This window comes from Pituophis catenifer, unplaced genomic scaffold, assembly GCF_029215685.1.
Source record: "Pituophis catenifer annectens isolate HBS135680 unplaced genomic scaffold, rPitCat1.0.hap2 SCAF_6, whole genome shotgun sequence".
NCBI lineage: Eukaryota > Metazoa > Chordata > Lepidosauria > Squamata > Colubridae > Pituophis > Pituophis catenifer.
This window is the reverse complement of record NW_027256886.1, coordinates 65797992-66086349: the sequence shown is the minus strand read 5'-3', so window position 1 is coordinate 66086349 and position 288358 is coordinate 65797992. Positions and strand designations below refer to the sequence as shown.

Sequence of the window (288358 nt, the reverse complement as noted above, 5' to 3'; positions counted from 1 at the left end):
AAAAGAAGTCTTCTTCCTATTTCACCCCCTTTCCCCCCCATCCTCGATAATACAATACAGCAGTGTTTCTCAACCTTGGTAGCTTGAAGATGGGTGGACTTCAACTCCCAGAATCCCCCAGCCAGCGTTGCTGGCTGGGGGATTCTGGGAGTTGAAGTCCACCCATCTTCAAGCTTCCAAGGTTGAGAAACACTGCAATACAGGGAGAGGCGTGAAGCCCCCTTGGTTAAATGCAAAGGAACGTGCTTGGGTCCTGCAATTCTCTCCTCCGATTTACTTAACCTCTGTTTTAAAACCATCTCCAAGCTAGGGAAGTGTGACGGTCCCTACAAGACGTAGGGATGCTCTGGACACGTGTAGGATGCGTTTAGCTCTACAAACCAAGGATTTTTGTCTCCCGTTTCTCTCGAATGCATTTTTCTAGGGCAAACATCTTTATTTAGACCTGTTGAACTGTCCACAGTTCCCACTTTACAAAGCAGGATTGTGGCAGCTGTTCCTATACAAATCCAAATGGCACCCAAGTAGGGAAGTCTAATTTGATAAGTTGGAGGCAAAGGTTGAAGGACAATAGAGTAGCTTTCTGGTAAGCCTAAATTTAAACCTTTGGAGTCTTCTTTCTCACAACCCAATTATTGTGGTTAAATCAATCATGGTTCACCCGGTCCAAATTTCTAAATTTTCACTAAACTAAACACAAGGTTGGATTTTCACAAGCTAAAATACAGTTGAACACAATTCTGCTCAGTAATTGCATTCACACAAAAGGCTCAATTTGTTTCCTGTATTAACCCATTCCCTGGGGATGTTGAACTATACCCGAACAAAATGTATTTATAAACCACCCTAAACCACTGGAATATCTATAGACAAGTTAACACCAATTAAACATGTTGTACTAATGCATCTTCTAAAAGATGGTAACTTATAAGTTATGCCGCATAACTCTCAATGATTCTGGGCAGTTTTTAACTGACCTGTGAATATATGGGTATGATCACAGTTACTGTGCCTTATGAAACCAGTCTGTATGTCTGTCTCTCTTTTACTTGAAATTTGACCTCAAAATTTGGTTTTAATCCCTGAATTCATCCAGAGTTGTTTAATTCCCTAACATGCAATAATGCTATCCAGCAAAGAGGGTCTGATATGGTAATACACATCCAGGAATCACAGCGTCCTCTTTTCCAATCTTCCTCAGTTGCAGCCTTCTCAATGGGTGGGACAGAATTTAGGCCTACCAGAAGTGGGCTGTAAAAATCCAGATGATCACTGGATGGCAGCAAAGACAGACAGAAAACTTACCTTTTGGAGGTCATATACCAGGCTTCTAGTTTTTAGCAGGCTAGATATGTTGTAGTCCTATACAACTGAAGGGTCTCCAGGTCAGGAAATGCATGCTGTTGGGCCAGTCAAATTCTTCTTTGGAATTAAAAGGTACATATGTTGGCTTGGGAATTTCTCTAGCAGAATTCAGCAGAATCTCAAAGTCTTCGTTAAAATGAGGTTTGCTAGGCAGGTCTACCCGCAATATGCTCTACCCAATTTTCTGGTTCATTCAACTAGCCATACTGAATGGGATGAGGTTTACACAACATGTTGGCCTAAAGCTGGCTGGTGTGGGATTCAGGGTGTGGTGGGAACCCAGTTGGTCTCAGAGAGGTCTGCCTGAATATCCACTTCCAGCTCGGGCACAATACAAAGAGTTCCTGCAGATTTCTTGCCCTGGCAGAATGTTTTTTGGGGGGGAGGTGGGGGTGGGGTGAGGGAGTAAGCTTCTGCATATAAACAGAGAGCAAAAACCATGCTCACTTGCACTGATTTTGTTACCTACTTTGGTAATGAAATGTCTGCAGATAAACCACCAAAGTCAAAGAGCACCAAGAACTCGAGAGTTACAAATAACATTCCTCTATTAGAGAGGGGTTCCTTTCAGCTTTTTCAGCATTGCTATTTGGAGGGTGCAAAGCAGAGGTGGGTTTCAGCAGATTCTGACCAGTTCTGGAGAACCGGTAGTGGAAATTTTGAGTAGTTCAGAGAACTGGTAGTAAAAATTCTGACTGGTCCCATCCACCTATTCTCTGCCTCCAAAGTCCCAGCTGATTGGAAGGAAATGGGGATTTTGCAGTAACCTTCCCCTGAATTGAGGAGGGAATGGAGATTTTACAGTATCCTTCCCCTGCCACGCCCACCAAACCATGCCACACCCACCAAGCCACACCCACAGAACTGGTAGTAAAATTTTTTTGAAACCCACCACTGGTGCAAAGGGTGCATTTTCTTTCATTTTAGTCATAACCCCCCCCCACACACACACACATACATACGCACACACCTGACTCTCAGTACATCCCTTGGCATGCCATGCCAAGCTTGATGAAGTCCTGAAGTCCTGAATTTGTGTTGTCTTTCTCAGGAGATGAGATACATGTATTTTGCAGCTAGCTTGGAATTTTATGTGTCATCTTCCTATCCCAGGCCAAAAGTGCCTTTGATCTGAAGGAATCTGGTTCATTTTACAGCTGGTTGCTCCCAATTCAAAAGACTTTTTTTCTTTTAATGTGCTAGGCCTGTGTTTCTCAAACCTTTGGAACTTTAAGATGGGTGGACTTCAATTCCCAGAATTCCTCAGCCAGCCATGCTGGCTGGGGAATTCTGGGAATTGAAGTCCACCCTCTTAAAATTCCCAAAGTTGAGAAATACTATGTTAGGCTGTGTCTTGCCTGGTTTGTGCTTAGCATATTGACTGAGACAGTGATTCTGGTTAATGAAGCAAATCTGCTCCTATGGAAACTCACTTTTTAGGGCCTGATCCACAACCACAATGAATCTAACCCCTAATCCAATCCATAGAGGCTCACCCAACACATGGAGCCCAAACCAAACAAATCATATTCCTGCTTAGTGTAAGGTGAGAACCCAGCCAAACATACACTGTAAGTTGTCTAGCCAGCTTCATTCAAGGATAAGGAGCTTTACACCTAAGTGGCTCTTCCCCTCTTCTGTGGCTTTTAAAAAAGTCATTCTTTTAATTGACTGAATAAATTTGCAGCTCCAGCAGATTAGCAAAGGATAATCACCCTTCCCTAACACCCTGCTCCCTTCCCCAGGTCTTATTTGTGGAAAAATCGTGCCCAAAAAAGGAGAGGAGACAACAACTCTCTGTATCTCTCTCTAACTTCTGTGGTCCTTCGCTCACTAGTGATTTCAAGGACAATCATAATAGGGGTACAATCACATCCTTGAGGCCACCTTCTTAATTTTTTTTCACCACAGCCTCTGGGCACCCCTATATCACAAAAAGGCCATGAGAGTGGCCACAACTGGCTGAGAGTGTCACTCCTTTTTCTAAGCTATTTTCCCCATGACCATGGATGCAGGCATTATGCCATTGTGGGATCCTTTGTGCTCTTTGACCTTGGCTATTTTTTTGTAGACATTTCATTACCCAGTTAGGCAACATCATCAGTGCTAGAAAGGAGTGGGGTTTGCTCCTTGTTTTTTATACAGTGGCTTGCTCTGTCAGCGTTGATCTTTGACAGTGTTGACCTGTCACTATGACCTTACCATTGATGTGGTGATATGCAGCCTGTTAGATTACTATTAGATCAGTAGGAGAGCCTGGGTAGATGTTAGATTAGGATTTGGGAGGCTTGGGAGATCCAGATTCAAGGCCATCTTCAGCCACAGAGGTTTTGCTGGATGATTTTGGGCCAATCAATTTCTTTCAGCCCGAACCTACCTCACAGGGTTGTTGTGGGAAGAAATGGCGGGAGGAATGATCTGTTTTGTGGCTCCGCAGGGTGGAGAATAACCATTTCCTTTTGAGACAAATGATTCCTGGTGACCACCATGGACACATCTGTGCCAGAGGTGGGTTTCAGCAGGTTCTGACCAGTTCTGGAGAACCAGTAGCAGAAATTTTGAGTAGTTCAGAGAACTGGTAGAAAAAATTCTGACTGGCACCGCTCCCATCTATTCTCTGCCTCCCAAGTGCCAGCTGATTGGGAGGAAATTGGGATTTTGCATTAACCTTCCCCTGGATTGGGGTGCGAATGGAGATTTTACAGTATCCTTCCCCTGCCACACCCACCAAGCCACACCCATCAAGCTATGCCACGCCCACCAAGCCACACCCACAGAACCGGTAGTAAAAAAATTTGAAACCTACCACTGATCTGTGCATGAAATAGAAGAGTTTTGCTGCCTCGGAGGACTGGTTTTATTCTTCTGCCTGGAATTGGAAAGTCCTGGTAGGACTTCCTAGGCGGACTCTGCTTAGCTTTCTGTGGTGGCCAATATTGGTGCTGCCATCTGCCGATCAAAAACGGGAAAGAGAGCTAATCCATCAATCAACCGTTCGGCAGCCAAAGCCTCGGGGAAATATGACCACTAAGGAACGGGCTCTATTAGCTTCTGCCTGCTCTCTTTATGTCTTTTAAGGCGGAGCGCGCATGTTTTTTTCCCGCCGCGGAAATCAGCCTTCATTTTGCTCTGGAAGATGTTAGATGTGCGGCTTGATTTACTTAGTATGTCTTTTACTTGTGTTAGTTAGCAAACCACAACACGTTTCGCCGTGTGGGAAACACGGGTGGGAGAGAGGGACTCGAGGGCCTTGGAGAGTCGCCAGTCCGCGCGGAGAAATAGGAATCAAATAGACGCAGGAAGAAGATTGCCAGCCTCCCTTTTTTTAACCTTACTGAAAACTTTCAGTAACTTTTCAAATCACGCATTTCTGGGTATTTGCGCGAAACGATCGTTTTCCGGGCTGCCCAGAATAAAAATGCCTTTTAATCCAATCACTGCTTCAGCCCAACCTTTTCCCGCCATTTCTTTTTTTTTTCCTTCTAGAAGTTCATATCCGATTAATTCCGACTGTCCAGAAACGTTACTTTTAGAAAGTTAGGTCATTTTAAATATAATTGTCTTAAATTTTATACGGGATTGTCTGATTATTTGATAACAGCTTTTCCCTATTCAAATTCGTAATTTTGCCCTATTTTCCTATTCTGTCAACAGGCCCTCATCAAACAACTTCAAACAACCCATAACATTGAACAGTTGTGGGGGTTTTTTTAAATAGACTGCTTGGAGTTTCAATATTCTTGCTCTGCTGGATACTCAAACCTATAAAAAAATTAATTATATTCTGGCTAAATTAAACTTCCTCATTTCTCCTCCCTTTTCTTTCTTCTGTGGGAGAACATATGTTTCATTCTCCAGCTTCTGAGATCACCTTAGCGAGATCATCTCTGCATAATTAAGTACTAATTCAATATTTGAACCACCAGCTCTATAATTCTGGGCTATGAACTATGGGAGTTAAATCTATCAGTCTGCAGGGCTCCAGGTTAGGAAAATTTGTAAAGGAATCAGAGAATAATACAAAAGTTTGAAGGAAAACTGATTAGCCAGAACAGATAACCTTTTGAAACGTAAGGTTTTCAGGGTATCCTTTTTTGGGAATAGAGATAGAAAAGAGAAATATTTGTAGATTAAAAAGAAGATGGCAGTTCATACCTTGGAACGTCATGACATTCTCTTGCTTCTGAAAAAAAAAGTAAAAATAAATTCCAAATGTTAAAAAAAATTGATAACCCCCAAAATTGGAAACAGTACACTATTGTGCAGTTGTTACTTAGATTTTTGGCTTATTTTGGGACTTATTTTATGGATTTTTATGGAGTAAGTTACTAATACATATGACAAGTGAAGATTTATAGGACAGTCCTGTATTAGTAGTGGATTGTTGCTCTTGCAGATGATTGGATTAAAACTGCCATCATCTTGAACTTGAGGAAACCTGTAGTTCAAGTTTCTAGGTGGAAGGAAGGAAGGAAGGAGAAAAGGAAGGAAAAAAGGAAGGAAGGAAAAAAGGGGGAGGTGAAGAAAAGGCATCCCTGAGTCAACTCTTTATTCTGGAGTTTATGTAGTTTTCAGGGTAACTAATATGGAATTGGCTTTCAATGCCTGCTTCAAGGATTTTTTTTTCACTTCCCAGTCAAGCCTACAACACTAGAATTTCCTAGTGGTCTCCCATCCAAATACTAACAAGAACTGGCCCTGCTTATCATTTTGAGATTACTCAAGTTCAACTAGTATCTCTCATATGTTTTTCCTTGTGCTACTACTGTTCTTTTAACAAGCATTGTGTTACAATTGCATGGGCTCACACAACATGCTAAGCCATAAACTGTGCTTTAGATTGCCTTGGTAGCTGATCTTCTATAATCAGCCAAGCAAAGACCAAACCAATCATGTCATGATTGAACTTGCTAAGGTTTTTCCTTTCCCTTTCCAGATAGTCCTCGACGTATGACCACAATTGAACCCCAAATTTCTGTTACTGAGACAGTTGTTAAATGAATTTTGCCCCATTTTACAACCTCTCCTGCCACAGTTAAGTGAATCACTGCAGTTGTTAAGCTAGTAACATGATTGTTAAGTAAATCTGGCTTCCCCTTTGACTTTGCTTGCCAGAAGATCGCAAAAGGTGACCCCAAGACATTGCAACCATCATAAATATGAGTCATTGCCAAGCATCTGAATTTTTATCACATGACCATGGGGATAAGTGTGAAAAAACAGTCATAAGTCACTTTTTTGTTGTAACTTCAAACAGTACTAAATGAACTGTTCTAAGTCAAGGACTACCTGTATTGCTTTCTGCAGAAAGAAAAAAGTAGTAGATTTGAGCAAGCAAATAGAACTATAAACAAAATAAGCAGAAATAAGCACCATTACAAGTATAGAATCTGTGAATCTAAATCACTCAAATTTAGGTACTAAAGGTTCGTGCTGGCTGGGGAATTCTGGGAGTTAAAAGTTCTCACATCTTAAAGTTGCCAAGTTGCTCTAAACTTTCAAAAAAGGAGGGTGAAAGGGTTGTTTGTTTGTTTTTCACAAATCAATGGCCAGTCTTTCCAGACAGTCATTTTCACATATTTATAGAGTAAGGATGCCAGTTTATCTGTTAAGATCATTTTAACTCCAGCTCAGGGGCCTCTGTCAAAAAAAGGAAGCCTCTTATCTTTTCTGTTTAGGTCCTATCTTGTCCAGAGACTGGCTCCCTTCCTTCCCAGAGCAAACAATCCACCTGACTAGGTGGTGCCAACTCATCGTGTTGACTTTCTCCTATAATTGCTGGTTTATCAGCTTTGCTCCTTAAACATCTCAATCCATCTCAGATTAAAAGCAGAATAAACGAAGGCACCAGGTGTATGCTCATGTGCACGCACAATGACAAAATGGTCAACTAATTGGGCAATATAATTGGAAGAGAAGGTCGGTATTTCTTCAATCAGAACTTTCCTGTTATGGTGAGGGATTGGTGAAAGTACTGCCTAAGAGATTGAGTCGGTTATAAACTAGTTTGTTCTCTTTCTTTCAGACAAAAAGGCTCTCTTGCATCAGCTTTTTTCCTACCACTCATACACATGATAGCCAGAGGTAAATGCCAGGCTTTAGCAGTTCAGTCCCCAACAGAGGCAGATAATATATTTAACCACTGGTGAAATCCAAACTTTTTTACTACCGGTTCTGTGGACGTGGCTTGGTGGGCGTGGTGTGGCTTGGTGGGCGTGGCAGGGGAAAGACATTGCAAAATCTCCATTCCCACCCCACTCTGGGGCCAGCCGGAGGTGGTTTTTGCCGCTTCTTCAAACTACTCAAAATTTCCGCTACCGGTTCTCCAGGACTTGTCAGAACCTGCTGGATTTCACCCCTGTATTTGACCCTGAAGATGGCTAGAGGGGGATATTTGCAAAGGTTAAAAAGAATTGAGAATCAGAATAGAGCTGGAAGAGATCTTGGAGGTCTTCTAGATCCCATACCATTTCAAACAAGTGACTGTCCAGTCTCTTCTTAAAAATCTCTAGTAATGAAGCACTCACAACTTCTGAAGGCAAGCTGTTCCCTTGGTTAATTGTCTTCACTGTTAGAAAGTTTCTCCTCAATTCCAGGTTGCTTCTCTCCTTGATCAGTTTCCATCCATTGTTTCTTATCCTGCCCTCTGGTGCTTTGGAAAATAAATGGACCCCTTCTTCTTTGTGACAGCCTCTCAAATACTGGAATACTTCTATCATGTCCCACTGGGCAGAATCCCACTGAAATTATTACCATTCCTCCAGCCCAAGGAAACTGGAAACATGCTCAGATGAGATATACAGAAAAAAGAGAACAAAAATAACAAAACAGAATAGGACTCAACCCAGGGGTGAAATCCAGCAGGTTCTGACAGCTTCTGGAGAACCAGTAGCAGAAATTTTGAGTAGTTCGGAGAACCGGCAAATACCTCTTCTGGCTGGCCCCAGAGTGGGCTGGGAATGGAGATTTTGCAATATCCTTCCCCCAGGAGTGGGGAGGGAATGGAGTTTTTGCAGTATCTTTCCCCCAGGAGTGGGGTGGGAATGGAGATTTTGCAATATCCTTCCCCCAGGAGTGGGGAGAGAATGGGGATTTTGCAGTATCCTTCTCCTGCCATGCCCACCAAGCCACGTCCACCAAGCCACACCAAGGCACACCACGCCCACCAAGCCACGCCCACAGAACCGGTAGTAAAAAAATTTGGATTTCACCACTGACTCAACCAGTTATGTGTTTATTATCTATTTCTAGTTATGTGGAATTTTTGAATGACTGAATATTCCCCATAAAGATCAATTGTGAATCATGTCTCCGGAATAAGCTACAATTGGCTGTGTTCGTGTAACAGGTTAAGCTAAAATCCGACAAGCCATATTATGAATTAGTGCAATCTCTTAACCCACTTAATAACCAATTCTGGCATCCATGGGAGTCAAGATCCAATATCTGGAAGACATTCAGATTCAAATGCCTTCATTGGCTGCTCCCAGGAGTGACTTCCCATTAAGAACACAGGGAAATATTTTCTGATTTCCCCATGTAGCACTACTCAGAGGATGGGAAATGAAACAAATCATTTTCTGATTTTCCCATGTAGCGTTACTCAGAGGATGGTAACACGGTCTCTAGGAGTAGATCCCAAACAAAGAGAGCCTCGCTGGCCACTGATAGTTACAATGGGAGTGTTGCTTGCTTTGCTTTCATTAGCATGGACTCTGCTGGAAAGATCTCTCTCCGTGGAGACATGAGTGACCTCTGGTGGTAGGTTTTACCTTTATAAAGTGAGGCCAGATACTATTCCTTTCGTTCACATTGGAAGAATGCCTAAAGAGAAAATGCTTTCCAGAAGCAAAAATGAGCAATTGACCATCTCTCCGAGAATTGGATGGTCCAGAAGAGACTTAAAAGATCCATTGAGGGAACAGAATACATGTATTTGCACAAACTTTTGCTGCTAAGAAGACTGTAAAACAAAGCTTCCGTTTAGTTAGCCTCAAGCCTGAAAGGAGAGTTTCTTGTTTTATCTGAGAGGACTAAGATGATGTTTTGTCAAGACTGCTGCATTCTGGTATTTTGTTACGGCTTCTGCATATTTTATTCAAGGTTCTCGTTGTACTTCTCCACAACCATGCTTTTGATCACACCGTCGCAGGTACCACCTGGATTTTTTGACCACTTCTTTCAAAGAAAATCCTGGTGGATATATCTTAATTGCTGAGATGTTCAACTTTTAAAAATCTGATTTACATTTCTGTTTTTTAAAACTAAAATATATATTTACCTGCGTATATTATGCTACAAAGTAGACCATATAGCCATGAAAGCTGTCAAATCAGATTGACATGAATTCTAGAAATTACCCTGTTTTCCCCAAAATAAGACATCCCCTGATAATAAGCCCAATTGGGCTTTTGAGTGCATGGCAATAAGGCCAAGCACTTATTTCAGGGTTCAAAAAAATATAAGTCAGGGTCTTATTTTCGGGGAAACATGGTATAACTTTTTCAAGCAGGACTTCTGACATAAGATTGCTATTAGGACAAACCTCCAAATCCTAAGATTCTTGGGGGAAGCCAGGATAATTAAGACAATTATGAACTAGCTTAATTGTCTAGTGTACTTAGGCATCAGTTCATTAAACTGGCAAGAAATATGTTTCAGACTATTGTAATTTAAAACTGTTAGACATTATTTTTAACACTACAGTACCTGTCTTTCAGTGGTGGGTTTCAAAATTGTTCTGTGGGTATGGCTTGGTGGGCATGGCTTGGTGGGCATGGCTTGGTGGGCGTGGCAGGGGAAGGTTACTGCAAAATCCCCATTTCCTCCCAATCAGCTGGGATTTGGGAGGCAGAGAATAGATGGGGGCGGGGCCAGTCAGAATTTTTACTACCGGTTCTCCGAACTACTCAAAATTTCCGCTACCGGTTCTCCAGAACTGGTCAGAACCTGCTGAAACCCACCTCTACTGTCTTTTTAGCATTATATATGTAGCCTAGCTATGTTTGCATAATACACTGAACTGAAGACTGATAGTATACATGATTTGTTTAATTATTCCAATTTTTTGGTTACATTATCTCGATTGTACAGTAAATTAAGTTTTCAAATGTGCTAAAATGTGCTTTGTTATCAGGCTGCATCTCATTTTATTGATTTATTTAGCCCAGCTAATTTTTTTCTTTTAAAGGTGATTACATATATAGTTACAGAGGAATCAGCTAGGAAATTTAGGAATCTATTAGAGGTAATAGTGGCTGCAAGATACAATTACAATTATTTTTCATTCATTGCTTCTTCATTTTTGTTAGCAGAGGCACTGTGGGCCAGTCCTTTGCTATTTCCAGACCGGCCCCATGGGCCAGACCTAAGCACGCCGCAGGCCGGATTACCCCTGTACTATTACCTTAAAATCTTGGCTGACTTACTCCATTTTCCTAAAGCAAAGCTTGTTGACTCGAGCCACTTAGATTTAAGGGCTGGCTTACATATCATCACAATGGCTGAGTCATATTTTTCGAAACCTTGGCATGATCTTTTGGCTCAAACAAGGTTTCATTCAGTGCATGGTGTGAATCTAACATTGTAATGTCTTATTCAACAAACTAAACTAGAAGTATTGTAGTTACTATTTAGCTGTACAGGATGTCCCAAGGACAGAGACGCATGTGACCATACTGTGTGAATTGCATTGGGTGCCGGTTTGCTTCTGGGTCCAATTCAAGGTGTTGATTATGACCTTTAAAGCCCTAGATGGCATGGGGCTAAGTTACCTATGGAACTATCTTTGCCCCATTATATAGACCAGTCCCCTCTGGTCAGGTAAGGAAAGTATGTTGTGGACCTCGTCAGTTAAAGAACTTTGGCAGGGTCAAGGAAGAAGGCCTTCTCTGCTGTCACTCCTGCCATTTGGATATTCTCCCCCACCTCAGAGGTGAGGTGCCCCCCACTCTCCTGGCCTCTGAGAAAAGAGTGGAAACATGGCTCTTTGGCCTCACGTGTGAGAAGCCCAGAGGAGCACACAGCTGTTGGGGTTGGTTAGTGCCTTGAAGGGCCTCCTCCTGCCTTTTAAACTTTAACTGTTTAACTTTTTCATTTTAATCATTCTATTCCTGCTTTAATTGCCTCCCATGGGAGTGTAATATTTACATAACATTTTTTTTATTTTAATTGCACACCGCCCAGAGTTGCTCTGTGAGATATATAAATAAATATTTAAAAATAAAATAACATGCAGTAAGTCATCCCAGATGCTATTTTCTAAGCATTAGAAACATTAGAAGCAAAGCTTACAAATGGGTCCTATTAGAACTTGGGAAGTCTCCACATTCCTGGATCGCTCATCTCCACTTGGCCAAGCTCTTTTTCATGGGAGAAAACTACCTATCCCAGTTCCTAAGAATCCTGTGTGTGATGGAAGATCTGGGAAGTATTTTGCTGTTTTTTTCTATGAGAATTTAGGGACAGGCCTACCTTACTGTCTTGGTAATCTGTGTTTTTGCAAATGACACTAGGTAGGATTGAAGTAGTGCCAGCTCAGTGGCAACAGAGGCCATCCAATTTGCTCAAGTGAAGACAACCCAAAGCCGGAATGTATAGTAAGTCAAATTGGCTTTGCTTCAATTTGATCAATCACAATCTCCAAATTTTGTCCTTCTCCACTGAGCTCCTGCACTTATGCCTAATTTACTTTCCATCCAGTTTTGATCACCACACTATAAAAAAGATGTTGAGACTCTAGAAAAAATGCAGAGAAGAGCAACCAAGATGATTAGAGGACTGGAGGCTAAAAGATATGAAGAACGGTTACAAGAACTGGGCATGGCTAGTCTAGTGAAGAAAAGGACCAGGGGAGGCATGATAGCAGTCTTCCAATATTTGAGCGGCTGCCACAGAGAGGAGGGGGTTAAACTATTTTCCAAGGCACCCGAAGGCCAGATAAGGAATAATGGATGGAAGCTGATCAAGGACAGATTCAATGTGGAAATAAGGATAAATTTTCTGACAGTGAGAACAATCAACCAATGGAACAGCTTGCCTTCGGAGGATGTGGGAGCTCCATCACTGGAGGCTTTCAATAAGAGATTGGACTGCCGTTTGTCAGAAATGGTGTAGGGTCTCCTGCTTGGGTGGGGGGTTGGACTAGATGACCTACAAGGTCCCGTCCAACTCTGTTAATCTGTAAATCTATAAACCTCCACTGTAAAGTGCACCTACGGTATATACATACCAAATACACAGAGAGATTTCTATTTTGATAGGCAGGCTTTTCCCAATCTTTTGTAGATCCCCAACTACAGCAGTGTGGCAAACAAAAGCAAAGAATAATAGAAGGGATTCTTTACACTCTTTTCTTCAAATCTTATTGCAAGCGAAATACTCATCTGTTATTAAGCAAAATAACTCTTTGGAAGGAAATGGCTGCAACATGAAAAAGTAAAGAGGAAAAAGAAGAAAGAAATCCTTCACGTTTCTATATATAATAAGATCATTTCTGCACTTTTTACATTTGCAGTCCTACCAGTGGTTTCTGTAAGCCTTACAGCTGCACACCAACATTTATGACAGCAGCCATGCTTATAATTCAATTTAATTATCTTTATCAACTTGCAGATAATAAATGTCATAGTGCAGCAGTGAAAATCAATTGTCAACATAAGCTATGGATAGCATCTAATAAAATGGGCCTCTTTCAGTTTATGAAGAATAAGATTAGCTTCCGCATAATCAAATGTAATAAAATGTCTCCTTGTATTCAACCTTTTTTTTTTATGTCTTCCTTTATTTGAGATGATGCTCTATAATAAACTAATTCACTTTTAATCACTGTTGTTAGGGTGATTGTATATTTGAAAAAATGTTTTGAAGCTGAACATATGTTAGTATCAAAGGAACTGCTGGACTGACATTATTTTTTGATGTTGCCTTTCATCAACTTTAACCCAAGTTTATAACCTCCCAAAATATTTAAGAAGGAAAGTTGTTTATTTCTGTTTTTCAGTATTATTACACTATTTTAATCATTTATAATATTGTTTTATCAAATGATAGGTTGCTCAGAGTTGCATGATGGAGAGATAGGTGGCCTATGAATTTAATAAATAAATATTTTTTAAAAAATTAAGCAGAGAAGGATATGTTCCTATGTCCTCCACTAAGACTGCTGAAGTAACATCTACTGTCTCTTCCCATTTCTCAAATTAGCTGACATCATTTAATAACCCCTTGGGGACCACGGATTCCTTTCCCAGGTTTAATTATACTTGCATTTGACATTACAAAGTAAAAACAAATTGATATGGACCTGTCACATTTCATCTTTTTGGTGTTTTATGGTTAGGGACAGATCAGGCTAACCTGTGGTTGATCTGTTGGATTTGCACAGCATGTCATATAAAGCTACCACTTTGCTTGCAAGTGGTGTGGTTTACTCTATTGTTTTAGTACTGACGGTGGTTCATTTGACAAACTGCGATGAAATAAACAGTAAACAATATGATATGACTTACAACTCATAATGGCTGGATTTGCACCATACGTTATGACGAAATTAACCAAGCCACTCAATTGCTTAGTAGAATGTGGGAGTGAGAAAAGAAAGCAGGAATCTTTGCTTTCTCCTTACTGTGGAATATAACAATCCCATAAGGGAGAAAATATAGATTTTTGCATCCAGGCTACAGTTATGGTGACTTGTGAAGGCAGTTCTGATGTAGTGAAAGCAAGCTGATACTCTCAGTAAAGGGGAGCACTGGTGCCCTGAATTTATATTTATATATTTATTAAATTTTTATGCCATCCGTCTTACTAAGCAGTAAGCCTCTAGGCAGCTTACAACACAACAAAAGCATGAACATAAAAACATAAAAACATTAAAATTAAGGGATTAGCTAAAACTAGGAGCCAGTACATGAGTGGAAAGGAAATGGGATCTTTTTTTTTTTGTCTACTATCTACCTCTAGGGTGGAATGCTTCCATCGGGGCCCCAAACCAACCAGCAAAGCAGGGTTTTGGGGCCCTTTTTGGAAGGCTAAGTGAGTAGGGAAGGTCTCACCTTCAGTGGCATGATGTTCCAGAAGGTGGGGATCACAGCAGGAAAAAAAAGACTCCAGCCAAAGTTCCTTGACCGATGGGGTTTGCAGCATGTCCCTTCTACTGGAATGGGTGAAGTGGGCCAATCCCATTGAGGTGAGGCAGTTCCTGGGCCCATGTTATGATAGTCTTTAAAAGTGATAGCCAAAATCTTGAATTGCATTTGGAAGCAAACTGGCAACCCATGCAGCATACATAGCTAACATGTAAATGTTAAACAGGAGTGGAGAGAGTATCGAGCCCTGCAGCAGATCACATACGAGTTGCCTCTCCTTCCCTATTAACGCTGATTGGGAGCAACCTCAGAGAAAGGAGCCAAAACAGTGCAAAACTGCTCTGCCCAGTCCTAAATCCCACAGCCAGCCTAAGTCTAAGTGCTAAGTACTGTTGCATCATCAACAAATGCAACCAATGCTGTATTTATCTCATAACTAGGCCGGAAACCCAACTGGAAGGGTGGATGATCTGGGATAGGTCCATGGTTGCCATGAACTCTTCAGCTGCTTCTGACGCCAGCTCCAAGATGGCAGATTGAAATCTTCCAGGACCATCAGCCTGGGGAATTCCACTCCAACCCTGAAATGGCCTTCAGAAGCTTAGGTTGCTAAACATCAGAGAAGCTGGTACAATAGCAATAGACCCAACTGATCCCACATGCCCAGCTTCAAGATTATGGTCTCACAACCATAAACCCAGGGAGCATGGCCCCTGAAGGCTAAGAGATTTCTGGATGACAACTGTTACCCCTCTTCTCAGTGGTCTCAAACCCTAAATTCATCTGGACACATCTCTGAAAGGGGACTCCTTCTTATGGAGTCAACCGGGTCTCAATGGTGCATGACAGGTTGACTTGCTCCTCCACAATAAGGTCCCAAAAAAGGGGAGCCTCATTATTAGCTGAACTGACCCTTATCACTGTTTGATGACGAGTTGCAGAGACAACACAAGGTAGAAAAATCAGTATTGAAGAAGATAATGAGTCTATGCGCCATGTGCCGACCTGTTGCCTGACAACCCATAGTATCTTGTGGCTGGAGACCATCGCTTCCAGTGTGTAGTTTGGCCTCTGATCCTGACATACGGAGCTATTTACACATTAGGGTTATCAAGCAATAATATTAAATGGATATAAACATAGCCACAACAACAGGTGAGGATTGAAAGAACCACCAAGCCAATAGCAGGCACCTTTTGGTTTAAGGAGCATGTTTTCTCAACAAAAAGAATAATCCAGGTTGGTACAAGATTTGATTTGTTCACATAAACATGACTGTTATTAATGTCAAACAGGCAGATGGCAATGATGACACAAGGATATTTATTAGAATTGTTGGTCAAGATCATCACATGATCTTTGTCGGCAAGGTTACAGACTTACCTTAATTGTTCAGATTATGTGCAGATTTGAAAAAAGCTTAAAGTTGAAGTCTGAAAAAAAAGAACAAGCCAAGCTGTAGCTGACTGTCCCTGAGTATAATAGTAATAGTAATAATAATAATAATGATGATGATGATGATGATGGATGGAAAACCAAACTTGAAAAACATTGAAGGAAAGTGTGATAACAACTTGACATGGGCATGGCTTAAGAGAGGAACCATCAAGAAAGAAACGGAAGGTTTAATACTCGCTGCCTATTTTAAGTCCCATGTCATGTCATATCATATTCAGTTTGTTCTTTTCCCTTAATTGCTAGTATTACTCTATTCATTTCTGCACATTCTAATATTTTCCTGATCACATTCTCATCTGTGGAGATCACTTCACTTTTCCAATTTTGTGCAAATACGATTCTAGCTGCAGTTAGTATATGGATAATTAGATATGCATTTCCCTTACTGTATCCCCAACAAAAATATTTCTGGCTTTAAATCAATATGCTGCTTTATCATTTTTTTCCAACCACATATGTATTTTTGTCCAACATTTTTTTGCCTTTGAGCATATCCACCACATATGATAAGACCCAGGTATCTGGTGGCATTTTCAGCATTTAGCTGACTTATTTTTAAAAATCTTTGCCAACCTCGCTGATGCAAAACATCATCTATAAAACATCTTGTACAAATTTTCTTTATACACAGTTGACATTGTTAATATATAGTTTCTGTCCCAGTTTCTGCCATTTGTCTAACTCCTTTGTATAACCAAAGTTTTTGCCCATACTATCATTGTCTCCTTCACTTGTTCATTTTATAATTTAATGCCCAATAAGTAGCTGTACATTTTCTTTATCAATTTTTCTTCTGTCCCTGTTAATATCTTGTCTAATTCTGTTCTTTATAAAATCCATATAGTTTAACATCTTTCTCATATCTTGAATGTATCTGCACTTGTGAGTACCATGCCATGTTAATCCCTTGATCGCTCAATTCTTATTTAGTTCTGAGTTCCTTTTCATTCAAAATATCTTTGTACCTAACAATATTTTCCAAGTTAATAACATTTGGGTGAATCAGTGCTTTCATTCATGGACGGAGCATATATTACTCTCATACCGAAAGAAGATTTACAACAGATAAAAAGAGCCTGGATAGCTCTGCAGACAAAGGCACTGTAATTTAACATCAGCTGTCTGCAATTAAAGTAAGTTCGAATCTTGCCAGGCTCAAGGTTGACTCAGCCTTCCATCCTTTCTAAGGTAGGTAAATTGAGGATCCAGTTTGTGGGGGCAATAAGCTGACTTTGTATAAAAAATATACAAAAGTATGAAGGCTATTGCTTAACGCACTGTAAACCGCCCTGAGTCTCCGGAGAAGGGCGGCATATAAATCAAATTAAAAAAAAAAATAGATAAAAATTACAGACTGATATCCTTACTGAATTCAATCCATTATATTTATTGACAGTAATTTTATTTCTTCTTCCATGATTTTACTTATTAGACAGGTTTTGTTGTTCTGGTTGCTTTTATCTCTCTCTGATCTTTTGGCTTTGCCTTCGCCTTCTCTCTTTGCTATTTCCTCTAACTCTCATCTTCTTTTTGTTGCATTTCTCTCTCTCCTATGGCTACCTCTTGTTGTCTATCCTCTTTTTCCACTCTTACTCTTATTTCCTCTTGCGGTCCAAAATAGTGCTCATAAAATTGTTCTGCTTTTTCTATGGAATCCAATCTATATCTTTGCTCCATCCAGGTCACCAATATTCTCTCTGGTATCAGCCATCTCAAATTTACTCCATTCTTAATGAGCTGTCTTGTCAGAAATTGATATTCCTTTCTTATTTCTCTTACTCTTCTGGGGTTCTGTTTTAAAACTACTATTTCTTTCCCTTTGTATTTTAAAGAGTCATCTCTCGCTCTTTGTAGTATCTCTGTTTTTATAGCTTTTTTAGTAAATCTCACATGTACCTCTCTGGGGTGTCTATTTCTTGTCGCATATCTAGTGTGAACTCTAAATATTTCATCCATCTCAGCAAGCACCTTTTCTTTGGTCACCTCTAAAGCATTTGCCAGTGGTGGGTTGCTACCGGTTCGGACGATCCAGTAATGGCGATGGTGAGGTGAGAGCAAAGCGGTTCGCTCCGACTGTCAGCTGGGCCCTCCCGCCCGCCCCTGCGCTATACCTACCTATATTTATTCGTTTTTAGCCCAGCTGATAGGTGTGGCAGAGCAGATTGCCGCGCCTCAGCTGTTTTGAAATGGAATGTACCAGTTGAAACCCACCACTGGTTTGCCAGCAGCTCTGCATTATCTACGCCAAATTTTCTCTCTTTTCTTCCTCAATATTCTGGAATCACAAGTAGTAATCAGCCTTATCCATCTCAAGTAATATTATTATTCTCTCATGACTTTTGTCTGCCCGGGTAAATCTGTAATCAACCTCTTCCATTCTTTTCTCTGTTTGTTCAGCTTTCCCTTCTACTTTCTGAACGCTTTGTTCATTTTTAGCCATTATTTGTTGAAAATTCTCTATTTTATCCTCTACTTTTCCTATTCTTTCCTTAATGTCTTCATGCATGGCCTGAATCATAGCTTTCATCTCTAATTGCATCGCATTCATTTTCTCTTGCTGCAACATAGCATCCAATGACCTTTGGCCTGCTGGACTAGATGCTAATGCTGATGATGTAGTTTTCTTCCTTTTGAGATGCTTTTCTTGGGAAGTGGGAGGAAAACAAATCCACCTCCTCCTTTTACGGTCCCACTTTCACCCAGGCTAATGGGTGCTCGTTTCTCAATAGAAGTCAAAAGTTAGAAATTTCTCACCCAGATCGTTCACACTGTTCCTCAGTCTTTCATGCTTCCTTCATCGGTGGCTGCCACAGCTTCAGTCAGGCACGCAATGGCCATCCTTTTCTTCCTGCCAGATTGAGAGCCTTCTCCGGATCGATCAGGGAGCTTGTGAATTCCCTGAGATCAACGGAGTGTGCTCTCTTACTTCATCACCTCTCCTAGGTGATTTAAGTCCACCACAACCTCCTGCAGTTTGAATTTTGGCGCGATCTCACGGAGTGCCATGGAGATGCATCGTGTCGCCGCAATGTCAGCCCCGCCCTCCCCTGCTTCTGGATTCTTTTCAAAGGTAGGTGACTGGGCCATGAGCAACTGAGCAAAGCTTTCCGATCCAGGAACGGGTTCAACCAGCGTACAACATGAAGTTGTGCAAAAACCCCCTAACTCTAACTTCATGGTGGACAAACAGAAAAGGCTGCTCTGCCTCTAGTTACGTGGCACTATCCTAGAAGCAGGCTTCATTTTGGAATTGCCACAATTTATTGTAGCTGTTCCCAGAACACCTATTTCCGAGATCCACATGGTAAGGAGACAGAGGCGGGTGGGAAAACAGGCCCAAGACCTGCAGGGACCCTGAGGGGTGGGAAGCAGACCATAAAGTGCTCAGCGGATAGGGGAGGTCTTGGGAGGCCCTGGGCAGGCCACATGAGATTCAAGGTGCTGCTGCAGTATGGGCTTGGGCCAGGCCTGCCAGATCCTTCCCCCACTCCTGAGGCACTCCGTGCACTACTAATGACTTATCGGGGAGATCAGGCGTAAGGATTGTTAAGTGAGGCTATCATGTAGCCACCTCACTTAATGACCGTCATGACTTGCAACCATAATGGACAGGCTCCATTACTGTCATAAATTATAAAGTAGTTTTTCGCCCCCATTTACTACAAGTAAGCCACATATATAAGACACATTTAAGAGATCTCTGCTCGTATCCCAACTCTGGGTGTTACCTGATCTTACAAAAGAAAAATAAAACCAAGACTACTAAATAATGTTAGTTTTTCTTTATTACATTTCAAAATCTGCAAAACACAAATATCAAGCAAAGTACTTTTTATAAAAGGCATCCCATGTTGATGAGGTACCTACCTATGCAATCTGGGACACTGACTACAAAGCCATGTGAATAACTCAAGCTAAGAAAGCTGGCAAGGATGGAAAGAAATAGAAGCAAGATATTGTACATTAGTTGAGGACTCTTAATGGATATTTTGACTTTGGGTGAGATGGAGTGGTTGAATCCTCCTCCTTGGCCTTTTCCAGGAAGAATGCTGCTTTGTTCTCTTTATCCTTTTTGACACTTCTTTTATGCTGTAAAGTTAAAGAGCTTGCGTTATTATTTATTACTTTTACTAAGTGCTGGGAAAGCTTTATATCAGTTCCATTTTATAGCTGTGTCATCGTTTTGGCAAATACATAGCCTCAGACAGTTTACTGGCAAACAGAAATACTCTTCAGCAATAGAAATGTCAAAGCAACTTATCACCAAAAGTTTTTCAGTAACAAAACTTTTAGAAAAAAAAAAGTTTAATTAGAAAGATCCTCTCGTTTTGGGAAAATCCTGTTTTATTTACATTTCAGGGCAAAACATCTTTGAAGGGTCAATTACTAAAGCACATGATGGCTACTTTAAAGAAAACCTGATCTGTGGGCGTGAGAAGTGATGGAGCTTTTTAACCCTTTGCTGGAAAACATTTAAGATGATGACCAAATTCCTTTGAAGACAACTAAATCGGACTTGGAGGTGGACTTAAAAATTACAACTTACAAGAAAGAGATGGAAATACCGGATCTACATGTAGAATTGAATAATCAGTCACCAATAAAAAAAGACATGTAAATAATGTAACCAAAGAACAATGTGAACTATCCTTTTAAACTGAAATATAAGACATTTACTAGAGTTAGTTCATGGAAAGTACAAATGGTCTTAGATCAAGATGACAAGAACTTTGAGAGAAGGGCAAAGAAACTAGAAGAAAACAGAATTTTATCCAAGAGATTTAAGGATGGCTGAGAGGAAGTAGGAAAAAAATGATAAAATTGGATTATATGACTATGGTAAAATAATGAGTTGCTATCTTTGGTGGTGTTTGATGATCATCTGGATTGGATTATTTCTCTTTTGGAAATGTTCAGTGGTGTAATGGATGAATTGGTAATATTTAGATTACCATTTTTAAAAATATCTAAATAAGAGGTTTTCATTCCAAACGATGTTTGTTTAATAGCTTTCAATTTTTATTACTATTTTTGTAACATTTAATTATTAAGAGAGGGATGAGGAGGATTTAGACTAAATGGAAAGGATTATACAGTAATATACTGACAGGTATTTTTATTAATTTTTTTAGATCTTTATTAATGAATAAGATTTAGCTATAGAAAATGGGGTGAGGCATGGAATGAAGATTTGGTTGTTATTTAAGAGACAGCAATAAATTATTAATGTTGAATAGTATCTTGCTGCAGATTTTGAGGGAAGTTTTCTTTTCTTACCATTTTTGGTGGTGTTTCCTTTCTACACTTTATCTTTTTTAAAAAAAAAAAAACATTCTTGTATTAGGTTCCTTGTTAGTTTTATCTGTATAGTTCTTAATAAAATTACTGAAAAAAATATACATGTCCCGATCAACAGTCAACACAAAAAGACATAAATTACCTGGAAGAAAGGCACACCATTAGTCTGAATACGCAAGCTAGTCTCCAAGAAGGATTTTTCACTGCAAAGGCTCTCATTAGTTTCTCTTATCTCTTCTTCGTCCAAAGAATCCTTGGGACAGACAACAGTTAGCAGTGGCAGTGTAGATAAACCATTTCTACATGTTAACTACACAATAGAGCAGGAGCAATCCTCTGTACAGTTAAATCACTCTACAGCAACCTAACAGTTTAAGCACCACCATTGGGAGAAGCAAACTATTTCTCCATCTTTTACTCTTTGTAGTTACCTCATCCAAGACGTCAGTCTTCATGGCTTCAGCAGCCTTTAGAGTAGATGTCAGCTCCATCTGCTTTTGCCTTAATTTTTCAAGCAGGAGATCGCGTGGTTCTGTTTTCACCACCGTCACTGGGTAACAGTAGTCCTTCCGCTGTGGAGTATTTCCTTTAGGAAAAGATCCATTTAAGAGATCATTAAGGCACTGTACTACACCACCCTACGACCACAAAGCCACCCTTTTCTTATTGGATTTCACAACTGATTTGAGGTAGCTCTTCCTCTTTTTTTTGACTCCCTCTAAAGTCTGCAGGGCTAATTTTTCTCCTCTAAATACCTGTGGGGAGATCCGTTTTCAGATCCTCAGTCAGGAAGCCGTTAATCTGAGTTAAACCATCCTCTGCTTCTTTAAGGAGCAGGTTTTTCTGTTCGGTAAGCACCCCTCGGTCATTCTGCAAGCGGTCAAGAACCTTCTTGAGGGTGACATCTTCAGCCTCTTTTTGTCTCCTTATGTGGTCTGTCACTTTGGCTTCTGATGCGTTACACTTGTCATGGAGATCCTGGAAGCAAAACATCTTAAGGTATTATGTTAAGAAACCAGATCTTCAATATTATAAACTGCAGGTTTGACTGAATGAAACTTATTGTACTCAATATATGACAAGAATTTATGGTCCCTTCCAAGTATATGAACCATCATTATTTGTAGAAAAGAGACTTTTGGGTGTGGGAAAACATGGATTGGATCCTTCTTCCAGGCTTCCCTGATTAAAGCCATCGATAGCTATTCCTGGGAGAATACATTGTACCATATGGTCTAAACCATAGGTATCAAACTCGATCGCGTCATGGGCCGGATCATGACGTATTGTGATGTTTTTTGCCTTTGCGGAGCAGGGGTGGGCGTGGCCTGTGCACGATGCATCTGGCCCACAGGGCGCCCATTTGACAGGCCTGGTCTAAACAATTATATACAGGTAGTCCTTGACTTAAAACCATTCGTTTAGCAACCATGTAAAATTAGAACAGCGCTGAAAAAAATGACTTGTGATCAGTCTTTCCACTTATTAACGTTGCAGTATCCCCAGGGTCACATGATCAAAATTTGGATGCTTGGCATCTGGCATGTATTTATGACAGTTTACACCAGGGGTGTCAAACTCGATTTCTTTGAGGGCCGGGTCAGCATTGTAGTTCTCCAAGGGTGATGCCTCCTGTAGCCCCCTGCCGGTCAAAACGGGACCCCCCACCCAAATGTCCCAGTTTCGCTGCCAGAGACACTGCAAGCCAATCCTTTGCTATTTCCAGGCTGACCCCATGGATCAGATTTAAGCACCCCGCAGGTCGGTTTAACACCCCTAGTTTACACTGTCACAGAGTTCATGCGATCACCATTTGTAACATTCTCAGCTGGGGAGGAAGCCAGATTCGCTTAATGACTGCATGATTCCTTTAACAAATGCAGTGATTTACTTAACAATTGTGACAAAAAAAAAGTTCGTCAAATGAGGCGCAACTCACTTAACAACTGCCTCGCTTAGCAATGGAAATTTTGGGTTCAATTATGGCCACAAGTCAAGGACTATCTGGATATACCCGCCATAAAATTCTATGTCTAAAAGGTCTTTGATGATTTAGGTGTCACCAGGTTGGAAGATTTAGAATTACCTTATTCAGGTTTTGTAGGTGCTCGTTCTGGCTTTTGAGAAAAGCTCTTTGTTGATCAACTACGCAGCCTATCTCTGCAGTTGCCATTTCAGCCCAGCAAGTTGCTTCTTTGCATGTGTTTCTCAAACTACTGCTCAGATTTTTAGAATGGTTGTCTGATTCCAGAAGTATCTTAACATTATCATGGCTGGACTGTCTGATCTCTTGGGAAAGGTCATCCAGAGCTGGAAGCATCTTGTTCTGCTGAGAAGTGGTAGAGTTGACAAGGCCAATAGTTTGCCTAAAGAAAAGGATTTAGCCACAGATTATTCAAGCGTTAATCTTTGTGCTTTATCACGTAGGCTAAGACTGAAGCAGCAGCCAAATCAGCATTATACCTAAACTGCTAATTTCACCAAAATTTATTAAAGTGTCCAATCATTCTGGAAGAGTCTGCTATGGCATTATTTTGGCATAAAAGTGGGGAAACATAAGGTATGCCATTTTCCCCCCAATAAAAATGCTACAGGGCAAATGCATGCAAGCCTTATTTTAATTTGAACACCCTGAAATATTTTTTAAAGTGCTGCCCATCCCTCAAAGATGTCCACCCCTGCCTTTGATTGTCAGAAGTGTTATTGAGATGGAGATCAAAGCCATGCATAATGCATAAAGGCAGTAGCAGTTCCTAAAATTGATAGTCAATAAAGGGGATTAGCAAAAAATATATTTTATTATTTATTTCAATTGATATTGAATGAAATAAAATTCAAATTCTGATTTCCCAATGTCTACCTTGACAATACAGTTATGCAGGTTTAGTCTGAAGCAGGGCTGCCCTACAGGTGCTTGAGTCTATGATAAGGAATGTGAGTTTTAACCCAAGAAATATCGGAATGAATCTGACTCCCAAGAACTGCAGAATAGAATAGAATAGAATTCTTTATTGGCCAAGTGTGATTGGACACACAAGGAATTTGTCTTGGTGCATACGTTCTGAATATTAGAATAATCTTTCAAACATATTTCAGAAAAAAAGTAAGTTTAAAAGCTTCCTTACACAATTATATTCTCTTGTACATCATTAATATTTTTCTTTAGGCTTCCACCTTTCTCTAGGATTTGGTTGAAGTTCTGCTGAGCGTGGTGATCGAGTAGGCTTAGCTGATTTTGCAGCAAAGCAATAAGTTGGGCTGTACCCTAGTATGAATCAAGGAAAATTGAAAAAAAAATTACTAAGGAAAAGTATACTAGTAAAATAGTTTTAAAACATGCAGGAAACTCACATTTATTCAAATGTACTTCAGATGCATTTTTCAGTTAATAGTTAATGCAGAACAATAACTCTTATACATCTGAGTATTTTATTTTAGAGACAGTTCAGGAAAAAAAATCCACCTTTCAGGAGATACATGGGATGAAAGATTCTGCTAGAAATCGGCAAAAGTCAATTTTATCCAATCTGCTTCCTGGAAGAAGCAGGCTCACAAACCTAAAATGGAATTTATAGATAACCACAACCCTACCTCCGAGTTACTATGAAGGATGAAACAAACATAGAAATATAGTACTGCTTATCCTGATTAGCCCTTTTTCAATAAGCAGATTTCCTCCTTCTTAGGTACAGCTAAATTCCTCTCTGCTCCTACATGATGTGCACAAGAAATGACACATTCACATTTCTCCTTGATCTACTTGAACACATTTGACTTGGCATGTATTATGTGACTTTAAGAAGAAATGCAAACAATGTTAACATCCATATTACTAGAAGGCATTTGTGCACATGAAGCTAATGTATATCCCCATGTTTTCCTCTCATCCTTCTTTGTTTGGTTGCAAGTATTGTTCTTACAATAAAAGAAGTAGAAGTAGAAAATATAAGTGGAAAATCAAAACAAACAACTGAACTTTTATAAAATGGAGCTGACCAGAACTATGTATACTGTTTACTATGGGACTCATTGCTAGAAGCCTGCAGGCAAGCCAATTTTTGTGTCGGTGATGGAAACAGAAATATAATGTTTCAAAGAGCCACTAAGACCATAATGGCGAACCTATGGCACGGGTGCCACAAGTGGCACGCGGAGCCATATTGGTGGGCATGCGAGCTCAGCTCCGGCCAGCTGATTTTCGGGCCTTCTGGGCCCACCGGAAGTCAGGAAACACACTGTTTCTGGCCTCCGGAAGGTCTCTGGGGGAGGTGGGGAAGGCTGTTTTCACCATCCCCAGGCTCCTAGAAAGGCTCTGGAGCCTGGGGAAAGCAAAAAACAGGCCTACCGGGCCATTGCGTGCCAAAAGCGGGGGGAGTGCGGGAGCGTCATGAGTGCATGTGCGGGGGGGGAAGAATTATGGGTGTAGGCATGCACGTGCACATGACTCCCCCACACTCCCCCCGCTTTTGGCACGTGATGACAAAAAGGTTAGCCATCACTGCACTAAGACAAGGGTAGAGAACCCACTGTCCTCCAATTAGTTTCAAGCGCAATTCTCACAATCTTGTGTAATGTCAACTGGGCATAACAGCAGCAGAAGTCCAGAAAACTAATTATCTGTCTCTTAAGACGGTCACACTGGACCATATGTTAACATGCAATCATGATTACCAGGATAGAGAAAGGAACAATGGCCAGCAGAGCCAGCAGAACCTAAGTGTTCCTTCAACAGCATAGCAATCCATATTTCTCTAAGATCATCACCCCACCACCCACTTCTATTCTAGCGCACTATGGACCTCCTATGGACACTGACTTGGATCATTCTTGGGCTACAAATGGAAGAAATACCGTTTTCTGTGCCATCTTGGTCAGTTCCACTTGTTCTTGCAGGCTCTCATAACTATTCTGAAGTTGAGAAAACATTTGGGAACTGTCTTTCTGTAGTTTACTCAAAGCAAGAGAATGCTCATGGAAGAAGGTAGCCAGGTCTTCTTTGTAGCCTGTAATCTTTCAGTCAGAAAAAGAGGTCACATCAGTTTTCAAGGGCACATTGATATTGATTGACTTTTTCTAAACAAGACTAGTCTGATGGGTATATATGTGTTGGAAGTTTTTTTTTAAAAGAAACATGGCAAGTTCTATTCATTTAGGAGGGAGTACAGGTGTCACTGCATGATAACATGTCAAGGCATGTGTGATAATATCATAACAGACTCCAGATATAAGTATGTAAGTCACAGGGTTTGTGTTGTGATGTCACAATAATACATTTACCACTCATCCTCCTGCCAAACACATATGAGCAGATCTGAGATATTTCAGTCTTCTTCAATCTGGAGTTATCCAGATGATCTAGAAATATCAGGGCAGGTGTTCTAGTTTACTCCAGCTGGAGAGTTTGAGATTGACACAAGCTGTCCTCGAGATCAGGTAAGAAAGAGGATCCAACTTCCAGATGCTCAAGAGGTAGACAGGGCAGGGAATTGGCAGACAGCTAGGTCATTTCAAAAGCACTGCCTGTTTATAAAGTGTTCATGCGGGAGAAAACGTTTTGCCTGCAGGAGAAAATAGGGAATGTTCCTTGGCTTTTCCTGTCAGTAAATGGAAGAATTCTGTTTATACCATCATCAATGGCAATTTCTCCAAAGACAAGCATATGATTGAGGGATCTCCATCTTAATCACCTCTAAGCTCCATCGCTCTAGACAACTGTGACTGTTCATGCCTTTCCTAAAGGGGCAAAGCATGAAACTGCTGAAACTGGAATACAAATGAAGTGGTTTACATTGCAAGAGGGAAAAAGGGCCCCAATGAAGGCTCTGGCAACTTGGTGGTTCTTCTCATGGATTGGATTAGGTTGAAAGGCTAAAGCAGTGTTTTGTTCAACCTTGGGAACTTTAAGATGTGTGGACTTCAATTCCCAGAATTGCCCAGCCAGCATGCTGGGTGTTGAAGTCCATATATCTTAAAGTTCCCAAGGTTCCTAATCCTTATGCTAGCATTCAACAATTATAGTACTTCAAGGTATGTTTATTACCATTTCTGCCAAGGATGAATTTTTCTTGAAGTGTTCCTGCAGCTGAGAGTTTATACTCTGCACAAGTTGTACAACAGGAGTCAGACTACTTAACGCCTGGTCCAGTCCAGATGCATGTTCCTCCTAGAAGAACAGACAAGATAGTGAACTCATTGATTCCAACGAAGAAAACATTAGAAACCCAATCAGAAAACAGAATTGCGGAAAGACTAAAGACATTATAATTGCTCCGAATTAGTTATTATTTCTCACACGTTAGGAATCAATAAGATCAATTTAGTCCCAAGCTTCCTCCAATGCAAGATGCTTTTCCAAGAGCTGACATGGCACCTAATAAATCTCCAGTGAAACTTTATTGAAGACAATAAGCAAAAATACTCACAAATACGCCAAATACACAATTTTCTGTTCCTTCTGTAGAATTGCATTCTGATAGCATTCTTATTTGTATTTTCATTCTGCTGTAACATAGGAACTTGCCCCAAGTTTCTAATCATCAAATTTCCTAGCTTTTATGCTCATGACACTGGATGAAGAAAGAGTGTGCCAAAATCGGTCTTATTGTAGTCATAATAGTATTGTAGTCTACCTTGTCTTCATTTGAAAACCACATGGAACTTCCAATTCTGGGTAATCGGATCCTTCTTTTGTTTCTGGCTTATACTTTAACAGCAAATACATTATTCTACTTTATGTCACTTGTACTTACGATCATTTTCTGCAGGTCATTTTTATTTTTGGAGGTCAGTGTGTCCTGTTTCAGCATTTTTTCAGCAACTAGGGACACTTCAGTAGAAACCATTTCCTTTACCGAAGTGAATGCCGCATCTATAGCTGCTGTGGTAACTCCAAATGCTGAAAAACTGGTGGATAGAAGATCATCTAACAAGAAAAAGATGAGTTATAACAATTTAGCCCAGTCCCCTTCTTAGTAGAAGGTAACAGTGATTTGGTAACTGTTTTGATTTCTCAAACAAGTCTGAATCAAGGTTTTGGCATGTCAGGTATAGGTGTGTGTTGACTTTATTGGCATGTGAAGTTGAATAGAAATACTTACTAACTGAGGAGGTGTAAGAATTTAGCATCTCTTGTTGATTCTGATAGTTCTTTCTCACAGAGCTCTGGATTTTGTCAAAAAGTATATTCATGTGATCCATGAAGGTCTTTTGAGCTTCCACATTATGCTGCTCAACTGCTTTCTTCCGATCTAATTTTGCATGCAAACCGGACACATCCCCAGTAGTTTCTTTAACAGTAGTAAGCAGCTAAGGCAAAAAAAAAGATTGATAGTCTTCAAATATAACCTCCCTCCCTCCCCCCACTCTCTCTCTCACACACACACAATGTTTTCCATTACATTTTAAAGTATAAACTAAGAGAGGGAGTTACAGAAATATTCTTTCCAAATTTTGCCTGTTTTGGCTTTTGTATCTTTTTAGGCCATGAGTCCCCAATCTTTCCAGTTCCGTGGACCAGTAAAAGCGGTGGTGTATGTGTATGTGTGGTTTCATATGTCCACCACTTGTGCAAATGGAACTTTGTGCCTGGCTCCTAACGGGCTGCGGCTCAGTACCATGCTGCGGACTGGGGTTGGGGACCATTGTTTTAAACTATTAATTGAAAAAGCTTCTACAAAATGCCCATATCGCCCCTCATAGGATGTACTCTTTTCTGATTGACAAAGACATTCTGACTTCATCAAGAATGACACTAAAAAGTCCAATATTCCTTCAGAACTGTAAGAGCTATTGAAACTCTTAAATGGTCTATCTCTACTTAAAATACAATTGTTTTAATCTAGCAACCAATCTATTTTTAAAAAACAATATTAGTACGTCATATGGTCTGACCTTGGTAGCAGTGCCATGAAGTTTTTCTTCTGAGCTCTCTAAAGCTGAGGCCACGTATTCTTCTTCAGCAAGAAGAACTTTTGTGATATCCAAGTCTTTCTGGGTAACTTCCAGTTCCATTTCCCTGGATTGTAGGATTGCCTGGCACTTTTCCATTTCACCTTTTTGTACAGTAAATAACTCTGTAACCTGCGTCAAGACAAAATATACCTGTAAAGATACAGGCCACCTGCAGTCCAAATACGGCCTGTAAGGGCTTTTGTATGATTGCTAACTCTTCCTTCCTACTGATTGTGCAGGAAAAATTGCCAAAAGCTGACATGGCTTTTTCATTCATATATGCAGCACGTACATACATACATATACATTATACATTTGCATGTGTGTAAGTAAAATAATGCTTTTCTAACTACAGGTAGTCCTGAAAGTATGGACTTCAGGCCACAATTGAGCCCAAAAATTATGTTGTGAAGTGAAACATTTGTTAAGTAAGTTTTGCTTATTATACGACTTTTCTTGTCACAGTTGTTAAGTGAATCATTGCATTTGTTACAGTAAGTTAGTAACACAGTTGCTTGTCAGAACATCGGAAAAGCGGATCACATGACCCAGGGACATTGCAACTGTTATAAATGTTAACCAGTTGCCACGCGCCTGAATTTTGATCACCTGACTGTGGGGATGCTGCAATGGTCATAAGTGTGAAAAACGATCAGAAGTCACTTTTTTCAGTGCCATTGTAACTTTGAACGGTCACCAAATAAACTGTTGTAAATTGAGGACTACCTGTAGTAGTTTTTCTGACTGCTGGCATGTTTTTTTAAAGGTACTACAGCTGCTTGAAGCAATGTTCCATCTTAATTACCACCCCCTATTTCATATTTCTGTTAATTGTATTGTTTCTACTTGGTAATGACTTTCAAACTGGTAGACCTACAAAAAAAAATTAAGTGATATTGGATTGAAATTAATAATTTAATTCAAATAATTTTGAAAATTAATATACAGTTCAGACCAAAGAGTTAATGGTAGGCTTTAATGGATAAAGTGCTGGAAAAATCACACAACGTTTTACTTTTATATCTAACGGTGGCACGACTATATGCTCAGCACTGGAAAGACCCTGTGATACCTACTATAGAGGAACATTTAGTAAGGTGACAGAACTGGCAACAAAGGTTAAATCATTGGCTCTTGTGAAAGGAAAGCCACTGAAGAAATTCATCTACAACTGGAAGATTTTCACATTATTAGTTTTGTGAAAAGTTGAGTATGCTAGAGCTCCCTAACCATCTGAAAATCATCCCAAACGAGAAGAGAAATGTACTGGGTTCACTTACTTTTTTCAATTCTTCCTCCATGGCTGTGATTTTCTCAGTATAGTCTGCAATTTGCTCTTCTTGAATTGTCATTTTCCCATGAAGAGCACTAAAAAAGGTCAGTTAATGTTAACAATGATGTAGTCTTATTAATTCCGAGCCAAACAATGAAATAATTTTAAGAGCAAATAGGAGAAAATAGCTGTTCATTTCTGATCACTAGATCGTTCTCTTGTTTTTCAAGCATGCTTGATGCTTGAAAATTCTTCATATTGCTAACTTTTGATAGCCATTTCTGCCTGAACTATGAATTTATCTTATTGCTATTCATTTAACACATTAGCTACTGCTTATTAAAAATCTAAAAGCAGTTCACAATAAACAGAATTGACCATTTACACTAAAGTCAATGATATTATACAAGTGTAAATGATCCTATAACTTACCTCTTAACAATTGAGCTAGGAGCTGTATTCTGTTTTTAGCAGGCCTTCTATAAAGGGGAATTTCTTTTCAGTTTAATTGATAAATCTTGCAGTATATTAGTTATACCTGAAGATGCTTTGAGCCAAGAGACTTATCAAACAGTCAACTTATTCCCCCATTTCTATCCTTTGTTTCAGTTATGTTCAAAATTCTATAGTTATTCATGTTGCCACATTCCGTCATCCAGATATTTTTTCCTTTTCCAAATATCAGATTTTATCTAATCATGTCGCCACTTCCCTTCTGACTCTGAGTGACCATGCTTAAAACCTTATTTTGTTGCTCCTCACCTCAGTTCATTAAAGAGGGAATAAGTGGGATCAACCAGTATATATTCTGGTTTTTATCTGGACATCCAAAAGGTTTAAAACCCAATTAGCTTGCTATCAAATTATGCTCTGGGGAATTCCATTACATTTGAACCTTTGACTTTCCTTTCTTTTCCAAATAATATTCAGTATTCTATAGTCACCAAGTATCTTAACTCACAATGACTGGGGATTTCCCTCACTTTCCAAAAAAAAAATAATAATAATAATAATAAAAAAAAAAATTACTGTATTTCAATATACCTCAGGGTTTTCCTCCAAAATGTTAGAACCTCATTTCTCAATAGACAACTCACTACCTAAGCTTATGTTACTGAAGGAATTATTTTTTAGAAATCTGCTCATAATGGAATGTTGCTCTACTCTTCTGAAAGTGGCCCTGATTAGCATCATCCAAGTTTTTTCAATAAGAAATGCTAGCTAGGCTTGCTTTGGAACAATAATGATGTATGAGGCAAAGGACGTTCTCTCAAATGTGACATTTGAGCAACATCCTGTCGCTCTACCAGATTCCTACAAAGGAAACACAACAGTGCGTGATCTTGCCTGACTGGGGAGAGATGGTGCTTATTTTTATTTTTATTTTATAAAATTGATTGTAAAATTGGTCATGTTTAGCTTAGGGTAACTAAGCTGCCAGTCTTTGTGGAGAACCAAGTACTCACTCATAATTTTCCAGAGAAATATAGACACCATTTTTCTCTCGAGCTGCAGTAAGGTCTCGTTTTAAGCGTTCAATCTCTTCGGTATATTCCTGTGAAAAATATCAGCACAATGGTGGAATGTATCTTCTGAAGCATCTGGAATCCATAAATTCCATAAACTTATATTTTTGGCCTGGCCAGTTAAAAAAATCCAATTGACTATCATGCGTTCACACTGCAAGGCAGCAGGGAAAATTTAGAAAGCATTTATACTTAATGAAGGCATACTGAACCTTAATGAGGGCCCGCTTTGTGAGTTTCTGATTCACTTCAGGCTTATTCATGATATTCTTTGCCCTGTGAGCATACTCTAGAGTACTCAGAGTTTCCTGTGGTACAAAAGACAAAATAAATTAAAAATATGTGAAAATAGAATTAATTTTAAATCCTTTTAAAAGTAAAAAATGCTGAGCGAGTCATCTTTTTGTAGCCACTTCTGTATAAAAGAAAAATGAATTGTTGAAAAATACAAGGAAGTTCACTTCAGAAATATCTTGCTGGGTTTCTCTATAGAGAAATGGCATTTATTGTGATTTACAAAGCATTCTACCAACTCTTTTTCTGCCCTGGGAAAACACTGTTCTGAAAGATGGCATATAACTCAGAATTGCTGTGTTCTCATCATTTATTTTTATTGCTTCACTGTTTTATTATTGTTTTATTTACATTTTTTATAATCTTACGTTTTACTGTTTTAAGCTGCTCAGAACTGCCCGACAGTGAGATGTGCAGAAAATTTAATAATAATACTATAAACCAGAATAGATCAGGACCCCACTAATAGAATTTTTATTGACTTTTTTATCATTATGTCCCATCAAGACAGTTTTAACCCTTGCAAGCAAAATGATAGATTTTCTCCAAGATAGGCTGTCCCCAACTTGTCCCATCAAGTCTTCCAATGGTACAGCCATCCCTGCTGTAATTGAATCCACCCATCTTAGTGCTGATTGTTCTCTTCTTTCGCCTTCCACTTGTTCAAATTATTCTCTAGAGATCTGTCTTCTCATAATGCTTATTAAATCTTATAAATTTCTAAATGTAATTTCATCTGGAAGTCCGACAGATGTCACTCATAACACATTACCTGAAAGAAAACACCTTACCTCAAGATTGATTGACGCAGGAGAAACAGTTGCAATTATACATGTTTTTGTGCGTCCTCCGAGAGAGTCCTGTAGGATTCTGGTAAGTTTTGATTCTCTGTATGGAACATGTGGAGTTCTTTCAACAAGGGCAGTAATAACTCTACCCAGCGTCAACAGAGACTGATTGATATTTCCAGCTTCACGAGCTCTTTTGTCAACTGCTCCAGAACGACCTATGTTCTCACTCCCTGCCAGATCAACCTATAAATAAAAAAACAACTTGTCTGAGTCACAATCAGTATGTATAGTCACAAGGAGAGGTCTATAAATTATATTCAGCCTTGGTAACCAACGATTACTGCTAACTACTAACCAGCTGAAAATCAACACAACTACATCTGAGGGTATTTGGATTTACAATTCCCAACAAATATAGGTAATGTGGCCCATAGTTTAGGATGCTATGATATGCAGTCAACAGTTGGAGAATTACAAACCCAACAAGCCCTCAATTACACCATGAGGTAAGAGGAAAAGGTGCCTGCATTACTAGGCAGAAATCTGATGATACAGAATATGGGATTAAAATGTCAAATCTCCAAAAATGGAATTCAAATGAAAAGACCTGTTCTCTCTATCGTCCTAAAGGGCAGGACACCCACTAGCATTTTTAAAATCACAACAAATCCATTTCTTGGTTTTGTGACAGTCTGTTTACTATTGCAATGTAACTTCCCTTCAGACAGTGGCCAAAATAACACGATCTGATCTTCTGCCATCTCTGTATTATTGAGCATAATCTGATGTGGTGCGATACCATGTGTTGAAACTCACCAAGTTTAGCTTTCCAATTTTCACAAGCTCTTCTCCATCTGTTGTTGTTTCTTTCATGTGCAATGTGATGGAAAACACTGAATGGGACCTGCTATAAATTGAGATAACAGAGTCTTAGGAGGTCACAGTAATGAACACCACTATTTGCAGCTGAAATAGTTCCAAAGGTTCTGTATCATTCTTACTGAATTTGTATCCTGCAATATTTGAATGACACTAAGCAAATGATTGCCTAACAATGGCAAAACAACTGTGATTTTCTGCTTTACTTCTGCTTATGTAAAAACTGCTGTTGAGGCTTTCTAAAATATTTTGTTTCTTTACCTGGAATACTGATTCATGTAAGTAGCAGCTGTGGTTCTTTTTGCTGCTCCTCTTTCTAGGATTTGATAGACTTCATCCTTGTTATGTACAGTAATTTCTTCTAAGCCCTTGATTATTACACCTCTCTGTCAAAAGCAAAATGTTGAAGTTACACATTCTAATTCAGAAGTTCATAACCTTGAAGGAAGAGACACATATGCTTTTTTTTTTTTACCTTGTTACGTGGGTCATCAAACAGTTGCAACCTTTCCCCAACATCTGGAGTTGGACTCAGAAGATCAAACAGCTCCTCATTATAGATTTCCAACAAAGAAACTTTCACAGAAAATTCTGTACCATTCTCTGCCAGTTTTTCAAAAATTTGATGCAAGGTACGTGGAATTACACCTGCAAGTGGATCCTATAGAAAAATAATATCACATGTATTAACTGACTCGATTTAGAATCCAGGAATTCAGCCTTAGAATGTTAGCAAATAAGTATGAGCAGATACTCAAAGAAATCAGGGATTTGAGGTAGCTGTTAGCACGTAAGAATGTGTCGGCATTATACTTGGAAGGGACTAAAATGTTTTTACCTCTTCCCACGTATATTCTTCATTAGGTGATCGCTCCCCTTCCATAGTGAAGGTCTTTCCTGTACCGGTTTGACCATAACTGTATAAAGGAATTTGAAAAATTAGCTTCAATAATATATTTTAGAATACAACAAAAAATAAACACAATACTCACGCAAAGACAGTGCAGTTATAGCCCATAAGTACTTCATCCAAAATTGGATATACAACAGACCGGTACACATCAATCTGTTTGGCCTGGGCTCCAAAAACCTGTTTTATTGAATAAAAGAAACTGTTTTTACCTTGAGACCAGACATAAAAATGGACTGAAGTCACACTATCTCCTACCCGAATTGGAATAATCTAACGTACCAGATTAAAACTTTGCAAAATGAATATAATTCAGAAGTTTCCTTAGAGAGAAGTTCAGACACAATAGTTGCATTGTTCAGACACAAAAGTTATACCGTATTTTCCGGCGTATAAGACGACTGGGCATATAAGACGACCCCCGACTTTTCCTGTTAAAATATAGGGTTTGGGCTATACTCGCCGTATAAGACTACCCCTCTTCCAACGCACACCAAATAAAAATTAAAAAACATCAACTGGCTCACCCACAGTGTAAAAGCAGCTGTGCTAGACCCAAAATGGCCCCTGCAACAAGCAGGAACCTCACACAGTCACAAAAAGCCCAAAAAAACAACTTTCACACTTTACACACACAAAATTCCACATATAGCTTTGTGAGATTTTGTGTGTTTGTGTAGTTAGAGTGAAACACTACAGAAACACACTAAATCTCAGAAAGCTGCACAAATATTATTTTATTTTTATTTTTATATGAAAGCTAAATTTAAAACTTCCTAAACTTTAAATGGTTAAAAACCCCAATTAACTATTTTTTTAAAGCTCCCAAAGGGGAAAAAACTTACCCAATAGAACAGGGGTCTCCAACCTTGGCAACTTTAAGACTTGTAGACTTCAACTCCCAGAATTCCTCAGCCAGCTTTCCTTTGCTGGCTGAGGAATTCTGGGAGTTGAAGTCCACAACTCCCAGAATTGCTTGATTGCAGGCAGGGAGTTGCTTGCTGATGGAATGGATTCAGGCAAGCAAAGCAAGGCAAGCGTTGCAACTAGCAGCTAAAGTAAGCAAGCTGGAGGGGGAAAACTTTTTTCCTTTTACATGGCTCTGGCGATCCCAACTGAGTTGCCTGATTAGCAGGCAACTCAGCTGGGATGGTCAGAGCCATTTTGTTACAGGAGAATGACACCCGGCGTATAAGACGACCCCCGACTTTTGAGAAGATTTTCATGTGTTAAAAAGTCGTCTTATACGCCGGAAAATACGGTATTTTAACACGTGCTTTGTTTACCCATTCCACTAAGCTTTAAGGTGGCTTGTCTGGGTTGGGTTTAGTATAATGCATTAACTGATCCGTATTTTACAAATTGTACTTTATAACAAGAGTGAGCAACCTCACACACTAACCTCTAGCTGGCTGAGGAACTCTGGGAGTTGAAGTCCACAAGTCTTAAAGTTGCCAAGTCCAAACAGGGAAACTCTTTTAAGTTCAGAATTATTAAGAAAATGGGTAATCCATTTAATTATATGGGCCACTGATGTCAGAAACTGAATACATTTCACAATTTAAAAAAGTTGGCCTCCTCTAAGAATTCTCCCTTTACTGGTCTTCAATTCCAATAATATTGTCTTTCAATACATCTTTCTGATGCTACCAAGATGTTCCTCATTATCTCTGCAACTAACTCTACATTTGCATGGAAATCAGGGGTGAAATGCACTTACCTTCGCTACTGGATTGCAAATGTGAGTGAGCGCGCGCGCTACGCTCATGCACGCCTCCTCCACACATGCGCAGAGGCTTCTGCACATGCACAGAGGGTCAAAAACGGGACATAATGATGTCTGGGCAAGTGGGCAGAACCTCCCACCGCCAGCCCTACTGGATTGTGCAAGCCGGATAGATCCGGCTGGATTTCAGCACTGATTGAAATCCAAACTTCTGTTTCGGATAAAGATTGCTATATTGAGCTTTATGTGAAATTATATCAACATGTACAGTTTTTTTTCTTTCTGTTTTTCTAATAAAAATCTTTCTTATAACACATATTTGATATTTATTCTAAAAGAGACCTCCCCTGTTATATCTTTTGTATACATAAGATGCAAGTTACTGTTCAATTTGTAAGCTATTTAATAGGGTCAGAACTGAGATGAAGGGAAATCTCAGTTGAAGTGCATCCTTTCACATATTACCAATTGAGACACATCAAGGAGTCTGGCTTGTCTTTAATCCTTTAAAATGAAAAGGAAATTCTAATCGGAAAGCTCCAGTTACTCAAAATGGTAACAGGAAGAGCTTGAGGCTATAAACATAACATTGAACCCTAGCTTGATAATATATTCAATGCCAAACTAGCATGAGTTTCTACTCCTAACAATTCCTCGGGCTTTCAGCACGTCTTTTTGACTGCTCACTGCTTGCTCCTTGTTAGTGAAGGTGCCAGGGCTTGAACATGGAAACGACGTCTTTATTGATCACCCCTTAGTATCTATGGTTCATTTTTGCCTTAGCCTTTTATGCAAGTGTAGCTACTGGAAATTGTAAACATGATGCTCCTAAACTGCCAAACTGGGGGGAAAGGGCCCTAAACATTCCTACTAAGCAATAAGTAAGACTTACCATATCAAATGTATAGGTCTTCCTTGTTTTATCAGCCATTCCTCCAGTGCGAACAATAACTTCTTTTTTGCCACTGTCACATTCCACTATAGAGTAGGAATTAGCTTTGCGCTCAGATACATTGAAGGGCCTTTAAAAACAGTTTCCCATATGTTATTTGAAGTAAGTTGTTTAAGCCTAGTTTCAAATCAGCACAAGGCTTATAAGCCGGTTTCCTTTGTTTTTGAGTTAAGTTTAATTGAAATGCATGCAGTACCATAAGATTCCAAAACCTGGAATCTAGTATTCCTGCTTGAAGATGGAACTGAACAGGATCCTAGTATAACATCATAACCACTATACCACACTGGGCTTTATTTGTTCCGATATTGTTCCTGTACAATATGGATCGTCATGGATCTGAGGATAGGTTTTATACATAATCCATCTGAAACTTCATCAAATCACAAAAATCTTCAGTTTGAACTACAGGCAGTCCTCGACTTACAAAAGTTCATTTAGTGACCGTTCAAAGTTACAACAGCGGTAAAAAAAGTGACTTATGACCATTTGTCACACTTATAACCATAGCGCATTCCCATGATCACGAGATTTACATTCAGATGTTTGACAACTGACTCACATATATGACGGTTGCAGTGTCCTGGGATCATGTGATCACTTTTTGCAATCTTCTGACAAGCAAAGTCAATGGAGAAGCCAGATTCACTTAATAACTGTGTTACTAATTTAACAACTACAGGGATTCACTTAACAAACGTGGCAAGAAAAGGCATAAAATGTGGCAAAACTCAATTAATAAATGTCTCACTTAACATAAATTTTGGACTCAATTGTGGCCGTAAATCGAGGACTACCTGTATTCAGTCAAGGAACCAATCATCACTGTATGAAATTTCACATCTAAGGCATAGATTGACAGAGCAGCTCTTATTTTTTAGATGGGATCCACATGAAGCCATCAAATCACAAAGTATCAACACAAGACTGAATCATTACAAATATAAGAAACAAATATATCTTGGCCCCAAAATTCAGAATGAACAGATCTAGTGATGTTACATGGGATTTATCTGGAACCACCATGAAACAGCATATAACTTTCTGTATACTGAAGCATTAGTTACATTTTTACATTTGATGCTATAAAGGCACAATAATGTGGATGGCAAGGGGTCGATACCATTAAATATTCTTTACAGATAAAACCCACCCAAAACTATTGTCAAACAACAGCAGTGAAAGACACTTAGGATTTCCATGATGCAAAGTAATGGAGCTGAAACACAGATTTTTAGATTTTGAAAATCCTTACATATGAGCCATTTGAAATTAGGATCAATTTATAGATGGCAACTATCTTCACTGCCTGAGCCAAAAAATTAACATATCTGGCCATTTTGGATGTTATCATAACATTAATAACCTTCAAAAGATAGATGACACATCCACCAATTAATTTCAAAGAAAAAGCATAGCTGTAATTACTTCAATTCTGCCCACAGAACATACTACAACCACTTTGATTTTGTACTTCATGATACAATCATGGCATAAAAATAATTCTTTGGCATGGTTCATCAAAGACTCAGTTAACCAAAATCTGTTCATTTAAAATATATGTACCATTTACGTTTTTAAAAAAATTATATGGTACAATGCTTGAGCTGGAAAGTTTTATATCAATATCAGCAAAAATCACATCACAACAAAGATCTTACACTTCATATTGCATAACTCCACATAAATTCTCTTCAGATTCAAGCTTTAGTCTCATACCAGTGCCCCCCAAATGCAGCAAATTAATTAGGCTCTTGTTTTAGCCCAAAGACATGGATATGATTTGAGACTCTTAAAACAGATCTTTACCCATATTAGATTATACTGATTTTTATATTTTGTATTGTTAGTCTGCTCAGTAGGTTACCTAGAGAATATCTACTGATTGGCAGCCACCTAAATGTGATAATTGTTTGCCCATCCTGTAATGTAGTCAATGATATAATCATTACAAAACTTTCCAGCTCAAGCATTTACCATATCATTTTTTTAAAAAAGCCTAAATACTACTGTGCTTTTTTTTTAATTAGAGTCTTCAACAACTATTACCTTAGCTTTTTACATCTTTATAGAGCGTGAGGGTAAAAAGGAGTCTGTCATTGGTCCCAATTCAAATACATCCAAATAAAGAAGACATGCACCAGTACATGAAATAACCTCAGTCCATACATAGCAGGACAATTATGTCTGCTCAATAATCTTTTGTCAAGCTAAAGATGTTCTCCCCAGACTGATTCCGCTGCCTTCATAACTCTAATAAAAAAACTAAAAAATAAATAAAATCCCACCTTTGGGAAGCTGAAGACTACACTTAATGGTGAATTAAGTGCTATTGTTTCCAATGGAAGGTACTCTGAATACATACTCTACATGGAACCATAGTTCAAGATGCATGATAATAGGGCTTTACTCCCCTGCTTTAGTGAAGCTTAGGAATATACGGTACTTAATGATGAATACACCCTATTATGTTTCCAATGGAAGGTACTTCCTGAAGGGTAATGAACACTGTGGGTAGAACTATTGTTCAAGAACACCTGGTAACTAAGGGGACTTTACTCCTACTCAAACTTGTCTGCAGAAATCGTGGGCGCTCCATCCATCACTGGATGTTTTTAAGGAGTCTAGATAACCACTTATCTAAAATGGTATAGGTTCTCCTGCTTGAGCGGGGGGGGGGGGGGCTGGACTAGAAGACCTCCAAGGTCCCTTCCTATTCTATTCTATTCTATTCTATTCTATTCTATTCTATTCCTATTCCTAATTCCATTCCTATTCCATTTCTATTCTATTCTATTCCTAATTCTATTCCTATTCTATTCCTATTCCTATTCCATTCCTATTCCTAATTCCATTCCTATTCCAATTCCAATTCTATTCTATTCCTAATTCTATTTCTATTTCTATTCTATTCCTATTCCTAATTCCATTCCTATTCCATTTCTATTCCTATTCTATTCCTAATTCCATTCCTATTCCATTTCCAATTCTATTCTATTCTATTCCTATTCCATTCCTATTCCATTTCTATTCTATTCCTATTCCTAATTCCATTCCTATTCCAATTCCAATTCCATTTCCAATTCTATTCTATTCTATTCCTAATTCTATTTCTATTCCTATTCCTATTCCTATTCCTAATTCCAATTCTATTCCTATTCCTATTCCTATTCCTATTTCTATTCCTAATTCCATTCCTATTCCTATTCCTATTCCTATTCCTATTCCTATTCCTATTCCTATTCCATTCCATTCTATTCTATCCCTATTCCATTCCTATTCCTATTCCTATTCCTATTCCTATTCCTATTCCTATTCCTATTCCTATTCCTATTCCTATTCCTATTCCTATTCCATTTCCCATTCCATTCTCTTTCAACAAGCGGCATTTCGATTGTTACGACCGGGGAGGAACTAGATCCAAGATTGGCTCATCTTGACAGCATAGCTGACGCACCCACCCACCCTCGGGAGCGCGATTCCTCCATCCCGACTCTTGACTCTTTCGAGGAGCAAGATGCTCGTCCTTCCTTCAACGCGATCCAAGCCGAATCCAGGCCAAGTAAAGAAAATATCCACGGCTGCAGGAATAGCCCGGAGGTTAATCCTGATCAAAAACCGAGAGGGAGGTTTTTGGGAGGGAGGAAGGAGGACCGAAGCGAAGGGTTGAGGATGCTATGGTGCCTCGTCAGGACTTACCTGCACCTCACCACCACCTGGATGTTCTTGCCTTTGTCCTCTTTCTTGGCGCCGGCGAACGAACTCATCGTCGGTTCGTCCCGGGATCAGTTCGGAAGGCGAGAGCTGGGGACAAGGGACAGAAGCAAGCTGGGGAGGGAACCGGCGCTTCACCCACAGCGCGCGGGGCACGTCTGAAGCATCCGCACTCCCGAAGGGATCCCTTCGAGAGACGAGAGAGAGAGAGAGAGAGAGAAAGAAAAAGAGGAAACCGCTTCAGATAATCTTTTCCCCCCTCTCACCCCCGCGGGAGGAGCGCGCCAAGAGCGAAGCCGACCACTTTGAATAGCTCGCGCGGCGTGTCAGCCAATCGGCGGGAAGCTACGAGGTTCGCAGAGGTCCATGGGACTTTTTTTTTTTAAATATGCATGGGAGCCTGCGGGGGTTGATGACATCATCACTAGGCGACGTAAGGGATTGTGCTGATAAGATAGACCTGTATAAAAAATAGGTGTCCGAAGCGTCTTGCTTTTTTTTATTATTATTATTTATTTATTTATTCATTTATTCAATCATTCATTCATTTATTCCTCACTCGCGGAAGACAAAGCAGAAAAAGGGCTGGCCAATGACCATCGGGGGAAAAAGCAGATAGGAATCTTTCTAACCCAGGTCTTATAGCCATGGGAATCTTTCTAATGCACGTTATAGAGCAGGGGTCTCCAACCTTGGCAACTTTACGACTTGTGGACTTCAACTCCCAGAATTCCTCAGCCAGCAAAGCCGTGTGGGCACTGCACTTACCTGGCATCCAAAACGGGCTGCGTAGAGACTCCTGGGAGGGGAAGGGTTGGGTGGGTGGGTGGGCCAGCCAGTCCTTGCAACTACCAGTTCAGCGAACCAGATGTAAAATTAGCATCCAGTTCACCTGAACTAGTCCAAACAGACTGAATCCCACACCTACACACGTGCCATAGGTTCACCATCACGACTCTAATGGCTATGTTGTATTCTGAACCATATGTTATTTTAATTTATTTTACTTTTTTTTTTACTTTTTTTTATTTTATTTATAAAAATTTAGGTATATGGCCATCCAACTCATTCTCAATGACTCTGAGCAGCTTACAAGGATAAAAACCCAATACAAATATAATGAACAGGTCTTCTGGGCCTTGCAAAAGAATGCAAGATTGGGGCCCAATTTTATCTCCTTTGGGATGATGTTCCACCGAGAGGGAAATCACCGTGGAGAAGACCCTTTGGGGGGGAGGCAATTAATTTTCCCAAGAGGCCACATGAGAAACTGGGACACTGCTGCCCATCCCCCTGATGCTGCCCTGCCCATGCCACCAATGTGCATCAATGTCCCCGGTCCCCCTCATGCTGCCACTGACACTCACTACTGACATTGTGTGCCAGACTGGGACCGCCCACAAGCCAAATGTGGCCTGCAGGCTGTAAATTGCTCAAGTCTGTGCTAAATGAACCTCCTTAGGGGACTTGTAGCATCTCCCTACTCTGGTGGATTTGGGAGTTGTGAGCGGGAAAAGATGGGCCTTCAGATAACCTGGTCCTAAGCCATGTAGGCTTTGAAGGTAACAACCAGCATCTTGAAATGGATGCAGAAGCAAATTAGCAGCCAATGCTACTCCCGCAGGACAGATAACACATGAGCTTTCTCACATGAACACTAGGCTTTCACAAAGTTATCTGTGCTGCTGTATTTGAACCAACTGAAGTTTCCAGGTACTTTTAAAGGGTAGCCCCATGTAGAATGCATTGCAATAACCAAGATGGGAGATGACTAAGGCGTGAGTGGCTGTGAGCAAGAATTGTTGATTCAGGAAAGCGGGTAACTGGCACACAACTCACAGTTGCGCAAAGGCACATGATTGAAAAATTACCTGCATGGAAAAATTACAATGTTTATTGTATTTTTATGATGTAGTTTCTTGGTGTAGCTATAAATGTAAGTTTTTGGCGTGGAAGGTGTCCATGTCATGAATCAAATAGTTTACAAGAAATAAAGTAAGCGACTATATTACTAGAACTTGGAACTAATTTATACATGCATTTATAAGACTTTGTTCTGTTTTGTTTCCGCTGGAATGCCACCATGAGTTATTGCTTCAGCCTGCCTTATACTCTAATAGCAGAGGCGTGGTGCAATTTTCATTAAAGCAAGATTCATCAGCCTTTGAAAAGCATGCTGGAAATCTATTTGCAAAAGGATAATTTTTTCTCCTTTGATAATTGAATCGTAGGAGGTAATTTGCTGCAACCCCCTGCCCGGTTCAGGAATATTGACATAATATATATAATTCAGGGGTGAAATCTAAAATTTGTTACTACCAATTCTGTGGGCGTGGCTTGGTGGTGGTGGTGGGTAATGTGACTGGGTGGGCGTGGCCATTTTTTTTTTTTTTACTTTTAAAATCATTTTTTCTACAACCTCTTCAGCGAAGAGGTTGTAAAAAAATGCTTTCAAAAGGCTCTGATGATCCCAGCTGAGTTGCCTGAACGGCAGAGACTTTTTTTCTTTTAAATGCCTCTAGCGATCAGGCAACTCAGCTTGGATCATCAGAGGCATTTAAAAGAAAAAAAGGGTTTTTTTCTTTTAAAAGGCTTTGATGATCCCAGCTGAGCCGCACGATCATCAGAGGCTTTTTTTTTTACTTTTAAAAGTATTTTTTCAGCCGAAGAAGTTGTAGAAAAAAATGCTCTTAAAAGTAACAAAAAAGCCTCTGATGATTGTGCGGCTCAGCTGGGCATGGGGCGGGATTTTTGCTACCAGTTCTCCGAACCACCCACCTCCATCACTACTGAATCGGGCAATCCGATCCGAACCGGGAGCATTTCACCCCTGATATAATTTATGCAATTTATATAATTATAAACATATTTCAAGTGTAGGTATATTACTACAGGAGCCCATTCACTGAATTTTAATATCACTTTTAATAACTTTAATTATTTAACTATTTATATATACAGATATTATTGCCCTTCCCCTCCCAATATTAATTCCCAAGTTTAATATAAATAGTGTGTGAACACGATAAAAAAAACTCTCATTCTCATTCCCTCCCATGCATCACACATAAACATGTGCATAGAAGACAACAGGATCAGGCAAAGAGGTGTGACATGAGAGAGGAATTTATTAGTGAGTACCAACAGAGGCCTACCCACACAGGTGAGTTACACCAGATCCCCTGGAAATGTAGATGTGGTAACATACACGAGTTTTCACCTGACTTACTGGTGATTTCTGCTCTGTTCTATAGGCTGGCTCTGATCAACGTTGTTTGGGCCTCTTGTATGTTTTAGTTCTGTACGTTCACCTGCATGACTGCTACTGTATGCAAAATGAGCTCAGGGCAGAAAGTATACGGCTCGCTTAATTAAAATGCATATTCCTCCCCACTCTTGCTTTCTGAATCCGTTTAATAGAATATTAATATAGATCCTTTGTCTTGCTGAAACTGACCGAGGCTCACAGTTATTGGGCAAAGGCTGTTGAAGTTTGCTGCAACAGACATGGGTGGATGACAAACAGCAGCAAATGATGCAAATCAGTAATCACCTGGGTGTAGAGGCAGCTTATTAAAACAAACCCCAAAACTGCACTCTATAAACAGTTCAGCACTCTATAAACCAGTGATGGCTAACCTTTTTTCCATCGCGTGCCAAAAGCAGGGGGAGTGTGGGGGGGGGTTGTGTGCACACGTGCCCACACCCATAATTCAATGTGCCCCGCACCTGCACGCGCTCCCCCGCACTCCCCCCGCTTTTGGTATGCGATGTCACAGTGGGCCCAGTAGGACTGTTTTTTGCCCTCCCCAGCCTCCAGAGGCTTTCTTGGAGCCTAGGGAGGGCGAAAATGACCTTCTCCAGCCCCCCGGAAGCCCTCCAGAGGCTAGAAACGGCCCGTTTCCCGACTTCCGGTGGGCCCGGAAGGCCAGAAAATTAGCTGGCTGGCACACGCATGTGAGCTGGAGCTGAGCTAGGGCAATGCTTGTGTGCACACAGATATGGCTCTGCATGCCACCTGTGGCACGTGTGCCATAGGTTCGCCATCACGGCTATAAACAGTTCAACATCTTCAAACTGATACTTCAGACACACAGTATTTTTTAAAATAAAGTTATTTGTAGAAGAGCCAGAATTTATTATGTCCTGATTGTTCTTATCTGGTGGTTATTTTAAAAGTATCAGTAGTTAGTGTGATTGTAATCCATTTAAGCAAATCTGAAGGGTATTCTCATCTCTTTTTGGTTAGTATTCAGGCTGGGTTATAGTACTGAAGTGGATGGTTGGCTTGTGGATGACCTCTGGAAGGCTTAGTGCGGGGTTGATGCCTGTCCTGGCCTTTTTGGATCTCTTGGTGATTTTTGATACCATCAGCATAGTATCAGCTTCAGCTGTTGGGAATGCTGGACACTGTTTTGCAGTGATTTTTCTCCCTTCATGGCCAGTTTCATTTGATGCTGGGGTGTGTAGACAGTAAGAAAGATGACCTTGATAGAAATATGCAGGAACCATTGCCTAGGACTAGGTAAAAGAGGTAGATATTTTTTAAGCCTAGAACAATGAAATAACGTTTGGAAATGGTTCAGATAGATACAGTACCTCCCTAATTCACTGGAGAGTAAGGAGGAGAAGGGACAGTACAATCAGACATGCAAGACTCTGCTATTGTAGCCAGTCTCAACAAAAAATAGTTTAGCTTTCCCTGTGGAGTTGATTTCTTGGGTCTGGTATATCTAGAGGGGCTACAGGAGAGAAAATCAGCTTTGTCCAACTTGTGTGGGGTACCTCGGAGTTCAGGTCTCTTACTGGTCCTTTTTAAAGTCTACATGAAAGTCAAGTAAAGTCTACTGTGCAAAGTCATTTGGGGGCACAGGAAGTAATATCATTAGTTACTCAGCTGCACATTTTCATTCCTCCCTCATCAGGCAATGCCGTTCAGGTGATTAGCTAGTGTCTGGAGGCTGTGAAGGTCTGGAACTGCTTCTGCCAGAATTCCAGCAAGACAAAATGGATCTGGGTTTTTGACCCCACTAAGTACCAGAGAGATGTTTAATAAGTTGGTGTATGATTTGTAGATACTCCTGACTCACAGCTTGTTTGTAGATTAGGTGGCAGCCTTGGCTGGGGGGCCTCAGTAGAAATTCATCTGGTACCAGACTAGAAAACTAAAGTATGTTCTAGTTATACTATAGAAACTCTCATCTATTATCCTTCTTCACCGCTGCAATTTTGACTTCCTATATTTTCTTTTTATTACAGTTAAGAACAATTATTTTTTAAAATCCATGCTCCTGGACAGTTTCCTTATCTTCTTTCTGTGCCTGTTTTGCAGATGTACTGTACATTTATGAGAAGATGGGCTAAAGAACACAGAAAACAGGATAATGCAGCTGGAGATGCTTCACCGAGCAGTTTATTTTATTTATTTGTTAAATTTATATGCCACCCATCTCACTATCCAAATGACTCAGGATGGTTACTCTAGCCTTCCTACTCATCTCAGTTTGAGCAGAAAGCTTGGACTTTCAGTAACCTGGCTTAACTTGTTTGATTAGTTTTATATAAAAACAAGTCCTTGTCAAACTCGCAGGCTGCAGGCCGGATGCGTTACATGCCGGCCCTGCCTGGTCCGATTTACCAAAGGGGGGAAAAAGTCCCAATATGTCACATGATGCTGCCGTGACGCCATGAGTTTGACACCCCTGCTTTAAAGGGAATTATAAGGATTTACATTTTGGAAGGTTGAATGGATTTTTAAAATACTTGACAAGCAGAGAACCTGAATAACTGAAATCAGTAATGCAATCCAATACTCTGATTAGTATCAGATCTGTCATCAGATTTTTTTGGGGGGAGGCCCAGGATCCAGCCATCTTATATAATGCTGAATATCCATCTATAAATTTTTAGTCAACACTGTTGCACCTCAGGACTAAAGTCCCAAAGGTGCTTTTTTCAAAAGGCAACTGGACTTTGTTTTTCCTTTAAGACATTTCGCTTCTCATCCAAGAAGCTTCTTCAGTTCTGACTGAAGAACTGACTGAAGTGGACTCAACGACTCTGAGAAAGAGTGCTAACAACTAGATGACTGCAAGGAATATAAATCCTTCCATCCTCCATGATTCAGTCAGAACTGAAGAAGCTTCTTGGATGAGAACAGGGGTGAAATCCAGAAGGTTCTAACAGGTTCTGGAGAACCAGTAGCGGAAATTTTGAGTCGTTTGGAGAACTGGCAAATACCACCTCTGGCTGGCCCCAGAATGGGGTGGGAATGGAGATTTTGCAATATCCTTCCCTCAGGAGGGGAGGGAATGAAGATTTTGTAGTATCCTTCCTCTGGAGTGGGGTGGGAATGGAGATTTTGTAATATCCTACCCCTACCACGCGCACCAAGCCACGCCCACAGAACAGGTAGGGAAAAAATTTGGATTTCACCTCTGGATGAGAAGGAAAATGTGTTCAAGAAAAAACAAAGTCTAGTTGCCTTTTAAAAAAAGGACCTTTGGGACAACCATTACTTGGATGACAGAGAATCTCCCTAGACACTCAGGACTAAAGACATGACATTCCAAAGAACCATGCAGTGTGAATACAGATTGGCCAGAAAATATATCTGGAGCACTTAAATCTAAGTGACGTAGTTCTTAATATTAATTAGTTTATTAATTATAGCAGCCTCTCCCAATATGGGAGCTTATATGCGGGAGAAGGTAGAAGAACAGCATTAGGAGCATAATAAGAGAAGGATGTGTGGGTTTGTTGACGTGTATGAATCGCATTCTTACTAAATCATTTTTATCTGTGGGGAACTGAATCATCCTTGACATCTCAAAAGGTATGGGGAAAAAAGACAAACATGTATACATCTTATATCTGGCTGGCTGCAATTTGGCAGTTTGAATCTCACCAGGCTTAAGGTTGACTCAGCCTTCCATCCTTCCGAGGTGGGTAAAATGAGGAGCCACATTGTTGAAGACAATATGCTGACTCTGTAAAACCATTTAGAGAGAGCTGTAAAGGACTGTGAAGTGGTATATAAGTCTAAGTGCTATTGCTATTGCTATTGCTGTTATATGCTCTATATGCACTGGCGCAAAACTTGTTATATTTGTTCAAGAAGGCCTAAGACCAAAGGAACTGTTTCAGAAATTAAGCAAAACCAAATGAACAAGCTGAAGATCATTCTCAAAGTCAATCTGGCACAGTGGAGAGACATTCGACAGAACATGGTTTGGCAGTCAGCAGACCTAGTTGCTTTCTTTGGAGGCTTCAAGATGTGCTTTTATAATTAAAAGATAATTATATAATTCCCTACAGGGATGCAATGGCTAAGACACTGAGCTTGTCGATTGAAAGGTCGGCAGTTCAGCGGTTCAAATCCCTAGTGCTCCTGTTACTTGTCCCAGCTTCTGCCAACCTAGCAGTTCGAAAGCACATAAAAAATGCAAGTAGAAAAATATGGACCACCTTTGGTGGGAAAGTAACAGCGTTCCGTGCGCCTTTGGTGTTTAGTCATACCGGCCACAAGACCATGGAGACGTCTTTGGACAGCGCTGGCTCTTCGGCTTTGAAACAGAGATGAGCACCTCCCCCTAGAGTTGGGAATGACTAGCACATATGTGCGAGGAGAACCTTTAACTTTTTACTAAATAATTCCCAATTACTTTCCAAAATAATAATTATTCCTAAATAATTCCCAATTATTTCCAGTGGAAGCAAAAGAAGGAAGATATCCAGAGCCTCCAATAAAATTAATATATCTTAAACTTCAGAAGTAAGAAATACAAATTTAAAAAGCATGCAGATGTTCTATAGTTCTTTGCGCCCCTCAGTTTTGGAGAGTGTGTTGTTGATATCACTAGTGATGGCTGTTGCATAACCCTCTTCTATTCATTCCCTCATATCTTTCACAGTTTTGTGCATGTGCTCTTTTTATTTATTTTACACTGGGATTCTTACATTTTGAACTATTAAAAGCCTTCCCCCCCTTGCTTATTTTTCAGTATTTGCTTTCACGGTGAAAGAAATATTTTCCTATATTTGTATTTATGAAGGAAGGCAGATTAGCATTCTTTATAGAAAAAAAACCCAATTCTATGTACATTTAACAAAATTGAACCTCAGGAAGGAAAACAGATGCCGAAGCAATCATCAATCTTCTAGAAATCCCCATTCCCTTCCATCCCTTAAGATGACCTTATGGAACACATTATTAAATATTTAATTGCAAATAGTTACATCTCGTATTGGTAGAAAACATAGGAATGCTACTAATAGGATTTTTATTTTAAAAAAGCAAAGGAACATTTGTAATAACGTATGCTACAGGATAAGGCCTGTTAATTTGTTTTGCCTAAGATGCACTTGGTTTTATTACTTTGTGCCTCTCCTTGCCATTTTATTACCACATGTGGCCATAAGACAGGTCTCTGAGGACTTATGAAATGGGTCAGAGGATGTTCATGTATCATGCAGGTTGTGGGTTATGCCTGTTCTACAATAGCTTAGTAAGCACTGCATCCGGGAGTGTGTGTTTCACCAATAATTTTTTTAGCGATTAAAATAAATTATTGTACCCGATTATTATATTTTCAGCACTGTTGAACTCTCTGCCCACACAGCGCCCATCCAAACTGTTGACCTACTTAAATACTAATTGTTACCTTTAAGGTATGTGTTGTTTTTCTTCACTGATGCATGTTACCTGTTGAAATTTAATCAACTTGATGTGGCGCTCATGTTACATAAGCTAATTATACAAGCATAGAAATGCTTAAAAGACAAAGTAAACATTCAGAAACCATTTCTACTTATATTATCCAGTGTAACTAATTTATTTTGATATAACTAAGGGCACATCCTTGGAGCCACTGCAATGGGCTTCATCAGGGGTGAAATCCAGCAGGTTCTGACAGGTTCTGGAGAACCGGTAGCGGAAATTTTGAGCAGTTCGGAGAACCAGCAAATATCACCTCTGGCTGGCCCCAGAGTGGCATGGGAATGGAGATTTTGCAGTATCCTTCGCCTGCCATGCCCACCAAGCCATGCCCACCAAGCCACACCACGCTTACCAAGCCACACCTATAGAACCGGTAGTAAAAAAAAATTGGATTTCACCGCTGGGCTTCATCCTACCACTGATAAAGTGGTATCCAAATTAATGTACTTCTCTTGCAAAGGTGGCCACCTCTCTTTCCAGCCAGCTAGTGAGTCCATATAAAAATGAAAGCCAATTGGTGCTCTCTCCCCATTTTTTTTTTCCTGGAAGGGAAAAAAAGCCAATGGGGTGGAAAATCTCAAATAGGCATTTTGCAGGGGAACAGTAAAGTTCCACATCAAAGTAAATGGAAAGGACAAGAAAATGGTGGAAAGGTCTTGTTTGCACAAAGGAGTGAGAGGTTCAGGAGCAAGGAATTTCTACCTATTGAAAAATGTCCACCTCTAAACTCCAAAGGAAAGCCTGTAAACTGTTCAGAAGAAGCTGAATCAATAGGTAATTTGATTAGCTTTCCAACCCAATGGCACTAAATGGCAATTGACAGATTCAGATCACAATCTCTTCAGGTGAAAGTATATAAGCATAATATATTACACATAAAGTGAGACATACTGTACCTGCACACAGTTAGCAGCTGGCTGTCCTTATAGTGAAGAAAATTGATAAAATATCCACGCTGATATTTTTCAAATATTCCAAACTGATTCACTGCATTTCAGCTAAGAAATGGTTCCCCAATCTGATGCAGTATCCTTTAAATAGGACTATCTCCTAGTATTCAGTCTTTGACCATACTAGATTCAAAATTGTTTTCCTTTGTACTTAATAAGAGCATATTTTGTATATTAGAATTGAACAGCCAATACGTCTAAAATAATAATGATTGAAAATTTAGAATTGATAAGATAGCAATAGAAAACAAATGTCATCTCTGCAAAGAAGCTGAAGAAATAGCAGGCCACCTAGTTAGCTGCTGCAAGATCTCACAGACTGAATACAAACAATGGCATGACAAATAGCAACAATGGTGCATTGCCTGAAGTAACACTTGCCTGCAGGCAAGAGCTGGTGGGAGCACAAAATGAAGTAATAGAAAATTAAAAGAAAATTAAAAGAAAATTAAAAAGCTAAAGTGCTCTGGAGCTTTGCTATTATTTATTGTGGAAACAGAATATGTGGGAATAAATTTTAATTCTTTAAAAAATATCCATTGTGTGAACTTTTGATGAGGATACCAGTATCTGGTATCTCTTGTACATTGCTGAATTCACATATTGCACTAAATCTTAAAGTGGCTTTTTGATATTTGCTTAGCCTGTTGTATGACACCAGCCATTGTAGATTATAAACCACAATTGTCCTGCTTCTCAATCAGATACCTTGAGCTGGTATACCTGAAAGAATTTGTAATCAGGAAGCCACAAAATACTGTACATGAGATACATTCAGTGTACACTTTTTCCTTATAGAAGTTCCTTCCCATTTGTTGCAATGGGAGTGACATCCTAACATAAGAGTCTGATATACCAGTAGTACACATTGTTCCCAGTTTCTGAATGACTTTAATAGAGTGATAGAAGTAAGGTTCCTATAGATCCAAGCCTTCCATTACATCTCATAAAAGCATATATCCTGTTTCTATTAATGGAGCTTCGGGATTGGGTGGCTAAGGCTGCTGTTTGCTGCTAGAGTTAGGTTTCTGTCTCTAAGGTACATTCCTTTCTCACTCTCTGTCTACAGTATTTGCAGTTTGTTGTGATAACAACATGCCCTGACAATCCTTTTCCTCTTGATTACATTAATTCTCATGTATCATTGAAAAGCTGAAAGGTAGAGAACCCTTCTCCCCTCTGATCCCTAGCCACAACCAGAGCTATTTCTCTTCCTACATATTAGTGCCATATTAACAGTACTGTATTCCGACATGGTGTTATTGCAGATCCTTATTTTGAAAGATAGCAGCCTTATTTGGTCTCACTGCAGTGTTTACAAAATTTGGAAGGTCAGTCTCTATCACTTCTCTCCTGTTCTATGAAGTAAGAATAGCACAGCAGCTGCTTAGCTTCAGTTTTCTTTTCTCCAGGACTTTGTCAGTTGCATAATCATAGGAGAGGCTGCCTCTCTCCTCTTTCAGACTATTTCTGGCCTATTGCTTTCCCCCAGGTTTATTTCCCATTACTGGAAGCAAAATAGAGATTTATTTTATTTTTATTTTATTAATATTTATATGCCGCCCTTCTCCCGAAGGACTCAGGGCAGCTCACAATAATAAAACAACAAAACAATAAATTAATGCTAAAATAATCCAATTAAAACCCCCAACAGTTAAAACTAAAAACTCCCGGCAGATCAGGAGATTCGCTGAAAAAGCCATGTCTTCAGGCCACCGCGGAAAGAGCGGAGGTCGGGGGCCGTCCGGAGCTCAGTGGGTAATTCAATCCAGAGGGTCGGTGTGGCCACAGAGAACGCCTTCATCCTGGGCACCACCAGCCGACATTGTCTGGCCAATGGCACCTGGAGGAGGGCAGCCCTATGTGAACGCACTGGGCGGTGGGAGGCCAGTAGGAGGTGATCCTGCAAGTACCCCGGGCCCATGCCATGTAGGTACAATCAATGGGTACCATCAGTTTTACACTGGAATTAATCAGTGCCAGCTCAAAGGATGGATAGTGCTTTAATTCTCTATGGAGAAAAATCCTTTATGAGGCAGCAAAGATCCAAAATATCCTAAGGCTTCTGAGATGTTCCCTGCAGACCGCAACATTTATAACTTTTTTTTTAATCAACTGTGCTCATGAGCTTCAATTCATTAATAAAATAATTCTTAATGTCTTGCATAAAGTTAAAAAAAGTTTTAGGTCTGTGTTAAAAACCTTTCTATGGTATTGGTTGTGTAAATTGCTTGATTCTTCCACGATTGTCTTGTGGAAACATCATTAGCTCTTCATGAGACATTATCTATATGTTCAGCTGCTTAGGCTTAGATTGAATATTCATCTGTGCTCAAATCAAATTCTGTAAAAAGCAAACTGCAATTCAGGACCAGATAACTAGAGACAAAGGGTCTGACATATTTTGGAAACATATTGTTTAATGAATTGTGTATTTGATTCACTCGAGTTCTCATTTTATGAATACCAATATACTTTGAAAACAGTATACACTTAATTGTTTTCATTAGTTTTCTACAAAAGTGAACATGAAACTTGACCTCAGCTTTTATTTTTCAGGCTGGCTGTACAAATTTCCAAGCCAAGCGTTTAGTAATCATAGTGTGAAATTGCAAACCTGTGAAGTTTATGCTCAGTAGCAGTTCATGTTCTAAGTTATTACATTTCATTTATTTCATTTTCCAGGAAGCGTCTCTTATCATTTATTAAATCAGCCCTATGTAATTAAGCAGCTCAAACCCAATGAGATAGTTAACCTTGCTTAAGACTACACAGGGTTGTTGAAGGAATCAAGAGGCCAGGAAGTAGTAGCTAACACCCCCCTCCCACAAAAAATTACACCAGTTAATTAACAGTCCCCATCTGAAGCCCACCAGGTGGGATTGAATTGAGTCTCTCCCCACCCTCATCAGTTGTAGTGCAGGACCTCGGGAGAAAAACGAATGGGAAATCATACTAAGCTATTGAGCTCTATTATGTTATGGCCCCGTAAATCCTCTTCCAAATTAAGGAAATGTGCAACTAGGATTGAAATCGGGGCCCTCGAGCTGCTAACGCTCCTCAATCGGGACGGGTGTCCACGGGGCCCGTTTCTAGATTAGCTGCGCCTCGAGTAGCTCTGCGGATGCAACTTGGATCATTTGAGCCTCGCCGCGTCCTCGCCTTTTGCGTTTCGCGGGCATAGGGAGGGTGCCAGGGTGGCTTAGTGTTTGCATGTATAGCTTTACTCGGAAGTAAATCAAGTGACTCGGACTTAAGGTGTGCAAACGGCGGCTGCCTTCGTAGCAGTCATAACGGGATCGCGCGCTGGCTCTCCCCCTTGCACACACACACACACACACACACACACACACACACACACACACATGTATATACAGACACACGCGCGCGCACACACACACACACACACACACACACACACACACACACACACATATATATATATATGTATATACAGACACATACGCGCGCGCACACACAAACACACTCCCCGGAGGAAGGGTGTACAGTCCAGAGGCCCTTTGCTCCTTAACTGCAGCCGCCGCAACAGGCGCTGCCCGGACATTGCCACCGGGCACCCCTTTGGCTGCAAGCCGCCTCTCGTCGTTGCTCCTGCCGGCACCTCACGCCGCTCTTCCCGGAGCCAGCTCTCTTTCCTCTCCTCGGGCGGAGCGCTTCTCGGCGTCAGGTAGGATCCTCCGAGCGCCTCCAGGCCTCCGTCGGGGAGCGCAAAATGGCGCCACCGCCGGCCGGAGAACTGGCTTGGGCGCTGTTTTCTGTGAAGGGAGGGGCCGGCCGGGGAAGTAGGCCGGCCCGGGGGCAGCAGGCAGGGCCCAGAGATGCGGCAGCGACTCTCCCGGCTTATTGCTCTCCGGGCCTCCCTGCGGCCGCTTCCTTCAGCGCGCCGGCTTTTCCTGAGACAGCAGCAGCACCTCTTCCTTTGCGGGTACCGCCGCGGGGAGGCCGGGAGTTGGGCCTGGGAGGGAGGCGGGGTGGTGGTGGTGGTCCGCGAGCGTCTTCCCGCCTTGGCTGCGGTTGAGGAAGGAGTTGGTGGTGGATGGGAGAGGGAACCGTGGCCGCCTCTGGGTCTCTCGCGGCTCTCCTTTCGCCCGTTCCCGGGTTGTGTAACTGACCTTCCGGGTGCGAGTGTGATAGTTGCAGCCCTTGCCTGGAAAGGGGGTGAATCAGCGTGAATGCTAATCCTTTGCCGAGGGAGACGGGAAGACATTCCCGTACCTTCCCCACCCGCGGGCCCCGAAATGTTTAAAATGGGAGTTGGGGAGGAGGGACGGCCGTCGGCCTTCTCCCCCTCACCGTCCCCGGAGAAGCGATTTTCTGCGGACAAAATGGGTGGGATGCCAGGCAGGCAAGGTCGGTGGGCGGGTGCGAACCGCGACGCGTGTTTATATGGGGAGGCAGAAGAAATGGTAAAGGCGATATAAGGGGTGGAGGAGGAGGAGGAGAAGGGAGAAACCCCGGTGATTCCCTTCGGTGTGTTGAAGTCGCTTCTCTGCTTTTTCTGCTGTGCGCCTTGCCGCCCGGAGTCACATTTTGTGGGAGGAAGCGAACGTCATGCTGAACAGGTTTAACTGAGGAGAACTTGGCCAGCAAAGGCATCCGATTTCAATGCTGCTTTTAAAAGTGTTTTCTTCCTTTCTTCCTTTTCATTTTTTGTAGAAAGGTGTCGGTATAGATGTAGATTTCTCTTGCCTCAGAAATCGAGGCTGAGGTAAAAGACCGGAAAGTGTCCGCTTTTTTTGTTGTTGTGCATTTATTTTTCTGTTTTTCAGGCCAGTATAATCGAAGCCGGTGTCTAAAGTGAAACTGGTTTTCCAGATAAGAGTTTTGTTATTCTTTTTCTAATTAGTTATGCTTCTTAGAGTATGTGCAGTAGTTTTATACGATTTAGTAAGCTTAATTATTTACCTGCGGAGTGGATAGAAAATATTTCTTCATGGGGTACTTATTTGATATTGGCTCACTTTATTGAAGAGTGAGTTCTATATCTCTCACATATATGCGTAATTTGGACAACTTCATTAAAAAAGAGTAAAACAGTTAAAAGCTGTTAATTTAACCTTACATATGTTAAGAATGTTCAGGACATTTTTATTTACCTTTATTAACAGCAGTTGTTCATTTTGAAGAGTATTATTTCTTTGTTTATACTTGTTCTAAATTCAGAAAATTCCAGTGATTGACAGGTTAGAAATGTAAATATGTCATTGCTCCTCTGAAACAAATTTTAAGAAGTAAATCTTGTTAAATTCAGTGGGTTTGCAATCATAAACTTCCAGGGGAGTCCACGTTGAGCACCCTTTGAGTAGAATGGTTGTGGAGTGGCTGCGTAAGTGGGATACTGTTATCCAAAAGCTCTGCTTTCTTTTCATTATTTTTTGGTTTGAAAATATAAGACACCCCAAATCATTATGGAATTGTGCAACCTGCAAATCCAGTGAATAAAAAGTTTTTGTAGATGCTGACAGTTGAATTATTGTATGTTTAAATGCCAGTATTTGGCCCATTTGATTTCTTATTTGAATACATCTATGGCTGTACATTGGTTAAGTGTAATAAAAGAAGTAAACATTAGGAAGTTTATTTGCTTTTAGTAGAGTGCAGGTGAGGAAGAATAGAAATGGTATCAAACAGAAGTGCCTGGCCTGAGAATGAAGATACTAATGGTAATACTATTAGAATACATGGTATTCTAATACACTAAAGAGGTTGTGTTGAATTTGGTGAATTACAAAGTAACTATTACTTCGGACTGCAAAAATTTTATTTTGTCATGCACCAAAAATATAAAGGTTAAAATATTATTTGTAGTAAGTGGAAAATAAGTGCAGATGTGATAATCTGTTAGTGAAATATTTGAATGTGTAATTACCAAGGAGTTGCCAGAAATAATTAGCTTGATCCCACCCACAGTTAAGTATGGATTAATGACATTGGGTTTAATTACACTTAACACTCATGTTGAAAGAAGTAGCAGGGTTGTGATACTTCAATACTTTTGTTGTGCATAACTAATTGCAACTGTAGTCCACCAAATCTTATGCCATTATAAATATTGACAAGGAGGTATACAGAAAAGCTGTGGACTAGATATTTGAGTTAAAATCCTCAGGAGTTCTGGACAGCATTGCTGATACTGAGAAATGCTGAGAGTTGTCTTTAATATTTGGTAGGTCATAAGGTAATCACTCCTGCAAAATGTCACTAGGTTGTCCTTTGTTTTTCAGTGTATGCAGAAGAACTCGGATGCTTCAAATGTCTTTTCTTGGTCAGACAGTCAGAGTCCTGATAGGTGTTGGAATATTGTGAGCCAACCTAATGGCAAGCATTTGCTCAACTTAATATTTTGATAATATGAAAATGTAGGTGTTGAATTTGGAGATGAAAACATTAGTACTACTTGAAAATGTTTTAACAATACTATACGAAGATTGAAATTAGGGAACTGGTTTTATTCAGCTAAGGTAAACAAATAAACTGAACATGTGGACACCTTGGACTGTCTGAAGGGGTGTCATGCAAGAGACGTTTGAAGTTGTTCATTGTTGTTTAGACACTGTCAAAGTATAAGTAGGTTTGGAAAAGAGGTTAGTAGGATTTTTGCTAATGGTTTAGGGACAGAATTGGAAAATCTGATATAATATGTTTGTATTCACACAAAAAATTAATATAGATCACTGACCACTTTCTATTTGGGACAGGTGTGTCTAACCCATGACCCACAGCTGCATGTGGCTGTCAACAGTTGGTAATGCGGCCCCACAAGTTTGTAAATTTAATTTTATTCTGTGATTGATATGTATTAACTGTGTTATATATTTTGTATGCAGTCCAAGACAATTTCTCTTCACTTAGTATAGCTCAGACAAGCCAGAAGGTTGGCCACCCCTGATTTACAGCCTACTTTTTGACTAGATGGCCATAATGAAGGCCTAAACATAGTCTTCTCTCACTTTCTAAGTTGTAGACTTTGTTTCCTAAATTATTGATAAATAAAAAAGCAGACTCTGTACTTGCGGGAAAAGCACCAGGAAGAAAAAAATGCTATAAAATAAGTGGTTGAAATCCTACAGAAAAGGCAATTGTAAACAGTATCCCCATTAGAAAGAACATCTGTTTCATCCTTTGACATTGAAATGTTGAATTAATTGGGCTCTATTGCAATTAATGAAACAGAAAAATTATAAATTAAGGCGATGTAGTTGGAATCTAATATTAAACTACAGAAAATATTTTAAGGAAAGTGTAAAATATTAAGTAAGGAAAGTATAATTAAGAAATGTATTTCAAGAGTAAAATCTGGATCCATTATATTTTCTTGGAGGGGAAGGAGAGAGATTATTACAGAAAGTATAGAACACAAGGTCATGAAACAACAGAGCAGAAAAAGTATGCAGAATTCTTTCCAATTCCTTAATAGCAGCACCCCTTTAAGTTATGTGATTAAGTTATGTAAGTTTAAGAATGATACAGTGGGTAGTATTCAAAGCTGTTGTTTAATTGTTTCCATAGGGAAGTATTGTTTTTCCCCCCTGGAATGTTTTTCTTGCAATCTTGAAATGGATCTGTCCCATTTTTTAACTGGAACTTTGTTTTGCCAACTTCTTCTGCCATATCACATCTTTGTGTGTCCAATCACACTTGGCCAATAAAGAATTCAATTGGAGAGTATCCTGCTGATGAACAAAGTTTCAAACCCTTTGCATAATTGCATTTCAACATTATATGGAGGAAGTGGGAGACAATATCAGTGATACAGGATAGTAGCTTGATAGGATTGCTATTGCCTGTTTTGCTGATACTATGGGATTTAACACAAGATTAAATTCACTTGTTAAATATTCAACACTTTCAGGCAAAATTAGATTATTTTAATGTGTATCATCAGGATCATGATAATCAGGTTATTCATGATGGGTGAAATTTACTTGAATGTATATAAGAATGGAATACGTTTTCACCCTCTGGCTATTCTGAACTAATAGCCAGCAGTAACTGTCAGGATGATTAGTGATGAGTGACATTGGTAGTTGCTGTTCTTCTAACAGTTGATGAATTTTAGTTCCCCATCTCCACCCTTGGGAGACTTCAGTTCAGTTAGAGTATGTTCTGTGATCAGAGCTGAAACAATTAATCATAATGCCTGTGTTCATATAACATTCCTAAGATAAACTACATCATGGTTTTATGTGATTCCTAACTTACACCACATCCTAAGAATATTGTAACTTTTGGGTTAGCCACTGTGGTTTATTAACCATTATTAACCATATATGCTCACTCATAAAACAGCAAAAGATACTGTTGAATAATTTTGGAATTTCTATTTACCTTGATACACATAGCAATTTTGTGGGAGCAAACCCTGCTACATCCAATAAATTATCCTGCTTTATATTCCCCCATAAAGCCATTGCCAGAGAATTGTGGACTTTGTGAATGACCATCTCTGCATTGTTGCATTATAGATGAAAGCAATGAACACATATTTTCAGAGTGAAGCGTAATGCATTTTTCCTTGTGTACACATTCGTACTGAATCACTTTTTTGTTTTCTTTTGCAGTTGGACTATGTCCCGATTTTCTAACTTACTGCATTTGTATTGTCCTATTTAATTTCTCCTATGTTCTGTGAAAATTGCTTCTTGTATGCCAGTCAACCTTAAAAATACATTCAGAATGCTAGTTTGACCAAACTCCATACAAACATTGTTGCTTATTAAACATATATCTGATTGTGCTTTATTATATCGCAAAACATTGTAGTAATATAAATAACTTTTTTGGATAAATGTTTGTGACAAGAATATTTCTATACATTACTTAGGAATAACTTGGTGATATATACTCACTTGTTCACTACTTCTCATTTGATTCTTCCTTAGGTGTGAAGTGGTTGCAGAGGGCCATATGTCTTAAAATGTTAAATGGGAAGCAATTGAAGTTACCAGCTCAACAGTGTGTCTCCCCATAAAAACTTCCTGTGTTACAGTGCCAACTGATTCATTGTTGCCTAACAGTACTATATAGTGAAACTGCCAGGAAATATAAAGGTATTCTATAGTGTAACTTTTATATCTGCTTGAAAGACTATTTCCCTCAAATTAGAGTAGGTTTTAATGGATAAAAGCAAGTTTCTTTCAATACCACTGGTATGCAGGTAGATCTGTTTCTTGTTATGAACTCATGGAATCAGAGAGATAGTTATGATTTTGCAGAAAAAATGCAATTTTCATTAAAAACAATTAAGTCCTCTGCTCTCTTCAGCCTTTAGCAAATACAGTCTATCAACATAACTTTTTAGGTGCAAAGCATAATGAGTTGTCATTCGTTTTCTTATCTTCCAATCCAAGTTATCACGTTCCATGTGGGTCCAATCAGTTATTCCTGCTGCATATTGAATAACATGGATTGCCCAAGTATTAATTGCTTTAATGATGTTTTCACCATTTAATGATTATTACTAGTACCATGTTTTCCCAAAAATAGGACCTACCCCAAAATAAGCCCTAGCCCAATTTACATGCCTGGGCCTAATCTAAGTCCTACCCCAAAATAAGCCTTAGTGAAGGGGAGTGGTTGTAGCCAGCATAGGAAGTGGCAAGCGTGCGGGGGCTGACGATGTCTAGCAGCAGCCGCAGCTCACGCAGCACAGATGAGTTGAGGTGTGTGGGGGAGGCAGCCGATCCTGACGCGCCGCGTGGGCTGTGGGAAAGTTGAGCAGCAATGGGCTGGAGCAGCCGGCAGCCATGGGAGGCTCGTCTTCGCATCTCTCAGCTTGCCTGCAGCCCACACGGCGCATCAGGATCGCATGCCTTCCACTCTGCACTTCAGGATCGCCTACCTTTCGCTTCGTGCCTTCTGCTCTGTGTAGCCCAGAGTGTGCCGACCAAGGGACCGGCGGGCTCCAGCTGCTGCTGGATACCATTGGTCCCCTCGTGTGCGCCGGGAGCGCAGGGTCCCCAGCTGGGCTGATTACCTTGAAATCGTGTTTCTCTAAAAATAAGCCCTAGTGCTTATTTGGGGACCCGAAAGAAAATAAGACTGGGTCTTATTTTGGGGAAAACACGGGTAATATTAATATGCTGCCTGTCTCTTAGTGACTTTGGGTGATTTAGAAATTGTTTAAAACATTAAAAACAAAACAAAAAACAAAAATGAAAGGTAAAGATGGCGAAAATGATAAAATCAAAGAACAAAAAAGAATCCAGATAATCTAAGAGGGCTTCAGTCGTCCTCCTCAAAATCCTGGGCATATTGATGACACCAAAGCTCCAACATGCAGGTGATATCACCTAAAAATTTCATACAGATGTTAAAAATATACAAAGGAGGCTTGGGAAATGATCCCTCCCCCCCAAACCAATATAAGTAGAACCAGACCTCGAGAAAGGAAGAGAACCACTGTAAAACATGGTCCCTGATTCCCAACCCACAGAACTGTCTCAGAAGGATACCATGGTCAGTGGTATTAAAAACTTAAAATATCAAAGAGCATGAATGCACCACCCCCATCCCTTCTCTGGCTCAGATTATTTTGAAGCGTGATCAAAACTTTCCCAATACTAAGTCTCAACCTAAAACCTAACCAAATCTGTTTCCTCCAGGATTATCCAGTTGATCACCTTCTCAGCAATCTTATCCAGAAAGAGAAAGTTGGAGACTGCATGATAGTTATCAAAAATCATTGGGTCCAAAGATAACTTCTTTAAGGAGCATGTGGTAAATTGCTATAAGTAATATCAGAAAGTTGACATTAAATTGGAACTTTTAGCAGATAGATATGCTCGTAAGACCAGCTACTCTTAAGTAATGAGAAAAAAAATAATTTTTATTGACTGACATGGCAGAAATTTCATTGTCATTTTGGGAAATATATAATGAATTCAGTATTCATCTTCAGAAGGATCATTTCCAAGATGAGCTGGTAATTTGTAGTAGAAGAACTGGTATTTAGAAGGACTCTAATTTGATAAAATTGTGACTAATGAAATGCTCCCAAACTTTAGTTTCCATTTAAGTCAAGCTAATGATTTTTATTGGCTTCAAAAGGCATTGTATTTCTTTTGTCAACTTCAGGAATTTCTCATACATCAGCAATTTAATTTCTGCTTACAATGTATGTAACTCTCCTATGTTATGTTAATTGAAGACTTGTTTTAATTAAAAAATGAGGTTTACATACAGGTTGAAAGATCCCATATGTATCCCATCAGCAGATTCTCTTGCCAGACTTGAGAATATCAGCATTCAGAGGCCATTCTTCTAAAACAATATTCGATGGATTGTCTATAGCTATTGTCTTATCATTAGCTATTGTAAATTGCTATGGATTGTCTTACCTTGGGCAAAGCCCAGGATTTCATTTTTTAAAACAAATACTTTTCTGTATTTGTTTTATATACACTTTTCAAGTGATTGAAGGAGCACTAGTCTGGTGGCTTTGAAAAATGGAGGAAAATTGTTTCATTTAATCATATTCAACATTAGTGTACTATAGTTATTTACCTAAAGAGGAGTCTTGCATAGCAATATTACTGGAGTAGCCAGCCATGGTATGTGTGGATTCATTTCAAAATGTAGGATAGCCATCACACCCCACTACTATTTATTTATTTCTTAATAGGAAAATATTTGTCCCTATGTTTGCTGATAGAGGAATAAAAGAAGTTGCTATAAACAAAAGGAACTAAAAAGACATACAACTGGCTGTAACATAGCCACTCTATAGCATCTTTCAAGATTATTAGTTGTTGCTTGGGAGATATTGGTTGCCTGCTTATTATAAAATCTAAATAGATGTTCTTTTTCCTTCCATTACCAGTTTTCTCTTTCTCTTGATTTATCTCCATCCAGTTTTGTCCGCCTGTTTTGTCTTTTCATTCCTAATTAAGAAATTATTGTCACAGTTTCACCAGCTTCTCTGCCTTGTTTTTTCCTGAATGCTATTACTGGACAAAGAGGAATTTGTAAATGTGTACTTGCATTTCTGTATGTGAAATTGTGTATGAAAAAATGGGAAAATGTCTTGGGAATCAATTTTGTAAATGAGCACCTTATTTTATAGGCATTTAATTTTAATTAGTTGTTATTAAATCAAGAATAAAATATTTTTGTCCTGATTGCCATTGGGGGGGAGGGGTATGGCTTCATTTATTTACAAGTATACACTTTTGGGGTAAAGGATGGGAAAAAAATTGGGCACTACGCAGGATTTTCGTCTGTGTTAACAATTGTTTACTGCCTTCCTTTCCTTTTAGAGGGGTCATTTTAAACTCTGAATAATCACCTTTTGAATAAATATGTTAGCTATAGAGTGCAAACCGGATTAGATTGAAACTAAACTTTTTAGTCAGCAAAGGATTATGCAGAATTGTCATTTGCTACATCATCCTACAGTGGCTCTTATATGCTACCCAAAAAATTCAGCTGCTATTATTTAACTGTAATATAAAATATATTCATTGCTAGCAACTCATTGAGTAACAAGGGGTTCTGAATTCAGGATAACTTTTGCTATGTGTATTCAAGTTACTTTTAACAATATTCATATTCCAAGGATTCTTCAATGTCCAAGGAGCTTAGTTTTAGGAGATTTGTTGTTGTTAGTTGCGAAATCGTGTCCGACCCATCGCGACCCCATGGACAACTTTCCTCCAGGCCTTCCTGTCCTCTACCATCCCCCGGAGACCATTTAAACTCACGCCTACTGCTTCAGTGACTCCATCTAGCCACCTCATTCTCTGCCGTTCCGTTCTTCGTTTGCCTTCAATCATTCCCAGCATTAGGCTCTTCTCCAGTGATTCCTTCCTTCTCATTAGGTGGCCAAAGTATTTGAGTTTCATCTTTAGGATCTGGCCTTCTAAAGAGCAGTCAGGATTGAACTCTAGGACTGACTGATTTGATTGTCTTGCAGTCCAAGGGACTCGCAGGAGTCTTCTCCAGCACCATAGTTCAAAGGCCTCAATTCTTTGATGCTCAGCTTTCCTTGTGGTCCAACTTTCACAGCCATACATTGCAATTGGGAAAACCATAGCCTTGACTGTACGTACGTTTGTTGGCAGGGTGATGTCTCTGCTTTTTAGTATCCTGTCTAACTGCCATAGCTTTCCTCCCCAGGAGCAAGCGTCTTTTAATTTCTTGGCTGTAGAGATTAGGAGATTTAGGAGATTAGAGGAATGCATATATAATAAATGTCATTATGTCACTCATCTTCTTTAGCTCCTCATTCCAAGCATTGGCCAGGACATTTAATATATTTCTTGGATGATATTTTGGAATCCCAAAGTTTTCATGAGTTTCTGATAGTGGAGAATTCAATTTTGTCAACCGCATTTACATGTGCCTCAGGCTAATGTGATAATTCTTTAGTTCAGTATTTGAAATTTAAGATCAATGGCGTTCATATAAGAATGATAAGCACCACTGTATGACATTGAGCAGACCCACTTTGCTGCCATCCTGAATTTCACTTGCCTGAATGAACTCTTCTGTGAATGTTAGTGTTATTCACTATTATAAATTAGTGGTACTCCACATTTCTGAGTTTCTTTCATCATCATGCTATCTTACTTGCTGTACCAGCTAAATTCGTAAGATATCCCTGGATCTAATATAGAAGCTTCCACAATAAGGCCAGTCTTATAGAGGTCTGTGTAACTTCTCTTCCCCAAATATGATATGAAGTAGACTTCATCAAGTTAAGTCACTCAATTTAAAGGTTCCTAATAATTGAAAAGTAGTTAAGCAATTTCTGAAAGTAATTAAGAAATGTGGGTAGGTGAACCTTATGTCCAGACTGAGTTATGACTGTAAACTGGATTGAAATTTCAATTCCCAGCTGCTCATCCATGAGCCGTCCCAAAAAGCCTAAGTTCCTGTACTCTGCTCACAAGGAGCAGTTCTTTGAAGTAGTGGATTATTTTAATGATCTCTCTTTTTCCCAGAGAGACTTCATTGGCCAAAAATTTACCATCTGGCTGCCAATCTCTGCTGCAATGACATACCTGTTCCTTAAGAGACATCTAGTTTATCATGAATCCTCATAGCTGCCTATCAAATGATTCTGGATAATTAATAATATTAAAAACAATGAAACCATATTCAAAATAAAACAAAACAACAGCTAAGAGAAAATCACCAAAGACATGCAGCCAGCACAACCAGGAAATTTGATCTATCCATTACTCAGGCTCCTAGGTTCTAAAATAGAACGAAACTTTTGAGGCTCTGTGGAAAGCCAGCAGAATCAGGCCAATCTGACCTCCAGATTTCAGAAGTTGGGCACCAGAACAGAAAAGGCTCTATTGAGTACAGCCTAATGGCAACACCACCACCCAACTAACTGTGTATTACGGGTTGTTAGATATGTGTTGTATTATTGGTTTTAACCTAGGAATCAACTCAAACTTTTGTTGAATTTTTTTTGTAATCTATGTTATGATCTACAACGAAACTCCTTTGAAGTATAAACCATGATAACAGCTAAAATTCTCTATAGCACAATTTCTGGTCTATGGCACATGACAAACAGTGCTGTGTAATGCAGTGTTCTCTGATTAGTATGAGAATGAGATACTAATTCATAACTGCAAAAGAAGAAGAGTTGCTAGAAACACCATGTATTTTTAACATCTGATAACAATAGAGTTCAAGCCCAGTTGCTATCATTTTTTAAAAATCTAATTTTGGGTCTTAAACATACTAGTTTTAAGCATGTTTTCTTCACTTCAGGCTGTTAGACTTGACTTTTTTTTTCTTCCAAAAAAAGAAACCAAAAATTTCTTGATTTTCATAACTATCAGGAAAATGATTGGGAGTTGGTATTGAGTCTATCTACTGTAGTCAATTTTATAAAACTAATAAACCGTGATTTCTGGCTCTTGTAGTGGCTTTCAGTATTTATAGAAACTTTAGAGGATTAATAATTAATATGTTTATTATATAAACTTTCTGTAGAGATGTCTCACAAGATTCTTGTTTTCTTTTGGAAGATGCTGACATACCTAGTTTCCCTAAGGAACCTATGTTAGTAACCAGGAAAATGTCAGATTACATGGTTGAAAAATAGATTGAAGATTCATAGTTTTAGATTTTAATTCTATATAGTTGATGTTTCTGGAAATGGATTGTTATGACATACTGTATTGAATAATGATGACATAGCACATGTAAAATTGATACCATGGCAACTTTTAAGGTCTACGCATTGGGCAGTATCTGAAAGCTATGAAGAACCTCCACAAAGGCAGCCAGGGAAAAATTGTGCTTTTGAAAGAAAAATCATTGAGAATTGAGAGCTTGCTGTGCTTTCAATGTGTGAAGTAAATGACATGCTGATAGGATATAATGGCTCTGTGTATCCTACTGGTATTATGGCAACCTTTATTATTATTGCAGCTCTTTAACTTTATAGCAATCTGACTCCCTTCTCAGTTTGATTCTTTCTCATATCTCTTACCATACTGGCTGGCATAAAATGTCATTGTAAATTATTTACTAGACAAATTAGGAGAAAGAATTTTGCTTTATTGTTTGATTCACTATGTAGCCAAAATGAGTTTAGGTGGGAAAAAATGTGTATGTGATTTTTTTAAGCATAGAACTCTAGCGTTAACAGCCAAGGTCTGTTTTATATACTTGGGTCACCTATAGTACAGTGTGGAGTCCATGTGATCTAATGAAGAGCCTAAACAGTAGAATATAGATTTCTTTGTTGTGTACTCAATTATTAATCATTTTCTGACTAGTGAAAGTAGAGTGTAGGAATATGGAATTTTAATTTGCTATCCATCTAGTTTTAGCCATGAAATATTTTGCTCTATTACTGCTGATGAAATTTACCATTTTGTTTCCAATTTATCCCAGCTTTCTTTTTGCTTAACTTCTTAATTATTTTTAATTCTTGATTCTTCTTAATTACTGTAATGGAACAGTATAGTTCTTAAAATGCAAGTTTTGATTCTTTCTTTATATCTCTGATTATAGTGTCATGGAATATGAGCAGGGTTTTTTTCTGTGTGAAAAAACTGTATAACTGTGTTAGAACAGTTATAATATATTGCTTTTCTGCTCTAGAAAGCTGATGCATTTTGCGTTTGTCTTAAAATTTCAGGATGGCGTGCTGCTATCTTGAAGTAGATAGCTGTTGGGAACAAATAAGTACAAGTAATTTAGGAATGACATTAGTTTAGGAAAATCAGTTATGGTATGCTAATATTGTTAAGTGATAGGATGAAGAAGATATGCTGTTTTCTTCAGAGTTGTAGTTTAAAAGTTAATCCAAAATAAAACAAAATCATGCAGTAATGTACAAGGAAGAAGAGCCTCACATTACTGTATTCTTCTCATTTTTATCATTGTTCCTGCATTATATATTTTTTTATACATAGAGACACCCACACCCACAATAATCCTAATTCTGTCTTTCTATCTTTCTATCTAGCTATCTATCTATCATCTATCAAATTGTATTCAGGTTATCAAAATATGAATTTAACTCAGAATTTAGGTCTGGAAAACAGTATCTATTATTATTAATCAATAGCAGGGATACAATTAAGGATAAATTACAGTAAAATAATTAGACAATTTTAAGTGAATTTTGCTCCATTTTACGACCTTTCTTGCCACAGTTGGTAAGTGAATCACTGGAGATGTTAAGCTAATAACATAGATCTAAGATGAATCTGGCTTCCCAATTGACTTTGCTTGTCAGGTCACAAAAGGTGATAACATGACCCCAGGACACTGCAACTATCATTAATATGAGCCAATTGCTAAGCATCCAAATTTTGATCACATGACAGTGGGGATGCTGCCACAGTCGTGTGAAAAACAGTCATAAGTCACTTTTTTCGGTGCTGTTGTAATTTCAAATGGTCACTAAATGAATGATATGTTGTAAATCGAAGACTATCTGTAGTCTCGAAAATGAGTTATCTTAATAAACTGAATCAGTTATGATCTTTTTAAGTCCATGGATAAAAGCATTTTTGATTCTTTACAAAGTACAAAGACTTAAAATCACGAAAGCAACAATTAAATCAGTGAAGACCTGGACTGAGTAGGCAAAATTAAAGCTACAGGCCTGCCTTGACTGCACTGATTGGAATGTTTTCGAAAATACCTCTGCAGACTTAGATGAACTTACAGATACTGTAACATCATATGTCAGCTTCTGTGAAGACCTATGTGAACCGACCAGGAACTTGCGAATATATAGTAACAATAAACCTTGGTTCACAGCTCAATTTAAGCAGCTACGTCGTACCAAAGAGGAAGCTTACAGGAAAGGTGATAGAATGCTGTACAATGAGGCCAGAAATGTATTAATAAAGGAGATCAGAGCAGCAAAAAGAAGCTACTCCGAAAAGCTAAGAAATCAGTTCTCAACAAATGAACCAGCAAACATGTGGAAAACTCTTAAAAATATCACCGGTTACGGCAAACTTCCTTCCCAGACTGAAGGAAATCAACAACTGAGAGATGACCTGAACGTGTTTTACTGCAGGTTTGAAAGGAAACTACAGCCACCTATCTTCACAACCCCCATCTCAGACACAGCAACAACAGCCAAGCCTCCTGCAACTGACCCCATTTCAGACACACCAACAACAGTCAAACCGCCTACAACTGACCCCATCCCATTGGGTGCACAACCCCTGGTGATCACAGAAAAGGAAGTGCAAGATCTATTTCACAGACAAAAGCCAGGAAAAGCACCAGGTCCAGACAAGATAACTCCTCCTTGCTTAAAAGTCTGTGCTGACCAGTTGGCCCCATCTTCACCTGAATCTTCAATAAATCACTAGAAATGTGCCATCTTGCCATCCTTCTTGCTTCAAATGCTCCACTATCATCCCAGTGCCAAAGAAGCCCTCCATCAAGGAACTGAATGACTACAGACCAGTTGCTCTAACATTTGTAGTTATGAAAACCTTAGAAAGGCTAGTGCTGTCCCACTTGAAAACCATCACAGATCCGCTGTTAGATCTCCTGCAATTTGCATACCAAGCAAATAGCTCGACAGATGATGCTGTTAATATGGCTCTGCACTACATCCTACAACATCTTGAATCTCCAAAGACCTACATAAGGGTGCTCTTTGTAGACTTTAGTTCAGCATTCAATACCATCATACTGGACATTCTTCTAACTAAACTAAATCAGCTAGCGGTACCTGAACACTTTTAAGTGGATCACAAGCTTCCTAACAGATAGGAAGCAGCAGGTAAAGTTAAGCAAAATCATATCAGATACCTGTACAGTTAGCACATGGGCCCCCCCAAGGATGTGTGCTTTCTCCACTTCTCTTTATATACCAATGGCTGCATCTCAAACGATCCATCTGTTAAACTACTAAAGTTTGCAGATGATACAACACTGATTGGTCTCATTCGAGACAATGATGAATCCGCATACAGACAGGAGGTTGAACAACTAGCCTTGTAGTGCGACCGGAACAATCTGAAACTGAACACACTCAAAGCCGTAGAAATGGTGGTAGACTTTAGGAGAAACCCTTCCATACTTCCACCTCTTACAATACTAGACAACACAGTATCATCAGTAGAGACCTTCAAATTTCTAGGTTCTATCATATCTCAAGACCTAAAATGGACACCTAACATCAAAAATGTCATCAGAAAAGGCACAACAGAGAATGTTCTTTCTGCGCCAACTCAGGAAGCTCAAATTGTCCAAGGAGCTGTTGATACAGTTCTGTAGAGGAACTATTGAGTCTTTCATCTGCACCTCTATAACTCTCTGGTTTGATTCTGCAACCCAACAAGACAGTCACAGAGTTCAGAGGATAATTAGAACTGCAGAAAAAACAATTACTACCAACCTGCCTTCTATTGAGGACCTGTATACTGCACGAGTCAAAAAGAGGGCTGTGAAAATATTTACAGACCCCTCGCATCCTGGACATAAATTGTTTCAACTCCTAGCCTCAAAACGACAGTATAGACCATTGCACACCAAGACAACTAGATACAAGAACAGTTTTTTCCTGAACACCATCACTCTGCTAAACAAATAATTTCCTCAACACATTGTCAAACTATTCACATTAGACTGCATTACTATTGCTATTGGTTTTCTCATTGCTGTTGTCGCCCATCTCCTCCCACTTGTGACTGCATGACTGTAACTTTGTTGCTTGTATCCTTGCGATTTATATTGATATTGATTGTTTCCTAGTATGATTTGATTGCTTATTGTACCATATGACTGTCGCTGGGGGTTGTGGCCTGTGATTCTTGACGAGTGTATCTTGTCTTTTTATGTACACTGAGAGCATATGCACCAAAGACAAATTCCTTGTGTGTCCAATCACACTTGGCCAATAAAGAATTCTATTCTATTCTATCTGGAACTGTATTTGGAAGTTGTAGTAATGTATTTATCAGAGTTTGAGGTGCTGGCTACTAGCTTGGCTGACTTCAAAAAGGACTGGACCTCATAAATGGAAATAATGGGGATCAATGCTATTAGCCTGTGGTGATAGCATGAATGCCTCTGAAGGCCATCTCTTGGGAGATTAGTGGATTTTCTTGTGCAATTGGTTAACTCTCGTAAGAACAGACTGCTGAATTAGCCTGATGTCACTCTTACGTTCGTAATATTATCTTAAATTATTTGAATTCAACTTTTCCTGATATCCTTCCTGTTTTCTTTAGGCTTCCACAAGAAACAAACTACAAAATGAATGATCTTGCTATCAAAAGAATAACAAATGAAATTATCAAATCACCTGAAGATAAACGAGAATATCGTGGATTAGAACTGGCAAATGGCATCAAAGCAATGCTTATCAGTGATCCCACTACTGACAAATCTTCAGCTACACTTGATGTGCACATAGGTATTTAATCAAATATTGTGTAGTAGCTCATATATCTTGCATGACTTAGCTACAGAGTAAATAAATCTACTTAATTGATTTCATATGTTGATCTTTTTTGAAATAAATAAAGTTTCTTATACCACATTGATTTAATTACAACTCTCCTGTTTTAAAAAAATCAGTCTAATTGTAAAAGTTTGGTAGTATTTCTTCAATAAAACTTAAACATTTATAATGGCTTGTTATATTTTTTCTCTCTCCACAAGGGTCGTTATCTGATCCCATTAATATTCCTGGATTAAGCCATTTTTGTGAACATATGTTATTTTTGGGAACTAAAAAATTCCCAAAAGAAAATGAGTACAGCCAATTTCTCAGTGAACATGGAGGGAGTTCAAATGCTTTTACCAGTGGAGAACACACCAACTACTATTTTGATGTCTCACATGAACACTTAGAAGGTGCTCTTGATAGGTAAGCATATCATAATTATTCAGCAAGTATATTGTTAACCACTGTGTGATTTTTACTTGGAATAAAAGTTGTACTTAATGTACTCTACTTCTAGCATAACCTTTATTAGGCCAGTTGAAATTTTAAGTGAATATAGTTATAATTTCTTTTCATGCAACTTGGAAAATATTGAATTTTGCAAATGAAGGAAAATATATGTATCCCAAGATAATGTTGCAGGATCCAATCTGACTTGATCACCAGAACCAAACGTTTATTATTCCAAGCTTTCAGGCATGTGCTGAAGCTCATTCTCATAAGGATGGGAGGATGGGCTCCAGTACAAGCCCTAAAGTTTGGAAGAATAAAATTTTGGTCCCAGTGACTGACTCAAATTGGATCCTGCAATATTAAATTTAGTGTTACTGCAAGAAGCTCTCATATGGACTGTGGAAGATATCTTTACTCAAGATTGTGTTCTATCACTAGGCAACCCTGTCTAGTTTAATTTTTATTGACTTTTGTTAGATAAAAAAATCAACCCCAAATAATCCCAGGTTTGCTATTATATATATTTCAATATTGCTTTCTGGTTTTTCAACTGGTCAGGTTTTATGCATCTACAAATAGGATAGAAGCTACTTTGATTCTGACAACAGGGATTTAGGTTTTCAAATCTGAAAACTTAGAAATGTTTGATGTTTCTTCTTCATAATAAGTTTTGGGAAAATATTGATATGAAACTAATCTGCAGTTGCTAAATTCAACTTTGTATGTATGAAATACCATTATATTTTACAAGGTAAACTAATACAGAATGAATTACTTCATAATCTGCTTCATCCTTTTTGCTTTCTTTACCAAGTTGCAGAGTGAAATTTTTTTAAAACTTCACAATTTGTACAAATTCAGTTAATCTAATAAAGGGACAGCCTCTATGGAGTTTGGATTATTTCTGCTTTTCTGAAGTAATCCTGAAATAACATTAACATTATATGAGAGCAAAATTTGGGCCCATCCACATTTTTGCCCACATTCCTGTCTCCACTGGGTTCACGAGAAGGTGCTATGGAAATGTCCCAAAAATTGTCATTGAGAGCTACAGGTGGATGGGTGTGTGCTGTACCTGTCAAGACTTCCTTTTGTGTGCCAACCAGGTCCCCTTTTGCACATGGGCTGGGTTGTTCTTTTGGGCAACACACCTGGCTGGTACACACCTCGCTGGTGCACAAAAGGACAGTCTTTTCATGGTGGCCCAGCTGGGGATATCTTTCACGCAGGCCATTTTTTGTATGCCACTCAGGTCCTTTTTTCATTAAATGTATGCTGGGATGCTCCATGTGGGTTGCAAAGGCCCATCCCATTCCATTCTAATGTAACTTAAATTCTTAAATTTAATAATTTGTGTTCCACAAAGTGAATTACAGTGGAGCTTACTGTGATTTCCAGCTGCAGTGGTCCAATTGAGTAAATTAATAGAGACATAAGCAGAGGTAAAAATCAAGGATGAACTAAAGTTATCCATCCTGAACGAAAATCTAAAGGCATGTTGTATACTTCCATACTTATATATGTTATTTTAAACTTTAAAAATGTTGTTGTATTTCAGTACATTAATTTGGAAAATATGGGACTTCCTTTGTATAGGTTTGCCCAATTTTTCTTGGGCCCTCTTTTTGATGAAAGCTGCAAAGATAGAGAAGTAAATGCTGTTGATTCTGAGCACGAGAAGAATTTAATGAATGATTCATGGAGACTATTTCAGCTAGAAAAGGCTACTGGAAATCCTAACCACCCATTTAGCAAATTTGGGACAGGTAATTAAGAATGCAATTTTACATTATTTGGTCTATTTCACTATGAGGATATGATTCCTCATATTTCTAAACATTCAGCTATCATGCAAATAAAAATATATGGCATATGTAGTAGAATCTTATTGATGATGCAGCCTTTAGAATTATGGTCATTAAATTTCCTTGATTCAGCAATAGAACTGACTGGTCAGAATAGAGCTGAAAGGAACTTTGGAGGTCTTCTAGTCCAACCGCCTGCTCAAATGGGAGACCCCATACCATTTCAGACAAGTGGCTGTCCAGTCTCTTCTTAAAAGCCTCCAGGGATGAAGCATCCACAACTTCTGAAGGCAAACTGTTCCACTGGTTAATTGTCCTCGCTGTTAGGAAGTTCCTCCTTAATTCCAGGTTGCTTCTCCTTGATTAGTATCCATCCATTTTTTCTTGTTTTGCCTTCTGGTGCTGGAAAATAAGTTGACAGTCTCTTCTTTGTGGCAGCTCCTAAAATACTGGAATACTGATATCATATCACTCCTAGTCCTTCTTTTCTCTAGACTAGCCAGACCCAATTCCTGCAGCCATTCTTAATATGTTTCAGTCTCTAGGCCTTTAATCATCTTAGTTGCTCTTCTCTGCCCTTTTTCCAAAGTCTCAGCATCTTTTTTGTAATGTGGTGACCAAAACTGGATGCAGTATTCCAGGCATGGTCTTGTGAGCTTTTCTGGGATGTTTGCTATTCCTGCCAGCTTAGAGTCATCTGCAAATTTGATGAGTTCCCCTTCTAGTCCTTCATCTAAGTCATTTATGAAGATATTGAAGAATACTGGGCCTAAGGTGGAACCTTGTGATACCCCGCTGCTTACTTCCCTCCATGTAGATTAAGGACTACTGATTGAGTACAGTTTGTCAGCCAGTTATAAATCCATCTGGTGGTGATGTCTATCCCTCAATTTTCTCGCGTACCAAGAAGTAGTTAGTGGTCTAGTTTGTCAAATGCCTTATTGAAGTCTAAATATACTCTGTCCGCAGCATTTTGAGGTCTACTAATTTAGTCACTTTGTCAAAGAATGAAATAAGATTGGTTTGGCATGATCTGTTTTTAACAAACCCATGCTGGCTATATTCATCAAGATCAGATTCTCTTACCATTTTCTTGCTGATTCACTGACAATGAAAGTAAGAAAAAAAAGGAAGAGAATGAGAAATGGAAGGAATATCTAGCTATATGTAATTTTAATAACATATAGTAAGTGATATTCATCTATTCATCAGCATTATTTATTATATCAGGACAAACTACTAAACCATCAAAATCAAAGGATCTAAACCAGAGGTGAAATGCTCCTGGTTTGGACCGGATCGCCCGATCCGGTAGCGATGGTAGCAGGCAGTTCAGAGAACCGGTAGCAAAAATCCATGCCCCCCCAATGCCCAGCTGAATTGCCTGATTGTCAGAGACTTTTAAAAGCATTTTTTTACAACCTTTTCGGCCAAAGAGTTTGTAGAAAAATGCTTTTAAAAGTTAAAAAAAAACCGTTGGCCACGTCCACCCAGTCACATTATCCCCCCAAGCCACGCCCACAGAACTGGTGGTAACAAATTTTACATTTCACCACTGATCTAAACCATAGTCTAAGTTTCTGATATGCATCCTCTGCCATCATGTCTTGGGTGTGCAGATTCTGGTGGGAGTAAGTTTAGGGATTCATAGGTTATGATTAGCATCTTGAGTTTGACCTGAAAACAAACTGGCAATCAGAGTAGTGACCCAAACACTAGTGTGATGTGATAACATTGAATTGTTCTCATTAACAAGTAGGCAACTGCATTCTGTACCAGTTGCAGTTTCCAGATAGTCTTCCACTACAACCCCTTATATTACCATAGCTAAACATGAAGTGAGAAGGGCATGAGTGACTTGCTTTTAGTGCTTGCTCCAATAATAGATTTAATTGGGACATTAGCTAAAATTAAGTAAAAGGTTCTCTTGGCTATGATTTCCAAATGCTCTTTTGGTAGGAGCTATTAATTTAGGAGTCCCCCAAAGTTATGGATGAGCTCCTTCTGGGCTTAAGGTTGGTACTATCTTGGAGTCAAGAAAGTCTGAATCAATTGCCATTGTATCCTTCTTGGGTTAAGTCATCCTGGTTTTCCACATCCAGCCCTTGTAATCTTTAGATACCAGGTCAAGAGTACTGCCTACATTCAGTATTATTGGTTAAAAGTTCATTTTTGTTGTGCATGCTATTTGGAAAACTCTTAAGTTATTTTTAATTTTCTTTCTTAATATTTGCATTTTCAAAAACAAAGCAATGCTAAATACCTGTATTGCAGGTCATTATATTGTTATTATAATGGTAGTCTGTAATCAAAGTGTGTGAAGGCTTGATGAGTTATGTTTAATAACTGTTCTTAATTATATTCACACTTGAATATAAATACAACTGTTCATAAACAAAGTTAATTGTTTTATATTTCTGTGTTCTCATTATTTTAGGAAGTTGTCTTCACATTATTTATTTTATTCTTGTTTTAGCTTTACCATTATTATAGTATATCATCTAGGAGTGATAGGTTTATTTTGTATATAGTAGTAATGTTTAAGACAACATGTTGGAAATAGACATTTATTTATTTATTTATTTATTTATTTATTTATTTATTTATTTATTTATTTATTTATTTGATTTATATGCTGCCCTTCTCCAGAGACTCAGGGTGGCTTACAATGTGTTAAGCAATAGCCTTCATACTTTTTTTTTTTTTATAAATACTTTATTGAATTTTCCAAAATAAAAAGAAAATATACAATCTCTATCTCCTTTCGGAGGTACAGTGTTTGTACAATTTAGTGAGACAAATGTTAAATAAGCTTCATCCTTAACTATACATTATTCTATACAATATAACTTTAATTCAAGTGCAAAACAGGTCATATCCTGAAGTCATGTTTTTATCTTGTTCTTCAACCAATTATACCAATTACCCCATACATCATAATATTTAGAATTGTCCTCATTATTTAACTCACTCGTCAGTTTCGCCATTTCTGCGCACTCTAGGATTTTATTTATTAGAGTTTCTTCTGAGGGTATACTTTTGTATATACCTGCTTAGTAGGTTCGGCCCCCCCAAGTGGTGTTCTTTTTATACAAAGTCAGCTTATTGCCCCCACAATCCGGGTCCTCATTTTACCTACCTCGAAAGGATGGAAGGCTGAGTCAATCTTGAGCTGGTGAGATTTGAACTTGCAGTAATTGCAGGCAGCTGGTGCTACTTAACAGCACTTTAGTCTGCTGCACCACTAAGGCTCTTGTAGCCTTGGTTTCTCTTTTTCACTGCCAGAAAATTGGAAATATTACAGAGTTTCACATTTAGACAATATATGTTTTTAAACCAAATTCTAGAAATAGTCCTCCCTGCATTAGTACAGAAGAATGTTAAAATAATCATTGCTCAAAAATAAGTGAGTGAGCTGCAAGGATATCCCACCACAGTTTATTCCCCAGCCATCCTTCTCTAGTCATTGCCTTCCATTTCATCCTAGGGGCTAATCAGAAGGGACCTTCCCACAGAGGATCATAAAAAGCAGACTTTTTTAAAAAAAATTACATTCATCAGTTGAAAACTACTGTACAATATTAAGACTTTTTAAGTGAAGATTTTTCCAGCAATAGTGGACTTTTTCCTGACAAACTGCATGACATTGGCAACAGTTCTGCCAGTTTATCCTTCTGGTCTAGCAGACAGAAATAAAAATAGAAACTGTAGTGTTTTCAGGGCTTTTTTTTCCTTCTTACCATACATTGCGGACAAAGCTGAAGAATGGATCCAGATAAATACTGATTCTAAAGCTAATTCCATTTCCAGTGGATTGCAACATAGGAGACAAACAGGTTATGGCACCAGTGCAGAAGAACCTTTAATTTTAACCTCCACTATTTCTTAACCAAGAGATTACAGTGCATTGGATTGGGAAGGAATTTCACTTAGTTGGTTTAAGAAAAGACTCATTCATAATAACAAAGTTTTTTAAAGATATTCCCAGATCTAGGAATTTGGGGACCCTTATCCATTTTTTTAAAGTTATACGGCTTTGTCCAGGTGGTCCTATATCTTTTAAGTGTTTTTTTTTAAAAAAAAGCCTAAACCATTCAGAGTGCTTTTGGAGTCAGGCAGTATCAAAATCCAATAAATAAATATTGAAATTACCAAATTATAGGTACAAATTTTCTCAACACATTAGGATCACAAAGCATAGCTTGATCTCGATTTTTAGTGAACACTTAACAATAGGTTCACAGTTCATATACCCTGATAAATATGCTTAACAAACTAGGGTTTGCCTACGTAAAAAGAAAACATTAGCCAATTTCTTCTTGTTTGCTTTAATAAACCATGTTTTTTTTGAATTAGGAAGACTGATTGACATGATACGTGCATCATACTTTTTCTTCCATCTGGGTTTGAGGATGCTAATTAATGATCTCTATGAGTAATGTAGTGATCACTGCAAGATCTCTATTATTTTCTGTTGGTGAAAAATTGAGTGCTACATTTCGAGTTACAAATTATTTTTCCCAATTCATATCACATAAATTTAATGCACCTAACAGAACCACCACGATTTTAGGGGAAACTTGCATAGGAACTCCATGCCTATTGACCATGAGATACCCAGGCTTATGGGATGATCTGCTGAAAAATATACTCATCAACTTCCCATTTGATTGTACAGTTTATGAGAATATATGCCTCTTTCTCTGCTAGAACTTTTTTTCTCTTAATGCATCTTTTATTTTACTCTCGCTTTATAGGGAACAAGTACACTTTGGAAACTAGACCAAACCAAGACGGAATAGATGTAAGGCAAGAGCTTTTGAAGTTTCACTCCACTTACTATTCATCAAATTTAATGGCTGTTTGTGTTTTAGGACGGGGTAAGAATGGCAAGCATTGAGAGAATTATTTTGAAATATTTAAATGTTATTAATATTTTATATAATAATAAAACATTTAGGAAATTAAAGAAAGGCAATCTTCATGTTCAGGAGTAAAATAAAAATCACATTCCTGGTTATAACATAAAAATATTAGAACACGGATGCAAAGCACTCTATTATTTTGCAGATTTATTCTTTTCTGCCTTCTGTGGCTATTACCATTACTGCTCTTTCTCTAAATTCATGTCACATCATTTTTTTTAAAAAAAAAACCAATTTTAGTGTATGATTATCAATCATGATTCATTGTATTGTTTCAATACAGCGATGTTTATATGAGATTATTAACATTGTATTAATTGGGTAGCTTAAAGTATTGAAAATAGGGAAAGGAAAGAAACAATTCTGTCAATATTCAGTAAAATTTAGAATATCAACATTATAAGTGTAAAACTATTCGGTTTTTCATGTTAATCAAGAACCACTGCACTCACATCAAAGTATTGTTATTGTGATTATTAATCTAATGTAATAGTTTTAATCTAAAGTCATTTAAACAAATTACTTATTAAAATTTCTGTTGTATTGCTATATTATAGATATAGATTAATAAAAGGAAAAAAGATAGGCAAATCAAATTTAATAAAGATAAAATATCTGAAAAGTAAAAAAAGAAAAGAAAAAGGATAATAATAATAAAATCTATTACTATTGGTTTCTCATTTGCACCTTTTTTTACATTCGTTAATCATTGCAATATTTGTAGACATTCAGACCCCTTTAAAAGTGAAACTATAAAGTGTTCACCATCCTGTGTAGTGTGTTTGGAAGTTTGGCCTCCATTTTGTCATACAGTTTTTGGTTTGTTCTGTCTCTGTGTCATTCTAAGAGTTTGTATATGTACTCTTAATAGGTGGTCTTGATGTTATATGAACATTTTAAATTCTGTGGGTTTTTTTCCTTAACATCCCTCCTTCCTTCTTGAGATCTGATTTTATTTTTATTATGCACTGTAAAATACACTGACTGGATTCTGGATATAGAATTTCTGCAATAAGAAATATGTACAATAAGTTTTTAGATATGTGGTTAAAAGATAGCCTCCTACGGCTCGTTGAAAACATAGGTTAAGAAGTCTATAAATGATCTTATTTTGTATATTTTTCCAATAAGATATCTTCTAATGTATAACACTTATATTATCAGAATTCCCAACAGGCGAGAATTCTGGAAATTAAAATCCAACGCACTTAAAGGACCTGGAGTAAGTAATGCTGCTATTAGTGCTATTAGTGATTTCTTTTCATTCTTTTTTGCAGAAACTTTAGATGAACTAACCAAACTGGTGGTGAAGTTATTTTCTGAAGTGAAGAATAAAAATGTTCCAATACCGGAATTCCCTGAGCATCCCTTCCAGGAAGAACATCTCCGGGTGGGTTTGAAACTTTCAAGATTACACTTTTATTAAACAGTAGATGGAACAAGATAGTACTGGATATTCTCTGAAAATCTTATGATTTTCAGAGATGGTGTGTGCAAGTTTAACCATCTACTTCTGGAAATTATAGGAACTGTTCCTAAAGTTATCTTTAATCTTTATCTTACAACGATTAAAAAAATTAAATAAGGCTTTCCTGTTTTCTTTTTGAAATTTTACAGCAACTTTACAAGGTGGTACCTATTAAAGATTTTAGAAATCTTTATGTTACATTTCCAATACCAGATCTTCAAAAGTACTACAAATCAAATCCTGGCCATTATCTTGGTCACCTTATTGGGCATGAAGGTCCAGGAAGTCTTTTATCAGAACTGAAAGCTAAAGGTAAGGTCATTCAAAATTAGCTGATGTGCTACTTGCATTAAACTTGTTATTGTGAAAATGCTTCTGCATTCTGCCTTCATGATCTAAACACATTTTATCACTCTTGCCCTTGGGTAGGGTCTATGGTTTGAGAAGTATTAACAGAGGTCTAGAAGTATTAAAAGAAGAGACTAGGATCCACCAAAAAAGCTTTCAAAAGCTTACTGTATCTTTCTAATTGACATTCCTTGTCCACAAATAGGCAAATTTCTATGCTTAATATGTTTGACTGGCTGTCAGAATATTAAATTTGTGTCCGCTCTCAAAAATGGATTAATCAAGCCTGATGCAATCAATCTTCTTCTGAGAGCACTTCCTTGGGAAATGTTATTTATGATTATTGAATAATCACATTCCTCAGCAAATATTCTTACGCTTATCTTGATTCGCTCCAGACTTCCATTAATTGTGGCCCAGTTATTAGAAGCATCCTGTATATCAACAGATTCGTGCAGAATCATTTAGATGGTTCTCACTCCCTCTGTAGGACTTTGCTTGCCTATAGTAAGTTGATCAGTAGGTGCTTTGCCTTACCAGAAAACAAACTGAAGAAGCGAAAGGTTCTTCCTGCACATGGGTTTGATATTTCTAAAAGAAAAAGGCAGAAGTACTTTAGTTATCCATCATCAACACTTTGATTTTCCTACTATTATTGTATCTGCCTTCCTAGTCTGGTTTTGATTTTACTTTTCCTAATACTAAGAACCCTGGCTTTTTCAAAATCTGCCTATAGCTAAAATGTGGTGTTGTGGCTCTCCCTTTTAGAGCAAAATAAGATATTCATTTATATTTTAATATCAAGATAGAGAATTTGCTGAGTTCCATTCTTGGAGCTTCACAGGACCAAAAGGAAATAGATGTAATGATAAATATATCTAATATTGAATGCAGCGAGATAATGTCGTCCTAGCCTTCTGCCCTTTTTCTGCATTGTAGTTCAACAATCTTGATTAGGGGACAGTCAGCTTTTCTTCTAGGAAAGTATTAATGCTCCTTCCCCATCTTCTTGAATATAAAGAACTGGCAATAACATCTTTGCGATGGCCTGCAGCTTGAAGAACACTGATCAAATATCATATGACTAGTTGCAGTTTTGGCTCCCTCATCAGTGGCATCACACTTAACACCATGCTGAGTTTTATAATACAGGACTCTTTCAGAAACTTTCTAATGTCATTGAATTCTGGAAATGAGGCCAATTTAAATCTGGCTGATTTAGTTATGGAAATGTATTGGATGAAAGTAACAGAATTAAAATAATCAAGGAAAAGAGGACTAAAAATGGATTTTAGCTTATGAAAGTACTGACAAAAACATATATACCACCTATTGATGATAACACTTTTTAAATTGATAATATCTGATAATATCTTTGACTTCTATTGTTATAAGGAGAACAGTGAAAGAAAAAAAATTTAAGGAGCTTCTAAATCATCCATATCCAGGAACTCTGTAGGTTTCTACAATTTAAAAATAGAAAAATCAATTCTCCATAGATAAGATCTGCCAAGACTGAAGAAACTACGTGCAAAATTATATGATTTAGAAGGGACCAGGATCAGACAAGTTGATCAGACAAAAATATACAAATGCCGTGATATCCTTGGTTCCTAAGGGTAAAGTAAAATCATCATATTTCTGAGGAACATGCATATCAGTTGTCTTCAACTTCAAACTGTAATAAAGGCACCTTAAATTTTTGAGTTCATCCTTTAGTGCCACGTCATATAAACCATATTTGACATTATAGCATGGTATCATAATAAGTATTTATTTTTTCAGCTTTGCTTTTTCCATAGCTGGCTGTTTCGTACATTTTACAGATGTACATACAAATGTTGCTGTCTCTTAGCAACTTAGAATTTTCTTCTGTAAAAGCTTTTTTTTTTTTTGCCGTGCACAAAATAGTAGACACCATTCCATGTTTTCTTATCCAATGATGAAATATTTCCTGAATGGATTTGATAACATAACCTGCTACTATGTAATGTATTTCCTTCAAAGCACAGAATTCTTCAAACCATTCACAACATATATCTTCAGTTATTTATTTTTAAACAATGTTCCTAGAAAATATTATTTCTTCCTGTGCACACACATATCTCAGTTAATCCCTGATTGCAGGGCTGTGTTATCCTAGGTAACCGAAAGGAAAGCCAACATTTCTTCTTAAAGTGTACTCAGAAGGAAAGACTTTTGGTTTAAAATTTCCAATTAAATTTTTGTGCAGATGTAGGACAAATATGGGAATCCACAGATGGTTGTTTAAAAAACATTTGGTAAAACAAGCTGTTCTCACTCACTGTTAAGAATTGATTGTTGGAGCCTTATGTTGTTTGAAGTCTTTCTTTACTTTGTTATAAGACACAATTATATATATTATTTTATCTGTTAAATGAAAAATTATAAACAACAAATCAATTGTAAAATTTTATGCATCTATGCAGTGGTTATTGTTGCAGATCACATAATCTAATACATGTATAGCATAGTTAAATGTGTCTATATCTAAAGAAAACTTTTGCGTATTTTTTAAAATGGCAAAAGGTGGGGGAAAAGGATAATAAAGTATTTTGTAATATTTTGATTTAAAGTAATTCACAAAGTATTGTGAAAGTAATTGGTTATTTTTTGGGAAATGCAATGGTTCAAAAAAAGAAATGAACATCTGAAAAGGAGTCAAGCTTGTCCCAGTTCAGGCAAATGCTGATTCTCTAAAATCCCATGAACACGATAGAAGTCTTAAACTAATTGCAATAGCATTTAGACTTACGGTATATATTGCTCCATAGTGCTTTACAGCACTCTTAGAGCGGTTTACAAATGTCAGCATATTGTCTCCAACAATTGATTCCATCCAATCTCGGAAGGATGAGTGGTTGATGCTTCTGCTTCAAATTAAGTTTGTCAAAATTTCATGTAGCAAAATTTCTATGCCTTGATTCCCTCTTAATTTTTTTTTTGATATATTAGTAGAAGATTAAACATACAATATGCTGTAGAGCTTCTTGAATTACACTACAACCAAGCTGATTTCTTCTGTTTCACTTTTTGCGTTCTTGTTTTTCTTAAACAAGTTTTTGTTTGTGAAATAGTTTAAAACATTTTAAAGTATATTAAATCAGATTTCTATTTGTTTAAATGTGGTGGACATTTTAACTCTATATAAGCCAAAGGAATACTGCACATAATATTTTTTAAAAACGAAGTGTCTTAATGTTCGGATTTAATGTTCGGATTTTAATGTTTGGATTTGCCTTAACTTCAGAACATATGTTTCATATTCAAAATTTGTCAGGGTGGCAATTAATCCCATTCCGCTTTGGGGTAATTGCACCTTAATTAGAGACGGATCGTGGCTTTTCCTTGGAGAATACTTTTAAAGAAAATAAAACCCGAGATATATTCTAATAAAACACATTTTATTATAAAGAAGTAAAAAACAGTCTTACTAGTTAATTAATTACATCTTGGCAGCGTTCCTGCCTTACTTCTTGGCAGGCGAACAAAGAAAGTTAGAAGAAAGTGAAAGAATGTGGACATGCGCAGTAGCTTCAGAGATAAGAGTCAGTCTACCGTAAGTCTCAGAATGGGAGCCCAGCTGACAAATACAAAAAACGCAGTGACAAAATTGGCTCATCTGTCATTATAGAAGTATTATTGCTACAAAATTTCTGGAAATTCATTATCTCTAACGGTCACATTTTATGAGTTCCATTTATGATATTCTGTCATAATGTGTGAAGGCTGTTAACCAAAAATACATAAATTATCAGTGTTTGCTTAAAAATAATATAACATTTTAAAATTGCAAACAATATTGTATGTATTATATGCTTTTATCATAGGCTGGGTAAGCACACTGGTTGGTGGACAGAAAGAAGGTGCTCGAGGCTTTATGTTTTTTATCATTAATGTTGATCTTACTGAAGAAGGACTGTGTAAGTAGATCCCTTCAATCATTTTGCTATGCTAGGGCTTAAATATCATTTAAATGTCACTTCTTTTATAAGACCTTTTGTGTATCCCACTGTGAAAAATATTCTGTAGTGTAGTAAAATGTAAACATTTAAAAGGCTTTAATCACATTCAGTTTCATAGAGACAGGTAGTCCTTGATTTACAACCATTCATTTAGTGACTGTTCAAAGTTAATGACAGCAGTGAAAAAAGTGACATGACTGGTTTTCACATTCACATCATCTGTATCATCCTCATGGTCACATAATCAAAATTTGAATGCTTGGCAACTGGCAATGTATTTATGACAGTTGCATTGTCCCAGGTTCATGTGATCATCCAACAAGCAAAATCAACAGGGAAAACAAGATTCATTTAATGACCGCTTGATTCACTTAATAATTGCAGTGATTCAGTTGTTAACAAATGTAGCATATAGGTCATAAAATGGGGCAAAATTCACTTAACAGCTGCCTTCCTTAACAGTGGAAATTTGGGGCTCAATTGTGGTCATAAGTTGTGGACTACCTGTACTATAGCACGAAGGATTTTCTTATTTTTCAGAATGCTGCTAACAGTTCTGTGTGCTTTTTCCTGATCTTACAAATGTGATAATTCCTCATGTTCTAAATCAGCAGTATCCAAACCTGGCAACCTTAAGACCTCTGAACTTCAACTCCCAGAATGACCCAGCCAGCCATTCAATTTTGTGAGTTGAAATCCAGAAGATTGGACACCCCTGTTCTAAATACTGCTGGCAGTTATAAAGTAAAACAGCTCCTGATAATCAAATTGGTTTGAAAACTATCTGAAGCTATGCATGCATGCATACACCTTCTTTCCCTAGCCTTCCTGAGCTTGTGCTACACTACAGCACCCCCCAATTCGCACATAAACTGCATCAGGCCTCCCAAGGCCTCCCCAATCCCACTGCTGCACACCTGTCTTCCTTACTTGGACTCTGTCCACTTCCAGATTTGCGCATCTGAGGTTATGACAACTGCCAGGATTTCCAACACTGAGTAATACAATAATGTGACATTACATTTTCCAACTGCATTATTTTATGATGGAAATTCTGGTCCTAGTTGTGGTTGTAAATTGTGGATTGCCTGTACATTAACAACATCATATGGGAATTGTAATTCTAGAACTTTGGTACCACTTTTGCTTTAATCTGACAAAACTAAAAATCCTGTATTCTTTTCTTGTACAGTACATGTGGAAGATATTATTTTGCATATGTTTCAATATATTCAAAAGTTACGCACAGAAGGACCTCAAGAATGGGTTTTTCAAGAATGTAAGGTAAGATGTCTTTACGAAATTATTTTCTATTGGCTTAAGGAGAATAATAAAAGTCTGTCATTTGAACAGGTACCTTAAACATTTTGGTTTGGCATTTCATGATAGTGAATCTTAGAAAACCTATCATGAATAGAATATTAATCAAGTAACATCAAAATCTACAAGGGCTATTAAAAGTTTTTTTTTATTCCCAAGGAGGTGAATTGATATGTCATATCCAGTATTAAAGCTTTTTGAAGCTAAAACATTAGCTCAAATATTCTACACAGCTCAGAGGGCTTATATATGAAGAAAAAGACACTTAGAGACAATACACACTAAGTTTTTAAAGGTTTTTATGGCACCATGTGATATCCCCAAGATAGTATCAGGCTTGAGTCTGCAGTGTCCAAAATTGTACTGGAGCATGGAGAGTATTGGTGGCATACTGGTTAAAGATCCGATTTTCCCCCCTACAGTGTTGCTACAGCCAATCCTTATTAAAAATTAAATTTCACTGTGAAAAAATGTAATAGAGCAAAAATTTAAGAACATCTGGAGTGCCTCTAGATTCCTTACAAATTCAGACAATGCTCAGCTAAAAAAAACTGGTAATACAAAAGTTGGATGACATGGAGTGTCATTCCAAACTTAATTCCCTCTCTTGAGCCCTGAAAGCAGCCCAGAAATGGGAATCTGCAAGTATCTTCTTCTAGCTTGAGGAAGGACCTTTTCAGGGCCAACAACAGCCTCCTCCTATTCACAACATTATTTATCAGCAATGCCAACTTTCCTGTGTCAGCACTTTTGACTGGCGATTCCAGGGAAATTGATCAATCTAACATGTCGTTTACTATTGTAACTCTTACAGTATAAGGATCTTCAACAGGGCATTAGATTTTCCCCTTTTATTAAGTTTCCCTAGTAGAACAGATGTATTATATACCCTGTTTTTACTTTTAGCCTCAAATCTTGAAGCCACTATCTGATAACCACATTTATTGTGGCAGCAGTTAAGACAAGGCAACTTGTCAACATGTTGCCCAAGAATACTATCTTTGTCAATAAGGATTGTCAGAGATCTGGCCAGAGATCACAGCCAGGGCAAAAAAAAAAAAAACTGAATAACTATTACTATTATCTCATATTAAAAAATGCTCATATATCCAGAGAAAGAATTTATTTGTGAAAATCTGAGCTCAGTAAGTATAACCTAAGCAAATATATAGTAAACCCTATGGAATTCAATGGTGGTTACCCATACATTAGTTTGGATATTCCTATAAACATGGTCTGAACGAGTGACTCTGTCATATATAGACATAACTATTTTGAAACATTTTCCCAAGTAATATTTTATGTAACTATTTTAGGTAGCTGTTCTGTATTAATAAACTAATACAGCCTTCTCCAACCTAAATGCCTTCGTTTGGATTTAAAATCCAAGAATTTTTAGCAATGGCCATAGTTCTCAGAAGTGCCCAGAATTGAGGAAGACAAAAATAATAATGAAATAATATTTTTCAAGAAAATGGTATTTATATAAATATACATATAGTTTATCAAACTGTTAATGATCCTATTTTAATTCTGAAAAATAGTACTTTTTTAGGTGATTCAGAGAATTGGTTCCATGTGTTTATTTCAGCTTTAAAATAACTTGCACTTCAAACCTCGTATTTATTTATCATTATTATTGATGAGATGTTTTCTTTGTATCCATATAATGCAAAGAATCATATTTTTATGCACTCTGGAACATTCATAATAACGTAAGCAGTCTTCCAGCTCCATTCATGTGATTAATTCTGAATATTAGAAATCAAACTACCCGTAAATCTATGTTTAAGAAGAATTTTCTGTTGTTTAAAATATTAATCTGTATCTGCAAGAGTATTTTATTTTCTTTCTTTTGCTAGGATCTAAATGCTGTAGCATTCAGATTTAAAGATAAAGAAAGACCCCGAGGTTATACATCAAAACTTGCAGGGATGCTTCATGTAAGTTGCAACTTGTAGTATAGAGCTATTTATGTTAGTATATAGTTTAGAATATTGTATCTAATATTGTATTGCTTCCTAATATTTCTGGGACTTTTGAGAAAAAGTTATTAGTAACAATGGGACTTGTAAGCAAAGCTTTGCTTTTGTACCTCAAGTAGACAAAGGTTGCTAAGATTGGCAGCAGGCGAGACAATAGGGCTGTGTGTTACTCTGAATGCTTATCCATCTCTGCAGGATTCAGGGCTCCATTAATAAAAGTTGGGGTCAATGGACTGTGTTGTATCTGGGTTCTCTGAGTATATGTTTTGAAGTAGAGGTGAGAGAGAGGAAGAGCCAGTGGTAATGTGTGGTTCTTCACATGGCTTCAACCCTCTCTTTGTTCAGCTAAGTACAGGACTAAATCAGGGTTGCTACTATAAAAAGTGGTAGTTGTTGATGGTACAGTGACCAATGTCCTCATATGGAGGATCATGAAATAAGATTAAGAGAACTGGCTTGTTATTGCTGAACAATTTTACAACATTCCTTTTCCAATCAGAGGTGATTTGATTTTATACATTTATCTGCTTAATAAATAGCATAGTTTTACTGTGAACTGAAATATTTGTTGCTTAAACAGTTTGATGTTAAAAGGTTACATTTTTTCATTATTCTTTGCATTATATATTGGGTTTTACATTATTTTAGTACTCATAATGTGAGTCTAATGCCTGAAGGTCTAGAGCATGGGTGTCAAATTCACAGCATCATGTTGCTGTCACGTGACTTTTGCGATGTTTTCCCCATTCACGGAGCTGGGGTGGGTGTGCGATTGCAATTGCAGAGATATCCTCTAGGGGTCAGCATTTACTTCTTTTTATTCAATGTCAAGCTTATATTAGAATGGATGTTTTTCCTTCTGATCTGTTAATAGCTCTGTTAATAGATCTTCTAAGTGGCACCATTTCCTTGTTTAACTGTTATTGAGCACTTTTAAAATCATTTTCAGTCTAAACTAAAAGTGTAACATTTTATTTTAGTACTATCCTATTGAAGAAGTTCTTGCTGCTGAATATTTACTTGAAGAATTTAGGCCAGATTTAATAGAAATGGTATTGAACAAACTGAAACCTGAAAATGTCCGGTAAGATTTATTGCCATATTCTGATGTATTACTGTAATTCATAAATGGTACATTGTGTTGCTTATTGAAAGATATAGATTATATTTCTTCCCGAAATGACAAGGATTAGCAAATACTTTCTAAACTAATACCTGAAGTTTGCCTCATTTTAAAATATCTTTAGATGTCTTTGTGAAGACATTGCATGGAATAATAAATTAGGAGCAAAATTTAGTAGTAATTTTTATATTGTAATGAGAATTACATGCTTTTCAAATGTGATTTTTTTAAGGGAGGGATTGTCATTCAGTTTTAATAGTAGGGCTGTATGATGCTTTGAGTCTGATTTTAGACAGATGCTTCTAAAACACAAGTGATCACAAATGCAGTGCCTGTCAACTGGCAAGAGCTCCAGGAAGCAGATATAACTGCTTTAATGAAATGCCTACAGGTGCTGCATGCATTTCCACTCCTGCAGGCTCTGAAGCACCTTTTGAGAGCGGAATCCAAAGCATTGCATTGCCTTTCTAAATAAATTCATCACTATTTATGCACTTATGGAGAGGGAATTCAACCTAGTAGTTATGACACTGGACTAGGAGTGAGGACAATCTGAAAATGAGCCCTGGCTGAGACATGGAAGCCAATTGACTCACTTTCTCTCAGCCATAGAGAAAAGGCAAAAGCAAACCATATCCAAAAACATTGCCAAGAAAACTGCACACACTTGTCTAGATAGTCAGCAAGAGTCAAAACTGACTCAAAGGCATCCCTCCTGCCTTCCGCATAATACTAATTTGCATTCAGTCATAATGCTTTCACTGTTAGGTATGATTAGGAGGTGTGTCTGAATAAACCCTGAGAAGACTGAAAATAAGCAGCACCTGCCTTCCTCTTTTATGAATCTGCTTTTCTTGTTTTTGTTATGATTAGTGTTTGCCTTCCAAGTCAGAACCAGGGAATATAATTGGAAGTCAATTTCCAATTTGGTTGGGAATTTAATTTCTTGATTTGGAAATCTGAAAGAAAAAGCTTTGCTTTTATGTAGCAAAACAAAAAGTAGAACTCAGCAGGAAAAAGGGAAATTATAGCTCATTCTTCTTGTATTCATTATTCATTCAATTTGTATCTGGTGTTACTTCAGCTCAGGGTGGTGTAATAGTTCTCCCTTCTTCTATTTTTTCTCACAAGAGCAAACCTTGAGGTAGATTGGGTTGGAAGAGAGCTCCAAAGTCTCCCCATGAGCTCCTTCTTTTAAGCATTACACCAGATTTCGTTTGAGGATCATCTGAACTGAGTCATCACATCTCTTTGACAAAGGAGAACCATGAGTTCCCTTTTCACACAGTTGCTCTAGAGCTGAAGTACATCACTTCCTCCAACTTGAGTCTCCTCCAAGTTCTGTGTAGCATGTCAAGGGACACATTCCAAAATGTTTCTGGTTTGTGTGTGTGTGTTTGTAGGAAGCGTTAAAAGGTCAAATCGGTACCTTAACAACTCTTAAAACACTAATTTTGCTGTTTAAAATATCCCAGTACAAAAAACCCCTACTTTTTTGTCCCTGGTAAGAAGTATTTGTTCCCTCCTACAGCCCGCTTCTTGAAAGAAACAGGTATTGGAAAGAAAAAAAAAAAGTGAAGATAGAGTGCCTATTGATCTTTACTTTACCGGTATTTGTGCAGTCTGCTCATTTTGCTGTCTCCAACAAATGATTTGTGAGGGAACAGAAAACAAGAAAAAAATGGTCTGTTCCTTTTTGGCATTGAGGTTCTTTCCAGTTTGCAATACAAGAAGAAAAATACTCCTATCAACCGGGGTGAAATTTACTTACCTTCGCTACCAGTTCACAAATGTGAGCGTTCATGCCTCCTCCACGCATGTGCAGAGCCTGCAGTGCATGTGCAGAGGGTCAAAAATGCTGCCGGCAATACCGGTTCGCTTGAGCCGGATAGAACCGGCTCAGTTTCACCACTGCTATCAACTGATTTGATGTTTGCTTAGCTTCAGTTACATTAGCATTACTAATAGAACATGTTCTACATTTGTCCTACAGTTTCTATAATTAACTGAATGAAGGTCAAGCCCCCCCCCCAAAAAAAAAGAAAAAGAAAAAGAAAAAAAGACAGCAATTGCTTACTGGCAACAATTTTTTTTTCATTGGCAATGAATAAATTTATATAGGGAATGATGATAGTTGTGTTATCTTAACATTCACAGTCTTTATAGAACAGCTATCTATATTGTAAAGATAGACTTCCAGCTGTTGTGTAAATAATTTATTCTCTCTTTTATTGCTAAAATCTTGATTTGGGGGGGGAGTGCACTAGAAATATTTAGATAAGCAGCATTCTATCAATATCAGTAATGGAGCTGTTACCATGGAAACTAATTTCAAAGGGAAGTAAAGCTTCTCATGTTACTCTATTGTGCTTTGTATTCATACATAAAGTGCAAAAAAGCTATGTGAACTGTTTCATTTATGGCACAGAAGATGCATGTTGATATTTTATTTGGCAAGAAAGAACAAGTCTAAATCAAACAATTGTTCCACTATTTGTTTAGTTCTGGCCATTATTATAAGATTTAATTTGTATTTAATGTTTAAATTGATAATATTTTGTCCATCAAAGTGCCTTATAGTTTTCCAATTAAGAACTATTTGTCTCTGAAATGCAGAACAATGTTGATAGTAAATAATTTCTCTTGCGTGTAATATGCTGCAAAGATAGTGATAATTGATAATTGCCTCTTTATTTTAACTGGAAAGAAAAATAGAATCTCCTCATTTTACTTGGTGAGATACTTACTTACTAAAGCGGTTTGGAATATGGCAGAGAGAGATTCTACCATGGAAGGCCTGAAGCTTCCCCCCCGCCCCCCCAAGTATTTTATTTAAAATGGCTGGAAATTGAATTGAAACTTGAACGTTGCGTAAGCTTATATCAGTTGAGGATAAAATTCAGAAATCACCCTTTAATTTAAGCCAATGCTCAGATATTTTTAGTGGTGGGAAGGGTTCTTTTATAGAGTATTCTCAGAGGCCATCTAGTCCAATCCCCTCTTTTGTGCAGTTTTTTTTGTCTTGATCTTCTCTCCTTTACACAAATTCTAATATTGTTCCTCTTAGCAGATTTTCACCTAAGAAAATAGAATTTCAGGCTATAGTTACAGCTTAGGGATTTTATTCCATTTTTATAATTCAATTCAAGTATAAAATTATGAATTGTTATTCCCTTGAATTGACAAAAAAATCATAAGTCTCTACTAAATGCTCTAGAACTGTGGTTTTTAGACTGGTGGTTATTACCTCCAAGAAGTAATTTGGGCGTATCCTGGATATTGGAGCAAGTTGTAATTACTTATTTGTGAATCAAGGATACAATATACTGTTGTATAAAATAACTGAGTGGGTTTTTTGTGAGAGCAATGATATTATCTGAAACTGGGAAAAGGAGTAGGTCAAACAATATGAGCCACTGTTCTATTATAATTTAATTTGCTCACTCAAATATCAGAGTATTAATATAACACTAAGAATTAACATAATTCTTTTAAAATGAATGTGAACAGACAATACATTTCAACAGGAATATTAAACTGTTCTAATGCAAATTTCATTGTGGCAAAGCAGTAAATTTTGATCAGGTTAGTTACATAGATTATATAGTTACATATATTTTTATTTATAGGGTTGCAATTGTCTCTAAGACATTTGAAGGAAAAACTGATAAAAAAGAACGGTGGTACGGAACCCAGTACAAGCAAGAAAAGATTTCTGATGAAGTCATTAAGGTATGCTAAGAGCAGTGATAGTGTCTTGTTAGTGGTAACAGACCCAAATATGTGTTTAAAAAATATTTACACTACTGCAAAGGAAACTATTTTGAATATAAATATTAGCTGTCGCTTGTATAAGTGCAATGAATAATTTGAAGTTTTTCTCTACCAACTTTATCTAGTTTTATGGCATTATGTTGATCTTGTTCTGTATATTTACTAGAGTTTCTTTCTTTAAAAATTAGATATTTCGAATATAAAAATGTAAAATATTTATTTTCCTAAACTGGTCTATCAAAAACATTATTTGCTTATTTTGATCTTATGTAGTCCAATGCAAAGAACTGAAAATACAAATTTCACTATAATTGTATCCATTATTTAAAAGGTGATTTTAAATCCATGTTGTTGTTTGAGCTTGCATTACCCATCTAGCGTGTGTGTGTGTGTGTGTGCGTGTGCGCACGCGTGCCAGTCATTTTCTCTTAGCCCAACCCATCTCATAGGGTTGTTCTTGTATGGAAAATAGGAGGACGAAGCTGTGCTGGATATGTTCACCATTTGAATTATTTATAAAATAAAGGTGGGATACAAATAAAATATAAACTTATATACCTTTAATGTCTTTAACCACCCAAAAGAATTTGTGTAATTGAAGCTGACAAAAGACAACTATTTTCATGGTAATATTTGTATGGAACAGTCTAGTAATCCAATGTGATGGTTATAGTATGGAAGCAATCCTCAGCTTATGTATGTCATATTCTGTATTATGATTACAAAAAAATCAAAACAATGGACTGTGGACAGTAACAATCATATATCAAATATTGCACTATGTTACTTACCGGTTTTAATTTTGGTTACAATTTTGAGGAACACAAATATCTAAAGGTGATAATAAGCAATTTTTTTTCTTTTTTTTAAATACTTCCCTTATTTACATTTCTTTTACATAGAAATGGCAAAATGCTGACCTTAATGGGAAATTCAAGCTTCCAATGAAAAATGAATTTATTCCTACTAACTTTGAAATTGTATCTTTGGAGAAGGAAGCACCACAGTATCCAACTCTAATTAAGGTATATTTGTCTTCTATAATTAATAATAGTGAATGCGATTTTATACTAGTGCTCTGTAGGCTAGTTCTAGGCTAATAGTGAATCAACAGCTCCCATTCATATTCATTAAATTGTTTAATTTGAATTTCTAATGTAATTTTTAAATTTAGTTCCAGGTCAAATTGCACAATCCCATTATACAATGCAGATAGCCAGTTTGGTCTAGTGATAATGGTACTGAAATAGGAGCAGGAAATCCTGAATTCTAGTCGCAAACTGGTAGCTAACTTTTTCTGCAGTTCAGTGAACCGGCTGATTCCATCATTAGCTAGCCCCGCCCTTCGCCTCTCTCCTCCCAGCCACTGGTTGGCTTTTTGCCTAGGTTTGTCTGGCTGTCGGGAGGAAAAGGGACAGGGCCTGGGAGGAGGCGCCTCGCCTGCTGTGGCTGCCAATGGGCAGGGGGCGGCCAGGGACCTCAAGGCTGCGCCTCCCATATCGCCCCAGCTGGCCCACCTGTGGCACGTGCCCTTTGGCCAAGCACGGCAGGCCCAGAATGGGTCTCTCTCCCCTGCCATCGGCCTTACCTTTATTGGCAGCCACAGTGAGCAGAGCAGTGCAAGCCCCACAGGCTGGAAAATTCTTTTAATAGAAAATGTGCTGTTTTCTTAAATGCAGGATACTGCTATGTGCAAACTATGGTTCAAGCAGGATGACAAATTTTTCCTTCCTAAAGCTTGTCTCAACTTCGAATTTTTCAGGTAGGAAAACATGTTTATGTTTATATTTCTTCACATTAAATATGGTAAGATATACATATAGCAGAATTTATGTAATTTGGAACCCCCATGGAATTGCTTTCTTTGTATAACCAACATTGCCTATCCCTACCTTCTGCCTCAAATCAGAATTTGATATCTGCAGTCTTGGCCTAATTTTGTGTAGTTTTTCCCAGAGGATGAAAACATGATCCAAGAGCTTTTACTTGAAAGCAGAGGTCTGAATTCAGACCTCTCTATTCTTCTCTCCCTTCAAAACAGGTCACAGTAAGTAATACCCAGCTAGAGCTTTTCTGCAGATGAAAAATTCATCCTGGAAATGTGTATATGAACTTGCTTGCAAATAGATGTATCTTTTGTTAGATTTCTTAACAGCAGGATAGATATGCAGCCACTGTGATTGCTGCCTTCATTTGGTTTATTGTTTAGAATTTTTTCATCCTCAGAGATTATTGAGAGATTTTTTCAAGGGATCTTAATTACTTAACAATGACATCTTGATTGACCTTATTATGCAAATGTAAAAGCATTAATTTACAAATGAATAATGTGTAATAATTTATTGTTATGTTAGCTGTTCTTTGTCCAGAAGAGTAATGCTTCCATCTTTCACAAACGTACATACATACATACATACATACATACATACATACGCATGCATTCATTAAAGAGTAATAATATGAAACTACTGGATTTAATAATTAATATAATAATTCCATTTGGTTTATTACTGGTGTGTAAAGGGGAGGCATAGAGAAGAAATTCTAACTTTATTGCCTATACCAATATGTAAATTGAAAGACAATTATACTTAAATATTTGTACTTGATCTTTTCTGCTAAACTGTTTACATTAGGGAAAAGTTTATATAAAATGCATTCCTGGTGGAAAAACATATTGCGATAGAAAAAATTGCATACAACAAATGCATAGATTAAAAAAAAACACAACTTGATCAGTAAAATAACATTGGAAAAATGAACAAAGTTCAGCTTCAGATTTGGACATCATTAATATAGACAATCATTTTTCAGAGAGAAGAAAATATATTTTTGTGCTGTCTTTGGGAATAGGAGGTTTTGGAATACTTCAAAAATTGCAGGTCGCTTGCAAGAAAATTGCTCATTGGATGGTAGAAAATGCTACAATATTTTGAAAGTCTCTTTGAATCAGAGTGGATAAAAATAGATGATTTTTTAAAAAATAAAAAAATGGATTTTTAAAATTTAAATCGGATTTTATTTTTATCAAATTTATTTTAATAAAATGCTTTTGGAGTAAAAATCTAAATATAGATTTTTCTATTTAAATAGTTTTCTATTTAAGATACATTAATAATTTAGTTTATTCAGCATGAAATGGAGCTTAGTTATATAGCATGAGGTTGTACATTTTGCAATATTAGGACTGTCGGTGAGTCAACAGCAGGTCAGAGGAGGAGCCGCTATGGGACAGAGATGACAGTTGCTCTTTAAAAATTATGATTTAAATTGAGTTGATTTAAATCAAGCCTTTTTACTACTGATTTAAATCATTATTTAAATCGACTTGATTTAAATCAAATCCACCCTGCTTTGAATGTCCAGTTCCTCCTGTGTATCTGCATTATCCACTTTTTTTGAAATTACCTCCTTCCGGTGAACTTTTTTAAGAACAAATAACTGTTCTATCTCCCTGCTGGGTATACTTGAATTGTTTTATAGTTTCCAACACATAGATGTAGCAAACCAATCTTCTAATACATTGCCTCATTTATATAGTGATTGAATACTAAATTCAGAATTTATTAATATAAGCTTACTTTGTCTCCCAGGAAAAATTAGAAAAATTATTAACTTTCAAAAAAGTTGATATTGCCCATTTTTAAGATCTTTGCTTTTGAAGAAATTTAGAAAAGAAATCTAGATGATTTAACATCCTGAAATGGTAATTTCTGTATTACAGTATATTGTCTTTCTAATAAGACATAAAACAGAAATAGAAACTATTCCTTAAACTGAGAGTAAGTTTTTGCTGAGTAGTCTGTCAGCGTTTCAACGCTGGCATAGAGAAGATAAACTCTGAAACTTTTGCCTGCTAAATCCCTTTGAAGTCCGGTTGTCGTGGAAATGAGGGGACGGGGCACATTCCTGGGAAATGATGAGGAAAAGAAGTCTGAAGAATGACTTGGAAGACAGCCAATGAGAAGCAGAGATTTGGGGATCGGAAAGGGAGGGATTGGGGGGCAAAAGGTCAGTCTTGTCCGCGTGGAGTCATGATCCGGTGGCTGTTCTCAATTAAAGAAAGATTTCCTTAAAGATTGGCAGTTTGGAAATTCATTTAATTTTGAGATAGCATCGCAGTCTGACATAGTCTTTTTATTGTTCCCAATATTTGTGGTTTTACAAAGGGAAGAAAAATGTTAAGATTATAAGAACTTCAGTAGTTTAAATGAGAATTGACTAGATAAGAAAGATAGAATTGGACTGATGAACAGCTCGTGTAAAAGTGAATGCATGTATTTGTGTATTTATATAGTATAATCAATTTGTCCACAATATCTTTTTTCAAAGAGAAAATACTATTTCTACAGGTAGCCCTTGACTTACAATTGGTCATTTAATGACCATACAGAGTTACAACTGCCTTCAAAAGGGTGCATCTGGGCATTGTGAAATGTTGTGGTACCTCTCCTCATAGTCAAATTATGTCATTTTGGCCATTTGGCTACCCATTCACATTTATAATTGCTTGCAGTGTCCCATTGTCACGCAACTCAGCTTGCAACTTTTCTGCCAGTTTCCTGTGGTTGTTTTTTTTTGCCAGTTGGCATAGGTTGTCACTTACGACTGCATGATTTGCTTGACAACTATGTGATTCAGACTTATGAGTGCTGTAAAAATGGTCATAAAATTGTGTCCGATCACATGGATGCCTTGACTTACAATTATCACAACTTACCACCAAAATCCTGGTTCCAGTTGTGGTTGTAAGTCATGGAACTCTGTGTGAAATGTAGTGAGGGAATGGGCAGGATGAAAAATATATTAGAAGATGAGATAGTTGCAGCTTTAACTGGAACTTGAACAAAGAATATCATTGCTTAATACAGGTAATCCTTACTTACAACTGTTAGTTTAATCACAGTTCAAAGTTACGACGGCCTCGAAAAAAGTGATTTACAACCTATCTTCACACTTACAATTATTGCACTACCCATAATCATGGGATTGCAATTTAGGCATTTGGGAACCGGCTCACATTAACTATCAATTGCAGCATCCTGCAGACAGATAGTTACAATTTGCAGTCTTCCCGGCTGGTTTCTGATGGAAAATGTCAAAGCTGGCTTGCTTAATGACCACTTTGTTTGTTTATATCCTGCCTTTAAACAATTCAAGGCGACAAACATATCCAATACACTTTCTTCTTCCTAGTTTCCCCACAACAACAACCCTGTGAGGGGGGTTAGGCTGAGAGAGAGTGTCTGGCCAAAATTCATCCAGCTGGCAACAAATAGGGTAAAAATGATTTTAAATTGGGTTTAGTCACTTGATGACTTGCTTTATGACTGCACCGATTTACTATAAAAATTCTGGTCGCAATTGTGGCAGTAAGTTGAGTACTGCCTATACATTAGTACTAAGTGGTAACCATTAAGTAGTCATCATATGGTTGCAAAACCCACAAAACTACTGTTCATTCAATCTACTGAGTTTTTTCCAGCTTCTATTGATATGACAGGTTTAAAGGTAGGTGTGCCTCCTTTCCATGGGTTACCTGTCTGTAATAGATTCTGTGATTGTAACTTGTCTCTCTCTTGACTTTCCACATTGAGCATCAATGTCTTGTTGACTTCCATATATTGAACCATTGAACAAGATCTCATCTGCTGTTAGGAAAAGGAACATGTTTTTTTTATTTCATCAATCAGATTAATACAAAACTTCAAAGAGCTATTTTGGGATTTCAGATTGCCCACATCAACTAATGTGTAACCTGCCTAGGTCCACTTAGTTAGGCACAGTAAAGCTCCACATTTACTAAACATACATTTTGTCTATTTAAATTAAGTATATTAAGTATAAGTATATTAAATTAAGTATATTAAGCTAATTAAGTATAATAAGGAGGTGCAGTGGCCTAGTAGTTAAGACCTCGGCTTGTCGATGGGAAGATTGGCAATTCAAGGCGCAAATACCATGTGATGGGATGAGCTCCTGTTCTTGCCCCAGTGTCTGCCAACCTAGCAGATTGAAAGCATGGCAATGCAGGTAGATAAATAGGTACCACCTCAGTGGGAACATAACAACATTCCATGCATCTTGGCAGATAGTCATGCTGGCCATGTAATCACAGAAGTGTATTTGGACAACTCTGGCTCCCTCGGCTAAGAAACTGGAGCTGAGCACCATCACCTAGAGTCAAACACGACAGGGGAAACCTTTACCTAATTAGATATATTACAGATTTAGTAAATGTGAATAGCCTGTGATCACAATCAATTATTCAAAAGCAAGGAATTCTTCTTCTGGATTAGAATGCATGTATAGTCCAACTTCCAAATGTGTATAGATTAAAAAGAAATCCTTCCAAAACAATGATCAGATAAGAGCTCTGACTGCTCTTATCAGTCAGAGTCTGGGCCAAGAAAGTAATTTTATAAATTGTCTCATACAAGCCCCTCCCTGTTTCACACTGGCATAAAGTGATGAAGGGGAGAAGCACATTCAGACTTGCAAGTTTCTTCCCCTATCCCTGACCTATGTGGCATTGGTTTCTTATTCTGGGCTGACAGTTAAGAATGAGTGTTTAATTGAGTGCATGTTCTGTCATTTACTTGGTGCATGACAACGTAAATTTGAGAAACACAGCTGTAACACTATTCAAGCTTTTCTGAAAGGAAGTCCCATTATGTACAAGATGATTAATTTTTATTAAACATAGAATAGTTTTGTCCATTAGACATTTGTGAGTGAGGCAACATTTCTATGACTTTCAGGGTATTTCCATTTTTTCTTAAAAATGAAAAAAAACATACTAGATAAACGATTTGAAATGTTTAAAAATGTTAAAATGTTACAATGTTTTAAATTTGAAGCATATTACCAGCCCTCGGTTATTTTTAATAAGTATTAAATTTTGCATCTTGTTTCTTTTATTTGTTTGTTTATTTGTGATAGAGAAATTATTCCGTAAACTTTTTATAACAATTTCAATATGACAACTTTGTATTCTCTTAACTGCTACCTATGCAAATAAGAAGTAGAAATTAGACTTCTCTGTACAATAAACTGTCTCAATCCACATCAAGTTCTTGGTACTTAGAAGTATTGTTGCTTGAAACATGACTTGAGTCTTTGAGTTGTCTTTATCATAATACTATCTGTGCAGACTATTTTATCTCTCTGGTTATTGCAAAAATATATTGGAAACTTTTTAAGTACTACAGATGAACAAAAGACATATCTTGTATGCTTAAAATAGAAGATGGTTGTATTTTAGTAATAACCCACAACAAGTATTTTTCTTACACTTCGAATCCAATTCACTGAGGTTTTACTGAGGTGATATATAAGTTAAATGTGAATTTATACTTCTTTTTGGAAAAAACCATCGAAGTGTAGAACAACCAATTAAAAAAGAGCAATTAAATAATGAGCTGCTAAAGCAGCTTTCAAAAGCCAGATTTAGAAAAGCAGATTAATACATTTTGTAAAATCTGCAAAATATTGGTAATTGTAACATTAAAATATACATACTTTTACAAAAGCGTCCTAGAGTTGCCCCAAACACCGATATGGGCAGTATATAAAATTAATAAATACATAAATCATAACTTTAAAATGCTTTCCACAGTTTTGTATTTGTGCATTTAAAGCTATTTCATGCATGCCCAGCAAATTAGTCTTTTCAAGGACAAATATAAAATGAGACTTTTAATCTGTTTATCATAAGCATGAATTTAGAAGAACTCAGCACATTTGCAGGCCATCCTGGCAGATTAGTCCATTGGATCATGAAGAATTGCAACATGCAATTGCACAACACCAATCATTTCTTAGATGGGAGAGTTCTTAAGCCATTCAGGAGTTGGACCTTTGAAGTCAGATCAACAGTTTGATTTGAGATCAGATGAATAATTAGCACATAGTGCATCTCTTTCAACATCACAACATGGATATTTCAAAGGAAATTCATTTGCTTCTAGAACAGATTCAGGTTTCTATTCTAAGTACTTGACCAGCATCACCTCCATCTTGTTTATTTATGACCTTGGATTGTTTCATCCACATTCAGCCAGTTGTCAAGTTCAGGAATATCATTTGTTTCCTTAGTATTGAATGACAAAAGTCTGCCTATTAGTGATACTGTTTTCCAAAATCTAAAATGACCTATTTTAACTGTTTCATATAGCTAATAAATAGTGTAGAAAATAAAATATAGTTTCAAATTAGTATTTAACAAACATCTTTTGGACATGACCAAACTCAGTACATTACAAAAAAATAGCAAAAACAAAAAAACAAAAAACCATGATCAATGGTTGTAAAAACATACTATTAACTGAATAGAATAGTATAGAAGTCTTAATTTGAAACATGTTCAGAATAGATGAAAGTCCAGTTTCACCCTTACACATCTAGAGTAGCAATGCTACCAATCCTCCATTTTTGTATTTTTCTATTCATGTATTGTCTTAATGGTACTCATAACAGGAAGTGCCAACTTTTTTTTTTAACATTGTACCTTGAGACCCAGTATTGAGGTTCTGTAGAATTATATCAAATATTTTACTTCTAACATTTTCTTCCAGCCCATTTGCTTACGTGGATCCCTTACATTGTAACATGGCCTATTTGTACCTTGAACTACTCAAAGACTCCCTCAACGAGTATGCATATGCAGCAGAACTAGCTGACTTGAACTATGAGCTCCAAAATACCATCTATGGGATGTATGTAAGTACCAACATCAAGAAGACTCTTTTAAGAGTCTTAAATTTACTTCCAGGAATCAAGAAACAATTTGATTTGCTGGAAGCATTTTTAAAATGATTTTCCCAATTGCGGATCTAATTTTAAAATTCCTTTTTCAACCTTGATTTCTAATTTCTTATAATTTGGATTTTACATGAAGTATTCTTAGTCTTCAAGATTCCCATTCATATTCAGATTTTTCATTTCATTTTATATCATTCATTAAATTAATGAAATTAAATGAAATTTAGCCCAAATTGGAGTTCAGATTCTACTTCTTTCTTCCAGAAGTTAAATCATTAATGTTAACGAGGAAACAAATTCCTTATTTTACCTTAGTATTTCATTCCCAGAAATATTGGTTATGAGGCTGCATATACATACTCTTCAGTCATGTTTCTTCATCCATTATCATGTCACAAAGTATCAAAGCATCCTTTTTTTCTTTTTGTTAGTCGCTATCTTTATGTTGACCCTCTCCATTGCAACATGACATACCTATTAATGAGGTTGTTGAAGGATGATTTAAAAGAGTATACATATGCAGCACGCCTCTCAGGTTTGAGCTATTTCATTGCATCAGCAATGAATGCAATACTTGTAAGTAAAATGGAGGAACAGAAAGAAGTGAGATGGCTTGAGAGTTATGCACTTGGAAAATGCTTGCTTTTTTCAATATTTTTTGCATAACAGTTACCAGTTGAGTATTCTCTTGCATCTCTCTTGTCTGGAAGTGTCTGGAAAAAGACACTTGATTTAGCTATGATTGGAGTGCTTTTTTGTGGCCATATAGAGCTTTGTAATACATTTCTAATTTGCATCTTTATGTATTTCATATCCTAGAAAGTATTACTTCGACTTTTTTAGATTATCAGTCTTTTAGATACTTTGCACTAAAAATGAACAGTGGTGGTAGTCTAACACAGGTGTCCTCAAACTATGGCCCGCAGGGCAGATACGGCCCATCAAAGCCATTAATCCAGCCCATGCAGGACCACAAGGCTGCCCTACCCACATCGGCCCACCCACCCGCCGGCCCCCACCCTTTGCCCAAGCGGAGAACTTACTTTCGCAAACCCCTCAGGCTGGAACTGGAAGATAAGGCCAAGCTTTTTGGCCTGCAGAGTGCTTCTGGAGGTGGAGGAGGTCAAAAACGGGGTGCGCGAAGATTTCTCAGGGCATCTGCACGCCCCATTTGTGACCTCCCCCGCCTCCAGAAGATAGAGAGAGAAAGAGACAGAGAAAGAGAGACAGAAAGAGAGAGAGACAGACGTTGATTGTAAGCTCCTTGAGGCTGAGAAGAATTGCTGCAAAACTGAGTTTCCTGGAGTGGACCACTAGACTCCTAAACAACTGAAAAAAACGATCTAGTAAAAAGAAAAGTCAACCAAAAGAGCAACATGCAAACAAAAGCAAATAAAACACCCCCAGGAGCAAAACAAATTAAAATTTAATTTGTGTGCATTGTTTAATGGACTGCTAAATTGGCCATGCCCACCTAGTCACAGTCACATGATTACCTAGCCTTGCCCACCCAGTTGGTCCGCCCCCCCCAACAGTCTCAGGGAATTGGCCCCCTGTTTAAAAAGTTTGAGGACCCCTGGTCTAACATGTTCATTGAGGCATGAGCTTTTGCAGAGTAGAGTCTACTTTGTTAAACATTTCGCTGAACTAAATACCACTAACTGCATTATTGGCTGTAGAAAAATTGCTTGTAAGGGTCAACTTGAGTATTATAAATTGAGCTTATTTATTTTTACAAATAACAATTTCTTATATATCATCAATTCCTGAGATTTTTGGTTAAATATAAAATATCTCTTTTTAATATTTTAATTGTCACTTTAAAGAGTTTAATGTTATTATCTGAAGAAAAGATGTTTCGAAAGAAGTGTGTATTGTATAAATATTGTATAATATGGAATGTTAAAAATTGAGTAAAAAATTGGGTTCTCAATGCTCTTTGAGCTTAGTTATTTTCTTGCAGTCATTTTATTATCGGGCTAGAAAGTAGTGCAAAGAAGAATGGAGTATGCTGGCTGTTTGTAGCTTGCTCAGGCACTTTTGCTAGTGTGTGTGATTTTTTCTTTGATGGTTTCTTGAATGGGATATTATTTCCTCCTTTACTATTTATGTGGTGCTATTTTCTGCTTATCTGCGTGTTGGTTGTTAGACGGCATGTGTTTTAGGCTGTTTGTGTCTGTTGAAGGCTGAGATGGCTGAATACTTAGCTTCCAAGATTACCTTAATTAAAGAACAATCAAAGTGGAAGCATCCACTGTAGGGCAAGCTACAATGTATATAAACAGCCAGCAAACCTACCCCCGGCTAGTGGTGTTCCCTAGCCCGGCAATGAAATATCTGCAAGAAAAAAAACCACCTTAGCCCCAAAAAACTAACAATTTGACCTTGAGCTATAATAGTCTCTTCTTTTGTAACTAAAAAACAATTTAAACAACATTTTAGTTTCAATTTAAACTTGAAATGTTGTACCTAGTAAGGCAACTACTTTGCTTCAGCAGTGTTACTGTATCTTATATTTTTGGATCACAAACTGGGATCAATAAAGATAAAATTGATTCTTAATTCATCTACATGACATTTTCATTTTTCTTGTATCATAATTATTCATTTTAAAATGTTATATTCAGAAACTGGAGCTGTGTTCTATTAAAAGTTATACTTCAGTTTTTATGCTTAATTATTTCTGTATTACAATATAATAACATAATATAACATACTAGAAGAAGGAAACATCCATTCTTCACTTATGTATGCAAACACTGCATTATTCAGAGTGATAAGTAATGATAATATATATTATTAACATAACTTTAAATGACAGTGTTAAAACATTTATATGGTTTGCAATTAACCACTTTATGAAGTACTGTAGTTTAGTAATCCGTCATATTCATGAATTAAGCATTCTGATACTCTGCTTTACCTTAATAAGAACCTTGTGAACTGTTCTGTGTTAGAAACATTGAGTGGAAAGTTTTTCTTCCATGTTTTTCTGTAATAATAAGAGAGTACTTTTAGTCTTTACATGAAGAGAAAAAAGCTAAGTTTGTTTACTCTTCTCTCAGACCATATCAATATACTGTGTTTCCCCGAAAATAAGACCCTGTCTTATATTTTTCTGAATCCTGAAATAAGCACTTGGCCTTATTGCTATGCGCTCAAAAGCCCGATTGGGCTTATTATCACGGGATGTCTTATTTTGAGGGAAACAAGGTAGTTTTTTAAAAATACTGTTTTTTCCCCACAAACCAATTGCATACCACCACATTAAACTTTGCTCTGCAACATGGTACAATATATTTTCCATTGTAATATAAATCCCACTATGTTTAACTCAACTTGTTCAGAGTTCAGAGAAAGAAACAAATCATTATAATATCATAAATGTAATGCTGTGCAATTAAAGATTAAACTGGATTTCTATTGATTGGAGGGAGAGAATTCCCCAATGTTGGTTGGTGCCTATTGCTCTCATTGGAGATCTTTTCTTTTAATGGGTGGAAGGGCTGTTTAAAGTATACAACTACTTATGTATTCTCTTTGTGTAGCTTTCTGTAAAAGGTTATAATGATAAGCAACATATTCTGCTGAAGAAGATCATTGAGAAAATGGCTACCTTCGAGGTTGATGAAAAGCGATTTGAAATTATCAAGGAGGCGGTAAGCTGTCTGAAAAGTTTGATCCTATTAGAATGAGAAACGCCCTATATGAAAAAAAAGAAAAGCATTAAACATGAATTGTTCTATTTCTTTGCCATAAAAATGAACATTTGTAGAAAAGGGTAAGACGATGGGTGGGCACAATGCATAATTCTAAATTAAAGTTAGAATCCTGAACATTTAATAGGGAGTGATCTTCACTAATCAGTGACTTGTTTATGAGTAGACAATGTAAGCTGTGATCCTTAACCCTTCAGTTTGCAAAAGGCTAGGAATCCATAGTATAAATAAATGCTCACCATCCCGTTTATTAGGGATGGATTTTTCACTCATTGCAGTGATATCCTGATTCTCCAGCCACACCTTTTTGACCATTAAAAATGTTCTGCGATGGTTTGGTTTTTACTCCGATTCAGAGAGTGGGTGGAAAGACTGGGAAACAATGTACCGGTATTCATTTCCCATTCCCCAAGCTCTACCTGCTTAGTCATGCAAGTATTTGCTTACAATTATTGAGCCCCAGTATTAAATGCTAGCCTTTGTCCAATTTTAAGGCTGTTTTATTAACTAATCTCACTTTCTGATTTTATGTCTTGAAGAAGAAGGAACCATAGTTCCTTCTATATTTTATTTAAATGCTTATTTTGAGTATAAAAGTGATTAAATCAGTGAGGTTATTGAAAAACTACATTATTTTGTCTTGGCTTTTGTTTTTAATAGTATATGCGATCACTTAACAACTTTCGAGCTGAACAGCCACATGAGCATGCAATGTATTACCTTCGGCTCTTAATGACAGAAGTTGCATGGACCAAAAATGAATTAAAAGAAGCTTTAGATGGTAAGGTTTTGCCAAAACTAAATTGCATGTTTTCGGTTATTTGGTAAGTTAATTTGGTTTACTTTAAAGAAAATATGCCCTAAGGTCCTGTGGAGTATTTGGACATTGTGATTGTTGTGAGGAAGTTGAAACAAATATGGAGAATTTTCTGTTTTCTCATTGAGGATTTTAAGTTCCAAATTTAAATTTTAGATGACTCTTAATTATTAAAGTCATTATTCCTGGAGGTTAACGTAGCAATTAAGTATCTAGAATAAATAGATGGGGAAGTTTAGCAAAATTATCCAAATAGAGTTCTAATTACAAGTCAAATATTGTATGTGCAGCTTCAGGAAGAAGGTTCTGGCAGACTTCACGTCTGATACATGTAGTTGCGAGGAAACAAGTTCTCTTTCTCCCTCCCCCTTCCCCCCTCCCTCTCTCCCTCCTTCCTTCCCCCCACCTCTCTCTCTCTCTTATATTTACCACTTAACATGAAGCATCCTTTTGTAAAGAACAGTGTTTACATAAAGTGCACAGTGTAAATTACGTATATAGTGGCAAGGTACAAAGTACTAAACAATGGCAAATTTTGTGATGATTTACATGGCTGTGACAATAAGTCTATAGAAAACAATTTATGTATTTCAACAATACAAATTCAAATTCAAATTTTAAAATTAATTATGGATATTGGTGCCCACTTGCTTTTTTAGCTATTATTTAAATACAGTTTTCCTTTACAATTGGGATTGATGTATAGTTGTCCCCTTACTATGTATAGGAAAAGAGTATAGAATCTACATGATAAACATGATTTACAAAATGCAACAATTTTCTCTTGCTATCGCATCCCATATTCATCTTAGTATTAGAGTTCTATGAGAAAGAAAGACAGGATTTCCTTAGTAAAAGAGTTGATAGCTTTCCTTTCTTTTCTCTAACTAGCTTGTGTTTAGTTTAGTTTTTCTACCTTTCCCACTATGCATGTCTATTATAAATAGGAAGTTGGTGAATCTGGACTATGCATACCATCTTTTGTCTGTTTATTGATGGCTGATTACTTTGGGTAACTTAATCTGTAGTTAGAGGTCTAACATAAAACAGGTTCTCTCAAAATGTGTGAAAAGATTGGTATTAAAATGCATATCCCACTAAATGCATTGCAGTATATAGTAAATAGCATCCAAATAGAAATGTATATGATTGGTTGCACAGTCAGCCTCACTGGATTTGGCATTTTTGTCCACCTACTGAATCCTTCTTAGGGACCTGGGATAGGAAGATGTCATTTAATCATATTAAAGATATGATCTCAGGATGTAAGCTGTTCTAAGTAAAGCTGCCTTTTGCAATTGTATGATGGTGATTTTGTCAATGCTGATTGTGTTCAAGTGGTGCTCTAGGCATATATTAGTATCACTCAAGGCATTATGCTCTGGCCTACTATTTTTCCCACAACAACTCAGTCTAATGAGTTGGGCTGAATGAAAATGACTGAACTAAAGTCACCAGATGACCTTCATACTTCAGGAAGCACTAGAACCCATGGTCTGTAGATTTCCAGTCTAATGCCTTAATCTCTACACCAAATATTTGTCTGCGTCTGTCTGAAAGATAGATGGATTCAAAGGTGTGTAGGTGTATACCTGTATAGGCATGAATGTGCCAGAATTAAAGGTAATAGCTGTAACATAGCATTGTTCATTTTCGTGCCTTCTAGACACATTATACTACCATTCTGATAATTCTCAATTTTGGCATTTGATACCCAAAATAAATGAGATACTCTCAGATGTAGAAAGATACTTGTAGCATACAGATGTGAGTTAAAAAATATATCAAAATAACCACCATTTTTAATCACTGTTATGAAGATGTCAGGGCAGTTATGTACCTTTCAAGAGTGCTACATTCTTAGTCAGTAACAGCTTGGACTTTGTCTTCGAGCATCATGTGAATCACTAATTTTGAAGATGGATGTGTGTTTAGTTTGATTGCACAGAAAGCTGCCTTTTTTGCCATTTCCATATTGAAATCTGGGTCAAACCAGATATGAATTCTGAACAAGGCATACTGTGAGCACAGCAAGAGAGAGTTGGAACATTTCCCAAATATGAATATATGTGAAGAAAACACTCACTGTTTTTTTGTTGATTATTAAATTTTTTTCTTTCTACTTACTAAGCTATGAAATACATTGTATTTTAAAATAATGCGTTTTTTTCTCTCCTTCAAATGGAAAATGCATTTGATTTTAAATATCTACATATCTATTGTAGATGTCACTCTTCCTCGCCTCAAGGCCTTTATTTCACAACTGTTGTCACGGTTACATATTGAAGCACTTCTCCATGGCAATATAACAAAACAGGTTGGTTTTGATGTGCTTTTAATGGATATTTATTACCTATTTATTCCCCAAATCTTAGCTTTTTGTTCTAATTTTAAATAATAACCTTATTAGTGTATTATCTTAATGTTCAATATTGCAATATTAACAGTAAATTTATCATATCAATAAATTGGAGGATAGTTATATAGTATTGGGACAGGATACATATTTTGCAAAATGGGCATTATATGTTTCATGCTGAGGGTAGCTAACTTCAATTATTTTTGTTTTGCATCTTACATATGCTTTCATTTTTTACGACAATTTGGATATGCGATAATTAGTTTTTCTAATATTTCTGCAAAATCCATTCATTTGGATTAAAGCTTATTACATTTAATAGGATTTATTTCCAAATAAACACACAATTGAAATGCGAGGTGTTTCATCTCTTTTGTAATAAAATTGTAATGTCAGACTATTTACTGTTTCTCAGATTGGTGCTATATAATCTTAGCATGCATCTAATTATATATCTTATAATATATCTATTATATCTTCATTTTATTTTGTAACTTTTAAGATACCTTGTTTCTTTTATAAGTACTTTTGATTCTGAATTTATTTAACCATTTTGTTGTTAGCTTTTCTGCATGGTGAAATAAAAGGCATTTTGGCATTCATCTGTCTGTATTACACTATCCCATTCACATGAAGCAAATAGGATCCAGGCATGAGGCTTAAGCATGCCAGCGCCTTAAGGAATTGTTAATTCAAATTTAATCTGCAAAGTGCTCTGTGCACAAAACTGGGAGAAACAGAGCAGTATAAAATGATACAGCTTATGCAAGTCAAGGAGGGTGAAGCAGGAAAACATTGGCAGGTTTATCATAAATGAAAAGGATGATGAACCAAAGAACAATTTCATCTTAAATTATTAAGAAGCTGAAAACAGAAATTAAGTATGCAATGAATGTGTGTGTAAATATTTTAAACTTTTTACATTTTTAAATATAATGCAGATATAATGAGGAATTCTCCCTTTTATTTCTGAATGCTGAGTAGCATTCATATGTATGGTTTCAGCTTTCAGATTTAATATTTACAAGAGAGCTTCTCCTTTCTCCTTCCTAATTTTGCTGTTGCGGTCAAATCTGTTACCCTTCTGCTGTTGTCACAGATAGATGAAGAACGATCATGCAGTGAATAAAATCTGCAATGAATTTCTTCTTTTTCCAGGCTGCATTAGGAGTTATGCAAATGGTTGAAGACACACTCATTGAGCATGCTCATACAAAACCTCTGCTTCCCAGCCAGCTAGTAAGATATAGGGAAGTACAGCTGCCTGATAGTAAGTGGTTTAGTTTATCAGCTATAAAATGCTTCATTTAAAGTTTCATAGTGCATATACTATAGCTTGCAATAAAGAAGGACAATTATGTCTTCAGCTAATTTTATTTTTCAAAATTTATTTAATTTCAAATTTGTGCTACAAATATGTGAGAATCAACACCATGATTTGCTTCCTTAAAAAAACCTTAATCATGAGACTTATCTCTTTCAGTGTGGTATAAGAGGGGAATGATATGGGTACCATTCAGCTTACTTAAACTGATAGTGGTGTATACTGTAGTAGGGCAATCACACTCGTTTTGATGATGTGCAGATTGAAACTGTTGTATACCTAGAGCTTCCTTGGCATTTCTTTAGAATGTTTGTGCATCTGATCAATTGATTCTACTAAAAGTGCTGTGGTTATGTGCTTTTATTCCACAAATAGAATAAAGGAACATTTTTAAATCTGGCACCTTGAGATGGGTTTAAACCATTGATGCTAGAATTGCAATCAGCCTGTCTTTTCCCAAGGTGCCTGGGAATTTTAAAACTGATTATATATTTAGGAAATGCCAGGTTGCACAAAACAAATAAATATATTGGACTTGGATATTTATATTAAATAATATTCTACAGTGCTTACTTTGCTAGCCTACACTAAATAGAACATAAGATTCTCCTTCAGCCTAAATTCCATTTCTTTTGCACACATCATTTTTTCCTAGGAGGATGGTTCGTCTATCAACAGAGAAATGAAGTTCATAATAATTGTGGGATAGAAATATATTATCAAACAGATATGCAAAGCACTTCGGAGAATATGTTTTTGGAGCTCTTCTGTCAAATTGTCTCAGAGCCTTGCTTTAATACCCTGCGCACTAAGGAACAGTTAGGTGAGCTTTTGTTTATGTGTGTCTCTGTTAAAATCACTATATATTTTAAATCAATTATTATAAGCTAATTTACTGTTGTAACTTTTCATTAAAAATTCCACCTATAGCACAAAAGGTGATTAAAGAACAAATGATTGATAATCAGCTATTTAGGGCTCTGTGGTTTATTCACTTAACTGATTTTGCTGCATTTGTATAACACAAGGTCTCACAAAACACTGTAAATTAAATGTGATCATGTTTGGTTCTCAATAAAACTGAAAGAAATAGCGTGAAGCAGATTCTTCTGCAATGGATGCTTTTTTAATCAGATTCTCATATTGCCAGATTCATAGCAGTCTTGCAATAGTTTACATTAAAAATAAATTGTAAGCCAATGTATATTAAAATATCAATGGTAAAGTAATATTTATTTATATTCTGCTTTTATTATTTTTATAAATAACTCAAGGTGACAAACGCACTCAGTACTCCTTCCTCCACCTATTTTCCCCATAACAATCATGAGATGGGTTGGGCTAAGAGTGACTGGCCCAAAGTCACCCAGCTGGCTTTCATGCATAAGACAAGACTAGAACTCACAATCTCCTGGCTTTGAAATAAAAATAAAACATACTAAAAGCATAATAATTGAACCGCAAGTAATCTCTGTAAAAATTACAACTTCATCTTAACTAGAAGACAATCAATTTGGGACTAACCAAATCTTTAGAGACAACTTCTCTACAAACTAGGCAATGCCATCGAGAAGCTCTCATTTAAACCAAGATTTATCACTTATGTCATATTTATTATCAAAATTAGAGACTAATTAAATTGAAGAATATTACAGTATATAACTCCAAAAGAGGCTACACATGGAGGGGAGATGAACATTTTCAGTAGGGTGGAAAAACGGAGCTCAGATCCTGCAGCTCTGAGCTCTGTTCCTACAGCCTGCCAGAGCAGTTTACTTCCACACATGGTAGGGAGCTGAACTCAGCAGGTAGCTCTTTTGCCCTGTTTGCTTAATGACTGAGGTGATCACTTAATGGCCACAACCAGGAGTGCTGGGATTACAGTGGTTGAGTGAAGCAGTCCCATGGGTGTCTTGCTTAACAAATGCTTTGCTCAGTGATCAAAATTCTACTCCTTGTAGTGCAGTGGCTCTCCTCTTTGTTAATAAAGAATCTTTAACGTAATATCAAACATTAATTGCTTGAAATAACACAAATACTGGTTGTATCCAGTGGGAAATCTTACCTGGCAAGGTAGGATGGGTTGTGAAGGGTATGGAGGTTGGGTCTTTCTCAAAAAATTAAACTCTAGTATGAAACAGAAAGTTGAATTAGAAAAAGGTGTTTGTGGAAATATTTTATTATTAAAGTTTTTTTTAAATCCTGCCTTTATTACTTTGTCAAAGCAACAAATTTACAAAATACTCCTTCCTCCTCCACAACATTTTATTTTTTTAACATAAATTATAAATCAGAAGATCCTTCTATTATCAATGGTTGTTCTGGAAAACAATCTAGAAGTACCATATTGTTTTGCCTCCAAATTCAACAGTAAATTTAGCTTGTCACAGTCAAGCCACAGCTGATAATGATGCTGTGTGCTTCATTAAAAAACCCCAATTTCTACTAATATTTATAGAATAAAATTTAAAATTATCAGTTGGAGCTCACATAAGTGCAATCTCCCGTGTCGCCATCTCACCAGAAGTCCAGTTAACAGTTTGATTTTAATAACTATTTTAAAAAGTTATGCTAAAATTCAATGTTAAATTAAAATTTTAATTAAAGGTCAGGATGCAAGAAAAGAAATTGAAGCCTTATTTTCTTGACAAAAAAATGGTAAGAGATTACAACTGCAAGAGATTACAATTGCTGATATGCTGACTCCCCCCCCACCAGGTTACATTGTGTTCAGTGGTCCACGGAGGGCTAATGGTGTTCAAGGTCTGCGGTTCATCATCCAATCAGAAAAGCCCCCACACTACTTAGAAAGCAGGGTGGAAGCCTTTTTAAAAACCATGGAGAAATCTATAGAAGATATGTCCGAAGAAGCGTTCCAGAAACATATCCAGGCTTTAGCAATTCGCCGCCTTGACAAACCAAAGAAACTATCTGCCGAGTGTGCAAAATATTGGGATGAAATCATTTCCCAGCAATATAACTTTGATAGAGGTAAGAATAAAAAACTAAGCTTACCATGAGCCAATTGGAAACAAAAATATTAGAGATCAACTGAAATCCCACCTTCCATGATAATTCCTATTATAGTTTTAAAATTAGTGACAGTCTCAATACTGGAATATGAGCCGTGGTGATGCAGTGGTTAGAATGCAGTACTGCAAGCTACTTCTGCTGGCTGCAGTTCAGCAGTTCAATTCTCACCGGCTCAAGGTTGACTCATCCTTCCATCGTTCCGAGGTGGACAAAATGAGGACCCAGATTGTTGGGGGCAATGTGCTGACTCTGTAAACTGCTTAGAGAGGGCTGTAAAGCACTGTAAAGTGGTATATAAGTCTAAGTGCTATTGCTGTTTTACGCTTTGAACATTTTGTACAATTCTGAATTATTACAGAAATTATGCAAGAGAGGATTGTAAATACTTAGTGGCCTACAGCTTCCATACTGCAATTGGGGTTGTTTAGAATGGAATGAAGGATAAAGAGTGACAGGATTGAGGTTTATAAAATCATGCAGGACATAGATAATATGGATAAAGTATTACCGATTGAATACTTATACGTATAACAGGGCTTAACTTTGGGGTCCTTGGTGCTGTCTGAATTTAGTGATTTTCTTGCAAATGTTTTATTGCCAAATTAGGTAACATCATCTAGACTGAAGTGTTAAAATGCAAGGTTATCCATTTAAAACATTACATTCTCTGCCAGCAGTTATGGCAATAGGAGCCAAATTGGATTATTTTAAAAGATTCGTTAGCCATGGATATGTATTGCACTCATCAAACTTGCGTATTTTTTGCATACTAAATTTATTAACTTTGTTGTCCAGATAACATTGAAGTGGCATATCTCAAAACCCTTACTAAGGATAATATAGTGCAGTTTTATAAGGTAAGTTGATCCAGGTTCTGGTTAAATTATTATTAAAAGACATATTTGTAATACTAAGATATAATGTACTTGACAGTTTTATAAAGATTGTGGTAATTTAAGATCATATGGATGAAATATTAAATATTGGCATGCAAATTCTTCTATATACTCCACATAACATAGCATATTAATAGTTATTTCATTGATTATCATCATTATATAAAGGAAACATACAATGGCTTGTAAATAGATATATAGGAAACATCGAATACCAAACAATTAATTCCACATTTTTAATTATCTAATAATTGCCATTTAGATGTTAATAGATAAGGTTCTTAATAAATGCTTTATTATACTGCTTCTTTCAAGAGCTTTAGCAAGCTATGCAGATTCTAGTAAAAGGTTAACTATTCAGCAAAGAAATCAATATTAGATGACAATGTGTTGGTATATTCAGAATGCATTTTCTAAACAAAGACTTGACAGAATATTTTGATCTGAAGGTGACATTATTTTTATTTTGCGTGTTCATTTTTGTGATTTGCAGAGGTGCTATAGCATCTATCCTGTGAAAATAAAAATAGTTATCAGTGTCATAATTAATTGTAGGTTAATGTTCTAAACAGAATCAAGATAATGTGTGCCTTGTTTTTATAGACCATTGTTATTCAGTTGTATTACTGAAGCTCTGGCTATGTAATTTAGGGGGATTGCAGTTAACAGGAGCTTGTAATGAATTTTTCTTTCTAGCCTTAGGAATAGAGAAACCTTGCAATAATTGCTTTAAATTATGAATGCTCATTTTATTTGAAGTAGTGATAACAAAATGTGAAGATGCCAACTATTATTTATAGTAGACTTTTAATTGCCAGAGAATTAAAAAAAAAATTAAAATGTGTGTTTAGTTAGATTGTCTATTTACAGTTGTGAATAATTCTGATTTATTCCTTTCCCAGCTAAAACACTTAATGAGGCTTTTGATGAGATGCAAGCTAGATTTATTTTTTACCATGTATTTAGTACTTCTCCTAAACATTGGTACATGTTTTTGGAAGTAAGATGAGAAGAATTATTAGTTCTTATAATATTTTGTCTTGTAGCTCATTTACTAACTTTGTTCTGAATTTCATGTATTCATGTAATGTGTGTTGAATCTGAACATCTTCCTAGTAGAGGAGCTGTACTGAAGAAAGTAGGAAGGATTGGCCTTAGTTAGGAAAAATAAAGCTACATCATGAGGTTAAATAATATAACTCGTACAGCGAAATCAGATGCAGTGAGGATCTTGTGCCTTGTACATAGCTACCTCTTCCTGTTAGTATTCATGGTAGCACCCAGATCTCTCGTCATGCAATATTAAAGGCTCCTTGGTAGATTTCAGCTTTAGCTCTTCTAAACCTAGGGCCAGCAAAGAGGTAGGTGGGGAAAAATACCATTATGGAGGTCAGCTAAGTTTTTTTTCTTTCCACTTTGATGAAAACCTATGAAGGGGAATTAATGGAATCAGTGAACTGATAGAAAACAGGAGTTTAAGACATTAAGAGAGTCTGCAAACACAGACTCCAGTGGAATCATCATCAGTCCGTGAAGATTTAAAGTATTTTAAACACAGCACGAGTTGTGGAACAGTGCGTGTAAGAACCTAATCCGTACAATGTCTAAGGGCTTTAAATTGTAGTGGATACAATCTATTCACCATGCAGCATTTGTTTTTGGCCTTAAAGAACTTAATGGTGGCAAGTATGCATCTACCCCTTTTGGAGTGGGGGAAAAAAAAGCCAAAGCTTGCCTGGGCCCTGCTATTGGCTTTTTAGAAATGCTACTAATTTGTTCCCGCTCAGTCTTATGCCAGTTTGAAAGATAAAAACATGTTGAATTTTATGGCTCTAAATTAGCCATTGGTGTTTGAGTGACTAGGCCTTCCCAAGAAAACCAGAATTTTGGCTTTAAGACCCATTCATTGTAAGTTCTCCCTCCTTATAGAATTCCATCATGGCCTGCAGACTTTTCCTGTGAGGAAAATAATTGCTTTCCCATCACTGTATTGCTGCTGAGTACCTGTCACTCTGTTTCAGAGGTTCAAAATTCTTTTTGGTTAAAGCAGCTCCCATTGAACTGGCCTTGGTAATAGATAGGGCCTACAATGCAACCTGTTTCAGTTCATGATGTCTGCAGTAACGTGACCAAATCTATTACATCTAATTTGGTTGACTGTATTCTCATACTGCATCCTAATGTTACACTGGCAAACTATTTACTTAACCTTATTTGACAAGTTCACTCATTTGTAGAGCCATTTCTTATCTCACCTCACTTGGCAGGATTTGAGGAAAAGTACCATAGGACTCCATTCACCAAGAGATGCTGTCCTTGAGATCAGAATGAACCTGAGACCCCTTCACATGTACTTTTCTGTCATCTTTTTTTTACATCAGTATACATGCAGAAATATCTTTGCCACTTTTTGACAAAAGCCTAGGATTTTTCAGTGAGGGAGAGGCTGTCTGGGTCCTACTCACAGACCGAAACCCCACCATTAGCAGTAGAATTGCTAAATTTCTTTCTGCAGGAATTTCTATAGGAAGACATAATATGTCCTAATTTTGGAGCGATGATATAATGAACCATCTTTACTCTGTTATGTTATTGTATTTTTATTTTATCCCATTGTTTTATCTTAACGTTTTACAGATTATTATTTTATTCATTCTCTGGTTTTAAGTTTATTTTTTTAATGTTTTATATTACTATTATACTGCTTTAATTATATTTAGTCATTGTTTCCTTTTTCTTTTTTACCTGGTTGGTCATTTACCATAGTTAGATAAATTTGATTTTATTTGATTTAGCATTAATATTTCTCGAAAACCCTTTGCTGCAGGGTATAGTTTGTTTAGCTCATTTGCATGATTTCTTACCATTGCAAAGATGGATTTTTTTCTTGGTTTTTACAGGAATAATTAACCCTAATTTATTTATACTTAGGAATTGTTGGCAGTAGGTGCCCAAAGAAGGCACAAAATATCGGTCCATGTACTAGCAAGGGAAATGAATTCCTGTAAGTACCAAATGCATATACTTCCTCACAAATGACCTCTATTCAATTTGGCCCCTAAAGATTGTTGTACTGTAGAGCAAACATGCTGTCATGTGACCTTTAATGGATGAATAGAAATATATTCATTGACTTACATGAATGACACTTAAATTATAAATGTAATAGTGAAGGAACCAATTGCATTGAAATATACCATTTACAATCCATTTATATACATGGAAATAATTATCAGATGAAAGTAGCAACCATATTTTGTAGAATTGGTACTGCCCAAATTAGATCAGCTGTGATCTGTTGTAGCTGTTGTAATCAGTGGTGAATGCTGTAGAGTGCTGATGCAGGACTTTCTGTAGAAGTCAGAATAGGAAATAGTGATTCAACAGTACTGTTGTAAAGTGCTCATGGTGAAATTACATTAGCGTGAATGCCCTAGCATATCTCTGAACTGTGAGTTGCTGGCAGAAAACAGTTTTCTTGAAGTTTCCAGCTCTAACTAGAAATTCAGTTTGGAATTTGATTACAAAATCCTTTCCTTAAATTCTGCCACAATCTGGTCACAATTCAAAACTAGAAACAGCTGAGGGAATATCTATGTACAGTTTTGTCAACAGTATCCTGTTACCAACAGGTTCAATAGTGAAAGACTTGTGTTTGTCTCCTTTTGAAAGATATTCTGCTATATTACACATTGCCTTGCATATGAGTTTAAGCAGGCAACAATCCTTTGTGACTGTTATTTTGATAAAAATCTGCAAATTTCCAAGTACAAGGAAGCAAGGATTTCTAAGTATACGGAAGCAATGCATATCTTTTATCTTTTTAATATATGTCATAGAGTTCTTTATTAGTCTTTAAAATATTTATTATTATTATTATTATTAAATAGGTCCTGTTGTAGGAGAGTTTCCAAGCCAAAATGATATAAGTCTAACACCAGCACCACCACTGCCACAGGTAAAAAAAAAAAAGATACTTTCATAACTATTTCTAAAAGAGAAATGCTCAAAATGCCATCTGGTTTGTACAGTTCTAAATAATGTTTGAATTATTAAACAGTTACATTTATCTGACATGCTAATAAGTTAATGATTAAGATTTTGCAATCCAGATTTCAACAATGTATGAAACAGGAATTATGAGATGTATACTTGGGTTCAAAGAAAACAAGGCACCCAAGATCATATTTATCCCCAGTGGATTCTGGAAAAGGCAAGAGAATTCCAAAAGAACACCCAGTTTTGCTTTTAATGGATTATATAGAGCGGTGATGGCTAACCTTTTTGCCATCGCGTGCAAAAGCAGGGGGAGTGCGGGGGTGCCCACACCCATAATTCAATGCGCCCCGTGCCTGCGCGCGTGACCGCCCCCACTTTTGGCACGCGATAGCACGGTGGGCCCAGTAGGCCTGTTTTTTGCCCTCCTCAGGCTCCAGAGGCTTTCTTGGAGCCTGGGGAGGATGAAAACGGCCTTCCCCAGCCCCCCGGAGGCTCTCCAGAGGCTGGAAACGGCCCGTTTCCCAACTTCCGGTGGGCCCGGAAGGCCAGAAAATTAGCTGGCTGCCACACGCATTTGCGCTGGAGCTGAGCTAGGGCAATGCTCGCGTGCCCACAGATATGGCTCTGCGTGCCACAGGTTCGCCATCATGGATATATAGGCTTTTGATTACATAGACCATTACAAATTGTGAATAGACCTTAGAAAAGTGCACCATGCCAAGTGCCTACGAAAGAATATTTATGATGACCAAGAGAAGCAGTTAGAATTTTGAGGCCCCGAAAGACTCAGTATTCAGTATCAGATGAAGTGACCACTTCACTTCAGTATCAGATGAAGTGACCACTTCACTCGGGCAGGCAAGAATCATTGGAGAGAACCATTGAAAAATGGAAATAATCAAAAAAGAGGATGATAGAAAATAAGTTGATTAGATGATATCACTAAACAACAGAAGCATAAACTTACAAAAAGCACAAGAAGCAGTTCCTACCAGACAATCTTGACAAAAAGTTAATCGGGTCATCCAAATGTAGAAACAACAAAAAACAAGCACAACTAATCCACATATTTACACTGATTAGGTAACTAAGTATATGACAGTACAGTTAGTTTAATGCAATAGATAATTTATCATTTATCATTAAGGCATGTTTGCCTTAATTGAGCACTTGTTCAGATTTCAGCTTGTCTAAAATCCCTTTTTTAGCATTTGCTTGTTAATTCATTCAAATGCTGATAGTCAGCTTCTTAGTTGGCCATTCTAAGCTGTCAGCAATTTTTCCTGAGCTGATTTCCTGGTTGACTCAAATCCATCTTTTGATAGTAATATTGCACATTTTACATAGAGCTTAATTTCACTCACATTGGCACATAGAGTGTTTTTGTCTGCAGCTTTCACCTTATTGTTGCATTGAACTTTTATACAATAGAATACACAATCCTATTTAAGAAGAATTGGGTCCAAGTCTGATTTCTGGGTTTGTTTTTTAATGACAGTTTTGCAGTTAAAACCTGTGCCTTTTTCAGCTTTCAATGATTCTGCCTGTCTTGTGCAGCATATCACAAGGAGCATGCTTGGTTCTCAATGGCTATCTTTGTAAAATGCTTCGTTTACAGCCGATTGTGATTGAAAACATGACTGAGTTCAAACGCAGCCTACCACTTTTCCCTCTGGTGAAACCTCATATCAATTTCATGGCCGCAAAACTGTGAAGAATCTTGCTGGATGAAGAACTGGAAGAGGATTAATATGCCTTCAGTGGCTTTTCATAATGGACAAAAATCTTATCCTTTAGGATAAGTGATCCAGGATTCCTGATTCCTTCTAGGTTCATCCAGCATCAATGCTGCAATAGGGATACAGCAAGTTAAGCAAGTATGCTCTAGTTATGTGTTATATGTTTGTCATAGAGCCACTACCAGAAACTAAAATTAAGTGGTATATATGAAGATATGTGTAGGTAAATGGTATATTTTACAATAATGTGACCCTTTAAAAGTTTAGTTTGCATGGATTGTGAAGAAGTTTCCATACCAGTCTGATCTTCACTTGCAAATCATTGCTTTTTTTAAAAGATCAACTGTTTTGGAAGCATATTTTACTGGACAAGAAAGAAAATATTATTAAAAGGCCATATTGATGTTTTTAAGGGAAGCATGGAGTGATACCATTTTTTAAAAAAAATAGATTCTTGGAAGCAGCCATTTAGATTCTATGTAAAAATCAGTGGAAAAGGGGAGGAAAAAAAATAACAAATATCTTTGAAGAGTTATTAGAAAAGTCAAAATAGTTTTAATCTTTATATCTGTTTGAGAAGATTTTATATACAGACTAGTAAAATGCTGGAAACACTTGGGTAGCCATGTTTTTCTTGCCAAGAGTGTTAGTTTATGTTTATAAACTTTACGTTTTCTTAGGGTTGCACTGATAATGTTTCTTTGACTTATAAATAAAATTACTATGGCAATTTTTTTCCTTCCAGTTGTCATGTACTGTTTTAGGACAAATCTAATGAGATTTGGGTATACTGTATCTTCTTAAAAGGCCATCAATAATTCTTGGTAGTTATTTAAGTTGTAGACAAACACTCCTCCTTTATCAGAAACTCACAATTTTACATTTGCCTAGATCCCCTGCACACTGTGTGAACATCAAATGTGATCATCTAGCACAATCAGCCTTACACTCAGTCTGCACCTTTCTCCATTAAGACTTGTTGCAAATTCTCCTGCCACACAGAACTCTTTCTAGGAATAGAAAGTGGGAACTAATACACAATTACAGAATTCATGCATGTCAGCAGTAACTATCAGTCTAATGATGCAGAAGTTGAACTTCCCCCAATCATTCATCTGCTCAAAAGATCTCAGTATTTTAAATGCAGCCTAAATTCTTAGCCTGCATCACTTTTATGTGACACTTCAGGCATCTTTGACTTCCCACCTGCTGCTTAGTGACCGTTCAGTTACAGCTGTCCCGAGAAAGAGAACTTACAACCCAAATTTGAAGTTCTCACAGTCAGACTCCCTTTGCAGCCATGTGACTGAACTACAGGTGTTGGGCAACATGCTGCATTTGCAGCATCCCATGGTCATGTGACTGTGTTTTACAATAGTTTGTAGTAAAATTGCCCATATGACCATAGCCCTCTCTTAACTACTGCCATAAAAAGGTAAAATTGGGCTTGTGGCCTGTTTTACGACTGGCACAACAAACAACCATAATATGTCAGAGACTACTTATAATAGCATGGTGTGATTTGTTATTTATGATTCAGAGTAGCAACCATTTGCCAATTGATTTTGAGGAAGGAAGGGGAGACAATTGTGCAAAATAAACCAGAAACAAGTATAAATGGAGTTAATATTTTAATTGTCAAACTAAAAAAATATTAATCAAGCTTTTGAATGGTTATGCCACCAAAAGCACATGGAGAAAGACCAGGTGCTAATTTGAGGCTGAGGCTGGAGAGTGAAAAGGCATTTGTATTTCCAATGGCAGTATGTTATTGCAGTTCGTGCTAAGTTTCCAAGTTCATTCCCCTGTTTTAGTGTTAAGTGGTTAGACATGAGGATCTTACACTCAAATATTAAAGGCTTTAAAAGATGAAACTATAATGTGTGTATTATTAGGGTTACACCACTTACATGCTTTCGTTATGATTAATTCCACTGATTACTTGTTTATTGTAAAATGTACGTTACATCTTCCGTAAGAAACAATATATAGAGCAGTTTACAAGATCCTTCTTTATTGGTACAAGATAGGAGCATTGTCACTTAATATCAAAACAAACTATAAACTGATCCAATGGCATCTGTCAGATGCTCCCTTCCCACTGTAACAAATGGCAGTTTGTTGAAGCTACATAGATGGTTTTTCAGTGCTCTGAAGTCTATTAGCAAGAGGTCATTTGGAATGTGAATGCGAACACAATTCTGTTTGCTACTTATTAGAACAAGGGTATCTACACAGCTATAGCCTTCAAGATGCATGTCATCTTGTGGAACCCCCATTAAATCTGTAGAAGAATCCAGTAAATAATGCTTAACATAATTGTATCAAATTATTTTTATTCACAAACCATGAAAAACATGCAACAACATATATGGCAAAATCCATATAAAGATTTCTCTTTTTATATAGTTTTCTTCCCAATTTAGTATCTTTACATTGCAGGATTACTCTTAGGAATCCCAGGCAGTTTGGTAATACTTAGTGAAAATTCTGACAATCGTAATCCTATCACATCTGGAGATTGCTAGATGGTAGGAGGCTGTCATAGAATGACAGTACAGATTTGCACAACTTTCTTGTTACTGGGGCTAGTTATAGTCACATTTTAAGACAAGGATGGCCAATTTACTGCCCTATTCAGTTCTATATTGAATGAAAAGAGAACACCTATAATTGGGTCTGTTTTTGGTGATTCTCATCTGCTGATTATTTTTTCAGATGGGAGGAAAGATGCTATAATTTGAGTTTGAATAATGTTCTTTGTATCTATTTTCATTTATCTTGTCCCATTTCTTAATAATAAGAAAATGCTACTTGGAATTTGGAGGGAGAAAGCAAACCAATCAAATCTCTATGCTACTTTATAGAAATATAGACCTTTGTCTGCAAAAACAGACACAAATATTTGTTCATGGATTTATCTATCTGATACAGGTAGTATTCGACTTACAGCCATTTCTTCAGCAACCATTAGAAATTACTAAGGGACTCACAACCTGTGTCTAAATTTAAAGCCGTTGCAGTGCGCCTGCAGTCACATGATCAAAATTTTGCTGCAATGGCTAAATTGACTGCTTTGATTAAAAAAAAACACAATTATTTTTGTTTCTATTGGACTTCGTGCTTGAGGTAGAAAAAAAATGAAACTTTGATTTTGGGTTGTACCAATTAAATAGGTTTGTTGATATAGAAATGGCTAGTTTACACTAAAGTAAAAAGTTGAGGTCTGATGCTATTATCTTATTCTACTGCACCAATGTCTTTTCTTTCTTTTTTCCCTTTTCCCTACACTTTTCCCTTCCCTTCTCCCTCCCTTATTTTCTTACTATTTTCTTTTGTATTTTTGTATTATATATTATAAACTAATTTAAAAATTGGCTGCTTGGCAGTTTGTCTGCACTTATGACCCCTGGGGCACTCCAACTCCCCCCATCTATCTACCTCCCCCATCTAGTGCCTTTTGGCACCCTACTGCTCTGTGCTTCACCACCCTAGCTGGCCTTCACTGCCATCTTCTCCCGCTGTGAATGTGCCCAGCCTGGATCCAGGGCTGTATGGAGCTGGTTGCTTGTAGCAGAAAAGAAAAAAATTGCACAAAGGGCAGCAGAGGACCAGTGTCCCTTTGCAAAGAGCTCCCAGGCAGGGCTGATGCTGGCTTTGAACTGCAAAAAGAGGGGTGAGGGGTGAGGCTGCTTTGGGATCCCCCTACTTTTAAAGTTGCAAAGCCAGCCCCGTACAGCCCAAGAGCATGATGAAAAGGAAAGGGCCACTTTGCGTTTTTTCCTGCCCTTTTTGGCCGCACAAAGTTAGCTGCACCCAGTCCAGAAGTGGGGTGGCGAAGGTCAGCTGGAGTGGCAAGGCCCAGAGGGTGTAAGGAGTCTTGGAATGCAGGGTGGTGAGAGCAACTGGCACTTAATGGGGATGGCTGCAGCTGCCTGGAGTGTAGCATACAGCCCGGGAGTTGTGCAGTTCTGGGGTTGCTGGGCAGATCAAAAATATTTGATGTAGTTCAGATATTCACCACTCAATAACACCCACTCAGGAAGACCATCAGCCATCTACATTAGGAAATACAGCGACATCTCTCTCACACCCTTGTAAATTCTACCAGAAGCCTTCACTCTCTGCAAGGAAGACTCTTCCAACTCATCATATCCCAGGTCAATGTCAAAAAGATGTTTTAGTTCCAAGTTTTATTAAGGTTCTAAGCCAGGATTCCAGAAAACCTGGATCCTTTTTAAACTATGGGTGTACCATTTTTTCCAGGCCAAAGACCATACTTGGTCTTCAAGCATCATGGCAGGAGCTACATTTCAAACATCAGTGAGCAGTATTTTTAAAATGTGATTACTATTTCACTAAAATTAAAAACAATAAAGATGGGATAAAGATCAAATCAATAAAATTTATGGTGATGACAGGGTGCAGGTGGCTAAAATGGAAGAGATTGGGGTGTGTGTGTGTCAGAGACAGTCTTATCTTACTGAGACCCAGGGCTGGAAGGAACCAAGCATAGAATGGCTTGGAAAGATGATAATTGCCAGGATTCTCACTTTACAACCGCATCACTTAGTGACCAATATTCTGGTCCCAATTGTTGTCATAAGTCAAGGATTACTTGTAATCACTTTCACCTCTAGTCTCTACATCTGCCTAACAAAGTTGTCTTTGTCGTTGCCCAATATCCCATTACTAATGCTGTATCTATTTGTCAAGTTAGTTAAAAATTATATGTATTGTATGAGGTTTTTTTAAAGGTAGAAGTTCATACAGATAGTCTTCAACTTATGACCACAATTGGGCCCAAAATTTTCATTGCTAAGCAAGATAGTTATTAAGTGAGTTTTGGCCCAGTTTATGACCTTTCTTGCCACAGTTGTTAAATCAAGAACTGCCTGTACTATAAATTTAAAGTGGATGTGGGAGGGATATTTAAACTTGTAGAGAGGCCAAGAGCTGTCAGTTACTCCTTCAATGATAATAAGTTTTTGGAATACAGTGTAGTTCCTAATGTATCTCAAGTATTTTAAAACACTGTAGTTATTACTTCCATAGTCATACATGTTACTCTCTTTATACCAGATGTTACAAGCAGGAAAAAAAGCATAGAAATTCATTTATGTCACAAGTAAAACATGGGTTGTATCCAAGTAAAATATAGGGGATGATCATTATTACAACACTAAATATTAGGGCTAAAGTTACAACATGGACAAAACATCTTTTTCTGACGTAACATTGGCAGAGTGCATGCCAATTTTTCAGACTGAATCTTATATTTGGAAGTACTCAATCTGGAATCCTGGACAGGAATGCATGAGAGATTGATCCATAAATGCAAAGGGAGGGTCAGCGGACATACAAAAGTTGGCTAGTTTTTCTCTCAGCAGCCATCATTTCTGCCTAATCAAAGTCCCCCTTTAAAAATCATATTTAAGTTTGCAGGAGGCTATCAATTGAACGATACTTGAAAGCAGCCTCTTGTCACTCGATCTATATTCATTTATTGGATTTTTACTCAATTATAGAATGGAAGAATATGGCCCCTTCAAAGCATTACTAAACTCTGTTTCTTTTATCCCTCATCTTTGACCCTGCTGAACACAGTACGTTCCTGAGAATTATAGTTTAGTTATATCTGGAAAGCCACATGGACTGGGTTCTAGCCAAAGGTATGATAACATAGCAATGGCGAGATTAGGGCTACTTTAGAAAATAATGAACTTGGCATGCCCTTGTAGTAGGAATAGATCATATTCACTAGTAGGTATTTAAGTGTTCTCCAGCATTTTATAGTTTGCATTTGATAAAACAATGCAGTTTGATAACTCAGGCATTCAGTGGATTCTCTCTAGTAGATCCAAAGCTGCAGTGTCGACAAGCAATAACAGATTACTTAGTTATACTGTTAATCAGTTCTAGTGCTCATTAACAAAATGTATGTAATCATAAATAATGACTAAACTGTAATTTTTGCAAGTGCTGTTTTAAAAAGTTGATTTAGAATCCGGGTGCATGTTGACACAGTATGGCGGAGTGTTTGTCATACTCTTGATAATAAACAATCTGAATACCTTGTCTGGATTTCTTAGATTGTTTTGATTAATAATGTGGTTGTCAGTCTGATTTGTTGAATTGAGGAGGCCATTTTAGGAATACAGGAGGTGATGCTAAGGTTTTGCTAATTATGGCAGCTTTAAATAATAATACGTTAACAATGGCTATTAGCTGCTTTTCCAAAACATACATTTTGGGAGAAATTTTTGACTGGGCTCACACTCACATGTATCAAAGGAAGTTGTTAATCCTTTTATTACATTATTTTTTAAAAATATGCCTTCTTTTCTTTGGAGTTGAAGTGTGTCAAAGCCAACAAATTTTGGGATTAAACAAAATAATATTATGATGACCCCCAGGAAAAGGCATACAGTATATGCCCATGCAAATACAGATAGTCCTTGATTTATGACCACAATTGAGCCCAAAATTTCTATTACTAAGCAAGAGTTTACATGTTTTTTGCCTCGTTTTATGACCTTTCTCACTACAATTGTTAAGTGAATCACTGCAGTTGTTAAGTTAATAACATGATTGTTAAATATATCCGGCTTGTCTGTTGACTTTGCTTGTTGGGAGTTTGCAAAAGGCGATCACATGATCCCCAGACACTGCAACCATCATAAATACATGCCAGTTGCCAAAGCCTCCAAATGTTGATCACGTGGAGATGCTGTAACTGTTGTGTGAAAAACATTTTTTTCCAGTGCCTTTGTAATTTCGAACAGTCACTAAACAAATGGTTTTAAGTCGAGGACTACCTGTAAACCAAATGTTACAATTAAACAGGGAATATGAGCTGCAATTTGATGTATCAGAGATTTTTTTTCATTTTATTTGGAAGGGATGACTTTATGCAAAGGCCTTCCTGGCCATGTCTTTTTGAGCAGGAGCCAACAGTCCAGAAGGAGACCCCAATTTCACCCAACTTCTATGTTACCCCCTCCCCTCGCCAACACCTTCAAACCCCCTCTAGCTTGATGCACTTCACATCTCACTCCTCATTTTATTTATTTATTTGTTTGTTTGTTTGTTCAACTTGTATGCCGCCTTTCTCCGAAGACTCAATGCGGCTTACAATGCATTTAAAAACCATATATAAAAACATTAAAAATTTAAAACATTAAAAACAATTAAACCCATTCATACCATTCATGGCCGGATCTCGCCAGATCGCAACAGCGAGATCAACGGCCCCAGCCTGCCGGAAAAGCCAGGTCTTTTTTCTTCTTAAATCTTCCGTCTGATTGAAATGCTGTCAGTATAATTAACGGGGTGGGTTTTCAAAGCAAGGCAATGAAATGAAGATTGTCAGACTGCTGGAATGTAAACCTTTCACATCTTGACCTAAATAAATGACTAACAATCATTCTTTCCAGGTAAGTGAGCCTCTGTAAAATAACATATAACAAATTGCCTTCTCTTATACTAGTAGGAATTCTGAATGCTCTAGTCTCAATTCACCCAAAGGAGCTATAAAGTTCCAATAATGATCTTGATTTCACTGAGTATCAGAAGGGTATCATATATGTACTTGTCTGCCTGTGCAAATTCTCAAAATACAGTAACAATGCTGAAAGAGGTCAAACTCGCGGCCCACAGGCCAGATGCGTCATGTGCTGACCACATCCGGTTTAGCAAAGGGGGAAAAAGTCCTGATACGTGACGCCACAGTGACAACGCAAGTTTGACATCCCTGCATTAGAGGTATTGAAATATCTCCTTTCTCCTCACCATTCTTTGACTTCCCTGCATTTTTAGGGGCTGTAAAGAAGTGGAGTTTGTCAATTGTCCAGCTGACAACTTGGGCTCTCGCTGAGGTGGACAATTGCTCAGAATGGCTTCTGCAGATTAAAAAGCCATATGTAAGATTAGTATCATGCTTAAATAGCTTGGATGTAGCTCAGGTTTCTTCTATTAAATTGTAATTGGTAATCATCAGGCTTGCTACTCTTAATTAAAGTGTAAATGCCCAATCTTGATGATGACATATGATTAGTTTGGTGGTAGCATCATGTGTGACACACCCCACAAGCACTAAACGAACACTGCATAATTAAATTCTGGTTGGTTTCTAACCTGAGTTCAAATTTCTGATTTATTAATGGTTTATTTTTGGCACTCCACCCATTATTATCGGGGTTATAGAAGTACTAGTAAATAAAACAGGCCTTGGTTGAATAAGCAGCTTAGTTTTATTATTGAAAAGTAGCATTGTTTTAGGGGAAATACCAACCTTATTCTGGAGATCAGAAGAAAGCTGCCCACTTAAGATTCATTTTTAGGCAAAACTATGCAAGTGGATTATATGATTTATTTCACTAATAAAAACGTTTTTTTTCCTCCATAAATTGTTTATAAGAAATGTTTATTGGTATCGGTATATACTTCCTGCTGTGAATTGGATGAAATTATGTCCCACACCCAAACTGGTATAACCACTAGTCAGGGAGTAGGAGAATTGTATTCCAAAATACCTGGTGGCCATTTGTTTGCCTATTCCTGGTATAGAAGAAGGTGGAACCATTCATAGCTCCAAAAATGATATTGAGCTCTAGTTTTCATTAGTCTCATCCAGCACAGCCCAATGGTCAGTAATTTTGGGAGTTGGGCTGATAATCTCAGGAAGGCCAAAATTCCTTAGCCCTACTGCAAAGACAAAGTAGATTACACTTGCAAATGTACTTGACCATCAAGTGAGATGCTGTCTCTGAAATAAGTTTGTCCTTCCAGAAAATAATGCACCAAAATGTTGTGAAGATCTTGATTGGAGTAATAGTCTTATTTTATATCTATTACCAGCTTATTATGGAAAAAAAATGAAAAGCTAATATTTGAATAAAATAAATTCAATTGATTCAATATCACACCACGTATCAAAGAGATGGTATTGTTTTAACAGATCAGCATATATAAAGTTTTCCCATGGACAGTTGTAATAATGCTATTATTGAAAATAATAAAGACCATCATATCTGAAAATGTTTTATAATTTGCACATGACAATTCTGCATGGTTATATAGCAGTAAATATTCTATTGATTTATATATCAACTTTTTCAAGGGAGCCAAGGCAGCAAATGTGGTACTCCCTCCTACTTTTTCTTATAATATTAACCCTGTGAGGTAGGTTAGACCTTTTTTAAAAACTTGGCAATGTTAAGATGTATGGACTTTTAACTCACAGAGTTCCCCACCTAGCCTGCTGGCTAGAGAATTCTGGGAATTGAAGTCCACACATGTTAACATAGTGAGTTTGAAGCACATTGGGTTAGACCAGTGATGGCGAACCTATGATATGCATGTCAAAGCAGAAATGACATTTTGGGTGACACACGACAACATATATTCTCAAAAGCATGCCCATTCTGAGATTTTGGAGGCTGCAGAACCCACAGAAAAGCGTTCTTCAAAACTCCTTCAAAAAGTAAGGCCTCATGCAACCCTGAACAGCCTTAGGTAAGCAGTCAACAGGAAGAGAGCACCGCCTGAGGTAAGCAATGTATGGCAGATCCTGGAGAGGCTGGGCCACGGGGGCAATTTTGCCGATCCCCACGGCTTGTGCTCTTCAGGGAATGGGGCAAGGTGACCTTTTTGAGTGGCAGTGGTGGTACTAAGGTTGAAGTTGAGGCCTGGGCCTCTATTTCAGACCCAACTTTAGCATTGCTACTGAGTGCTGCTGTTGGTCTAGCTCCTTACCTCTGTGGGTTGGGGGGGGGGAAGAGAAAAATAGAGAATTGTTTTGCTTTTGTTTGTTGGGGTGTGTGGCACATTAGCAGAAACAAGTTAAGCATTTTCTGAATTTTTGACACACCAAGCCCAAAAGGTTCACCATCACTGGCTTAGACTGAAACAGAGTAACTGGTGTGTTTTGTCAACCACAGCATTTTAAGAAGGGTAAATGTCAGCTCCCAGAATTCCCCAGCTAGCATGCTGCTTTTGTTTGCCTGTTTATTTATTTATTTATTTATTTATTTATTTATTTATTTATTTATTTATTCAAATTTCTATACCGCCCTTCTCCTTTCGGACTCAGGGCGGTGAACAGCCAAGATAAAAACATCTATACAAAACATCACAGTTTAAAAATAAAGTTAAAATAATTTATAATTTGGCCCATAATTTAAAACTTGTCAATTAAAATCAATATTAAAATTTTAAAAACTAACCCTAAAATCAAGACAGACCGGCTAACTGGAAAAAATGAGTTTTTAGGGCCCGACGAAAAATCCGAAGGTCGGAGATCACTCGTATCTCTGGGGGTAGATTGTTCCATAGGGTAGGTGCCACCACAGAGAAGGCTCTCCTCCTGGGGGTCGTCAGCCGGCATTGTCTGGCCGACGGCACCCTGAGGAGGCCCTCTCTGTGGGAGCGAACCGGCCGGTGGGAGGCTATTGGTGGCAGAAGGCGGTCCCGTAAGTACCCTGGCCCTAAGCCATGGAGCGCTTTAAAGGTGATCACCAACACCTTGAAGCGCACCCGGAAGTCCACCGGAAGCCAATGCAGCTCGCGCAGGAGAGGAGTCACATGGGAGCGCCCCGTCGCTCCCATAATCCCCCGCGCAGCCGCATTCTGCACCAGTTGGAGCCTCCGGGTGTACCCCAAGGGGAGCCCCATGTAGAGAGCGTTACAATAGTCCAGACGAGAAGTGACGAGTGCTTGAGTGACCGTGCGTAGGGAGTCCCGGTCCAGAAAGGGGCGCAACTGGCGTATCAGGCGAACCTGACAAAAAGCCCCCCTGGCCACGGCTGTCATATGCCCTTCTAAAGACAGCCGCGCATCCAGGAGGACACCCAAGTTGCGGGCCCTCTCCGTGGGGGCCAATGATTCGCCCCCAATAACCAGCGATGGCGTCAGCTGGCTATACCGGGACGCTGGCAGCCACAGCCACTCGGTCTTGGAAGGGTTGAGTCGGAGCCTGTTTCTCCCCATCCAGACCCGCACGGCCTCCAGGCACTGGGACATCACTTCCAAGGCATCATTGGGATGGTCTGGGGTGGAAATGTACAGCTGAGTATCATCAGCGTACTGATGGAACTCCACCCCAAAACCACGGATGATCTCACCCAGCGGCTTCACATAAATGTTGAACAGGAGGGGCGAGAGGACCGACCCTTGCGGCACCCCACAAACAAGGCGCCTTGGGGTCGACCGCTGCCCCCATCAACACGGATTGCGACCGGTCGGAGAGATAGGAGGAGAACCACCGCAAAACGGTGCCCCCCACTCCCAGTCCCTCCAGCCGGCGCAACATGATACCATGGTCGATGGTATCAAAAGCCGCTGAGAGGTCTAATAGGACCAGGATAGGGGAAGAACCCCTATCCCGGGCCCTCCAGAGATCATCCACCAATGCGACCAATGCCGTTTCCGTGCTGTACCCTATGATATGCATGTCAAAGCAGAAATGACATTTAAAACATGGATATAGCCACTCTTCTTTCAACCAACTCTGGGCAGCTCCCAATCCAAAATATTTTTGTAAAAACAAATTATAATCACTTAAAATCACTGTACAACTCAACTAATTAAAACATTAAAAAACAACCACTGAAGAACTGAAGAAGCTTCTTGGATAAGAAGCAAAATGACTTCAAGGAAAAACAAAGTCCAATTGCCTTTTGAAAAAGCGCCTTTGGGAAAACCATGACCTGGATGACTAAGAATTTCAACAGACAGTATGTGAAGAGGTGATAGTAGAAGGATATTAAAAATGACAATTGTGCGTTGGCACGAAGAAATATTGTGCAATTTTGACACAATATACCTTCCTTACACCTAAGGAAGCAAATTGTATTTTTGTATCGATTGGTCTCGAGTTTTGGTATCTTATGCAAGACTTAATAGGAGATTAAATGTAGGCTGCCACGATATATAAAGGAAGCTGATGTGTAATTCTTCATATTTTCCTTTTGGTGGGAGGAAATAGTATCATTGTGTCACACTGCTGACTTTAGCTTTGAAAGGTGTAGGAGGCAGCCACTAAAATCCTTTCACTGTAACTCTGAAATTGTTCTGCTGGGGCAGGGCATGGAAATATCAATAAACATACTGCCGTAGAGGGAATCTTTGTTGAATGTCTCAGTGATACACGCAGAAAAAGCTGCTCTTTTCCCCCTGCTGATAGTAATGTCTCATTCACCCTGTGGAGACCCAGCTGCCCCATGAGCACCACTCCAATGTGGTGGGTGGGTCTTCAATGCAGTGCATTGTGAAATGACTGCAGTTCCCTCAGTAAAAAGACCCAGGCCTACATCACATTCACTGCATTAAATTGCTATGAAAGCATTCTCAATGCAGAGGATATCTTCACAGGAATATAGAGTGTGACCAGATATTCTTGAAAACCATTTTAAATGTAAGGAAGCAGCAGCTTTGGGCAACAAATCATGAGAACAGTAGAAGGTAGGAAGCTAAGCTAATGTTGGTCTTACTTTACTTGAGCACCACATACGTAGCTGTTCGTTTAATCTGTTAAATGCTGTAGCTTTTCCTTCTGCAAATTTAATTTAGGCACTACTGCAAAAGTGTCATTGAGTAACTGCCCAAGGTATAAATCCAGATGTTCAAAAGCAATTTCCAGGAAGCTGCCCCACTAGTTAGGGTGACGGGGGCTGACAGGAATTGCCCTGCAACATCTGACGTATTTAATAAAAATGGAGGCTAATTATTTCCAAACAGAAATGTGGAATTCATGCACAATCCTTTCTGTGTATAAAAGATCTGGTTTGGGTTTCAGTGTGTATGGCTCCAAGGCAGGAGATAGGAAACGGAGAGTGGTTGGCATGTGCTACACTTTGACATTGGTGGTAGTGACTGGAAGGAGGGACAGAGGAACCAGACACTTCAAGAGCAGGTGAGATAATGGGATAAACCACCACGGAGATTGTTGAGAGAATTGAGAGAAGGGAAGAGGTGATGTGTTGTGTTTGTTCTTTGCTTATTCACTCTGTCTGGATTTTATTTTGTCCCAAACCTGGAACCAAGATTGTAGGGTCCAGTTCTGCCAAAGCATGGTTGGCTCTAAATGAATTCCTAAAACACAGTGGTTTTGTTCAAAATAAAGCTTTTTCTTCATGTTGTGCAAATCCCTGACCTCCCACACATCTTTCAGTAATTATATGTTTAATGTGGGATTAAATTATGTCTTCTACTTGTGAAATAGCCATTGCTGCAGTCAAATGGCGAACAGCACATTAGCTTTCCCCTAACCACATTGTTAATCTTCCTTAAGTATACTGTACACCACACAGTATCGATAAATTTTGTCCTAAATGGTAGACCCACACTGGTTTAACCCACACTGATTTTTGTCACCCAACAAAAAAAGAATATCAAGCTGTTATAATCAAATATGAAGAACTGTGCTCAGATAACTATCTCAGGTCCATGTGTTGTACAAGAAACCCAGACTATGGAGATATTTAATCCTTGATTTGACAAGTGGGTGTCAAAATTTGACAAATTTTGATAAGCCTTTGCACCATGGTTGTGCCATGTGCATGTAATTATTTCTATGTTCAATATGGATTTATTTTCTGGAATTTAAGCAACTGGTATTGATATAACAATTTTTTAGCATCAACTGCTATTGAAAAAAAAACCTTTAGAACTGATGGAAAGTGATTTTGTTGATCCATAACTGTTTTCTTTCTGCATGGAAGCATGCAAGAGGTTAAATACAGAGGAAAGGCAGGTAATCCTGAGGGCAGCATGCCCTTCCTGAGGCTTTGTTGTTTTTCTTGAAAACCTGCCAATTTGCCACCAAAATTCAACTATGATGAAAATTCCTACTACACTTCAGCAAATGAATTTCAGAGACATCTTGGAAGTAGTACATGTAATATTTGCAACACATGTAGAATGTAATTAAAGACATGCATGTCAAAAAATAAGAATCAAGATTAAAGTGCTGAATAAATGTAGACAATATAGGAATAATCAGTATAAAAGAAGTAGCTGGATGAATATAGAATGGTCAAATCACAAAGGATAGAAGAATCTGGATTTATTTAACCACAATTTCCCCCCCCCCCTTTCTTTCCTGTCTATAATTTGTTTTGCCATTTGCAGTTTGAATGTTGCTTGTCCCAAAATGGAATATTTGGTAGTTTGTAGGGAAACACCCATGTCATATTTAGAGTTCTCATAAAAATGTTTACTGTACAGGCAGCCCCAGCCCCAGCCTGATACACATTAAGCAGATGGCAAGCATGTGAGATTCTTTCATCACCTTCAGGAAAGCCAGTATCCAACTTTTCTTTTCTCGTTATCTTTCAGGCATGACACTTCAAAACAAAATAGGCTCTTCCACCATTATTATTTTAAAAAATTATATTGGGGACTATGTTAGGGACAGTCTAGAAATTAAGGTGTCGGCATCTGACAGTTTGCTCTGTTGATGTGCTTGTTGTTATTGGTTTTAATTAAGAATCTAAAACAATATTGAAATTGGTGTAGGAGGAAATCCAGAGATGCCAAGGTAGATGTCTAGGAACACATATAATATCCTGTGCATCACTAGGCCTATCCCTGATCTGTGCTATGACGACAGAAATTAAAGCAATGCCTTCTAAAGGCTTACTGAACAAAAGCACCAGCAGAAAGCATCTATTTAGGTGCTTCTACTCTCTAAGAAGCCTTTAATTAACCGACACATTAAAAACAGCAATCTAAACATTTTGATGCAGCAAGGCGTAGACCGCTCGTAAAAATTGTTTTGCTAACGCCTTCCTGCTGTTCTATCAAAATGATTATTACTTTACAATAATGTTGCCTTGACAGTGTATAGTCCCTTTATAATACAGTCAGGATGAATGTGTATAACTGCTCTCAATTATTTACGGAGGAACTTAATTAAAACTAGTGTTGACTTAACTACAACAGCAGGCAAAGTCAGATGATGCATACGAGACGTGTTCCTATGGTAAATGTTTTGCTTTCACTATAAATTTAATTTGTTACTTGGTGATTAACATTTTCTGATTATTCCAGTCACAAACCTACCATTAGAGTACACTGGAAAGCTTACAATATCCCTCTGATAAGAGATAACATCAAAGCAAGTAAGGCAAAGGTGCACATAAAATTGCATTAGTTAAATTAGGTTTTGGAACAGGTGTACCTCCCTTGGGGAGGTGCAGACAGAATCCAGGGGACATGTGAAGAACTTTTTAGTTACATTGTTACAATACATCCATCTTTCTCAAAATTGCATTGTATTGTTTTCATTGTTCATTATGGAATTTTCGGCATGGGGGAGGGAAATGTCAGTTAAACAAATGAAATTTAAAATAATTGTTTCATTTCATCACTGTATAATTGCCAAGCTATAAGTTGTGCCCCAAATATCAGTGTAAAAGCTGGACACACATAAGCAATGAAAACCTCAAAATTAAATACTGGGCCTGGTGCTCAGCAGACTAAAAGCATTGTGATTAACACCAGCTGTCTGCAATTACTGTAAGTTCGAATCTCATTGGGCTCAAGGTTGACTCAGCCTTCCATCCTTTCTAAGGTAGGTAAAATGAGGACCCAGTTTATGGGAGCAATAAGCTGACTTTATATAAATATACAAAAGTATGAAGGCTATTGCTTAACACATTGTAAGCCGCCCTGAGTCTCCAGAGAAGGGCGGCATATAAATCAAATTAAAAAAAAACAAAAACAAATACTGTAATTATTCGTATTTAGATAAAAGCAAAAGCATTTCTTTCAAAAAATCACGTGACAGTAAGTTATCCTCAATTAAAAAAGAATCATAATGCTTTCTCCATGTAAATGAATTACCCAATAATACTTATAGCAAACAAGCAAGATCTACTGCTTAGCAACTCAGCAATTGGCCAATTACACTTGGTGGAAGATTATACTGAAGGTTTTCCTCACCTTCATGTATGAAACAAGCTGGTTCCTCCATTCAAGTAAATAGGTCAGCTTCAAGCAAATGATGGGTTCATGGCATGCTGAAACAGAACATGGAAGGCTTGCTCACTTTAGACATGCATTATTAAGATAAAAAATGGGGAAGAGAACAATGGGAAAACTCATATCAAAATTAAGTAAAATAGTTCCCAGGATCTCTGCTGAACAATAAAAGGCAAAATATTCAACATAATTCTGAATATTTGCATCTCAGACGTCTGAAGATTGGGTCATAAAAATAAAATGAACAGCAAAATAGTTCTGAGAAAAGGAACCTGTTTTAGATTATTTATTAGCAGAGTTAACTATGGTTGTCAAGGTTCTATTTTTGTTGTTAAAATATTTAATGCCCTCCAATTAAATGTAAAAAAATTTATTCAATCTAATCCAATACGTGATCACAACAGAAACATTAAACACAACAACAGAATAATGGTTTTGCTATTGAATTAAAAATAATTCCACATTATTCACAGTACATTTGAATCAGAAGATACAGAATAGTTTCTGAAGTTTAACCACAGAATAAATTTCAAATCCACACACCGCACCAGGTGACATGATGAGACTATGTGTTATCTGTTTTAAAAAAATCCAGCAGGTAACAAAGGACTAGTGCCTATACCAGAAAGAACACTCACAAGACTTTTCCTCAGAAGAATTTTACAAAGTATTTATAGCACTAAAAATCCTTGAAGAAATCCAGCAGTTTGCAAATACAGCTCTCTCTCTCTAATTCCAGAGTCCAACTGAATTAAACTTGTAATTCTTCTCAGTAGTTAGAAGATACAACTAGTATTCTGTACTTCATATTTCTTCACATACTTTAATACTGGAATACTAGTTGGTCATAATATACATTTTATACATTTTTAAAATAGTACATTTCTATAGTTAAAATAATGTTCACTTCAGAAAATTGTATTTTGTTAGCATTCATTATTGCAAACGAACATGAAGCCCACTTTGTTTAATTTCTGATGAATTATTTACCAATTCTTAAAAATAATAAGTTTCTACCATTTACAGTGAATATTACACTGTTGAATCTAGCATTATCTAGTTCTCTAATGCTGCTGACACAAATGCCACCAGTAATCCCAGGAATTGGAATTGATTACATAGATAAATATCACTTCACACTGATATGCTTATTTCTTTTGTCGAGAAAAAGATTGCTCAAGTACCATTCCTAAATCTCAACTCTTTATGTTCTAAGAAACCCATTTCATTTACTAGAAAAGGTTTCACTATGTGCGTATATAGAATTAGTACCACTACTCCAAGTATTTGCTGGGAGGTTCCATCAAAATCAAAGACACTTAGAAAATGTATTCTCAAAAAAAAGCAGTAAAGTGCCAGATGTCATAGGAGTAAAATATTAAAACAATTCCTATTTTAAAAAAGCCCTACTAGTAAATACTATTTGTATTGTGTTTATAATTTCCTGAATACTTTTGGAAGTATGGGCAGAATACCTCTACATATAGCTGCATGTTATCAGTCCTGGTTTTGAATCTTTTATATTTATCTTGAACTAATAATATCCATTATTTGACTGGGATTCCATAGTACATTGGTACAAAACAATAACTCCAATATTGCAACTTGGTTACAAGTAGATTGTGATTCACTTTTTTCATTTCACAGCAGGCAAATGATACTCAATTGTATATAGTACAACTTACAATGAAAGGACTAAAGGTAAACCATCAGATGAAACTTTTAAATAAAAAAACCTTACGTTAATATTCCAAGTGCTTATTAAGAACAGGCATGTTCAGTTTTTAACATTCTAGAAATGTTGGCTATTTCGACAGGTAGTTGTTGACTAGCAAAGAGTTATGAATTTACTGCAACGAACATACAAAAGATATTTCAATACAGTCTGCACATAATTTATTGACTTCATAAGTGTTTGGCTGTTTCAGAAAACCCCCAAAAGGCAATATATCCCCACAAGAAATGGATTCAGATGTCTCCTGCCACAAAGAAAAATACATTAATGGAAACAAATTACATTCTTAAGCTTAACAACTAAGTAGAATTCACCTTGACATTATATAGTCTTTTATTAGTCTATGTGGAAAGGGAAGAGATACAAAATGCAGCAGCATCTCATCCAATCTCGGCTCCTGTAGCTAACTAATAGAATTGTTGCAGAATATAGGAAATGAGATTGTAAGAGTCTGACAGGCATACTGTAGTCATTTATGCACCTTCTTGCTCAGGGTAGTTTAAAATTTTCCGATGAGCTTGTCGCAAATATTGCTGCTGTTTGAAGTAGACTTTGAAAGCTCCTTTTATAGCAACAAAAGCAATTCCACCCTAAAAATAAAAGGGAACAATTATTCAAAGCCTACCAGAGAAATTTAATCTTTTTTTTTTAATGTGGCTTTTAATACACATTTGTAATATGCCTTGAAGTTAGGTTAATTAAAGCAGTTTTATATAAATACTGGAGACATGCCATTCTCTATCATAATGTTATTCTGAAATGTTTCTCTTATAAAAAAATATTTCATGCTGATTTTACACATTATTTTGGAAGGGTTTTCTTAATTCATTCAATGGGAGAGGTGTTCTTTCTGTAACTCCCATCCCCACCCCAAGTTCAAATGACCTTGAGGAATCAGATTTGGATTCTAGTTTCTCTCAACTTCTCAAACAATAATCCCTGGGTAATATTATGCTATAATTCTGGGTGGCATCTACATTCATATAACTGCCCCTATCTCATTTTCTCACTTCACATTTTTCAATTTCTTCCATGATCTCTCTGCTTAGAAGTTCAGCACCCCCTCAAAATCAGTAAATCCAACACCTCTTTCAATTTTGATTTCATGTTTCTCTCATCCAAATATTACCACTTATTTTGCTGAACAAGAGCATAATAGAATGCATTTATATTTTTATTCTCTGAAGTTTCATTTCCCATCTTTTAGCAAAATACTTAATCCAGTAGTGCTTCAAAAAAATTAAGTCATTGTCACCTCACCAGTTTATTGAATATCTTCATCTATCTTCATCTCTTTCAAACGTCATCTCCTTCATTTTGAACTTTTTGTAATACTCTGCTCCCAGATTTGTTTTCAGAACACTTCAATATTTAACTTTAAATCTGAACACTGGCTTTTTGCCTAATCTTGGATTCAGTCCAATCTTCCTGCACTTCTATGCTGTCCAGGGCCTTGTTTCCCAACTAATCTCAAATTTTATATCCCAAAAGCTCTGTCACTGCTTGCCCTTCAAAGGAGACAGCTTTTTCTTTCCTTTGCTGCCTCATAAGTGATGCTATTCATTTTATACTCTCTTAATCCCACCTTTTAAGCCTTTGACAAAATTCTTCAGCAGCTATCCTCCCCGTTTCTCAGTGGCAAGTGCTGCATTTCTCCACATCATCAAATTCCATGTGTGTCAAGCTGCTAACAGCACCACGAAGCAAGATTCAGTCTTATTAATAAGGATTAATGCCAGGAAGGGATTAGATTATAGAATCCTGGAAACTAAATAAGAAAACTGTGTTCTTAATTTATTAGTCTGTACTTTAATGAGAATTCTATATGTGTTGCCCAAATTTCTTTCTTATACTTTCCCTAACTAATGGACCGAGGCTTCATTGAATAGATGGGGTGAAATGTCCATTTGCTCATTTGCCATGTTTTTCAGTAATACATTTCATTTCCAATTCTCTTATAGTATATATTTGCATTTAAAGCTCCCCTTTATCTTCCAATAGCAGTAATAACATTTTAATTACATTACATAATAATATTTTGTCATATTTTTAATTACCTTGATATCCATAGTTAGCTAGCTTGTATTCAGCCTTGGTTTAGTTAATTGATGAAAAAGAATAACTTTTGAATACTGTGGCTTAAGTGATAACAAGCAGCATAGAAGCTGCTGTTGTAAATGTATGCATTTATATGAAGTATTTTGAACGACACATAATTACAGCCATTATAATCTAGAAAACACTAATCTGTGAATCTCAGCCTTGGTTCTACATGCACAACTCTGTGTAAACTGACTTTCCTATCTATTTAGTCGAAACAATGAATTAGGAATAAGGAACTGCATCTAGTACAGTGTTTCCCAATTTTGGCAAATTGAAGGTGAGTGGACCTCAACTCCAGAATTCTCAGTACAAAATGTCTACCCCGTATTTATTCACCCTACAGCTTATAAGTACATAACCGCTACCAATAACACCCAAGTAAAATTTATTTATTATTTATTTATTTATTTATTTGTTTGTTTGTTTGTTTGTTTGTTCGATTTATATGCCGCCCTTCTCCGGAGACTCAGGGCGGCTTACAATACGTTAAGCAATAGCCTTCATACTTTTGTATATACCTGCTTAGTAGGGCTTTCGGCCCCCCCTAAGCGGTGTTCTTTTTATACAAAGTCAGCTTATTGCCCCCACAATCCGGGTCCTCATTTTACCTACCTCAAAAGGATGGAAGGCTGAGTCAACCTTGAGCCTGGTGAAATTTGAACTTGCACTAATTGCAGGCAGCTGGTGTTACTTAACAGCACTTTAGTCTGCTGCGCAACCAAGGCTCTTTTTATTCTTTTGAAAATTCTTTCAAAAATAAAATTGCAACACAAAAGCCATTATCAAAACCACTTAAGAACCACTTGGGTTCATCTGCCATTCTCCAAGAATGTAATCTATTTATTTATTGATTGATTGATTTTATTGATTAGCCCTTGGGCCATATCAAAGGGCAGTGTTCCAGAAACAAATTATTACTAAAATTTGATAAAACAATTTAAAGTGGAATTGGACAAAATACGATTTAAAATGAAATTGGAATAAAATACAATAATTTAAGATATAGAAAAAATATGATAAAATTATATTTCAGTGTCATTCCTACAATCTACCTCAATCAATCCCACATATGCAGATCTCAACCGAACCATTTTGATGTGTTAAATGTTATTTTCAGATTCTGGCCACACGTAAGGTACCGTATTTTTCCGGCGTATAAGACGACTTTTTAACACATGAAAATCTTCTCAAAAGTCGGGGGTCTTATACGCCGGGTGTCGTTCTTCTGTAACCAGGCAGACCAGCCCAAAAGGCTCTGACGAGCCAAGCTCTGACCATCCCAGCTGAGTTGCCTGGCAGGCAACTCAGCTTAGATCGCCAGAGCCATTTAAAAAAGTTTTTTCTTTCAAATGGCTCTGCCTGCCTGCTAATCGGTAGCAAAAATCCCCCCCTCCAGCTTGCTTACCTTAGCTGCTAGTCGCAACGCTTGCCTTGCTTCGCTTGCCTGCAATCGGTTGCATCAGCAAGCAACTGAATCTCCCTGCCTGCAATCAAGCAGGCAGGGAGTTGTGGACTTCAACTCCCAGAATTCCTCAGCCAGTAAAGCAAAGCTGGCTGAGGAATTCTGGGAGTTGAAGTCTACAAGTCTTAAAGTTGCCAAGGTTGGAGACCCCTGTTCTATTGGGTAAGTTTTTTTCCCCTTTGGGAGCTTTAAAAAAAATAGTTAATTGGGGTTTTTTTTAGTTGTTCTTTTTTTAGACCTAGCCATTTAAAGTTTAGGAAGTTTTAAATTTAGCTGCTTTTATATAAAAATAAATATAAAATAAAATAATATTTGTGCAGCTTTCTGAAATTTTGTGTGTTTCTGTAGTATTTCACTCTAACGACACAAACACTCAAAATCTCACAAAGCTGTATGTGGAATTTTGTGTGTGTAAAGTGTGAAAGTTGGTTTTTGGGACTTTTGGTGGCTGTGTGAGGTTCCTGCTTGCTGCAGGGGCCATTTTAGGTCTAGCACAGCTGCTTTTACATTGTGGGTGAGCCAGTTGTATTGTGTTGTGTGTGTGTATTTTTATTAATTTTATTTTATTTATTTATTTTATTTTATTTTTATTTGGTGTGAGTTGGAAGAGGGTTAGTCTTATACGGCGAGTATAGCCCAAACCCTATATTTTAACAGGAAAAGTCGGGGGTCTTATACGCCCAGTCGTCTTATACGCCGGAAAATACAGTAAGTTGTTTTGATATGGGGATTCCAATGAGTCATTCATTTGGTATAGAGACCAAGGTGCCTGACTCTCACCCTCTTATATAGGCAACAATCAAATAGGATGTGACCCAGGTCTTCTACCTCTGCCCAAGAATGTCATCATTGCTAGCCACCTCCTGCATCTGGATTAGGGAACTGCCAGCCTCTTCTTGCTCATTGAACCTAACAGAGATCTGGGAACAGATAAGTTCAATTGCTGGGAAAGAACTTAAGATGGAAGCCCTCTGGACCATATCAAATCCATGGTCTGAAAATCCCCCATTCCTGCAATAAATCATGTAATTATACAATAACAGGATTTCTAGGTATGACTGAAAATCAGTTCTGAATAAGGCAAGTCTGAGACTTTAAAAAAGTTTCAATATGGACTTATGAAATCACTAATTAGTCTTGTGAAATTGCACTTTTTAACATTAGGAAATCCTGCTATATGACACATGAGTACTCGGTTTCCCCTAAAATAAGACATTCCCTGATAATAAGCCCAATTGGGCTTTTGAGCACATGCACTAAAATAAGCCCCCCCCCAAAATAAGCCCTCCTTGAAAATATTTAAATGCATGTGCAGCCGGTCCACGCCATTTACTCGTTTCCTCCATGCGCCCCAAAATAATAAGATCTCCCCGAAAATAAGGCCAAGCCTTATTTCGGGGTTCAAAAAATATAAGACAGGGTCTTATTTTTGGGGAAACACGGTACATTTTACACCGTGAAATGTATCTCAAAATACTATACAGGTGGATTCACAAAAACCAGGAAGGTAAGGTTATATTTGATAGTTTATAGTTCACATGACATAGGAAACCAGCTATTTATTAGATAGGTCTAGTGTGTTCGTGAAATAGCAATTTTGACTCATTAAATGATTTAAAGCTATGTGAACCTTGCCCATTATATTGTATGCAAAATTTAGGCAACCCTGGTCAAATTGTATGTTTCAATGGCATTCTACATAAACAAAAGTTGACACAACCTCTACGTGATTTCTGTGACTTTGAATGTATATGTAATATTTACATACAGTTCGTTACGGTTTTAAAATGAGAATTTAGGTATTTATTATACAGAATGTTATTTAGCAGAAGTATAAAAACAATTATGTAAAGAGATGACAAATGGTTAGAAATGTTTCTATAATCCTGCAGGTTTACTTCTACAAGGAAACTTCATCTTACCAAAATTGTTCTTTGAAGATTAGAATTAACACTGCTGAACATCAATTTTCCCACTATTGTGGCGATTGTGGGAAAGACAAGAGCTCCACATAGGATACGAGTAGCAGAGACATGATCTGCTAAAGGGTTAGCCTCAGCTGGAATACGAGGAACAGGACATCCAATCCCTGAAGAAAAATACCATTGTTAAATAAATATTAGGATATATATTTTACACATTTCTATGCAACAAACTTTTCAATGCAATCAGAATTCTTTACATTTTTGTACTTAAGTTCATTACACAAAGTATGAATTTTAATAATGCTATACAAAGTAAGTTTATTTTTTATATTTTGGTTTTTTTCAACCTACTTCGTCAATTGAGATAGAATTCAACCAGAAGCAGCAAAAATGTGCTAGATAGGCTTTTCCTTAAGGAAAGAGAATTTGCTCTACCATTTCATTCTTTTTCACTGAAACCAAGCCAGCCTAGATATTAAAATTTTGTAGCATTACCTGGAAATATGCTGTTCAGTATCTGCAGTTTATTAGAGTACTTTCGCCACAATCTAAGCACGTAGTCTTCCCAGCGGATCATCTTTCCCAATATAAGTATAACTGGGATGGTGGGAAGTCCAATTAAAAGGAATAATGGATCTGCTCTTTCCATGACATCAAGGCCCTCTTTATGACCCACAACCTGACCAAAACAAAACTACACATTACTACATAACTATTACAAGCATCTCATTTTTGTTAACACATAATCATTTTATAAAGGATTTTTATTAAGTGTATTATTAACCCGACCTGGCCCTTTTCAATTATGCAAGAAGAATAGTTTCAGTTGAACAAATCTATTCAGAAAATATTACAGAAGATCTGGAAAACACCAAATCACTTCCAGGGAATACAAGTAGCACTATACTATTATACTGGGACAAGAAGCCTTTCCTCTACCCAGACAGTAAGAGGACTAGGGAAAGGAAAACTGACAGCTAGATAAACTTTATTTAGCACCATTTAAGACTAATTATCTATTTTTATCATTTGTAAAGTATTTCTTTTGATATAGTTTTATCATTGAAACATGATCTTAATAAGTTGTGTTGGCAGCATAAAATTTATTTTTTAAATTGTACCTTTATTAGATTTCAACATCCAACATTAATATACAAACTAACATAAAAGGGAAAGAGAAGGGAAATAAATTAAAAGTGATAAAAATATACATCAAACAAACATAACAAAAATGACCTTTCACTCCCTTTTAGCACAATGATATTAACAATACAACCAACAGTACACCAGCACTAGCTTTGTCAACCAAAATATGCCCTGTGAATATAACCAGCCTGATATCTGAATCTTATCAATCTAGATAACTATTTAAGGCATTAAAACTGGAAAAATGCTCATTAAGTCTGAATCTTTTTAGTTATAGAGTTCTGCTCTTAGTAGGAATATTTTAATGGCATTAGATATATGAAGAAGCTGGATTGTACTTGCTTGAAATATGTACCGTAATTACAAATGCCTGATAAACTTGAATTACAAATGCCTTCATATACGGTAATATAAAATCTCCCTGTGTCAAGCTTGACTCCTAGTAATCACATGAACATGTCCATGTGGCTTCATAACAATAGGATAGGTTTGACACTGCTTTCTTTTGCGGATTTTTTTTTTAAGAGGACAGACAATGGAATTGCTCTCAAATGTTATTTATGGCAGTCTCTTATTTCTATAGGTGGTCTCATATCCAGAAATGAACTTTTTTTTAAAGATTAGTCAACATCAGAGAGTCATTGCCATTTTCTTTGTCACCAATGTCTTTACCAGTTGCTGAAGTAATACAGTTAATACTTGACTTATGGGACTAGATTTCCAGTCATAAATCACTGCATTTAAGTTGAGGCATTCACATGACTGGACCTGATTTTACATCCTTTTTTGTAGCAGTCATTAAGCAAAACATTATGGCTGATAAGCAAACTATGTGGTTGTAAGTGTGAAACCATTCTTCTGAATGCATGTTTTTTGCTGGCAAAAATGTTGCAAAATGCATTCATTTGTCTGTGGGATGTTGCAATTCGTTGTAATGACCCACTTGCAAAGTGCCCAAAACGCAATCATGTAACTATGGGAAGACAGTGTGTGACATAATGTTTTATGATGTAAAGAAGTGCTTTATGCACCAAAAATCACATTCCAGACCCATCTTATTTTGAATGGTCATTAGTTGACCAATCGTAAAATGAAAACTGCCTGTAGAATCATAATGAAAAATGTAAGGCAGCTCAAAAGAAGCAAAACCCCACAAGGATGAAGGGAACATAATCTGGATCTAGGTGTAGTAAATTGGGTTTTCCAATCCTGCCTTAGAATTCTCTTTCTTACCCACCCTCAAGGGCGTCTTCAGCAAATCTCTAGCAGTTTCCAGCTCAATTACAGTAATTTAACATTTAGAACATTATTTGAACCTGCATCACTGTTACAGCTCCATAGGTGACAGCTGTCCAGTAGATAGAGCCCACCATTATTCCAGCTGCAGCAAATGGACAAGCTTTTGAGATAAGACGATCTGCTAAATCCAAAACATAAACAACTGGACCTATAATGTAAAGAAGAAATGAGATTCTGTAGCAACCATCATAAACTGACAAAGGAGCAAATGGGCAAATGAAAGTTATGTTTTATTAGTAAATTTTATAATTGTATAAAATTGTTTCTTTCTGCAGAAGTATAATATATTCAGACTTCTAATCCATTATTGTGACTTTCCAAGTAACTAATTGTACATCTGTAATACACATATTCTTAAACAATTTAATCTGAAAATGGGAGTAATTGAAAACACTAAACTGGCAACCTAATTTCTTGCATCATGATCTTAAAAAGAGAGTGGAGGAGCCTGAGTGGCGCAGCAGATTATTGCTACTGTTAAAGGTAGTATTTAGCTTCCAGCTGCCTGCAATTACTGCAAGTTCAATTCTCACCAGGCTCAAGGTTGACTCAGCCTTCCATCCTTTCTAAGGTAGGTAAAATGAGGACCCAGTTTGTGGGGCAATAAGCTGTATAAAATATACAAAAAAATACAATATATTTTTTTGTATAAAATATACAAAAGTATGAAGGCTATTGCTTAACGCATTGTAAGCCGCCCTGAGTCTCCGGAGAAGGGCGGCATATAAATAAAAAACAAAAACAAAAACAAACAAACAAACAAAAAAAAAAAAAGTTAATATGTGGTATATTGTTCCACCTTAGTTTTTCTCCTTAATTTTATTTTCATCCTTATCACAATTAGTAACTGTTCTTAACTCATGGACCTCCATATATGGCTTTCTTATTGTTTCAAGTGATGCCATGCCACTTTTTTCCTTTGTCCATTTTGCAATTAGTCTTTATTCTAATGCAGGCCATTAAAAGAAACTCTCCTCCAATGCTGCTAAATTACCTAATAGTACCTCAGTGTATTTGCACTTGGATTCAGGATGGTTTAGCCAATCCTGAATTAGCTGATTTAGTTCTCCCCCCCCCTCCCCTTGCAAATAGTAAACTGAGCAAAGAAGGGATAGCACAGCATTGGAATTTTTTAATGTACCTTCTTTAGTCAAGCAGAGGAAACACCACTCAGATCATCCTTTCTTTGAATAAATATCTGAAACTGATTGTGGGCCATTCTAATTTTGTTTTCAAGGATAAAAGAAATGTTGGGGGAAGCGGTGAAAATGCTTTTAGTGTAAAGATGCCCAGCGAATTCACAACTACAATCACCTACAAATATTAAAGAACATATCCTACAGATGTTAAAATAATTCCTGTAATAAAAAGAGCATTGAAACAAAATTAACAAAGAATAGATAGAGAATCTTATCCTTTTGGTCTTCTGGAAGGGTATTATAATTTGGTTTCGCTTGTTGGCTTGAGGCTCTAAAGGGGAGCTCACTGCTGGATGTGGCTGACAGGGTAAGAAGATCTCATCTCCATGCAGTCTGTTTCCTTGGTTCTAGTTTGCATAGTTTTTAACTTTTTTTTGTCAAGCACAAAGAATCCCTATGTTAAGTTGCAGCACGGAAGATTTATTGAAGCCTATACACAAGTATCTAGTTAACTAATAGTTAGCATTAAATTGGCACTAGATAAGGGTCAAAGGAATTCCAAGGAGGCTGGACTTGGATTGTTGTGGCAACATAAGGATTCTAAGGCAATAACATGTTTAACTGCATCCCCCAGCTCTGCCTGCTCTTTGCCTACATTTTTCTATTTATGGTTTTATGGTTTGTATTGTAGTCCACCCAGGCTCACCTTATTGGGGGCAAGGCATCATATAAATTTAATAAATAAATAGAAATGAATTTAAAACAGTAAAAAAAACTTTGCAACCTGATATTAAATAATTGACAAATTATGAAAAATATATGCCAATGTTTTAATGAATATATTTTCACAAAATATTTTTCTTAAAATCCAGTCTTAAATTATTTCCCTTCTAAATTAAATTATCTAACCAAGCTGAGCAAAATTCTTACATTTCCTCACCAATATTACACCAACAGTTCTAGCCTTTTTATTAAGTTGAATGGGTCACTGTAAAATATATTTAGAAGAGTTTTATATTTAAGGCAGTAAAGTTTAGAAATGCTATCTACTATAGGTAAGGATACAAAGGTACTGATTTTAAAAAGTGAAGACTGTATGAAAATGGATCGGTCATACTGTGTATATTTTTTGCAGTCTGTTTGACTTTTCTGAAGAAACATCAGCATTTTATTCAGCTGCATTTTGAGTATATCAATCTAACTACAACCTGCCCTAATGTGAAAAATAGAGCTCATTTATTTTCTAGTATTGACATCTTCAATAGAGTTCTGAGCTTCATAAATAACAAATATTTACAAAAAATAAACAATGTGTATTTTACAATAAAATATCTGGTTAGGGTATATTTTAGTTGCTAGACTCTGAAAAAAACCCTGTTTGTAGTATTCCTTAGGCATAGAAGCTGGCTGTGATCTAAGCCAGTTATTCTTTCTTAATTCTAGACTGGAAAGTTAAAAAAAGATCTACCTACTAACTTGCATGTGACAAGTTTGATAAATTATCATACATAACCTTTAACGAAGAGAATTTCCTATAATGGATTGATTTAGGATAATAATGATAATAAAGTCAATTGCAAAAGGAAGTTCTACTTGGAACAGCTTACATTCTGTGACAATACCTTTTACACCATCAAACAATATCTGCCTATCCTGGGTCTTGTGGAAATACTTGAGGGGTGAATAAAAATACCAAATCCAGCCTAAACATCTGGCTAGCAATGTAATCAACCATAATAATTCTACATGTATTAAAATTGGCAGATTTCTGTGTGATTTTTTTCTTGCATATTAAGGAGGCAAAATGATTTATAAGCAAACACATGTAATGCTGACATGGACTAGAAACGGATATCTCTGTTGAACTTTTATACTTTAGACATTTATACCATATCTACTTTATTACTGACTTGTTGTCTAATAATAATCCTTCCCTGATGCCATAAATTACACTGAAGATTTCATGTAGGATAAAGAACTTAATAAATATTAAGTGTTAATGGAAAACCTTAAAGCTTCCCACACCATATCCACATTTTCAAATACAGGAGACTCATACTTAAAATCTTGGAAGGAAAAACCTGTTTCAGTCAATATGTGTGTCTTACCTAGCTTTGGAAATACTATCAAGTATTCTGCATTGCACTGTGGACAGGCAACTCGAGCTGTACTGTTTCCTCTTTGTTTTTCGTCCACCCAACGCTGTAGACATGCTTGATGAACCCATTTTGTAGAGCCTCTACATCTGCACGGTCTCACCCATTCTGCAGTTCTGTCATCCTCATCAGTAGCAAAACAAACCCAGCAACTCCTGTAATTCAAACACAAGTCTTATCTCAGTTACAATTACAAACAAGAGCAAAATATCCTCATTTGTCTCTACACTTTCTTCTTAAAAAAAGCCACTAACCAAAGTTTAACCTAGAAGTATTTTAATGTTTTTATTCATCAAAGAACAACACAATAAAAATACCAAATGAAAGGATCACATCTTTGACTGGTATTTGGAAATCTGAGTTCCAGCGAAAATCTTCATCAACTATTACTTCTTCTTTGGCAGAATCGATCTACTACAGGATGAGTGTCTTTTCTCTGATGTTAAACTCTAAATTAATGGCCAGACAGATAGTCCTTGACTTACAATTGTTTTAACAATGCTCTGGGATTATAGTGGGTATGGAATGAGTGCTTTGTGACACATAAAGTACTTCGCAAAACATTGCACTACCAACCTTATGGTAATATGACCATGATCTGAGGGTTTGGCAACCTGTTCATACTTACAACTAGTTGCCATACACCCTGTAATCATAAGAATGCTGTTTGCAATCTTCTCTGCTCATTTCCCCAGAAAGTCAATGGGGAAGCCATCATGGAAGGTTGCAAGCTGCTGGCACCTGCCATGAAGCAGAGATTCCATCCAGTTCTTTGAAAGCAAGAACTGGCTCCTGGGAGAAAATTTCAACTGGGAGGGAATCTCAGGTCTACATAGACCTGAGAATCTGCCCTTCTCCAGGCAGCCTTTTAAGAGCAAAAGGGCTGCTTACTGAAGAGAGGGGAACTCCTCTGGCAGGCTGCAGAAATGGAGGTCTAATCCCAAAGATCTGATCTCTGTTCCTGCAGCTTTTTGGAAGAATTCCCTTTCATGTATGGAAGAGAGTTGGTAGGAAACTTTTTTGTCCATCTGCATAATGACTCTGGAGACTATTTAACAAGTGTAACTGGAAGCATCAGGATTGCGGTCATTGAATGAAGCAGTCAGATGGGCATTTCACTTAGACTGCTTTGTTCAACAATCAAGATTCTGGTTCCAATTTTTGTCGTAAGTCAAGTACTAATTGTAGTTTGAAAGGGTAGCTAGGAAGTGGAATAAGTTGCTCCTCATGCAGTCATTTGGCAAGAATGTAGGACATATAAAGCGTTGGTTGCTCTAAGGCAGGGGTCGGCAAACTTAAAACACTCAAAGAGCCACTTGGATCCGTTTCCCACAGAAAAAAAACACACTGGAGCCACAAAACCTGGGTAGGTGTGGCCAACTCGATGTCACTCACTCACCCAGTCATATGACCCCCCTAGCCATGCCTACCCAGCCACAAAACCATTCTCTCTCTCTCTCCCTCTTCCTATCTCCCCTTCTCCCCCCATCTCTCTCCCTCTGTATCTCTCCCTCTCTTCCCCTCTCTCACCCCTCTCTATGTATCACTCTGTATGTGTCTCTATGTCTCTTTCTCTCCCCCATCTCTCTCTCTCTCTCTGTGTTTCTCCCCCTCCCTTTGGGTGACTGTCCTCCTCCTCCCCCTCCTCTTGTGATGTCCTGGACAGCTGTGGCTGAGCCAGGAGCGTGTACATGGGTGGGGAGACCCTCCCCAAATGAGCACCAAAGCACAGCAAAGGCACCCGCGGGGTGAGCGGCTGCTCAATTAGGAGGGTCTTAACAGGATGGGGCTTCTTTCCTGCATTAATGCTCTGGCCATTGCCTTGCTGTTTCATCCCCCACCCCAAGCAGCTCTTCGGCTGAGTGCAGAGGGTGCAAACTCCAGCCTGAAGCGGCAGGAAGCAAAGGCTGCCTTACGTGCAAATGTGGCACAAAGACAGGTACAGGGCAGCTTCTCTCCTGCACTCTCCTCCTCCTAGTACTCTCGTGATGCCCTGGCCGGCTGTGGCTGAGCCGGGAGCATGCGCACACGTGAGGAGATCCTCCTTAAGCAAGCCGCTGCACACCGCTGCACACCTTTCCTGAGCTTCGGTGCTTGCTTGAGGAGGGTCTCCCTGCGCGTGCGCATGCTCCCAGCTCAGCCACAGCCGGCCAGGGCATCACAAGTATGGAAGAGCCACACTCAAGGGTCCAAAGAGCCGCATGTGGCTCATGAGCCGTGGTTTGCCAACCTCTGCTCTAAGGGATGAAATTTGTCAGAATGGACATTGACTTACCTGAATGTCCTTTTTCGGAACGCTGCGTATACACTCCAGCATTGGGAAAATCCTCTTATGTGACAGCAACTGAGAGAACTTTTTTCACTTATCTACCCACTCTGTGCTCTCTCCACGCCCCCTTTTGCACCCGAATCCCCAGTCTTGAACGAAGACACCATAGGTGAACTACAACAAAATTTATTAACACAAAACCACCACAAGCCAACAAACAAAGAAAGGGAGGGAAATGGAGTGTATACACAGCGTTCCGAAAAAGGACATTCAGGTAAGTCAATGTCCATTTTCCAGAACGCTGCTACTACACTCCAGCATTGGGACATACCCAAGCCTAACTTCCAGGGTCGGGCAAAACACTATCCAACTCAGAAGACCCAGACACCACTGCTTGCAAAACTCGTCGCCCAAAAGACGCCTCAGCCGAAGCGTAGGCATCAATCCGGTAATGTCTTATGAAAGGCGACAAAGAAGTCCAAGTAGCCGCCCTACAGATGTCCAACACAGAAGCCTGGGTAGCCCAGGCTGCTGAAGTAGCCGCACTCCGCGTAGAATGAGGCAAAATGTTCCCAGGAACAGGACGACGCTGATTCTCATAAGCAGCAGCAATACAGGCCTTAATCCAACGACCAATCGTGGTCGACGACACTTTCTGACCCATGGATGCAGGATGGAACGAAACAAATAGGGCTTCCGTCTTCCGAAACTTGGCCGTCCTACGCATGTAACGTCTCAACGCCCTGCGCACATCCAGAGTGTGCCAAAGAACCTCTCGATGATGTCTTGGCGACGGGCAGAAATCCGGAAGCACTAATTCCTGCGCCCGGTGAAACCACGAATTAACTTTGGGCAAAAAAGCAGGATCCATCCTCAGGACCACAGTATTAGCATGAAAAATGCACAAGTCTTTCCTGACAGATAAGGCAGCGAGCTCAGAAATGCGTCTAGCCGACGTGATCGCCAGGAGAAATGAAACTTTGAACGACAGAAACTTAAGTGAAGTGGAACCCAGCGGCTCAAACGGAGACAAAGTGAGAGCCTGCAAAACTAAAGATAAATCCCAAGAGGGATAACGATGAACCGTAGGCGGTCTCAGGTTCGTAGCTCCATGAAGGAACCCCTTCACCCACGGGTGATGAGCCAAGGAAGTGTACGGTGGACAGGATAACACAGTGGCCAGGGCCGCCACCTGGCGCCTGAGAGTGGCGGGAGACAAACCCCGTTCCAAACCCGCCTGTAGAAAAATGAGGACATCCTGAACCGTTGCAGACGTAGGATCCACATGAGCAGTCGCACACCAATGGCAAAAGGCTCTCCACAAGGCTTCGTAGATCCTCGTCGTGGATGGTCGACGGGCCGACTGAATCGTACCAATCACCGTATCCGGCAAACGGCCTTTCTTCAAGAGGACGCGCTCAAATGCCAGACGGCCAACTGCAGCCACTGGGGCTCGGGATGACGAATGGCCCCCTGACACAGCACGATCCGATGTGGAGGAATCACCCACGGGTCTGTCACCGAAAACTCCACAAGATCCGCGAACCATGGCCTGCGGGGCCAATGTGGAGCTACCAGTAACATCTCCGCCCTCTCTGCTATCATCTTGCGAACCACCTGCTGAATCAGTGTGACGGGCGGGAAGGCATACAGTAGACCCGCTGGCCCACGACACCGCAGAGCATTTGTGTCCTCTGCCGCTGGAGTCGGATACCGAGTGATGAACCGGGAAAGCTGGGCGTTGGTCGGACTGGCGAACAAGTCTACCAGAGGCCGTCCGAAGCGAAGAGAAATCTCCTGAAATAGACTGGGAAGCAGCTGCCATTCGGCCTGGTCTATCACTTCCCTGCTGAGCCAATCCGCTCGTGTGTTGGCTTTCCCGGAAATGTGGTCTGCGAGGATGGACTCCAGATTCCTCTCCGCCCAGTTGAACAGACGTGTCGACTCGAGCATCAACGTCTGTGACTTCGTCCCCCCTTCCCGGTTTATGTGCGCTTTGGCAGATGTATTGTCCGTGAGAATCAGGACATGACGACCCCAAACCAGCGTCCGGAAATGCAGAAGGGCGAGACGAATGGCTCGAAGTTCTAATAGGTTGATGCTCTGTGCACGTTCCTCTGGAGACCATTGTCCTTGGCCCACCTGGGCACCCAGGTGGGCTCCCCAGCCATGGAGACTGGCATCGGTGGTGATCACGACCCGGTCTAGTTCCAGGAAACTGCAACCTTGCAGGATGGCCGACGACTTCCACCAACTCAGTGACAGTCTGACTTGCGGAGGCACGAACACTGTCCTTGTGGAGTTGGAACTGCCTGTTCTCTGGAACGGAAGAAGAAGCCATTGCAGTGGACGAGAATGTCTGCGTGCCCACGGAACAATGCAGAAGCACGAGACCATCTTCCCCAACAAACGTGACAGCGTCAATAGAGGAGCCTTCCTCCGGGTCAGTACTTGGCCCACAAGCGATTTGATGTTTTTCGCCCTCTCTGAAGACAGGAAAACCTGACCCTTCTCGGAGTCTATCAGGGTCCCGAGGTGTAGAATTGTGGTCGTGGGGACGAGCTGGCTCTTGTCCAAGTTGATGGAGAATCCGTGCTCTCGGAACACCGAAAGCACCCTGAACCTGTCTTGCGCCGCTTGTGCCCTGGACGAGGACAGGATTAGAATGTCGTCCAGGTAACATAACACCCTCACCGGAACGGTACTGAGAGACGCGGCCACTACTGCCACCAGCTTGGTGAAAGTCCTGGGAGCCGAGGAAAGACCGAACGGCATTGCACAGTACTGGTAATGCCTGCCCGCATACTCGAATCGCAGAAACTGTCGATGCGAAGGAAGCACTGGAACATGCAGGTAAGCCTCTCGCAAATCCACCGACTGCATCAGGTCCCCTTGGCGAATAGAAGCCAGAATGGACCGAAGAGAATGCATCTTGAAACGACGGTAACGTACCGCCCGGTTCAACTCCTTGAGGTTGAGAATGCCTCTGACCCCTCCCGAACTTTTGGTAACCAAAAACAGTATCGAATAGAAGCCGGTCCCCTGCTGGTCCAACGGAACTGGTTCTATCGCGCGGATCTCCAGCAGGTGTGCTATCTCTTCCACCATCAGGCTGCGAGAGTCTGTGGACAGGGGAACTGGGCACCGGATGAACCGTCGTGGGGGCCGATCCGTGAATTCGATTGCGAGGCCCTCCGAAATAGTGCGACGCACCCACTCGTCCGGAGTGGACCAGGCCCACCGATGACGAAATGCCCGGAGACGTCCTCCCACTGGCCCCGGAGTCGGTGAGTCATTTGCCCCGTCTGAAGGGCCTAGAAGTGGACCCACGATAGGGGCGCTTGGAGGAGGACTGTGACCTGCCACGCTCTCTGAAACGCTGTCTGTCGGAGAAGCGGTCTGGAGTCTGGAACGACTGCCGGTAAGTCGAGGGGCCTCCCTGCCCCGAGTAGGAACGAAATGGCTGACGTTGCGTGTAAGTGGTGTAACGCCTGTCTTGTCTGCGAAAGGACGAGGGCATAATTTTGCGTTTGTCTTTGTCCTCCACAAGAATCGGCTCCAATGCCGTGCCAAACAGGTTCGGGGCTTTATACGGGGCCGCCGCCAACTTCCATTTGGTTTTCACATCAGCTTTCCACGGCCGTAGCCAGAAAAGGCGTCGCGATGTGACAGAAGTCGCTAACGCCCGCGATGCAAACTTGACAGAGTTCAACGAAGCATCCGCCGAATACTCTGTGGCTGCAATAATCTTGTTAATATCGTGGCGCAAGCGGGTATCCTCTGGAGGGAGCCGTTCCTGAAGTTGGCGCAAACAGATCAAAGAGGCCCTATTGAAGAATGAAGTAGCCGTGGCAGTTCTAACAGTCCAGGCCACGGCTTGATGAGACCTACGAAAGGCCAATTCAGTGCGCCTGTCCTCCGATTTGAGCCCCTCCAGCGGATCAGATGAGACCATCGAATGCGAAGTGAGAGACGCCACCGGTGCATCCACTGTGGGCACATCCAACATGGCTTCAAGTTCGGGCGCCGCACAGAACAGTTTCTTATCTAAATTGCTTGGAGCAGTGGACGACCCTGGTTGGGCCCAAGGCGCTTGCAGAACATCCGCGAACAGTTGAGGGCACGGAATAAAGTCCTTCTCCTGCTTGACTTGCTTAAACAGGGCATCATGAGGACCTGTCTCAGACGGAGTTGTCGGGGGTTGTGCTCCCACCGAACCCAAATTAGTAGTCAAGCGAGCCTTGTGAAGGAGGGACTTAAATTTATTTATTTATTTTTTATTTTAATTTGATTTATATGCCGCCCTTCTCCGAAGACTCAGGGCGGCTTACAATGTGCTCAGCAATAGTGAGGGACGAAACAAGCCCATGAAGGCTGGAGTGTCAGGTACCAGACCTTCATCCTCAGAGAATTCGAGGTCGTCGGGGCCCTCCTCGTCATGGCACGAGCCCTCAGACGAAACAGACTCACGAGGCGAGGGGGATCGAGCCCTGCGAGAACTTGAAGAGGCCAACGTGCTTGAAGTCCCCGCCGCTGATGTCTGGGCCGCTGTCTGCGCTCCGGCCGCCATAATAGAGGCCAACGCTGTTGACAACATCGTCTGGAAGTCGAACTGAGATGGAGGCGGAGGACTGTCCACCTCTCGGAGTCCCGCTGCTGTAGGTGTGAAAGTGGCCGAAGGTTGGCGCCGAGGGGGCGGAAAGGCCTCCAACCCCGCTGAGGAAACATCAGGCATCGACTGGGACACGCCCTTCTGCCAAGCCAAGGAACCGGATTGGACCGCTCTCCGCTCCGAAAGGTCAGGAACAGGAACAGACTGTTGGGCGGATCCCGCATCATCACGGACTAAAGAAGCTGACGCCTGCTTGGCCTTCTCACATCGTTTTTCCAAAGCCTTATGACGCCTGAGAGCATCCTTATCAGCGGCAGAGGAGGTCTTAGAGTGGCGGGACTTGTGACCGCCAGACGCAGAGCGTTTGCCCGATTGTTTCTTGCGGGACTTAGATCTGACAGGACTGACCTCCTGATCACTGTCTGAGGAGAACGAGCAGTCCGCCATGGTGAGAATGCCCCAAGCAGAATAGAATTATTAAACAGTTGATTGACAGATGAAATTGTAATAATAAATAAAGAATCAATAAATGATTGATTGATTGACAGAAATCAGTTTGCTTGATTAATTGATTAATTGATTGGATGAATGCTTGTTTAATTAATTGGTTGATTGAATGACTGGCTGCTTTGATTGCGTAATTAATAGATATCCGCTTGAGAATAATTAATTGAATGATTGCTTAATTGATTAATAGATAGATGAATTGATAGTCTGGCTACTGCCCTGGGCAATGCACTATGCCCCAACAAGCAGTGCTGGCACTCCTGCCACGCTAAGCACAAGGGCACCCCTGTCTCTGCCCAGGTAGAGGGAAAGCCGTGCACAAAAGGCTGCAAACAAAGGGGTGAGCGATAAACTGGCAACGCTCCCCCCCCTTTTTTTCTGCTCCGAGTCAATGCCCAGCACGGGACAGAGACTCAGCCAGCCAGACCTCGGAGTAAGGCTGCGGCCCTCTAATTAGGGTCCGCGCTGCCACGAGGTGATTTCAAAATGGCGGCCGCCCTAATGGTTCAAAATGGCGGCCGCAAGTTGGTGGCATAGTTGTAAAATGACGGCCCGCCCGAGCTTTGAAGGATGGCGGAGCGCTTTCCCCCTGGCGCCGCTCACACGCGGACGCCAATCAGGGCTGGAAACCGGGCGGCTTAGGTACGACGGGAGGGTAGCGAGCCCCGACAGCCACGCCACACCCCCCCAGCGATCACTTACGGCTGAATCGAGGCCGCAGAAAAAACGCCGCCAGTCACAGCGCCGCCTGCAGAAGCCTGACGGGACGGTCGCTGGAGAATCACGCCACTAAACACAGCGAGCCGGTAGCCGCACTTGAAATACCTCTGTTCCGGCTCGCTGTTCCACACGGGAGTCGGGGAGCGATCCGCTCAGCCCCGATCTCCCCGGCGATAGAAGCACCTTACCGGATCCGCCCCGCAGGGACAGAAGCCGGCAGCAGCAGGCGCAGATGCGCGAAAGCCGGCACGACCCAGCTCCCTGGGCACGAAACCGACGAGCAGCTGATTGACTCCAGGAATCAAAGAAATCTAACTCAACCGAAAAAGGAGAAGTAAAAATAAAAAAGGGGGCTAATCAAAAATAACCAAAAGGCCTTACGCAACACTCAGAGCACAGAGAAAATCCTCCCAGTGTGTCAGCAACTGAGAGAAAGACTGGGGATTCGGGTGCAAAAGGGGGCGTGGAGAGAGCACAGAGTGGGTAGATAAGTGAAAAAAGTTCTCTCAGTTGCTGTCAGATAAGAGGATTTTCCCAATGCTGGAGTGTAGTAGCAGCGTTCTGGAAAATGTATATCTTTTTAGAGCTCCTGCATTTTGAGAGCTTTTGGCAATATTCAATACTACCAAATATAATGTCTCCCTGGATCCCCTGAAAGAAAGAGGGTTGGATATTGTTTTATAATGGCTCCAGTCTTATCAGAGTGGGCATTTCCCACTAGTAACTGTGAGAAATAGTTAAGTCCATGATTCAGCAATGCAGAGTGCCATATGACATGGCTTTCTTCTTCCCTCCCATATTATTTAATATCTGTGTGAAATTGGTCAAATATAGATTTGGGATGAGATATCATTAATACACGGATAATATTATACAACTGATAATTCTCAGCTGTACATTGCCACTTCAAGCTAAATTGGATACAGTGTGGAGATCCTGATTTTATGTCTAAGGCTGGAAGAGACGAGATGGGGCTAAATCTTCCATGGTGCACATGGACATGACTTCTGAGGATCTAAGATATTATGCTATCTGCCCTCTAGAAATGCTGAGTAGAAAACACTGAAGAGGGCACTAAAGAATACCCAGTGACACTTGGGTCACGTGAATATAAGCAAGCAGCTGGAAAGCATCTCTGATTTTTTTATTAATTTATCGGTTTCAATTTAATAAACTTAATACATTTAACTTTATTAAATTTTAACTTAAATTGCTCCGAAACTAAAATCCACTGTTTAATAACAGCTTTAGCCTTCTCAGATTCTAAGAATAATAGATGTTTGGGTGAGAGGAAGATTACATATAATACTCGTCCATCACTTAGGCCTATAATTGTCAAATGATATTAACGAGAGGAGCCAAGTTAAACTCTATCTGAACAAATAAAATTACTAGCCAAACATTGGCTTCAATTCTGAATAGCTTGGCTCTAGTCTCAAGGTTGCATTAGGAACATATCCAGGGTTTTTTTAAAAAAATACATCTTAAGAAATCTTGTTGTGCTTTTTGAAGATGGCATAAGCACTTAAGGGCACATCATACAATAACTGTATAATTAATTCTGCAGCAAATAATTTGATGGCAACAGGAATAAAGTTGCTTCCATGCATTTAATGAAGTCTTGTAAAAGTGCTGCAGCAGCACTTCTTTTGTGTCACAGGAAAGGCATAATAAACATAAGCACTTTTCTTTTAGAAGCCTGAAAAAGAACTTAGATAATTAAAAAAATTAACTTGCTCTTTGTCATAGTTGTCTATATGTCACCTTTCACTCCTGGTACTGTTGGAAAGCAACATGATTTTTGATAGTTAATGAGCAACTGCATCTCTCTACAGCAGGTGTGTCAAACTGGCGAGTCACAGGCCAGATGTGTAATGTGCAGGCCACACCCATCCCAGCTCCACAAAGGCAAAAAACACAGTGATACATCATGATACGTCACATGACATGATCGAGTTTGACACCTGTGCTCTACAGTGTTCGATGAGACTATTAAGACCCTCTTGGGTCAAAGACAAAATAATGGCATCTTAAACATAAACCAAAATAGGTAAAAAAAAATTCAATGTCTGAGGGGCATATAGTTATATAACTATAATTACAAATTATTCTAATCAAGGGAAAAAAGGACATATTCATTATTTTTTATCTTAATAACTCACAAGTCTTGATGGCTACTTCATACAAAGTGGAGTAAAGGAAAGACACATTGGAATATTCTTGAAGCAACTCAACAGACTAAGAGGGTTAATATTCGTTTGAATGAGAGCAAAAAATAAAGCATCAGTGGATCATTATATGTACTTATCAAATAAGTTTAAATAATACATACAGTACCACAAACAATGGATGAATTGCAAAAGAATTGTATAATTACTTTTATAGTCTTAAACCTAGCACAAAATGAATAAATACTATAACAGTAAAGGATTGCTTTCTGTCAGATGATTTATCTTGTTATTGATACAGGAGAAAGCTAAATAAAACCACTGACATAAGAATCTTAGCTCTTGCCAAATTTTCCATTTTCTTGTAATGAATAAAACATTACTTTTAGCTAGTACGGAATCAGTCAGCAACCTAAAATAGAAACAGTTTGCTCTGTCAAACAAAACACAATCTAAAAATCAGCTCGTGGTCCTTACTATTTCTTAAGAAAGGTACAATAACCTTTCATGTTTTAAAGTTCTTGGATATGGTTTATTATGTCAGCATTGGAAAAAAACAGGTTTTTTTAAAAAATTCTATGTATCTATTGCTTTTTACACAAAATACTTATATATGCAAGACAACTTTTCCCATTTTTTTCAGTCAAAGATATTTCACTGAATGATTATAAACTTCCAGAAGTCGTCTAAAATTATTTCTTCCAATCAATATTAATAAAAGGCAAACTGATCATATTTTCATTTTCTAGTATTCCATGCTACAAAGTTGGCTATTACTTGTGTTCAAATTTTACAGAAAGAGATTTATAGAAATCAGAGTCAGAATCACAATTTTCAGCTAGTGTAAGATTTACACTGACAGTTTTGTTAGCCTTGTGTGTGATAAAGTTAGGATAAAACAAGAATATACCCATAGTCTTTTTACAAATCTAACAGCCATTTTCAAGGTGTCAACACAATTATTACCTTTCGTTTTTATGTTAGATGAGGAAATAATAGATTTGTACAGTTCATAGCATTTCTATGCAGGATGTAACAATCCAAAATATATTGTTGGACATAAGTTTATTTCTTACTTTTATCCTGCCTTTATTATTATTTCATTATCTTTATTAAAAAAACCTAAAGACGATGAACATACATAATACTCCTTCCTCTATCTGTTTTCCCACCAGAGCAATCCTGTCAGATGGATTGGACTGAGGGAGAATGATTGACCCAAGGTCTCCCAACTGGCTTTCATGCCTAAGAAGGGACTAGAACTTGCAATCTCCTAGTTCCCAGGCTAGTGCCTTAATCACTAGACCAAACTAGCTTTCTTTTGAAGGCAAAGAGTTTACTTTTCCCTTTTTAAAATAGGCAAATAATAAATTAATAACACAAAAGCCTCAGCAACACTGAATATTATGTAAATAAGAAATTTCAAAACTTTCAACTTATAATTTTTGTGAATTTTGAATACTGACTCATTTGTATTTGACTGTCATTTATATCCTAGTTGTTCTAATTAAAAATAGAATTAGACTGTAAAGAAGAAAAAAAATTGTATCTAAAAATAATTGTAACATTTTAATGAGCCAGGATTTCAGTATATCTGAAATTAAGCATTTCGCTATTTTTTAAAATATATTCAAAGCACTCGAACACGTCTTGATTTTCAAGAGTAAGAATAAAGCTTTAAACTGAAGCACAGCTGGTACAAGGCACTGTTTTGTTCAGAACAGTATGAAGATATTTAAAAAGATCCTGTTAAACATATTGAATTATACTTTCAAGTATATTTTAATCTACAAAATAGTAAACTTCAGTTTTTAGAACTGAAAACCCATTATGTGAACAATCTTAAGCAGCAATTTAAGCACTTAATCTCAATTTTATTTAAAGATTCTACAAAGCTTCCTATTGTAGCACTAAACTAAAAGGGGCGTTGGTCCTACCTGATACGCTCCTTCTCGTTGAGTGGAGACAGCAGCCAGGATGGGTAGCAGCAGCCAATCAGCATGAAGGACTGGGTCTATCAATAATATTAAGTCCCGCCCTTGTTGCCGGGCAGACCCGCTTTAGGCGAAGGACTGAAGAGATAGACTCGGCGTGTGGGAGACGAAGAAACCAAGTTCCAGAAGAAAAAACAAGAGGAGAGCAACACCAGACTGGCAAAAACAAAGGGAGGGTCTGGCTGCTGTCTCCACTCAACGAGAAGGAGCGTATCAGGTAGGACCAACGCCCCTTCTCCATTGAGAGTGGAGACAGCAGCCAGGATGGGACATACCCCAGTTCACTGTCCCGAAGGAAGGGCGGGGCCAGACTGGTGAGAAACATCCTCCCCCGCAACCACCTGTTGCAACACCTGTCTACCAAAAGCAGCCTCAGCGGAAGCAAATGTATCAATCTTGTAGTGCCGAATGAATGGAATAGGCGAAGACCACGTAGCCGCCCGGCATATTTCTAATAGCGAAGCTTGAGTAGACCAGGCCGCTGACGTGGATGCACTGCGAGTGGAGTGTGCTGTTACATGAGCCGGTCGCGGGAGAGAGCGGAAGTCGTAGGCCGATGCGATGGTTTGCCGGATCCAACGGCCAATTGTAGATGCTGACACACGAAGACCCAGAGAAACGGGTAAGAAGGATACAAACAAGGCCTCCGAACGGCGGACCCCAGCCGTTCTCTTCAGGTAAATACGCAGTGCCCGCCGAACGTCTAAGGTGTGCCAACGACGTTCCCGAGGATGAGATGGTCTGGGGCAGAAATTAGGAAGTATGAGTTCCTGGGACCGATGAAACACTGAGTTGACCTTCGGAAGGAAGGTGGGATCCAGACGAAGCACCACACGGTCAGCATGAAAAACACACAGATCTGAGCGAATCGACAAGGCGGCTATCTCCGAGATACGTCGGGCCGAAGTTATGGCCACTAAGAAAGCGACCTTGCAGGATAACAACCGGAGGCTAGTTGTCCGCAACGGTTCATAAGGAGAGCCCATAAGAGAGTTCAACACCAACGGCAAGTCCCAGGTTGGATAGCGATGCAACACCGGGGGAGATATGTTAGCAGCACCCCGGAGGAATCGTCGAATCAGAGGATGCTGTGCCAAGGATGAGAGAGAACCACAGCGAAGAACAGAAGAGATAGCCGCCACCTGGCGTCTCAAGGTGTTAGGAGAAAGACCTTCCGAGAAACCCTTCCGAAGGAACACCAACACGTCCACAATAGATGCTTGAAGGGGTGAAACATCATCACTGGCACAATGAGAGCAGAATGCCCGCCAGGTAGCCGAGTAAATCCGGTTAGTCGAAGGACGACGAGAGGCTTGGATAATCTGGATCACATCGCCAGGAATGTTTGCGGCACTCAGACATTGCCGCTCAACCGCCAAGCGGTCAAACTGAGCCAAGGCAGGTCTGGATGAAATACGGCACCCTGAGTGAGGACGTCCCGATCGGATGGGAGACGCCAAGGCGGGGCGATTGAAAGAGACACAAGGTCCGCAAACCAAGGCCTCCGAGGCCAGTGAGGAGCTAACAATATCACTTCCGCCCGCTCTGTCAATATCTTCCGGATGACCTTGGAAATCAGAGAGGTCGGAGGGAAGGCATACAATAGGCCCCGAGGCCAAGGGGATCGCAGGGCATCGGCGGCAACGGCTTGAGGTTCTGGGTAACGGGCGATGAAGAGAGGAAGTTGGGCATTCAGATGCGTGGCGAAGAGATCGATCACAGGAGAGCCGAACCGAAGAATCAGAGCTCGAAAAATGCGGGGATGAAGCCGCCACTCCGCAGCATCTACTTGTTGACGGCTCAGCCAATCCGCCTGAGTATTGTTGATCCCTGAAATGTACTCTGCACGAAGAGAGCTGAGATGACGTTCCGCCCAGAGACCTATCGCCAGAGCTACGGACAGCAGAGACTTCGACCTGGTGCCTCCCAGTTTGTTGAGGTGAGCCTTTGCAGTGACGTTGTCCGTGAGGACCAGCACGTGTGCCCCGGTCACCAGGTGACGGAATGCCCGGAGGGCCAGGAAGACAGCCCGCAGTTCCAGCCAGTTGATCGGACGGGAAACGTCCCGCCCCGTCCAAGTTCCTTGAGCTATCTGCCCTTGACAATGAGCCCCCCAACCGTGGAGACTGGCATCCGAGGTGATCACCACCCGTTGAGGTTCGAAGAATAGGGAGCCGGCTGATAGAGCTGGAGACCTCCACCACTTGAGGGACCTGCGAACTGCTGGGGGAACAGGAATCGGCTTCGCCGAGGTGGCTCTTCCCGCCTTCTGCAAGGGTAAAAGAAACCATTGGAGCTCCCGAGTGTGGAGCTGAGCCCAGGGAACAATGGCTATGGCGGAAATCATTTTCCCTAGGAGCTGGGAAAGAACATAAGGGGACACAGTACGACACCTCTCAATCCTAACAATCAGGTCTCGCAGGCTATCCTGTCTTTCTGATGATAGAAATACCCTCCCCTGGACGGAGTCAATAAGAGCCCCTAAATGGACCAGGGAGGTACAGGGAACTAAGTGACTCTTTTCAAGGTTAATCGAAAAACCATGAGAAGCCAAAATCTCCAGAGTTAGCTGGAGATCTCGAACAGCCTGTTCGGGAGAAGAGGACAAAACAAGAATATCGTCCAGGTAACAAAGTAACCTAACTGAACGAACCCTGAGATAGGCCGCCAAGGCCGCTAACACTTTTGTAAAGGTACGGGGAGCAGAGGAAAGTCCAAAGGGCAAGGCCCTGTACTGATAATGGACCCCCCCGTAACAAAATCTCAAATAACGTCTATGAGAACGACAAATAGGAACATGTAAATAGGCCTCCGTTAGATCGATAGAGGATAGGAGATCACCCCTCCTAACGCCGTCAAGAATTGATTTTAAAGATTGCATCTTGAATTTCCGGTATACCACATACCGATTCAACCTCTTAAGGTCCAGAATGGGTCTCCACCCCCCCGAGGATTTGGGCACCAGGAACACCCGGGAATAGAAACCCGTACCCCGTTGATCGGGGGGAACAATTTGGATAGCACGGATGGAAAGGAGATGCTGAACCGCAGAATCCATAAGGACCCGTTTCTCCGGGTTACGAGAAATCGGACAGCAAACAAAGGCACTCGGAGGAGGGGAAAGAAATTCGATGGCCAAACCCGATTTTAAAGTGGCCAGGACCCATTTATCAGAGGTTGATCTCTCCCAGGAAGCGGCAAAGAGGGCCAACCTGCCGCCAATGGGAGGACCTGAGATGCAACTAACGACGGCGTCGGTAGGGACGACCTCCTCCCCCCCGAAAGGGCCGTTTCGAGACAAAGGGCCGACCCCGAGCCGATCTATCCTGCGCACTCCGGAACCTATTAAGGTTAGGAGGGGGCCGAGCGGACCCAAAGGAGGAAGACCCACCCATATCGTTACCTCTAAATTGAGAACGAGGGGCATAAGGCGAAAAACGGGACTCCCCCCTGCGGAAGATAGGGGCCAAGATTTTCTTTTTATCTCTCGTTTCCGTAAGAAACGGGTCCAAGGCCTCCCCAAATAATTTGGCACCCCCAAAGGGAACGGAAGCCAGACGCCATTTATGTCTGGCATCAGCCTGCCAGTGACGCAACCACACTAAACGGCGGGCGGCTACAGAGGAGGCCAGAGCCTTGGAGGCGAAGCGGGAGGCGATTAGGGAAGAGTCCGCCGAAAATTGCAGGGCCGCAACAATTTTGTTTAGGTCCTGCTTGATCCGTGACTCCTCTGGTGATAACTTCTCCTGCAACTGCCGTAACCAGAGCAGAGTAGTCCTGTTAAAAAATGAGGCAGTAGTCGCGGCTCGAATGGCCCAGGCGGAACTTTGAAAGGCTCGTTGCAGGACTAAGTCCGATCGCCGTTCATCAGGACGTAAGGCTTCGTTCGGCTCCCCTGGAACGTTGACGTTAGGCAGCAAGGCGGCAATAGGAGAGTCGACAGAAGGAATTTGGAGGATGGAGTCCAATTCCGCAGCCACATTAAAATTGCGTCTATCGTTAGCCGAAGGCAGAACAGCCGAAGTTGGAGAGGACCACTGTCGCTTAACCGTGTCTAAGAAGAGGGGCGGAGTAGGCACCGATGTAGTTGGCCTAGCCGGTTCGGCAAACATGGGGTCCAACGTGTCAGTTGAAGAGGAATGCACGGGATCAACAACTGGAGAAGACATGCGGGCCGTGGAAACAGCCTTAAATAGCAATGACTTGAATAATGATTGCGGAAACAACCCCGTAAAGGCAGGCTGGTCCGGCGGAAGGTTGTCATCGTCGGAAAGGCCTGAATCACTGAGCTCAGCATCCGTCATAGTCGAAAAATGACTAGAGTGGGAGCAGGACGGAGAGCCAGAGGCCCTGCGATGGACTCTCTGAGAGGCAGGATGTTCAGGCGGGCCCGGAGAAACCGACCTCACTGACTCCGCACGGCTAGAAGCACAGGAACGGGTGTCCAGGGACCTCTGCACCGCAGCCTCAATCATACGTTGGATCTGCTCCGGAGAAAGTTGGCTAGGAAGCTGTCCGGGCACAAACTGAGGTTCAGAGACTGCAGGTGGAGGTGGCAATGATCGAAGCTGGGGAGCAGAGGAAGCAGGAGGGTCAGGCAAAGAAGGACTTTGTAGAGGTTCCGGTTGAGAGAAAACAGGCCGGGCAGAGACCTCAGATCCCCAGAGATCTGTAGCAGATATGGTTACAGGGCAGTCCTGGAGAGACACCTGGTCCGGAGTGATGGAACGAGGGACCGTTGCTCGACTTGAGGTCTCGCCCGTTGAAGAAGCCTGATTGCCAGCACAGGTAAGTTTTGCGCAGGCCTTGTCGCACAATTTGTTTAATACTTTATCCCTCCTTTGCTCAGCTCTGGATATATGGCCATGTTTGTCAGGCCTATTACGGGCGCAAGGCGCATGTGAGACTGGGGATGGCTCCTGAGAGGCCTCCCGAGCCAAAGATGGAGCAGCAGGCAGAGGGTCTGGGCCATGATTGTCAGAGGAACAGGCCCTGCGGCCGTGTTTTGATTTTGCAAGCGCTTTGGGCATAATGCCGGCAAAGGTCACCCTAAGTAAGCACAGATGATCTCAACAAGCCCACAAGTCCAAAGGGCGCAGGGTAACAACAATATGGGGGTGATAGCCTCCACTCAATTGCCCTTAGAAATGTCACAGTTCAAATGAGGCAGGGGGCGTGAGAGCTCCACAAAGCCTGCTGTGCTGGGTGACAAAAATCCACAATGCCTGCTGTGCTGGTGACAAAGCTCCACAATGCCCGTTGTGCTGGGAGAAAGGCAGTAAAGGCAAACTGAACAGTCAATAGGGCAAGGTGAATGGTTAAAAGGGATAGCAGTCCCAAGAGTCCTGGCACAGATACAACAGGTAGAGGGCAATGCAGTCTGTCAGATGATATACTAAAAGGTCCAAGTTCTCAAGGCCACGGAGAAAGGACTGGATCCACGATGCAAAAAAATAAAAAAATAAAAATGGGCAAACAAAATGTCCGCCGCCCAAGAGTTGAAGCCAAAGCCTACTGAGGGCAGAGAGTTCTCCGATAGCACACGTTGAAGTAAATGGCAAATTAGTATTCAAAATGGATGCCGCCCTCACAACGAAGCCAAACCTCCTAAGGGCAGGAAAAATGGCCGCTCGTTAGTCCCAAAGCTGCCAAGGGTGGCAAGGAATCCAAAATGGAGGAAAATGGCCGACGCGACCTTAAACGGGCAATCCAAGCCGAATTCAGCCAAAGAAGGCAAACTAAGCCGAACGAGGCAGTCTTTTGCAAAACGCTGAGCACAAAACAGCGTTTTATCGCCGCCCCCCCCCAAGGGCGAACGGAGCAAAGCAAACGGTCCGTGAATGGGAGAAGTGTTAAATATCACAATACCACCAAGAAACGTTGTAAACAGTCCGAGAGTCAGCCAACCGATCAGGGATGCAATGAATAATACGTAGTCGAGGAATCCGAAGTCAAAACCAGAAGAAACCATGCAAAAAGAGCGAAAAAGCCAAAAAGGGATAGGAGCTGAAGACCCACACGCCAGATCAAGCTGAAGGACTGAGTCTAAAGCGGGTCTGCCCGGCAACAAGGGCGGGACTTAATATTATTGATAGACCCAGTCCTTCATGCTGATTGGCTGCTGCTACCCATCCTGGCTGCTGTCTCCACTCTCAATGGAGAATGTGCTTTGTCATTCTCTGTCAGTAACACTAATCAGCCACTCTTCCTCAACACCTATCTCGGTTATTAATTTATCTTGTCAGTAACTTCACAGAAAAAATAAAGGTGAGATAAAGTGCCTTCTTAAATTAATCCTGCTTTGGGGGAGGTGATCTTCTTTTAATAAACATGTGAACAAAGATTCTAAATGCTATTGACAGCAGTCTTGTTTCACCTGTTATGTAAAAAGCTTAGAACATTTATTTTCTTTCTCAGAACAGACAGCAATGTGCTACTGTATCTAAAATAATCATATTCTAAAAACTGAATTCTATGTGTTTATACATGGAAACCACTTAGCGAGTGAGAGAATAATTTCTCTTTACATTCCTTTTCAAAATAATTGCCATATTTAAAGAACAAAAAAAGTTTCAAAATTATTTTTCTATGGTGTACAATAGTTATGTGCTAATTAGCTTTAAAAATAATGCAGTTGAAAATGGCATCTTAATATTAATCTAAATACATAAAAAACTACATAAAAGCAGATACAATCATTTATTTTTAAAAATGGAATACAAATATCTACTATCCTACAATAACGTGACCTGAATTATCATGACTTGATGACAATATATTTAATAGTCTTAATTATCTGTCAGATTAGGGATACAGCCCACCAGCTCCTGAATTCTAAATAGAAAGTCAGTATAATGTTTTTGCCTCTGTTACGTAACACTGTGCAAATAATGCAAAGTACTGCTCAGCCTCTACAAACATTGATAGAAACAGATGAAGAATGATTCTTTACTGTTAATGGCAGAGAACATGCAGTGTGTAGCTTTCAAAATTCACATAACTGGAAAGGAAGAGTGCAACAAATAGAGCAGTCCTTTCGAATGCCACCCAATGCCCTCTCCCACTGGAATGCATTGGGTAAGGTTTTGTTTTCACCTCTGGTTAAATCAAACCTGGTCTTTCTTTTTTTGGCTTCTTCTGTCACACCAAATTTGGTCCCATGATGTTCTGTTTTCAGGCAGTTATCCTTCTGGACAACAGACAGAAGAGTTCTAAGCCTTTTTACATAACTGTCCCAAAATTCCTTTGGGATGAAAAAATGCAAAGGCAAAAATATGCAGAGCATGTTTTTTGGAATCTTTTCCAATTAATTTACTAAAGTAGCCATAGGACATGTCTGAATTTTGTTTTGTTAAGTAAGAATGTGTTGCATCTATGTGTATGTGTATTCTGTGCCATTTCCCATATGGACACAATGGGCATTTATTCTGATCTTTTTTGGTCCACTCCCAGCTGAATCTAATCTAATCTATTTTCAACCTTTATCTTTATTGGGGGGGGGGGTTAACTTTGGTCCTGTTTTGTTTTTGAAAAAGAAACAAGAGTCCCAAACCCCTTTGCATAATTTCAGTCCATATTTTGTTGAGTTGGGGAAAAAGAGAGACACAGATGTAGTTTGAGAGGCTATGTGCCATCAAGTTGGTGTCAACTCTTGTCATCCACATAAATCTGGTTTTTCAGGACTTCCCACAGTGCACTCACCACCACAGCATTCTTCAGAGACCTATATACAATCATATACCTATGATAATTTAAGCCAAGTCATTTATGATTTAAGTGAGAAATCTGGGCTGTTTCATTTTTTAACTTGGCTTTCCACAATACTATCAATTTTTTTCAAACATTGGATCTCAAAAGTATCAATACTTCTTAACCTGCTGCTTTAAAATCTACCTTTCATTTTATAAGGTGTCAAAGGGAATAATGCCTGCACTATTTTGATCTTTGTAGAAGAGAAACAACATAGCCTTTGAATATTATTTCCAAGACCCTCATGACTACTCAGCTAAGTGTATATGTGCATACACACATACACATATACTATAATGCTATTACAATATCAATGCAAAGCAATAACATAGAATTGTTCTGTAAATTGCCTACCTAACATTAGAATATTATTGGCTCAGAAAGTGATGTCTTATGTTCTTGCAGGTGACTCGAGAATTAATGGAAATTATCTACCTTGAATGCCATATAGAAAAAAGATATAAATCACCATAATAAAACATAGTATGTGTTATATCCCAAAGATAGTATGTGAATTGAAGCTATGTTTTCATCTAATTTGTCTACTGATGGAACAAATGCTCATGAAGCATCTGAATGACAAATGAAAAAAGGATGCGTACAAAGGTTTTGGGAATTGAAGGGTGATGACAGTGTTCTTATGACAAAACTGACTAAATATTGATTTATGTTTTAAAATTTCGTTCTTCTATAGATTTAGAAATGTTAGATTCTATTAGACCTTGAGAATCATGGGGCACAATATTAAACTAGATGTGGGAAGTCTCATATTCTTATTTGGTCACAAAATTAAGTGATGACCCTCAACTAACCATACTTCATATAATTGTTTGAAAAGTAAAGTGGATATGACAAACACAAAACCATGACACCTTGAATGAAAAGTTTCATATCAAAATATTAAATATTTCAGTATGCAGTAGATCTTTTATTATAATATAATTATATTATATTCCTTGCTGTAAACCAGCTCATTAAATAATAGCCATTTAGACACATTTTCCTCCCCTCAAAATCTAACATTGTCCAATTAAAAGTGTTTTAGGATATCTGATACTGTTTAATGCAGTATCATGGCTGGAAATGTTAACTTTTAGGATTTTTGTATACTTCTATCAATAAATGAAAAACTTTTCAGATTATACATTTTTTATCATGGCTTTACATAGCATGGCTTTACATTAGAAGTACAAAACAGTATTACTGAAAGCCCCACAATATTACTGTATATTCATGCGCTTTTTAGGAAGCAATTTATGGTGCCAATTTATTATAAAGAAATAATTGTGATCTAAAACGAACATAATTTGGTTATTATTTATAATCAAAGACCAAATGAACTCCTAGAAACTACATGTCCATTTTCACATATATTTTGCAAAAGTAATAAAGCAAATGGTTTTGGCATGGCTTTCAATATTTTTTTTTTAACTTCCAAATCTAGTCTATGCTACACATGCTCATTAGGGTAGAAGGCCACTGAATTTAATATAGGATTTAATAAAGTATGGGAGTACAACCTCAGACTTCAGCATAGTTATTGCATATATTTTACTTTTCTTTGCTAAACCTTATTTTTTTAAAAAAATCCTTACTATTAATAAAAGTGATACACCACCCTTAAACTACATTTATAACTAAACTGACCCCCAAACTCACTTATCTTGCTCCCATAGTAGCCAAGCAGGTGCCTATAGGATGTCCATATGATATGAGCGCAATTTTATGTTTCTGCTCATTTTCTCTAATATTGACATTTCTGCTTTGATCTTGATAATATATAGCTAGCATAATTAATAGCCATTCATAGTTTTATCTATGACTTTGACTAGTTTCCTTTTTAAAAACCACTCAAGATTGCTGATATCATCCAATTATATAAGTTAGACATTTACAATTCTTTACTATAAGATAATGGTTTATATTATATTAAAATATTTATGCATCATTTAAACAGTATATTTTAAATAAAACGAAGAGATAAAACAACCAAAACTGCCATACAGAGCAATGGTCTGCCAACACAGGATGAAAAGATTGTTCAGCAAGTCACAAACCATCAGTTATAGTATTATTATTCCAAATCTATCCACAGCAGAATAAAGGACTCTTGGCTTGAAGGTTATGCACCATAATTAGCCATGCTGGTGCATTGTGGATAGGTAAGTAAATGTTCTTTTTAATTTCCTAGTATGACACACAGAGAGACTGACATATAGTCATCTTGCTAGCTCCTGAGGGCTAGAACCTGGGTCTACCCATTTTTAATCCAGCACTACATCACACTGATTTTTAATTATACACCAATCCCTCAAAAGTATTGTCCTAGATTTTGTAAAATTTATATACCACTTTGGAACATAGAATTCTCTCTCCTACCATAGTTGATCCTACCGAAAGAAAATACGATAGATTTTTTAAATTAATCAACCTCTGAAGCAGTGAAATGTCAAAAGCATGAAATCATAGTTCTTTGGTTTATTCTAATTATATCCTTTCTGATCAAGAGATATTATTTTTATACATTGGAGATAAAAGGGAAGCCACCATAAAATACTGATTTTGTGGGATTCCACAAAATCCCACTGGCAGAAAGGTTTTGTATATATACTATCAATCCTAGATAGAAAATGCATCTTGTTATATAATTCACTCTACCTTGAATTCATTTGTATAGGAGTGGGGGGGGGGGGAAGGGAGCCTTATCAGGTTCCTAGTATTTTAGTTCTGCTAAAGATAAGCTGTCTTTTTCTATCAAATAATATTCTCCAGTTTCTCAGCATGTAGCTTCTCTTGCCACTGTAATACTAAAGTTAGAGACCACGAACTTAATTCCTTCATTAAACTTGGTGAAAGTAAATTCCATACAGATTGACTTAAGGTTGATTTGTTTTGCATCTCTCTTTGTACTAACACCTGATGCTTACAGCCATGTTTAATCAATCTAAATCTGTAATTGCTGTAACTGCAACATTTTCAACCCAAATGTTTTTTTTTTACAGTGATCACAAAACAAACAAGATCCTGTGTGTTGATAGCATCGTATTAAGTGCTGAAGGATAATGGCAAAACGAAGGTAGGGGGTTCCATATAAAGCTCCATATAAAGTATCCAAATTCGGTTCAATTCCACTAACTTCCTTTTTCACCTATCTGGGATTTTTTTTTTTTTTAAAAAAGCTAAACTGAAGGCAAACAATAATCAGAATATTATATAAATGCATTCACAAAATCAAGTCAATAGTATAAACGAATCAATATTACGACTTCTAAGCTGCTTACGGTGCATAATATCAACTCAATTTCAACTGGAATATACGTTTCCCAGCGGAGAGGGGTGAATATGTCCGAGGTGTCATTCGTTTCTGCTCTTGAAAGATGCCGCAACCGCAACAAATTACAACCCACAGATCTCTTTTTCCTTCCTCCCTTCCTTCCCTCGCTTCCTCCTAAATAAGCTGTCCTCTATTTCTTACACGGCCCTTTATTCCAACGGCCTCTCAGCTGGAAGGGGGGGGGCATTCCCAGAGGCTTCCCCCCCTCACTCCGTCGCGGTGTCTCTGCCCCCTTGACGCACCTCAGCAAGTCACCCGAGTCGCCCGTTACTCGCCCCCCCCCCATCTTTATTCCTGCTCTCTTCTCCTACCTGTCCAGGGTCTGCGACACTACTAAGCCCGTCTGTTCCGACATCCTCCCCGGGTGCGGGAAACCCGGGGGCTCGGCTAAAACAGGCGCCAGCAACCACTCTAGAAAGCAAGGCCCGGAGCCTGCCAGGAGGAAGGGGGGGGGCAAAAAAAAAAAACACCACCAAAAAACACCACAACCCGGAGTGGCCCGACACCCTTTCCCTCACGGCAACCAAAGACGCCACTGAGGACAGGCGCCACTCACACCTGGCAAGCTTCGACAGCGAGCGAGCGCGCGCGAGAAAAAACGAAGAAAACGGGGAAGAGAGGGGGAGGGGAGGCAGAAAGCAAGGCCGCGGCCTCGGAGCAGCGAGAGGCGAGAGGGAGGAGCGAGAGCCATTGCGCACGCGCCGGCTCTTACCTCACAGAGGAACCGCTACTGTGCTCGACTCCTTTCTTCCTCCCTCTGCAGTCAGCGCTCAAGTCACCATGGGAGATGTAGTTCCCGCTCCTTGCTACCCGTGAGGGGATTTAAATCCCCCTTCCTCCCATCCCGCCCGCCCGCCCGCCCATTCCTCCTCCTTCTTCTAACGGCGCGCGCGTTACGGTTGCTCTCACCCCGTCCTTAAGCCGCAGCTGGGTGTGTGAGCGCGAGGCGGGTGGCATTTTATTTTGCCTTCGGCTGCGGACGCGGCGAGATGGCTACGCTCGCTGCCGGAAAGGTCAGCACCTCGCCCCTGTCAATTTCTCTGCGGGTTGGCTTTTCCCCTTCGTCCACCTTGTCTCGTTCCCTTCTTGGGGGAGCGGGAAAGAAAAGGCACTGATTCGTAGTTAGGTGTTATAATGTGAATTACACCCTCCTTCCCCCTTCTCCCCACCCCGGATTTCCTTTTCTTGCAGGTTTGTCTTCTATGTCCTTCTCCTATTTCCAAGTCTCATCCGTGACTTTTTTTTATTATTATTATTATTATGCCAACTCGACCAATAAAATGGGTGGCTCTTTAGCTGTCAGTAGCCAGAAACAAAGTGAGAGAAACAAAAAAATTGCTCTCTTTTGAAGATAGGATAATACCTTCCCCTTTCGTCCCAGTGAGGCTATTAAAAGTGATGTTGAATTGGGGAGACAAAACCTTGTCATATTTTTGGGGTGGGTTAGTGTTTCGGTGGGGTAACCTCTTAAAATATCATGTCTACTCCTGAAGGAAGAGCTTAATGGGAATTGATCTGTTTTCTTTAACCTGCATGTTGTTTACAGAGATACATGAAATGGGGCAGAAGGAAGAAATATACCCTAGGCAAGAAGTGTTGAACTTCCAGCTATTGTCTAGAATGTCAGATCTTCCTCAAATTATATCAGGATGATGTAGATAAAACATAGTACATGGGGTGGGTGAGGTGTCCTTGGTGCTCTCTGAGCTTGGTTGTTTTCTTGCATATTTTCATCATCCAGACTGATGATATTACCTAGTTTGGATAGTGAAATGTCTGCAAGAAAACAACCAAGCTCAGAGAACCATCAAGGACTCCTCATTTCAACCCCGACCTACAAATATTCTCCTCTATGGAAACATGGTACAGTATAGCTCAAGCTCTTTGTTAGGAAAAAAACAAAACAAGAAACCTAACCAATGGCTTAGTTCACACCACACACTTATCCATGGTTAACAGAATCAGAGTTTACTCCATTAACCCAATTTTTTTTAGTCTGAAATAACAGATGAAACCACAGTATAACTACATAGGCTAAGTTCCCTCAATGAGCTTTGCTAAAATATGTATGGCAAGTTGTTTTTCGGTATGTTGTAAATAGCTACGGTGGGTTTTCTTCTAGGAATGTAACAAAATAGTGCTAATTTTACTTTAGCTTTGTTGTTTTTTAAAAATATAGATTAAATAGGTCCATCTGATTTAGAAGATTGCAGATGCTTTGGTTTAACAGTTAATAGGGATTGAACAAATTTCATATCCTTAAAAAGTTGTAATCAAAAATTACAGTTTGTTTTGAAATGGGTTCTCTCATTTCTAAACTGCAAATTTAAAACTACCCAATGACCTAATTTGGTCATTTTGGCTCCAATGGCCTAATTTAATAATTTCGATTCTGCCAGAGATACATGTCAGCTGCTAACCTGTTTATCTGATAAACACTAACAAGACACATAGTAGGATATAATGATTTGTACAGCTATTTTAATAATGGGATGTCGTATATTTAGGGAACTAGTTATTTCCTTATCAATATGTGAATTGGATATAAATACAGAATGTTATGTTAAATATAGAACTCTGCATGCTGAATTTTATAGGAAAAACAATATGTTTTTGCATTCTACCTGTAGCATTTGATATCAGTTCCATATTAATTTTGCAACATAAGAATCAGTGTATACCAGTTTTTCTCAACATGATACTTCAGTTATGTTGTATTTCTAATTGTTACTCACAGCCTCATCATTTTCCTTAAGGGAATCATGAACCTTTACCAAGTTGTGGATTGAGGGACAGTGTTATACTATTGTAAATATATCAGCAAGCTGATCCTGTCTTTTTTCTCAAATCTCTCATGTTCATTTACTTTTCAGTTTTGGGTGTAACATGTTGTCTTTAAGAAACATACGACTATTTAACTTGAAAGACAAAATTTACCTCTCTTTTATACTATTTCTGAACTTTTTGAAGGCACCACTTATAGAAATACAGAAATAATATTGACTTTTAAGTGATAGGTCTTGCGCAAGTCATTGGACTTTCTATATGTTTAACTTCCGAATAGCTTATCATTATGTAATGAGACAAATGTTGAATTCTACCAGTACTTAGTACTCTGGATATAGAAATGAATAGATAAGAAGAAACCCTGGGGAAAGAATGAGTACATGTCACTGTATCTTCCGTTCTAATAACACATAAATGCTTGTTCCTCAGGGTACATTCTCCTTATTTTGCTATTTCTGTTTCAAAATACTGTAACTTTAAATAAAAATATTCCTTATTGTTCTACATTTGAAGAGTTTGCCCTTACATGAAGTTGTTTATTTTCATGTCCTTTTATAGCATAAAATCTCTTCCAAGTGACATTTGACTCCTGGTAATTTCAAGGATGTGTCTATTAGGGCTTTGACAATAATCAAAACTTCATAGAAGATACTTCCAATGACATTAATTTTTCTCTATCTTGAACTAATTTACCAAATACAAATTTTGGTATTTCATCTGCAAATGCATATACTAGTATGTTTTTCCTATCTAACACATTTTACATTGCTTTCCTTATTCTAAGAATAATGAGAAAACAAACATTTTGTTTCCAAATATATACTAATGACCTTGTAATACAAAAATTCTTTTAGTAATTTAATCTTCTCATTAATGTTTTGGTGTAATCTATCTAGAATGTTTTACTCATTTGTATTTTATGTTGGGTCTTTCCTTTCTTTCCTATTATAAGAAAACATGTTATTCCATTAGATATTTGAGCCATGTTTTGTATCTATTAATACTTCCTCATCTATAGTATAAATGAATTTTCACCCTGATTTTATTTTTTATTAATTTGGTAAAACAGCAAAGATACAAAAATAAGAAAATGGAAAGGAATACTTATACATTGATATAATAAACATTACAGGGAAAATTTGAAAAGAAAATACAATTACAGAATGAAAATGAAAATAGATTATATAAAAAATAAGAAAAACCATCCTAATAGCCCTTCTCTCTCCCCCCCCCCCAATTTTTTCCAATTGCTACTTAAATATTTTTATACCATGGTTTGGAGATTTGTGATTGTTGCTCATTTTTATTGCGGATTATTTTAAACAGTTTCTCTTTTTCCTCAGAAGCCATATTTCTATATCTTAGCTTGCCTTCTTGGGTAATACGATTTATTTTTATTTTTATCTTAATGAATTCATCAGTAAGTTCACATAGCTTTCTTTGGCGACAATACCAAAGTAATTTACCATTACCTTTTTCATAATGTTTTGACTTCTTAATCTAGTCTACAGGCCTGGGATTCCAAGTAATAACAAGATCCAACTGTTTAGCTTTCTGAGATTAGCCAATGCTGGCTAGGTGCTGCCATCTAGCTGGGCCATCCACAGTATGTATTGATGTGGTTTACATATGACTAATTCTAAGAAATTTTGTTTATTGTAATTGCTTGGTTATTATTGTCAATTGTAGGACACATGTCTCACTTCAAAGGAAACCAGAGTGATTTATATTCCCAATACATGGGGTTAGAACAATAAATAAAAAAGCAGAGAAAATGGGTCAAATTAGCAAAAGCAATAATTTTTGACATTAAAGATAAAGAAAAGAGAAAATAATCACCAAAAGCCCTTCAAAAAGTCATACCCTAGATTCATATATAAAATAAAAAAAAACATATTACTTCAACTAGGTAATAAGCAATTTACAATGTTGGTATCACAAATAAAACAACCTCACTCCTTTTGAAGACCTCCCTAAATGAGTCACTAAAAAGAATTTGGGGCAAAACAATAATGCTAAATGAAATAATTGAGTACTATGAATAAATGTGGGAGAAATTATCCTTGCCATATTTAATTATACATTTAAATTGGACTAGAAACTAAAATGGAAACTAGTACAGATCAAATAACAGTGTGATGTTTCAGGGTGCCATCTTCAGAGAATAGGCTGGCTTTCAACAAATAGAATATTTGTTCTGTTTGGCTTCTTTTAATAATTAGTCTGGAAAAGGCAATTGACAGTATTTGGCTTTAATATGACATTGTTAATAAAAATACATTTCATTCAGTTGACACTATCTGTGTATCCATTACAGAATGCTCTCAGATTGCCCACCTAAGACTAGGAATGAATATAATTTGCCCTTGCCCGTAAATGCCAACTGTCCAGTAAAATGGATCTCTATTGTATTTATTTTTCCACACATCTCGACTTCCACACCACTCTCAGACATTGGATCAAAGATCCAACTGCTTCCCTCAAAAAGAACAAAAGGGAGACTAAAGTATAATGGTTTTATTGGGAGAAAGACCCCTTGAACTACTTCTGAATAAATATGGATAGAATTCATTTGCTCAGGGATAACTAAAACAGATGAGTCAGATATTTAAATTCCAATATAATTTAAAAATCCAAAAAATATGAAAATAAAAAAGCTCCTTTGTATCTTAGCATATAATATCTGAAGCTACCTTATAATGGAATACTTAGATCTTTTATGTCTTCCGCATGTAATTTTGTCAGACAAAATGCAACTGGCAGTAACTGGAAAAACAGATATTTCTGTGCATTAATTTAGCATTTAAAAGTTAATCCATCCTCTTAATTGAAGTGATTTGTAATTCTAACATACTGGTTAGTCACATAAAGTTTAAGAATTTTTAGCAGGAAACTGCCAGATGCAATGTTTTGGAAAACATTGATTTATATATTTGCTCATTCTTATCTTTGCTATATTTGACTTGAAAACATATGGATATTGTTAAGTAAGTCAATACTTCATAAAAAGGATATTAATATTTTGATGAAAAAAGTTAAAATCTATCTTCAGTCAGTTCCTGTATGTTATTTAAAATTATAATTTCTTTATTTACAGTTACTAACTAGAAGTTCCCCACCATAAAGAATGTTGTAAAAATATAGTATGTTACATTTTTCATTTGTTCTAATAGAGTTTCTACATGTAAAGTCAGTTATGGAAAAGAGAAATTAAATTGTCATATTATCCATGATAGATTTTAATTTAAAGTCACATAAGATTTTGTGTATGAATGTGTGTGCACGTGTGCACATTGCCTGAAGAAAAGGGCTAACTTTCATTGTAAACAGGGATAAATACTAAGGGATTTTTTAAAAAATCCATGGATGTATGGAAGAATGGAATATGTATGATTTTTTTAAAAAATATTTGCAAAGCAGGGAAAAGGAGGGACACAATAGATCTGAATATGTTGATAAATATATTAAGCCTTTTTAATGGAATGAAATCCAGTGCTTAGTTAAGGTCTAAGGTTATAACAACTTACTTTGGGCAGCTATTACCTGGTTGATTTTAATTCAGATACGATACAAATCTCTAAAAAAACAAGGAAACGTTAGCATTTTGATCTATGTCTAAATTAAGATCAATTATTCATATATGATTAAGTAACTATTAACTCCAAACGTACCTGTTAGGCCAGTTTTCTTTGTTGAAAATCCATATAGCCGTAGTTCCTCTTACTAAACGTGCGTCGCTGCTTTGAATAGTATACTACAGTATTCTCCCAGCCTGCCTCCGTTCAAAAGAGCTCATTCGCAGAAGACTTCAACCCCCACAATGCCACTCGCGCGCATGCGCCTTAAGCTTACAGTTGTCAAAGTGCTCTTGCCAGAGCAATTTCTATTTATCATATACCAAACCCGAAAGAAGGAAATAGACATACTGTCCCTACCTTTCATTGATCTTTAAATACAGAACACTCAAAAGGTAAATGTTCTGGGCATCTGGGCAGTATGGGTTACTGCATGCAAATGAAGTACGAAGGGGATATTATTTTTTCCGTAGTATACTTTGGATTGACACAATATATTCAGTGGGAGAAAAAGGGGTGGAGAAAGCAGGGGACTCTGGATATTAACCTACAACTAGGTGTTTGGCTACCTGCTTTTTTTTTTAGAGTAAAGTCCTTTATTTTCTGGTTCAGACTGCCTACATTCACTAAGTGGATTTTGACCTTGAGAGGGAAAGGTGTGAATTTTAGTGAAATCCTAAGTGTAATATGAAGTTCATAGTGGTATTTAAATCAGTTGTTACAGTATATCTTATCATCTACATTGGAAGATATAGTTTTAATAATATCCTTATTTATAGAAATGTTTTCATAAATAGGCATTTTAAAACCTGGTGCAGAGTAATATCCCCGTTTTTTCCCCCTTTGCATGAAATATTTTGTGTATATTTTGTCTACACTACCGCTTTGATGAATTTGATCCAAGTGCAGCTAATAGAAAACTACACAAAGGCTTTGATATTATGGCTTGCTGCAGTGCTGCTTTAAAGGTTTGCCTGCACCCCCTACAGCAGCGTCAGAACTGCGTGCAAAGATGCGCTAGTTTACTCCTTTTGGGGATTCTGAATTTAGCTTAGAAGACTCTATATAGGCACCCTCCGCAACACATTATTTTTAGCTCGTGTGTAGATCAGTAGTGAAGAAAATTATTACTGTGAACTATCCTGCTGTGGATTAATACCCGTACAATATATGCTGCTGGCTGTTCTTACTTGATTAACTATCTGTTTGAAGAGGAATGATAAATTTATGAATCCCTGGAATAGGAGAGATGTGAGAAAGAAAATTACTATGTTCATAATTCTCTTAAGTCCTCTGAGCAGCTGCTGTTATGACGCCTTGATTACTTCTATGCAGTTAAATAGCAAGAAAAAAACCGAGTGATTTCAATACTGGGTAAAGGGGAGGGAGGGAAGCCAGGACACAGCACTAGATTTTGAATGTTGAATTACTAACTAAATCAGTTTACAAAGTTAAGTATGTTAGATGGATGACTGCCTTTAGTCTATTTTACTATTTTACTTTTTCTCATAGCTTTCTTGCTATAAAAGCTAATGAATGCTAATTAATATTTTTACAATTATTTGTGTATTTATTACATTTTAAACTGCCCAGTAATAAAGGATTTTTGGAAGAATATTAACATGAATGAAAGCAATGATACTTATATATTACTGAAAGTCTAGTTATTTACAATGGACAGTATTTTAAATAATGTATGCATACTCTAATCCTGCCATTTGCCTTTGGAAAATTGTTACAGCTGTTGAATATTTATCAATTTTGAGGGTCCCAGTATATTTCAGTATTTTTAAGCCAAAATAAAATATTTTTAAAGACGAGTTAATCCTACAAATGCATTCGTGTTAAAAAGGAGTATAACTGAATTCAATTAACTTTACTCTCAGTCACAACGTTGAATTCTTTAAAATTTACGAATAGATTACGTTGTGTTATATTTAACGTGCTTGAAAGGAATACAGAAGCAAGTAGAAAACGAAATAGTTATTAAGCCGGTTTTATCCAAAATGGTTGTTAAAGCAAGCCAAACGGAATATTTCGTTATGTAGGGTACTTTCCCTCTGTTCCTTCCCCCGTAATTTAAAGAGCAAAATGTCTCGTCTTGAGCGTTTACACTTATTCTAGACTTTAGATCGCGAATGGTTTCGAATTAGTTGGCTGAACCTTTTTGTTGATTAATCAAAATGGGTATTCGGCTCCTTTAAAAGTCTATTCATAGGAAAGGGGTGGAGAAGAGTAAAGGCTGCTGTCTTTTTAACCTTGCTGAAGGACGCAGCAGTATTTATTGACGTATGCAAATAACAGGGGAGGAGGAGGGTGTACGGAAAAACAGGAACCAGAATCAGTTTCTCATTGCAGGGCGAGAGCTCTGAGTTCCGGTATAAGAGAAAGAGACGTGGCGAAATTGCTGTATATCTGTGCCCTATAAGCACATTTTTCCTTTACACTGAAAGGAAGCAAGACATCGAAAAGGGTGAAACCTCTTCAAATGTGTTTTTAGAGGCAATGGGAACTGATCGTGCCGATTCAGACCGTTTACTCCTAGAAGGAGTGGGGGTGGGGATTACGTATTAGTATTGCTGTGTCTTGCAATTTGCGGCGGCATTATACTAGCAGTGGAATTTTAGTGAGCAGTGGAAGGCTAAAGCAGCTTTATGAATGTTAATACTCTATGGTTTTTCCTTTTCTCCTCGTTTCAGCTGCGCAAACCATGCAGGATGATTTACTGATGGACAAAAGCAAAGTCCAGCCTCAGCAGCAGCGGCAGCAGCAAGATCCAAACGCAGCAGAAGCTCCTTCTACACCCATAACGTCAGAGACACCCAAACCGGAGGACAGTCCAGTGACTAGCATCGGCTCAGCAGCTCCTGCCCAAAATAGCAAAGAAAAGATGCAAATGGAGTCTCCCATCTTGCCGGGCTTAAGTTTCCACCAGCCTCAGCAGGAGCCTACAGCCAGCACGTCCTTGTCTCCCTCCTTCGGAAGCACTTGGTCTACAGGGACCACAAACGCAGTGGATGATAGCTTTTTTCAAGGGATTACCCCAGTTAATGGGACAATGCTTTTCCAAAATTTCCCTCATCATGTCAATCCTGTTTTTGGAGGCACTTTCTCCCCCCAGATTGGCCTAGCTCAGACTCAGCACCACCAACAGCAGCAGCAGCAACAAGCACAGCAGCAGCAAAGGAGGTCACCGGTCAGCCCTAATCAGGCATCTTTTGCCCAGAGAAATGCTGCTTATAGCCATCAGCCCATCATGACCAGCAAACCTTCTTCCTCTTCCACCTCCACATCTTCTCCTTCCAGCTGGAATAACCATCAAAATGCAGCTTGGAGTACACCTTCCAATCCTTGGGGTGGGCTGCAAGCTGGCAGAGACCCTCGAAGGGCAGTAGGTGTGGGAGTTGGTGTGGGAGTTGGAGTTGGAGTGCCATCCCCACTCAATCCCATTTCACCTCTTAAAAAGCCCTTTTCTACCAATGTTATTGCTCCACCGAAATTTCCCCGGGCTGCTCCTCTAGCTCCAAAATCCTGGATGGAAGACAACGCCTTCAGGACAGACAATGGCAATAATCTGTTGCCTTTTCAGGTAAAGTCCTTTCTTGGAGTGCAGAACAAGGGATGGGGGAGAATGGGCAGAGATATTTTAGCATTTGTTTTATAATTTAATCCTGTATAAAATTAAATGTTTTTGTCATTACAGTTTATGCCAGCATTAGGTAACAGTCTTTCTTCATATAATTAAACCTATATACTTGTAGACAGCATTCACATATGTTAGGGATTCAAAAACAGATTATTTCTAGCCTCCTTGTTTCCATTTGATTTTCAGTTTTAAAAATATTTGCATTTTGGTTCTAGCTCTTTTCCTTAATATCAGTTGCCTTCCATTTTATGTATTTTAACTAAAATAGTATTCTTTAAAAATGCCGAAATACAAAGTTTCAGATCTTGTCTAGGTGGTTTTATATTGTAAATTAAAAAGTATGACCAAATCCAACAATACTTGAGGAATCTGTTTAATTATCCTTTCTACATTAAAGGCCAATCCCTTTTGCTTAAAACTGCTCTGCCTCACTAATGCTGAGAAATGAGGTTCAACAGGATTGCGTTTGCAAAATTAGGCATATGAATGCAAATAACATGCTGAAATTGCTAAAATGTAATCATCATAATATGTCCAGGGTGTGGATTTAAATAGATTCAGGAAGAGGCTTGGGTGTGTATTGACCTGAATAGCATTTACTATTAATAAGAACATGTATAATGGCAATACAGAGATTAAGACACATTAAAATATTTGTGTAGAGTAAACATTTTTATTCTTTCATACTCAATATTGGAGGAAAGATACAATAGGACATGACCTTCACAGCCATATTGCAATGGGGCCTATTTACTAGCTATATAAGCCTTGAAATATTTAAAGCGGCAGTGTCTTGCAATGTTTTTGTTATCTAAGAGGTTAAGACAGATCAATTGCAACAACTGAGACTGAGTAAAATTGAAGCTTTGCAATTTTAATGTAGAATGGAACGTTAGTTGGTATTAAATGTTTTCTTACAGCATGTGGGCCAATTATTCAGTTATCTTATATCCAAATCAGTATATTAAGAAAAGCTTTTCTGTATTCTAATGTATTTTACCTATAAGCTATTATAAATATATAATATATTAGATTCTTTATGCTGTGAAATTAACTAATTTTGGTTTTGCACTACTTCATTTTTTAATTCATACAATATAAACTATTATAAAAAATACAATATATTCAGTGGTACAGAATATCAACTTACTAATCATGTTTCATTTCACTTAGAGAACTGCTGCCTTTAGACCTCCATTTGATACTTTACTCTGTTCAAAAAAATAGTTAATAATTTTTATTGGTTCTGCAGTGTTAAGGGAGGGGCATATTTCTGTTACTTAGTATTTCAATCTTAAAACTAAAGGATAGATCAGATTCAGACAGAGAGGTTTTTTAAAGATATGCTATTTTTTACAATTGTATTCCAGTGTTGCATTCTAGAATTCATTATTACAGTAAGGTAGTCCTCAACTTACGATCACAATTGAACCCAAAATTTCTGTTGCTAAGTGAGACATTTGTTAAGTGAGTTGCCTCATTTTACGACCTTATACCCTGGTTGTTAAGCATATCACTGCAGTTGTTAAATTAGTAACTCAGTTGTTAAGTGAATTTGACTTCCCCATTAACTTTGCTTGTGAGAAAATCACATTACCTTGGGACACTGCATCCATCATAAATATGAGTCAGTTGCCCGGCGACTAAATTTTGATGACGTGACCATGAGGTTGCTGCAATGGTCATAAGTGTGAAAAATGGTCATGCCACTTTTTTCAGTTCCATTGTAACTTTGGATGGTCACTAAATGAACTTGTGAGTCAAGGACTACCTGTCTATGCTTCTAAATATATGAAATAATAAAATAATTATATGAATATATTTTTATAGAAATTTTAGTAAACATTACAATTAAAAAGATAAAAACTAATAGAAACTAAAGGAACAAAAAAGGAAATGCAGGAAAAATATAGAATAGAAAAACAGAAAAAAATATAGTAAAAAGAAAATATATACCGTGTTTCCCCAAAAATAAGACCCTGTCTTTATATTTTTTTGAACCCTGAAATAAGTGCTCAGCCTTATTGCCATATATTTAAAAGCTGATTCGGCTTATTATCAGGGGATGTCTTATTTTGGGGGAAACAGGGTATAAAGAAATGACTTTCCCATTCATCATAAATATGCATAATTTTAGTAACTTATTGCTGCCTCTTAAAATGCAACAAATGTCTCTTCTTCCCTTATGTCCCTTATAATAAATAGATCCTTAAAGCCTCATCATTCAGTCCTTATTAGCAAAGGTCTATTAAGAGTTACTAGAGAGAGCAACGTATCTATTTTAGCCTTGATCAGACAAACCAACTTTATATTCCTTCCTTTTACTTTTAACAATCTCAGTCTTTAACCCCTTCAAATTCAGTCCTGGAATTTGATTTGTTTTACTAATTTCTTTGTCTGTTTTTACAAAACTCTTCAAAACTTTTAATAAATGTCTCTTGTAATTCTAATATGGAATAGTTATTCAGGTCATTCTTTTGATTTGTTATTTGTATATCCCTTTTAATTAGGACATCAATTGGTTTCATTTGTATACCCTGTATATCTTTTTCCATATTATAGGCTGTCGTTTTTAAATCCACTTTCAAATCAGTCTGGTTTTGTCCAGTAAAACTTGTTCTTCTTTCATATCATCCTTTAAACATTTTATAAAGGGAGACAGATTTAAAATTAAGTTCTGGGTCCAATGCTCATAAATATCCTCTAATGTTAAAGTATTCTACCTCATTCTTTATCAGTAATTCACATTTAAGTGTGATTTTAATTGTAATCTTTAGTTCTTTCTGGTTCCCTCTAGTGTCCAATGTTCAATGTCCCTGTTATCTTTAAGAATTCAAAAGAAAAGTATTTCCCATGCAAAAAAATTTATAATTAATTTCAAAATCTTATTTCAAATCCCTCCAGACTCTTACTCCATTTGTAATTTTCCAAAATTAATATTCTAATTACTCTTTTGCTGTTTTTTCCCAAAATGAATTTTTTAAGTCCTTAAAGTAATTTCTTTTACTATAGTGGTCTAAAAAAACCTTTGTCAGTTCAAAAGTTCCTAATAGCTAAAGAGTAATTAACAAGCAATTCCCAATCATGATAAAAATGGCTCTAACTGCAGTTTAGGCAAACTACTAAACTCACCAGATACCAATGTCTTCCGGGTCTCTTCATAAAGAGCAACCATCTGGAACATGACCCTGAATCTTCTCCCTGTTTTAAAGAATAATTTTGAAGAGCTGATGTCCTTGCAGGCTCTTCGTTCCACTACAGTTGTAGATTCTGCTTTTAGCAGAGCCATCTTCAGTTCTCCATTTCTTCCTCTGAAGGCCCAGTATATGCTTCTAACAATATTCAACATCATATTGGATTTTGAAGGCATAAATATTTATGCTACGATAGATGAAAAATATTGGTATTCTAAATGATATTGTTGGTATAAGGTAAGGTATAACACTTTCCTGATCAGCCTTCCATCCAAGGTCAGTAAAATGAGGACTCAGATTGTTGGGGGCAATATGCTGATTCTGTAAACTGCTTAGAGAGGACAATAAAGCACTATGAAGTGGTATATAAGTCTGCTATTGCTATAGTGCAGGGGTGTCAAAAGTCATCATGGCAGTATCACGTAATATATTGGGACTATTTTTCCCTTGGCTAAACCGGGCGTGGCTAGCGTGTGATGCATCCAGCCCGCGGGCTGGGAGTTTGACAGCCCTGCTATAGTGTGCTTTGGAATATAAGCCCCAAATTGAAGGAATTTATGATAAAAAAAAATGCAAAAATAACGCACACTCCTTTTTTAGGAACTATAGTGCTACATTTAACTAAAAGCAAACATACTTTTCAGAGATTAAATGTGATCCTCAATTGAACATATATTTGTAATAGAAGAAATGGATACTGTAGGTTTATTATGTAAAATTATTCCCTTTTGCTCTTTTTCTCTGTCCTGCCAAAGAATTATTTTCTTTTAGAGTTGTCTTCTAATGGCAATTGATACTTATTCTTTTGATATTACTGTATTCTTTTGATATTACTGTATTCTTTTGATATTACTGAATTCTTTTGATATTACTGTACAAACAGGGTCACTGTGTTTTTGCCAAACCATATACTTAGATTTTTCAAGTTTAGGATATCTGTTATCTGCAACACTACATTTCCATTGAATTTTTTATTTTATAATTATTTGAAGTATTTGAATATTTCTTGCTTATTCTAAATGTCCCAATGTTTTTACACTGACAATTTGGCCATTCTTTGGAAGAACATTTCATTTTGAACACATATAGCCAGCTCCACACAGAATCTAGTGATCATGAATGTTTTGTATACTGAATATAAATGCAGAGAAGCTGTATATTGATTTAGTAGTTGTTTAGTTGTCATTTCTATTTGCCTGACAATCCAAGGAACCATGGTTCTGAAATCTGGGCATGAGAATTTTATCATTCTTATAATACTTATTAAAGTATTCTGGTTTTATTGTTGTAAACCCTTACAATTGAAAATTAAGATTTAATAGCAGGACTCCTTGACCTGAGAGCTTTGAGTACTGTTAAGAACACCTAATGTCACAATGATTGTTTTCAGTATATGATCAACATTTTGAAAGAACAATTAAACAATTTATTACTGGTTTTTGGTGCTTTTCTGGGAATATATAATTTTAATCCAGTATGTTGTGTTATAATCATGTTGGAATTATAAACATTTTTATACTTCGTGAAATTATTAGCTTGGTAAAATATAAAGTATACATTTTTACATACTGTAAGATTTGTAACTTTTTAAAAAGACATAAAATTGTCAATATGTGACAGTATCGTGTCACATATACTATTGCACTGTCATCCAAACCGTTGAAAGAAATAAGAGCATGTTAAAATACAAAAAACTCTCTTCTATTAATTATGGACATTAATTATTTGCTGTACTATATTTAATCACTATGTAATATGCATGTAGTTCAGTTCAATCTTAGAAAGCAAGTCACTCTTGTTTACAGATATACATGAGGGAATAAGTGGCATACTTAAAAAAAGACAACTACTCTGTACATCTATTTATATAATGTGCTCTTAAGTGATAGAATGTACAAAATATTTTAATTTATCAGTTGTAAGCACTAAGAAACCTCTTTTATCCACATTATCTGTTATATAGCGTGTTCTTCTTGAATATCAAACTATTATTTCTCATTTTTCTCACCTTATTTAATTACATTTAAGCCCCAGCTTGCTTAATAGTTATTCTGCAAGATAGCATTGTTCTATTGTTTCTCATGGAAGATCCTGCTTGACTTATTAGCAGGATATCCTGGAACTTAAAATGCTTTTTTCAATAACACATAAATTCAATACTCTTCTATAGATTTTTGAAAAATAGTGGAAGCCATATATTAACTTTTCAAAATAGGTAATTTTTTCTGCTTTGAGCATTCTTCATTTCCTTTTATTAGACTCACAAGGGAACAGTTCAAAAATCTTTGACAGTATACAAAATTCAACAATTATAGGATAACATTTTGCTTTTGTTATATAGAAGTGGGATTAACATCTTTAGGTTATATTACTTCTTCAATCATATTCTCCTAGTAATAAGTGTTATATGTTCCACATATATTATGTTCAACAATTGGAAAAGATATAGTGTCTTGCTGTGATTCTAACATTATCAAAATGTCCTTTGATAATTGCTGGCAATTGTTGAAGGTGATGGGATGATCTCCGTCACTTACTTGAAAATATATATTGTATTCTCACTTATCAACTTATGTTCAGTGACCATAGGAAGTTATGACAGTGTTGGAAAAGATTACTTATGATCTTTGAATTTATAGCCGATGTAGCATAATTGTAGCCATGAAATTGCAATTTGAGTGCTTAGTAACAGGTATGCATTTATGATTGCATGTTTGCCATTTGTGACCTTCACAGACAGCTTCTGACAAGCAAAGTCAATGGGGAAACTTGAAGGAAGTTGCAAGTTGCAGTCACATGATGTTGCATTTAATCGCAGCTGAAACTGACATTGTAAGTTGGATGTGATCATGTGATGGTTCACTTAATGATCTCATTATTTATGACAGAGTTGCTGGTCCCAATTATGTTTGGTAAGTGAGGACCACCTGTATTGAAATTTGGTTTTCAGAATATCAAGGGCTTAATGTAGCATCCAGCTTTGTATTGGTTGATTGATTCATTGATTATGTGCCATCAATTTCAGCTTTTAGCAACTACATAAATTTTCTCCATGATAATCTATATCTAATCTAGTTTTTCAGGTCTTCCCAGAGTATACCCATTGTCACTTTAAGAAAGGATATCCATTTTGCTGCTTGTGTGCCTCTCCTTTCCTTTCACTGCATCAGGGCCTTCTACAACACATAATGTAATGTGTGCAAAATATAATTAGAGTCTGGTCATTTTAAAATGATACTCATCTTCTTGCAATCCAGTTTCCCTTTAAATATATTTAGCACATAGGCTGACTAAATAAGGGATGAGTTACAGCCTTGCCTGACACTTTTGCTAACCTGGTGCCAGTCTCTTTTGTCTGTTCTATCAGTCCTATGCTTCTTAACCTGTATTAGGTTTTTCATGAGGGCAGTGAGATGTTCTGAGATTCCCATTTGGTACAATGAATAGCCTTTCTATAATTAGTAGAGCACATAGTGACTATTTTGGGGTGGTTGTTTTTTCTTCCTCAGTTATCCACTGTACATTAGCAATAATGTTCCATTTTCTTCAGCTTTTTCTAAAGCCACCTTGAATAGATGGCATTTTCTTGGATGTTGACATCTAATCCATGCTGGAGGATCCGAAGTTTTAGGTTGCTGGCATGTTAAATTAAGAATACTTTGCATATTCTCTAAAATTTCCCTTTTTTGGTATTGGAAAATAGATTGACTTATTCCAATCTGTTGTCTACTGTGTTATTCACCAGATTTGCTGATATAGCTTAGTTAGAATCTTGCCTGATTATTCTTCTGTTGTTTGCCATATTTCTGTGGTGTATTCTGTCACTTCTTATGGCCTTTGAGCCTGGTAATGACCAGAATATTGTTTTAACTTCATCTTCCAGTACCACAGGTACTTGTAAGTGGGGAATATATTCTAAGGCAGGGGTGTGAAACTCACATCATCATGGCATTATCATGTGATATATTGGGACTTTTCCCCCTTTACTAAACCAGGTGTGGGCGTGGCCAGGACATGATGCATATGGCCAGTGGGCCGGAAGTTTGACAGCCCTGTTCTAAGGGATCTTGGATGTTGACATCTCTACTGTACTGCATTTCAGTTTATTCCTTCCATCTTTATTTGATTTATAGGAATCCCTGTCTATTTGTATCCTTTAGCACACCAGTTTGAGGCTGGATCTTCAGGTATCTTTTGGAAGGCTTTCCTTGTTTTTTCATACCTGTTTTCATCTGCAGTGCCTTTGCAGGTGTTGTTGTAACATTGTTTCTTGTCTTTTTAATAGCTCTCTGAAATTCTTTGCTAAATTTCTTCTTGAGATTTTTGCCTCTCTTGGTTTCTCTTCTTGGTAGTTTCCATAGTTTTGACATCCAGTTTGTTTTCTTCTGTTCTTTGGCGGTCCCTTTTCATTTATCCTTAATTTTGATTTCCTTCCACAGTTCTCATGGTTGTGTATCAATGGGGTTTAGGACTTAAAAGCTATTTCTAATGTGTTCCTCCAAAATGGTGGGTACATGCACATAACAAGTTCATATGGTGGAAACTAGTTGGCTTTCTTCTTCTGTAGCTTAATTTATAATTTGCACATGAGCGATTTGTGATTTTTTATACAATCAGTATTTGGCCATGTCTTGATGTAATAATTGACCTCCTCTCTTTAGCAATTTAGCAATCTTTTTCTTTACTTCCTCTTTTACTTCTTTAGATAACAAGGGAGATACAAAATTCTCGTTTTTGCACTTCTTGCAGCCTCAACCATTGTTATCTGATGCTGTTGTAGATGTTGTCTCTTCATCTTCTTCTGGGTCTTTGTGTTCTTTGGCCTCCTCCTCTTTTTATATATGCCTTGTATGATATAGAATCCTAAAACATTCTCTTCGGGTAAACAAACCACTTAACTAGTTGTCTTTGTATGTACTTTAAAAGTGATTCTGTTTCAGTTCTTTCTCTTATGATCTCATTTTTTATTTTATCCCTTCTGGCAGCTTTCCTCAAACATGTCATTTCCATAGTGACTATTGCATATGTTTTATTGCAAATGTCCATGTTTGGCAACGGTAACATAAGGTAGGAATTAATATGCTTTGTATGAGATTGTTCTTTGTGCTGATCAGTACTACCTTGTATTGTAGGAGTGGAACTAGCTGTCAATACTTGATCAGCCTTACTGTATCACATATTAATCTCTTGGTCCATTTCCCCATCTTCAATGAGTATCGTTCCTAGAAGTTTGAACTCTATTACTATGTTTAGAGGGTGCTTTTTTTCTATCAATTGCCTTTACTTCTTTATTCTCTTTTGATACTCATTTATTTTGCATTCTTGGTTCATGGATAGAAGATATTGTTGCAGCAGTTCCTTAGCTGTATGTGCTATCAATGTCTGCAAAGAGTCGTTTGTTTAATATTATTAATATTCCATTTTCATGCATCGTTGCGCCAACATTCCTCACTTCTGGGACCTTCACTCCTTCGATTAGTCACACTGAGTGCTTGTCAAATCTTTATCTCCCTCTGCAGTATGGTTCCGCCCCCTCCTTCTGCGCCTGCTCAGTCTTTTTCACTCAGTCGAGTTAACAGATCTAGAGTGCTTTTCTTCTACAGTAAATTTGTCTAGATTTATTATTGAATACCTGCATTGACGAATTTATTAGTATTTTCTAATCTATCAGAGGACTGCGGTTAATTTCAGCTGGCTTGACAGCATTATAATTTCTAAATAGATCGCTAATTATTTGCGGCGCTAAAGGTCTGCTAGCCGTCTTGCCGCTTACTCAATAGCCTGCTGGATATTATATTGAAGCGGAATTTCATTGTCTAAAATTGGCTTGGCTGTTCCCTTATGCTGTCAATATAGATGATGAATAATAGTGGTGATAGTACACATCCCTGTTTTACTCCAAATGTTACAGCAAATGGTTCTGATATTCCTTGGTTGGTTCTAATTACATTTCTGCCAATGTTGTATAAGCTTTTGCATAATCCAATAAGATATTCACTTACTCCATATTGGACCATTGTTTGTCACAATATTTTTCTGTCTACTCTGTCAAATGCTTTTTTTGTGTCTACAAAAGCTACAAGGAGTTTTTTATTGTACTCCATCTTTTTCTATTAATTAAGTATAAAAATTGCATCTGTACAGCTTCTGTTTCTTTAAAATTAATCTGTTCTTCTGTTAGCTGTGGTTTTATAACTGAATTTAATCTTATTTCTATCACTTGGCATACATTTTTTCCTACATGGCTCAAAAGTGAGATGCCTTGATATTGTGTGCATTCTCATCTATTTCCTTTGTTTTTCCACAGTGGAATTATTACTGTGTGTTGCCAATCTGTGGGTGCTGTTAGATGTGTCCATGCAGCATTAAAGATTCCGTGTAGCCATCTGATGCTGCTTTCCCCTGCTGCTTGAATTATTACTGTTGGTAGCCCATTTATTCCTGTTGCTTTGTGTTTAGATAACATTACAACTCTTGCTATTTCTTCAATCATTATTTCTGGTTCTAACAATGTTGTTTTGTAGTCTTGTAGTTGCAAGACACTCTCCTAGAGGGTTGAGGAGTACTTTTGTATAACGTTTGTATAACTCTTTTTCAACTTTATAACTTCTTTAACCTCTTTATACCACCATGCAGTGTGTTTGGTCCCATTCTGATTTTTTCCACTCTTTTCCTCATAGTTCTTCTGCAAAGTTAAGCAGAGTAGTTTAGCAATAATGTAGTCAATTTAATTTCTGTGTATTCCCTCTGATACCCATCTATATAGGTATAATTTTGTTTGAAGACAGTGTTAGCAATGAAGAAATCATTGGATTGACAGAAATTGATCAAATAGTCTCCTGCTTTTTTTCAATTTCCTAAACCACATAATCCAGCTACATTTTTCTCATTAAAGCTTCAACCTTTGGAATTCCAGTCTCCAGTTGCAAGAAGTTCATGTTGTTGGGGTGTTCTGTCAATTTGAAACTTAACTTGATTATAAAATTGATCAACTTCCTCTTCTACCTCAGAAGGAGCATAAATTTGGATGATTATCATATTAAACAATTGTCTATAAAGTCTGATATTATTCAGTCACTGATTTTATTGTAGTCAAGTATTCTTGCTATACATGCCCTAAAAGTAAAAGCAACATTGTTCCTTTTAAATTATGTGTATCCTGCCTTTATTATTTTTCACTCAAGGCAGTGAATATATCCAACACACCTTCCACATCCTATATTCCACACAACAATCCTGTGAGATGGGTTGGGCTGAGAGAGAGAGAGACAGGCTAGCCTGTCTGTAACCACCACATCAAATTTCCTTCTTTGTTTTCCATGTTCTGAATAGTAAACAATGTGACTTTCTGACTGAAAGTGTCCAATCCCAGTCCATCTCAATTTGCTTATGCCTAAAATATCAATGTGCAGTAGTTTCATTTCATTTTTCACTGTGTTGAGCTTTCCTGTCTTCATGTTTCTTAAAAATTGCATAATCCTACTGCAATTCTTTCTTTCCACCTTCAGTTTTTCTTTTCCTGTATGGCAACATCAGCAGTGAAACTCTCAAAGGCTTTATCTTAGCCACATCATAAACACAATTAGTAGTCACAAAAATTCTCAGCTCGTTCTCAGTGGCATGTTGAGTGTGTCATCCACCTGAGGCACCCATAATCTAGCACATATTTTATTTTTTCCATCTCTGGAAAACAGGAAACACAGGAGTGATTTAACATTGCCTTCTGCTGCACAGTATTAATTGCTATCTATGCTGTTGCCTCTAAAATGATCATCTTCATGCAACATCTTCCGCTTTCGTTAGGTGTAGTATAGACGCTTTTTTGTTTGAGCTGGGTTAACCTTTATGTGTGGGGTGTCCTGTTTGGGTTATATACTCTTGTCATATACTTATGATATTCTTTGCTCATTTGTCCCAAGAATACCATGACAATGAGGCACAGCCGGATTTGCTGGAAGGGAATGTGTTGTATTAGTGCACAGTAGCAAATTCTACTAAACTGGACCATTCTCAGATCAACTGATTTTACACAGTTGCTTGGGGTTTTTTTAAAAAAAGTTTATTTGCTTAGAAAACAGATACAGGTGAGGGATATATACAGGGGTGGGCTCCTGGGGGTTTGGCAGGGTTCAGGCGATCCTCTAGCCAAGGATCACCAGGGTTCAGCAAACCCCCAAATGCCATCCCTGGCTGGCCATGCCCACTCCTCCCCTCCCAGGATTCTCCATGCAGCCCATTCATCATTCCAGGTAAGTGCAGGGACCGCACGGAGGATATAGGGAGGGCGAAAAAAGGGCCTCCTGGAAGTTCTGGAAGTACGGAAATGGGACTGTTTCCAGCTTCCGGAGGGCCTTTGGACCCTGGGGGAAGCAGTTTTCACCCTCCTGGAGGCTCAAGGAAAGCCTCCGGAGTCTGGGGAGGGTGAAAAACGCTCCCCCCTGCCATGGTGCAGGCGGCTGATCCAGCAACGGGGCAGCGAACCCGTTGCTAAAGGATCTGAAGCCCACCCCTGGATATATGTCCTGTCAATAGATAATAAAATGTATAGTAAAACTATGACAGAGTAAAAGAAAGTTAAAATTTAAAAATAGTACAGCAGGATTAACAATCTTATTAAAAAGAACTAAGAACAAATTAAGATTCAGAAACAATTTTGGTGTAAACAAAAAGAATTTGGCCTATTATGTTTTGCAAAAAGGGCAAACTCATTCCAAGTTAAAGATAACTTTTCTGGTACTGTATATATATCTCAACATTTCCTTTCTTTTATGTATCAATTTTTCTATAACAACAATTTTTCATAATTTTTGATATCAGTGATATAATGATAGAGGCTTTGTATTTTTCAAGTATTGTGCAATAGCCAACCTTGCAGCAACCATCATGCACCGAACAGTTAGTTTTTCAGTTTATGAATTATTTCAGTAAATAATGGCAGTAAATGTTCTTTGAGACTATAATTAGATTTTCTGATATCTATGTTGTTAAATCTCTCTAATTAATTCTATCCAGCATCTTTGTAAAATTTTACAGGACCACCCATACATGCATATAGATGCTTGTTTGCTTTACCGTATTTCCAACATTTATTTGGGCCTTTCCCAGTAATTCCAGCAACTTGTATTTGGGGTGGATGGGTGTATAATACCACCTATGAATAACTTTTAGTTTTCATTTTTCTTTGCTAATACAGATAGTAATGTAGTGTTCTTCCAAAGTGTAGCACATTGTGCATCTGAGATAATTAATTCTTATATTCCATGTTTCATTGGGATGCTGATCCCACTCCAAATATTTCCAACAGGATTGTAATCGAGGGTGCGAGTCGAGGGATTGGGGAGGGGCTGGAGGACCATCCGGAAGAGGAATTTTCCATCAGCACGGTAAATGGGAGGGACAGATATGGCGGGAGTAGGGGACCATATCATGTGCGGGGGGTGCGCACTCGCTGTTTGAGAGCAATTGCGCGCCCCGGTCCCCAAGACTCCACTCAGATACTAGGTGGTTTAGATACTCAGGACCTGGGCCTCCGGCTGATGTTATGCAATGTCAGGTCCGTGGTTAATAAAGCCCCCTTCATTCATGATCTTATACAGGAGGGGGGAGCGGACCTGGCAGCTATTACTGAGACCTGGTTGGGCCCGGAGGGAGGGGTCCCCCTGGTTGAGATGTGCCCACCGGGCTTCAGAGCATTTCATCAGCCAAGGGTGCAGGGGAGGAGCGGGGGGTGGCGGTTATTATTAAAGAGGATCTTGGTTCGAGGGAAACCACTGTGCCATAGATTGCCGGATGTGAAACCCTCTTTGTGAGATGGGGTCATGGGGTTCAGATGGGCCTGTTGCTCACGTACCTGGCTCCCTTCCGCGTGGCAACGGCCCTGCCCGAGCTACTCGATGTGATAGCCACGGTGGCAGTTGATACACCCAGGCTTATGGTCATGGGTGATTTCAATCTGCCATCCGTTGGTGAGACGTCTGAGATGGCACGGGAGTTCATGGCTTCCATGACGGCCATGGACCTGACCCAGTTAGTTCATGGCCCCACTCACGGGGGGATCACACTCTGGACTTGATTTTCGTCTCTGGCCAATGGTTGAGTGGCCGTGTTATAGGAGATATAGACATGGAACCCTTGTCATGGTCTGACCACTCGCTCCTTTGCCTAGATCTTCGAACCGCTACACCCTGCCACAGGGAAGCGGAGCCTAAAAGATGGGTCCGCCCTAGGCGCCTGATGGATTCTGATAGATTCCAGACGGAGCTTGGGCCATTTCCTGAGGTTCTAGCTCAGGACTCGGTCGGGGACCTGGTGGCGGCCTGGGATTAGGCCACTAGCGGAGCCTTAGATCGAGTCGTGCCTTTGCGGCCTCTGACCCGGTCCCGATCCCTCGCGGCTCCTTGGTTTACTGAGGAGCTGAGGGAGATGAAGCGCCGGAAAAGACGCCTGGAGAGTGGTTGGAGGGCCAGTCGCACCGAATCTGACCGAACACTGGTAAGGTCGCATATTAAGACCTACCTAGTGGCGATAAAAGTGGCAAAGTCTAATTACTTTTCCGCTCTTATTGCGTCATCAGAGAATTGTCCGGCGGCTCTGTTCAGAATGACCCACTCCCTGCTTCAACCGGGAGTGCGGGAGGACCCTCTGGAGGGCAGGGCTGAGGATTTCGGATGGTATCTGTATGACAAAATCGCTCAGATCCGGCAGATCTGACTGGGTAGATCCGGGCAGGATGACGAGAAATAGTCTTGAGAATGTTATCTGGGAAGAGTTTGACTCTGTGACTCCGGATGACATGGACAGGATTCTGGGGAGACTTAATGCGACCACATGTTTACTGGACCCGTGTCCCTCCTGGTTAGTACTGGCTTACCGGGAGGTCTCACGAGGCTGGCTCCAGGGAATTATCAATGCTTCGTTGAGTGAGGGTCACTTCCCCGCTACCTTGAAAGAGGCGGTGGTGAGGCCTCTCCTCAAGAAGCCCTCCCTGGATCCGGCAGTATTGGCTAACTATCGTCCTGTCTCCAACCTTCGCTTTGTGGCAAAGGAGAGTGTGGTCGCACGACAGTTCCCACAATTCCTGGAGGAAACGTCCTATCTAGACCCGTTCCAGTCGGGTTTCAGGCCTGGGCACAGCACGGAAACGGCATTGATCGCGTTGGTTGATGATCTCTGGAGGGCTCGGGACAGGGGTTGCTCCTCTGTTCTGGTCCTATTAGATCTCTCAGCGGCTTTTGATACCATCGACCATGGTATCATGCTGCACCGGTTGGAAGAGTTGGGGATGGGGGGCACCGTGTTACGGTGGTTCTCCTCCTTTCTCTCAGACCGGTCGCAGTTCGTGTTGGCAGGGGGGCAGAGGTCGACCTCGAGGCCTCTCATTTGTGGAGTGCCGCAAGGGTCGGTCCTCTTGACCCTTCTGTTCAACACTTTTATGAAGCCGCTGGGCGAGATCATCCGTGGCTTTGGGGTGAGATACCACCAGTACGCTGATGACACCCAGCTGTACATCTCCACCCCAGCGATGCCCTTGAAGTGATGGCCCAGTGCCTGGAGGCTGTACGGATCTGGATGGGGAGGAACAAGTTCAAGCTCAACCCTTCCAAGACTGAGTGGCTGTGGTTCCCGGCATCCCGATATAGTCAGCTGACTCCATCGCTGACTATCGGGGGCGAGTCTTTGGCCCCTGTTGAGAGAGCGCGCAATCTGGGAGTCCTCCTGGATACGCAGCTGTCTTTGGAGGAACATCTGACGGCTGTTGCCAGGGGGACCTTTTGTCAGGTTTGCCTGATTCGCCAGTTGCACCCCTTTCTTGATCGGGATTCCGAGTGCACAGTCACTCATGCCCTCGTCACCTCTCGTCTGGACTACTGCAACGCTCTCTACATGGGGCTCCCCTTGAGGAGCACCTGGAGGCTCCAACTGGGCCAGAATGCGGCCGCGCGGGTAATTACGGGAGCTACATGGCGCTCCCACATAACACCGCTCCTGCGTGAGCTGCACTGGCTTCCAGTGGTCTTCCAGGTGCGCTTCAAGGTGTTGGTTACCACCTTTAAAGCGCTCCATGGCATAGGACCTAGTTATCTCCAAGACTGTCTTCTGCCACCAACGACCTCCCATCGACCCGTGCACTCCCACAGAGAGGGTCTCCTCGGGGTGCCATCAGCCAAGCAATGCAGGCTGGTAACCCCCAGGGGGAGGGCCTTCTCTGTGGGGGCACCTACCTTCTGGAATCAGCTGCCACCAGAGATAAGGAGAATCCAAGACCTCCGTGCCTTCCGCCGTTCCCTTAAAACTTTCCTTTTCCAACAAGCCGGGCTGGCCTAACAATGCCTTTTAAATTATTTTAAATTTGTATGTTTCTTAAATTTTTGGCCAAATTGAGATATTTCCTTTTAATTTGTTCTTAATGTTTATATTATGTGTTTTTAACTGGCTGTACACCGCCCTGAGTTCCCAGGAAGAAGGGCGGTATATAAATTCGAAGTAAAATAAAATAAAATAAAAAATATATTTTGGATATTGGACCTGAGAGAACTCTGAAAATCTATATATATAAAAGCGAAAACCACTCATGCTGTAATCACGAAATCTCCAGAACCGTAAAGTCTACAAACTTGAAATTTGCCACGTATGTTCCTCTTGGCTTCTAGGTGCTCACTAAGAAAGGATTTTTCAAGACCATCAGAGTATTAGTATTTCCTATATTATGATTAACATGCTCTGATGCTAAGGAGTTCTACTCCCCCTCCCCACCTGAAAAATCTGTTCCAAATTCAAAACACAAGCAGAGGAGAGAAGTTTCACTTTCAGTTTCACTTTCACAGCAGTAACCAGGGGATAGGATAGGGGAGGCTTCTGTGGGGCAAGGCTGAGGGAGAGAAGGGGGTAGGATAGGGGAGGCTTCTGTGGGACAAGGCTGAGGGAGAGAAGGGGGTAGGATAGGATAAGGTTCTGTGCGGCAAGCCTGAGGGAAAGAAGGGGATAGGATAGGAGACGTTTCTGTGGGGCAAGGCTGTGGGAGAGAAGGGGGATAGGATAGGATAGGAGGGTTCTGTGGGGCAAGGCTGAGGGAGAGAAGGGGAGAGGAGAGGCTGATCGTAACTACTCATTGATTTTCAAGATGTAAGTGTCGATTTATCAAGCCCGATCACATAGTTTTGTAGCGAAGCACAGGTATCCAGCTAGTTCTAATGTAAGATTTTCAAAATCTATTTATGGTCGCAAAGTTATCTCCTTACAGATTTTTTTTTTTTTAAAAAAACTTCATTTCATTAATTACTAGCCAATTAAGATTCATATATGTCAGTGTCTGCATACACATTTCCTTTTTTATGAAAGTAGGAGAATCCTATTTGCGATGCTTTCAGTTGTCTGACATAGAATAAAATAAAAATATAATGTTTCTGCTTTTGTACATTGGTACAAAGTAGTATTTTAGCAGCTCCTTGGTTGACCTCCTATTCAAAAAGCTATCATGGGACTCTAACATACTGTATAATTTTTATCCATTATCTAACTCCTCTTTTGGGGGAAGATGGTTGAGAAGCTGTTTACATAATAGCTTCAGAAGGCCTTGGATAATGTGGATTACTTAGAATACCATTCAGTCAGGATTCTGACCTCATATGGGATTGAAATGGCATGGATTGCTTTTTGAATGATTTTTGGCATAGGCAAGATGAGATTTCTGCATCCATCTTTTCCCTGTTTAATATTTCAGTGTCTTTCAATACCATCAACCATGTATCCTTCTGAATCAGCTCAGATGATTGAGGGTGGGTGACATTGAGTTATGTTCATTTGCTTCCTTCCTCAGTGATGTTTGGAGAGGAGCGGTCCCATCCTTGGCTTTTACTATGAGTTGCCTCAGGATTCAATGCTCTCTCCTTTCCTGTTTAATAAGGTTGCTGGGTGAGCTCATTGTCTGTCTCTGACCAATTAAGTGATGTCGTGTACCTGTTATCCTGGTGCCTGGAAGCTGTGAGGGTCTGGATGGGTCTGGTCTGAATGTATTGTTCTCTACTTGGGGCTTCCCTTGGTATTTGGAAGCTTTAACTGATTCAGAATGTACCAGTGCAGGAACCATAGGAACAGATATTACACCTCTGCTCCATGAGCTGCATTGTTGCCAGTTTGCTACAGGCTTCAATTCAAGATGATGGCTTTAACTTTTAAAGCCCTTCGTCGCATGGGACCAGGTTATCTGAAGGACCATCTCTCCCCAACTACATCAGCTCATCCCATTAGATATGACAGAGAAGACATGTTATGGGTACCATTTGCCAAGGATCTGCAGCCATGGTGGTGTAGTGGTTAGAATGCATTATTGCAGGCTGACTCTGCCTACTGCCAGGATTGCGATCCTGACTGGTTCAAGGTTGACTTAGCCTTCCATCTTTGTGAGGTTGGTAAAATGAGGACCCAGATTATTGGGAGAAAAATGCTGACTGTAAACCGCTTACAGAGTACTGTAAAGCACTATGGAGCAATATATAAGTCTAAGTGTTATTGCTATTTGGTGGGGCCCAGGACATAGGCGTTCTTTGCTGTTGTGCCCATCCTATGTAACTCTGTGCCCCATGAAGACAGCTTGGCTCCATCCCTTTTATAATTGTAGAAGACCCACAACACTCCCTGGTTGTGATACGAGGCCTGGAAGTTTCAGGGAGCCAGAGGCATTTTTAGATTGGCTTCATTGTGGTTTATTTTTACTCTTTCCAGGTGCTTTGCATATTTTAAATTTCTCAATATTTTTAGAATTTTTATAATAAGGACGTTTAATATTTTTGTAATGATTGGTTTTATATATTTGTTGCTATTGACCTACACAGTCTGAAATCACTTTTTGTGAGATAAGCAGCCAATAAATGTGAGAAATAAAATAAATAAAATATTATTCTGAAGAACAATAAGTAAATAAATGAATAATGAATATAAATGAATCTTAAGAACTATGATTTTATCACTACAATCATGTAATCTTTATTGTAATATTTCAGTGACTATTGTCAAACTATATCATTACTTCGAAAAAATGGATTAAAATGCTTGCTGAATTATTTTTCATAAAACTTAGATTCCAACAAAAGATCGATTCCATTTAATTTGCCAGAAATCATTTACTGAGACTAGAACAGTGAGCTAAAAAAGTTGAATTAATTACTATATTCTAATTCAAAATACAAAAGCAAGAAAAAGTTCACTCGAGATCACAACCATTGGATGGAGGAATTTTAAATTTCATTAGTAAGATTGTCATGACTCTGTTGGTAATAAGAGGCATTCTAATAACACAGTACAAGATTGCAATCAAACAGCTTCATATCCAAATGTTCCATGCTAATTGCTTTTCCTCGGTAAAAATTAGAAATATTTCCTTTCTTTTCTAAGTAGCTATGGATTCTAAAGCCTCAATAAGACAAATCAACAGAATAAAATGTCATTTAATATAACCTCTATACAGTATTGAACTAATATTAAAATACTATAAACGGATCCCCAGAGCACATATGTCATTTTACCATATTGCATTGAAAACCTAAATTCTTGTGTAGATGGTCTCAAAATACAACTGTAATTGAAATTGGAACTTCTGTTACTAAATGATGTATTTTTAAGCGATATTTGCCCTTTTTTTGAATGTATTTGCCTTATTTTTTGTTATTCAAAGACGCTCTGTAATCCCAGAAATACATTTAGTGATATATCTATGGGTAATTATGTCTGTGGTACTCTCCAGGTTTGTATTCACTAATTCTTTATTTAAAAGAAACAAAAACTGTGTAAAGCCTAATACCAGCCTACTTTTATTTAAAAAAATGTTTCTTGGACTAAAAAAAATAGAGAAAATAAAAATGACAGCTACAGTACATACAGTTTAGTGTTTTAAATATGTTCCACCAGCTAGGAAAAAAGCAAGAAAAAATTATTGTAGTTGGTGTCCTGGGAACTAGATGGGATGTTAAAGCATCCTTATCAGTTTACATTCTAGTGTCTGGATGCTTTGTGATTGCCAACATGCAATGACTGTTATTTTGTGAATGAGTGTCTTGGCATGCTCTCATAATTCCAGAAGTGTCCTCTGGGGTTAGGTTTAACTAAACTATTCAGTTCTTAGTATATCCTTTTTCTGTTCAATGCTAAATCATGAATCTGAATATATGTTGATACTGCCATGTAAAAATTATGTTGTAATTTTGAAATCAAGTGATACTTATAGCCCGCCTTTCATTTAGAAGCTCAGGCTGGTGTATAGTTCCTTCCTATTTTTCCCACAATAATCCTGCAAAGCTAGAATTAATTTTAAATACATTTTGCAGGAATGGTGTGAATTATGGCTGTGGGTTTGTGGGCTATTCCTATTCCTAAAGAGAATTCTGGCTGACATTTCCAACACCCCTTTTGTGTATGGTAGAGTTAGTTTTTGCATGGTAGTTGGCTGTGTGGTGTGTCTATGTTCGGAATATGAATTTTTTTGGATAGCCGTTACAGAGAAAGGCGTCAAGCAGCAGTTTCTCTTCTGCTTTTCCTAGTGTTGTGGTGCTGCAGTGTGTCCAGGCCCTTCTGAAGAGAACAAACTATACACCACCTACTCACTAAACACTATACCCACAAAGATGATGCCACAACAGAACACTCCATGTGCATCATCATGAAATTCCTGGGTCTATGCCTCCACATATACTTCAAATTCAACTGGAAAATCTATAAGCAAGGACAAGATATCCCTTTGGGATCACCCATATCAGGCCTAATAGCAGAAACAGTCATGCAACGACTCGAATCCATAGCTCTACCCACCATCCAATCAAAATTCTTGACATGCTACATCGATGACAACTTCGTCATCATCAAATGCTCCCAAATTGAAGAAACATACTACCTATTCAATAACATATTCCCTGGGATCAAATTCACATGTGAAGAGGAAACAGACCACAGACTCTCATTCCTTGACATCAACATAAGGAGATTAGTAGACAATGAAGAACTGGAAACCCACATTTACCTAGGTGGATGTCAATTAAACTGAAGAGAGCGGTGACGTCAAAGGAGACCATAATTTCTTCCTTATTGATTTTGGTGTGTTTGATGCATTGGAGAAATTGTTCTGGGGAGTTTATTGAATGGCTTGAGTCGTTGACCAGGTGTCTGAGTTTCCTCTGCAGGCTTTTTGCTAGTTTGTACATTAGAGTTTTAGGTATAGACACAATTGGGAATAAGGGGATCCTGTTCTTGTGTATTTTGGGGAGCCCATAGAACTTGTGTGGCGGAGTCTTGTGGTTGCATGTTCTTTCTCTAGTAGTGTTAGCTGTTGCCAAGCATCTGAATTTTGATCACATGACCATGGGGATGTTGCAACAGTCGTGTGAAAAATGGTCATGAGTCACTTTTTTCAGTGCTTGTTGTAACTTTGAATGGTCACTAAAAGAACACTTGTAAGTCAAGGACTACTTGTATTATGTATGTATCCATACATACAGGTAATCTTCAATTTACAACAGTTCATTTAGTGACTGTTCAAAGTTACAACAGCACTGAAAAAAGTGACTTATGACCATTTTTCACACTTATGACTGTTGCAGCATCCCCATGGTCACGTAATTTACGGATGCTTGACAACTGACTCACATTTATGACGGTTGCAGTGTCCTGGGATCATGTCATCACCTTTTGCAACCTTCTGAGAAGCAGAATCAATGGGGAAGCCAGATTCATTTAACCACCGTGTTACTAATTTAACAACTGCAGTGATTCAGTTGACAAATATGGCCAGAAAAGTCATAAAATGGAGCAAAACTCACATTACAAATTTCTCACTTAGCAACATAAATGTTGTGCTCAATTATGCTTGTAAATTGACCTGTATAGCTAAAAGAAAAGAAATGATACAACTTTGCAATCAGAAAGAAGACCAATGGTGCATTTAGAGCAGTGGTGAAATGTAAAATTTGTTACTACCGGTTCTGTGGGCGTGGCTTGGTGGAAGGTAATAAGACTGAGTGGGCGTGGCCAACTTTTTTTTTTTTTTACTTTTAAAACCATTTCTTCTACAACCTCTTTGGCCGAAGAGGTTGTAAAAAATGCTTTTAAAAGCCTCTGACGATCCCAGCTGACTTGCCTGATCGGCAGAGGCTTTTTTTTTTTATATTTAAAAGCATTTTTTCAGCCAAAGAGGTTGTAAAAAAAATGCTTTTAAAAATAAAATAAAAAGCCTCTGATGATTGCGCAGGTCAGCTGGGCATGGGAGTGGGGAGGGATTTTTGCTACCGGTTCTCCAAACCACCCACCTCCATCGCTACCGGATCAGGTGATCCGGTCCAAACCAGGAGCATTTCACCCCTGATTTAGAGGCATAAAAGGTAAAGGTAAAGGTTCCCCTCACACATATGTGCTAGTCGTTCCTGACTCTAGGGGGTGGTGCTCATCTCCATTTCAAAGCTGAAGAGCCAGAGCTGTCCGAAAACGTCTCCATGGTCATGTGGCCGGCATGACTAAACGCCAAAAGCGCACGGAACGCTGTTACCTTCCCACCAAAGGTGGTCCCTACTTTTCTACTTGCATTTTTTACGTGCTTTCGAACTGTTAGGTTGACAGAAGCTGGGACAACTAATGGGAGCTCACCCCGTTACGGGGCACTAGGGATTCAAACCGCTGAACTGCTGCCCTTTCAATCGACAAGCTCAGTGTCTTAGCCACTGAGCCACCGCATCCCTTTTATTTAGAGGCATAAAATTGGGCAAACGTGGGACAATATATTCACATAATGGTTGGATAGAAGTGACAAAAAGTAGTTATGTAGGGAATTACTTCAGGTTAGAATGAATAAATGTCCTCTGTAATTTCCTGTAAAAGGAGCTGTCTCCAAGAAATATGTAACTGACTACAGAGAAGTAGTTTTATAATACTCCAGCAAAACAGCAGAAGGAAATACTTTCAGTCTGGCTAGAGATGCTAACAAAATTTCCGATCTGTAGTGGAGGAGATATAGAAAGCTGATACATAACCCATTTGGAAAGAGACTATAAACTGAGCTGCAATGTTAGGAACCAGGCTTAGACTGATTTGAAGATCACTGAGTCAGTAGTGTAATGTTACATCAAACTTTTTCAGAACCTTTCTGAAATCTTCAGTAAATGGTGTCTATAGTTCTGTAAAAAAATTGTACGCGTGTATTTTCTAGATAGTTTCAATCAGATTTCTTATGGAGATCTTAGGAAAATATTCTCTGTTCTCCTGTTCTTCATTTCTCCAATTTCTCTGATAGTCTTTTGACATGTCCTTCTTTTATCCATGCAGATTGGTATAGAAGCTGCCATTTTTTTCTTACAATTTTTAAATTTCACCCCACTGTTTTTTCTAAATTCCAATAATGATTACAGTCCTTTCTCTGTCCATCAAAACAATCATTTAATCATATCTGTAAATAAAGGCAAACATATGCTTATCCTATTCTTCTGTCATGTTTCAATTACAGATACTTGATCTTCTTTCTCTTGGCATATGAATGAGGCAGTAAGTTGAATTTAGTTAGGAATAACTATCTTTGAAGTAAAAGGGTCTCATGAACAGACGTGATTGTTCTGTGAAATAAATTTATTGTGAAAGTGAAGGAAAGTGATGATAATTTAAAAAGCTTGAAAAATATTCCACGATTAAATTCCTTCAAAGAAAAAAGCAGAGAAAATTGATTTAAACTTCATTTCAACTTGTCACACCCAATAAACAGAGAAGTTATATGTATGTCACAGGCAATATGTGAAAAGCTGGCGCTGTATAGAATGCCTAGGAAATCTATAGAATGTAACATTTTTAGGCAAAGTATGAAATGTCTGGGTTATTTTAATATGCTATATCTCAGTGATGGTTAACCTTTTTGATGCCGAGTGCCCAAAGCACGCGTGCATGCGCACGAATGCAAGCACGCGTGCCCGAATCCCCAAAATGCAATGAGAACCCCCCGCGCATACGTGGCCAGTGGTGAAATCCAAATTTTTTTACTACCAGTTCTGTGGGCGTGGCTTGGTGGGCGTGGCGTGGCTTGTTGGGCATGGTAGGGGAAGGATATTGCAAAATCTCCATTCCTACCCCATCCCAGGTGAAGGATACTGCAAAATCCCCATTCCGTCCCCACTCCTGGAAGAATTATGTTGCAAAATCTCCATTCCCACTCCACTCTGGGAGCAGCCAGAGATGGTATTTCCTGGTTCTCCAAACTGCTCAAAATTTCTGCTACCGGTTCTCCAGAACATGTCAGAACCTGCTGGATTTCACCCCTGTATGAGCGTCCCCCCACATGCATCCCAGCCCCCCCCCGGTGCCTCGTTTTGGCTTCCAGTTTGGTGCAGGAGGCTTTCCAGGTCCAGAATGGGGCACGGGGGGCAACATGCATGCGAACCCCCAAAATGCAATTCAAGCTCCCTCTACGCATGCGCCCCGCCCTGTGCTTGCACCCTGTCCTCTGCGCATGCACAAGCGTTCCCCACTTGCGCCCTGTGCATGTGTGGCAGAGACCCAAAGACCAGCTGGCCGGCGAGAGGTGCGCATGCATTCGTGGTAGAGCTGGGTTGGGGCAACGGCTGACGTGCCCACAGAGAGGATTCTGCGTGTCACCTGTGGGACTTGTGCCATAGGTTCGCCATCATGACTATATCCATTCCCTAGGCATTGTATATAATACCTAGACATTGTGCAGAATGACAAGATTTATTTAGGCAGAGTATTAAAAAAGAGTTATGAAAATGAAAGAAGAAATGCGAAATAAAGTATAGCACTTTTTTACTGAAATAAGCAAGAAGAAAACGACCAGTATTTAACCTATTTGTTGCAACAAAAGTGGCTAGGATGGCATTTTAGTGGGAGTATTTTATACTTTGCTGGTTTACCTTTTGGTATTGCATAAAATACCTAGGAAATGTGTGAAATATTAAGGGTTTCATACTTTGATGTCCCATTTTTGGAATTTATAGATTTCCTAGGCATTCTATAAAATGCCTAATTTCACACATTGATTGTAACATTTACAATGCAAGTGTACTTTGTGTATTTTTCTAAAAAAGCTTACTTATTCACAGATTTTTGAAAAAATCCTGTTTAAAAACACTGATACTCCAGCGAGAGAGGGACAGACCTTCTTAGTGGGAAAAAAATTTCCAAACCAGTGTTGCAAAATCAGGGTGGATAAAAATCGATGATTTTTTTAAAAAATAAAAATAAATGAATTTTTAAATTGGATTTTTTAAAATTTAAATTGGATTTTTTTTATTTTTATCAAATTTAGTAAAATGCTTTTGGAGTAAAAATCTATCTAAAGATAGTTTTCTATTTAAGATAATTAATAATTTAGTTTATTCAGCATGAAATGGAGTTTAGTTATGTAGCATGAGGCTGTATATTCTGCAATATTTACATTTTTGATAAACTCATTAAATGAATCCAAGCTCTGCAAGCTAAATAGGAAACCTTCATTTTGTTTGCAAATAATAATATTAAAGATTCTAACTACCAGCAAGAATGAATCCTTACATTTAAAGAGCACCTGTCATTTCAGATCCATCATGGCAGCGCCTGTTAGCGGGCATCCACTCACCTGCTTCACTTTGTTGTGTCACTGCCGCATCACTAGCTGTCCCATTAAAGTGAATGGGACTGTGGTGAGTCAACAGCAAATCAGAGGAGGAGCTACTGCGTGATAGAGATGACAGTTGCTCTTTAAAAATTATGATTTAAATTGAGTTGATTTAAATCAAGCCTTTTTACTAGTTATTTAAATCATGATTTAAATCAACTTGATTTAAATCAAATCCACCTTGTGCAAGATGAAGATAAATACGCACAATTCTCTGTACCAAAATTATTAATGCACATTAGAAAAGTGAAAAGTATCATCAGTTGAATCTGTACATATCAACAGCAATTTTAAGAAGGCCATGTGTTGAGTGTATCGTGAAGAATAAGTGCACTCTACCTATGTATAGACTCTATAAAACTTAAGAGAAAGGCAGTCTTGAGCTTCATTTTGAATTGTCTTTAGGTTATAGCATGAGAAGCACATGTAATGGAAAAGATGAGAAATCATTATCTTGATTACTATCAGATTCAAAATATGAATGAAAATGGTCCAGTAAAGCTAATGCAGAGATATTGAATTACAAAAGGCAACAACTAAAAATGTAGATTAATTAAAAGGATGTTGAATGAGAGAATCAAGAGGCTAAATGTCAGGATACTTGCTTTTTTTTGAAAGCAGTATTGTATAGAAAAACACACAATAGATTATGAAAAGCAGAATCAGTAATATAATAATGTATAAAAGGCATTTTTAAAAAGTGGCAATTTGTTTAAATTTGTAAAACAAGCATTTTATTGTAATGTATATGTACTTTTTAATTGCTATCAATATACAACAGTTGTATAATTAAGGCAAAGCAGAAATGTCAGCAATTCACTACTGGAAATCTAAAATGATAGTGCAGTATTTATGTGGATTGCCATTGAAAAAGATTTAGGGAAGGGACCATGATGTATAAAAAAAGTTAAAATTCAACATACCCTCTGCTAAGTAAAATTGCATATGATGGGATTTTATCAATGAGTAAATATGAATTGTGCTACAAGTACAGTAGTAGGACTGGAATTAATAGACAAATTAAAATCAATGTCATTAAATCCAGTATATAACTAAATTCTGAAACTCAATTCAGAAATTAATTCTACAAGAGATGTATGCAGCTTTTCACTCAAATCACTCATTTAACTTGTGATTATGAGAATATTTTTTTAAGAATGCGATCTAATTGAAAAGTCTTGTTCTGGTGATCTAAAAAAAGATGAGATACAGATATTAAACTTTGACATGATTAATGTCAAAGTTTGTTGAAGAAGAAATAGCATGTCTTTTCCCACAAAACATTTTGTACCAAACCTTAAATTCATTGAAAGAGTCAATTGAAGTTCAGTTCTACTTTAAAGTATGGGTATAATCAGCATTTTTGTCCCAGTGTGCATTTTGTTTCCTTGCACATAAAGTTAAGTTTCTATGGGCATTTTCCTACTTCTCTTATCTTAATTGGATAGATTGGATAATAGTTATAAGGATGCTTAGTTTTTCTTGTACCAGTTTGCTTTTGCAGGTGTTAGCTTCAAAGCAATTGATCCTGGCCCCAGAGTTCTGATTCTAAATGAAAAAAGAAAACATTTAAAAAGAATTAGAGGAATTCGATAAAATGTTTTTTTATCAAATCAGGTACTGCATAAATAATAACATGGAAACCTATTCTCTATATAAACTGTAAAATAATTTTGTCCAAATCTAATTGATTCCTTATCTCCATAGTTCAACCTATGTTTGAGTAAATGAGTATGTCTAAAACTTTACCTTTACATACAGGTAGCACTTGACTTAATGATTATTTGTTCAATAATCAAAGTTAGAGCGGCAATGAACAAAGAGACTTAAAACTAGTCTCCAAAGTTGTGGTTGATGCAGCACTCCTGTAGTCATGTAACCTAATTGTTAGTTGCTTGACAGCTGGCTTGCATTTACAACTGCAGGGATGGTTCAACTCCCCCTCACCTGCCTATCTCTCTCATCTATGCCCTTTTGGCCCCCTGTCTGCCTCCCTAGCTGACCTTCACTGTCTTCTTGCTCCCACTGCTTACCAAGCATGCCTTGCTTGGCCCTTTGTGAGGTAGTTGCTGGCTGCATGAGGCTTTCTTCTCCAGGTCATGCATGGGAATTTCCTCAAAAGACTGGGAAATCTGACTTTATGTGTCAGCATAAAGCAGTTGCCTCATGAAGGGCCAGGTGAGCAAACCTCAGGAGCAGGAGCAGCAGGAGCAAGAAGACAGCAAAGGTCAGCTGGGGTGGCAGAGTGCAGGGTGGCAAAGGTGTCCAGAACAGTGTCTTTATATTGTTGTACTGGAACTTTCTAGGGCATCTGGGGATTTCTGAATGGGCTGCTTTGTGCTGTCCTGCTGGGCTATGGCGTCACACCATGCTATGGCTTCACGCCATGCTATTGGGGCTTCCAAAGTGGCTGCTTTGCACTGCAATGCTGGGCCCTCCTAAGGAGGTTAGAACGCCTGGGGTGGCCCCAATGTGCTAGTCGTTCCCGACTCTAGGGGGAGGTGCTCATCTCCGTTTCAAAGCCTAAGAGCCAGCGCTGTCCGAAGACGTCTCCGTGGTCATGTGGCCAGCATGACTAAATGCCAGAGGCGCACGGAACGCTGTTACCTTCCCATCAAAGGTGGTCCTTATTTTTCTGCTTGCATTTTTTACGTGCTTTCAAACTGCTAGGTTGGCAGAAGCTGGGACAAGTAATGGGCGCTCACCCCATTACACAGTTAATATCACATTAAACAGCAGGCCTAATATTTGTATTTTAAAAAACATTTAAAGTATAAAATAAATGATTATATAAAAGAGAAAAAGAAAGAAATATGTGGATGGAAAATAAAATATCAGTAAATAAACAAAATTCATAGTTACAAAATTTAAAAATTGTTATTTCTTTGATTAAATGAATATATAAACTAATTATATCACATGAGATACTTGCAATCATTACAAACCTCTAAACATTAAAATTTATACAGTATGGATGTTGCCACTATTATCTGAAATAAATATGCATGATCTAATAGAAAAATAAAATAAATAAATATTAAATACTACCGGTAAAACATAAGTAAATACAGTATTAAGTTCTAGATTTCCTTTTATTGTTCTCCACTGTTGAATACAACAAATTATAAATATTAAAATTGCCTCCACTATTTTTACATTAAATATTTCTCCCATAAAAACCAAATCCTAAGTATCTGAGTTTGCTTTGTTGTATTACATGTAATATTTACAGAAGCTATTCTTCTTTAAATTTAATCAAACTTACCATATGTTCTAGAGTTATACTTTTACTTTTGCCATTAGTAGGTATTCTCCTAGTTTGGTTTCTGAGTATATGATATTGTCAGCTAATTGTCACTTCCCCAATGTTGGGCTAAATTTCCCTGTGTGGCCTTCAGCATGTCTCTTAATATTTTTAAAAAATATTTGTTTGGAAAAGTTCCTAGTAGAAAAAAGATGAGTTATCAATTCAAACTTTGTTTTGATTTTTTTTATAAAAATAATCCTGTGTATTTATTTCTAGTACTTTTGATTTTTTTTACATAAAATCTGACAAAATATTCCTTTGTATTACATTTCAAGTATTTATTATGATTTATCTATTTTTGCAATTATGGGTTGGAACTATGTACAATCTGTAAAACAATTAATACAATTTTTTTCTTAATTATAGCTTAAGGTAAATTCCATCTCCATCCACTCTTCCATAGTCTTACTTGTTCTGTCTCTGTATAAGATTTTAATAACAATGTCTATATACAGTATAGTATATATGTGTGTCTGTGTCTGTACACACCAGACCTATCTCGGTTCTGTATAAGCATTTCAAATTCTATCATTTGTCTTAAAAACCTTTCTATTTTGATGTCACTTTTTATTCTAGAGATCTGTGAAATCAAGCATGATAAATTTTGATGTTCACCAAATAATTCTTGCTGTGTCTTTAGCCCCTTCTTTCAGTGTTGTAATTTCGAACTGTCACTAACTAATGATTATAAGTCAAAGACTACTTGTATACATAATTTGAGTATTTCTGCGCTTGGATAGTTATAGTAAATTAAAAGCTTATTATATACACCCACCCACCCACATTCAAAGTGATTGCCTGAGCCTGGGAAAAGACACAGTTGTTTAATTATCTTGAAACAAGATTCATTGTATGCAGATCCTGCAGGTTCTGAAGCTTCTTGCAGAAGATTTGAGGAGCCATATAAGTAGTCCTCACTTAACAACTACAATTGGGACTGGCAAATCCATTGCTAAGTGATGTGACTGTGAAGGGAGACATCATGTGACTGTGACTTATGATTTTACTGCTGGATTCTCCATTGATTCTGCTTGTCAAAAGCTGGCTGTGAAGCTTGCAAATGGTATACATCTAACCGCAGGAAATTGTGACATGTAAAAAACTGTTGTTTGCAAAGTGCCTGAATGTCAATCATATGAATAAGGGAACATTGCAGGAAAGAGAATATGAGCAGGTTTTATCTGAACCCTGGTACTGAACTAAATATAACCATAATTTATATGTGATTGGCAAATGCTCAGTCAATTATATAAGTCTAGGCGCATAGTCAAAGAAGTAAGAATAATGAGCTTTTATTTTTATCCAACAAAAAGTCAAAATTTATTAGAGTGACTTGCAGTGTTCCTGCCAGCTTTCCTATTCACTTTGCTTGTGGAAAGCCAGCAGGGAAGGTTGCAAATTGTGATCATATGACCATAGCTCATTGCAACATCATAATTGCAAGCTAGGCACATGAGTGCCCAGATCATGATCATTTGACCAGGAGGCTGCTACAATGTCCACAACTTTGAGGATTGGTTATAAGTTTCAAGGTTAGTTTTCTTAAAGACCCTATTCAGAGAGTTTATATGAGCATATTCCAACAAAGGAGTCTTTAATTACCTCTGATCTCTAGACTCTGTCAAGATGCCTGATAAATTCAGTAAATTAGTATAATTTTTTTAGTCAGTAGACCTTGAAATTACACTGGCTAATATCTTTCTCTTCAATCAGCTGAGGTGCAGTTACATATTACCGCCTGTTAACTTGGTCTCCTATGCTTTTTAAGGAAGCTGTAAAGCTGGAGTATAGTTGCCGAACTATTGATTTCAAACTTTTTTTGTGGTCTCCAAGTTTTTTATTGCTGATTTAGATGCAGCATTTTCTGAGAATTAATAGAAGGGCCAATAAGAAGGGACCTTAGGAAGGCCATTTTGCCTATGAATAAAGCAAAGAAAAAAAAGGAGAGGGGTGAATTTAGAGCACCAATTTTCTCCTTTTAATTTACACATGTTCAAGTTCTGTATCAAATTTAACATGTCCATTCTGGAAAATCATGTGACTGTTAGGGGATTCTGTCTTCACTTCCCATTTGATCAATTAAGCAATTGTAATTGATAAGGCAGTGATGGCGAACCTTTTCGGCACCGAGTGCCAAAAAGGGAGCACGCATGCACGCACGTGGCACCAAGTGCCAAAAAGGGAGCACTTCACGTGCGAAGGCCAGCTGATAGTTCCGTGCGCATGCGTGCCAAAAACTCAAAAGAGAAACGGGCGACGCCACACATGCCAGGCGACATGGCTCCAAAGTGGCACACATGCCATAGGTTCGCCATCACGGTGTTAAGGGGAACATCACATTTCCATGACTGTACTTTACTTTCTCCTTTCTATTGACTGCTTGTCAGTGTTCTGACCTAGACTCCCTTAACAAGGAGACAGGAATTGGTCCCTGCAAAACCTCTTTATTTACATGACTGTGAATTACGTTCATTCACAGTCAGCAAGGTTTGTCCAAACAGTTTTTCAAAGGAATATTTCTCAACACACCTTATCTTGTTTGTCAAGCTGCCACGTAACTTGTTTCCAACCACAGTAGAAGGCAAAACTTGGCACAAAGTCTGTCAGAATCACGGAACAAACGAATTGTTTCCTGCAAAAGCCCACTCCCTGTTCACTCCTCTTCTATTTCCTATGGGAGGGGCCAATCACCTCCAAGGTGTGGCTTTACTCCCGAGTCGACCCTGGTTTCTGAGTTGTTCTTGTCTTCTGGCAGCTCTGCACATGCGCACACTGGGAATGGGCTCCAGCTGTTCCTCTGCCTCACTGCTGTCTAACTTCCTCTCTACCTCCGATGCAGAGCCCTCATCTGAGCTTTTCCCAGCCCCCAGGATTGGCCCACCTTCCTCCCTAACCTCAATGTTTGACTCTGCTGCCAGGTCCGCTGGCCACCAGTGGGCCACAACAGTCAGTTGCAAAACACACAAATTGTGATCATGTTGCAATTGTCATAAATGTGAGGATTGATCGCAAAGCTTTTTTTTTTTTACACCATTATAACTTTGAACATTGATAAAAAAAGGTACTCAATAATTGAGGATTACTTTTAACTGTAATCCCTAGTTACTAATAAATTGCCATAGATAGTAAAAAAAATGTTTTAAAGAATAGTGTTAAACAATAAAGTCAAATTCTATGTCACAGTGATTAGGAAATTTCCTTTGATATATCTATCACCAACTGTTAAACACAAATCCTGGAGTGTACAGGTATTTCTCTGCCTTGAAGGCAGCCTCAATGAATTTTGGCTGCTCCAATATTGTAATTGATTCTGGGGTGAAGCCACGCAGCCTAGGGTGCCGCAGCCTGTACTCCTGCAAGTTCCAGAGCTTCAAGAAGGATATTTCAGTCAGTAAATGACTGATCAGTAAGTTTATCAGTCAGTAAGTGACTGATCAGTGGAGAATGATGAGGAGGACATGGGACCTAGTGGGGTGGAAAACAGGTCCAAACACTGTGGGGACCCAGCGGTAGAAGATGGGGGAGATAGGCGTGGGCACCCCTGTAGTACCCCTGCAGTACATCATAAGGGTGAGTGGATTGACACATATCCCAATTTTGTTCACGTGCCCATGGGAGTGCTCTAGTTACCATAACTTCGAAACCAGATAGTAAGAAGTTTTTTGAAGTTACAACAACCAGTTAGTTATAAGCCAAGGACAACCTGTACTGAGAAAAAACATAATAGTCTGAGAACATACTGAGATATCCGATTGCTCATTGTAGAAAAAAAATGATTATGTAAAAGAATTAGTATGGTATACTCTAAGACAGAGGTGTCAAACTTGATTTAATTGAGGGCCACATCAGGGTTGTGTCTGACCTTGGGGGGCCGGGTTGGGCATGGCCAGGATGGGTGTGGCCAGCTTGACATCTCTCCTGTCAGGAGGGCATGTGGTCACTCGAGCGATTTGCTAGCGAAAACGGGCTTCCGAGCTCCATTTTCACCGGCAGAGGATTGCAGGAGGCCGTGGCAGCTGAAAATGGAGCTTGGGAGCTCATTTTTGCTGACAGAAGCACCGCGGGCCGGTCCTTCGCTGTTTCTAGGGCAGCCCTGGGGGCCGGATCTAAGTACCCCGCAGGCCAGATCCGGCCCCTGGGCCTTGAGTTTGACACCCCTGTTCTAAAACAAGCCATATTGAGCCCCTTTTTTTACCAGTAAATCCCTAGGTTTGGATTGGTAGTTTCACAGTTTTCTGGGAGGAAATGACAAGAGTAGGAGAAATGTACCAAGATCTTCCAGTCTTTGGTGCAGTTACTTGCTATCTTGACCTCTTTCCCAAGGGAGGAATAGTTCAGGCACGTTTAAATGGGGTGGTTGGTTAAAGGAGATTGTATTATGCATTAATTCATTTGCAGAATTTAAGCAGTAATGTTTGCAGAATTGGCCATCCATACATTAAATTTGTCCTATGGAGACTTTATTCATGTAGTCTTTAACAATGAACTTCATTATTGGCTGTTGTATTTTTATGTAAGGCACTAATAAGTTAATTGGTAGAAAATTGATTTATGAATGAGGTTATAATTATGTTGAATAGAAAACTACCAAACAGAATGTTTAAAATATATCCAAATTTTATCTTTTGTATATTCATGTATATAGTTTGTAAGGATAAATTTATTCATGGTGAAACAGTTGGTTTTAGCTTTTTTTTTCTTTGTTATTTGTAACAATTACAAAGTATTTTTGGGGTGACTTAGTCACTTCCAGAAAAAAACATACTGTGTAGCTTGGATTTTAAGCAATAGTCTATATATTATATAATGTCTGGACTGGGAAACTTGCAGGAAGTATTTTTCTGCTACAGTTTAACCAGACAAATTTAAACTTTTCTTTTAGGGCGTTTCTATTGAAGATTTTATACCTCTTAAAGTAGCTTCAATGTTCTCCATTGTGGGTGGAGACAGCAGCCAGGATAGGATGGGTGTGGTCATCTGTTAGGCCGATAGACTGAGCCCATCAATTTTGCTAAGTCCCGCCCTTGTTGCCGGGCGAACCCAGCTTTTGGCTCAGTCTGTCAGCCTAGACAGGCGTGTGGGACTGCTCCTCGTGATCTTTTCTTCCTTTCCTGGCTGTTGTTTGCCTTTCTGACTAAAAATCTCTACATTGTCTTCTTGGTTTGACTCGGATCGTGACTTGGACTTCTTTGGATTTCGATTGCAGCGTTTCAGTAAGCAGGGAAGTAGGTCGTTTCTCCCTTTCCCCAGTAGCTGGCCTGCCTGTTGCTTGGGGGGGGGGGGAAGGAATTTCCCTTTCCTTTTAGTTTAATTGGGGGATTCCCTTGAGCCTCCGTGGAGTGTCCGCGCTCCCTTTACAACCCCTCCTGACCGTTTCGGGTCTCCAGGGCATTCTAGCCGTCTGTGGAGCTTCGCGCCCCCTTTCGTATCTCCCGGCGGCCATTTTGAAATTCAAAGTGCCCCGTTTTTTTCTCCTTGCCGCTTGAACGTTATTGGCAGCGTTTTTGTGTTCGGGTGGAGTTTAACGCTCCCGACGGCATCGAGGGAAGCAGCTAGACTCTTCCCTTCGACCACCAGCTTCATTACTAACTGAGCGGGGGCTATTTCGCTGCGCTGAATCGCTGGGCGGGCCATCGGCTTAGGCGCCATTCCTCCTGAGTCGCTGTGCGGCGGAGGCTTTTTCTGGCGCGAAAACTCATTCTGGCCTTCATCGAAGCGGCTCTCTGTTAACAGTGCCCTTACCATCAATTAAATTTGTTTGCCTGATTTTACATTGTGGGTCATTTCTGGTGGAGCTTCACGCCCCCCCCTCACCTTCTGGGCGGACAAGTGGCCTGCTAAAGGTGCGCCCTGAAGTGGGGCTTCGCGCCCCCCCCTCTCGCCCCCGTTTTCTTTACGGGCGGCTACTGACGTCTCCTACACACATAGCGTCAGTCAGGGCGTGCTTGGCCATTACAGGTGGAGTTTTCTGCGCTCCCAGAAATTACATTCAGGAACTACTCCACTGTATCCAGTTGTTGACAATTTTCTGGCTGCTGGTGGCACATACTCCTTGTCATCATGCCTAAGGCTTCCCACAAATCTAAACATGGCCGTAAGGCGGGTAGTCCCGATTCTCATCATCACCATCATCGGGACATCCCCTCTGCCAAGGACTCCTCTGGCACTCCTCCCAGATTGGATCCCTCTGATCCTCCTCGGTCTCGCAGCAAGGCGGCTGCTCATCTTCTTCCTTCCCGGGCGGAAGCTCGCAGGGACAAGGTTCTACGAAAGATCTGCGCCAAAGCCAGTGGTGTTCAGTTGGTAGGCAACGAGGCTTCGTCCACTTCGCCTCGCGCTTCTGCAGGATGTGATTCCGGTGCACAAGGAGACCATCTCTCACTTCAGGACTGCCCTGCGGTCATTGAGACAACCGGCCTGTGGGGTTCTTCTACGTCACCGACCGCGGCTCCTCCAACGGAAGCCCCCCCAGCTCCATCTTCTGGGAATGCTGCTCCGGCTGAGGCGCAACATCATTTCTTTCCGTCTCCAGAACAGATACAGCAAATGATTGCGTCAGCAGTTCAACAGTCGTTGGCATCGCATTTTCAGCCCTCTAGTAGGGCGGGCTCGGTACGCTCAGTCATTTCCCCGGCTAGGGAGGATAGGGATCAGGATGACGCATTGTCTGTCAACGCTCCGGACTCCCCTGTTTCTTCTATGGCAAGCGGGTCTCCTTCCCAGGTGACTGATGAGCCCCACGACCTGGAGCTCTCAGAGGATGAGGACCTTCCTCCTGAGCAGCCCGCCTTTACAGGCCTTTTTCCCCAGGCCTTGTTTAAGTCGCTGTTACATAAGGCTATTGCTACGGCCCAGCTTGGTTCCCCTTCACCTCTGCCAACTTCTACTACGAACCCCAAGGGTACCTTGAGCCCTCTCTTCGCAGAACCATCTAGGACTGTAGATACCATCCCTACGCCTCCTTTGTTTCTCGATGTTATCAAGAAACAGTGGTCTGCACCGAGCTCTGCGCTGACCCCTACACCAGCTGACCGTCGGAACTTTGGTATCTCTCCGGACCTAGACTCGCTCCTCCAGATTCCGGCTGTGGACGCCCCCGTGGCTGCCCTCCTCCCTCACTCGGCGGTTCCCGGTGACCCTGAGGAAGGACTTCGCCCGGAGGAGCGCCGTGCTGAACATGTGTTACAACGAGCTCACCAAAGTGCTTCCTGGGCCATCCGAGCAGCTTCTACGGCCTCCTTCTTTAATCGGACAACTCTGTTATGGCTTCGTCAGTTACAAGAGTCATTGTCCACGGAGGACGTCCGGGTGCGGCAAGATCTAAGCAAGATTATTGCCGCCACGCAGTTTTCAGCAGACGCGACCTTGAATACTGCTCGCTTTGCGGCCAAGTCTCTAGCTTCTGCGGTTACGGCGCGCCGATTGGTCTGGCTACGCTACTGGCAGGCCGACGCCAGGCATAAATGGCGTCTGGCGTCTGTTCCTTTTGCGGGCTCTAAACTTTTCGGGGACTCCCTCGATCCTTTCCTCTCGGAGACAAAGGACAAGAAGAAATTCCTTCCGGTTGTTTTTCGCAGGGGGGATTCCAGGTTTCGCCCATATCCGTCTCGCCCCCAGTCTCGTCCCTATGAGGGGCCTTCCACTTCCTCTGCCTTCTCTAGGTCACAGGGGAACTTTCAACCTAGACAACGGGGCGTTCAGGACAGACCTCCCAGAGGTAGGACCTTTGTGCCCAAACGGCCCTTTCGAGGGGGAGGAGGTCGTTTCTCCGGTCGCCGTCGATAAGTGCATCCCGGATCCTCCCATAGGGGGCAGATTGGCCCTTTTCGTCCCCGCTTGGGAAGGTTCCACTTCAGACAAATGGGTTCTGGCCACCCTACGATCCGGGTTGGCCATTGAATTTATCTCCCCCCCTCCGAGGTCCTTTGTTTGCTGCCCGTTTTCTAACGACATCCAGAAACGATCCCTTATGGATTCGGCGGTTCAGCACCTTCTTTTGATCAGGGCTATACAACCAGTTCCCGTGTCGGAGCGGGGCAAGGGATTCTACTCCCGTGTCTTCCTTGTCCCCAAGTCCTCGGGGGGGTGGAGACCCATTCTGGACCTCAAACGACTCAACCGGTTCGTCCGGTATCGAAAGTTTAAGATGCACTCCCTTAGATCTATTTTGGACGGTGTCAGGAGGGGCGATCTCCTCTCTTCCATAGACCTCACTGAGGCCTATCTCCACATACCCATCCTCCCTGCCCATAGGAGGTTCCTTAGATTCTGTTACGGGGGTCACCATTATCAGTATCGGGCCATGCCCTTTGGCCTTTCCTCTGCCCCTCGTACTTTTACCAAGGTACTGGCGGCCCTGGCAGCTTCCCTCAGGGCTAGGTCTATTCGTCTACAATGTTATCTTGACGACATTCTGATTTTGTCTCCTACTCCTCAACAAGCTGTTGCTGATTTACAATTCACTCTCCACTCCCTTACCGCCCACGGGTTTTCGGTTAATTTGGAAAAAAGTCAGTTGGTCCCCTCTACTAGTTTGACTCACTTGGGAGCTCTGATAGATTCTGTGACAGGGAAGGTCTTCCTTTCGACCGAAAGGCAGGAGAGTTTGAGATCCCTTGTCGACACTGTGGAACGGTCTCCTTCTTCCTCCCCCCTAATCCTGTCCCGACTCCTGGGTAAGATGATTTCCGCCATTTCATTAGTTCCTTGGGCCCAATTACACTCTAGGGAACTTCAATGGTTCCTGTTACCTCTGCAGAAGGCGGGTAGGGGTATTTCTCCCGTGAAGGTTTCTGTCCCTAGGAAGGTGATTAGGTCTCTAAGGTGGTGGCGGTCTCCAGCACTTTCCCGAGGTTGTTTTTTCTTTGATCCACAGAGAGTGGTGGTGACAACGGACGCCAGTCTCCAGGGCTGGGGTGCTCATTGTCGGGGTCATCTGACCCAGGGCGTCTGGACAGCCGCCGAGTCCCGTCGTTCCATCAACTGGCTGGAACTGCGGGCAATCTTCCTAGCACTTCGGGACTTCCATCGTCTCGTCTCCAACTCACACGTCTTGGTCCTCACGGACAACATCACAGCGAAGGCCCATGTCAACCGCCAGGGAGGCACGCGGTCTCTCTCTCTGATGTCGGAGGCGTTACGGTTGGGCCTCTGGTCGGAGACCCATCTGGCTTCGTTAAGGGCAGAACACATCTCCGGTGTCGCCAATCTACAAGCCGACTGGCTCAGCCGGTGCCATCTGGATCATGCGGAGTGGCGTCTCAATCCTCGTCTCTTCCGGCAGGTCGCGACTCGCTTCGGGATGCCGGTGCTCGACCTCTTTGCCACATCGGACAATGCTCAACTGCCACGTTTCATCTCACGATTCCCGTCACCTCAGGCAGAGGCCGTCGATGCTCTCCGCTCCCCGTGGCCACCCGGGCTCCTATATGCCTTTCCTCCGGTTTCCCTGATTCCCCGGGTGATTCGCAAGTTGCTGATGGAACAGGCGGAGATCGTTCTAATAGCTCCACATTGGCCGCGCAGACCTTGGTTTGCGGACCTAGTGTCTTTGTCAATAACCCAACCGTGGCAGTTACCTCAGCCACAGGACGCTCTAACCCAAGGAACCTTGACGCATCCAGACTTACAGTGGCTCCGTCTGACCGCTTGGCGCTTGAGCGGTATACACTTGGGGAGGTCAACATCCCTCCTGACGTGATCTCTGTGATTCAGGCGTCGAGAAGACCGTCTACGGACCGGATTTACTCGGCCACTTGGAAGTCCTTTTGTGCTTGGTGTGAGAAAGCGGGGGTTTCTCCCCTACAGGCCTCTATAGTTAATATTTTAGTTTTCTTACGGGAAGGCCTTCGCAAAGGATTGTCTCCCAACACGTTGCGAAGACAGGTGGCGGCGATTTCATCGGTCCTTACCTTTGGCTCCTTGTCCTCTTTGACACAGCACCCTCTAATCCATCGATTTCTGCGAGGGGCTACAAATCTCTGCCCTCCTGTGTTACACAGGTACCCCACTTGGGATCTATCCATCGTTCTTAATTCTCTTACGTCAGCCCCATACGAGCCTTTGCATACGACTAGCCTTCGCCTTTTGACCTGCAAGGTTTCTTTTTTGGTTGCAATCACCTCGGCCCGACGCATTTCCGAACTGGCTGCTCTTTCAATCCGGGAGGACCTCTGTGTGTTTCATGCCGACCGTGTGGTTCTCCGTCTGGATCCCACCTTTGTACCTAAAGTCAATACCACTTTTCACCGCATGCAGGAACTCATCCTGCCCAACTTTTGTCCTCGTCCAGCACACAGACTAGAACGACGGTGGCACTCTTTGGATGTTCGACGGGCCCTGCGGATCTACATTAAGCGGACAGCGGATTTACGCAAGACGGAATCCCTCTTTGTCTCTTTCCTTCCGGTATCCCTGGGCGGCAAGGTCTCTTCATCGACTATTGGGCGTTGGATTCGCCAGACGATAGCCAAGGCATACGAGTTACGCTCGCTACCGAGACCTCCTCGACTGATGGCGCATTCTACCCGAAGCGCCGCTACTTCGGCTGCCTGGGCAACTCAGGCCTCATTGCTTGAAATATGCAGAGCGGCCACGTGGACTTCGCCTTCTCCGTTCATTCAACACTACAAACTCGACAAATTTGCCTCGGCAGATGCCGCCTTTGGTCGTAGAGTATTACAGAGAGTTGTTTCCGGAGAGGGTTCTTCGGACCAGACTGGTCCCACCCGATTGTAGGGACGTGAATCTTTGGTATGTCCCATCCTGGCTGCTGTCTCCACCCACAATGGAGAAGGGGCGTTGGTCTTACCTGAGACGCACCTTCTCGTTGGGTGGAGACAGCAGCCAGACCCTCCCTTTTTTCGCCAGTCTGGCCCTTTTTTTGGGGGTTTCTTACCTGGCTCTCCTCTTTAATCTGTTCTTTGTGTCCCACACGCCGAGCCTGTCTTCTTGCCCTCGCCAAAAGCTGGGTTCGCCCGGCAACAAGGGCGGGACTTAGCAAAATTGATGGGCTCAGTCTATCGGCCTAACAGATGACCACACCCATCCTATCCTGGCTGCTGTCTCCACCCAACGAGAAGGTGCGTCTCAGGTAAGACCAACGCCCCTTCTATTTTAGCATTGCATGCATTGTGCATCTAGGTAAACTTATTTTGGATACAGCTGAGGCACTAAAAATTTCTGTTTTTAGCCATGAAATAGTGGAACTCCATGGGGCTTCCCATTCACAAAAACTCTTCCTCAACCATAAGTGCTCTGGTGGATCTTTAATAACCCTTTATCAGAAAATCTAATCTTAATTTTTCTAGTCAGTTTTTAATATGCCTGGGCAATGCTTTGGATCCAACTCTAAATAATGTTTCTAAATGCATGGAAACCTGAGAATAAATATGGTTATTTTAATTAATCACAAATAAGTGATTTATTAAAATAACCATATTTATTATAACACATTCTGCTAGAGAGATGTTCCTTGAGGATGGGCTCTAGCACGAGTCCGAAAGCTCAGAAGACTAAACCTCTGGTCTTCGTGACCGACCAGATTGGATTCTGCAAATAAGTGTTTTGTTTATACTCCAGTGTATTCAGGAATATCACTTTCAGATCACATCCAAATCATTGTACATTCTTATTTCTAGTTAGCTTCATAATCTGTATATAATGTTTGTTTATATGAACAAGCCCCATCTTAATCCTGGCAGTCATTTGCTAGGCATTTTAATGATCACTATAAAAACTATTCTGCTTGTATCAGTAGCAAACATTGAGTTCTTGCCTTCAAGTACTTTGATGTTGCTGTTAAACTTGGGTTTTATGGCACCAGCATTCCTTTAATTGGGAATTTAAATGTAGGAAAAATGACATTCCCATGATCAGACAGTTCAGATTTGGGGGGAATAGGCAAATATACAGAACGAGTATTGGAAATATGATAAAATGAATAACTCCATATATATTCGTTTCCAACAATAAACAAGTTCAGATCAGCTACAAGTTTGAATATAATTTGTGGAAATAAATTCCTCTTAAATGATAATTATAGTGTGCGTATGTGTATGTGTGTAAATCAGATGGTTCCTCCAATTATACTTATTTTTTCAAGTTGAACTTGGTAAATGGAGCCTAGTGCTGTATTTTCTTCTGGAAGATGAACATTTAGCAAAAAGAAAGTATTTGGAGCCCAAAATTTATTAACTTTTTATTTTATTCATTTTTAAAAAGTATAAATGTCCCTTGAATGTTAATTCTGTGTGCACTTTGTGCTTGCACTAAAAAAATAAAATATTTCTGGCAAAGATTTTCAAGAGCTGCTGCGTACTGCTTATTCTTCTGTTGTGCTTCAGTGCATTTATCTGCTCCCAAGTTGTTTGCACAATTTTACTCTACCCAAGGGTTTTGTATCAAAATAATTGCTTTATTTTGCAAGCTAAAAGTGTAGAGCTTTCCTTGGATGCAAACAGTGTTATTTTCAGGATATATTTCAAATTAAGATTATTTCATCTGTATCTTGGCTTCTGTTTATCAACATACTTTGAAATGTAAAATTCATTTTGGTTAAGGATATGTTTCTGTACAGTATTTAACTTCTTGTAATCTTCATAGAAACAGCAGTATTATTAAAATAATTGCCTTATGTTGCAAGCAAAAGGGACAGAGCCTTTTCTTGGGTGCAAATGGTATTATTTGTAGCATATATTTTAAATTAAGCTTATTTTATTTCCTTGCCTACTTTGTATCTTGGCTTTTGTTTGTCAAACAGAAATAAATATATAAAATATAAAATTCATCTTGGTAAAGTGTCTTTTTCTGTACTATAATCTTCATAGAAGCATTAAATTATATTTTTTTAAAGTAAAGGGTTTTAGTGTAAACTGATTTGGATGCAAAAAATTGCAAGCAATATTCCATTCACAAAAAATAACTCTTGCATTCCACTGTTTCTTTTCCTCTAAAGTGTTTTTATGCTTGAAAGAACCTGTAGAATCACACTTGATGATTTTGAAGAGAGAGAAATACAGTTGCAATAAACTTGAAATTCAAATACATGCATCTTGACACAAACTCATTTAATTGGGAGTAGAGGCATCTCCTTCATCCCATTCTAGATCAGTTGACAGTTAATATCATATGATTTATATGTCAGTTGTTTAACCTTTGTCCACTGTACACTTTAATAGATCATACTAAGTGTGTGAGAAAATAGGAGGTATCAATGCCTTTGCTTCAGAATGCAGTTAGAAAGTGAAAAAGTACATTTATGGTAATATGTTAAAATAATTTGTTAGAAAAAATTGCATTTCTGGCCAATGATAAGTATGGTCCTCTTTCTTGTTCACTTGTCCTACTGTTCTCAACATTTGTTAAAAGAATTATTAACTTGAGCTTTGCATATTTTTGCTAATCTTATAATAATTTGTGATGAATGGAATAAGTGTTAAATGACTGCATTGTTTAGTGACAATTTTGTAACGGTCCTTTTTTTGTTTTGTTTTGTTTTTTTCCTAGGACCGGAATCGGCCCTATGATACTTTTAACTTGCACTCTTTGGAAAACTCATTAATGGATATGATAAGGACTGATCATGAACCTCTTAAAGGTAAACACTACCCTCCCAGTGGCCCACCAATGAGTTTCGCTGATATAATGTGGAGGAATCATTTTACAGGTTAGGAATATTCATATGTTCATACTTACCTTAAAAGAAAATCAGCTTTTTTTCTGCTATAACATTTTGATGTGTTATTGCTTTTTTTTTTTTTGCTAGTAAATAAATTGCTAAATGTTTAAAGCTACTCCTTAATTTTAGAATCTCAGTTAACTGAGATGAAAAGTAAGTATATAGTATGATTAATGATACAGTTAGATGTCAAATCATAGTTTATAGATTGGCCTTTTTCTCCAAAAAAATATCTTAGATCATCTATTTTAAATTAAGTCAAAGAAATAAACATAATGTTAAAGCACCTGGTTTGTTTTATTTTGAAAGGAGTGTGTGTAACAAACTTGTGGCATGTGCATTTTAAATCTTGTTAGATAGACAGGATGCTAGAGCTTTTGACATATATAACTTACAAAGTAAACAACTATTACAGTTAACTGTGAGAACTTCCCACAGTTATAATTTCTCATGAAAAGGCTGGCCCTTTTTCTACAACTTTCCTTTTTATTTTTAAGAACTCAGTAGATGTGCAGCCTGGCACATGAATAAGAACAATCTTAAAATTAGAAAAAAAATATTAATCAGCTCCAATTCCTAATTCAGTATATACTTTTAAGAATAATCCAACCAAGGAGACCCATAAATGGTCCAGAAACATTTACTAACTAAAACCTAACATATGTAATTTTTTCTGGGTGGTGTACAAAGTTAAATCAAACAATTAAAACAAATAAAATAATGTTCATGCCTCTAGAATTTACAATGCCATTAGTCCTTGCATTAGTGGTATCCCACCTGAATTATTGCAGTAGATTTTTTTAGCAGGCCCTCCTAACTCTGCTTTCTGTACACTATGCAGAAAGTGTGCTTCTAGATCTTTCCCAACCCATCCCGACTTCTGTATCTCCTTTCATTGGTTGAGTTTTCAGAGCTGTTATCACATCCAACACTGGTTTATGTCATTATTTTGTTAGTTATATAGTTACTTTTGTTCAGAACTGATAATGCTAGTGCTTCTTACTTGTAGTTTGTATTAAGATTCTAGCAAGGCTAAGTGAAAAATATACACTTAAAGGAAAAACACTTAGTTTGCAAGACTGTCCAAAATCTCTACTCCAAGTGCAGTCAGCTGAGGTCATGTGTCTAAAATTATGCAATTCACTTCTAACCCTTTTTAATTCTATGCATCTTGAATTAATTGCTTGAAAGCCAGAGAAAGATTTTTCATATTAAATATGTTTGATAAATTCATGCTTATCCTTTTTCATGTATTGGAAAATGGAATTATTTCAGAGTCTTTAAAAATTTGAGAAGTAATTGAGCAGTGTGCAAAGGTTCTTAAAATTAAACATTACTTAGCTGTTTAGTCAGCTACTTTCTAATATATGCATATATATATTTAGAATACATGTATATATTTAGAATATTCTTCTACTGTCTCATCTGTTTAACAGAAGGAAATTTGTAGAAATGAGAACAATAAAAAGCTTAAATATGTATACTTAAATAGTTGAATAGCAAAGTATTAACAGAATAATAATATTGGAGAATGAAATTGTTAAAAGCTTGGCAGAATAATGTCTTCAATTAAGGACATCAAAAAGAGGCCTTAGGATCAGAAAGATAGTTCTGATATTTTAGATTATTAATCAATGTCACTGTTTCAAGGGTTATTATGGTTTTTAAATTACATACCAAATGATCTTGTTACTTGTGTTTTGTACAAGCTGAAATTGGAAACTTACTATCCACTATTACTGAATAAAGAGCCTTGACTGGTTTCCCTCTAATAAAGTTAATTATTATTGCTGCTTGCTGTGATGTCCATTGAGCAAAGGTCATCAGCCACTGTTACAATCTGGCAAGAAGTTAAAAACAGCCTATACAATTTTTTCAGCCACAAGGTAACAGGAAAGTGGTCACTTTCAGGTCAACTAACATTTGCAAGCCTGAATAAATAGTGGATTAAATTCTGAGAGATCCTAACATAAGCTAACAAAGAGAGCTTGGAATTAGCCCAGCAGCTATATTCTGCTGGATAATATAATCATCATTAATAGACCTATTTAAAATTACCACATACAGTTTCGTGAAAGTCTGGATAAAGCCCTCTATAATCACTGTATACACTGTATAAACTGGTGGCATAGAATGAGGGATGTTGTCTACGGAGATTCTCAGTCATCCGGGTCATGGTTGTGCCAAAGGTGCTTTTTCAAGAGGCAACTGGACTTTCTGGTTTTTCTTTGAAGACATTTTGCTTCTCATCCAAGAAGCTTCTTCAGCTCAAGAAGCTTCTTGGATGAGAAGCAAAATGTTACAAAGAAAAACCAGAAAGTCCAGTTGCCTCTTGGAAAAGCACCTTTGGGACAATGACGGATGTTGTTATAAACGATAACGGCTGGCAGTGAAATTTAGCAAAGAATGATTTATTGTTTGCTCTGATTCTCTTGCATTGAAACTACCAACCAATATTAAATATATTGTCTATAGGTAGCCGTTTAATAACCACTCTCATTCAGCAACTGTTACGATGGTGCTGAACAAGTAGTAATCAGTCCTCAAAGTTCCCACAGTCCCAGCACTCATGTGGTCATGTGGTTGCAGTCTGGCCCTTGACAACTGGCCTGCACTTATGACAGCATCATATGATCACTATTTGCAACATTCTCTGCCGACTTTCCCCAAGCAAAGCCAAAGAGGAAGCCAGCCGGGCAGGTGGCAAGTCACTCCAGTAAGTTACAGGCAATCCATGTACCTTCCCCTGCCCTGCAGCAGCCACTTACTGGCCTCCTGGGGACTTACTTAATGATTTTTGCTTAATGCTGGCAATAGGAAATGCTGGGATTTCCATTGCTAAGCAGTATGATCATGTGACATCTCGCTTGCAACTGTATTACTTAGCGATGGAAATCCCAGCACTCCCCACTATCATTGTTAAACAAGGATTACTTGTAATATTGAAAAATACTGTTAAAGTCAATATTTAATGAAATATTGCAACTGTTAAAAGCTTCTGTGACTGATTTGTTTTCTATGTTAATGGGAATTGTTAAGTGTATATTTATTTACTGGACGACAAAAACAAAATCCATACCAAACTGCTAACTACCTTTGGCTTGAGAGCAAAAATGAAATATATTCCGGCCATTGACTAGGTTAAGCGGACTATCCCATACAGTATTTCTGTTGGGTTTTTTTTCCCTTTACTTCTTTGCCATATTTTATCATCTTAATTTTCAGCTCTGAGAATCTTAAAATATAATACATACAAACTGACATTTCATAATTGTAATTGAACATTTGCTTGGCATTCTGTGATGATTCAGAATAGCCCCCAGAACCACCTGCAGATCTACCATAGAGAGGCAAAGTGATTGCAGAAACATCTGTGTGCTATACTTAAACAAATAGGAAAATAGAGTAGCCTCCTATAGGAGTGTTTTATCTCATACTTACTCTATCTAGACTAGGGAGTAAAATAGAGAACATCTAAGTGGAAAATATTTGAATATAGAGAGGTTATGCAATAATCAAGGATGGGTGGGACCAGTAGTAATCATAATCTGAAAACTGAATAAGGATCCTTAGTTAGTTACTTAATTATTTTGAACCTAAGAATTTCAACCAGAAAACCAATTGTGTCTGTAATGGTTTCAGTCAGTTATCATTTAGTTTTTAGCTCTTATCTTACTTAAAAAAGTTTAGTTTTGGATTGTGATTCTTGGGTTTAGCTGAAATAAAATAGAATGCATTCAGTTTTCTGCATCCATGAGATACTTTTGAAACTGTGTTTATCGTTACTAATACTATTGAATGAAATAGTTTCTATAATGTATTTCAGCTTTAATTTGAGTGAAGAGCTTAAAATCATGACATTTTTAGGTTAAATCTCTTTATATTGCAATAACATATAAAGTACGTGTATGGTTGCATGCATATATGCACACACATGCACACACTTATATACACATTATACGTCTTGACATTTTGATTTTCTGAGAAGATAGTTGTTAAGTGTAACTTAAAAATAGAAAGCCAAAAAGCAGGTGACAAAATGTCAGGCAGCCAGTCCCTGGTAGAGTGACTTGAATGAACGCAACATGCACACACGCACATCAGATGTCACAGATTTGGTTCTATTTTTGTACTTGACTTTAGCAAAGCAAGAAAAAAGTATTTTTAAATGTGTTTAGTGCCATAATTACAAGCTTCACTTCTATGTTACCAACTCATATACAAACCATTTACTGCAATTTGGTTATTTGACAGTTATTTTGGCAGAATTTTGTGTGCCAAATGGGATTCTTCTGCACTCTTATCTGAAGTTTATAAAGGATTTGTTTGCTGTTTCTCCCTTGGGGAAGTAGAAGATTGTCTTGAAACCTTTTACAGAAATGCCAAAACTGCTAGGTTAAGTCCTGGAAACTGTTTTTGGCAGGGGCATAACTGAGTACATTTTTTGTAACATATTAGATTCTCTTGTTCAGAAGATAATATTCTTGCTTCAGGTCTCTTAATTAAAGCTAAATAATAAACTTGTGAACAGGATCCCCTGTTTGCAATAGGGGATAATAATTCCTGCTGAAGAGATTAGCCATTGCTATTGAATTTACGTTTACATTATTTTGCTTTAATCATTCTAGGGAAAAGAATAGGATAACATATTAAATTTTAAATAGTGTGGAATAAATTACTGCTTCCATGCTTCCATTAATTCTTGTGAAGTACAAGATGTTCCAAAACTGTTCTACTTAGAATATAACAAAAATCAGCTCTTATGGAGATTTTTATTGTTTGTTTCTTCCTTTTTATTTTTTAAAACACCAAGATCCTTCTGACTCAGCTTTACCTACAATTCTTATTGTAAAGGCTATGATTTATGGTATATTTTATATTATAAGATGCTAAAACCCAGTTTTACTGATTTTAAAAGCTGTTTATTTCACATCGTACTGTACTTGGGGAGATGGAGAGCTGAGACTCAAATTAAATAATGGAATAAAGGTGTTTTCAAGATATATAAGATTCAGATCAGAGACTCAGTGATTAATATTTCCATTGTCTTTACCACAATACAGTTCTGAATGAATTAAAGAGGCTTGTAATAGTTTCCAGAAGCAAAAGATTTCATACACTCACGAGTTAATGAGAATCCAAACTACAATAGACATATAAAATAGGCTTTCGCTTTTCTTGAGGAAGCATAAGCAAGTTATTTCTACTCACACTATCAGTAATCAGCTAAAGAAACACTAAGTTTTGACAACAAGAAGCTTGCTAGTATTTCTTCCCAGATTTCCCTGTTGAGTCAATGGGCTGGAGATGAGGGAATAATGTGTTTTCCAGTGCGCTGCGTCTACACTCCATAGCTGGGATAAATCCTCTTCTCTGACATCAACTGAGAGAACTTTCAATTAAAACAATACGCCACTCTGTGCTCTAGCCACGCCCCCCTTGCCCTCAATTCCCCAGTCTTTCTCTCAGTTGCTGACAGACTGAGAGGATTTTTTTTTTTGGCTCTGTGCTCTATTTCTAGTTTCTTGCGTTTAGAGGTTTCTTTATTTTTGAATGGTTTTTTGTTTCGTGTGGAGAGCGAAGACGTGGTGATTGCTTGCCGCTGGTCAGCTGCATTCGCCGGCAGCGTGCCTGAGTGATCTGGGCCGTTCCATGCTTAGCATGTTGAGCGCTCGCAGCCGCTGGAGTCTGACCCCTCGGGGCAGATCCGGTTGACGAATTTGCTGCTGGCAAAGGGGAGGCTGGGCGGTTCGCCGTTGTAACCCCTGCCACCAGATTGCGTTTCTATCAGCTCTCCAGTTAGGTAGGCGGCGGAGCGGCAAGTGCGGCCTATTGCGGCTTTAGCACAATTTTTCACGCTTCATCAGTTTCCCGACGAGCGGCAGCGGTCCCGTCAGTTTCTGCGGGCGGCGCTGTCTTTCGTTGTGGCGGATCTGAGGCTTGGCGGCAGATCGCACACGGAGTGAGTCATTTTCGTTGAGGGAAGATGGGCGGCCGTTTCTCTGGTTGCCAGCCCCGGCGCCGCCCTTGGGCCGGACTCCTCATGGCTGATATAACAGGTGTCGGAGTTGCCTTGCGGCCGCCATTTTACATTCACTAGATCACGCCCGCCATTTTGATTGGGTGAAGGCTGCTATTGAGTGACAGTCCCTGGCCTTCGGCAGGTTGTCGGGGTGGGGCCTCCCCCGGCTCACACTATGTTGCTGCAGCATTGCAAGGCTCTCTCATCCCTGGCTGGCTGACTGCCTTTGCATCGTAGGGACCTGGTTTTATATCTCTACCCAGCAGCCGCTGTTCTCCTTGCTGCAGTCTATTCCTGCTCATTTGTGCTCCGTACCTGCCCCACACTGGTGGTCGAACTTTGGGGTCCTCAGTCCCACCAGTTGTTGGCTTGTTCCTTGAGTTAAAAAAAAAACCCATTACATTACCTTTTCATTTGCTTCCGGAAGAGTTCATTTCAATGAGTGACTATGTCAGATTCGTCACTTTTGTCAGATCTAGAACAGGAGGCCAGCCCTCCCAGATCTGCCAGGTCTCAAAAGAAGAAAGTGGGCAAGCGGTCTGTATCTGCCAGTCGCAAGTCCCATCATTCCAAGGCCTCTGCCACAGCTGACAGGGATGCCCTCCGGCGCCATAAGGCTTTTGAGCGGCAGTATGAGAAGGCTAAGCGAGCAATGGCCACTTCGCTCTCCGGTGAGGTGGGACCATCGCAATCAACGCAACTTGCTCCTGGGCCCGCCACTGCTGGGACTCCTTCACCAGTTCCATTGGCCTTGTCCAAGGGTGTGTCACAGTCTCTGCCAAATGTGTCTGCTGCAGGATTGGACACTTTTCCTCTGGCCCGCAGGCTGGCGCCTACTGCTACCTTTACGCCCACGGCGGCAGGGCTTCATGCCTTGGAGCCACCTCCTGTGGGCACACAGCTTGACTTCCAAACCATGCTTTCCACAGCTTTGGCGGTCATTATGGCAGCGGGTGCCCAGCAATCACCTCAAGGGCCGTCTCCTGGGTCGACTCAAGCTCCGTCTCATGCTCCGGTGCCTCACAAAACCCGGTCCCCTCGCCGACGTGAGTCTGATTCTTCTGCTGATTCTGACCAGGAGGAGGACTATCCTGAAGATCTCGAATTTTCCGAGGACGAAGGTTTGTTGCCTGACTCCCCAGCCTTTACGGGGTTATTTCTGCCAGCCTTGTTTAAGTCCCTTCTCCACAAGGGTCGTTTAACAACTAATCTGGGTTCAGTGGGGACACGACCCACTTCTTCCCAGTCGGAAGTGGGTCCTCATGATGCCTTGTTCAAACAAGCCAAGCAGAAAAAAGATTTTATTCCGTGTCCCCAACTGTTCATGGACGTCCTCCAAGCTATTTGGGGTCAGCCCGGGTCGTTGACTGCGCCTAGCAATCAGGACAAGAAACTTTACTACCCTGCCCCTAAGCTGGAGGTGCTTTTGGACTTACCAGCTGTTGACACGCGGGTGGCGAGTCTCGCTTCACAGTTGGTGATTTCTTCTGACCTGTTGGACGGTCTGAAATCAGAAGACAGACGTGTGGAACTGGCCTTTTGCAAGTCACATCAAGCGGTGGCCTGGGCCATTAGAACCGCTACGGCCACTTATTTCTTTAACCACACTTCGTTAATTTGGCTGCAACAGTTACAGGAACGGCTGCCTGCCAAGGCTACCTGTTTACACCAAGATGTGAATCAGATCATTGCAGCCACAGAATATTCAGCTGACGCTTCGCTGAATTCTGTGAAATTTGCTTCGCGTGCTATGGCATCTTCCATCACATCACGCCGCCTCTTCTGGCTGCGCCCTTGGAAGGCTGATATCAAAACGAAATGGAAGCTGGCAGCAGCCCCTTACAGGGCACCCAGCCCGTTCGGGGCCGCCCTGGAACCGGTCCTTGTGGAAGACAAGGATAAGCGGAAAGTTCTACCATCGATCTTTCGCAAGCAGGACAGGCGTTATACTCCTTACACACCCCGCCAGTCTTTTCGATCCTACTCCGGGGCCGGGGGGTCCTCCAGTTATCGACAGTCGTTCCAGTCTTCTGACCGTTTTTCGGACAGACAGCGATTTCAAGACCTCAGGCCGCTTCAAAACGACCCTTTTGTGGATCTGGTGCCAAGCCTTTCCGGCGGGGCAAATGACTCACCGGCGTCCGGTCCAGTAGGCGGTCGTCTCCAGGCCTTTCACCACCAGTGGGAGCTGTTGACGTCGGATGCTTGGGTACGTCGTACTGTCTCCGAGGGCCTCTCGATCGAGTTCACGGACCGTCCACCGGGGCGATTCATCCGGTGCCCCATTCCACGTTCTGCCGAGCTTCGTCGTCTGATGTTAGTGGAAATAGCCCACCTACTGGACATCAGGGCGATAGAACTGGTGCCACCGGACCAGCTGGGAACCGGATTTTACTCGGTTCTTTTTCTGGTGCCCAAGAACTTGGGGGGATGTCAGAGGGATCCTCAACTTGAAACAACTGAATCTGGCAGTACGTTACCGCCGGTTCAAAATTCACTCTCTACGTTCGATTCTTTCTTTGGTGCGCCAAGGGGATCTCATGCAGTCGATGGACTTACGTGAGGCCTATCTTCATGTGCCAGTGCATCCCTCGCATCGCCAGTTTCTGCGGTTCGAGTTTGCAGGCAGGCATTACCAGTACTGTGCCATGCTGTTCGGGCTTTCTTCAGCGCCCAGGACTTTCACCAAGTTGGTGGCGGCGGTCGCCGCGACCTTCAGCTCGGTTCCGGTGAGGATTTTATGTTACCTGGATGATGTCCTGGTCCTCTCGTCCTCCCGGGCCCAAGCGGCTCGAGACATGGAAATGGTGCTTTCTGCTTTTCGGGCTCACGGGTTCACCATAAATCTGGACAAGAGTCAGCTTGTGCCATCCACTTCCATCCTGCATCTCAGATCCGTGATAGACTCTGTGAAAGGGCAGGTGTTTTTGTCGCCGGAGAAGGTGCGGAACATTACGAACTTACTGGACCAGGTCCTGGCCCAGAGATCGGTTTCCCTATTGACACTCTCGCAACTTCTCGGGAAGCTTGTTTCCTGCTTTCACATTGTTTCTTGGGCACGCAGGCACTCTCGCCCACTACAATGGCTACTCCTTCCCTTTCAGCGGACGGGGTGCTCTAACACAGCAAGGAAGGTGTTTGTGCCTCCCCAGGTATGTCTTTCCCTCCGGTGGTGGACATCGTCAGCCATCCTGCGGGGCTGCCATTTTCTGGGCCTGGACCGGATCGTGATCACCACCGATGCCAGTCTCCACAGGTGGGGTGCCCACCTTGCCAACCAGGTGGCCCAGGGACTGTAGTCCCAGTCGGAGCACCTCCACAGCATCAATCTTCTCGAACTTCGAGCGATTCGGCTTGCCCTCCTTCACTTTCGTTCCACCATTCAGGGCCGTCACATTCTGGTCCTCACGGACAACACAGCCACCAAGGCGCATGTGAATCGAGAAGGGGGGACGAGGTTACATGCCCTGATGCTCTTCAGTTGGGCGGAACGCCATCTTCTATCAATTCGTGCGGACCATATCTCCGGGGCGGCCAACACACGAGCGGACTGGCTCAGCAGAGAGTTGATCGACCCGGCCGAGTGGCAACTGCATCCGCGGTTGTTTCGGGAACTGTCGCTCCACTTCGGATCACCGGTGGTCGACCTGTTCGCCAGTCCCGCCAACGCCCAGCTTCCTCGCTTCATTTCCGATTATCCGACTCCGTTAGCAGAGGACTCGGACACCCTGAAGTGTCGTTGGCTGACTGGACTGTTGTACGCTTTTCCCCCAATCATGCTGATTCAACAGGTGATCCAGAAGATGATTGCAGAAAGGGCAGAGGTGCTGCTGGTGGCTCTGAATTGGCCGCGCCGGCCTTGGTTTGCCAACCTAGTGGAGTTTTCAGTGACCAACCCATGGGTGATCCCTCCCCATCGGATCGCCCTGTGCCAGGGGGCCATCTGCCATCCAGAGCCTCAATGGCTCCAGTTGGCCGTCTGGCATTTGAACGGCTCATCCTGAGGAAAGGTCGGCTGTCGAACCCGGTAATCGGCACTATTCAGGCGGCCCACAGGCCCTCCATGACGCGGATCTATGAGGCTTCTTGGAAGACCTTTTGTCATTGGTGTTCTGGCCACCATGTGGATCCGACTTCAGCAGCCATCCAGGATGTTCTTGACTTTCTCCAGTCGGGATTGGACAGAGGTTTGGCTCCAGCCACCTTGTGCCGCCAGTTGACGGCACTTTCCACGGTGATTTCCTTTCCTCCATACCACTCCTTGTCTCATCACCCGTGGGTGCAAGACTTTCTTCATGGCGCTTCAAACTTACGTCCTCCCACGGTCCATCGTTACCCATCTTGGGATTTGCTTTTGGTTTTGCAAGCTCTCACGGTCCCTCCGATTGAACCCCTTGGCTCTATTTCTCTCAAGTTTTTTTCGTTTAAAGTAGCCTTTCTTTTAGCAATCACGTCGTCCCGGAGGATCTCCGAACTTGCAGCACTTTCCGTTAAGAAAGATCTATGCATATTTCATGCTAATACGGTGGTGCTCTGGCTGGATCCTGCGTTTACGCCCAAAGTAAACTCGTGGTTTCACCGCTCACAGGAGATCGTTCTACCAGATTTCTGCCCTTCTCCCAGGCATCATTGTGAAGTTCTCTGGCACACCCTCGATGTCCGCAGAGCTCTGTGTCGTTATATTCACCGAACTGCTTCATTTTATAAGTCGGAGGCCCTTCTCGTTTTGTTTCACCTGGGTTCTATGGGCCAGAAGGTCTCCTCATCGACGGTGGGTCGTTGGATTAAGGCCTGTATCTCGGCTGCCTATGAATGCCAGGCTCGCCTGGTGCCGGCCAGGATTTTGCCTCATTCAACACGGAGTGCGGCAACTTCAGCAGCCTGGGCGACACAGGCTTCGGTGTTGGACATATGTCGGGCGGCCACTTGGACTTCGTTGTCGCCTTTTATCCGGCACTATAAAATTGATGTTTATGCCTCGGCCGAGGCATCTTTTGGGGGAAGGGTCTTGCAAAGGATGGTTTCGGGGGTCTTCTGATGGGAGCAGTCAGCCACCCGGCCCTGGGAATTAGGCTTGGATATGTCCCAGCTATGGAGTGTAGATGCAGTGCACTGGAAAACAGACATTGCCTTACCTGAATGTCCATTTTTGGGGCGCTGCATCTACACTCCATCCCCTCCCTCTGTTGTTGTTGGGGCTTCCTGCTCCGTTGTTTCTTTATTGTTGAGGTAGTGAGACTATTTCTTAATAAAATTTGTGGTTCCACTTACTGTGCTGCGCCTTCGTTCAAGACTGGGGAATTGAGGGCAAGGGGGGCGTGGCTAGAGCACAATGTGAAGTATTGATTTAATTGAAAGTTCTCTCAGTTGATGTCAGAGAAGAGGATTTATCCCACTATGGAGTGTAGACACAGCGCCCCGAAAATGGACGTTCAGGTAAGGCATTGTCTGTTTATTTTTCCTCCAAAGCACAATATTTAACATTAGGTACTGTTTCTTGTTAAAAGTTAATTAATTGAAAAGTGTGTTTTCTGTTAATCTAAAAATCAAATTCCAAGAATTAAAAATGAGCAGAACTAGTTCCATTCTAAAGAAACCAATAAAAAGAGATTAACATGTTTAGGTTCATTTTTTTCTCAGACGGTTTGTTATCTTTTACCTTTAATGAACATAGCATATAGTTATTATTATATATCTTTTATAGAAGAAGCGATGGAACACATTTTGAGATGATTAACACTTCATATCTGTTTGATTTTCAAACTCTAGTTTTTTAAAAAATTAACTCTAGTATTAAAATTTTGTTTAACTTTTTTTAGGTCGTATGGGTATAAATTTTCATCATCCGGGAACAGATAACATTATGACACTCAATAGTAAGTTCATATCTTACTTTACTGCATTTTATACAACTAGTATATTCAATATGCTTTTGCATTTACAATATGTGTCCATTTTGATTGCCAAGGAAAGGGAGTAGAAATAGATAATATAAAAGTCTCTGGACATCATTCAAAAGCCTATTATATTATTCTAAACTGAAGGGATTCGTCTTAGAAGAAAGTTGATTGCAATACAGGTAGTTTTTGACTTACAACACTTCGTTTAGTGACAGTTCAAAGTTACAATGGCACTGAAAAACGTGGTTTATGACTGTTTTTCACATTTAGGATTATTGCAACATCCCCATGGTCACATGATCAAAATTCAGACACTTGGCAACTGACTTATATTTAGGACTGTTGCGGTGTTCTAGGGTCATGTGATCACCTTTTGCGACCTTCTGACAAGCAAAGTCAATGGGAAAGCCAGACTCACTTAACAACTATGTTACTAATTTAACAACTACAGTGATTCACTTAACAACTGCAGCAAGAAAGGTCATAAAATGAGGCAAAACTAATTTAACAAATGTTTCACTTAGCAACAGTAATGTTGGGCTCAATTGTAGTTGTAAGTCGAGGACTATCTGTATTGTGATTGTAAAAATCTGTACAGTATTTTGGAGAAAACTAAAATGTATGGTAAAGATCTTCAGGTTTTTGGAGCCTCTTAGGAGTCACAGCCCCAAGTGCTCCGACCATTACTGGGACTACTGATTTTTACTTTCCATATCCTCTCTAATTCCTTATGTTGCTGTCACTTGACACTGATATATCTATCACCATCCATCATGGCTACTTTCTGATTCCTGTCTGTTACTTCGATGTCTGGTTGATTGGTCAGTACCTGCCTGTCCATCTGGATCTGGAAATTGGGATCTAGAAATCAGGATCTTAGCCCTATCATTCTCCATGACCTGTGGAATCCCTGTTCTAAATTAATCCATACACAGTGCAGATGTTCCTGTACACAATGCCAGCTGGTTGTGCCATTCAGTGAAATACCCTACCACTTATTGGTAGGATTGTCCCTTAGGTCTCCAGAGAGGTAGTCTGCACCTTGGATCCTGTCCAGTGAGGTATACCCCTCCTTCTATGGATCTGGTACTTATTGCCTGTTCTTGTGCTGCTATCTTTTAGTCCGACTCCAGCCCACTCCACCCACTGATAGTATTTCCCAATGCACCCACCTGAACTATCTGTCAATTGTAAAATCCCATTCAGTGTCTTGTCTTGACCATAGCTGCTGTTTTGCCCCATGACTGCTGTTACTCAGGCATTCTCTCAGGCAGCTCTTCTGTGGGTGCCATCTTACTGATGTTCCCTTGGATGCTCTGGATTTCATACAGGACAGTAACTGACACCCATCAGATCCCGCCTGTCTTCTTTCCAGATGATGTACAGTCTTTCTCTGCAGTATCAGTATTATAGCCAATGAGGTTTATTTGGAGTACAATTATTGCTAATTGCAAATTTTCCAATATATACACATTTCAATATATACATTTAAACATTTTTCTGAAACATTCAGAGTTGAATGTTTGATTGACTTTCTTTCTTTGGCAGGCAATATCTGCTTATTTTATTACTAGTAATAAAGTTGTGTAATAAGTGTTTGGAGCATTACAATTATTTTGTTAAATATGTTTTAAATAAATTCATTTAAATCAAGGATAATGTGGTTTTATTTTTTTAAACTCAGCATAGATTTTCTTATCTGTTTGCATAAACAATCTAGTTTGTTCTGAAGAAGAGTAGCAGTATGATTAAAGTCAGACAGAGTTATGCACAAACAACCTAAATAGATTCTGTTGTTGTTGATACTATTACCTATCAGATCTGTCTCCAAGAGTTTATGAATCTCTACAAATTTCTGATTATTGAGGGTTTTATTTTTTATTCCATAAGCCTTCATGTTATAATTAATAATTCATAGGAATTGTATTGCATTGCAAACGTGAACTCAATAAATTATTGGAAATCCCATTTTTATGCACCTTGATATTAATACACAGCTAGTGAATATGGATGTATTCATGTTAGCACAGTGGAAATGTTGATCATAATCAACTGTTGAATTAAATTGGATTAGTGCAGGGTATACGTTGCTCTTATTTGATTATTAATGAAAGATGCAACTATATTTTCTCTTCCGACAGTGCATTAAATGCATTTATGTGTTCATTGTATGATTCTTTTGGCCACTTAGCAAGCAATGTCCAATCAATATAATCTATATCATAACTATGCTATTTGCTTTTGTACTTTATTCTAGATTATATTCCTGTAAATTAACTCCAGTAACTGATAGCCTTTTAAAATATAATGTGGTCCAAACCTCTGGAAAATATTACAACCTAGCAAGATACTATTTCTTGGTATCATCACTCCCAGTATTTTAAAAAAACCCACTAACAGCTATCTCTTTAGCATTGGACAGTGCTTTGCTGCTCTGAATTAGATAGATAGACAGAGAAGATCTATGGTTTATTAATTTTCTTATTTGAGGAATGGTCAATTTACAACTTATTGATATTCAGAAAAAGGAGGAGATCATTGGGTCAAACTAATGTTTGCATTTATCATGTGGGTAATAACGTAAGAAAAATTACAGGTATTTTAGATATACAAATAGATATGGATGAAAAATTATTTACTTACAGAAAAGAAAACAACTTGGCTAATATATCAGTCCCTTTTACCAAATGGAACTACATATTTCATGTAGTTTGATTGCAATGTGGATAATAGTTTGACTACATGAAAGATAACCTTTTAAAATTTAGAAGGTAATGAAGCAGTGATAATTAAACATATATGTTTAAATACAGAGAAATATTTTGAGAAATTAAACACTATTAAAAATATTATTACTGTACAATGTGTTGAATTTAATTCTACCAAGTACTTCAGAGCACATGGGTACGAGTATAGCATTTATCATGAATCCTTTCAAATAGCTGTATTTTTTCCCTGGATTTTATGGCAGTTTTGTACTGTAGCCATAAGACCTTGGAAGGAGACATGGTTGCTTTAAAGATTTGCAGGTAGGTTTAGGCATTAAAACAGGACTGATTACCATTATCTTATCTATTGAAAATCATTCCAAAAGTTAAAAGTAATTCAGACTGGATTTGTTTCTTGGTACCATTTGTTATCACTTGTTGTCTAGTTAAATATAATTCATTCAATCTCCACAATTAGTCTATCTTCCCAACAAAGTCCAAATAAAAAAGGTTTGCAATTAAGAGTAATAAATCTATTCCCCAATCTTCCCCAGTCCTCCTTAGAAAAAGAATTTATCAGTTATCCATGTCATGATTCTGCTCCTGTAAACAAATGCAGACTTGAAGTTCAGAGAGATGTATGGGCTCAACTCAGTTAGTTCTCCATCTGTACAGTCAATATCTCTTTGATTTACAGCTTTCAAATCAGATTCCTCCAAACTATATGCCTCTGAATATTTTCCATGACCATTATCATCTCATCAAACTTTCATAAAAACTTTCAACTAAAAGTTGTATGTTGTATGTTGCCAGAAGGTCTTTTCTCACATTTCAGACACTGCTTTGTCTGTAATCTCAAACAATCTATGAAGCTAATCTATCTAATCTATGAAGCTTAACCAGAGAACAAAGAAGCTGAAGCTGAACGAAAAATGAAAAATATTTTCTGAATATTTCAATCCAAAACTAAAAGAAAAATTAAAAAGAAATAAACTCCAGGTACTTTGCAAATTAAAAAGATATAAAAACCCTGTGGTGAGAGTCCAATATTAATGTAAATCAAATGAAAGCATTTCACCAATCATAAGCACCTCGTGTTTCCATAAAGAAAGCAAAATTTATTTAGAACAACAGCATAAATCAAAGGGAAAAAGAAACAAGAGAAGAGTTAAAAGTCCAGCAAGGGGTTGAAGTAAATCAGCATTCAGCTGGCTGGTCTACTTTTAAAGATATAAAGCAAAGTAAAATTTCAAAAAGTGAAATTAAGACCAGGCATGCTTAAAAAAATCTGAAATGCTGGCAGGAAGATGAATGCCCGCAACTTTGCAATTGTTCCCAGAGGGAACTGGAACCTTCCAGACTCCCCTTCCCAAATGGGTCCACAGCCATCCAAAAGTCATCTTGGGTTCCTAATTTCTCCCATTCAAATCCAGGGAGCAGCATTGCCAGAGAGTCAGCTTAGGCAGGAAAATCGGCAGATCCTCAGCAAGAGAGAAAAATCTCCTTACTGTTCAGCAGCCATCTTGAGGAGGAGTCTCAACATGTGAAATAGTAGTGGGTTTCAATTTAGTTTACTACCGGTTTGCTCGTGCACTCACGTGTGCATGTGACGCTTCTGCGCATGGGTTAATCTCCTCTGCTTAGCTGATTGGACTGAATCTATCAGAGCTGTTAGAACATGCCTCTGTTGCTAGGGATCCCCAGCTTTTGACTCAGTCCCTCAGCTAGGACAGATGTGCAAAGGCTTTCTCCAACTCTTTGACAGGAACGTTCCTGGATCCTTTCTTCATCACTATATTCAAACTTTGTGAGTGTTACCCAGCTGATTCCCGAACATCTGGTTGAGTCACTGGGGTTGACTCAGTGGTGAGGGCTTTGGCTTGAGCAGCCAGACAGTGGTCTTCTTGGCTGTCAGGGTAGGTGCAGGGTTTTTTCCCACACAGCTAACCCCAGGATTGTCCTTTCAGGATTAAAAAACTTTACATCAGAAAGCGGAGCTTTCGCGCTCCCAATTTGACAGCCAGGGAAGCCAGATGGCGGAGCTTTCGCACTCCCAACCTTAAAACTGACAGCAGAGCTTTCGCACTCCCATTTGACAGGCAGCAGGGCCGGATACTGGAGCTTTCGCGCTCCCACCATTACTCGAGTCAGGCAACCATTGCAGGAGCTTTGCACTCCGAGAGGGGCCCTGTGCCATGGCGCCCGACATTTTTTTTTAATTTGATTTATATGCCGCCCTTCTCCGGAGACTCAGGGCGGCTTACAATGCGTTAAGCAATAGCCTTCATACTTTTGTATATTTATACAAAGTCAGCTTATTGCCCCCACAAACTGGGTCCTCAATTTACCTACCTTAGAAAGGATGAAAGGCTGAGTCAACCTTGAGCCTGGTGAAATTCGAACTTACAGTAATTGCAGACAGCTGGTGTTAGTCACAATGCTATCAGTCTGCTGAGCCACCAGCAGACTGATAGCACCCTTGTGCTCACCACAAACAGCATCAAGAGCGGGTGTGGAGCTTCGCGCTCCTGTTAGCCCCAGAATTGTGGCATATTGCCTGGAGCAGTAGTGCTCCCATTACAGCAGCCGCTTCTTGCTCCCCTTCTGACAAAAGCCGCAGATTGCTGCCTTGAAGGATCCACAGTGCTCCAATTTAAACAGCCGCCCTGCCGAGCCACGTGAAGCTTCATGTTCTCATTCAGCCGGAGTAAGGCTTTATATCCCTGGCCAGGGGCTCTCCTTAACATCCAGGAGAAGCATTGTGCTCCAGAAGCCCTAACAGCCCTTATCCAAGGGGGCAGAAAAGGGTGCAAAAAGGGGAGCCTTCAAAATGGCGGATAAGGCAGCAGTTGACAGCAGCACTGGGGCTTGAGCTGCAAAAACAACAGCCACCAAAATGACTGCATCGAAGGGAGCCAGATCTAGCATCAGGTCTAAAGCTCCAGACAAGGCTGAAGGGGCTGCTAAAAGTTCTAAGGCAGCCCAAAAGGATGAGTAGTGCAGGGATAAAGCCCTGGAAAAACTGTGTGCCAAGGCTGACAGGGAAAACAATCTACTGTCGGACCTCAGTGACAAACGAAGTCAGCCCAATAGGCTGCAATTGCTGGGCCTGTTACCAGATGGAGCTGAAGATCAATTCTCTCCACAATGCTCCTTATTGCCTGCTGCTAATACAGTGCTCTTGGGCTCAGTGTCAAAAATGCCAAAGACTGCAGGAACCTGTGGCCAATCCCACAAGCCCACCAGAGCTGTTCCTGAGGCTAGCTTCACACCAACGGCAGCCGGTCTCAGACCAGAGAAAAGAACAGATTCAGTAATCCCAGAGAATATGCGGCAATTATTGCAGAAGTCATCAGGCAGGGGATACAGCACTCTAGACAGGCATCATCAAGGGCTTCTGTTTTTTCTGTGAATCCCAGCCAATGCAGAGCATCCCAATTCCCTGGGGAATTTACGACCATCCCAGAGCCATACTCTCTGGCAGCCTCCCACGAGAGCCAGTCTCCACTCTCTGAGGAGAGGGAGACAAGGGATTTGGACCTCTCAGACGATGAAGGCCTAATTCCTGAGCAACCTACATTTACTGGACTTTTTCCTCATGGGCTATTCAAGTCGCTTCTCTTCAAAGTGAAAAATTCTGCCCGGCTTGGGGCTCCTTCAGCACCACCAGAAATTGAGAGCACGCCCAATCCATCGGAGCCACTTTTCTCTGAGCCTACCACAGAGGCAGAGTTTATTCTATCACCAGGGCTCTTTATCGATGTGGTCAAGCAACAGTGGACTTCTCCTGGGGTGGGCCCAAATCCATCTTCAGTCAACAAGAGATTCTATAAAGTGGGCCCTGATCTTGCACGGGTGCTCCAGGCGCTGACCATAGATGCTCTGGTGGCTGCCTTACAGGCGTCTTCCACCATGCCGGGTGAGCCCGAAGAGAGTCTGAAGCCAGAGGATAGGAGGGCGGAGCAGTCGCTACAGAGGGCACATCAAGCAGCAGCATGGGCCATCTGGCCTTCGACAGCAGCCTCCTTTTTCAACAGGGCCTCCTTGCTCTGGCTCCGTCAGTTGCAAGAGAAGATCCTGGCTGCAAATGTCAGAACACATCAAGACATCAGCAAGCTCATGGCAGCAGCCCAGTTCTCAGATGCCAAGCTGAACGCAGCCCAGTTTGCCTCAAAGACCATGGCTGCCTCTGTAGCGGCTCACCACCTACTTTGGCTGTGACATTGACAGGTGGACACCAGCCACAAATGGCGATTGGCCTCAGCCAATCTGAACCAATCTGGACCAAATATTAGTGAAATCCAGTGATAAGAGAAAGATAGTGCCCACTATGCAGAGACGGGGTGATTTTCGCCCCTCCCCATACCTTTGCTGGCCCTCCTTTCGGGTTGGAGACTCAGCTGCCAGATTCCCTCATCCCCAGGGGAACTACATCCCAAAGTAGCAGCGGCAACTCCAAGATAGAATTGGAGGCCAGGGGAAGACAATTGGAGGCGGCCCTTTCATGGTGGAGGAGGTCGGTTCTTTTGTCACCCCAAATAGCTGCACATCCAACCTTCCCATTGGGGGGGTCGCCTGACCCTTTTTGCCAACCGATGGGAGGAGATTACATCGGACGCTTGGATTAGGGAGACAGTGAGGTCAGGCGTCTCCCTAGAATTTCTCTCCACATCCCCGAGGTTCTTTATCCGCTGCCCCGTGTCAAAAGATCCTGCAAGGAAGGCCCTCATGGAATTGGCCATACAACATATGCTGGATATTCAAGCAATCCAGCAGATCCCAGAGGACCAGCAGGGGCAGGGCTTTTATTGGATCCTGTTTGTGATCTCCAAGCCCTTGGGGGATTGGAGAGCTATTCTGGACCTCAAGAATTTGAACCGCCATCTTATATACCGATGGTTCAAGATGCAGTCACTTCAATCAATTCTGGGGGGTGTTTGGGAGGGCGACTTCCTCACATCCATTGACTTAACCGTGGCGTATCTTCATGTGCCCATTTTGCCACTACAGCAGCAATATCTCCGGTTTCATTTCATGGGCCTCATTACCAATATAGGGCCCTGCCATTCAGTTTTTGTCAGCACCAAGGGTGTTTACTAAATTATTGGCGGCCTTGGTGGCTCATCTTCAGTCCCTCCCCGTGTGTGTCCAGTGCTACCTGGACAATATCCTGATCCAGTCCTCCTCTGGCCTCCAGGCATGGGAGGACCTACGGGTCACTATCCAGGTAACCTGTTTCCCCTAAAATAAGACATCCACTAATAATAAGCCCAACAGGCTTTTGAATGCATGCAATAAAATAAGCCCCCCCCCCTGAAAATAAGCGTTCCCCAAAAATATTTTAACACATGCGCAGCCAGTCCCCACCATTTCCTCTGGTTTCCTCCACGCGCCCCAAAATAATAAGACCTCCCCAAAAATAAGGCCAAGCGCTTATTTCGGGGTTCAAAAAAATATAAGACAGGGTCTTATTTTCAGGGAAACATGGTACTACAACACCACGGGTTCTCCATTAATATGGAGAAGAGTCATTTGCAGTGTATCTGCAGACTGCTCCAGCAATTATAGATACTAGTGAGTGCAAGATGTATCTGTCCCAGGAAAGGCAGACCAGCCTCAGGGACTTAGCAGGCTGAGTCCAGACAGAGAGAACAGTATCCTTGGCCCTACTCTCCCAGCTGCTAGGAAAAATTGTGTCCACTATCTCCATCATTTTGTGGGCATGCCTGCACTCTAGAGATCTTCAGTGGTTTCTTTTACCTTTCCAGAGGTCAGGCAGGAGTAGCTCACCGGCTAAGGTCCGCGTCCCGAAGGAGGTTATCCAGTTCCTCAACTGGTGAATGTCCCCTGCCATCACCAAGGGTTGCCAGTTCAAGGAACCAGAGCACCTCACTGTCATGATGGACGCCAGCCTCTTCGGCTGGGGGGACTCATCTCCAATTGCAGATGGCTCAGGGGCAGTGGAGCTAGACGGACCGGACCCTAAACATCAACTGCCTGGAGCTCAGGGTGGTTTACCTTGCCCTCCGCCACTTCCAGAAGTCGGTCTCTGACAAACACATATTAGTGCTGACAGACAACGTGGCTGCAAAGGCGCATGTCAATCGTTGGGGGTACCTGCTCCAGGTCCCTCGTGCTGGAGGCAAGCGGCTGGGCCTCTGGGCACCTGTTATCCGTCACAGCGGAGCACATCTCTGGGGTGTCAAACATGCTGGTGGACTGGCTCAGCAGAGCATCCATCGACCATGCAGAGTGGTGCCTTCACCCATCCCTCTTGCAGGAACTGATGGACCGTTTTGGCCTCCTGGAGGCAGATATGTTTGCCACCCCAGACAATTCTCAACTACCAAGATTTTACATCAGGTTCCCGGCCCCAGGGGTGGAGGGAGTCGATGCTCTCCACAGCCTGTGGCCTCCGGGGTTATTGTATGCCTTCCCTCCTCTTCCCCTTATTCCAAGGGTGATACGGAAGATCCTGGAGGAGGTTATATTTCTGGCACTACACTGACCCAGAAGGCCTTGGTTTGCAGACTACATAAACCTCTCGGTGGTTCGACCTTGGAGGATCCCTCAGAGTGAGGCCTCACTCAGCCAGGGGGCATTGGTCCGCCTGGACCCACAGTAGCTCCATCTGATCGCCTGGCGCTTGAATGGAGCGCTCTGAGGGAGGACAAATTTTCTTCCAGGGTCATCAAAACAATTTAAGCCTCCAGGAGACCCTCCACTGAATGTATATAGAATGCCACTTGGAGGGCCTTTTGTACCTGGTGTGCCAAGACAAGTATTTCTCCCACGGAGGTGACAATAGCCCAAATCCTGGAATTTCTCCAGGATGGACTAGATAAAGGGCTGTTGCCCAATACCATCAGGAGGCAGGTGGCAGCACTATCCTCGGTGTTGACGTGTGGATCGCTGGAGTCTCTTGCGCAGCATCCCACAGTCTGGAGATTCCTCAGAGGTGCAACCAATCTATGTCCCCCTGTAGTGCACAGGTACTCTACATGGGACCTGTCTAGGGTCTTGAACTCCCTCACCAGGGGCCCTTGTGAGCCATTGAGATCGGCCAGCCTGCGCTGCCTGACATGTAAGATGGCGATTATATCTGCCAGGAGGGTGTCTGAGCTGGCCGCTCTGTCAATCAGACAGGACCTGTGTGTCTTTCACACAAATAGAGTGACTTTATGGCTGGACCCCTCCTTCATACCCAAGGTGAACACCTGGTTCCACAGGGTTCAGGAACTGATATTGCCTAACTTCTGCCCTCACCCAGTCCACCCTTTGGAGAAAAGGTGGCACACCTTGGACATGAGGAGGGCCCTCTGCATCTATGTCAAATGGACTACTGAACTGAGGAAGTCAGAGTCCCTGTTTGTCTCATTCCAGCTGGCCACATTGGGCAACAGGGACACCCCTTCCATGGTGGGACGATTGCTTAGGTCGACCATTGCTAAGGCCTATGAACTGCAGGCCCTTCTGAAACTTTCCCGGATAACTGCACACTCCACCCAGAGCACAGCTACGACTGCGGCGTGGGCAACGCAGGCCTCTATAAAGGAGGTCTATTGAGCGGCAACTTGGTCTTCTCCTTCCCCATTCATCAAGAACTATAAATTGGACATCTTTGCCTTGGTGGAGGCGGCATTTGGCTGTCAAGTGCTTCATACAGAGGAGGGGACTTTGGACCAGACTGCAGCCCACCCATAGGACAGCCAGCTTTGGTATGTCCCATCCACCACTATGGAGAAGGGGCATTGGTCTTACCTGATACGCACCTTCTCCTCCACTTTATTCCTACCTTTATTTCTGATAGGCGCGGCAGAGTGGATTGCCGTACCTCAGCTGGCCAAAAACCTAACACGCTTGCGCAGAGTGCAAGTTTGGTGCGCGTGCAAGCAAAGCGCGTGCACGAAGAGAACCGGTAGTAACACCGATTGGAACCCACCACTGTCCTGTACCTAAAATCTTTTTTGGTTCAAAATCTAAATGCATATTTCTTACCCAGCCTGTACTCATTCAATGGAAGAAGTAGCAGAACATACAAAAAAGGCAAAGAATTATTGAATTCTGAATCATTTCAGAAAATGGAAATATTACCATTTACTGTTGTAGTGAGATAAGAAATAAGTTTAGATGTGCTTTAATAGTTACAATTATATTTGAAATAATATAATATATAATATAATATATTATATAATATAATATATTTGTACATCTTTATGGTTCAATTTTTATGTTCTCAGATTACATTCTATTTGCCAGTATGTAAAATTGCTTTGAGTGTTTGATAAAATTGGAATTTCAGAATGAAGTTGTATGATCAAGATTATAAGGATATTAGTTTTGATAGTGAATACTATATATTTAATTTATTGCATTTTCAGTTATATATTTAGCCATTTAAACTAATATGACTTGATCTAAAGAATGCTATATAAATTGATTTATTAAACAAAATGATTTTTTAAAATGATTACAATTAAATAATTGCTTTTGTTTTTTATAAAAAATAGTACTCTCATCTAGGTGCCTTTTACAATAAGTTCTTTAGTATCAAATATATTTTGCCCATGTATTTTATATATCTAGAATTGTGCATTTGGCTATATTTCATATGCTTGATCCACGTTTAAAATATCTGAATTATTTTGTTCAAAGTTGAGATTTGCAGAAAATTATAAATATAATAATTCTTCTTATGCCAATACCTATTGTATTTTTTTTATTTACATGCAGCCAGGAGCTATGGGCGGAGACGAGGTAATTTTTTCTTTTGAATGCTTCATCAGATATGATCATGAGAGCAACAAATTACAGAATAAATAGCTGTATATTTTTGTAAAAGACAAGAATTGCTTTTCTCATCCCATAACAATGATACTGGTCTTTATCCTGCTCAGTAGCTTTGCAATTACATGAACATAATGAAATGAGAGTATTGAAAGAGAACTTCACTGCTATTAAAAGCTAAAACTGGTAGGAGTAGAAAGGATAATTGGCTTTATCTGCTTAAGGGAAAAAAAAATGCAATATTAATATATTCCAATAGTAAGCATGCAGTTTTTCTTTATTTTTAAAACCTGATAAAACATATAGGTAAGCTTTATGCTCTCTGTGTTTAAATAAAATAAATTAAAATAAAATAAAAATGTGTTTAAATAGACTATTCCAGGAATCTGCAATAAATGCTTACAAGAAATATCCTGACATATGCTTGGGCAAGCTTAAAGTCAAACAGCAGATGATTTTATTAGCAGTCTTCGACCTCCCTAAAAGATATGAAATAGATCAATGTGGTTTCAGAGGATGGAACATTGCCTATTTTCATTTATCAATTTTTTTTCTTGAAATCTATTTGATGTAGATGATAAAAATGCAGCCCATATTAATATGAAATCATAGATTTTGCTCAAAAGGCAAATGCCACTAGCAAAACTCCTTACCCTGGAAATGACTGGAGTGGGGGAAGTATCTTTTTCCTCACTACAATTCCAATTTATATTACAATAAATTACATTGTAATTTTAATAAAATATATTAAAATTAATTATCTAAACATAAATACCTGTGAATGAGGGATGTTTAAAAAATCTTTAACTTGTTTTATTTTAAATTAAAATTCAGATCTAGTACATTTTAGGGGCTTATAATATTTGGATTTAAAGATATTTTGAGACTTTTAAATCAAGCTGGCTTTTGCTTTTTGCAGACCTGGAACAGAGGTTGAATTAAATTTTTAAATTACAAAGAAAAAATTTCTAGAAGTGTAATTTCAGATCTATTCTTTAAAATATATTTTCTTCATATTCTGTACAACCCAATATATGCATGCTGCAACTACACAGGACAAAGTTTGTGATTTTAAAATTGGATAATAAATACTGTTGACCATACTCTAATTCCACACCTCACATTATTACCAGTTTTACCTTTCTGCTCCATTGTTTTTTATGATTGCAGGCTGCAGCACCATTAAAATTTACCTTTAAAAAAAAAATCAGGTGAAAGGAAATAATGGGGGGAGGGGTTGTCTTAATGTTTTCCTCACCCACTTAGCAATTCTTTGCATCAGTTGGTAATCTGCCAGTATAATGCTTATTGTATATTAGTTCCACTATAGCATGAGATTGCCATGCTGTTTGTTTTCCTTGCTTGATGACATGCTGCCCCTTTGTCAGAGTTCAGAAGCAAGATCTGAAGCTGTTCTTTTTCTCATCTTAATGAGCTGGATGCTAAAGCCAAAGCTTTCCCGACTTTGCGAGCCTGGCATGTCTTCGTTCTGTTGCTCTTATTACCAGTGTCGTCCTATAGATTCTAGAACAGTAGTATAAGCCATGCCACTGTCCTCTGGCCAGGGTAAACATTGCCAACGTTGGGAGGTGATAGAGGAAAGATAGGCAAGCTGGTGCTCTTAAACTCTTTCTGTTTCATCTCCCACTAGCATTTCCCAGGATAGCTAGGATAATGGATTTTAGGAGTTGTGTCCAAAGCATCTGGAGAGCACCAGCACCAATGTGCTTATTTTTTCTGAATAGAACATAATGGTGGTCACTTTGTATCGTTCAGTTTAGTTGGGATAATTTTTTATTCTAGGCAAGTAACTGAATTTGACTCCTCAAATAAACCAGTCAGAATTAACATATTGGAACTTGTCAAGATCAGTTTGCAATTTGCTGCTGAATTTGGATGGCTTGAAGTTACGTATTTTAAAATCTCTCTCAGTAATTAAGCCCTTAATGTTTAAAGGATATCCTCCAAAAAATCAAATAATCTAATTTGCAACAAGTTAGTTGTGCTTCCTTTCAATAAGACAATAAAACAGAGTGCTTCCTCTGTTACAGACAGAGAAATATACATTGCTATGATTTTTAAATGAGTATTAATACTGCTGCTGATGATAATGATGATAGTCTGCTGATAATGAAAAGTACTGACATAATGTTGATACTAGCAGAAATAAGTGTAATACATACAGATGATTAAAATAATTTTGAAGATAATAATAGTATCTATTATCCATTCTATTTTGACTCTATTTTTCTACACTGGCTCTACCCCCCCCCCTTTTTTTTTTATGCTGCCAACATCAGTTGCAGCATTCAACTTGAAAAGAATTCTCTTTCCCTGTCAGGATGTTGATTTTGGAAAATTTCTTCAGAGCAATTGTTTTACCATCATGAATGCGCTTCTATTTGTTTCTGCTCATTGCTGACGATAAAACTAAGAAAAGGAAAAGAGCCTAGAACCAATGCCTTTGCAGATTGTTTCTTGATGCACAGTTGCATTTTGATGATAATATCCTCAATTAGAAATCAATGAAGATTAATGAATTGATTGTGCTGGAAGCTGATTACTGCAGAATCTAAACATATTTGCAGTTTGATCCTTTGGCTAAAGTAGGTAAAATTTTTATTTGATGAATTAAAATTACTAATAAAGTTAACTAACATATTTTTCTTATAGAATAGATAAGGCTACCTGATTTTCTGAGTTCTGGTTTTCTTTTGCCTATCTTTTGCCAGTCTCAGGGTAGAAAAATGCCAGGCATGCATTGTCACTAATAAGTGAATTTAGATATAAGTTGTTTAAATCTAAATCTCCCCCCCCCTTCTTTTGTTATTAGACAACTGTCCTTTTTTATTTTAATTGGTAATTATGTAACAAAATTATTTTACTATTTGTTAATATGTGACTTAACAAGAATTGTGGAGTTAAAGTAAACATGGTCTACAATGTTGCCAAAAGAAATTGAATATTAGTTGATTCAGGAAACGGGGAAATATTCTATGCAAAGAACTAATGACCTGCAAACCTACTAAATGTATACTAACATTAAAAAAGAATATAAAATCATTACAAATGGTTAAGACTATCCATTCTAGATTCTTTATCTCAAGCCTTCTAGATTATTGGGTTGCAACTACCATAATTCTAATTTATTGTACTGAGTGAAAAAGATACATAATTTAAAATACCTGGAGCCTGTCTGTTCTGTAACCAAGTGAAAGTTAGGCCATGACTGTTTGGGAATGTTTTTTTACAATTGTTGCTTTGTATCCTAAAAGAAAAAAGGCAATTCGGGTTTGGTCACTTTGAGTCAGGGTTGGGTTGTTTTTATTCCTGGTGACTGCTTGGACAATTCCCTGCAATTTTCTTGGCAAGATTTTTCAGAAGTGATTTGCCATTGCTTCCTTCCCAGGGCTGAGACAGAGTGACTGGCCCAAAGTCATCCAGCTGGGTTTCTGCCTAATATTGGACAGCTCTTCCTAGTATTGCAGTCTTCTAGACAGAGATCTCTGATGTTGTTCCTGGAATCTTTCAGAGTTACTGTCCCGGCTTAGGAGTCACAACCCCCAAGTGATCCTACTACACTGGGACCACTTTGGCCTTTACTTTCCACATCTTCTCCAGTTCCACCTTCAGGCCCTGGTATTTTTCCAGTTTCTCACACTTCTTCCTGTTGTTTCAATCGTTTGGCTCTGTTATATCAACCATCATCTATCACCATCACTATCTTCTGTCTTCTGGTCCTTGTCTATTGCCCCGATATCTGGTTGATAGTCAGTACCTTCCTATCCATCTGGATTTGGAACTCCCACAGGATCTTAGTCCTATTATTCTCCATGACTGTCTAAGGAATCTCCCATCTGGATTTGAGGGTCTTGTCTACACATGGTGCATAGTTTCTTTACATACTATAGTGCTTGCTACTTGATTATGCCATTCAGTATATCCTGCCTGCACTTTTCACCCTGACACCTTGCATTGGATTGTGTCTGTACTTCTCAATCTGTACTTTGGGTCCTATCTAGTATGGTAGACCTCTGCTTCTATGGAACTGGTGCATAGTGCTGGTCTTGTACTGCTATGATCAGTCCCTCAGTGCTGTCTTTTAGTTTGGCCTTTTCCAGCTACTGATAGGATTTCTCAGTGCCAGCCATCTCTTGATGGTCCATCTTGAGTCTCGGGTGACTGTTCTGTCTATGACCAATTGTAGTTTTGAGTCTCAGGTATTGTTTATTATACCTACTGAGTTGTGCTCAAGTATTAGCTCATATGATCCTGTGGCTTGACAGCTATGATGTCTAATAGGACTTTCTATGTTGTGGGAAAGTATGTTATCAGCTGCTCATTGGAAGGGTGCTGTTCGCTTATGGGGATTTTTCATGATCAATACTGTCCTTCCTTGTGTTGACCAGTCTGGGTGGAAGCCAGCTCCTAATAACTGGTTCAACTGTACTGTTAGGTATTCATTCATTGCTGTTAGTCTCTTTAGTCTGAAGGTGTGGATCAGCTTTGGGCCAAGTGCTGTCCAGCTCTTCATGTTCTTGATCCACTTTTAGAGTCTGCTACTGTGATAGTGACTGGTTCCTATTCTGGAGGATTTCTGTGGTCTATTCTCAAGTCCTGCAGCCACCTCACTGGTGTTAATGTGTCTCCTCTTTCTCTGCTATATTCTTCCAGTACTATTCAGTATCTGCTGTTGGTAGCTCTGCTGTTGCTGTGTTGTTGCACTGCAATTGGGAGGACACCTTGGATGGTTCTTTGGAGAACAAGACATTTATCTTCTTGGCCTTTGTTTCTTTAGCATGTCTCCTTAGCCTGGTAGCCAGTGTTGTGGGCCCTTGTTTAGAGTCTAAGATTTTAGATCAGAGGTATCAAACTCAATTTCATTGAGGGCCATATTGGGGTTGTGTTTGACATTGGGGGGCCATGGGGGTGTGGCCATGGGGGGGTGGCCAGCTCAACATCACTTGTTTCAGGGGCGCAGGTGGTGGCCCGAGTGCTCTGCCAGTGAAAATGAGTGTTTGAGTTCTGCTTTCGACTGCGACGGCCTCCTGCAACCCTCTGCCAGCAAAACCTGAAAAAAAACAAAAGGGAATGATTCCATCTAAAAGGGGTGTCAAACTCAAGGCCTGGGGGCCGTATTTAGCCCATGTGGTGCTTAGATCTGGCCCGCAGGGCCGCCCTGGAAACAGCGAACGAATGCCCGCGGTTCTTCTGCCAGCGAAAAGGGAGCTTGGGAGAAGAACTGCAGGCCAGTCCTTCGCTGTTAATCTATTTTAGAAGTCTTGTTTTCTTCTTTACCAGTTGGACACTTTTTGGTAACAAAAACAAGCTTTGATCTTTTGTAGAAGAAGCAAATTTTATTTCTGTAAGCGGGCATCAGGAGAAAGGTCCTTTCCCTTGTACCAAGATTAGGTCATGTAAACACATTAGTATATATTTATAAACAAATATATGAAATATATATGAAATATTTTTTTAAAAAAATGCTTAATCCTTTTATCCTGACTTTATTTATTTTTTATAAATAGCTCAAAGCAACAAACATACCTAATACACTTTCCTCTTCCTATTTTCTCCATAACAATAATTCTGTGAGGGGGGTGGGTAAGAGAGAGTGACTGACCCAAAGTCACGCAGCTAGTTTTTCATGACTAAGGCAGCACTAGAACTCACAGTCTCCTGGTTTCTAGGTCAGCACCCTAACCACTAGAGCCAACTGGCCCAGACTTACATACATTGGTTTGTTTTGAAATGTTTCTTCTTATCATTTATAAAATGTTCTGTTCATAATATTATTTATATTAACATTATAGTAGTTGCTAAAAAATGAATACTAGTATCTTGAGCCACTATTAACTAGTGAATGATAAGAGAATTTGGTTCTACTTTTTCAGAACAATATTTTCATCTTGAAAGATACTTGAACTTGCCAAGTGACTTGCATATCTGCATAGTACTTGAATGTGGAAGTCAAATTAACCAATGTTGTATCTAACAACTTTCTAGGTGTTTAGGATAATTTCTTCTAAGCACAAGTGACATGAGAATAGGGGCTGGAATACTGTGGTGTAGATTTGGAATCTAATATAATTTAACATAAAGAGTTTTATTGAAGGAGTTTCCTGCTCCATTCTTACCATAGCAGCCAGCAGTCACCCAAGTTACTGAAAAGCCTTTTTCAAGAAAATCAGTGTCTCTCTTAAACAAATGAAATAGGACCCAGTTTGGAGCAATTCTCCACTGAATAACTGGCCCCGCATTATTCCCCAGGAGTTTTATTGAACCTGGGATGGAATGTGGGTGCTTGTTATGCAATGGAGAATTTCTCCAAACCGGGTGATCATCTTTTTAGGAGAGACACTAATCCTTTGAAAAGGCTTTTTACAATTCAGAGCCAAATATAGATTTCAGGGCCGAATAGTGGAAGAAAAAACTTCCTTATAGGAAATCCCTTAGGTTCTTGCCAAAAATGTAAATCTCATTTGAGCTGAGCGAGTAGCTATAGAAAGATATAAAGGTTCTTTTCTTGACAATAATGTTGAATTGATTTGATGCTGCTTTCACTATTTAGTCTAAGCCAGGGGTGTCAAACTCAAGACCGGTGGGCCGGATCCAGCCCGTAATGTGGTCAAATCCGGTCCATGGGACCGTCCTGGAAAATATAAGGGACCAGCCGCTTCGCTTCGCCCGGTCTACCCAATACGAAGAGGAAACATCGGGCTAGTGTGGCTTCAGCCTGGTCTACCCAATGAAAGATGAAACATGCCAGCAGTTTGGGGAGTGGCATCAAGCTGGCCACACCCACCCAGCTGGCCATGTCCACCCATTCCGCCATGCCCAGTGAGTGGCGGCAAGATGGCCACGCCCACCCAGTTGGCCAAACCGGCCCGGCCCCCCAAAGTCAACCACATCCCTGATGTGGCCCTCAATGAAATTGAGTTTGACACCCGTGGTCTAAACCCTGGGATTTCTAGTTGGTCTCCTATCCAAATATTGTCATCTTGCTTAGCTTTTTCAATATAAGCCAAGATTTCTAGATGCTATCACTTATAACGTATTGCAGTCCATAATATTTGCATAAATATATGCATGGATACATAGACACACAAAGAGAAAAAGAGAATTAGAAGAACTTGGCATTATTTGCTTGTGCTTGTATTTTATTCTGTTGGCTTCAGGAAAGAAAGTTTATTATGTGGTCAAATTTATTTTGAAACAAGCACCTTAATTAAAAAGGGAAATGTACAAAATTGTTCAGGTTTTCATTTAAATTAGTTACGCTTAAAACATATTGCACAACAGTGAGAAAGATTTATGGACGCTGTGTGAGTCATAGATATTCTAAATGATGGAACATATTAATATTTCATATTGGATTTTTATAATCTTTATAATCTGAGTATTAGATAAAGAACATTAAATGTGACAGATCTGCTTTTAGGCTTATGTTCTAATGAAAATGACTGTGTTGAGAGGGAGAAACTTGTGAATTATAAGATGATTTTGCGGGCACGTAGGTTCAGTAAGCAAAATATGTTACTAGTTTCTGATAACTCTTCTTTTCCAAGGTGACTAAAATTAACTTTTGAATTCACTTTGGCAATTTGCAAGTATATGCTGAGCAGGAGAGAATAGGCGCTTAATAATATCCTCTGGGCAACTGTTCAAGCTAGCCATCCCTAGAAAAGTTTCTAGACTATGTTTGCATCAGGATTATGGTTTTCCATATATAGGACTGGAGAGTATGCCAAACCACAAGTAAACACAAATTGATTGGAGGTATAGCATGTGAATTTATCTCTACTTGTTTAGTTAACATGAATATTAGGAATGTATGCTTGTAGCCCATCCTCAGAAGCTAATGACATTCTGTTTGAGTGATTGAAGATCCAGAATTCAAACTCTCCTAATTTACTTGAAAATATATTTGTATGTAGAATATGATATGAAAAATTTAAAATATTGAAGGAAAATAATGATTTGCATGTTAAGCTATGTAGATTTATTAATGGAGCGCGTCTATACATATTTGAATCAGATGTGTAAATGTCTGATTTTTAAGCCACTGTAACATATTTCACAGGTCGATCTTCACTGTTTCCTTTTGAAGATGGCTTTCTGGATGACAGTCATGGTGACCAGTCTTTATCATCAGGTCTCAACTCTCCAACCCGTTGTCAGAATGGTGAAAGAGTCGAACGCTATTCTAGGAAGGTGTTTGTTGGAGGTCTGCCTCCTGACATTGATGAAGGTACAGTGGAATGGTGGGAGGAAGGGTATAGGGATTTTTTGCCCTTTAAAAATTACTGACAGGTAAGGCTCAGCATTATAGTGGCCTTTCATTTCTTTAAAAAACAGATTAACAGAGTGAGCTCTTATATTCTGAGTGCATGGATTTTATTAATTGAAGAACTTTTGTACATGCAAATGTATGGAAGTATAAAAAGGTGTAAAAACGATTGGGACTCATTTTAAAAAAATAAACCTGTGTATATGTGTATACATTCAGTCATATACATATACACAGTATATATGGCTTGATATATGGCTGGCTTGATCCCATCCTCTCAGTTTTAATTGAATTCGGTTTTAATTGGGTTGCTTTTAATATCTTGGGCTGAAATTATTTAATTGTTTTTTAAATTGTTTTTAAATTTTATATGCAATGTTTTATCTTGGCTGTACACCGCCCTGAGTCCCGCAGGAGAAGGGCAGTATAGAAATAAAATAAAATAAAATAAAATAAATAAATAAATATGTATACACATTCATCTTGACTACTTCTGCTTTCTTCCCCTTCTCTATTGCCTATATACAAACAGAGAAATAGAGGAGACAGAAGAAGACAAGATAATGTTGATAACACCATCCCAGTGACAATTAAACTTTGGCAGTTTACACTGTAGTCCAGTAAATTCCCTGAGTTCTATTACTTACTACGTTTAAGTTACCAACACAGTAGTGAATTCTGTTCAATACCTTAGACAGAAAAAAACAGTACTGCTATCTAAACTGGTTCAATATGAATAAAAGAAAAATTAAAAGTATTTCATATTCCCTGTCCTATGGAGAAATTACTAATTGGGACTGTAAATCAATTTAAGCTATTTTGATCCAAATTCTTTGTTATAATTATACATGGTTGACTTACAACCATTCATTTAGTGACTATTCAAAGTTAAAATGGCACTGAAAAAAGTGCCTTTATCACCATTTTTACACTTATAATCATTGCAGAATCCCAACAGTCATGTGATCAAAGTTCAGATATCTGGCAATTGGCACATGTTTATGACAATTGGAGTGTCCTGGGATCATGTGATCACTTTTTGCAACCTTCTCACAAGCAAAGTAAATGGAGAAGCCAGATTTACTTAACAACCGTGTTACTAATTTAACAACTGCAGTGATTCACTTAACTGCAATCATTTTATAACAAAGGTTGTAAAATGGAGCAAAACTCACTTAACAACTGTCTCCCTTAGGAACAGAAATTTGGGGTCAATTGTGATTGTAAGTTGAGGACTATCTATACTAGAAGAATTAGAGGTACTGTATTATCATCACTAAATTATCATATCAGGCTATGATATTTTCCATAGCTAGAGCTACATTTACATTACATATGAGCAGTATACTAGCATTAGTCAGTAGCCCTCAGCTTCATTGACAGGTTCTTTTTCTGCTGCATTTTTTTTAAAAAGGCAAAAAAACTAGACAGATACAAGACAAGACAAAGAAGTTAACACAGAGTAAAAAAATAATTTAAGAAATTTGATTCCAAATAAGGTTTTGTTTTGAAATATTTTGAAATATATAAATATTTTGAAATATATATAGTGAAACATCTTGTTTTGATGTACAAGTACTGCTTCAAATACACAGTGACTTTTTCCAGTATTTTGGAGGTGTTTTCAACAGATATTTAGGGTAGCTGGCAGGCACTTCTGCTTTTGCCTTTGATACATTCAGGGTTGGAATAGCTCTTTTTTCAAATTCAAAACACCTCAAAAATGCTCAAAACAGTTCATTTATGATTTATGATCTATGACATCCCTTTGTTGTTGCATGTGTGCACACTGAGAGCTTATGCACCGGAGACAAATTCCTTGGTTGTTCAATCACACTTGGTTAATAAAGAATATATTCTATTCTATTCTGTTCTGTTTTGCTCTGAATGCTCAACATTTCATGGGATTTCACGCTCAAAACATTTTGCATACCTGTAGTTCCAAAACTGCAAAACTTCAACTTCAGGCACATGAGATACAGGTAGTCCTGGACTTACAACCATAGTTGGGACTAGAAATTCTGTTGCTAAGCAAGGCAGATGTTAAATGATTCATGCCTGATTTTACAAGCTTTTTTGCCACAATTGTTAAGTTAATCACTGCAGTTTTGAATGAATCACATGATCATTAAGCAAATCTGGGTTCTCCCATTGATTTAGCTTGTCAGAAGCTGGCTGGAAAGGTAATAATTGGTGATCACATGACCTGGGATGCTACAACCATCATCATGCCAGTTGTCAAGTGCCCAAATTTTGATCACTGACTCTGGGGATGCAGTGATGTTTATAAGTGTGAGGAACCGTTTTAAGTCACTTTTTTCATATTGCTGTAACTTCAAACAGTCACTAAATGAATGGTTGTAAGTGGATGACTTTCTGTTCTTTAAAAAATCAGAACCATTAAGGAAAATTACATAGTTTTATCATTCATTTTATTTCTGATGAATCTTAATTATTCTTTTGTTATAGATGAAATCACTGCTAGCTTTCGTAGGTTTGGACCTCTTGTGGTGGACTGGCCTCACAAAGCTGAAAGCAAGTCATATTTTCCACCTAAAGGTAATTATATCAGTTTTGTGAAGCAGGAAAATGTTCTTCTCCATGTATAAATACATTTCTAAATACATTGTTCAATGTTTGAAATATTGGCTTCATCTTCCTTGTCATCTATAACTTTTGTTATCTATTTCTAAGGCTGAATATGCCATTGCATGTCTGCAGTGAAATTCTAGCCATAATCATACTGTGTTTTCTGTGGTTTCATAACCATTTTTCTTGATATCCTGCAACACAGAAGTTATTTGAATCTTTTGTATAATAACTATCCAGACTGGGTGGGTAATTTCACATAAAGACATTGGTATTATTCATGATAGGACAATCAATACCACACTTTGTAATCATAATAAGTACCATTTTCCACAATCCTAGAATTATACACTATACAATTCTGACTGTTCTTCACTATTATTGAAAAAGTGTGATCAGAGCACAGAGTGTAGGATACAAATGTTTTTGTACCTTTTTAAAATATCCAAACATTTCCTTATCAGAATAATGTCAAAATAATTCTCAAAAACATGGTACATAATAATTACTGTTAAAAACAATTGCATTTATTCCAGTAACCTTTTAATATTTAGAGCACTCTTTAAATTTTTCTTTGCAAATGCTAGTGCATTTACTTGTGATGAAGAATGAAAGTGTATCTTTCAATAGGTATAAAATATCTATGAATGAGAAAGTTAAAACTACCTTGATTATTTAAATGAAGCTATTAATATATTAACCTATAAATTTATTTTGTAGTATGCTAACGTTTTATTTTTATTTTATCAGAGGCCTAATATGCATTCAGTTCCTAATATTCTTTTTTCATTAACAGTTTAGCCTTTTCTGTTTGTGCTAAAGATTATAATCTGATAGAGATTCTGCTCAGGTGCCAGGAAGAGGAAAAAGCCAGCAGCTTCTATATTCCCCAAAACACTATGAAATCTTCCTCATTTTTATGTTTTAGAAGCATCGGAACATACAAGAATAACAAGGGAATATTCTTCACTCATAGCAGCAGCATTTCATAAGTTTTTCCAATTTATTAAATTTTTATCATATTTCACTTCTATATTCAAAGTGGAATTTCTGTGCTTTGGTGAAAAATCATTTTAGTGCAATTTTCTTTCTGCTTATAGCATTACTGAATTTCTTCATACCATTTAATATAATCTTTGGTTTAGGAAGGAGAACTCCAATAAAGAATTACTGAGTTCTCAAGGCATCCTGGATTTTGGAAGATTAAATCAGTGCTCTCTTGTGTTTATTAAAAACATTCTTGGGTGAAATATATTTTAGCAGGAGACAAGGATATAGTCTTTTCTATTTTTTGCTAGGGCACTAATATGAGAAACAGCTTTCAAAATGCATGCCAGTTGCCCATGAATGTCTGCCTGAAAGTGATAAACACTTTGTCACAACTGTTTCAGATTATTTATAACTGACTTCTGAGCTGTCAGAATTTTAGCAGACACCTTACAACATAATGATTAGAAACTCTGTTAGAATTCCTAGAATTGCAAGATCTCAGCATTAGATGGGAGATTACCTCAACTAAGGAGTCCACTATATAATACCTCAGTAAAATTCTCATTGCTAGGTGTCCATATTTAAAGTTCATAAAATAAACACTAGAAACATGTCTCCACAATTGAGCCTGGAATTTCCATTGCAATTCATTGCAGGCATTAAGTGGGTCACCACATTTCCTGATTTGATTTTACGACTGTTTTTACAATGGCCATAAAATGAGTCACCACAGTTGCTAAGCAAATCATGTGGTCATTAAGTGAACCATGGGGTCATTAAGCAAATCCACTCTCTGAAAACTGGCAAAAAACATTGCAAATCTTGTGACTGCAGGATGCTGCAACCTCTATAAATTCAGACCGGTTGCTAAATACTTGAAATGAGATTATGTGACTGTGGTGGGATGGGGGAGGATGGCAGTTTTAACTTCAAGGAGGGTCATAAGTAACTTTTGGGGATTTCTCATAACAGTCTTAAAGTGATCGGTTGTTAAGTGAGTACTATCTGTATATGATTCATAATTTTTTCTCTGTTGCGTAGTTCTGTGTTTGAAAACAAAATGTCTCTATCCTTCAGTGCAATAAAGTAGTTCATTTGTTTAAAACAAGGCATTCAGCAGTTATATTTGAGGAAAATTCCAACTAACTTGAAGCCAGATTGTAACTGGAAAAAACTAAAGCTCTGGTCTATTCTGGTGTTTCTTCCCTTATTCTTTTGGCTTCTTCTTCACCTAAATTGCATCCGTTCCTTGTAGCACTATATACAGTAGCTGCCAAATAAAAATATTGTCTGCATTACTGTTCTTCCTTTGCATGTTTCACATTCTTATGGGAGGTATATAATTAGAATATAATTATTTATTCTGCTATTAAGTTGCTGGATGCCATAAGAATGGTTATGTTTTTCCTAATCTATTGAAACAATTAACATCTTCTGATTTTTCCAGACATCTCCAGATGCTCAAATTTTAACCTTTAGTTCCCAAACAACCTCCTGTTTGTTAATCCATCAAATTTATTGATATTATCCTTGGGATATTGTTATTGTGCATGATACCGAATAATTTATCAGGCTTTCCTATTTATAAAATTACTAAGGAAACAGTGACTTTTTTTGCGTGTATTTAACTAGCAGATTATAGTGCTAGTTAATTTATTATGAATTTATAACATGCATTAATTAGGTATGTTGTTTACTCTGTTAAATACGTTATATGTAATTTCTATTATTCTAATGATTATTTAGTTCACAATATCATTTCTATTATTATGTAAATATTATGTTACTGAAAAAAAAATCACAAATAAAATATAAATACATTCTTAAAGGAAAATCAATTCTGTCCAATCTCATAATCATAGTTTATCATTTACAATTATAGATAGAACATTGGAATGCTATGAATTATATAAATGGTTGCACACAGATGACTTTTTAAAACTAAAGCTAAACCAAAACATAAATAAGAGAGATGAACAAGAAACAAAGAAAACAGAGAACTACCCAATTACTAATTTGGTTCAGTTGTCTCTAATAAGAAAATATTTGATACATAGATAATTGTGAAAGCCAGAATAAACCCTATAATATGAAGTGAATAGTTTAAAAACTCTAGGCTAGAAAAATTGTACCCTAGAATACCAAAGGAGTTGGTTATATAATTTTTATATATGATCCTTGAGTAATTGTGAAAAAATGAGCGGAGAACAAATCTTGTCCCCGTCTTTGAAAATATGAAAAAAAAGATCCAGCAATCTATAGATCATTCAATCTTATATAGATAGCTTTAGAAAATCCTAGAGCAATTAATAAACACATTCATATATAAGAACCCTGAAAATAATGCAATAAATATATGCAGTCAGCATAGATTTGCCAAGAACATGTCTTTCCAGATTAACCTTATTTAATTATTGGTTGGACAATTCTCCTTAATTATAGGAATGCTATAGATATGCTATATGTTGATTTCAATTAAATATTTGATACTTCATGATTGCTTATTGGCAGGATAGCTATAAGTGAATTTTAAAAACGTGAAAAAATAACTACATATAGTCGTTGTTTAGCAACCAGTTAAACTGCCTCATTTAGCAACTGTTCAGTTACAGTGGTGATAAAAAAGTAAAATTATGATCATTCCTTGCATTTTCCATCTTGTCTATAAAGTGAAGATAAGCTGAAGTAAGATCCTAAACACAATTGTGTTTTCACTTAGCAACTTCTTCCTTAACCACTAAGTTGCCAGTCCCAATTGTGTTTGCTAAACAAGGACAACCTGTAATGTTATGGTTTGGGGTCAGGGATATTGTGTTTTTGAAGACATTTTGAAAATACTGTGTTATTTTACAACCTTCATGTTATATCTGGTTGTTTTGTACTGTATTTTTTATAATTTGTATTTACTAACTTTATTATTTTCCTCCAAGGTTATGCTTTTCTGCTATTCCAGGAAGAAAGCTCTGTTCAAGCTCTGATAGATGCCTGTCTAGAAGAAGATGGTAAACTTTATTTATGTGTATCAAGTCCCACTATTAAGGACAAACCAGTAAGTAAAATTATAATGTTGTCATTTCTTTCAATAATTGAAACAAAATGTTCTGAAAAGGAGTTGCCTGTTCAGTTTGATGAGGGCAGTTTTAGGACTATAATCCTGAGTTTGCTTAATCTTCTTAAGGTAGTACTGGTAACCTTCAAGGTTACATTGAAGGTCATCTGTGTATTCAAATATAATCATTGCATCCATTATACTGTCCATTATGTTCATTTTATGTACACTGGGAATCCTAAAACACTCTGTCCTCGTCTTTGGCATGTGTTTAAAAATTCTTCATCTCAACAAAACAGCTGTAATTAAGATTCAAGAAGACAAAATAAAATTACCTCAGTGCTGATTTTACTCATTCAGCATATCTATTTAAACTCATTATGATCAGAGTTCAGTAAGCATTGCAACATTCTGCTGACTTAAGGTTCAAATTATGTTACTTTCTCCACAAGAGAATTGCGGAGATACCATACATTTGAATTGTTTAGATTGATGACTAAAACTTTATTGTTTTCCTTGAGCAAACAAATAAGAATATAAATATACATACATAACAAACAAGCACTAATAACTAATACATAATTAATAACTAATACAATTTCTCTCTTTCTTTCTTTCTCATACACACACACACATACACAGTGTGTGTGTGTGTGTGTGTGTGTGTGTGTGTGTGTGTGAAAGAGAGCGAGCGAGCAATGTACTTCATAATATACAATGACATGGAATCATAATAACTAGCATAGAAGCATCAAATAGCATGTTCTTGCCTGTATCATATTACATTCAGTTGAGTAATAGGAATAACAATAATAATATACCTTATATATATATGGAATTGACCAGTATATAAACATATGGCTTACATTATATGCTGCTCAGTTCAAAAAGGTTGGCTTACAATAATGGAAATGTAAAATATTGGACTATTTACTAAAAAAAGTCAATGAAAACAGAGTGATTGTCCCAATACAGCAAATAACACAAAATAACTTGACTCATTGTTTCAGATTTATAAGTTCCAACATTCCCCCTATATTGTTACTGAGGGGAAAGTATAAAAATTCTACATAGAATGAAATTTTAAAACAGTAAATAAAATGGTATTAGCTGTGGATATGTAATATCTACTTATTTCACATATAAGATTTATCAGATTTTTGTTGTTCTTTTGAAAATGTTCAGTACAGAATATTCATTAGCTTATCTGCGTTCAGCTACTAACCACTTAAATGAACAAACTAAATGCTTTCCATTCAGACAGATCACTTAGCCTAAGTAAATAAATGCATTCTCTTTTCACCCAACTTTCCTTTAGCTTTCAAAACATTATTAAGTAGCAAAAACTACATTTTTTATTGTAGAGGATATTGTTTGAACATCCTCTGTCTTTCAAGGGTTGGATCATAAAGAGTTTTTACATTTCCTCCCCCCCCAAAGTAAATAAATTACTTTTTAAAATTACTTTAAAAATCTTTTCCTTATTAAAAGGAATTTAACATGTGGTATTAGATGGTAGAGGCAGTTGTTCAAAAAATATAAACCCCTTTATATAAAATGAAATTAGGAATGTGTTTCTGTAATCCTGGTTTCTTTCTATTTTATAGTGCTACTTATAGAAGGACATTTTAAAGGAGATATTTAAACCTTAATATGTTATCTGTTGAAATCATAACAAGCATTTAGTTCAGAGTTGTGCATGTTTAATTTGAGAAGCATGAAAAGGGGAAGAACTGCTTTATCCCTTTCCTGTTTACAAGTTTATCAGGAACCAGAATCTTTATGCTCCTGACAGCTGAGCAGATGCTTATCTGCTTATCCTTCCTTCCTTCCTTCCTTCCTTCCTTCCTTCCTTCCTTCCTTCCTTCCTTCCTTCCTTCCTTCCCTCCCTCCCTCCCTCCCTCCCTCCCTCCCTCCCACCTACCTTACCTTACCTTACCTTACCTTACCTTACCTTACTACAGTTTCTAGTCAGTTCAAGGGAGGTGGAACATAGCAAGCTGAATTGGTCCCGAGACTGGGAGGAGTGTAGCAGAGAGGCAGGCTCAAGTGGACAATCACGCAATGAGGATATAAAAACACAAACTATAGCTACCTGCTACATCATCTTGCCCCAAAGAGACAGGCCAATAGGGTTTTCAGATGGGCAATTCTATATTAGTCAGACAGTAGATGGGGTTGTTGAACAGACAGATGGAGTCTGTTTATAGTGTAGTGTTAGCAAATGGGTTGATTGGCTCAACACATTCTCCTAGGCAGGATTTTATTTTAAGTTGATTTTTTAAAAATCCAATATGTTCAATTTTTAATTTTTAGTTCAGATTCTGTCTCTATTCCAGTTTGAATATATAGATTTAGCATCACATTTTGTAGGAATCTATAAGTAATTTAGGGCTTTGTGTAGGGATACACCTGGCCCTTCAACCCTGCCATTAGATTGTCTAGTATCATTTATTCTGGAATAAGATCCTACATGCATATACAGGAAGTCCTTGCTTACCAACCATTCATTCAGCAGCCATTTGAAGTTACAACAGGACTGAATAAAGAGACTTACAACTGGTCCTCTAAGATGGCATTGGCATATATTTAGATAGTTGCAATATCTCACAGTCCCATGATCACAGTTTGCAATCTTTACAACCAGCTCCTCACAAGCAGAGTCTTGGGAAAGTCAGCAGGAAGTTGCAAGCCATGATTACATGATGTCAAATTTAATGACCCATGGTGATTTTCTTAATGACTGCAGATGGAACTTCCAAACCGCCATCATAAGATGGTCGTGGTATGTGATTTTCCATTTTACAACTACTGTATTTTTTGGAATATAAGACACACCAGAGTATAAAACGCACCTTAGGGGGAGGAAAATAGGGGAAAAAAAATTCTGCCTACCAGGTATTCATCTGGCTAGAGTCCTTAGTCTGCTCAGCTTCAGCAGATTAGTTCGCTGGTTTTGAGCATTGGTGATAAAAAACAGCTTCTAAAGCACAGCTGATCTTCGGAGAGAGAAGCAATGAGAAAAGCAGGTGAAGCTGGAAGATCGCTTTGCTCATTAGCGCCTTGTTAAGGCTGGAAAAAAGCTTCGAAAAAGCTACATTCGGAATATAAGATGCACCCAAATTTTCAGCCTCTTTTAGGGGGGGAAAATGTGCATCTTATACTCTGAAAAATATGGTACATCACTTAATGTCAGAGTTGAAAGTCCAGTTGTGGTCAGTAATATATGTGAATCATTTTATGTGGATATTTCTGCATTTAAGATTTGATTGCTTCCTAGATTGTAATAGCAAAAATGGATACTGTAAAAGAAAGGTTATTAATTATAGATACTGAACAATTATGTAAACTACAAAATAGCCTGGACTTTATTCTCATATAAAAGGAAAAACTGAGTGAGTCAAGATTGAAAGGATAGAAAATTTTTATCTGATATAAACTAAGTTGAGTACTTTGTTAAGATATATATCGAATAGTTTATGAATTATCATATTCTGTGTTCTGCACCTGAATCTGAGGTTCTGTGTTTTTCATCAAAATTTTTCATGTTGCAACAGCAAAATCTTTACATCTTCATGTTTGCAGGTGCTTTATTATCTTGTAACTCACAACTCTTATTCTGTTCTGTACTTGTCAACTATTCATGGTATATTGGATGCTTCATATTTGACCTAAGTTGTATTAATATTATAGTGTCTCTATGTTGCTTTGATATTTCAGAGAATAGGTTTACACATTTTGTGGGCATCTTAAATAAACTAGTAAGCTGTATATCTTTCTGCTTATCCTAATATTCTGTGTTGCTATGCCATTCAGAAGTGAACCTCTTACACTAAGCTTTGACTAATTTTTCCTACTTGCAAAACAAGTTGATATTATAATTGACAGACATTACTGTAAAAGTACGATCGAAGAGATTCCAGGATGGTCTATAGAAATTTATCATTTTCTATGGTAGGCAACCAATGTATGAGACTAATCTTGCTATATTGGCAAAGGCTAATGTGTATTTTGTGTTCTTTAGTTAATATAGTCATGAAACAAGGTCAAGCCACAGTGTAGATGTTGTTAATGGTTTTACTGCAAGTTTTCATGGAAAACATGTTTTTGTAAAGAGGACTTCTAAAACATTTTAGCCCATGAGTTGATTTTGATATGTATAGATAGATAAAACATTGCATAAAAGTTGTTGGTATTAGATTAATTTTCAAAAGGCAGATTAAAAGGAAGTTGATCTTTGGAATATTTCAGGTACAAATTCGACCTTGGAATTTAAGCGACAGTGACTTTGTAATGGATGGTTCTCAACCTTTAGATCCCAGAAAAACTATTTTTGTGGGAGGAGTTCCACGACCCCTCCGAGCTGGTGAGTAAAAGTATTAAAAGCCAGCTGATTGTGAAAAACTGCTTGAGGCTTGATAAAATAATCTGCCTAGTTCTATTTAGGGTATTTCAAATGAGTAAATTCTACTTCTCTTCTTTTTGTATAGTTTCTATTTTAAATTGCAATTAATGGAGCCAACTGGGTAATCTCACAAGTGATTTTTGCTTGATATTCTCTCTCTCCTATATTTCAAATTTTCTTCAGGATGATTGGGAGATCTTCTCAAACAGCTATTACTAGGGGTTGTAGCTCAGGAGAGAGAATAAGTGAACATTGCAATCCTACCTCTTTATCCTTATAGACAGGATTTGGGGTGTTTTCACCAAAGGAGTCCTTCCAGTTACCATAGGCAACTATATTAAATTCAAGAGGGAATATTTAAAAAAAAAACCCCTGAAAGCACTGTCATTTCAAGTGAAGAATGGCTATTTCTATAAAAGTACTACTAATCCCTTTTGTTTGTCATGATGAGTTTTCAACTTGAAAGTAATTTTCTTAAACTAGTGAAATTGAGAAAACTGTGTGAGTATCAAAGACTCCTCTCTGGGGTAAAGTAATAAATTTGAGTATAAAAAATGATATGGAGAAGCATTTGAACAATCCTTCAGGGTTTTTTTAAATGAAAGAGAAACGATTACCACAGTCCTCATAATATATAGTTAATATTTAAGTCTTTCTCTGGAAATATCAGATTATTTTAAATAAAAATCCTGATAATTCTTGGTACATATTTGAGTATTCAGTTCAAATTTACAAAGTGCAAGTTCTTTAGTATATGTCTCGGATCCCCAATTTTTTTGCACTGATGGGTTCATTTAGAATTTTGACATATATTCACAAATGACTTCTGAGGGAAGGGATTTCCCATTTACAAAATGCCTGCCAGGGGATATAACAGGTTTAGCAGCATCTGTAATAAGTCCCAAAGACATCAAAATAACATATGTATTATGACATCATTGTACAAGTGATGAGAGTATATAATTGTCCCATGATGTCTTGCATAAGAATGTAAATTGTCATTTGCATAATGACATAAGAAACAATTATTCCTCACTTTTTCAGATGCCTATGGACAAATTCCAAAGTACATATTTCACTTACTAACTTGTATTCTCTCTTACTTGGGTCCTCTTTCTTGTACCTGCTTAGCATTTTTAGATAGTTTATAAGAGGCATTTGGTGGTCCCAGAGACATTCTTGGGAATAAAAATCACATTGGAGTTTGGCATTTTTTAAAAAATAGCCTTTTAAAAAAGGTATGACTATCATACATATTGCAGACTTCGTAAGCATCTAGAATAAAAAGGCCAGTTTTTAAATTCCATATAGAATATTAAGAACATACCTAATTGGATTTCTAATCTATTTGCTCTTGATCAATCCAATTTAATCTAGATTAATATAGTTACCAATCATTGAGTATAATCTATTGACCAATATTGATGTGCATATTTTATCATCTTGGTACACTAATGGGATAAGTGTATATCAGGAAATGCCTGTATGATACCTCCTGTCTTTGGGAATGACTACAGATATTCCTCCCTTATCCACCACACATTTAGTGACCATTCAAAGTTTACAAGCACACTAAACAAAGAGACTCTCTGTCCTCAAAGTTGTAGCCATTGCAACCTCTCTGTGATTGCAATTTGGGCACTAGATAACTGGCGTGCGTTTACAATGGTCATAGTGTCCCGTTGTCCTATGGTCATTTGTGACCTTCATTAGAAAAGCTAACAGGAAGTTACTGTCCAGTAATGTTGTGCTTAACAGCCTGTGGTTATTCACTTAAGAACCACAGCTGGAACAGATGGACTGACATTGTATGTCTGGCATGGTCACATGACTTTCATATTATGACCACATTACTTAGCAATGGAATGGCCAGACACAATGTGGTCAGTAATTGAGAATTACCTCTACTGTTATTCTAAAAAAGGTTGATCTGAGACTTCTTCCCAAATAATTAATTGCATCTATTTCTTTAGATTATGTGCTGTATACAACCATCAACTATTGACAGAATCACTGACACGTGATTTCTTTTATTATAATCCAGTAATAAAAACAACATGTTCCCAAAGAGAAAGCTTTCCTTATGCATTGGCTAATACTTTAGCTTTTGTCTCAATATTTGTAACATGTTTAATTAATGGCCGCCTTTGCTATTTTATTTGTAACTGTTTCTTTTAAGTTTTGTCCATTGTCTAAATAATTTTAATAATGATTAGATTAGTCCTTTTATATTGCTTTCTCAGATGTACCCTTCTACTTTAAATGGGTCTTTTTAACCATAGCTGATATTGAGATTGCTTTACTGTAGTTCCATTTGATTACTTAAAATCAACTCAAGACTTTTTAAAACACAGAATACTGATTTTGATGCATCTATTCTATTTTTATTAATATGGCATGTATCTCATAGTTTCAATTGTTAGGTCAAGCCATTTAGGAAGAGGTTTTTGGAAGTGGTGGTAATAATCTCCTCCTTGGGATATTTGGTATCCAAAGTATATTTGATATTTTACATTAATTATCTCAATTAAACATACACTCCTGAAAAAATGTATTGAAATACTACCTATGATTACTTCTAATGATTGAAATTGCAGTGTTTTATTAGTTATAATAGTGTACTGATAATGGCATTATTTTCTTATGGCTAATCAAATTTTGCTGTATGTTTGTCTCTTGTGTGATCGGTCAGAGGGTGTTCTGTATTAGATTTCTTGGGGGTTTACTTCATGTTCAATTTGAGGAAGGTCTTCCTAACTCCTTTTGCCACTCCACATTGCTCTCAACGTTTTGTAGTTAATGGAAGACAATTGAGGGATCCGCTTCCTAAGAAATAAGTAAAAACAGTAGTAACAGTATAGAAGTGCCAGAGATTCTGAATATTACATTTATGCCCATTTTACCATATTCATGTTCTTTTATAGTTGAACTAGCTATGATTATGGATCGTTTGTATGGAGGAGTCTGCTATGCTGGCATTGATACAGACCCAGAGTTAAAGTACCCCAAAGGTGCTGGTAGAGTGGCTTTCTCCAATCAGCAGAGCTATATTGCTGCTATTAGTGCACGCTTTGTCCAGCTCCAGCACAATGACATCGATAAACGGGTAAGTGAAGCATCTTTGGTCGGCTTAACTCTTCAGACATGTTGCACAGATGCCTGGTGAAGTTGCACCATTCATTGATCTATAATCCAGGATTATCCAGTGTGGCTAAAAGTTGCTTTACAGAGACTAAGACTATAATATAAATAGTACATTTTTCGAAAATGCTTTAGAATAGATAGGGAGTACATGTTTTGATGATAGTGTCTAATATGTTTACAAGAAAAATAAAGCAGTATGAGAAAGGTAGAACTTCTAATAAAATATTAAGGCTAAATATATTTTAACATGGAACATAAATATGCCTGATAGTTTTACAGATAGTTTTCCCTTTCCGACTATTTGTTCAGCATCTCTTTGAACTTATGATGGCAATAAAAAATTAGTCTTACAACTGGTCCTCAAATTAGTAGCCATCACAACACTTGGCAACTGCCATGCATTTATGATGGTCATAGTGTCCCACAGTCATGTGATTGTCTGTTTAACCCTCACAACCAACTTCCAATAAGCAAAATCAATGGAGAAGCTGGAAGAAGTCACAAGTTATGGTCACATGACATTGTACTTAATGACCCACAGTAATTTGATTAAAGTCCATAGCTGGAACTGATGTCATAAGTCAGCCCAGTCCATGCTATCACACAACAACTGCACCACTTAGCAAAAGAGTTGCCAATGTGGTCAGTAAGTGAGGAATATCTGTATAGGCCTTTCCGTTCTAAATCTCTAGTGAGGTTAAACTTGAGAAAAAAGAGATGCTAAACATTCCTTGTATAGGAAAAGAAATGACAGTAATATTTTAACAATGATTAAATTAAAGGCAGAATTTTTTTGGTAATTTACGTAACAAAAACCAAGCTTTCCTACAAATACTGTGAAATATGGAAATTTAGCTGTGATCCTGAGCTAAAATTGCTGGAATCAATAGCTAGAATGTTGATGCCAAGAGAATTGCCACAGGATTGATAACAAGGAACTCTTGCCCATTATTCATTCTTCTTGTTCCTTGATCTGCAAGAGATAATTGCAATAATATATGACCCTGATAACTCTCCTCTTTTCCATGTCTGTTTGTTATTTATATTTTTATATCTTCTAAATGAAAACCCTCCCTCTTTCACTCAATGGGCTGTATTCAAGTGTAGCCATCAGCTGAGATAACTGTATTCCCACCACCGCCATCTCCACCAGCTTATGTCTACAGGGTCTGTGCCATAACAGACTTACAATTTATGAGAAGAGTGGTATCAGTTATTTTTTTCTGATACAGTTTTTTAAATTTGCAACATGATATGACAAGATAAACTAATTCAAATTACCACTCCTATTCTATATATGTGATGTCTGAAAGCTGAAAAGCCATTTCTCCTCATTTTAAAGCTAGGGCGTTCTGGCTTTTGTCTACTTTGTGAAAGGTTGCCCTATGGGGTTCTGCTCAATTCTGATGTGCAAGGCTCATTCCCAAATGCTCTTTATTTACTGACTGACTCTGTACCTGTCTCCTTTTACAGGTGGAAGTAAAGCCATACGTGCTTGATGATCAGATGTGTGATGAATGCCAGGGTACTCGCTGTGGCGGAAAATTTGCCCCGTTCTTTTGTGCCAATGTTACCTGCTTGCAGTATTACTGTGAATACTGTTGGGCGAGCATTCATTCTCGGGCTGGACGAGAATTCCACAAGCCACTTGTGAAGGAAGGAGGCGACCGGCCCCGTCACGTGCCCTTCCGTTGGAGCTGAGGCCCGGGCCGAAGGCCAGCAGTACTGGAGCCAACTGGATTGAAGGGGAAAGGAGTGCTGCCTCAGGGCTTTTGTGTTCTGGAAATCTGTGCATTCATCCTTGACTTTAATGAAGAGATGGGTCTTTTTATTATGATGATGGTTATGATTATAATGATGATTATGATGATGATTATGATTATTTACAGTCACATTACTGAACGCTATGTCCAGTATAATACAAGCCTAGCAGAGTGTAACTGTACTGATTTTGCACTTTGATTCACACAAACATCTGCTTGGTACCTTAATTTCTTACCTGAGACTTGTCACGGCTAACAATAAGTAGACTGCTATGGTCATCAGCCTCCACTAGGTTGGTGTATATGTGATTAAGATTTTTTTTTTATTATGTACTTTTATTTTAAAACTGGAGCATGCACTTATTTTCAGAAACTTTGATTTGCCCCTAGCACATGATTTACCAAAGGTAACACTCACAAGTAGGTGGCAGATGTAGCAAAAATTTACAGTGGATATTCAGCAATCATTCAGAGTAGGAATAACCCTAAACAATATTTAGTTGCTCTCTATTTTTACTGATAAGGATGATACCTCATAAGCCGGATCACATTTTCTCCACCCCCACCCCCACCTCCCCATCCCTTTTCTGTTTTGCTGAGGGTTTCCTATTTGTTTAGGCCTTTTAGTGTTATGTAAATGTATGCTGCAATAGCTTTTGCTGCTATTAAGATGGTATTACTAATACCACATTACTCTATTCAAGCTAGGGTATCATTTAAAAAAATAATTATGTGATTTAAAACAGTGATGGCTGCTGAAAGAAGATCAGTAGAGCATTCAGAAAGCTTCCAAGGAAGGTCAATAGTTTTGACTGCATGTTTAATCAGGTTGACGCATGCAATAATTTTTTTTATAGATGTCTAATACAAAAATCTGCCCACAGTGCACCAATTAAGATTCTATGTAGGCTACAAAGTACTCAATAAAATAATTTAAAACACACACACACACGCACAGGTTACTGACTGGAGGAAGGCATGTCTAAGTCTATATAGATGCTTCTGAAATTAAAATCAAACCATAGCCGTATCACCTATATTACGACAAGATATTTTTTAAAAAGAATAGATGTAGAAATATCCTTAAACAGATTTGTGAATGATAGACGAAGTACTTTGCGGTGCTCTGTTCTATATTGTGCAATTTATTTTATATAGTAAAGTGATTATGTCTAGTACTGTGATCAAACTAACTGTTTAAGCCTCTATGTCTACCATTCACACTCTTTGGAAAGTTCAACCATAGACACAAATACATATGCACACTCACAAAATAAATGTTGAGCTCTTAGTTCCTATCTCATAAACGCTTGCACTATTTATGTAGCTGCAGCCCATGTCCAGGAAACCAAAGAGCTCACAATAGCATATGTACACTACCAGCTTAGATAGCGGCTGATAAAACGGGGCCCATTTTTGATTGGGAATAGCGGTGCTAAAGAAATGTCTGCATACAAAAATTAACTTGGGTATGATATTTAATTTCTTAAATCCTGGATGTATCCTGTGAAGCTTGAATATATTTGAAATCTAATCTGAACAGTGGACATTTTTTTAGCATATAATATGGGGCTACAAGGCAAACACATAAACACATATTAGTGTGCTATTTATGAAAATGTGAGAATGTGTACATTATTTTTCTGGGTTTTCTGTGGGTTTGTTCTCTCCCCCCACCCCATCCCTAGTTTTGGAGGTCTGGGGACAGTCTGACTGGATATGGCACCGCATAGTAGATTTTGAAATGTCCCCATTATTTGAGTGTTGTGATGGCCTTGTTAATGTTGTAACTTTCTACATTTTCTTTTAGTATTCGATTGGAATTATTGGCTTGGGGTGGGAGGGGGAGAAAATCTTTCTCTGTTGAAAAAAATAGTTTTTTACTGGTTTAAAAATATTCATTCTTCTTGGTATCCCTTTTGCAATTTCTCCTGGGCATTTTTGTGATATTGCTTTATCTAGCCCAGCAATCTATTATGTTTTGTTTGGGGTTTTCTTCTTCTTTTCCCTTCTTTTTTCATCTATACAAGATTTGTTATGCACTACTTTTTGTAACTAGACAGTTTTCAATAGTTGGCAGATTATTCTTTTTTAAAGAAAAAAGGCATGCTTTCTGACTGACATGATCTTTTGCAATACCTCAATTTTGAAATATAGGAAAGAAAATATTTTCTAAGTAAGTTTATTCAGAAAAAATATATATTAATTTAATTCTGTGAGGAAATGATTTAACAGATGGGTAACTTTATTTTTTTCATGCTTATTTGCGTTTTTGAAAATGAAGAAGTTAGAGCTTTATAACTGTATTGAAGATCATAGCTATCCTACCGAAGTCTACCTAATTATGTGAAACAATTAAACATTTATGAAGAAATATCCCTTTTCCACATACAAACAGCTGGAAAGAAAGGAAAAAGGGGGGGAAGAGATGCTGGAAGTTATGTAAAACGATGAGATTAAAATGAGTACAGCAAGGAAATTTAAAAACAAACTGCTTTGGTGCTGGAAGTTGTGAACAGAAGGTGAAAAACCTGTTTTGCCCTTAATTTGTATATTTATAATCAAGCGATTATGCACGACTGACCAGAATTGTGAGAGTTCTTCTGTTTGTATTTTTTAAAGATAATTTTTAGTTTATTAAATTATAACAAGGTCCCCTTTTGTTTTGTAAATGAATGTGCCCCCCCCCCCCCGGTTGTTAATATCTTACCCCATTATTCTAAGAGGGTCCTTCCAGAAAAGAAGTTATTTTTTAAAACAAAGTGTTCTGAACTGCAACTGGATGAAGGAGCCCCTGGGTACAACAGGCCCACTCGTGGCCTTCCCTCGATGCGAGACTTGAACTAGTCGATTTTCTTTTTGAAAGCAACTTAACCTCGACTATTTGTTGTTATGTGCAATACTGTTTGTACTGTTTGTATAAAAAAGAAAAAGAAAAGAAAAAAGGCATAAATCTTTATTGCAAATTTATTTTCATTGCAAACTTTAGACATTGTGATTCACTAAGATCATTTTTCTACTGTCAAATATGTACCTTTTCTTCATGCTGGTATTTTTTCAATAGTAATGTAGCCTTTGTACTGAGACAGATTTTCATTGTTATTTTTAGAAAGATTTTTTGCTAAGAGAAATTTAAACATTGACATATTTTTCATTTTTATTTCAGATTTTCTTTAAGGAATGCTTTCTCAACCATTAATATAGTTGTTTCTGGGAGAGACTTTCATATCTGGTCAATGTCATTAATATTATTTTGTATTTTTACTTGGAATAAATTAATTTTATGATGCTAATTCTTTAAAAGTTTATTTTTTTCATTTTCAGTTATTTTTGAAGCTAAAAAACCTTTGTAATATTGTTACTAAAGTGTCTAGTTTTTTGAAATGCAAAGCTTTATGTATTAACTTGCTGATGTGGTTTACAATGGTGTGAAAATGGTTGGATATGTGAAATGATTGAAAAACTGTAATGAATAATTGGGCAATAAAATTACAGAATGAAGCAGGAAAATGATGTGATATTTTTTAGAAGCTTTTTCCTTTATCAGAATGATTTAGGAAGACAATAGGGATGTCACAGTACCAGTTCGCTGTCTAGATTTGTACAACACCAATGTTAATAAAACACTGTTGCTGTTGTAATTCACTCCAATCTGTAGAAATAACAGGTCTACAACAGGTCTTGGCTGTTTAGCATCCTACCAATTTGCTTCCTCACCATTACCATGGGCACATCCAGTACTGTTGCACAGTGGGTGCAAGGGTGAAAAATATAAATGGAACTACGCAGCATTAAGGCTTGGCTAAGTCACTTCTTCCATACCCAACCATCCATCCTCTTTTTTGCTTTTTTTTTTTTAACTATTCCCTCTTAAATCTCTCCCAAATGGCTTCTGGGTGATCTGCCATGCTTTTATTTATTTATTAAACCTGTCTTTCATGCTGCATTTCCCTGCGCCTCTTTACATGGTAATTCAGAACAAATGGAGGAAATTGTATAGTATCTCCATAATGTTACAGTGTACCATACAGTGTAAGTTTCTCATAGTTAGTGCTATCTAATGCATGTATAGGAACCCTTATTACCTGATCTGAGCACTTTTTTCAAGCTGCTTGTATATTTCTCCCTTTCTTGTGTTAGGCCTCTTATAGCATAAGAACAGCATCCGTTGCTGCTATAAAAAATAACATTGCATCATTTTTTGTAGTTCATCTCCACCTTTGCCTGTCCTACCATTTACTGCAATACTAGCAAAACCTCTGTGTGGAAGCTGGATACTGTTATCCTTTCCTTTAGATCAATGTTTCTCAGACTTGGCAACTTGAAGATACTGTATGTGGACTTCAACTCCCAGAATTCCCCAGCTAGCTTGGCTGGGGAATTCTGGAAGTAGAAGTCCCCACATCTTCAACTTGCCAAGTTTGAAAAACCTTGCTTTAGATCCTGCAACTCAAACTGGTGTTACATAAACAGACAATACAATGGCCTTCTCCAGATACATCCATGGTCAGATTTTATCTGTTTTTATGAGGACTTCACCTGAAGGGAAGCTGTCCCATGATCTCTTGTGGAAATATCTGGAGTTGGCCTTTGTGAGTTCTTTGTAAGTAATGTACAGGCAATTTCAAATAGTAAAATTTAGACTCTAGGTTCTATGGTTGGAACATACACAAATTGTAAAAGCATAATACAGTAGAAGTGAAGGAGAATTTTTTTCAGATTCCTGCAAGAATGGAATGAAGTGAGTGTGTGCTTACACTCCTGCCTACACACTTGCCTTGTAGGAAGGCAGGGTTAAAAGAAAATTGTATTACAAATATGCAGTTATTATAGATTTCATTATCTTTGTTAGAGTAGTACAAAAATACAGTGCTTTACTGGGAGAAAATCTCCTATGTTAATATTTCAGTATTGTGACATCTCTACTTGCAAGATACGAGTGAAAGATTAGTCACAGATTGATTTTTTTAAACTATTTTTGTTAAACCTGCCTTTTATGTAATTGCTTTTTACACCAGTTTGTATAATGTCAGCATTCCTTTTTTTTCCACTTAAAAAGTTCTCTTAATTTCTACTGTTGTAGTGTTTCTGTCTTAACCATAGAGTCTGCTCTAATATTCATGCTATGATTTACTCCTGAATAGGAGAAGAGCAAGAGCTGTTACGTTGTTCTGCACATTTTAAATTTATTTAACATTGTTTAGCAACAAATAGATATTCAGGGTGCTAATACAGGAAAATCATTTCTGCTTTTTTTTTTTTTTTTTTGCTGGTTTGTTTCTGGATGTTGTTCTGTTGGGGTATAAAGTATTAGGTATTTGTAATTTGCTGTCTAAAATAATGGAGATGAGTGTTCACAGCTAAGATCTCTGTACTTGTTTTTTTTCAACTGACTAATTTTCATTGTACCATATCTTTTATTACATGTTCTCTTTAGACTGGTTTTGCTAGTAACCCTAAAAGGCTTTTACCTTTTATTTTTTACTTTTTTGGCTTGGACTAATGCTTTGTATGGAACTGCAGTACTGTGACTAAACATGAAGCTCCACGCTGCTATTGCTTACAACTGCTTCAACTTTGTAGTTTGGAATTAATTTTTTTTTTCCTGTAATAACTTATTAAATCTAGTTGTATGAAGTACGGAAACTTGTCATCCTTTGAATATTAAAGAAAAGAAAACAATGGGGAAGATACAATCGAATTAGAAATTGGAAATTTAAAGAACACACAGCTTCAGGTACACATTACACTTTAACAGAGCACACATTTAAATAGTGTTTTCATTATCGTTTTACGTATCGCCAGAATTCATCCAGAGCAGGGGTCACCAACCTTTCGGACCTCAGGGACCACTAAAATCATAATTTTAAATCCTGCGGACCACTAATATGAATTTTTTAAAAAGATAAATAGTATTTAGTGCAATATAAAAAAATACAAATAATTTTTCTGCGGACCACCAAAATTTTCTCACTGATCCAGAGCATTTGACACCGAAGCGCAGTTGCACAAATGCAAGAGGCATAGTATCTACTTACTCGGATCCTAAGAGATTGTCACTCAGTATCTATCAAGATTACAATCATTTTGTTCTCATTTCTCGTGTCAGATGAATTCTGTACATTGAGGCAGAAACCAAGTGTATTTGTTGGAAGAGGAGAAAGATGGCATACTGCAATTTTGCAACTGCTGAAAAACATCATTCTGTTCTTCCTCAGCAAAATTTCAGAACGCTACTTTATTTCTCCACCCTGGAATTTGTTTCCTAGGTCCTTGTGTTATACTTTGATCACTGAGACCTATTGAGACAGTCACGGGGCCTCAGGAGCAAATTGCCACCCCTCTGTCTAAAAGCAAGAGATATAAAGAAAAATAATAAATGGAACCATAACGGTGAGAAAAGGCTGTATATCTTTGCCTATCAATTCCTATAGTTGAAAAACAATATCTAAACTTTCTTAAACTATTCTGAACTTAGACACTTGTGACTCCTACCCCATTCTATTAACTCTATGCAAGTTGTAAGGATAATTGTGTAGGTCAAATTGTAATGATTATATTTTCAAACAAGGAAGACACACATGAAGACAGGTTGACCAAATGAGAAATTGCCTTTTCTAGTTGTTTTAATTGATTACAATCTACCTAGCATCTAGATCAGTGTTTCTCAACCTTGGAAGCTTGAAGACGGGTGGACTTCAACTCCCAGAATCCCCCAGCCAGCGCTGCTGGCTGGGGGATTCTAGGAGTTGAAGTCCACCCGTCTTCAAGCTACCAAGGTTGAGAAACACTGATCTAGATGAACTGAAACAATATAGATACTAAACTTTTCATTTAACCATTTCCACTTGGCTTTCTTAAAACTATTACTCTTAATATGGAAACTTGACTAAAGAGTCCTAGGCAAGCAACAAGGGTGCTTGATGTTTTTACATGTTGAGAGGATTAAATAAAAATGCATGTATATAATATCTTTGGATGTTCAGGAAGCAAAATTTGGCTTTAAATTCAACTGTAACGTAACTTTTTAATTCAAAAAATTAAGATACAAACTCCCGGCCCCCAAAAAGAAAGGAAATTTTTACAAAAAAACCACAACAAAATTAGACAAAAACATTTTAAAAATGTGAATTAAAAAGACAAAAAACAAAAACACATATCCATATATCGTTTACAACAATTATACCTTCCTCCCCTTCCAAATTAAGTCCAGGACTTAGAAACGCCTATATTTATTTGCAACCAGTTTTACCTGTTATACATCTATTATAAATGTAAAGAAAAAAAATAGTTAAGAGGTAAACCAACAGCAAAGTTAAACTCCAAAGCCCTCTGTTAACAATCTATTATTGTAATTGACTCATAGAAAATCTACAACAGCTTCTTATCTATTACAAATCACTGCAAACATCATTTCTGATCCATCCAGGATCAGATATCCTCGTTTGGTTCTTAATAAAATTTTTCCTTAAGATTTTAATTGGAAACATTCCCAATATCTCATTTCCAAGAGTCATAAGTCTTCGTTGAAAATATTTTTGTAGCACCTATTGTTCAGCAAGTCTCTCTGTAAGCAAAAACACTTCATTTCTTCTCAATTGTTGTCTGGTTAAGTACAGTAAATCCATTCTCCAAAGTTGATTCATCTTGCCAAGAAAGTCCAGTCCATCCCTCATCAATTTCATTATCCCTGAATTTCTTGTACAGGTAGTCCTCCACTTACAACAGTTAATTTAGTGACTGTTCAAAGTTACAACGGCTTTGAAAAATGTGATTTACGACAGTTTTTCAGAATTACAACCTTTGTACCATCCCCATGATCATGTAATCTAAATTCAGATGCTTGGCAATTCGTATTTATGACGGTCGCCGTGTCGCAGGGTCACGTGATCCCTTTCCGACAAGCAAAGTCAATGGAGAAGCCCAATTCACTTGACGCCCAGGTTACTAACTTGTCAACTGCAGTGATTCTCTTTAACAACTGTGGCAAGAAAGGTCGTAAAATGGGGGCAAAATTCCGTTAACATATGTCTCACTCAACAACAGAAAGTTTGGGCTCAATTGTGACCGTAAGTTGAGGACTACCTGCACTTGTGCCCCTTTCAGCCTTTTTCGACACAGCCTGCAATTCTTGGATGAGACACTTTTGCCTTCAGGTTTTTTAGTTCCAACCCAGATTCTAATCCATCAGACTGCAAATCAGATCCAACTGTTATTCTCCACCTTTGAGTAATATCCTGGAATTGCTTCAAAACCATTGCTGACCCATCAAATTTTTTATTAAAAATTTCAAATAAAGTTTGTGAGACAGCATTTTTTCAAAGGCTTCCCAGAGAGCTTTATCTCTTTTTTGTAGACAAACAGGTCTTTACAAAAAAAAGAAGAAAAAGACAGACATACAAAACATCCACAGAGAAAACATGATATAAGATTTCCCAGAATATAAAGTAATTAAAAGAAAAGAAAGTTTCCCATCAAGCGTTAAAAAAAAGAAGACCAGAGCTTTTGAAAAACTAATAAAAACAAAACCCTTATAGTAAAATCCAATATAGATGTAAATCAAATTGAATAGCTTTCACTACCAGACAGTTAGTTTTCTCACCACTGGCCTCCTTGCTGTGAAAGAGTGAAAATGGTTTAGAGTTCCAAAGTAAACAGTAAGAAGGGGAAAACTTTATAAAAATCCAGCAAGGGGTTATAGGATAGATCAGCCTTCAACCAGTCAGTTCAAATGTAGATCAAAAAGTAAGAAAAGCTATAAGAATGCAATTAAAACCGGGGCATGCTTGAAAAAACGAACAGTTGAAGGGAAGTGATGGTAAGAGACCAGATGGCTCCTACTGAGAATTACGGTCATCAAGATCCCTTTTGTCAACTGTCCCATTCATTCATCCAGTGAAGAAAGACTCTTGGGCCATTGTTTTGTCAAGAGTATACTTTACTGGAGTACTTTAAATGGTTACAGAAGAATAGCAAAGCTGGTTCTGGCATTTTTGTGTGCAAACAAAACCATCCCCTGTATTACCAACAAATGTCCAATTAGGTGCTGTATGCCTTCAGTTTCCCGGGCTTTTCTGCTTTGCACTTGGATGGGTAACCTTGGTTAGCAGATGTTCCTCATTCCTTGGCTGGTGTGCTTTGGTTTCCTTTCCTCCCCTCCCCATCTACTCTCTGCATTCCAATCCTCTTCCCTCCCCCTGTTGCTAATGTCAGACAGTTGGTTTTTGCAAAGCTTGGCTTGAGGAATGGCAGCCATGCCTCTGAAGGTACACTATCGTCCAAGGGTTGTTCTGGGTCAGTCCTAGTGCCCCCATTTGAATCCAGGGAGCATAAGCTATCACATATCCATCTTTAGTGGTATAATCAGCTGTTTGGCGGCAGGAAAAAAAATATTGCCCGCTGCTAAGCACACTATTTGGGGTGAATAATTCAGCTGTTTATCATGAAAATACAGATAGTCCTCAATTTACATCCTTTGTTTAGTGACCAAAGTTACAACGGCACTGAAAGCCAGATTTGCTTAACAACCACAATTCCCTTAACAACTGCAGTAACTTGCTTAACTATAGTTGTAAAACTGTGTGTGCCTCACTTAACAACTAGCTTGCTCAGGAAGGGAAATTCTAGTCCCAATTGTGGTCATAAATTGAGGACTGCCTATTCTGTTTCACATAATATATTTAAAAAGGCACAGTTGTTATTCACTCAAAGTAGTTGAATACAGCTCCCGTGGACTGGTAGGAAAATACGCTTCATTAGATCTTAAATTTCTACATTATTCTTAACCAATAAATCATTTAAACGTTGTCAGAATACTGTTCTGCTATAATGGAAGCCATCCACTAAAATGCTTTAAAAAAGTTGACTTTAATCTGGTAGGCAAACTAAAGGGAATATAGAATTTGCTTTTAATAATCAATTATTTTTATTTATATACACACACAGAAGGTCAGTTGCAGGTAAGAGAATGAACTGTATATATATTCTGAAACTATACAAACACCTACATAGAGTGAATTGCAGTTACTAAAAGCAGTATTTCTCAAGCTTGGAAGCATGAAGATGTGGAAGACTTCAGTTCCCAGAAGTCTCAGTCACCAAGCCAGAATTCTGGGAGTTGAAGTCCACACATCTTCATGCTTCCAAGCTTGAGAAATATTGCTTTAGAGATAACTAGCTAAATAGGGCAGAGATAAAGGGGAGTACTCAAGGATAGATATTATTGAGCTCAATTACTACAGAATTCCACATGTACATACTAGTCCAGTTCCCCAACCTTTCCGGCTTTGTGGACCAGTGGAGAAGGGGGGCGGGGGAAGAAGGGATGGTTCCACGTGAATCCACCCCTCGCACACATACACAGGCTCACCTGCTGCTCATGTGAGTGGGGATGCACGTACATGTTTGCTCACCACTTCCGTGGCCCAGTTCCGAAAGGCTCAAGGCCCTGTAGTGGGTCAGGGACCCCTGTACTAGTCTATAGTTTAAAAAGAGTAGTGTTTTTCCCTTCAGTGTTATCTTGTACTGAGATATGAAAATGGAGTTTAAAAGGCTGATTATTATGGTTTTGTACAGCTTCGCATGTGAAATTTCACTCTATAGTTAATAGTAAAACAAGTATGTTAATGAGTCCACCTTATATGAAAAAAATAAAGCACATGGGAAGGCTTTCCTCAAGAAATGAAGCCATTAAACATCAGATCCTACTGGGACAGACTGCAATATGAAACTCTGTAGGTACCATTGTAAAACCTATTCCAAACATCTTTTATCCGATGGAGCCAACGTAAGTAAAACAGAAGGGAATTAAGATGTGACTGCCTTTGATTAAGCCAATATAGTTTAGATCCAAAAACAGCCTGAGGCTCAGCTTTAGAGAATACGTTTTGCCTAACAAAAGGAATGATTCATGTTCATTAGCCCGAATCACTTCATTTCTAAATGAAACCTGGTGATTTATAAACCAGTGATCGAAGAATATAATGTGGTAACTTAATTTCAAAGACTATCCAACTTCATGAATAGCACATTTTTTTTAATATTAGTTTTTACAGAAGGTTTTTTTTTACGGAATAAAATACAAATCTGATTAAAAAAGAAAATACAGTGATAGGTAATAGAAAAGTACTGAAAAAGAAAAAAAAGATACAAAGAAGGGGTTTCCTATTTCTGCAAGTTATAGACGTGTTTACATTTTATTCTAAGATTAAATCATGACTCACTTAACATTTTGTCTCCCTTCTAATCATCAACCTCATATATCAAGTCAATTTTGCCATCTTTACATATTCTGCCATCTTTACCTGTTTTCCTCCACTGTTGGCATTTCAGTCTTTCAATTTTGTGCCCAGAGTAATCTTGATGAATAAGCACATCTTTAAAAAAATTATTCCCCCCCCCCAGCAACTTTCCAAATTTGCTCAATCAGCTTCCAGCAGTCCCAACCAACATGTCAAAGGGGCCCCTGGGAGTTGAACAGGAGGCCAACATTAGTTTCATCCCAAATAATAAAAACAAAAGGCAGGACGAGATTCGGGATAGAATTTCATGCTTAAAGATGGTGCTGGTTGCCGTTTTAAAAAATCAATCGTATCTGGTGCTTGTGGAAGAAAATTCCTGATGCCGGGGTCAGGGAAGTGGTGCATGTGGGGGAGGGAGGGGAGGGGAAATTTTTTTTCAATCCAAATCCTAAAACGGATATCGGGATGAGATTCAGGGTGGAATTTCATACTTAAAACTAGTGCTGGTTTCTCTTTTTAAAAATAGACCGTATTTGGTCCCCAGCAAAGAAAATTCCGGATTCCTGGGTCAGGAGGCCAAATTTTTTTCAGCCCAAATGCTAAAACGGACACTGGGACGAGATTTGGGGTGGAATTTCATGCTTAAAACTGGTGCGTTGTGGTAGCTTTTTGAAGATGAATGCTCTCTGTCCCAGCTGAATCCAACACTCACTGAGCCAATTCTTTGGTGGACCTTTTCGCACTACAAACCCAAAGGACCTCTTCAGGATGGCAGTCCTTTTTAAGCTACCTTGCGCCGAGTTTATTCTGATATGTAAATAACTGAAAGTGATGGATGAGTGATCGTCTGAAAATGTAATTGCATGTCTCAAATGTAGCATAATGTTGTTTGGCAATGTTTCCACTTGACGTTGCTGACTTGGAAGGAAAAGCCTTAATCCATCAGCGTTTCAAATACCGAATCATCTTTCAGAGCGGGTCCTTCCTGTAGGAAGATCAGCCATGTGGACCGAAATGTCTAGGTCGCCAGAAAAAATGAGCCATCCAGTTGGGGAATAATCCCTCTAACAGTCCTTCAGTGTCCATCCACTGGATTTTTGACTTAGAGTTTATGCATAACACACTTACCAGTGGGCTTCTTCATATGACCAGCTTCTTTTGTGTTTTTTCAAACAAAAATAAAAATAAAAATGCAAAGATCTAAATTTTTTTTTTTTTTTTGGCATCCAATTCATGCGCTTTAATTCCTCTGCTATGATCCTTCTGTTTTGGAAGCCCCCCTGAAAAAGATGAAAATTCCAAGTGCACCATTTACAGGAAATGAAGGAACACGATTTCCAGTCCACTCTCTGACATGAAGGACTGACTGACTTACCCATTTTCAATCCTTGGATAGGATTGATTTTGTTCATTTTAACAAAATGCAGCTTTTTACGCTGTGATTGCTTTCCTAAAGGACTAGTCTTTGAATGATGGGGTGACAGCTCAGGCGTTTCTCTTAGTTTCAGGATAGTTTTTTTTAAAACTTTGATTTATATGCCGCCCTTCTTCTAAGACTCAGGGCGGTTTATAATGCGTTAAGCAATTGTAAAGCTCTGCAGAGCTTGTTAAATAGTTTAAATTAGCAACAGGAGTTTCGGGGAAGAATCTGCTTCAGCAGTTGCTGGTACTGTAGATGAGGCAGGAGGAACCTTGAACCTTTGACAAAAGGAATGGGCGAGGTGCAGGGGTGAAATCCAGCAGGTTCTGACAGGTTCTGGAGAACCGGTAGCAGAAATTTTGAGCAGTTTGGAGAACTGGCAAATGCCACCTCTGGCTGACCTCAGAGTGGGGTGAGAATGGGAATTTTGCAGTATCCTTCCCCTGCCATGCCCACCAAGCCACACCACGCCCACCAAGACATGCCCACAGAACCGGTAGTAAAAAAATTTGGATTTCACCACTGGTGAGGTGGGCCTAGACTCCCCTTTTTGAAGTTTATAACCACAACTGCTAAAAATGTATGTTTACTTGAGGTTAGAAACAGAACTGAGTTGTATTTACAGAGAAACACAGGCCTGCTTAGCTCTAATCTAGCAAGCTTCATTTTTAATATCGTTTTCTTACCTGATAAAAACAATGCCATCCCTTGGATGTCGTTAATATTTTCTGCATCTATTTTTGGTTCCCTGCAGAGCTTGTAAAACTCAACCTGCTGAGCTCCTGCTGGCTGAATGGAATACTAGACTTGTCTAACAGGCAGTTTCATTGAATGAAAGCATCCATGGGATAAAGGGGGAGGGGACTCTTAATTTGCATGGGTTTAATATAATCCGATGGGTTTTTAATGGCTGAATTTTAATGTCATAAGCCACCTGGAGTCACCGTGTGTGAGCTGGGCAGTCAAATAAAGATGTTTAATAAATAAATGGATAAACAAACATTATAGATTTAACCATGTGCACGGATTAAGCAGTCGTTTGCTGTGTAAGGAGAAGAGGCATGAACCTGCTCTTGTTAAAGGATAAGTTGATCAAAGCAATGAATCCCAGTAAGGATTTGGTTACTTTTGCAGGAAAACATGGCCTTCGCTCTTGAAAACGTCCTTGAAATACTTCCTACTGCTGATATTGGATAATGCAACATATAAAATGAAGCAAATGAAGTAATAAATAACTTTAACCCATTTCATTACAAAGTCCCCAGTTAATTGTCCATCTATATCAGGGGGGTTAACCTTAAGGCCCGCAGGCCGGATCCAACCCACGGGATGCTTAGATTTGGCCCGTTTGGCCCTGAAAACAGCGAAGGACCGGCCCACCATGCCTCTGCCAGCAAAAACAGAGCTCGGGAGCCAAATTTCAGCAAAGTTGAACTTGGATTACTTTTTAAGGGAATGCTAAGTTAATATGACAGCAAAGGCTAAGAAATCATCAATTTGGTTGTCGATTGCAGCGTGTTGGTTTGTTCTAGACAGGAATAGCTTTCTTCCAGGCTAATCAAAGGATGAACTTCGAATTTCAGAATCAAAGTCTAAATGTATCTCAATTGCAGCAACTTGAAATGTGTAGATTTCAACTCCCAGAATTCCCTAGCTACAGAATTTGGGAATTGAATCCACATTTTCAAGTTACCAAGGCTGAGAAATACTACACTAAGCCAAACCAGTATCTTTACTCATAATTCTGCTAATACATTGGTTCAAAGGTCATTGTTTTGCTCATCCATATTCTCCAGCCCCTACCTCCAAGAAATGGCCATAAAAACCTTGGACCTGAACAGCCACTGCATCCCTGACCCCTCCTCCTTGACCAAGAAGGCAGCTGATGGGGTTTGCCTGCTGCAATAAGGGTGGGGGAGAGGTGCTGGTGCTGTCACACTTGTCAGTCAGCACTTGGATAGAGAGACTGGCTTGTCCAATCCCTTCTTTTCTCCAGTTGTCTTTCTTGGAAACATTTTCCTCACTGAGACGTTGGATGGATAGGCAGGTGAGACAGAACAGTGTTGTTGTAACTAAACAGTTTGCATCTTTCCTTGCAGTCAATTGGACATGCCTCAAATTAAGTATCAGCATTAAGGGGTAGATTATAGGCATCAACATTAACAATTCCACCTTTATTTTGGATTATTTTTGTCTTATAAATGTCAGGGATGCGGCCAAGCATTAATAGGGTGGCAACCCTTGCATCCAAGAGCTATCAAGCTTTTACACAAATCTGTCCTCTCCTGGAAACAATCAGTGTCTGATCTAATCTTGTGTAATTGGAAATGTTTCTCTTCTGCCCAAAGCAGCAATGATTGCACTTCAACCGAAGAAACTGTCTTCAGAGAGAATCATTTAATTATAAGCAGCCGTGTATATGGAAGGGGCAGAGCTGACAGCCCAGTTTTCACAATTTCAAATTCTTGTGGATGCTGTTGATTGCAAGCCTATCTCGATTACTGTATTCACTTTCTGGGAAAGATGATTAAAGTGGTAATAGCCTTGCAACTTTGGGTGCCTCTTCATGCTATTGGTTTAATCCAGCTGCTTTAATTGCTTCCTTTTCTTATGTTCAATTGTGACCAATTCTCGGAGAGTGCCTACTGCATAGACAAGTCACTGCAGTTTTCTTCGCAAGAATTTTCAGAATTAGTTTTCTGTTGTCTCTTAAGACTGAGAGAAAGTGATTGGTGGCTTTGTGTCTGAACAAAGATACTGAAAATACTGAACTAGAACTTACACTCTCCTGGTTTCCTGCCTAATGCACTTAACCACTATACAAAACTGGCTCAGTTGTCACCTATCCACAGTATATGTAGTTATCAATAATTCCCGTTAGAAATTTGAGGAAGAAAAAGTGACTTTGCTATTTTTCCTAGACCTCTCAGCAGTTTGGATACCTATTGAGTATGATATTCTTCTAGACCAATTGTTCCTCAATCTTAGCAACTGTAAAATACTGTATGTGGACCAACTCCCAGAATTTCCCTGTGAGCATGAGCTAGACTATGAGGATTAGGCTTTGGAAGTTGTCTTCTCCAGAGGGTTGACTGACACCAGTTCTGTCTTGTCAATTTATATGTACTGCTCCACCATGGCCCTTCTTGTTAACTTATGCTATCTGCTTGGAACTGCTAGGGAGATCATCTGAATTTTTGGAATCAAGTTTCATCAATATACTGATAACATCTAGGGCCCTTTAGAATCCAATTTTAATGTAGTAACTAGCACTATTGGACATTCTTAACTTTGGTAAGGGGAGCAAATTGAAATTAAATTAAATTAAATTAAATGGAAAACTGATGGAGATGTTTTGGACAGAGATGTACACTTCCTGGAAGATCAGATAGATCAGATCTTCAGTTGAATATGGAAAAGGAAAAATTTGTACTTGTCCTGTGTACCAATTACAATTCTTCCAGAGTTAGTCAGAATTGAACAAAGTGATAGACAACTTGGTGATACAGTCTTAATTACAGATATATGGGGCTACTCCTCAATGAGTTTCTGGAAGCTGCAGTGCAAAACATAGTACCCAGGTTTTTAAATAGTGCAAGATCCAGGGATTACAGTTTGCCTGTACTGAAATATTTACATTGGTTGCTTATTTCTGAGTATAATTGATTGTTTGATCCTTTTATAATTCCAATAACTTATGCTTGTCTTCTGAAAAAGCCCCCCTCCATCAGAAGGTTGTTTATTTGTGATATGGGGGGATTCATGTTCTGTATTGCTCCGGAGTTATAGAATGCGTTCCCATTCTCTCTGCAGGTTGACATTTGTAAAGACACTTCTTTCATCAAAATTTTAATTAGCAATATTAGTTTTTCTGTATTTCTGTATGGGTTTTTAAAACTTTTAGCCATTAAACACTTCATTGAGTAGGAAAGCATTGTATAAAGCAAATTAGGAAAATATTGATTGGATGAGTTTGAATTTTACAGCAGGGCAGAAATAAAATCTCCATTTCCACCAAATTATGCTTAGGTTTATATACCTTGCTAAAAGGATCTGAACAGTACAACCTTCCCATAAAGGAGAAATGCTTCAGTTTCCTGATAATTTGATAGTGGGCTGGATTGCAATTCTACACAATCTTCACATAGTTAAGTAAATAAGCAGAGAAGATATTCATGATATCATCTTCAACAATCAACAAGCCTCATTTTTCTGTATGACTGATGTAAGTAATAGCACACAACTTTCTCCCACTATCGTTGGAAGCCTGAAGTCCAATGGTAAGGAATTCAACTGTAATTCAAAGGGCCAAGAGACCATTAGGTTTCCTATCCTGATGTATAGCTACAACAGCATGGGCACTGGAGATAAAATTCACCAGGTTCAAAATCTCATGCCATTTCAAAGTTAAGGTATATTGTGTCCTCTGAGGTGAAGCCTCAGTATTTGTATTATCTATTAGTTGACAATTTAGGACAGCATAACTGGCTGGAGAATTCTGGGAGTTGAAGTCCACAAGTCTTAAAGCTGCCAAGTTTGAAGACATCTGATTTAGGATAAAGAGATTTCACAACTGAAAAAACTAGGAAAGCTACCAAAAACGGTAATGAATTAGGAATAACTGCAAATGGCTAGCTGTGTACCGTTTAGAATTATACATCTCTGTCCATTGAATAATGCAACATAACAATACCTCTTTTTATAGGGAAACAGATATTCCATTTTGAATATTAATGATGTGCAAATTAAAAGTAACAGAACTGGTTATTCATGCGCAAGAGGCTACAGCTTTCAGCCACTCTGGTTAAGAACTAGAAAATTACTACCCACATATCGCAGAGGGTGGCCAATTTCAAACAATGGTAGGCAATGTAGAAAGAATCAGCTGGAGGTTTGTGTTGTCCCTTGCCAGCCCTCATCAAGGATGGCAAAGCAAAATGGAAGCCCTCTTTCTAACCCACCATGGAAGATCAGTTCCTCCAAAAACAAGAAGTGGTAAAATCATGATTAACAGAATCACGGCTACAAAATCAAGCAAAACTTGTCATGCCTTTCCTGTAATGTAATTTTTCTGTAAGCAAAGTATTGTAATACAATAATTATAATAGTCAGACAAACAGGAGCATCATCAGAAAAATCAACACAGCAGGAAAACCATGAGGTAAATTACAGAGCACACAGAAGAAAAAAGCGGGAAAAAAAGGGAAACCCCCCCTCCACACCCACAGCAACCAATCACAGTGCAGATTGCCTCACTCTTCAACCAATCAGCTATAACTGTGTG

General features: G+C 38.8%; 4 protein-coding genes and 1 long non-coding RNA gene across 10 annotated transcripts; 2 read left to right on the top strand and 3 right to left on the bottom strand.

Annotated features, from left to right (window-relative positions):
* Nucleotides 1-19815: 19815 nt before the first annotated feature.
* On the bottom strand, nucleotides 19816-41285 carry KIF11 (kinesin family member 11). The gene is made up of 22 exons (XM_070945451.1): nucleotides 41210-41285; nucleotides 37451-37580; nucleotides 34915-35012; nucleotides 34761-34839; nucleotides 34398-34583; nucleotides 34184-34308; nucleotides 33860-33950; nucleotides 33044-33286; nucleotides 32171-32266; nucleotides 31899-31987; nucleotides 30440-30527; nucleotides 29100-29288; nucleotides 28307-28514; nucleotides 27959-28131; nucleotides 27250-27372; nucleotides 26061-26219; nucleotides 24335-24474; nucleotides 23296-23575; nucleotides 21965-22187; nucleotides 21641-21795; nucleotides 21352-21462; nucleotides 19816-20000 (listed from the first exon to the last, which is right to left on the bottom strand). Exons 1-22 carry the CDS (start codon nucleotides 41275-41277, stop codon nucleotides 19875-19877), a joined length of 3180 nt encoding a protein of 1059 aa, XP_070801552.1. The 5' UTR covers nucleotides 41278-41285; the 3' UTR covers nucleotides 19816-19874.
* Nucleotides 41286-54520: 13235 nt separating this feature from the next.
* IDE (insulin degrading enzyme) lies at nucleotides 54521-124728 on the top strand. The gene is made up of 25 exons (XM_070946356.1): nucleotides 54521-54581; nucleotides 70597-70781; nucleotides 71030-71237; nucleotides 72864-73033; nucleotides 77830-77952; nucleotides 79275-79387; nucleotides 79615-79777; nucleotides 83665-83757; nucleotides 84992-85083; nucleotides 86982-87062; nucleotides 88085-88188; nucleotides 91857-91959; nucleotides 92904-93026; nucleotides 93681-93763; nucleotides 100578-100722; nucleotides 104313-104423; nucleotides 105144-105264; nucleotides 107526-107617; nucleotides 108818-108929; nucleotides 109639-109806; nucleotides 111702-111974; nucleotides 112812-112873; nucleotides 115844-115916; nucleotides 116803-116870; nucleotides 118530-124728. Exons 2-25 carry the CDS (start codon nucleotides 70622-70624, stop codon nucleotides 118623-118625), a joined length of 2937 nt encoding a protein of 978 aa, XP_070802457.1. The 5' UTR covers nucleotides 54521-54581; nucleotides 70597-70621; the 3' UTR covers nucleotides 118626-124728.
* Nucleotides 101978-104408, bottom strand: LOC139318765 (uncharacterized). The gene is made up of 3 exons (XR_011600528.1): nucleotides 104381-104408; nucleotides 103688-103756; nucleotides 101978-102085 (listed from the first exon to the last, which is right to left on the bottom strand). It is a non-coding gene; the product is annotated as an uncharacterized lncRNA (long non-coding RNA).
* Nucleotides 124729-134988: 10260 nt separating the features above from the next.
* MARCHF5 (membrane associated ring-CH-type finger 5) lies at nucleotides 134989-171565 on the bottom strand. 2 transcript variants are annotated; one of them, XM_070945847.1, is made up of 6 exons: nucleotides 171264-171565; nucleotides 147552-147754; nucleotides 144322-144452; nucleotides 142355-142538; nucleotides 141857-142023; nucleotides 134989-136959 (listed from the first exon to the last, which is right to left on the bottom strand). In XM_070945847.1, exons 1-6 carry the CDS (start codon nucleotides 171305-171307, stop codon nucleotides 136843-136845), a joined length of 846 nt encoding a protein of 281 aa, XP_070801948.1. In that variant the 5' UTR covers nucleotides 171308-171565; the 3' UTR covers nucleotides 134989-136842. The 2 variants fall into 2 exon arrangements, with proteins under 2 accessions (XP_070801948.1, XP_070801949.1); XM_070945848.1 differs by lacking the exon at nucleotides 134989-136959 and adding an exon at nucleotides 137729-138137.
* An 8056-nt stretch (nucleotides 171566-179621) lies between these two features.
* Nucleotides 179622-273920, top strand: CPEB3 (cytoplasmic polyadenylation element binding protein 3). Of its 5 annotated transcripts, XM_070946570.1 has the most exons (11): nucleotides 179622-179787; nucleotides 180014-180903; nucleotides 222596-222755; nucleotides 234609-234665; nucleotides 246131-246154; nucleotides 254268-254435; nucleotides 256944-257033; nucleotides 260984-261102; nucleotides 265354-265468; nucleotides 268432-268613; nucleotides 270125-273920. In XM_070946570.1, exons 2-11 carry the CDS (start codon nucleotides 180025-180027, stop codon nucleotides 270350-270352), a joined length of 2022 nt encoding a protein of 673 aa, XP_070802671.1. In that variant the 5' UTR covers nucleotides 179622-179787; nucleotides 180014-180024; the 3' UTR covers nucleotides 270353-273920. The 5 variants fall into 5 exon arrangements, with proteins under 5 accessions (XP_070802671.1, XP_070802673.1, XP_070802669.1 ...); XM_070946572.1 differs by lacking the exon at nucleotides 179622-179787 and having other exon boundaries at nucleotides 179960-180903; nucleotides 222596-222686; XM_070946568.1 differs by lacking the exon at nucleotides 179622-179787 and having other exon boundaries at nucleotides 179960-180903.
* The last annotated feature ends 14438 nt before the right edge of the window (nucleotides 273921-288358 follow it).

Bases quoted from the DNA above. Each gene is read 5' to 3' on its own strand.
- CPEB3 (XM_070946568.1), top strand. From the start codon at position 179,986: ATGGTTTTTCCTTTTCTCCTCGTTTCAGCTGCGCAAACCATGCAGGAT. The intron at 254,436-256,943 runs GTACAGTGGAAT...CTTTTGTTATAG, and splicing joins GCCTCCTGACATTGATGAAG to ATGAAATCACTGCTAGCTTT. The intron at 268,614-270,124 runs GTAAGTGAAGCA...CTCCTTTTACAG, and splicing joins ACAATGACATCGATAAACGG to GTGGAAGTAAAGCCATACGT.
- IDE (XM_070946356.1), top strand. From the start codon at position 70,622: ATGAATGATCTTGCTATCAAAAGAATAACAAATGAAATTATCAAATCA. The intron at 79,778-83,664 runs GTAAGGTCATTC...CTTTTATCATAG, and splicing joins ATCAGAACTGAAAGCTAAAG to GCTGGGTAAGCACACTGGTT. The intron at 111,975-112,811 runs GTAAGAATAAAA...TTTGTTGTCCAG, and splicing joins GCAATATAACTTTGATAGAG to ATAACATTGAAGTGGCATAT.
- MARCHF5 (XM_070945847.1), bottom strand. From the start codon at position 171,307: ATGTCGGAACAGACGGGCTTAGTAGTGTCGCAGACCCTGGACAG. The intron at 144,453-147,551 runs GTAAGACACACA...TTTACATTATAG, and splicing joins GATAGTATTTCCAAAGCTAG to GTCCAGTTGTTTATGTTTTG. The intron at 142,539-144,321 runs GTTCAAATAATG...TGTTTTGGTCAG, and splicing joins GAGCTGTAACAGTGATGCAG to GTTGTGGGTCATAAAGAGGG.
- KIF11 (XM_070945451.1), bottom strand. From the start codon at position 41,277: ATGAGTTCGTTCGCCGGCGCCAAGAAAGAGGACAAAGGCAAGAACATC. The intron at 31,988-32,170 runs GTTCAGTATGCC...TATTTTTCACAG, and splicing joins CAAAGCGGGCCCTCATTAAG to GAATATACCGAAGAGATTGA. The intron at 30,528-31,898 runs GTGAGTACTTGG...GACCTTTTTTAG, and splicing joins ATTTCTCTGGAAAATTATGA to TGCTCTTCATGGGAAAATGA.